Genomic DNA, 288,358 nt, shown 5'->3' with positions numbered 1-288,358 from the left:
ATAGTGAAAAAGTTGCTCTCCCATCCTTATCCCCCAATCCCAGTTTCCATCTTATCCCTAGGTAATGTTATTACCTAGGTAATAACTATTGTTCATTTCTTCTGTACCCTTTCAGAGTTTCTTTATCAGATATGAGAAAGTACAAATATATATTTTCATTTCACCCCCATAAAAATTAGCATTCTTTACATGCTGTTTTGTACCCTTAAAAAAATTAATAATATGGCTTAAAGATTTTTACATATTTGTCATAGAGAGTACCCTTACTGTTTTTATAGCTGTATTATCATCCATTGTATGAATGTAGAGATCTTAATTATCCAGCCATTTATTGGACACATGGGTTGTTTCCAATCTTTTGCTAACATAATTAATTGATGTAATGAATTACTTTGTATGCACATCATTTTGCAGTGGTGGAATAAATTTCCAAGAATGGAATTGCTCCGTTAGCTGATTTCGGTGCACACTGGAGTTTAAGAATCACTGGCTTAGGGTTTACTGACATGAAAAGGCTAATTGACATTTGATTAAGCCCTAAATTAAGACTCATAAAATGGCAGCACTAAAGGGGCTGTTACTTTAAAAGAATATTTTTATTGACAAATCTTCACACACATGCATTCCATACACGGTATGCAATCAGTGGCTCACAATATCATCACATACTTGTGTATTCATCACCGTGATCATTTTTTGGAACATTTGCATCACTCCAGAAAAAAAAAGAGAAAGAAAAAAGAAAGAAACTCATACATCCCTTACCCCTCCCTCTCATTGACCACTAGTATTTCCATCTACCCAATTTGTCTTACCCCTTATCGCCCCCTATTATTTATTTATTCTTCATCCATATTTTTTACTCATCTGTTCATACCCTGGATATAAGGAGCATCAAATGCAAGTTTCTCACAATCACACAGTCACACTTGTAAAAGTTGTATCTTAATACAATCATTTTCAATAATCAAGGCTATTGGAACACAGCTCTACAGTTTCAGGCACTTCTCTCCAGCCACTTCAATACACCATAAACTAAAAAGGGATATCTATATAATGCATAAGAATTGCTCCAGGATAACCTCTCCACTCTGTTTAAAACCTCTTAGCCACTGACACTTTATTTTGTCTCATTTCTCTCTTCCCCTTTTGGTCAAGAAGGCTTTCTCAATCCATTGCTACTAGGTCCTGGCTCACCCCGGAAGTTCTGATCCACGCTGCTAAGGAGATTTACACCCCTGGGAGTCATGTCCCATGTAGGGAATAGGGCAGTGAATTCACCTGGCGAGTTGGCTTAGAGAGAGAGGCCACATCTGAGCAACAAAAAGAGGTTCTCTGGAGGTGATTCTTAGGCCTAAATTTAAGTAGGCTTAGCCTATTCTTTGCGGGAATAAGTTTCACAGGGGCAAACTCGAAGATCGAGGGCTTAGCCTATTGACTTGGTTGTCCCCACTACCTGCAAGAATATTAAAATTTCTCCCAAGGCGGAGGTTGAATATTTCCTCCTTTCTCCCTAGTCCCCCAAGGGGACCTTGCAAATACTTTATTCACTGCCCAGGAGGCTGTTACTTTATAGATCAGGAAACCAAATTTCAGACAAGGGAAGGGGCTTGTTCAAAGTTACACAGCGCAGTGGTAGAAGAGTTGAGACTGGAACCCAGGTTTCCTCATTCTTCACTTCTTCTGCCTTTGATTACCATCAACAAACATAAGGGTAGAGCCCTTTGCAGGGCATCATGGTCTTTAGCTGAGGCAAACAGAGCATGCATTGGAAAGATAAGTAGCAATCCAACGCAGCATGTGCTAAATGTCTGATCTCTGCAGTCATAGAATGCTAGACTTCATAAGATCATAAGATATCAGAAGCAAATGGTCAATTTTAAAACTTCAATTTCTGTGTAAGATCAAAGGAAGAGAAATTTATTTGATGCAAAATTTATACCTTTGGGGCGGGCCACGGTGGCTCAGCAGGCAAGAATGCTTGTCTGCCATGCCAGAGGACCCGGGTTCAATTCCCGGTACCTGCCCATGTAAAAAAAAATTATACCTTTGGTAGCATATTACCTAATTTAACTTGCATAGTCAGTTTAGTTGAACACCATGTGTACAGGTAATCTTGAATGGGGTGTGAGATTTTGTTGGTTGTAAATGTTTGTGTTTTAATTCAGATATATCCTGCCCAAATTGCCCAATATTATTCTGGGCAATGAATAAAGAAGTATTTACAAAGTCCCTGTAGGGGACTGGGGAGAAAGGAGGAAATATTCAATTTCCCCATTTGGGGAATTCCTGATAGTCTCACAAGCAGTGGAGAAAACCAAATCAATAGACTGAGCCCTTGTTCTTGGGGTTCACCCCTATGAAATTTATTCTTGCAAAGGATAAGTGAAGCCTGCTTTAATTAAAATTAGGCCTCAGAGTCACCCATAGAGAACCTCTTTGTTGCTCAGATGTGGCCTCTCTCTCTCTAAGCCAACTTGGCAGGTGAACTCACTGCACTCTTCCCTATGTGTGACATGACTCCCAGGGGTGTAAATCTCCCTGGAAACATGGGACAGAACTCCTGGGATGAGCTGGGACCCAGCATCAAGGAATTGAGAAAGCCTTCTTGACCAAAAGGAGGAAGAGAGAAATGAGACAAAATAAAGTTTCAGTGGCTGAGAGACTTCAAACTGAGTCAAGATGTTATCCTGGAGGTTATTCTTATGCATTACATAGATATCCCTTTTTAGTTTATGGTGTATTACAGTGGCTTGAGGGGAGTTCCTGAAACTGTTGACGTGTGTTCCAGTAGCCTTGATTCTTGAACATGATTGTATAAAGATACAGCTTTTACAATGTGGCTGTGTGATTGTGAAAACCTCGTGTCTGACGCTCTTTTTATCCAGGATATGGACAAATGAGTTAAAAAATATGTATAATAAACAAATAAATAGGGGGATAACGGGTAAAATAAATTGGGTAGATTGAAATACCAGTGGTCAATGGGGGGGTAAGGGGTATGAAATGTATGAGTTTTTTCTTTTTTTCTTTTTATTTCTTTTTCTGGAGTGATGCAAATGTTCTAAAAATTTTCATGGTGATGAATACACAATTATATGATGATATTGTGAGCCATTGATTGTACTTCATGTATGGACTGTATGTGTGTGAAGATTTGTCAATAAAAATATTTTTGTTCTAAATGTATTAGTTTAAGAATTCTGGATAGTCATCAAATGAACCTGGGAGTTTTCACTGTAGGGACTTTGTGAGCCACCTAGAGGAAATGAATTCTTTATCCTATTAGCAGTCACATTGCAGTTCTCATTTTGAGGAAAATAAGGCACTTGTTAAGTAGATTGTACCTCACTTAACAGCTTAATCAACCATAGCTGTAACAGCCTCCCCCTTTGTCTGGTTAGCAATCACTTGGGTTTCTTGAAAGTGGGAAGTGCAAGAGAGACCCTTCAGAAAGGAGCAAGTAAAAGCAGCTGAAGGGAATTAAATTATGAGGGTCATTTTAACTCTGAAATAAGTATGGCCTAATGGAAACAAGAGAGCATTTCACTCTCCATTTCCAAGCAACAGGAAGAACAAGTACATTGTCAGCTCTCACAGTGTTTAGCCAATAAGTGCTGGATAGTTAAAATCATTTAGCAGCCTTTCCTAGAATTATATATACATTATAGGATTCTAGGCCACTCTTTCTCAATGTACAGTCCTTGGAACACATATACCAGGATCATCTGTAATGCTTGTGGGAAAATGCTTTACTACAGACTAATGAATCAACATCTCAGGCAGTGAGACTTTGTATCTCGTTTTCCTCAAGTTTACTGGGTGGATCTATTATAGCTCTGTTATAGTTTACTAGCTGCCAGAATGCAATATACCAGAAACAGAATGGCTTTTAAAAGGGGAATTTAATAAGTTGCTAGTTTACAGTTCTAAGGCTGAGAAAATGTCCCAATTAAACAAGTCTATAGAAATGTCCAATCTAAGGCATCCGGGGAAAGATTCTTTGGTTCAAGAAGGCTGATGAAGTTCAGGATTTCTCTCTCAAGTGGAAGGGTACATGGTGAACACATTCACAGTTTCTCTCATCTGGAAAGGCACATGATGAACATGGTCAGGGTTCCTCTCTCATCTGGAAGGGCACATGGCAAGCATGGCATCATCTGCTAGCTTCTTCTCCTGGCTTCCTGTTTCATGAAGCACCCTTGGGGGCATTTTTCTTCTTCATCTCCAAATGTCACTGGCTGGTGGACTCTGCTTCTTGTGGCTATGCCATTCTGTTCTGCTCTTTCTGAATTGCTTATTCTCCAAAATGTTTCCTGTTTTATAGGACTTCAGAAACTAATCAAGACCCACCCAAATGGGTGGAGACATGTCGTCACACAATCCAGTTTAACAACCACTCTTGTCTAGATCACATCTCCAGGGAGATGATCTGATTACAGTTTCAAACACACAATATTGAATAGGGATTATTCTGCCATTATGAAAAGGGATTTTGATTAAAGAATGGCTTTTCAAGGGGACATACATCCTTTCAAACCAGCACAAGCCCAACAGACAAGAACTGTTGCCTTAACTAGGAGGTACCTTTGTCTGGTGATTCCTGCTCATTCTGCTTAAATAGTTTCCAGTGTTGTAGACACATATAAATACCATGATAATGGCAAAGCATATATAATACTATATGCTCAGCACTGTGTTTAGTGTATTCAATATTATTATTTCATATTTAATGCTTGTAATTACCAAGTGAGGTAGAGGATATTTCCTGTGTCTTACAGATAAGGAAACTTGAGGTTTGGAGAAATGAAAAAAAAAAAACAGCTGGTCAGTAGCAGAACTGGGATTTGAATGAGGTTTATTCATCTCCTAAGACCATGATCTGAACCATTACCATATACTGCCTCTGACAATTATTCTATAAGCTATTTCTAATAGTACTTTATAGTTCTTAAGAGTCACCAAAAAACAAATATAAGATGAGGAATTGATTTGTCACTCTTGTAGAATAATGCAGCATATCTATAACATTGTTTTTTGACCAGATCTTTTTTTCAAATCCTCTTTCTCTGTCCTCTTCCTTAATTCCATCTTCAGAACTTACCCTTGCTTGCTCAAGTTACTGCTGCCTTCTCTGCTTTCCTGTGTTTTCAGCATTCTGGGTGGTGATGTTTGTTTGGGGTGATGTATAAAATATGAGTTAATTTGGGGCATAGTTTCCATATAATAAATGTTCAATGTAAATTCTGGATGCTTGTCATATTATTGCTAACCTTGCCAACTCAATGTCTCCTTCAGCAAAATTCTAGGCACACTAGATATTTGGCTGTATAACTATGCTAATTCCCAGAAAAATTAACAATAAAAACACTTATCATTAAACAGGTTAGATGTGAATCTTTTACTATCACTTCATAATATGGTGGTCTTTTAAAAACATCAACCACAATAGTTGACCTGTATGCTGTCCTTCAAGCATACTTTTAGAAACAGAGGAACAGGCCTATCTGGAAACAAGGTCATGTTGAAACCAATATTTTTTAAAATAGATTTATATTGGCCTCTAGAAATACTAAATACACAATAGAGTTGAATATCTTTCCTTGGCAACAGAGTGGGAATCCAGAGCCCCAATTAAATGACTAATCTCAGGCAATTCTTTTCATCCTCTCTGGGTCTCATCTGAAGTAGGAAGACATTGGATTAGATGACTTTCAACTAGATAAAAGCCCTTCTAACTCTATGACCTTATGAATTCTTCACCATAAAGATTTAGAGCAAAAATCCCAAAGTAGCCAATGTTCCAGAGCAATATTCCCATTAGTCCTTTTATTAGTTAGTTACATGCTCAACTACTTAAGAAAAGTTCAATGGCTTGAATGAAATTGAAGCTTATTTCTCTCTGAATATTCAAGGTAGGTGGTCCAGGGTTGGTATGGAGCCTTTTGTTTGTTTGTTTTATTGTGAAAAATAACATATATACCAAAAAAAGCAATAAATTTCAAAGCAGACCACAATGGTATGGAGTTTTGAACATGTTAAGGAAATGGAAAAAGTAAAAAAACATGCAAAACAAATGGGTAATATGAGCAGTGAGATTGAAATTCTGAAAGAATCAAAAGGAAATGCTAGAAATAAAAAACACTAACAAAAATGAAGAATGCTTTTGATGGGTTGAGAAGAGGATGAATAAGCTTGATTATGGCAATTGAAACTTCCAAAAACTGAAATACAAAGGGAAAAAAATGGAAAAGATGAGACCGAATAGCTAAGAACCGTGCCACAATTACTAAAGTTATGACATTCGAGTAACAGAATACTGGAAGGAGAAGAGAGAAAGGAACATAAGAAATATTTGAATATTGGCTGAGCATTTTTCAAAATTAATAACACACCAAACCACAGATCCAGAAATTTCAGAGAACTCCAAATAGCATAAATACTAAAACTTCCACACAGAGGCATATCATATTCAAACACAGAAAGCCAAAAAAAAAAAAAGGGAAAACCTTAAAACAAGCCAAAGAAAAAAGCATCAAACCTGTAGAGAAACAAGAATATAAGAATTACATCAAACTTCCATTCACAAAACATGTAACAAAGAAGACATTGGAGTAAAATATTTGAAATGTGAAAGAAAAAAAATCCCACAAGCTTAGAATTCTGTTTCCAGTGAAATTATCCTCAAAAAGATTTCTTGGGCAAAAAAAAATTTTGAGGGAATTTATCACCAGTAGACCTGCATTGCAAGAAATGGTTAAAAAAAAAATAAAAGTTCTTCAGAGAAAAGGAAAATGATATAGGTCAGAAATTTGGATGTATATAACAGAAAAGGAAGAGTGTTAGAGAAGGAATAAGTAAAAGTAAAATAAAACTTTTTATTTTTATTCTTAATTGATAATAGATAACCACTTTTTCAAAAATAATAACTGCAATAATGCACTGGGAAATTATAAGTGAAATAATGACAGTAATGTTAAAAGAGAAGGGAAAGAGGAATTAGGAATACTCTGTTTTAAGTTACCTGCACTGCCCATGAAGCAGTTATGTTATTTGAAAGTGAACTGAGATTAGTATAAATATATATGACAAAACCTAGGGCAACCACTAAAAAAAAACAAAAATTAAATGTAACTGATATGTTGAGAGGATAGAAAATACCCAAATAAAGCAAGAAAAAGTAGAAAAAGAGGGGAAATGAAAAAGAGAAAAATGAGTAAGTGCAATGAATAGAAAAATTACAAATATGGTAGATAGTAAGCCAACTTTATGAATAACCACTTTAAATGTGAATGGTGTAAATACACCAATTAAAATATAAAGACTGCCAGAATGGATTAAAAAAAAGGATCAACTATATGCTGTCTATATGAAACTCATTTAAAATATAAAGACATGGAAAGGTTAAATGTAAAAGTATGAAGAAAGGTATACTATGCTAACACAAATCCAAAGAAAGCTAGAGTATCCATACTAGTTTTAGACAAAATGGACTGCAGAACAAGGAAAATCATCTGGGATAAAGAGGGGAATTAAATAATGATAAAGAGGGTCAATTATCCAAGAAGAAATAACAATCTTTAATGTGTGTGTGTCTAACCCAAAGCATAAAAATGTATAGGCAAAATCTGATAGAAGAGCAAGAAGTATAGACACAACCACTATCACAGTTGGAGATTTCAGCACCCCTCTGTCAGTAATTGACAGTAATACATTTTCAACAGGTAGAAAGTCAGTAAGAATAGAGTTGATTTGAACATCAGCATTCATCAACTGGAGCTAATTTACTCTTACAGAATACTTCATCCAATAACAGCAGAATGCATGTTCTCCTCAAGCTCACATGGAACATTCACGAAGACAGACTGCATTCTGGGCCACAAAACACACCTCAACAAATTCAAAGATTAGAAAACGCACAAAGTATGCTCTCTGATCACAATAGAATTACACTAGAAACCATTAACAGAAAGATAGCTGGGAAATCCCAAAGTATTTGGAGATTACACAGCATACTTCTAAATAATACATAGTCAAAGAAGAAGCCTCAGAAGAAATTTTTAAATATTTTGAACTAAATTAAAGTGAAAATGCAATTTATTAAAATTTGGGAGATGCAGCAGAAGCAGTACTAAAAGGGAAATCTATAGCATTGACTGCATACATTAGAAAAAGAAATATCTAAAATCAGTGTTCCAAGTTTCCACCTTAAGAAATAGAGAGAGAAGAGGGTGCACAGGTGGTTCAGCGGTAGAATGCTCACTTTTCATGCAGGAGACCCGGGTTCGATTCATGTACCATGCACCCAATAACAAACAAACAACAACAAAAAAGAAATAAAGAAGAGCAATATAAATGTAAAGTAAGCAAAAGAAAAGAAATCATAAAAATCAGATCAGAAATCAATGAAATCGAGACCAGGAGAGTAATAGGAAAAATAAATGAAGCCAAAAGCTGGTTGTTTGAAAATATCAATAAACTTGATAAATCTCTAGCCAGGCTGCCAAGAAAAAAAAAAGTGATGATACAAATTACAGAAATGAAAGAAGAGCCATCAGAACTGATCCTGTGGATATTAAAGGAATAATAAAGGAACATTATGAATAACACTATGCTCCCAAATTTTGTAACTTAAATGAAATGCACCAATTCCTTGAAGGACACAATCTACTGTAACTCACATAAGTAGAAAACCTGAAAAGGCTCATATCTACTAAAGAAACTTATAAACTTCCAAAACAAAGCATCAGGCCCAGATGATTTCACTGGTGAATTCTGCCAAGCATTTAAGGAAGAAATGATGCTAATTCTACAATTTCTTCCAGAAAATGGAAGCAGAGGGAGTACTTCTTAACTCATTCTATGCAACCAACATTATCCTAATACCAAAATGAGAAAAAGACATTGTAAGAAAGGAGAACTACAGATCAATATCTCTCATAAACAGAGATGGAAAACTCTCAACAAAATTTTAGCAAATAGAATCCACAATGTAAAAATGATTTATACACCAAGTTGGATTTACCTCATTTATGCAAGGCTGGCTAAGCCTTTGAAAATCAATTAATGTAATCCATCACATCAACATGTGATTTATAGACCTAAATGTAAAATGCAAAACTAAAAAACTTCTAAAGGAAACATATAAGAAAATCTCAATGATCTTGGGTTTGGCAATGAGTTTTTAAATAGAACACCAAAAACATGATGCATGAAGGAAAAAATTGGTAAGTTGAACTTCATTAAAATTAAAAACTTCTCACAAAAAAGAACACTTAAGAGAATGAGAAGCCACAAACTGGGAGAAAATATTTGCAAAATATACATCCCCTGTTTATGGACTTCTATCCAAAATATACAAAGAATTTGTATAACTTAATAAGTGAAAAATCCAATTAGGAAGTGGGCAAAAGCCTCCAGAACATCAATTAGTTCCATCTACCTATCCCATATTATTGACAGCCCCTTCCAATGTGAAAAAGTTAGAATGGGCTGACCCAAATACCCCTAAAGAGCGGAAGAAAGATCAAAGGTGATGGTGAAGTTAAACAGAAAAAGTAGGGTTTAACAAACGAGTGTGATTGCTAAATCACTATATTGATATTTCCTTTAGTCTCCAGTATCTTAGAGCAGCTAAAAGTAAAGACCTAATATTGCGGAATTGTAACCCATGCCAAACTCTGAAATCTATCCTACAACTAATTGTTGTTCTGTGCTTTGAAATTTATTGCCTTTTTGTACATATGCTATTTCCCACAAAAAAAGAAAAAATATATTTCTTCTAGCCTCCAGTGTTTTGGAGCAGCTAGAAGGAAAAATCTGAAATATTGTAATGGTAACCCATAACAACTCTGAAATCTGTTGAAATGTACTCTGAAAATCATTGCTTTTTCTTTCTTTTCTTTGTATATATGTTATATTAAAAAATTAAAAATGCTTAAAAAAAAGAAATGGGCACAAGATCTGAAAAAAATACCTTACCAAAGAAGATATACAGATGACAAATTAGCATATTAAAAGATGCTCAATATCATATGTTATTAAGGAATTGTGAATTAAAGCAAAAATGAAATTCCACCACACACCTATCAGAATGGCTGCAATTTAAAACACTGAAATGCTCTCAAGGACATGAAGGAACAAGAGCTCTCACTTATTGCTGGTGGGAATGCAAAATGGTATTGTCATTTTGGAAGACAGTCTGACAGTTTCATAGAAAATTAAAAATAGTATTGCCATACCAATCCAGCAATTACACTCCAGGGTATTTAATCAAATGAGTTGAAAGTTCACTTCCACATAAAAACCTGCACTTGAATGTTTAGAGCAGCTTTATTCATAATTGCCAAACCTAGAAGCAGCCAAGATGTCCTTCAAATGGTGAATGGGGAAAAAAAAGGTGAATGGATAAACAAATTGTGATGCATTCATACCATGGAATATTTGTTCAGTGATAAAAAGAAATGAGCAAAAGAAAGAAAGGAAAAGAAATGAGCTAGCAAGCCACAGAAAGACATGGAGGAAATTTAAATGCATGTTGCTCAGTGAAAGAAGCCAGTCTGAAAAGACTACATACTGTATGATTTCAACTACATGTCATTTTTTTAAAAGGCAGAATTAGAGAAACAGTAAAAAGATAAGTAGTCACTTGGTGTTTTGGGGGGAGGGGATGAGTGATGAATAGGTGGAGCACAGGAATTTTTAGGGCAATGAAGCTATTCATTGTATAATACTGTAATAGTGGATACTTGACACTGTGGATTTGTCAAAACTAATAGAACTGTACAACATAAAGAGTAAACCCTGATGCAAACTATGGACATTAATAATTTTGTGTCAATATTGGTTCATCAAGTATAACAATTGTACCACAGTACTGCAAAATGTTAATAAAAGGGGAATGTGTGAGTGGTAGAAAGAGGAGGTATATGGAAATCTCTGTACTATCTGCTCAATTTTCTGTAAACTTAAAACTTCTCTAAATAAAGTATTTTAATTTGAAAAAATGGGAAGATCTCAGGCTTTTTCTATCTTGTGCTTATCATCCTCTCAATATTCCAATCTGTAGGAAGGGAAGTATGAATAGTGAAAGGCACACTTCTTTATCTTAAAGGCACAACTCAGAAATTGTACATATCACCTCCATTTACATCCTATTGGCTGAAACTTAGTCATATGGTCATATCAGTGCATTGTTTTTATGGTATTGCTAAGTAATGGTAGTCATTTTCCTTTTTTCATCATTTTTTTGGTATCAACATATATGTTATTTATTGGCATTGGATTGTGTTTTGGTTTGCTAAAGATGCCGGAATGCAGTATACCAGAAATGGGTTGGCTTTTTCAAAGAGGATTTATTAGATCACAAACTTACAGATCTAAGGCCATGAAAATGTCCAAACTAAGGCATAACAAGAAGATACCTCCACCGAAGAAAAGTTGATGGTGTCTGGAGTTCCTGTGTCACATAGGAAAGCACATGGCCCTTCTCTCCTGGGTTGGTTTCAAAATAGCTCTCTTAGCTCTTGTGGGTCCTTCTGGCTTCTCTTGGGCCATTTTCTTTCTGAGATTTGTCCATAAGCTCTCTTAAAGGACTCCAGTAAAGGATTAAGACCCATCTTGAGTTTCCTGGGCTTCATAAATATGAAAGCAGATATATGCATACTTACATGAATAAATGCCTAATCCTTTATTTTTTTCTTACTGAAAAAGTTATACTATGTACTAAAAATTCAAATATTAAAAAATTTTAAAAGACCAACCTTGAATTGGGTGAGTGACATATCCATGGAAACAAACTAATAAAAAATCCCACCCAACAATAGGTCTGCCCCCATAAGATTGGATTGAAAGAACATGGCTTTTCTGGGGTACATAACAGTTTCAAACCAGCACATTCTACCCTCTGGGCCCCAAAAAGGTATATTCTTTTAATATTCAAAATACATTCATTCCATCACAATATCACAAAAGCCTTAAACCATTTCAGTACCAATACAAGTAAAATACTAAGTCAAAAACTGTACAAAGTCTCATCAAAATCAACTACAGGCATGGTCTGTCCTAAGGCAAAATTCACCTCTTGCTGTGGACTATAAAACTCAGAACAAATTGTCTGCTTCCAATATATAAAGGGGGACAGTCATAGAATAAATGTTGTCATTGCCGTAGGGAGAAATTGAAAGGAAAACGGGAGTCACAGGACCCAAACAATTCTCAAAACTTGCAGGGCAAACCCCATTATTTCAAAGTCTGAGAATCGTTTATAGAATGACATTTTATCCTCAGAGCTTGAGAGAGTGGCAGTTCCATCCTCTTCAAGAGCTTACACTGTAGCTCTGCTCTCTCCAAACACTAGTGTGAGGATTTTAACATATCTGAGCATTGGGGAGACAATCTTGTCCTTGGCTCCACCCTCTCCAAGTATCTAGGTAGCACCTGGACTCTCTGCCATCTCTGGGGCACACGTTCAACTCCTCCAGAACAGTGGGGTGGTGGCCAGGCTCATACCAATCCCTGGGGAATTTGCTCCACCCTCTCTGAGGCCTGAGGCTGTAGTATTCTTCTTGAAAAATGAGGTGGCCAAGCTCCCCTCAATTTCCCAGGCATCTGAGACCCCTGGAGTGGTAACTCTCTTCCTGAACAATGAGGTGGAAGGCCCACCCTCTGTAAACTCTGGAACAAATTTACCCATTCCACGTGCATGGGTAAGTCCACTCTCCTGGTGCAAGGTGTCTTAGCTACAGACCTTGGCTTCCATAGTTCTGTCTCTGAAGTACCTTTTCCTTCAATCTGTCCCTTTTAGTCCAAATTAGTAGTGGTTCCATTTATACAAATCCTGAAACAAACTTGCTGATTTACCCTGCAGCATACAGGGGTCACAACCAACAGACAAAAGGACTTTCCATAAATCCTTTCTGGATAACTCCATTTCCAATCCTGACTTGTCCTGAAATGGTTGACTTGTTCATGTTCAGGTATATCCTCACATGGGGCACTATTCTCTGGGGATTCATTTTCCAAAAGCTCAGAATCTTCCAGTTTCTAGGTTTCTGTACACAAGAATTCTGTTCTGTTTATCCCTTTCCTCTTCTATTTTACTATAGGCTTCAAGGAGAAGCCAGGTTTCATTTTCCATATATAGTTTGGAAAGTTCCTCAGCTAGATATTCCAGCTCATCACTTTCAAATTCTCCCTTCCATCCAGTGCCAGCATTCAACTTTGCCAAATTTTCTGTCACTTTAAAATAAGATCACCTCCTTTCCAGTTTACAATGACACATTCATCATTTCTGTCTAAGGCCTCTTGGAAGGTATCTTTAGGGTCCAGATATCTACCAACAGTCTGGTCAAAGCAATTCAAGTCTTTTCTATGAAGTATATCACAATTCTTCCAGAGAATTCCTCTTGTCCATTTATAAAGCTCTTCCAGAATTTTTGGTATTTGCAAATCAACAGCACCCTACTTCTCTGGTACCAAAACCTGTTTCAGCTTTCTAAAGCTGCTGGAATGCAATATACCAGAATTGGGTTGGCTTTTACAAAAGGGATTTATTAGGTTACAAATTTACAGTTCTAAAGCTGTGGAAATGTCCAAACTAAGGCATCAACAAGAGAATACTTCACTGAAGAAAGGTTAGTGGTGTCTAAGTGCTCTCTGTAACATGGTGTACCAATTTGAGTCTGTTATGTGCCCCAGAAAAGCTGTGTCCTTTTTTTTTTTTTTATCTAATCTTGTGAGGGCAGTCAAGTTTCTTTTAATCCTCATTCAATATTGTGGGGTGGAAACTTTGATTGGATTGTTTGGACCTTTTGATTAGATGGAGATATGATTCTGCCCATTCAAGTTGGATCTTGACTAGCTTACTGGAGTTCTTGAAAAGAGGAAATATTTTGGAGAAACCTCAGAGCTGACAGCTTGAGAGCTGACAGAGATGCAGACATATTGAGATGCTTGGAGTTCCAACAGAGAAAGAGGAGACCTAGACATGGAAGTTTGGAGATGCAAAGCCCAGCAGACATTGCCATGTGCCTTCCCATGAGATGTTAAGCAAGCCAGGATGCAGAGTTGTGTCCTAGAGGAACTAAGTGAAGGTCCACAGATGCTTAGAAAGAAAACCACTGGCATCAGGTGCTGGAAGCAACAGAATTGGAAACAAGGATCAGCAGATGCCAGCCATGTGCCTTCCTATATGACAGACATCAGCCTTTCTTGAGTCAAGGGTTTTTTCTCTGGATTCCTTAGTTTGGTAATTTTTATGGCCTTAGAACTGTAAACTTGTAACTTAATAGATTCCCTTTTGAAATGCTGTTCTACTTCTGGTATATTGCATTCCAACAGCTTTAACAAACTAAAATACATGGAAAAGCACATAGTAATGTCCATTGGCCTGTCTCTCCTGGGCTTGGTTTCAAAATGGCTCTCTTAGCTCCTATGGGTACTTCTGGCTTCTCCTGGGGCATTTTTATTCTAAGCTCTCTCTCCACAAACTCTCTTAAAAAAACTCCAGTAAAGTATTAAGACCCACTTTTAATGGACAGGGTCACATCTCCATGGAATCAACCAAATCAAAATTCCCACCAAATAATAGGTCTGCCCCCACAAGATTGGATTAAAAGGCCATGATTTTTCTGGGGATTTCAAACCAGCATGGGCTTTATAAAGAGCATGGGCTTTAGAATCAAATCAGTGTGACTTTGAGCAGAAATTAACAAAGATTGTGAGAGCCAAGGTCTTTGGAAGCACCCAGGCTACTGTGCATATTAGGCACTCAATAAATATTCTTTTTATTAACACCAACAATAACATGAACAATTCATTTGTTAGACAACCATTTATTAAGTGTCTGTTATGTATGTGCCAGAAGCTTCTATATAAATAGCAGCTTCTATATAAATAGCAGATATATGTGTACATTTTTTAATATATGGAAGTCATGGAAAACTGCTTTACAAATAGCTGCCTAATTTGGGCATTGTTAATGAACATAAATTACTGCTCTCACAATAGAAATTAGAAACTTACTGCATGTCTTGGGAAAGAGGTTAGATGGAGGAACGCAATGGGAGAGAGTGAACCAGTAGCCTTAATTTAGTGATAGTTTCTATTTCTCTCTTTCCTCAGTAATATTCAGTTTACTGGGGGTGTGAGGGAAGTTCAGTGGTAGAATTTTTGCCTGCCATGCAGGAGACCCAGGCTCAATTTCCAGTTCATGCACTCCCCCCCAAAAAAACAAAACAATAAAAATTTAATGGTGCAGCAATAACGGGATACTCAAATGGAAAAATAATGAAATGTGACCTCACCAAACAGCATACAAAAAAAAAATTCAGTTTACTGAGTTTTCCCTACTTTTTTGATACTTCGCTGATCAATTCTATCAGAGAAAATCTTGTTTCTCAGAAATGTAAGTCTTAAAAGTCCTTAGCATTCTGCCTCTTTCTAAGTCATGCTACTTTGAGACTGTAGTAGTTTAAAAGCCAACCAGCATTTAGTAATCAATGAAGGGGAGTGGTAAGGGGTATAAAAAAAGATAGGGGAAGCAAAAGCTAAAATATATTGGGTAGCTGAAATACTAGTAGTCAATGAGAGGGAGGGGTAAGGGGTATGGTATGTATGAGTTTTTTTCTTTTTTCTTTTTATTTCTTTTTCTGAATTGATGCAAATGCTCTAAGAAATGATCATGGTGATGATATTGCATGTTTTTTATTATATACCAAGAATGGAATGATCATATGGTAAGAATGTTTGTATGTTGTTATGTTGTAAAAAAATTAAAAAAAAAAATAAGCCAACCAGCATTTACTAGCTGTGTGACATTGGGTAAGTTACTTCCATCTTCTAAGTCTCCGTTTCTTCATTTATGAAGTTACTATATTAACTATACCCACTTCATAGTTTTGTTGTGAGGACTGAATGAGACCACACATGCAGATTGCCTACTAAGGTGTCTGGTACATTATAATCAATAAAAATAAGCTAGTTTCATTCATTCATTTCATTTCATTCACTCAATGAGTGTTTATTAAGTGAAAGGAATGAGCTAGGTGCCATAACCTCCAAAACCTTACAATCTTACTGGGAAGCTAAGACAAGAGATAACTTATGAAATGTTAAATATAAAGCAGAATGTGATCCATGATGTACAAAACAAGCAAGGTTGGGAAGAAAGAGATCTTTATGACCCAGAGTGGTGTTTTTTCAAGTGCCAGTCTCACTCTCTCCAAACCCTAGAGCTTATTCCAGATCACAATTTGAAAAGCAGTGGTTTAGAGTGAGTAAGGCTTGGTTAGATTAAAGGGTTGAGGCTGCAATATATGTAAGGCAGTCATGGAAAAGCAATAGGCTATGATAGGCTGTGGAGAGCTTGAGAGGGTCAGACAGAGAATTTGACCTTGATTACTTTAGCTCAGCACTTCCTAATTAGTGTACTAAGATTACAGATATTTGGGACTCTTCATCTTCTCAGGCCTTTAGGGGCTGAAGCCCATCCCCCCTACTCCCCCACCCCCAGTCAACCACAAGCAATCTGTTTGTTTATTACAGTTGGCTATGCATATGTCACCATTTTCTAGGCCTGCCATTTCTGCAAAGGGGAAGTACTGCTTTAGACTTCCCAGAAGCCAAATTCTTGGGTAGGAATTTTGAAGTATGCTCCACAGTCAGAAGGAATGATAAAGAAACCTGTACTAGGACACGGAAATTTGCTTGATCCTTGAATCACACGGGGGGATGTCCAAATCCAGAGTCCCTTTGTCTTCTTTCCCACTATCCGATTATGGCAAACAGCTGCCACCATTCTCTCCACACTATAAATCCAATCTCATCTTTATTGACAAGAGAAAGTAAAAAACAAAATTCTATGCCCACCCAATTGAGTCAGCCCTGTGGGAAAAGTCTTTGATGATGAGATCACAGTCCGTGCATCTGGAGTAGACTAACAAGCTCTATTTACTGTATAAAATTTGCTGAGCACACTTTCTTTTTCCTGGACCTTAAGTAAAGGTATCTCAGCATTTCATATCAGTGGTTTTGTGTTTTATTAAACAAAACAGGTATTTGGTTCCAATCTGATTGAGGTTGGATGGGGTTTCCAGGATTTTCTCTCTATAACTCCCCTGTCTTCTCTGTATCATCAGGGTTCTTGAGTGTAAGCAACAGAAACCAACTATGGCTAATCTAATCAAACAATACAAACTAAAAAAAGAAATTTATTGAAAAGATGCCAGAGCATGGGAGGGTGGGCTCTTGGAATCAAGGGGAGGTTGGAGGGGGCCAGGCTTGGAAGATGACATGATTCAAAGGGGTTCCAGGGCATTGTCAACACTAGAGGGACTAAATACTAATCACCCCATTGTTTTTCCATCAATTGCTCCAGGTTCAGCACTCCTGGAGAGGGGGAAGAAGTTCTCTATACTTCAACCCCTGTAGTTGAAGTAGTAGGGTAGTGTGTCTCACCAATATCTCACATCTTGAGAAATTCCCCCTCAAATAGGAAGGGGGTTGGATGATAGACAGCAAACATGTAAACAAACAAGCAAAGTGATGTTCTTTACAGCCTCTCACCCAGTGTTTTTCAAACTGTAGGTGATGATGCATTATTGAGTTGTGAGATTAATTTTGTGGGTGTCCAATTAGCTTTTTAAAAAATACTTTTTAATAGCTTTTTTTAAAGAAAATTGGCCTAATCACACATATTTAAAGTATACAGTTTGATAAGCTTTGACATGTATATATACCTCAGGAAACATCAACACTACGAAAAAAATGAATGTATCCATCACCCCTAAAAGTTTCCTCGAGCCTCTTGGTAATATCTTGCTCCTGCCTCACTCCATCCCCTACCCTGCCCTTGTTCCCCAACAACCACTGATATGTTTTCTGTCACTATAGGTTAGTTTCCATGTGGTAGAATTTCATATAAATGGAATCATATGGTATATTCTCTTTTGTGTATCCATGCTTTCACTCAGCATAATTAATTTGTGATTCATCTAGGCTGTCACATGTATCAATGGCTCAGCACTTTTTGTTGATGAGTTGCATTCCATTGAATGAATATGTCACAATTTCTTTATCCATTCCCTGCTGATGGACATTTGGGTTGTATGGTGGTCAGTTTTATGTGTCAACTTGGTTAAGCTATAGTCCCCAATTAGTCAAACACACATCTCGGTATTTTGTGGGGGTGATTGAATTTTACAATCAGTTGATTTTAGGTGAAGGTCTTTAGGTGAAACTTTTGGGTGGGCCTGATTCAATCAGTTGAATGGTCTTAAAAGCAGGACTAAGGTTTCCCTGAGGAAGAAGAAATTTCACCTCTGATCTGCAGCTTCAGTTCACACTGGAGAGCTCCAGCCTGCCCTTCCTGAAGACCTACCCTACAGATTTCAGACTTCCCTAGCCAGCCCTCATAATCGTGTAAGTCAACTACATGCAATAAATCTGTTAATATACATTGCCTACTAGTTCTGTTTCTCTTACTGAATCCTGACTGATAAGGTTATTCCTGGTTTTCAACTATTACAAAGGATTCCCTTACATACATTTGCATACAAGTCTTTGCATAGATATATGCTTTCTTTTCTTGTGGGTAAATACTTGGGAGGTAAATGGCTGAATCATATGGTAAGCATATGTGTTTGCCCTTTAAAGAAACTACCAAACTGTTTTCTAAATTGGTTTACCATCTTACATTACCACCAGCAGTGTATGAGATTGCCAGTGTCTCCATATGGTAGGTTGAATTATGTACCCCAGTTTAGAAATGTTCTTAATCCACATCTCTGTGGCTGTGAACCCATTATAAATAGGACCTTTTGAAGGTGATATTTTTAGTAAAAGCATGGCCTAAGAGAATGGGAATGGGCCTTAATTGAATTCCTGGAAGCTTTATAAAGAGAAGAAACTGGAAGCCAGGGTCAGAGAAGATCACTAGGAGAAGTAGGAAGTCAACAGGAACCCAGAATAGAAAAGCAAGGACATCACCATGGGACAGGAAAGCCAAAAAGCTCCAAAGATTACCAGCAAGCCAACACTATAATGCCATAGTATTGGGGAGAGAGCATGGCCTCACTGATGCCATGATTTTAGACTTCTAGCTTTTGGTCCCGGAAGCCAATAAATTCCATTTGCTTAAGCATCCCATGTAAAACATTCCACATCCCCACCAACATTTGGTATGGAAAGTCTTCTTAATTTTAGACATTTTAATATATGAGGAGTGTTATTTCAGTGTGGTTTTAATGAATGATGATATTGAGCATCTTTTCATGCACTTACATGCTAAATGTTTTTCTTCTTTGGTGATGTATCGACTTAAATCTTTTGCCCATTTTAATTGGATAGCTCATTTCCTGTTATTGAGTATGAGAGTTCTTTATATGTTTCAAACACAAGTACTCTGTCAGATATGTGATTTGTAAATATTTTCTTCCCCAGTCTGTGGCTGGTTTTTAAAATTCTTTGAGCAATGATTTGAAAAGAGCAGAGGTTTTTAATTTTGGTGAAGTCAAATTTATCAATATTTTCACTTACAGATTATGCTTTTGGTGTCATAGCCAAGAAATTGTTGCCTAACACAAGGTCACAAGGGTTTTCTTCTAGAAGTTTTACAGTTTTAAGTTTTACATTTAGGTCTATGATCCATTTTGAGTTTTTTTAATATACTGTGTGAAATATGGACCAAAGTTCATTTTTTGTGCATATGGATATCCAATTGCTTCAGCATCATTTGTTGAAAAGACTCTCCTTTCTTCACTGAATTGTCTTTCCACCTTTGCTAAATATCAGAAGTCAATATATTCATGAGTCTCTTTCTGGACTCTAAGCTGTTCCATTGATTTATTTGTCTATCTTTATGCCAGTGTCACACTATCTTAATACTGTATCTTTTAATAATTTTGGAATCATGTAGTGTTGGGACTTTACCTTCGTTCTTTCTCAAAATTCTTTTGGCTATTCTAGGTCCTTTGCCTTTCCATATGAATTTTAGAATCATCTTGTCAAATTCCACACACAAAAAGACATTTGGATTTTGATTGGAATTGTGTTGAATTAGTAGATAAATTTGAAGACAGCTAACCTCTTAACACATATTGAGTTTTCCAACCCATAAACACAGTATAATGATACATTTATTTAGATCTCTTTAAATTCTTTCACCAATGTTTTGCAGTTTTCAGCTATACATCTTCTGTCAGATTTATTGAAAAGAACTTCATATTTTTCGTGTGTGCTGGTTTGAAAGGATGTATGGACCCTAGAAAAGCCATGTTTTAATCAAAATCCCATTTTGTAAAGGCAGAATAATCCTTATTCAATACTGTATGTTTGAAATTGTAATCAGATCATCTCTCTGGAGATGTGATTTAATCAAGAGTGGTTGTTAAACTGGATTAGGTGACGACATGTCTCCACCCATTTGGGTGGGTCTTGATAAGTTTCTGGAGTCCTATAAAACAGGAAACATTTTGGAGAATGAAGAAGATTCAGAGAGAGCAGAGCAGAGTGGCATAGCCACAAGGAGCAGAGTCCACCAGCCAGCGACCTTTGGAGGTAAAGAAGGAAAATGCCTCCCAGGGTGCTTCATGAAACGGGAAGCCAGGAGAAGCTAGCAGATGTTGCCATGCTCACCATGTGCCTTTCCAGATGAGAGAGGAACCCTGACCATGTTCATCATGTGCCTTTCCAGCTGAAAGAGAAATTGTTCCTGTGTTGACCATGTGCCCTAGCACTTGAGAGAAAAATCCTCAACTTTTTGAACCAAGGTATCTTTCCCTGGATGCCTTAGATTGGACATTTCTATAGACTTGTTTAATTGGAACATTTTCTCGGCCTCAGAACTGTAAACTAGCAACTTATTAAATTCCCCTTTTTAAAAGCCATTCTGTTTCTGGTATATTGCATTCCAGCAGCTAGCAAACTAAAACATCATGTTACTATGAATGATATTATTTTTAATTTAAATTTCTAATTCTTAATTGCTATTATATAGAAACACAGTAGATTTTTCTATATAGATCATATATCCTGAAATTTTGCTAAACTCATTTATTCATTCTAATAGTAATTTTGTAGAGTCCATCAGATTTTCTATATAGACCTTCATGTCATCTATGAATAAAGACTGTTTTATCTTTCATTTCCAGTACGAATGGTTTTATTTCCTTTTCTTGAGTAATTGCATTGTCTAGACCTCTAGTAAAATATTGAATAGAAGTGGTGAAAAAGGACATCTTTGTCTTGTTCCTGACCTTAGAGGGAAAGCATTTAGTCTTTCACCATTAAGTGTGATGTCAGCTGTAAGTTTTTCATAGAACTTCTTTATCAAGTTAAAGAAATTCCATTCTATTGCTTTGAATTCTTTATCAGAAATTGATGCTGTATTTTGTCAGATTTTTTTTCTGCATCTATTGTTATATCATACAGTTTTTCATTCTTTTGTTAATGTTAATTAACTTAATTGATTTTTAATATTAAACAAACTTTACATGAGATAAAGAATACTTGGTTATGATGTATTATCTTTTCTTCATATTACAGGGTTCAATTTACTAAAATGTTTTTTAGAAACTTTGCCTCTGTGTTCATGAGGGATATTGGTCTGTAGCTTTCCTTTCTAATGTCAATTTTGTCTGGTTTTGGTATGAAAATATCATGATTTTGGGGAAGGATTCTCACCTCTTCAATTTTCTTGAAGAGTTTGGGTAGGAATGGCCTTATTTCTTCCTTAAATACTTGGCAGAATCCACCAGCAAAGAAATGTGGGCCTGGAGATTCCCTTGTGTGCAGGTATTTTAAACCACAAATTCAATTTATTTAATAGATATAGGACTATTCAGGTTATCTATTTCTTCCTAAATGATCTTTCATAGATTGTGTCTCTAAAGGGATATGTTCATTTCATCTAAGACCATTGACTTTTTAGGCATAAGGTTGTTCATAATATTCCTTTATTTTCCTCTAATGCACGCAGAATCTGTAATGATGTCACCCCTCTCAATAAATGGGCAATTTGTCTTCTCTCTTTTGTCCCTGGCCAGTCTGTTTTTTTGTTTTCATTAATTTTCTGCATTTTATTCTTTTTTTTAGTTTCTTAAGGAGGAAGCACTGATTTGATACTTTTCTTCTTTTCAATATAGGTGTTTGGTGCTATCAATTTCTCACTCTGAGCTGTTTTAGTAGCATCCCACAAATTTTAATGTATTGTGCTTTAATTTTCATTCAGTTCAAAATATTTTCTAATTTTCCTTTGATTTCTTCTTTGACCAATTGTTTACCTGGAAGTGTGTCATATTATTTTCAGTTATGTGGCAATTTTTCTAGAAATCATTGCTATTGATTTCTAATATCATTTCACTTGTCTCAGAGAAAATACCTTGTTTGACTTGAATATTTTAAAATTTATTGAGACTTGTCTTATGACCCAGAATATGGCTTATCTTGGTAAACATTCCATGTGCATTTAAAAATGTTGTTGGAGGGGAGCTCTATAAATTTTAATGAGGTCAAGTTTTGTTGATTGTGTTCATCACATCTTCTCTATCTTACTGATTTTCTGCCCACTTGCTTATGAATTACTGAGAGATGGCTGTTAGAGAATTATGTATTTCTCCTTGAAGTTTCATCCATTTTTTGCTTCATGCATTTTGAAGTTCTGCTACTGGGTGCTCTGAGGCTCTGTTCATTTTTTTCTACTTTCTCTCTGTTTTTCAGATTGGGTCATTTCTATTGTTCTATCTTGCAGTTTACTGATTCTTTCCCCTGTCCACTCCATTCTGCTGTAAAGCCAACCCATTGAAAGTTACTGTATTTTTTAGTTCTAAAATTCCATTTGGTTTTTCTTTATACTTTCTCTTTTTATTATTATTAAAGAAGTTGTGGATTTATGGAAAAAAGCATGCATAAAATTAAGCATTCCCATATACTACGTTATTATTAACATTTTGCATTGAGGCATTGATGTGGTACATTTGTTACAATTGATGAAAATACATTTTTATAATTGTACTATTAACTACAGCTCATGGTTTAACTTACAGTTCACTCTTTTATTGTGCAGTCCCATGAATTTTTTTAAAATTATTCTAGTACTATATATACAACCTGGCATTTTCCCTTTTAACCACATTCAGATATATTTTGGTGGTATTAATTACATCACCACCATCCATTACCAAAACATTTTTCTTCCTTATATCTTCTATTCTTTTTCTGAGGCTTTCTACTTTTTCATAAATTTCAATCATATTCTAATTTCTCACTGAAGCATTTTTTTTTTTTTTTTTTAAAGGAAAGACAGAGAGAAGGAAGGAAGGATAGAAGGAAGGAAGGAAGGAAGAAAGGGAAACATTTTTAAACATTTTCTTGTTTTATTGTATTCTGTTTCTCCGTTTTTGTTACATGGGCTGGGGCCGGGAATCGAACCGAGGTCCTCCGGCATAGCAGGCAAGCACTTTGCCCGCTGAGCCACCGCGGCCCGCCTCACTGAAGCATTTTTATTATGACTGTTCCAAACTCTTTGTCAGACAATTCTGACATAGCTTTCATCTCAGTGTTGGCATGTACTAATTGTCTTTTTAAAATTCAATTTGAGGGTACATGGGTAGTTCAGTGGTAGAGTGGTCACCTTCCATACGGGAGACCTGGATTCGATTCCCAGACCATGGACCTAAAAAAAAAAATTCAATTTGAGATTTTCCTAGTCTTGGTATGATGAGTGATTTTTGTTTGAAACTTGGCATTTTTAATATTATGTTATGGGACTGGATATTACTTAAACTTTCTGTTTTAGCTGGCTTTCTGTCATCACTCCAACAGACAAAGGGAAAATGGGATTCTTCCTTGTTACTGCCACATTGGGGTAGTAGTCCAAGTTCCCTGCTTGACCTCTGTTGACACCCAAAAGTAGGGGCTACTCATTACTGATGGGCAGAAATGGGAGTTCTGGTTTCCCACTAGGTCTCCACTGATACCTCTCTAGCTGGGAGAAGTTATTAGAGTGCCTTGTTACTGCTTTCCATGTGGTCTCCATGGATGCTATGTGAGGGTGAGCTCATTACTGCTTGCTACAATCCTAGCTCTCCAATAAGCCTGCTCTGATATATCCCAGAGGGGAAGGAAGGGAGCACCTTGTTACTGATTGATGGGGGTGGAAGTACAGGCTATCCACATTGTCTCCACTAATACCATGGAGTAGTACAGTGGGCTTATTACCACAACACGGGAGTGAAAGTCCCAGGTAGTTACTTGACCTTTTCTGACATATCCCCCGTGGGAGGCTTGGGGAACCTCATTATGGTCTGGTGAGAATAGAAGTCTGAGTTTCTCATGCAGCCTTTGCTGACACAGATAGAAATGGTGCCACACATTTTCAGTAGTATTTGGATGGAGTATAGTGGTTATTATCTAAAAGTTTTCTGACGTACTAGGCTGACCCATTCCCTGTCCTGTGGCTAGAGGGAGTATGCTTTTATGTGTTTTTTTTTTCTTGGGAAGAGAAGTGGTTTGCACCTGTTTGAATTTCTGGGTGGCTGGCTTCTTCAGCTCCAAGTCTGGGATATATGAGGCAAAAGCAAGAACAAAAACATAATAAAACAGAATTCACCACAACATCATTCCTTGGGTTTTGAGGTTCCCTAGGTAGTCTGCCTCCTTCTCTTCACCTTTGAGTCTTCTTATATTTGCTTTACTTGTAATTTCCAGGGATTTTAGTTGTACTTAGCAGGAGGAATAGGAAAAGTACCTCTACTACATCTTCCCAAAAGTGGAATTCTCACTATTCTCTGTTTTCATTTTTCTTGTTCTATTTTTATTTATTATTTATTATTATTATTATTATTTGGTATGCTAAGAGACTCAAATATTGGAATTATCTAACAAGGATTTTAAAGCAGCAATCATAAAAACGTACCTACTGTGGGGTGCAAAGATTCTTGCCTACCATGTGGGAGACCCGGGTTCGATTCCCAGTCCATGTACTTCCCCCAAAACAAAACAAACAAACAAAAAATTCAACAAATGGTGCTGCAATAACGGGATACTAACATGGAAAAATAATGAAATGTGATCCCACTATACATCATACCAAAAAATATATACCTGCTATTTTTCAGGCACTGGTTTGACACCATGATAATACAGCAATAACAAAGTTTCTGCCCTCATGGAGCTTATATTCTAGTGCACATGGATTTTGTCATGTCCATCATTATACTTTTGCTTAAGTCTTGAACTTACTCATCATTTTTAAGTTCTCTTTCCTTTGTAAACTCTGTTGAATATGAAACTGTTATTATAAGGTTTCTCTGCTGTATGTTCACCTGAAAACTGTGACAATTAGAGCTCTGCTTGAAATACTGGCCATATTAATACAACAATAGGTTTTCTTAAATAGAACTCATGACTGAAAAACTCAGCTCATTCTTGATTTCTTGAAACACTACATTTCAAAAATATTCTCTGCTGTCTGAATTTTCTGATAAAAATGAGAACTCTAATACTCTAAGAAATGCCTTAGAGTAATAACATTGAATGTTAACAAACCAAATTTAGCAATTAAAAGATACAGATTAGCAGAATGGGTTATGATGTATATTCCTGTTGTATGCTTCTTATAAAAGGCTCATCTTAGACACAAGGATACAAATATATTGAAAGTGTAAGGATGGAAAAACATGTTCTACACAAGCTGAAACCACAAGAAAGCAGGAGTAGCTATAATAATATCAGACAAAAAAAAACTATAGCTCAGATGCAGCTTCATTCAGTGTTTTAACATAATTACATTACAATTAGGTAGTATTGTGCTGTCCATTTTTTTTCTTATATATTTTTGTATTTTTTATTTTTATTTTTATCTTTTCTCTATATTATCATTTTATTTCTTTTTCTGTTGTCTTGCTATTTCTTTTTCTAAATCGATGCATATGTACTAAGAAATGATGATCATACATCTATGTGATGATATTAAGAATAACTGATTGCATATGTAGAATGGAATGATTTCTAAATGTTGTGTTAGTTAATTTTTTAATTAATAAAAAAAGTAAAAAAAAATAATATCAGACAAAATAAACTAAATGTAAAGACATCATAAGAGACCAAGAAGGACACTATATATTAATAAAAGGGACAATTCACCAAAAGAAATAACAATCATAAATGTTTATAATCCCAATCAAGGAGTTCCAAAGTACATGAGACACACATTGGCAAAACTGAAGGGAGTTATAGGTGTTTCAACAATAATAGGAGAAGACTTCAATAGCCAACTCCCCTCTATAGATAGAACAACTAGGCAAAGGATCAGCAAGGAAATAGAGAACTTACACAATTTGATAAATGAATTAGACCTAACAGACATATATAAGTTGTTACACTCAAAACACAAGGATAATACATTCTTCTTTAGTACTCATGGAACATTCTACAGGCTAGATCATATGCTGGGGCACAAAACTGGTTTTTATATATTTAAAAACATTGAAATTATTCTCTGATCACCTTGGAATGAAGCTGTAAATCAATAACCACAAAAAATGAGAGCATTCACAAATATATGGAGATTAAATAACACACTCTTAAACAACCACTGGGCCAAAGAAATTCCTAGAGAAATTGGTAGCTATCTGGAGACTAATGAGAATGAGAATACAACATATCAGAACTTATGTTATGCAGCAAAGGCTGTGCTGAGAGGGAAATTTATTGCCTTAAATGCCTATATTAAAAAATAAGAAAGAGTAAAACTCGAGGATTTAACTGCTCACCTGGAGGAACTAGAGAAAGAACAGCAAACTAACCACAAAGCAAATAGAAGAAAAGAAACAACAACTATTAAAGCAGAGAGAATGGGAGAACAAAAGAATAAGGGAAAGAATCAATAAAACCAAAAGTTGGTTCTTTGAGAAAATCAACACGATTGATGGACCAATAGCAAGGTTGACAAAGAAAAGAAAGAGGATGAAAATTTTAAAAATCTGAAATGAGAAGGGTGCCATTACCACAGACCCTGAAGAAATTTTAAAAAATCATAAGTGGATACTATGAACACCATATGCCAAAAGCTAGACAACTTAATGAAATGGACAAATTTCTGGAAATACATGAACAAGATAAACTGACTCAAGAAGAAATAGAATATCTCAATAACCCAATCACAATTAAAGAGATTCAGTCATCAAAAACCTTCTTACAAAGAAAAGCTCAGAGCCAGATGGCTTTATAGGGGAATTTTATCAAACATTCCAAAAAGAACTAACACCAGCCCTGCTCAAACTTTTCCAAAAATTGAGGAAAGTGGAACACTAACTCATTTTATGAAGCTAACATCACTTTAATACCAAAGCCGGGTAAAGATGCTACAAGAAAGGAAAACAACAGATCAATTTCCCTAATGAACATAGACACAAAAATTCTCAACAAAATACTACCAAATTGAATCCAACAACACATTAAAAGAATTATATGCCATGACCAAGTGGGGTTTATACCAGGAATGCAAGGGTGGTTCAACACAAGAAAATCAATTAATGTAATATAGCACATTAACAGGTCAAAAGGGAAAAATCACATGATCATCTCGACTGATGCTGAAAAAACCTTCAACAAAATTCAACATCCTTTTTTGATAAAAACACTTTAAAAGGTAGGAACCAAAGGTAACTTCCTCAATATGATACAGGGTATATGTGGAAAACTGATAGCCAGCATCAGACTCAATAGTGAGGGACTGAGAGATTTTCTCCAAAGATTCAGAAACAAGACAAGGATGCCCTCTGTCACCACTGTTGTTCAACATTGTATTAGATGTTCTAGTGAGAGCAATCAGGCAGGAAAAAGAAATAAAAGGCATACAAATTGGAAAGGAAGAAGTAAATTTTTCATTATTTGCAGATGACATGATACTAGGAAAATCCTGAGAACTCTACAACAAAGGTACTTGAGCTAATAAATTCAGCAATGTGAGGGGATATAAAATTAATGTGCATAAATCAGTAATGTTTCTATACACAAGCAATGACCTAACTGAGGAGTCAATTAAGGAAAAGTATCCATTCAAAATAGAAAGTAAATGAATCAAGTATCTAGGAATGAACTTAATTAGGGTTGTAAAGGACTTGTAAACAGAAAATTACATAACATTGATAAAAGAAATCAAAGAAGATCTAAATAGGTGGAAAGACAATCCCTGCTCATGGGTATGAAGGATAAATGTATTTAAGATGTCAATTCTGCCCCCATTGGTCTACAGATTCAATGCAGTACCAATCAAAATTCCAACAACTTACTTTGATGACTTGGCAAAGATAGTTACAAAAGTTCATCTGAAAGGGAAAAAGACCCTGAGTAGCTAAAACCATCCTAAAAAAAGAAGAATGAAAGGACAGGATTAACACATCCTGGTTTAAAAACTTATTATAAAGCCACAGTGGTCAAAACAGCATGGCATTGGCACAAATATACAAGTATTGACCAATGGAATTGAAGCATGAGTGCAGAAATAGATCACCAAATCTGTGTCAACTGATCCTTGACAAGGTCCCCAAATCCACCGAACTGGGACAAAATATTCTTTTCAATGGAAGAGCTGGATATCAATAGCCAAAAGAATTAAAGAGGATCCTTACCTCAAAATTAAATCAAATTGTATCAGGCACCTAAATATAAAAACCATAACCATAAAGCCCCTAGAAAAAATGTAGGGAAACATCTTCAAGACTGAGTCATAGGAGGTAGCTTCCTAAACTTTACAACCAAAGAACAAGGAACAAAGAAAAAATAGATAAATGGGAACTCCTCAAAATCAAATGCTTTCGTGCCTCAAAAGTCTTTGTCATAAAGATGAAGAGGCAGCCAACTCGATGGAAGAAAATATTTGGAAATCACACAATGGATAAAGGTTTGATATCCTCTATACATAAAGAAATCAAACACTCAACAACAAAAAAACAAGCAACCCAATTATAAAATGGGCTAAAGATATGAATAAGCACTTTTCTGAAGAGCAACTACAGATGGCTAAAAAGCACATGAAGAGATGCTCATTTTCATTACCTATAAGGGAAATGCAGAACAAGACTGCAATGAGATACCACCTCACACCTATAAGAATAGCTATTATAAAACAAGAAACTACAAATGTTGGAGAGCATGTGGAAAAATTGAGACACTTATGCCCTGCTGGTGGGAATGTATAATGGTACAGCCACTATGGAAGACAGTCCTGAGGAACTTTAGGTTCCTCAGGAAACTAAGTATAGAATTTCCCTATGAACTGGCAATACCACTACTCAGTATATACCCAGAAGAGCTGAAAGCAGTGACACACAGATATTTGCACACCAATGTTCATAACAGCATTATTCACAATCTCCAAAAGATGGAAACAATCCAAGTGTCCATCAACAAATAAGTGGATTAACTAAATGTGGTATATACATACAATGGGACATTATGAAACAGTAAGATGAAATGACGTCCTGAAATACATGGCAAGATGGGTGAATCTTGAGGATATAATGCTGTGTGAAATAAGTCAGACACAAAAGGATAGATACTTTATAATTCCATTTTTATGACCATAGTAAAGGTAAAATCAGAGGCTTATAATACAGAATATAGGAGATCTAGAGATATACTAAAGCTAGAAGTGGGTGAACTGTTAGCTAATGAGTTTGAATTTAAATGTAAGGGAATAGATATAAGTGAAGGTGGTTCATTAGTGGGTCTTAAGTAATATTACCATATTGAAGGTGAATATGATTGAAAGGGATTTATAGACCCATGCGTCTCATTGATTAACACTACAAATATAAATAAGTTCTTGCATGAACTATTGCAAAGGTATGAATCTTGTACAAAGAGTGCTTAATTTCAGTGTATAGGGGGCAAAATACTATCGCATGCTATGTGCTATGTGTAATAGGAAAACATCAACAGCACTGCAGCGATACCAAGGCACATAGTGGGGGGCAGGGACAAGAGTTAGGAGAATGTTTGGATTTTCTATTCAGTGAAAGTGTGTTCATTGGTTATCTTTCTCTTAGGAACAATGAAATTGCCTAAAATTGAGAGTGTTGATGTACTGTTGACTTTGGGCATTATACATGATGCCCAATGAAGAGAGGTGGCTGAAGGATGCACTGACTGAGAATTTAATTGGCGAACAGTGGTGTATACGTCTGATCAAATAATGCGCTGCTGCAAAAAGGAACAAAATTGTGAGGCATGCAACATTGTGAATGAACCTGTGAGATATTTAGTGAGGCAAAATAACCCGGAAACAAAAGAGCAAATATTGTATGGTCTCATTTAGAAAATACTTATAAGAAAATGGGGGCCTAGATTTTAAGTGCTTATTGTAGTCACATTTAGTCCAGAGTGGTAATTGTTGTTTCTGGATTTTGAGAGTGTGCCAGTTTGAATCTGTGGTATACCCCACAAAAGCCATGTCCTTTAATCCTCATTCAATATTGCTGGGTGGGAACTTTTTTGATTATCCATGGAGATGTGACCCACTCCATTGGAGGTAGTAACTTTTGATTAGATGGTTTCCATGGACATGAGTCTCCACCCATTCAAGATGGAGTTGCTTACTGGTGCGCTTTAAGAGGGAACCATTTTGGAAAAAGCTGTAGAGCCACAGAGACCATGAAGCCAGAGACCTTTGGAGATGAAGAAGGAAAATGCTCTGGGGGAACCTCATGAAACAAGAAGCCTAGAGAGAAAGCTAGCAGACATCGTCATGTTTGTCATGCACCTTTCCAGTTGAGAGACAAACCCTGAACATCCTCAGCCTTCTTGGACCAAGGTATCTTTCACTGGATGCCTTAAATTGGATATTTCTACAGCTTTGCTTTAATTTGAGCATTTTCAGAGCCTTAGAACTGTAAGTTTGCAACTTATTAAATTCTTCTTTCTAAAAGCCACCCCATTTCTGGTATACCACATTCTGGCAGTTCGCAAACTAGAACAGAGAGGCTCTTTGATATATGTATAATCTTGTATTTAGAGATAAGAACAAAGCCAATCTAGGTCAGAATTAAGGTAATTCAGAATACAGGGGAGGGGAAGACATTGTCTGTATTTTAGGACCTCATCTACTCCTTGAAACCAAAGAAAGAAAGGCTTTTTTGTCCAGAAACTAATGTAATGCCTGGATACATCCCAGAGTATATTAAGTAGATAATCAAAAAGTACTGGCAAGGTCCCTTTGAGGGCTGGGAGAAAAAATATAGAACTATTAAGCTTTACTACTGGGGAAACCCTTGATACTATGTCAAACATTAGGGACACCCAAATCAATAGGCCAAGCCCTTGATCTTGAGGCTTGCTCTTGTGAAGTTATATATGCAGCAAAGAAGCTTAGGCTACCTATAGGTATGCCTAAGAGTTACTTCTGGAGGACCCCTTCTGTTGCTCAGATATGGTCTCTCTCTCTCTAAACCCAATTCTATAAGTGGAATCATTGCCATCCCCCCTATATGGGATATGACATCCAGGGGAATAAGTCTCCTTGGGTATGTATGTATGTATGTATGTATGTATGTATGTATGTATGTATGTCTGGCCCTGACACTATGGGATAAACAATGCCATCCTGACCAAAAAAGAGGAAAGAAGCAGAGCAAATAAAGTATCAGTGGCTGAGAGAGTTCAAATAGAGTTGAGAGGCTACTCTGAAAGTCACTTTTATGCAAGCTTCAGTTATACATTGCTACCTATCATAGCTCACAAAACTCCAACCAGAACCATTCCTACCAATTCTAAAGAATGCCTATGCCATTATATAAGATTCTACAAAAGTTCTATGCAGTAGGGTAACTTTCCAGAAATCTACAACCTATGGGTTGGTCCCTGGACCAGATAAATCCTGAAATGCAGAGGGGCAAGCCTCTCCAGAATATCAACCAATTCCATCTCCCAATCCCATATGTCACGGTCAGGTTCATGTGTCAACTTGGCCAAGTGGTGGTACCTGTTTGTCTGGTTGGGCAAGTGCTGGCTTGTCTGTTGCAATGAGGACATTTCATAGAATTAAATCATGATCATGTCAGCTGCATCCATAGCTGATTTTATTTGTGGTCAGCCAAAGAGGAGTGTCTTCTGCAATGAGTGGTGCTTAATCTAATCACTGGAAGCCTTTTAAGGAGGATTCAGAAGAGACAGGCTCTCTTCCTGCTTCGGCTGGCAAGCCTCTCCTGTGGAGTTTGTCCAGTCCTTCCATCAGAATCGTCTGCTTCACAGCCTGCCCTGTGGATTTTGGACTCTGCATTCCCGCGGTCACATGAGACACTTTTATAAATTTTATATTTGCAAGTGTTCCCTGTTGATTCTGTTTCTCTAGAGAACCTTAACTAATACACCATATTACCCTTCCAACATGAAAAAGTTAGAATGAGGCTCTACTCCTAAAGAGTGGGAGAAAGATCAAAGGTGATGGTGGAGTTATACAGAGAAGGTAGGATTTGACAAATGAGTTTGATTGCTGAATCATTATACTGATATTTCTTTTAGTGTCCAGTATCTTAGAGTAGCTAGAAGTAACCTAAAATTGTGTAATTGTAATCCATACCAGACTCTGAAATCCATTCTACAACTAATTATTGTGATGTGCTTTGAAATTTATTGCCTTTTGGTATATATGTTATTTTTCACAAAAAAGAAAAAAAGTTGATTGTGATGACAAACACACAGCTATATGATATTGTGAACCATTGATTGTACAATTTGGATGATTACATGGTATGTGAATATACAATATATATCAATAAAAATGATCTGACCTATGACTGAAGACCTTCCCACACCTGTCATGCTTATGCAGCTACTCTCCTGTGTACATGCTTTCATACAATGGAAAACAGGAGTTCTGATTGAAACTCTTAACATATATTGACATTTGAAGGGCTTCTCTCTTGTGTTGACTTTCAGACTAGTTTGCAGATGTGAACTCTGATGAGGCCCTCACCACACCTTTTATTCCTATAGCTTTTCTATTCTGTATATACACCCTTATGAATGGAAAACAGTGAGCTATAATTGATGCCCTTTCCACAGTTGATACATATGTGAGGTTTCTCCCCTAAGTGCAATTAATTGTTAATGAAGTTCAAGACTAGAGCCAATGCTGATGCCTTTTCCATTCTCATCAGAGGTTTCCTGAGTGGATTACACTATCCTGGGATGATTTTGAGTCTTTTCCACAATCATTATGGCTAAATGCTTCCTCTCTTCTGCACACTCTGTGTCCATCATGGTGATGAGAGACCCTTCTCATAACATACTTATCCCATTTAACCAGTTTATTTCTTACATCCATTTGACAATTCTGTGACTCTCTCAGATAAATTTTCCTCCCCAAATCTCAGATGTTCCTATTTGGAAACTCTTTTGATTCCTACTGCAACTCTCCCCTTGAAGCTTCATTACATAGTTCTTATATTTAGAAGCTTAAATAGATCCCCCTGCTCATATCTAAGAGGGGGAATCACCTTGTTTTAGAAACTCAAACTTCTTGCCCTGAGGATTTATTGTCACACTGTGATTTCTGGTTAATTTTCTTGCAAATTGTTTCCATATCTGCCAGCATGTAAATAAAATCTTCATTAAAAGGTATGTTAATGCTCTTTCTTGAAGAGACTCTATCTCATTTTGAGTCCTGTGTCCTAAACGCTCATCTTGAATTTCTGACTCCATCATCAAAAGTTTCTCTTATCTCCCCAAATGTAGTATTATATCTGGTTGGAAGGGCTGATATCAGAGAGCAGGCTTCTGAAGTTCTCCACCATCACATCGTGGTACAGTCTCCTCTGCAAAGCATCCAGCAGCAGCCCCAGTTCTTCCTTGGTGAAGACCACAGTTACATCCTTGAATGTCACTGCCTCCTGAAACCTGATCATCTTCTTTCGCTCCTCTGGAGGAGGTAAGATAAGTGAGCAGGCAGAGCCATTAAGCAGTTCCTCCTAATTGGAAGAAGGAAAGCATGAATTTTACCTTTCAATTTCTTCCTTTGAGTCTCTTATTTGCTTTGCTTGAGCAACCTCAAAGTCATACTCCTGGAGGGGATTGATAGCGGTGGGCTTGCTCTCCAGCAGCGGAAGTATGTTTCCATTTTTTGTTTAATGACATTTTCTCTTGCTGTAGAATTCTAAGTTGACATTTTTTCCCAACACTTTAAAGATATTGTTCTACTGTTCTCTCTTGCACTGTTTTTCATGAGGAGCTGTTGTCATCCCTATCTTTGCTTTTCTGTATGGAGCATGTCATTTTTCTCTGGCTGCTTTAAAGGTTTTCTTTTTATCACTGGTTTTGAGAAATTTTGTCATGATGTGCCTTAGCATAGTTTTCTTTATATTTCTTGTGCTTGAGGTTAGTTGAGCTTTTTAGATCTGTAGGTTTACAGTTGATATCAAATTTGGAGAAATTGAGGCCATTATTTCTTTGGATAGTTTTAATCTTTTCCCACCTCTTCTTTCTTTTAGGTACAAAATTATACCTATATTAGGACAATAAAGTTGTTCCACAGCTCACTGATACTCTGTTCTTTTTTTAAATTTCTTCTCTTCTCTTTGTGTTTCATTTTGAACAGTTTCTATTGCTGTGGTTGACTACTTCTAAAATTACTCCCAATGATCCCATCTCCTGTTCTGACATTCTTGTGTAACCATCTTCCCTTAAGTGTGGAATGGATCTGGTGACTTGTTACTAATGAATAGAAAAAGGCAAAAATGATGAAGTATTTTTTCTGAGATTAGGTTATAAAGTTCTGTGACTTTTATTTTGCTTGCATTCTCTTTTTCTGGCTTTTCTTGTTTGGTTCCTCTAATGAAGCAAGTTGTCATGTTGTGAGTTTAACTTTATGGAAAGGTCCATATGGCAAGGAAGTAAGGGTGGTTCCTGACCAACAGCCATCAATGAACTGAGGCCACAAGTATAATAGCATATAAGGAACTGTATCTTGTTAACAACTACATGAGTATGCTTGGAAGTAGATACTTCTCCAGTCAAGCCTGAGGTGAATGCATCCTTTGAGAGATCTTGAAGCAGAAGACCCAACTAAGCTGCATCTGGATTCCCAATATACAGAAATCATAATAAACCTTGTAGTTTCAAGTCTTTAAATTTTGAGTTAATTTGTTATGCAGCAATAGATAACCAAAAACAGATTTAGATACTGAGGAGTGGGGCACTGCTCACGAGAAAATATATCAAAAGTGGGAGTGGCTTTGGAACCCAGCAGTGAGTGGAGGTTGAAAGAATTTTGAAGAGCCTGTTAAAGATCACCTCAACTGCTTTGAACAGACCAGCAAAGAGCATCACTGGAAACTGTAGGAAGGGGAATCCTTGTTATGTAGTGGTAGAAAGTTTAGCGACATTGTCATTTGTGGTTATGTAGAAAGCGGAATATATGCTTAATGAACTTGATCATCTAAGGGGATTTCCAAGCAAAGTGTTGTAGGTACCACTTGGTTTCTTCTTGCTGCTTAACGTAAAATGTGAGAGGAAAGAGATAAATTGAGAGAACTATTAAACAAAAAGGAACCAAGACTTTATGGTTTTGAAAATTCTCAACTTCTCTGGAGAGCAAAAGATGCCAAAAGTTAAGAAATGGCTTCCCAGCACTAAGAGCGGAAATGCTCTATAGATAAACCTGAGTGTGTGACTATATAGCCTTTTGTTAAGCCTTCAGAATGACTAAAAAATTCAGGATATTATTCCATAACACGAAGGATCCACTACAGAAATGAAGATGTTCTTCACAAATCCTCTAATTGAGCAATAGGGCTTCTAGGAAGCTTAAAGGCATTATCCCTCACCAGGCTCAGTAAGGGCCTAAGGTGTAGAGAGATTATTTCAAAGAGATTTATAAGTATGGTTTTTGTCTAATGCAGTGAACCCTGATGAGATCACAGAAATTCCACAAAGTCTTTGAGAACACTATATCAGCAGAAACCTTGCTGCCTTTGATGGAATGGGACAGAGATAGTAAAAAGTGAAGAGGCTAGTAGGGCCCCAAAATTCTACTGGCAGCTAGCAGGCTGACAAAACTACTCATCGGCAAGCACATGTTATCTTTCATGAGAAAGGAAGGAAGACTCAAAGAGTTGAAGCAAGAGCTCAAAGAATTGAGCTAAGCTTGTGGAGTAGTATCCCCAGGCCTGCAGCTTCTGATACAGCTTCCAATGATCCCCACTTCCTGGCACTCACACCCTTGTGCAATCCACTTCTCTTGAGTGTGGGCTGCACCTAGTGACTTGTCTCCAACAAATAGAAAATGGAAAAAGTGAGGGGAAGACACTTCTAATATTTATAATAGTAGATTATAAAAGATTGTAACTACCATCTTGTTTGTACTCTTTCTGGTTGTCTTGCTTGCTTATATTGATGAAGCCAGGCATGTTGTGAGCCTTCAAATGAAGAGCTTTGTTTGCAGGAAGAAACTGAGGGTCGCCTCAGTCCAACAGCCAGTGAGGGACTGAATTATGCAAACAGATATTATGAGTGGATCCTGCCCCGGTTGAACTTGGGATGACCAAGTTCCCAGCCAACAACTTGTTTGTTGCCTTGTGAGAGACTCAGAGCTGGATGGCCTAGCTAAATCGCATTTGGATTTCTGATCTATAGAAACTGAGATAATAAATATGTAGGGTTTCAAGCAATTAAGTTTTAGAATAATTCATTATGCAGCCATCAGTAACTAATACAATTGCTTTATCTTAAAATTCACTAATTTTTTTGCAATGTCTAATCTGACATTAATCGCATTCAGTCTATTTTTCCAGTCCCTTACTTGTTTATGTCAGTCAGAACAGACTTATAGTTTCCTATTTTATTCAATATGCTACAATCAGTTATTTTCATTATTTATTGTAATGTTTAAATGTCTCAGGGCACATGGACCCCCTTCAAACTCATTTGCATGAGTCCCCATCACTTTTGAGTACTTTCTTGCTTTCTAGCACAGTACACTGTTCGAGGTTCATCTTGTACTTTTCCTGCCACAGCTTGAAGAAGCTCTGATTTTTGTTTTTACTGGAGAATGATAATTAGAAGCCGAGATGTGTATATATATATATATATATATATATATATATATATATATATATGTACATCCACATGCACACACCAAACACACACACACACACACACACACACACACACACACTTACCTCTATATTCTACATCTAGCCATGTCTATATTGACACCATGTGATGTAGGCTGAATAATGGCCTCCTCAAAGATATCTACATCCTAATCTCTGGAACTTGTGAATATGTTCTCTTAAATGGTCAAAGGAACTTTGTAGATATGATTAAATTAAGGCTCTTGTAATAGGGAGATTATCTTTGATTATCTGGGTGCACCTGGTATAATTCCAAGTGTCCTTATGAAAGTGAGATAGAGGAAAAGTTCACTGCAGAAAAAGGAGATGTGACAACAGATTCAGAGTGATGCAATTTGAAAATGGAAAAATGGATTTTGAGACAAAGAATGTGGGAAGGCTTTAAAAGCTAAAAAAGGCAAAGAAATGGATTCTCCTCTAAAGCATCCAGAGAGAACACAGCCCCACCAATGTCTTGATTTTAGACGTCTGACCTCAAGAACCAAAAGACAAATGTGCAGGGGGAGATGTGCCAAGATGGGTGGGATTTAGTTCATCTTACAGAGCAACTAATAAATAGCCAGGAACACTACAGAACAACTACTGGGGCCATGTCAGTGACTGGACACACAGCGTACACCAGTCTGGACCAGATGAACCGGCTGTGAGCCCACCCAGAACCATAAGTTCCCAAAGCCGCGGCAGCCAGTGTCCCTCCCCCACAGGCTGCTTCCCAGAGGGGAAAGGAAAGAGAGTTTTCCAGCAGCAGGGGCTGAGTGCAACCAAGCTCCAATTGTGGAATTAATTAACAAATTCTGACTACTAAAAATAGGCCCCCAGCTCAGCTGAACCTTCAGTAAAAGCAGAGGCCGCTGGTTTTTGCCGCAGCACAGAGGGGGTAGGGCTGATGGAAAAAAAAAACAGAGGTGTTTTGTTTTGGATCAGAAAAGGTCTTGGCTCTGAAGGGAAGAAGGTGGCACATAGGACCTGGAGATACACAAAGCAACATACCAACTTAAGCTCTTGATTAGCAAACCCAAACAACAGGGGTCCTGCTCTGAAAAGGATTTTTCTCTTTCATTTGGTGGCTATGTTTATACAGCTTGACTGCTCTTTGGATACAGCTGCCAGGCTTTTCAGGCACCATTGCCCCAGGCATAGGCAGAATTAAGCTTATTTGAGTGTTTGTCTGGACACTGTGCCTTCCCCAGGAGAGGGGTAGAGCCCAGCTCAGGTGGAATCCCTCCCTCGAGGAGTTCAGACCCCAGGGTCTGGAAAAGTGGAGCAATTAAAACCAGACTACAACCTCTCCTCTGTGTCTACCATGCCCCCAGCAGAGAGAGTTCACTGAAGTTAAAGGTACCCCATTACCTTATGCTGGTGGAACCCACAGGCAGAAATGTGCCACATGCTGGGCAGGATAGGAAAATTGGAGAGCCCAGAGGCTGCATAGGAAAGCATTTCAATCTGCTGGGTCTCACCCTCAGTGAAAACTGAGGCAGGTGAGTCTTTCCTCCTGAGTGGAGGCCAGTTTCGTCTGGGAAAACGTGGCCAGGGTCTATAATACCTAAGTAGACCTTCCTAAGGGGGATAAAAAGGCACCATACAGGCAGGGCAAGAAACAAGAAAATAGGAACTGCAAAATTCTGATCTGTTAACCAAGACCTAAGCTACAGGGCCAGAAAAAGCTGAATTGAATGTCAAAGAACAGATAGACACCAAAGTCACCCAGCAAGAAAATCCTAGGTAAAAAGTGAAAGTGATCTCCAGAATAAACTAATTAAGGTAATTAAATGCCAAGACACCAGTAAAAAATAACTGATCATACTAGGAAAATTGAAGATATGGCCCAGTCAAAGGAACAAACCAACAATTCAAATGACATACACGAGCTGAAACAATTAATTCAGAATGTACGAACAGACATGGAAAACCTCATCAAAACCAAATCAGTGAATTGAGGGAGGATATAAAGAAGGCAAGTAATGCACAAAAAGAAGAAATTGAAAGTCTGAAAAAACAAATCACAGAACTTATGGGAATGAAAGGCACAGTAGAAGAGATGAAAAACAATGGAAACTTACAATATCAGATTTGAAGAGGCAGAAGATAGGATTAGTGAACTGGAATATGGGACTTCTGAAATCCAATAAGCAAAAGATAATATAGGGAAAAGAATGGAAAAATTTGAGCAGGGACTCAGGGTATTGAATGACAACATGAAGCACATGAATATACATGTCGTGGGTGTCCCAGAAGGAGAAGAGAAGGGAAAAGGATGAGAAAAACTAATGGAGGAAATTATCACTGAAAATTTCCCAACTCTTATGAAAGATTTAAAATTATAGATCCAAAAAGTGCAGCATACCCCAAAGAGAATAGATCCAAATTGACATACTCCAAGACACTTACTAATCAGAATGTCAGATGTCAAAGAGAAAGAGAGAGTCTTGAAAGCAGCAAGACAAAAAGCAATCCATCACATACAAGGGAAGCCCAATAAGGCTATGTGTAGATTTCTCAGCAGAAACCATGGAAGTGAGAAGACAGTGGGGTATCATATTTAAATTACTAAAAGAGAAAAACATCAATCAATTCTGTATCCAGTAAAATTGTCCTTCAAAAATGAGGGAGGAATTAAAACATTTTCAGACAAAAAATCACTGAGAAAATTTGTGACCAAGAGACCAGCTCTGCAAGAAATACTAAAGGGAACACTAGAGACAGATACAAAAAGACAGGAGACAGAGGCACAGAGAAGAATGTAGAAATGACAACTATTAGTAAAAGTAAAAAGAAGGAAAATTAGATATGACATATAAAATCCTAAAGGCAAAATGGTAGAAGAAAGTATTGCCCATAAGGTAATAACATTAATGTTGATGGATTAAACTCCCCAATAAAAAAACAGACTGGCAGAATGGATTTAAAAACAGGACTCATCTATATGCTATCTACAGGAAATGCATCTTAGACCCAAGGATAAACATAGGTTGCAAGTGCAAGGTTCAGAAAAGATATTCTACACAAATAACTATCAGAAAAGAGCAGGAGGAGCTATACTAATAGCCAACAAATTATATTTCCAATGTAAAACAGTTAAAAGAGACAAAGAAGAACACTATGTATTAATAAACGGAATGATTCGACAAGAAGACATAACAATCATAAATATTTACACACCAAGCCAGAATGCTCCAAAATACATGAGGCAAACACTGAAAACACTGAAAAGAGAAAGAGACATATCTACCATAATAGTTGGAGACTTCAATTCCCCACTCTCATCAATGGACAGAACATCTAGACAGAGGATCAATAAAGAAACAGAGCATTTCAATAATACAATAAATGAAATAGACTCAACAGACATTTATAGAACATTACACCCCGCAACAGCAAGATATACCTTTTTCTGAAGTGCTCATGGATCATTCTCAATGATAGACCATATGCTGAGTCACAAACCAAGTCTCAATAAATTTACAAAGACTGAAATCATACGAAACACTTTCTCAGATCCTAAAGGAATGAAATTGGAAATCAATAATAGGCAGAGTGCCAGAAGATTCACAAATATATGGAGGCTCAACAACACACTCTTAAACAACCATTGAGTCAAGGAAGAAATTACGAGAGAAATCAGTAATATCTTGAAGCAAATGAAAATGAAAACACAACATATCAAAATTTATGGGATGCAGCAAAGGCAGGGCTAAGAGGGAAATTTATTGCCCTAAATGCCTATATCAAAAAAAAAAGAAAGAGTAAAAATCAAGGAATTAACTGTCCACTTGCAAGAACTAGAGAAAGAACAGAAAACTCACCCCAAAGCAAGCAAAAGAAAAGAAATAATGAAGATTAGAGCAGAAATAAATGAAACTGAGAACATGAAAACAATCAAGAAAATCAGCAAAACCAGAAGTTGGTTCTATGAGAAAATCAATAAGATTGATGAACCCTTAGCAAGGTTGACAAAAAGTAGAGAGAGGATGCCAATAAATAAAATCAGAAATGGAAGAGGAGACATAACCACTGACTGCACAGAAATAAAGGAAGTAATGAGAGGAGACTATGATCAACTTTATGCTAATAAACTCGACAATGTAGATGAAATAGACAACTTTCTAGAAAAGCATGAACAACCAACATTGAATCGAGAAGAAATATATGAGCTCAACAAAGCAATCACAAGTAAAGAAATTGAATCAGTCATTAAGAAGCTACACAAAAAGAAAATTCCAGGATCAGTGGACTTCACATGTGAATTCTACCAAACATTCCAGAAAGAATTAGTAGCTATCCTGCTCAAACTCTTCAAAAAAATTGAAGAGGCGGGAAAGCTACTTAACTCATTCTAAGAAGCCAACATCATCCTCATACCAAAGCCAGAGAAACATATTTTAAAAAAAGAAAACTACAGACCAATCTCTCTTATGTGAATATAGATGCAAAAAATCCTCAACCAAATTCTTGCAAATCGAATCCAGCAGCATATTAAAAAATATATACACCATGACCAAGTAGGATTCATCCCAGTGTATGCATGGATGGTTCAACATAAGAAAATCAATTAATGTAACACACCATATCAACAAATCAAAGCAGAAAAACCACATGATCATCTCGATTGATGCAGAAAAGTCATTTGACAAAATCCAACATCCTTTCCTGTTGAAAACACTTCAAAGGATAGGAATAAAAGGGAACTTCCTCAATATTATAAAGGGAATATATGAAAAACCCACAGCTAACATCACCCTCAATGGGGAAAAACTGAAAACTTTCCCCCTAAGATCAGGAAAAAGACAAGGATGTCCACTATCACCATTGTTATTCAGCATTGTGTTGGAAGTTCTAGCCAGAGCAATTAGACAAGAAAAAGAAATACAAGGCATCAAAATTGGAAAGGAAGAAGTAAAACTATCACTGTTTGCAGACGACATGATACTATATGTCGAAAACCTTGAAAAATCCACAGCAAAACTACTAGAGCTAATAAATGAGTACAGCAAAGTGGCAGGTTACAAGATCAACACTCAAAAATCTGTAGTGTTTCTATGCACTAGTAATGAACAATCTGAGGGGAAATTCAAGAAAAAAAATTCCATTTACAATTGCAACCAAAAGAATAAAGTATTTAGGAATAAATTTAACTAAAGAGACAAAAGACCTATATAAAGAAAACTACAAGAAATTGTTAAAAGAAATCACAGAAGACCTAAATAAATGGAAGGGCACACAATGTTCATGGATTGGAAGACTAAATATACTTAAGATGTCAATTCTATCTAAATTGATTTACAGATTCAATGCAATACCAGTTAAAATCCCAAAAACTTACTTTTCAGAAATAGAAAAATCAATAACCAAATTTATCTGGAAGGTCAGGGTGCCCCAAATAGCTAAAAGTATTCTGAGAAAGAAAAACGAAGTTGGAGGTCTCATGCTGCCTGACTTTAAGGAGTATTATGAAGCTACAGTGGTCAAAACAGCATGGTTCTGCCATAAAGATAGATATATTGACCAATGGAATCGAGTAGAGTGTTCAGATATAGACCCTCTCATCTATGGACAGTTAATCTTTGATAAGTCAAGCCAACTCACCTGGGACAGAACCATCTCTTCAATAAATGGTGCCTAGAGAACTGGATATCCACATGCAAAAGAATGTAAGAGGATCCATATCTCACACCCTATACAAAAATTTACTCAAAATGGATAAAAGACCTAAACATTAGATCTAAGACCATAAAGCTGTTGAAGAAAATGTAGGGAAATATCTTATAAATCTTATAGTAGGAGGCGGTTTCCTAGACCTTACACCCAAAACACAAGCACTGAAGAAATAAATAAATAAATGGGAACTCCTCAAAGTTAAACACTTTTGTGCATCAAAGAACTTCGTCAAGAAAGTAAAAAGGCAGCCTGCACAATGGAAGGCAATATTTGGAAATGAGATATCAGATAAAGGTCTAGTATCCAGAATATATAAAGAGATTGTTCAATCCCACAACAAAATGACTGACAACCCAATTACAAAATGGGCAAAAGACTTGAATGGACACTTCTCAGAAGAGGAAATGCAAATGGCCAAAAGGCACATGAAAAGATGCTCAACTTCCCTGGCTATTAGGGAAATGCAAATCAAAACCACAATGAGATATCATCTCACACCCACCAGAATGTCCATTATCAATAAAACAGAAAATGGCAAGTGCTGGAGAGGATGCAGAGAAAGAGGCACACTTATTCACTGTTGGTGGGAATGTCAAATGGTACAACCACTGTGGAAGGCAGTTTGGCGGGTCCTCAGGGAAGCTAAGTATAGAATTGCCATATGACCCGGCAAAACAATTGCTAGGTATATACTCAGAGGACATAAGGGCAAAGACACAAATAGGCATTTGCACACCAACGTTTATAGCAGCATTATTTACAATTGTCAAGAGGTGGAAACAGCCCAAGTATCCATCAACAGACAAGTGGTTAAACAAGCTGTGGTATATACATGCGATGGAATATTATGCAGCTGTAAGACAAAATAAAGTTATGAAGTATGTAACAACATGGATGGACATTAAGGACATTATACTGAGTAAAATTAGCTAGAAACAGAAGGACGAATACTGTATGGTCTCTCTGATATGAACTAACATTAATGAATGAACTTCGATAATTTCAGTTAAGAACAGAGATCATCAGGAGATAGAAATAGTGTTGATATTGGGTAATTGGAGCTGAAGGGATACAGATTGTGCAACGGGACTGATTGTAAACATTCAGAAATGGATAGCACAATACTACCTAACTGTAATACAATAATGTTAGAACACTGAATGAAGTTGAATGTGAGAATGATAGAGGGAGGAGGCCTGGAGGTACAAATGAAATCAGAAGGAAAGATATACGATAAAGACTGAGATGGTATAATCTAGGAATGCCTAGAGTGTATAATGATAGTGACTAAACGTACAAATTTAAAAATGATTTGCCTCAGGAAGAAAAAAAGGAATGTTTATAATGCAGGGTGTTGAAAATAGATGATAATTAATATTTTTAAACTTTAACTTACGTGTGAGACTAAAGCATAAAATGTTTATTTGCAGGCGGGCCACGGTGGCTCAGCAGGCAGAGTTCCCGCCTGTGCATGCTGGAGACCCAGGTTGGATTCCTGGTGCCTGCCCATGCAAGAAAAAAAAGAAAAGAAAAAAAATGTTTATTTGGTACAAAATTTATATTTTGACTAGTGCATTTCCTAATATAACTGTTCTAGTTTATTAGCTGCCAGAATGCAATATACCAGAAACAGAATGGCTTTTAAAAAGGGGAATTTAATAAGTTGCTAGTTTATAGTTATAAGACTGAGAAAAGGTCCCAATTAAAGCAAGTCTATAGAAATGCCCAATCTAAGGCATCCAGGGAAACATACCTTGGTTCAAGAAGGCCGATGAAGTTCAGGGTTTCTCTCTCAAGTGGGAAGGCAATTGGTGAACACAGTCAGGGTTCCTCTCTCATCTGGAAGGGCACATTGCGAGCACAGCATCATCTGCTAGCTTCTTCTTCTGGCTTCCTGTTTCATGAAGCTCACCAGGAGGCATTTTCCTTCTTCATCTCCAAAGGCCGCTGGCTGGTGAGCTCTGCTTCTCGTAGCTATGTCGTTCTGCTCTGCTCTCTCTGACTCTCTTTCTCCAAAATGTTTCCTCTTTTATAGGACTCCAATAAACCAATCAAGACCCACCCAAATGGGTGGAGACATGTCGTTACGTAATCCAGCTTAACAACCAATTAAAACATGACTTTTCTAGGGGGCATACTTCCTTTCAAACCAGTACAATAACTTATTGGACAACAAGTACATGGAACCTTGAGTAGGACATGAGATTTTGTAGGTTTGTCCAGAGTGGTGCCTTGATAAATCCCAGAAGGATTTGAACAGTGAAAAAAAAGTATTTGCAAAGTCCCCTTGGAGGAATGGTGAAAAAGGGGGGGAAATTCAACTTCCCCAAGTGGAGAATTCTCGATATTGTCACAAGCAGTGGGGACAAACAAAGCAATAGGCTGAGCTCCCAATCTTGGGGTTTGTTCATATGAAACGTAATCCCACAAAGGATAGGCTAACCTACTTAAAATTAGGCCTAAGAGTTACCCCCAAGAGAATGTCTTTTGTTGCTCAGATGTGGCCTCTCTCTCTCAGCCAACATGACAAGCAAACTCACTGCCCTTCCCCTCTCTACATAGGCCATTACTCCTAGGGGTGTGGACCTTCCTGGCAACGTGGGACAGAAATCCTAGAATGAGCTGGGACTCATCACCAAGGGATTGAGAAAATCTTCTCGACCGAAAAGGGGAAGAGAGAAATGAGACAAAATAAAATGTCAGTGGCTGAGAGATTCCAAACAGAGTTGAGAGGTTATGCAGGAGGTTATTCTTATGCATGAACTAGATATCACCTTTTTAGTTAAGGCATAACAGAGAGGCTGGAGGGAACTGCCTGAAAATGTAGAGCCATGTTCCAGTAGCCATGTTTCTTGAAGATGATTGTATAATAATATAGCTTTCACAATGTGACTGCGTGATTGTGAAAACTTTGTGTCTGATGCGTCTTTTATCTACCTTGTGGACAGATGTGTAAAACATATGGATTAAAAATAAATAAATAATAAGGGGAACAAATGTTAAAGTAAAATAAATAATAAAAAAAGAACTAAAAGACAGTAAGTCTGGATTGTTTTAAGCCACCAAGTTAGTGGTAATTTTTTACAGCAGCAACAGGAAACTTGCACACCATGAGTTCATATGAATACCTCCAATTCCAGTCCAATGTCACAAGGCTCATTCTAGTGTTTTCCTTTTCTTTATTTGCATTAGTTTATAAGCTGCTGGAATGCAATATACCAGAATGGAAAGGCTTTTATAAAGGAAATTTAATAAGTTGCCAGTTTACAGTTCCAAGCCTATAAAAATGTCCAAACTGAGGCATCTGAGCAAAGATACCTTTATTCAAGGAAGACCAATTGATCTGGAACACCTCTGTCAGCTGGGAAGTCACATGTCTGGCATCTCTGGTCCCTTGCTCCTGGGCTCTGTTGCTTTCAGCCTCTGTTCCTGTGGGGGTTCCTCACTTTCCTTCTCTGGGGTTGGGCTTCATTTCTTGGTTTCCCTTGGCTCTCTCCAGTTTCTGGCTTGCTTAACATCTCATGGCAATGTCTGTTGGGTTCCAGGCATCTCTGGACATACATGTCTGTGTTCTTCATGTGTCAGCATCTGTATCAACACTGCTGTGAAGTTTCTGCCAGCTCTCTCTCTCTCTGTCGGCTCTCTCTCGCTCAGGTCTGAGCTCTCTCCAAAATGTTTCCACTTTTAAAAGACTCCAGTAAACTAATCAACACCCACCCTGAATGGGTGGAGTCACACATACCCACAATCGGGGATACCACATCTCTGTGGAGATAATCTAATCAAACGTTTCTGCCCTACAATAATGAATTAGGATTAAAAGAAATGGCTGCGTCACAAGATTGGATCAGGATTAAAACGCGGCTTTTCTGGGGTACATAATGGATTCAAACGGGTACGTTTCTTCTCTGACAGTAAGCAATCTTTAAGTAATCTCCCTTTATGCCTGTATGTAGCCAAATTCCCATCTCTGTCATCACTGTCTCAGCTGCACAGATGACCTTCTCACGCCACATATAATAATGTGGATGAATCTCACAAACATTATGTTGAGCAAAAGAAGCCAGCTACAAAAGAATATAAGCTGTTTGATTCCTTTAAATGGAGGTCAAGGATAGGCAATAGTAATCAATGCTGATAGAAGACAAAATACTGTTACTTCTGAGGTGAAATGGGGAGGTGTAGACAAAAGGGGGATGAAGGATAATGGAAATGTTCCATATCTTAATCTTGGTCGTGGTTAAACGAGCATATATATACATAAGAATTCGTTGAACTCTTCACTTATGATCAGGATATTATATATATCAGATATTATAAAATAATTTTTAAAGGCAGCCACCGGGTACACGGGTGGGTCAGTGGTAGAATGCTCGCCTTCCATACGGGAGACCCGGGTTCAATTTCCCAACCATGCACCTAAAAAAAAAATTTAACAAAGCAACCACTATGTTGCCTTTTAAATGTTCAGACACATTTATTTTTAGAAGGTGGTGGAATTTTATACAAAAGAGTCTTCCTGAAAATTTTGCAACATTCAGAACTTCTATAATTCAAGAATAATTATGAGAAATTTTAGCAGAGATTTCTGTTTGCCAGTTAGAGTCACAATCATGTAACAATGGTTAAGTATGATTTAAAATTCCCTCTGCCTATAGTCTTAAAAACTGCGTCATCCTTGGCAATTTTTAAGATTTTGAGATTGCATTATATCAAATTTTGCCTGTGAGGTGAAGTTTTATTACTACTTTTACATTTCGCCATTTCACATTTCTATAATTCAGTTCTGAAAAGGTGCAAAGGATTAGAATAAACATTTCTCCAAATGACCAACGAGCACTTGAAAAGATGCTTAACCTCATTAGACATTAGGGAAATGTAAATCAAAATCACACCCGGGCAGTGCCATGGTGGTTCAGTGGCAGAATTCTCGCCTGCCATGCCAGAGACCCGGGTTTGATTCCCAGAGCCTGCCCATGCAAAAAAAAAAAAAAGAAAAGTAAAAACGTGGGCCACAGTGACTCAGTAGAGTTCTTGCCTGCTATGCCGGAGACCTGGGTTCAATTCCTGGTGCCTGCCATACAAAAAAAAAAAAAAAAGATCCCACCCACTAACATGACTATAATAAAAAAGATGGACAAAAAAAAGTGTTGATTAGGATATGAAGAAATTGGCACCCTAACTCATTGCTGGTGGAGATGTAAAATGCTGCAGCCTCTTTGGAAAGCAGTTTGGCAGTTCCTTAAAAAGTTAAAACATAGAGTTACTATATGACCCAAGAATTCTACTCTTAGATACATACCCAAGAGAGTTGAAAACACTTGGTACAAAAACTTGTACCAGTGTATTCATAGCAGCATTAGTCATGATAGTCCAGAACTTGAGACAACCCAAATATACATTAGTCGATGAATGAATAAGCAAATGTGGTATATCCATCCAATAGAATATTAATTCAGCCATAAAAAGGAACAAAGTACTCACACATGCTACAACATGGATGAACCTTGAAAACATTATGCTACATGAAATAAGCAAGACAAAAAGACCCCTCATTATATTACTCCATTCACATGAAATGTCTGGAATAGGCAAATCCATAGAGTCACTCCTCCATAATTTTCTAGTTTCAAGAAAATACGTTTGAGGTTTTTCCATCAGTAAATACAGATACATTTCTTACTTTTCAATAGTGACATGGCAATCATCATATGCTTCTATGGTAATTTCTATAATTAGTTTCCTATTAATGAAAACTTTAATCATTTCTCTTTGTGTGTGAGTGTATATATGTGTGTACTGCTGCAAATGTAAAGAGGTTATCGAGCAGTTTGAACACAGCAGAGACAAACATTAAATGTTTTCTTCTCCACTTAATGTTTTAAATTTCTCAGAAAAATCTCCTTCCCTTCCCTTAAATGATGTCATATGGGCAATGTCCTTGAGTTTCTAGCCACTTTCATGTCACCCTAAGTTCAATTCAGTTTTGTTTGACTCAAAATTTTCAATCTTATATGCAATTCAGGGTTTTTTCCATGGCCCTCAGGTCAGACCTCAGGTCTTCAGTCCTTCTTTCCAGCTCGCTCTAATGCTTCTGATTTCCCCTAAATTGGGGACAGTGTGGTATTGAAATTAGAGAAAAAGATAAGGTTATGTAATTTAGTAACCGGGGCAGATCTGGCCTCTTCTGCCTTCTGCGTGGTAGGTCTCCAAGGGTCTCTCATGGACTCTTATGTGTATCATTCCTCAGAGGTGTTAAATTCTCTGGCTGGCTTCTTTCAGTTCCTCCTCTTGGCTTCTGATGCTGATGTTTATGTTTTCCAATTAGCTTTTTTATTTTGCAGAATAATGTAGGGAATATTAGAGTGTATGTCAGGCATGGGGAGGTATTGTTTCAAGCAAACTTTTGTGAGTTATATACATACGTGTGTGTATGGGATCCAGTGCAAAATGTATTATTTCTGTGGGATGTGAGCAAAGAAGTTGGGAAGCCACTCCACTGAAAAATTCAAACTGTGTGGTGGGAAGAGCATAGGGCTCAGAAGACCTGGTTTCTCTTCTTAACTCTGCTATGAGCTCACTGGTAACCTGAAGCAACCCCCTACCTACTTCTCTGTGGATCCCAGACTGCTTTTCTATCAACTGAGGGGGTTGGACAGTCATGTCCCCTCCAGATCTTCTTTGTTGCAACAACAGCAACAACAATAGCACTGACCCCTAAGGAACACTCACAATGTGCCAGGCACTATTCTAAGCACTTCATGTGCACCGAGTAATTTAATTCTCACCACAGCTCTGTGATGCAGGTGATTTTATCATCCCTATGTACAGATGAGGAAACTGAAGTCCAGAGAAGTTAAGTGGCAGAGCTGGACTTTGGACCCATGCCTGCCTAGTTCTAGAAGCCAGGCTCTTAACCAGTCGTGCCCCCAGTGTGCATCTCTGAGTCAGTGGTGCCACACTGTTTTTCTGGTTCAGTCTGAAGAAGACATGGCAGGCTTTCTTGACCACTTTGCTCAGTGAGTTTCCAAGAACTTGGGATTTAGTTGCCCTTCTTTGTGATGTTCACTTGGTGTACATAGATAAGTTTGACATTCTGGAAACCAGAATGTTAAGGTTCTGGCTTCCTCAGGTTCCTTTCCCATTTCCCCTTATCTCATCAAGCACCTAGTTTTATAAACACCAGAATCCCTTTGTTCTCTTTTGTCAATCTCCCCTATCAGTCCACTCTCAACAGTTCTCTCTGCCATCTCTTCCTTCCCAATAGTAATGCTTTTTAGCCTGACAGGTAATAGAGAAATCAGTGTTTTTTCATTATCTCATGTTAAATTTCCCCTCTTGGAACCATGCCATTCAAAACTCAACACCCTTTTAGCCCCTTTGTGAATGCAAATAATTCCTGGCAGAGATAGTGTGGAATCTGCTTGGTTCTCTGGGTTGGGCTTAGGAGTCAAGGGGTGAATCCAAACAGCCATCTCCTAACATCTAAAATCTAAGGTTTTCTCCCCCACAGAGGGCCCTGGGGACATAAGGTATTTCTAGGGTACTATTCAGCTGGCTGACAAAACTTGACCCCAGTGAATGAACATCCCTCTATCCCTTTCAAAATAAGTGCATCCAGCACCGTGATTGATAGCTCCCTGGGCAACATCCTAGAAAAATTGGAGCAATCTGCCAAACACTGAACTGAAAAAGAAAACGTTTATTTCTTACTATAATGTTGGTTGGCCTCAACATAAATTGGAAGGTGGAAAAAAATGGACTGGAAATGGCACTCTTGGCTTCAATGTCATTCTCCAATTAGGTCTTTTTTGTAAAAGAGAAGGGAAATGGTCTGAAATTCCTTATGTCTAGCATTTTATGCCTCTAAACGGGGACAAAGCCATGAGAGGAGCTTGTAAAGGGTATTATCTAAAGGAGGAATTAAGAGATGAATCCTTTCTGCTTCAGGAAGAGAAGGAGGCAGATATATTAAATGACCTGCTGTTAACTAAACATCCAAAGTTTGAAACCTCAAAAAGACTCAGAAATGATTTTCCCCCAAACCCAGACCCTGAGCTCACCAGATCTGAGGTTTCCATAAGACCCTCCTCCTTTAAAGGAAGAGGCTTCCAAGCCTACTGCACACCCTTCTTATTCAATTCTTATTCAAGTCTTCCTTAGTCAAGTCCCTTACTACCCCTCAGAGAAGGAAAAAAGAAGCTTTAATGGAAATGGAATGTATCTTCTCTGGGAAGTAGCCAATGGGGATACGGGATCTATAAGGGTCCATGTTCCTTTTTCTATGACTAACTTAGCACAGTGTAAGAAGCAATTGGGAAAATTTTCTGAGGACCCCTCCAAGTTTCTGGAGGAATTTAAAAAGCTGATCCTCACCTATGAGTTCACCTGGGGAGACATCCATGTTATTCTCTACTACTGTTCCACTCCTGAGGAGAAATAAACTATTTGGGGAGAAGCCCAAAGGCAGCAAACAAGCTGCATGGAGAACAGCAGGGACCTTAGCTATCCTAAATGCAGACAAACTAGTGGACGCTATGAAAAAATATATACTAACGTAGATCTTGACTCTGAAGAAGGACAAAACATGCTGAAAACCTACTTTATAGGCCAGTCAGCTTCTGACATAAGGAGAAAACTGCAAATGATGTCCTCAGGACCACAACTGTCTGTGAATGGCATTATGAGTAACTGCCTTTTTTGTCTTTAATAACCAAAGAAGCAAGGTGAGACCAAAATAAGGCAAGGCTCATGGCTTTAGCCATGAACACTAACCAGCCACCTCAGGGCCACTTGGGGCAGAAGCTACTGAGAACCTATCATCAATGAGCACTGGAGGCAAAGATGGGGGAGTATCCAGGGCCCTGTCCAGGATGTGGGAAGGCAGGAGACTGGGCTCAAGAGAGAGTTGAGCCCCAGAGAGGGAGTGAAGCCTCTTCAAAAGGCCTGTTGGCCACCCTAGCCAGGACCAAAGTCACCTGGGGCCAATGGCTCCCTGGATCTCTCTGAAGAAAATCGAAATCGCAGAGCTGTCTCTATACATGCCTGGGAAGACCATTAATTTTTTAATTCATATGGGAGCCACATATTCCATCTTAATCTCTCATTCGGGGTCTCTCTCCTCTAAAACCCATCCCATAGTGGGAGTAGATGGGAAGTTGCAGGATCCAGCCTTTACCCCAACTTTCCCCTGACTCAGTATTCTGAGTCATCAGTTTTTAATAATACCAGAGTATCCCACCCCACTTCTGGGAAGGGATATATTGGAGGAATTAGGTGTTCAAATCCAAATAATAGGCTGTCTCCCAAAGCAGAAACCTGAAAGCTCCATTGAAAATATTATAGCATTTAACATGGCATTAACTGGGTCTGAAAGCATTCTAGAGTCCTTCCCCTCAGAATTAAAAAGTCAGGTGGATCTTAAAGTTTGGGAGACAAATTTGCCTGGGAAAGTGATTCATGTCCCTCCTATTGTAATTCAATAAAAAGGGACTTGCCTTTCCCCAGGGGGGAAAAAAACAGCATCCCCTGAAGCAGGAGGGCATCAAAGGTATTCAACCTCTCATCCAAAAATTCCTAAAAGCAGGACTTCTCATCCCCTGCAGGTCCTCCTGTAATGCTCCCATTCTGCCCATTAAAAAGTCAAATGGGTCCTACAGTGAGTGCAAGATCTTAGAGCCATAAACAACTTGTCATTCCCCTTCACCCTGTTGTATCTCTTACACCTTGAAAAAAAAAATCCCAAACTCCACCCTGTGGTATTCAGTTCCTGATTTAAAAGATGCTTTTTTTCTGCATACCTTCATACCCACATTCTTCATTTTTATTTGCCTTTGAGAGTCAAGGATCCGGGGATGTAGTCCCAATCCAGCTCACCTTGGGACAGTCCTATCCCAAGTGTTCAGAGACAGTCCTTACTTTTTAAAGAATGTACTAGCACAGGACCTAGACCCCCTACCCTGCATTTGGAATCTAGGCCCTCTTCAATAGGTAGATGATTTATTACTATGCAGTCCTACAAGGGAAGTCTCCTTCCGGGACACCATTGCCAGCCTTAATTTCCTAGCCTAAGGAGGTTACCAAGTATCTCACTTAAAAAAAAACTTAGTATCAACAAAGTCCCCTGAGGGATGAGAGAGAGAATATGGGACTATTAAACCTTACCATCAGGGAATCCCCTGATACTGTGTCAAACTTTAGGGATACCCAAATCCCTAAAGAACTTAGACTACCTATTCACATACCTACGAGTTGCTTCTTGAAGACCTCTTTTGTCACTCAGATGTGGCCTCAGTCTCTCTAAACCCAAATCTGCAAGTGAAATCTTTACCCTCACCTTTACGTGGGACATGACATCCAGGGGTGAAAGTCTCCCTGGAGATGTGGGAGGTGACTTCCAGGGATGAATCCAGACCTGGCACTGTGAGGTCAACAATTCCATCCTGACTAAAAGGGGGGAAAGAAGTTTTCCCTGGGGGTTGCTCTTACACAAGCTTTAGTTAGACCTTACTACCTATCATTAACTGCCAACTCCCAACCAGGACCATTCCAGCCAATTCTAAAGAACGCCTAGGGCAATATATAACATTCCACAAGGGTTCCATGCACTGGAGTAACTTTCCAGAAATGTACAACCTCCAGATGGGTTCCTGGTCCAGATAAGTCCTGACACCTAGCCCAGCCTCTCCAGAACATCAGATAGTTCCATCTCCCTACCCCATATTAGTTACAGATCCTTCCAATATGAAAAATTTAGAATTGCAGTAGCCCAAACACCCCTAAAGAGAGGGATTGAAAGATCAAAGGTGATGGTGGAGTTACAAACAGAAGATAGGATTTAACAAATGAATATGAATGCTGAATCATTAAATTGATGTCTCCTTTAGTCTCCAGTATATTAGAGTGGCTAGAAGTAAAAACCTAAAATTGTGAAATTGTAACCCATGTCGAACTCTGAAATCTATTCTACAACTAATTATGGTGCTGTGCTTTGAAATTTGTAGCTTTTTTGTATCTATATTATTTTTCACAAAAAAGAAGGGAAAAAGGTCAATTGTGATGATAAAAAAAGATTTAAGCCCCCTAGCCTCCTGTATTCTGCAGCAGCTAGAAGGAAATACATGAGAGGATAGTATGGTAACCCATGACAAACTCTGGAATCTGTCCTGTAACTACTTGTTGAAGAATGCTTTGAAAACTTTTTTTTTATTTCTTTGCTTTGTATGTATGTTATACTGTGCAAAAAAAAAAAAGAAGAAGAAGAACAGAAAGAAAGAAGTGCTAGAGAAAATGCAGAGAAAGAGATGTACCTATTCACTATTGGAAGGGGAACTGAGAGGTGCAGCCTGCTGGAGGGCAGTGTGGTGGTTCCACAGGAGGCTAGGGGTGGGGTTGCCATACGATCCTGAAACCCCATTGCTCAGTATATACTTGGAGGAACTGAGTGTGGGGACTGGAACGGACATTTGCACACTGGTGTTTATTTTGGCACACAATGGATGGAGATAGCCTAAGGGTACAATGACTGAGGCATGAAGGGGGGAATTGTGGTGTATACATACAATGGACTACTGAGTGGCTGCAAGAAGAAATGAAGTTGTGAGGCATGCAATTGGGTGTATGAAACTTAAAGATGATGTTGAATAAAATGACAGGAACAAAAAGAAAAATATCATCATGGCTCAATCATATAGACTACCTATAATAATTTGGTGAACTGAAGTTGAGAGCATGCGTTATCAGATTGGGGCCTCTCATAAAGGGTCCTATATTGTAAGCTTTTACAGGAGTCACATATATTCAAGAGTTGTAACTGTTGTTTCTAAATTCTGACATACTGAGCTGTTTGTATATAACCTGAACATTCCCAGAAACTTCTGGTATTTATGTGACACTTAAGACTCAGAGTTAGAGCTCTGAAGCCATGCAAGTCAGTACTACTCCATATAGAAACTGTTTAAAAAGTTGAAAAAGTGATCAGACTTCAAGTAGAGATATGAATGAAGCTTATCTGGTAGGACTAAGGTAGAGCAGAGCACAAGGTAAAGGATGATACTGTCCACATTTTAAAACTTCAACTTTTGTGTGAGATCAAGGGGAGAGATGTTTATTTGGTGCAAAATTTATAATTTGGGTAGTGCATACCTAATTTAACTTGTTTGGTCAGTTTAGCTGAACAACATAAGTACATAAAATCTTGAATAGTACATGAGATTTTGATGTTTGTCCAGGTTAGTGTGATGCCCCGATCTATCCCAGAATAATTTGGAAAGTGAATAAAGAAGTATTTTTGCAAAGTCCTCTCAGGGGATTTGGAAGAAAGGAGGAAATATTCAACTTCCCCATTTGGAGAATTTCTGATATTCTTGCAAGCAGTGGGGACAACCAGATCAATAAGCTGAGCCTTTGACCTTGGGGTTCATCCCTGTGAAACTTATTCCTGCAAAGGACAGGCTAAGCTTATGTAAAATTAGGCCTAAGTGTCACCCCAAGCATCTTTTGTTGCTCAGATGCAGCCTCTCTCTCTAAGCCAACTCGATAGGTAAACACACTCCCCTTCCCACTACATGGGACATGGCTCCCACCATTGTAAATCTCCCTGGCAATGTGGAACAGAACTCCTGGGATGAGACAGGAACCAGTATCATGAGATTGAGAAAGCTTTCTTGACAAAAAGGGGAAAGAGAGAAATGAGACAAAATGAAATTTCAGTGTCTGAAAGATTTCAACCAGAGTCGAGAGGTCATCCTGGAGGTTCTTCTTATGTGTTATATAGATAACCCTTTTCAGATTATGCTGTATTGGAGTGACTGGAGGGAAGCACCTGAAACTGTTGTGCTGTGTTCCAGTAGCCATGTTTCTTGAAGATGATTGTATAATGATATAGCTTTCACAATGTGACTGTGTGATTGTGAAAACCTTGTGTCTCATGCTCCTTTTAGCTACCTTATCAACAGATGAGTAAAACATACAGAATAAAAATAAATAATAGGGTGAACAAATGTTAAAATAAATTTAATAGATTGAAACGCTAGTGATCTATGAAAGGAAGGGGTAAGGGGTATGGTATGTATAATTTTTTTTTCTGTTTTCGTTTTATTTTTCTGTCGTCCTTTTATTTATTTTTCTGAATTGATGCAAATGTTCTAAGAAATGATCGTGATGATGAATATGCAACTATGTGATGATATTGTGAGTTACTGATTATATATGTAGAACGGAATGATCATATGCTAAGAATGTTTGTTTTGTTTGTTGTAATATTTTTTTTTTAATTAATTTAAAAATTGGGAGAAAAAAAGAAAATCTTGTGTCTGATGCTCCTTTCATCCAAGGTATGGACAAATGAATGAGAAAATATGGATAAAAATAAATAAATAATAGGGGGATAAGGGGCAAAATAAATTGGGTAGGTGGAAATACTACTGGTCAATTAGATGGATGGGTAAAGGGTATGTATGAGATTTTCTCCTTTTATTTCTTTTTCTGGATTGACACAAATTTTCTTCAAAATAATCATGGTAATGAATCACAACTGTGATGACATTGTGAGCCATTGATTGTACACCATATATGGAATGTATGTGTATGAAGATTCGTCAATAAAAATATTAAGAAAAAAAAGTTAGGTCTTTTCCTCAACTTTAATTAAGTGAATAAACAAATATTTCAAGCCTAACTACCTTTAACATTTTGCTTTCTCAAGGTCAAACTCCAAAAGATATCTTTTTATTCCAAACAGTTGCAAAACATATATTCTTTTCACCTTATAAAGATTAAGTACTAAAAATAGCTAAATTCGATTTAATATATTATAAGTTGCATTTTCAAATATTCAGTGTTATAATCAAATTTCTGTCAGTTGGATTGTTGGACTCTAATGCTTCTCTAAAAGTGTTTGCAAAAAGTATAAATCAGAAATTCATCTTCAACAAAAATAGACTTTTAAAAGAAGGAAAGCAAGTATACAAGTCATGTTCTACCTGTTATATTTAAGGTTTAAGTATAACTTTAGTTAAATTTTTAAAAAAAAGAAAGTAAACCTCTGCTTTAACTAAAGTATTTTGCAGATATGTTCCAGCTTCAAGTAACTCTAGCCTTCCACAGAGAATTCTTTCACTGTCTTCACTTACTTCAGTTAACTAGAACCATTAACTATTAACTGTCAATCACCAATGTCCCCCAAAGTGGCAACTACCTAATTCTAATATGCTCTATAAATATTCCTTCTCTGTTTTGTATGTTATCTCTATTGTTGGAATACATCTAGCCAGACCTGTTCATTTGTGCATTTGTTAGTAATAGCTGAATCTGCATAATTACTAAAGGTGGCATCCAGGACACTAAACCTCCTGATTCAACTGCACACCAGCACATAGGATGGCTGTCCACATTCAAGTGGGACTGGAACATCATTAGTTGACAAAATAAATGAAAAGGGGCAAAGCCGCTCTAAGTGAGCTAGAGCACACTTGTCTTCCCCTAAATGTTACTGTATTCTCATTTCTCAACATTGCAAAGTGTAAACCTACATAACCTCCCATTCCCCTGCTCAGGGACTTATGCAGAAGAGGTGGCGTACATGCTGTGAGAGTGGTGGGATGAGGTGGATTATAACATAATAATGTTTTTGCATTTCCCAATATCCCCAACCCTACCGCTATTGTCAGCAATTATGCACATTCGTACATGTACACTCTCAATTCCATAAAATCATCAAAAATCATCCCTCTGCAAATGTTCTAATAAATGAGCATGATAATTAATATACAACTATGTGATGATACTGTGAGTTATTGATTATATAACAAGAATGGAATGATCATATGGTAAGAATGTTTGTGTTTATATGTGGATATGTTTCATGAAAAAAAACAGAAAAAATATGTATCCCTCAGCCTCCCTTTAGGATTAAAGGAATTTAACTCCTTCAGGGGAGAATTGAAGCAGGATAAAATAAATTCTAAGTCCCTGGTCTCCTGTTCAGCTGTGAGAGAGTTAACAAACAATTGCAAATCATCTAGCAATTAATAAATAATTCCTTATCTAGCTCCAAAGGAATTAATACAGAGCTGCAAACTTTCTGCGACAAAAATTTCCCTAAAGTCCCCAAACCGCCCCCAAAACCATTGAAATCTCCACAAACCATGAAAGCTTGTAAAATTCTGAGCCCAAAGCAAACTCAGTTAATGATAAGAAGCATAGGGTCATAAAGATTGTTAACCATTTGCCAAAAGACAAATTTTAGGTATGTGGACAACAAACCAGCTGTATCCTCCTAGAACAAAGAAGATATCTAGTATTCAAAGGTTGCTATGGAAACCTGCTGCCAACAAAATTTTCCTATAAAACAAGCTAGGGCACTCCACTCAGTGTGTGCTCCTCCCTTGGGTACCTCCACGTTAACCTCTTTAACATGTACTCTCTCTCCTTCTCTTAATAAACTTTATCACTTATTCCTACTGGCCGTCCTGTCTCCAAATTCTTTTAGTTTTAAGACTATTGAACCTGGGTTGAGGCTCAGTGGGCCCCAGTTGCAATGGGGAAGTTATATCTATGAACTATGACCCCAGCTCATCTTCTGATTCCCTAGAAACCTTCCTTTCCCCCTTCTACTCTCACTTGTCACTATAGGAAAAAAGGAACTCTCTGTAAGAAAGGCCAGTGACTGCTTGGTCTAATTTGTAATACCAGCCTAATAGGCGGAGAACACAATTTCTCTCCCTTCCATTTTCCTCTCCTATCCTCCACAGATCTCTAATGATGCTCTAGCTGTTGTTACAGCAATCCTAAAAGAAATAGGCAGTTTTGCAGGTATTTTTTTTTCACCTGCTGGGAGGAAAAGGTAAGAATCTTGGCAGATGGAATTGAGGAGGGTGGAAAGCTGGGAAATATCAGAGTCACCCTGTTTGCAATTGTGCTTCCTTGTAGGACTGGAGAACAGCCAAGGGAGTGTCTCCAGCACAGGTAAGTCATTTTCCCCACCCTCCTTCCCCTCGCCACAAGGCAGCCTGATTCAGGCATGTTACCCAGGGACACTTGGAGAAATGTGCAGGCCAAATTGGGGTGGCTGGAGGGGCCATTGATGAGAGAGATTGATGGAAACACTTGCCAAGTTTCCCAGTCAGGTGGCACTATCCAAACATTTTTAGGCTACGTCTGAAAGTAAATATGATTCTTAGGTAAGGGGAAAATAAAAAGTGGAGGGAGATAGGATGGGGAAGAGAAAGAAGATAAAAACAAGAAGGAAAGAGCTGCAAAAGATTTTTGGAGAGGTGTCAGAAGGAACAGGAAGTGAAAACCCAGGCTTGTCTTGCTTAATATTAGATATTTGGCCGCTTTATCCATGGGAGCTGGCTATCCAAACTAGAACTGCCCCACTCCCACTCAATTACTTGTACAAACACACACGACAATGAAACTTATTGCCTTGAATGCTTACAACACAGCAAGGAGAAAAACTAGAAATCATTTTTCTACTTTGTTTACTCATTCTATAAATCTGAGTTATTCCTGTTGTCCTCCTCCTAGATTTGCAGGGCCTCTGACCAATAATGTACTACTCGGCATCTGTTTCTGAGAACCACCTTGGCTGGGCTCCATTAAAAATGCCACATAGTAAGAGAGCTCGCATAATGCAGATGGAGCACTGTATCATGTTATTTATTTCTTAATCTAATCTGCTGCCTTTAGATGCTGGAAATGAGAGTTAGTTAGAGTCCAGTCTCTCCAGGGATGTTTTCTTTCCAGACAAGCCTGGTCTGTCCCCTATAGAAAATAGGATGAAATCCAATCTTTAGATGATATGAAAGGAAAAGAAAAGAGAGTCAGTCGGAGCTGGGAGGGGCCAAGAGGATGCAAATGGTCCAGAAAACTAAAAGACCCTTTTTCTAGAATCATCAATTTGAGGAGCTGCCTTCTGTTTATACATGACATGACCAATCCTAATCAGATAACGTAACTGGGTTAAAATAAGCTTCAGTGATGGCAGTAAAGCCAACTGAGGGGAAAAAATCAAGTTAAATACAACAAAGAGAATAAACACCATGAGAAATCTCATTATTCCCTCTGTATTTTTTGTTTTTCTTCTTTCCTTTTTATTGTAGTAGCATATACACAATTTATAGAGTCAGAGTTCTTTTGACCTTCAAGGGAAACAGAACTAGGGAAACAGAACTTCTTGGGCCCAATCAGCCATTGATCTCTTTTCAGACTAAATCTCATGAATAATGATCTTCTTCTATTTGCTTTTAAAAAAAACTAAACCCTTCATTTGGAGAAAATTGTAGATTCACATGCAGTTGAAAGAACTAATAAAGAGAGATCCCATGTACACTTTACCCAGTTACATTTTCTTTGATTATGATTGTACCTTTCTTTGCATATAGTTCTTGCAAACTGTTCTAAGGCAGAGCAAAGGAAATATGAAAGATGAAAAGGAATGGAATCTGTGTATGGGTCCCCTGCACACACACCATGTTGTGCTACCCTTACAGGAGGAAGGAGGGCATCTGAAGAAGAAATCCGAGGAAAGAACATATGGAGGGCTGATGAGAAGAGATGAAGGAAGGAAACAGGAAGTGGCCCTGAAGTTAAGCTGTGCTACAAAGAGTGGCGCAAAGAGGGGAGGACCTGGAAAGCAGCTGGGATGTGTGGAAACAAACTAAGAAGCTCAATATAAAGTGTCCATATTTGGTCTCCCCAGTGTATATATGTGAATAGCATCCTAGAGGCCAAGCCAGGGGAAAAATGGGGACTCCTGTCTCTTATTCCTCTGTTCTTTCCACTCTGTTTCCTTAGAAACAAATCCATCAATATCCAGAGAACCCTATCATAAAGGGAAATTCTCTGAAGATATTCAGTCCTCAAGAGTTTTGAAAGCAGATGCTAGCTATGCCAAATGAGCCTTCAAAGAACTAAATCACTTTCTGGGTTTGAAGCAGTAAGTAAAAAATCCAAACTGTCTTTGACGGTAGGAGGTATAACCAAGTGCTCAGATGATTTAAATATTGTGATAATGAGGTTGGGATCCTGGGCTCAAACCCAGGGTGGTCTATTCACTTCTCTGCTCCCCAGCACCAAACTGTAGAGACTGTGCTTCTGTTCCTATATTGGTCTTCCAGACTTGGTCAGTCTTCTTGAAAGAACAAGCCATAGGCCATATGAGACTCTGGGCGAGCGGAAGGGTCGTGTAGGGGGTAGCATTCAAAGTAGACTCTACTCGGACTTTTAAACGGGCTTGGAATCTTGCCCTTGTGCATATTAGCAGTTTGACTTTAAGGAAATGACTTACTGTGCCCCACCCCCACCCCCAACTCTAAGCCCCAGTTTCTCAGCAGAGTTGAGATAATATAGCAGTAAGTACTAGCTAAATGATGGCTGTCATTATTACTGCTAACAGTGTTGCTGTTCTTTTGTGTACATTGAGATCTTAAGTGCAAATTGGGGAGCCGGTTCCTACTGCCATGCCTCAAGTATCCTCAGAAGAGATACAAATCTCCCCTGACCCTAGGTACCCTTTAACCCCCCTCTAAGAGGGAATATTATTGTCAGTAGCATTCGTTATCTCAAGTCGAATTAAAACTATCATCTCCTTTCCCCATTCTGATACCGCAGCTGGAACAATGACTCAAAGCTCTTGCCCCACCCCCACCCCCCAGAGGCCTATAATATTATCTTCCTTTGTAACAGAGAGGAGATAGTGCCCTGCCTACTCATCTTACAGATAGCCGCCCAGGTTAGGGTAGGGGATTTGCCCACAGTTAGAATGGACATGGTCAACAGCTCTCAGAATTCTCCAGGGGTTCCCGAGCTAGCTTTCCAAAACTGCTTTCAGCATATCAATTTCTGACAGTGTTGCACTTCAGGAAAAGAGCAACTACAAACTGCCAGCTTGCCCACATCTCAAAATCAATCGCACACGTAACAGATGCTTGTTTTTCTTTCTTGCCTTTCTTCTCCCTCCCCTGCAGGAAAGTGTTTGGTTTCTAATAACACTCCTGCTATGTTGTGGCAGGACAGGATGTCCCACTTGACCAACTAGGGATAGATTTGATTTCTGCCTTAGGTTTAAAACGTGAACGTTTGGAATTGAAAAGGGAGAGCATCCCTAAAGCCAATAGATATTGAGTGGGTTACTTGCCAGACAGGGTGCTAGCTACTTTCCATATATATTACCTCATTGATCCTCACAATCGTTCTTCAGAGCGGATACTACTATTCTCATATGAGGGAATAGACTCAGAGAGGTTAAGTCACTTGCCTGGGGTTGCAAAAGCTCATCAATGCCCAGGATTTAAACCTGCTCTCTCTGATTTCAGGCCCAATTTCTTCTTTTGTATGTTATTCAAATATTGATTCATGAAATAAAGTCAATATTTACTTTTATATTAATTTCAGCATTAGGGACTTAAAATATTTCTTGCAATATTCAAACTTTTGTGAAAACAAGGGATGTGCATTTATGCATTCTAATGCTTGAAATATGTGTTTTCTGCAAAGTTTCAGCTATAAAATACCTATTTTGGGTGGATTACCTGAGACATAGAAGCATTAAATACATGTTTATTTAAAAAGGAGGAGGAGGAGGAGGGGAATGAGGGTGGGGGGAGGATGTGAGGAAATACAGTCAGTGGAAAGGAGCCTTCCTCAGGAACACACTGGGTCTCCCATCTTCATGTACATGTGGCTAGCTTAGCTGGAAATTAATTGGTTCTTGTCTGCATTCAATGGAGCAGTTCCTTTCTTACTCCATTGTGGTCTAGGGAGAAAAGAGAACAGTAGTCTAGAAATCCAGGATTCCAAACCGCAGCCAGAATGGGAAAGCCTGATTCATTCACACCAACATTCCCAAATTGTTTTCAAGGACTAGTAAAGCTAGACGAGAATTTACAGATGAGTTTCTGAAACCCTTTTGGATTCCAAAAGAGATAAATTGAGTCCTGAACAAAGAGAGTGACCTACTCAAACTAGTCAAATAAAACCCAGGTCTCCTGGCTGCCAGTCTCATATGCTTTCTGCTACAGGACTCTGCTGCTCAGCCGAGCTTTCCCCGGCTGTGTGAAGGGTGGGGTGAGTAGCCCAAGTCCTGAAGAGTTCCCTAGTTTGCCCAGTGTGCCACACCAAGTTTTTGGCTCTGCTTGAGTCCATGACATTTAACCACAGACCTTTCTTGGAACCCCTGGGAAGAAGACAACCACCTGACTGCTTCATGATTTAAATAGCTAAAGAATGCCAAATTGAATTTCTGATGGCAGAGTAAGTGGTAGCTTAGGACTTTATACCAAGAAAATACTTCTCCAGTGATAGTAGATTGATGGGATGAAGGGGAAGTTTAAATTTGGAAGCGTGAGGAGTAATTTGTTAGAATCTTAAACTCCTTCAACTTGAATTGGGCTTTCTGGATTACAAATAATGGTGTAATCATGTCAGCTTCTGCTCAAAGTTAGTTAACTCCAACCTGAAGACCTTTTTTTTTGTGCTGTCCTTGAAGTTTTTATTTCACTGCATATTTGATATATGCACTTTTATGGCTCCTCCTATGGAAGCATGGCTTCCTTATATTGTCTTAAGATTTAATAGTAACCATGTTTTGAATTTATACATGAGTAATATTACAAAGAGCCTTATGTGTATAATCTCATTTGTCCTGGGAATATTCTCGTGAAGTAGAGAGGGGCTAGAATTTATACCTTTTTGCCAAATACGAGAGAAGCAAATCAGGGAATAGGTTAGGCAGCAAGTCAAGGACAGAAAGCTAGAACTTGAATGGTTTCCATCTCTTAACTTACTTGTCTCAACTAGTGGGTCAAGTCTCTGATCAATTGATAGAGTGGGGAGTAGGTGAAAATTGCTGCTAGAGGGATTAAGTAGGTTATAGAAAAATTAGCTTGATGTCTGGAGACTTACAAATCAAGTTCAAAGGTCAAAAGTCAAGGATGAACTATTTAGAACATTTTTTTAAAAGTCAAGGATGCTAAAGGAAACACTTAAAATCAAGCTGGGAAGTAGAATACAAGGACTGTGCTTCTCTACACCTCACATCTCAGTTTATGAACTCTGCACATTGTGGGAGCTCAAGCTATTGCTGCCTCATTCTGGGGACTCTAAAAGGTGAGAAAGAGTGTCTACAGGACTACAACAATTAAAAATGGTCTTATGGTTTCGACTATGAAGAGAAGACCTAGCACCTAGCAATGGACATAGAAAATTTGCAAATTTGAAACTGCCTACAAAAATAAAGGAAGTGGGACATAATGCTGAGCAAAATTAACCAGGTGCAAAAGGACAGATACTGTATGATTCCACTTTTGTGACCAGCAAAACTGTATAATCAGAGACTTATAATACAGAATATAGGGGACTTAGAGATACATAGAAGCTAGAGGTGGGTAAAACGTTAGCTATGAGTTTGAGGTTGAACTTCAATGTGAGGGAACAGATAGGAGCGAAGGTGATACTTTAGTGGGTCTAGAAGTAATATTACCATATTGAAGATGAACAAGATTGAAAGGGGTTGTATAGACCTACGTGTCCCACTGACTCACACTAGAAATATTAATGAGTCCTTGTAAGAATTACTTCAAAGATATGATTCTTGTATAAATAGTGTTTAAGTCCAGGGTACAGGGGGAAAGCTACTATTGCATGCTATGAGCTATGTTCAAAAGGAAACCATCAGCACTACCACAGCAACAGCAGAGGTAAATAATGGGGTGAAGGACAGGAGTTAACAGGAAGCTTAGATCTCCTATTTGGTGAGGGTGTGTTTATTGGCTTTCTGTCTCTTGGGACCAATGAAATTATTAAAAATGGAGAATGTTGATGGACTGTGGACTTTGGGCCCTCTACACGATGCCCAATGAATACAAGTGACTGAAAGATGCACTGATGGAGAAGTAGATTGGTGAACGATGGTGCATGCTTATGAACGAAGGTTATGCTGCTACTAAAAGGAACAAAGTCATGAGGCACACAACGATGTGAATGAACATGTGCGACATTTGGTGAGACAAAATAAGCCAGGAACAAAAAAACAACAATGATATGGTCACCTTTAGAAAATGCTTACAAGAAAACAGGGGCATAGATTGTAAGCTTTTAGAGCAGACACATTTAGTCCGGAGTGGTGATTATTATTTCTGGATTTTGAGAGGCTGTTCATATATATATTACCTGATATTTAGAGATAAGAACAAAGCCGAACAGTTTGGGGTTCAAGTAACTCAGAACACAGGGGTAAGGAAGACAGTGTCTATATTTTAGAACTACACATACTCTTTGAGACCAGTGGAAGAAAGGTTTATTTGATCTGGAACTGAAATTTTCTGTAGTGCATAATCTAATTCACCTATCTGTATAGCTCAGTTGAACAACTGAAACACAGGAAGCACAAAATAAGAAAGGTCCTTTAATCTTGTATAGATTATTGTAATTCCTGGATACATCCTACAGTACATTAAACAGATAATAAAAAAGTATTGGAAAAGTCCTCTGAGGGACAGAAGGAAGAATATGGAACTATTAAAACTTACCATCAGGGAATCCCCTGATACTGTGTCAAATCTTAGGGATACCCAAATCAATAGGCCATGCCCTCAATCATGAGGCTTACTCTTGTGAAGCTTATGTAGGTAGCGGAGAAGCTTAGACTTATGGACATGCCTAAGAGTTACTTCTTGAGGACCTCTGTTGTTGCTCAGATGTGGCCTCAGTCTCTCTAAGCCCAACTCTGCAAATGAAATCATTGCCATCCCCCCTACGTGGGACATGACATCCAGAGGTGAAATCTCCCTGATCTCCCTGGTGATGTGGAAGAGGACTCCCAGGGATAAATCCAGACCTGGCACAGTGGGATCAACAATTCCATCCTGACCAAAAGGGGGAAAAGAAGTATAACTAATAAAGTATCAGTGGCAGAGAGAGTTCAAATAGAGTCAATTGGCTACTCTGGAAGTTACTCTTACACAAGCTTCAGTTAGACCTTGCTACCTATCATAACCTGCCAACCCTCAACCAGGACCATTTCAACCAATCCTATGGAACACCTAGGACAATATATAAGATTCCACAAGGGCTCCATACACTAGAGCAGCTTTCCAGAAACTTACAACCTCCAGATGGGTTCCTGGTTCAGCTAAGTCCTGAAACCTAGAGGCCATAGCCTCTTCAGAACATCAGATAGTTCCATTTCCCTACCCCATATTAGTGACAGACCCTTCCAATGTGAAAAATTTAGAATGGCCATAGCCCAAATACCTCTAAAGACAGGGATGGAAAGATCAAAGGTGATGGTGGAGTTGTACAGAGAAGATAGGATTTAACAAATGAATATGAATGCTGAATCATTAAATTGATATCTCTTTTAGTCTCCAGTATTTTAGAGCAGCTAGAAGTAAGAACCTAAAATTGTGAAAATGGAACCCATGTCAAAGTCTGAAATATGTTCTACCATTAATTGTGGTGCTGTGCTTTGAAATTTATAGCTTTTTTGTACACATGTTATTGTTCACAAGAAAAGAAGGGAAAAAAAGTCAATTGTGATGATAAAAAAGTATTTAAGCCCTATAGCTTTCTATATTCTGGAGCAGCTAGAAGGGAAAATATGAGGAGAATGTATGGTAGGCCATGACAAACTCTGGGATATATCCTGTAAACACTTTTTTTTTTTTTTTTTTTTAAGATAGAGGAAGGAAAGGAAGGAAAGAAAGACAGAGAAGGAAGGAAGGATGGAAGGAAGAAAGGGAAACATCTTTATTTTTGTTATATTTTGTTTATTTGCTTGTTTTTTACATGGGCTGGGGCCGGGAATCGAACCGGGGTCCTCCGGCATGGCAGGCAAGCACTCTTGCCCGCTGAGCCACCGCGGCCCGCCCCAATCCTGTAAACACTTTTTGAAAAGTGCTTTGAAAACTATTGCTTTTTATGTCTTTGCTTTGTATATATGTTATACTATACAATAAAAAAAAGTTTAAAAATAAATAAAGGAAATAGCTATAAACAAGAACCTAGGATTAGCTTGGGGTGGAAAGGTGAGGGAAGGAGAAGGAGAGTAGCTGTGTCCGTTTTGTGTTGTTTTGAGGTCTCCCATGGCACTCTGGGCTGAGCTCTGACTTGGGGAGGATGAGGACTTAATTGAGTTTTCCTAAAGTGGAATTGTACTAGGTATGCAATCAGAGGCACACACACACAGAAACACACACACGCACACAAATATTAATCGTGCTCTTTGGGACCTGTCTGAAACTGGGAGGACCAGAAGTCTTTTTGGACTCCTGGGATCCAGAGGCTGAGCTCATTGCAGCACACACCTTTCTCTTACTAGTGGAAACTGGATTCTGCTGCTTCCCGGATTGTATGAGGCCATTGTGTCCTTGAACAATCCTAAAGAAATATGACGTGGGGACCTCATTGTTAATACCAGCAGCGGGACTATCATTGGAACTATACTGATGGATTGAGAAGGGTGCCTCAGCAACCGTAATTCCCAGCTCTGTAATTAAGGACCTGAGCCCTTGTGGGCCTGAGTCTGACTGGTTTCTCATATCCTACACTCTTGCTATTCTTTTCCTGACATAGGAAGTGAGCTGATGTATCTCGCAGACGTAATGTAGAGCAAAATAATCCAGACAAAATAGGGTACATATTGCATGATAACACTTATACGGCATTCAGGAATAGGCAAAAACTAATCCATGGGGATAGAAATCAGAACAATGTTTGCCTCGGGGGGCGGGGATTGACTGAGGGGCGGACAGAAATAAATTTTCAAGGATGATGGAAATGTTTTATAGCTTGTCCTAGGTGGTGATTGCAGGGTGTACATATTTGTCAAAACTCATCAAGTTGTACACTTAAGAATAATGGATCATATTTTATCTTATTTTTTTAAATGTGAAATACTTTCAAATGTACAGGACAGTTGCAAAAATAATACAAAAACCCATACAGAGAACTAGAACACCCCCACCACCGAAATACCGTGATCCATCTATATTTAACATTTTACCACATTTGCTGTATCATTCTATCTTTATCTCTCTCAATCATCTATCTATCTATCTATCTATCATTTACCTACCTCTCAGTCTGTTCATCTATTCTATTTTCTAAACAATGGAGAGTAGGTTGTATACATCACGCTCTTTGAACACTTACTACTTCCAATATACATTTCCTAAGAACATAGATATTCACTTATGTAACCTCATTAAGTACTGTTATCAAGTTCAAGAAATTTAACATTGATATAAAACTTATAATCTATCTTCCAATTTTTTTCATATGTTCCAATAATTTCTTTTTGTGCATTTTCTCCTCTATCATTAGATCCAGTCCAGGATCACATATTGCATTTAATTATCATTGCCTCTTTGGTCTCTGTCCCCCTTTTTTTTTTTAGATTGTGGAAGCATGAAAAATATAAACTTTCCCATCTCAACCACTCCTAAGCATACAATTGAGTGGAATTAAATACACTCACAATGTTTGCTACCCTCACCACCATCCATTACCAGAACCTTTCCATTTCTGCAAATAGAAACCCTGCACACATTTTGCATCAACTCCATATACCCTTATCACATGCACTCTATTTTTTGTCTGTATGAATTTACATATTCTAGCTGTTTCATATACATGGAATCATACAATACCTGTACATTTGTGTCTGGCTCAGTTCATTCAACATGATGTCTTTAAGGTTCATCCATGTAGTAGCATGTATCAGAACTGCATTACTTTTCTTAAAACTTTTTTATTGTATATTATAACATATATACAAAGCAAAGAAAGAAAAAAGCAACAGTTTTCAAAGTACTCTTCAACAAGTAGTTACAGGACAGATCCCAGAGTTTGTCATGGGCTACCATACGATCCTCTCAGATTTTTCCTGCTAGCTGCTCCAGAATATAGGAGGTTAGAAGGAATAAATATTTTTTTAATCACAATTGACTTTTTTTTTCTTTTTTGTGAAAAATAGCATATATATAAAACAGCAATAAATTTCAAAGCACAGCACAACAATTAGTTGTAGAACAGATTTCAGAGTTTGGTATGGGTTACAATTTCACAAGTTTGTGTTTCTACTTCTAGCTGCTCTAAGATACTGGAGACTAAAAGAAACATCAATATAATGATTCAGCAATTATACTAATTTATTCTACCTTCTCTGTATAACTCCAATTCACTTTTGATCTTTCTCTCACTCTTTAAGGATATTTGGGCTATTCCCATTCTAACTTTTTCATGTTGGCAGGGGATGTCATTAATATAGGATAGGAAGAGTAACTAGTCGATATTCTGGAGAGGCTGGCCCCTCTACATTTCAGGATTTATCTGGTCCAGGGACCCATCTGGAGGTTGCAGGTTTCTGGAAAGTTACACTAGTACATGGAACCTTTGTAGAATCTTGTATATTGCCCTAGCTGTTCTTTAGAATTGGCTGGAATGGTTTTGGTTGGGGGTTGGTAAGTTATGAAAGGTAGCAATGTCTAACTGAAGCTTGCATAAGAGTAACCTCCAGAGTAGCCTCTCGACTCTATTTGAACTCTCTCACCACTCATACTTTATTAGTACACTTCTTTTCCCCCTTCTGGTCAGGATGGAATTATTGATCCCATGGTGCCAGGGCTGAACTCACCCCTGAGAGTCATCTCCCACACTGCCAGGGAAACTTTCACTCCTGGATGTCATGTCCCACGTAGAGGGGAGGGCGATGATTTCACTTACAGAATTGGGCTCAGAGAGAGTGAGACCACATCTGAGCAACAAAAGAGGTCCTCCAGATGTAACTCTAAGGCATCCCTATAGGTAGGCTAAGCTTCTCTGCTACCTACATAAGCTTCACAAGAGTAAGCCTCAAGAGCAAGGGCTTGGAGAACTGCATTATTTTTAAGGGTTGAATAATATTCCATTATCCATTAATTGATTGATCGACATCTGGGTTGCCGCCACCATTTGGCTTTTGTTAATAACGCTGCTATGAGCATTCGTGAATAGCTATTTGTCTGAGTTGCTGTTTTCAATTCTTTTTGGGACACACTAAAAAGTGGAATTGCCAGGTCCTACAGTAATTCTATATTTAACTTTTTGAGGAACTGCCAAACTGTTTTCCACAGTGGCTGTATCATTTTGCATTCAACCAACAATATACTAAGGTGCCTATTTCTCTGCATCCTCTTCAGCAATTACTATTTTCTTTCTTCTTTTTTTAAAAATAATAGCCATTCTTAGTGGGTTTGAAGTGAAATCTTGTGATGGTTAGGTTCTGGTGTCAGCTTGGTCAAGTGATGAGGCCCAGCACTGGCCTGACTGCTGCTACAAAGATATTTCATGGCTGTTTGATAAACTGGAAGGCTGGTGTATTAAATCATCAGTTGATTGCATCTGTGGCTGATTATATCTGTGATGAACTAAGGCGTGTCTCCAACCAACAAGATAATTCAATTCATTGAAGATTTTAAGGAAGAAGATAGAGTCTTTCACTGCTTTTTCAGCCAGCGAGCCTCTCCTGTGGAGTTCATTCAGGCCGTTCATCAGAGCTGCCAGCTTGAATGCCCTGCAGTTCTTGGACTCTTCCATTCCCACGATTGCATGAGACACCTTTATAAATCTCATATTTATAGATATCTCCTGTTGGCTCTGTTTCTCTAGAGAATCCTGACTAATACAAATCTCATTGTTGTTTTGATTTGCATTTCTCTGATGACCAATGATTTAGAGCATTCTTCTCATGTTTAATTGCCCTTTGAATATCTTCTTTGGAAAAATGTCTATTCAAGTCCTTTGCCCATTTTTTTCATTGGACTGTCTTTTTGTTGTTGAATTATGGGAGTTCTTTATATATTCTAGATATTAATCTCTTATCAGTATATGGTTTCCAGATATTTTCTTCCATCCTGTTGGTTGTCTTTCCACTTTCCTGACAATGTCTTGGGATGCACAAAAGTTATTAATGTTGAAGAAGTAAAATTTTGTCTATTTTTTCTTATGTTGCTTGTGCTTTGGGTGTTAGGCTACTGACTTTGAAACTAGTAGATCTGGGATGAAATTCCAGCGTTGCCATTTATAAGAGTGTGACTTGCCTCTATTTTCACATCTGTAAAATAGGGATCAGAAAAATCGTGCCTACCTCTCAAGGTTGTTTGTCATGAGGCTTAAATGAGATACTGTGTGCAAAGCACTGGGTCGCTTACACAGTGTCTGATTAGCCTTAATTTGGTTTCCATGCTTTACAGGACACTCCTAGCAATTCTCAAATGTGGCTCAAAAAACAAACAAATATACTAAGGCCCCACTTCCAGAGCTTCTGATTATATTGGCCTGGGATGGGGCACAAGAATGAGAATTTTTATAAAGCTGTCCAGATGATTCTAAAGCACAGCAGAGCTGACAACAACCGGGCTAGATTTATTCATACCCACAATCAAATGCCACCTCTTCCTCCATGAAGATGTTCCTTGCAATTCCAGCTTCTGGTGTTTTCTTTCTTCTCTGTACTTTATTGTTTTAAAACTGAGGTATAACTCACAAATAGCACAGTGCACAGATCTAAAGTGTACGTCTCTATCAATGCTTATATATGTATACGCCCATGTAACCATCATCAAGATCAAGTTATAGCGCAATGTGAGGGCCCCAGGGGGCTTCCTACTTTTCCCTCCCAAAGGTAACTGCTACGTTCACCTTTCTCACCATCGATTAGTTTTGCCTGGTTCTGAACGACCCCTGAATTCTTGCCCTCCTTTCCTGTGTGGCTCACCACCTGATATACATAAAATTTGCTCGTGCAGCAGCTCTTATCTGTTCAGCTGGTATTTATACCTCCCTCATGTATTATTATCTGACCTTCCTTGTTTGTGAGTCTTGCTTCCCTAGTTGGGGTTTAAGCTTCTTCAGAGCAGAGATAGCCTACATGTCTATTATATACCTATGCACATAACAGAGGTTCAGTAAATATTTGTGGAATGAATGTTTATGTTGAATGAATGAGGGGCAAAAAATAAAATAAAAGAAGCAGCAAGAATTCAGTTCAAGATAAAGGCTCCTGGGCAGGCCACAGTGGCTCAGCAGGCAGAGTTCTTGCCTGCCATGCCAGAGACCAGGGTTCGATTCCTGGTCCCTGCCAATGCAAAAAAAAAAAAAAAGGCTCTTCTCTTCATTTCTCCTTCACATACATGTGGTTTATTTTTACTAACACTTCATATAATATCAGAATTTTGCATTATTTTCTGCTTGTGGGCGATCATGCATATATTTAATTTTCAGGTTAGTTTGTGGGTGGAGGGACAGGAGTAGAATCAAAGAATAAAGTGCAGAAGGAGAAAAGATCAGATGGCCAAGTCAAAGAGAGAAGAGCTTGCTCTGGCCCATGCTGTTGAAAGAGCACTTGACGAGAACTTATAACCTCATGTTGTGGTTTTTCCTCTGCCACCAACTTGTGTGATCTTAGGCAAGTCTCTTCACTTTTCTGAGCCTCAGCTTCTTCTTGGTGCCACAGAGGTGATGGTTACTGACTCTTTGAGCTACACAAGATGGGGCTGACCTCATAGTTTGGAAGGCGCTTTGTGCGAAAGAATTTAGAGCATCATCTCAATAGACAGAGAGGCGGCTCCAATCACCAAGCCAGGTATTAGCTTTCTGCTTTAAGATTCAAACATGACTTGGATTTAAAGGCGGGAAGACTGAGTTAACAGAATCGTAGACTATTAGAGCTGGTAGGTATCTTAGAGACCATGCTAGTCCAGCCCCCTCATTTACCTCAGACTTACTCAAGCACAGAGAGATGATTTTCCGCAAGATCTCATTGAATTGAGCCTAGATTCCAGGTTTCCTTTTCACTGTGCATTGCAAGGCTCTACTTAAAAAGCAAAGTTCATTTGCCTTTGTTACTCCTAGGAGACAAGAAGGCTCTGGCCTGTGTCCCAGCAAGGAAATGATCAAGGCATTGATCTGAAGCTTTTTTTTTCCCCTAGATTTTGACACACCATTTCCTCTCTGTTGCTGCTTGCCTTTTACCTTTTGGGGACAACAATCTCCTGGTATTAATCCAGTACCTGTTTTTTGCCATTCTGCCAGGTGCTGTGGGAGATTTAGAAAAGATTAAGATACATCCCCTGCTCTCCTGGAGCTGGGTGTGGGAGAGAGGACTAACAATGAGAGAACAATGGAAGGCAGTATGTGATTAAGAATAAAATGAGTAGTGCAGGCAATAAATGCTGTAGAAGTTGCGAGGAAAGAGAGAGCTCTGGGAGCTGGAGGGGTAAGGAAAGTGGGACTTTACGTGGGCTTTGAAGGATGGGAGAATTGTTTATGCAGATGTGGGGGAGGGCACTGAATTCAAGTGTGTGTGTGTGTGTGTGTGTGTAAGGAGAGGTGCAGAGATGGGTAACAATAACCTAGCATTTATTGAGCACTTTCGATAATTCAACTCATTTAATCTGCATAATACCCCTATGAATTAGATAATAGTACCCTTCAATTTACAGATGAGGAAATTGAAGTACAGAGAGGTTAAGTAAATTGCATGAGGCCAAACAAATGACACAAATGAGATTAGAATCCAGATCCTAAACCCTCTGCTATTATTCCTAGGAATAAGAGGAAACTGGGTCTGGCTCTAGTTATTTAAAAACGCCATTTTGTTTTTGTGTAAACACAGGACGGCTAGGTCAAATTCCCAAATGAAAGTTCAGCATGGAAACTGGAGAGATTAATGAAGCCATTCATTGGGTGCTGCAATCTCATTCTTACTTTCTTAAAGGTAGGAACGTGAGGTCTCCAGGTGCTACACGCCATTGCCAGGAGTTCCATAGCTTTGCTGTTATTGTTCCTTGGTTATGTTGCTGAGGATTTCACAAACACCTAAGGAGAAGGAAGGACTGAGCCTCTGAATCAATTCTTGTTTGTTGTTCTTCATCAGTTAGCATTTGAAGAGCTGAGGCCCAGGTATACACTGTACAAAACCTGGAATTAGACAAGGCTACCCGGCTCAGAGGCTATATTTTTCAGGAAAACCAGACTTGGAAAGGATGAGAGGACAATGGCTTGCTAATACAGTAGATTGCATTCTATGTTTTGAGCCTGGCTTGCAGCCAAGAGCGGAAAGTATTTTCTAGGCAAGGTGCTTAACTGTGTTTTTATGGATAACCTCCTAACTCATTGTTGAGTCTTCCATAAAAAATCTGCAAGAGGAAGATTCTGAGAAGGTCCTTTTCCTGTTTTCTTGTCCCAAGAAAAGCACAGTTTAAGAGTAGAACCCAGCAGGGTAGAGGGGACGCTGCTTCAATCAACGCCCTTGTCCAATTCTTAGGCTCTGACAGGCCCCTCTGCACCCTGGCTGGCCTTTCAGTGTCCTTGGCCAAAAGCAGGTTGGGAAGCAGCTGCTCCCTTGCAGTGAGGGAGGAGGGAAAGAGGTCAGGGGAAGCTTCCTTTCCTTCTGCTAGTCTCTGACTGAAGGCGTGGCTGGAGAAAGGAGAGAGGGAGAAGACGGAGAGGAAGTGGTCCGGGTAGGCAGTGTGGGCTGAGGTGAAGGCAGAAGAATGACGGTCTAGAGCAGGAGGAGAGAGAAAAAGAAGGGCAGTCAGTTCCAGTAACTAGGCACTGAATTGGGCTATGGGCTACAAAAGCGAGAAAATACGCCCATCTGTCCTGCACGAATCTATTTTTTAATGGCAGAAAGGAGGAAACGCGAACAGAAAGCCACACCCAGTAAACACCCCAAAGCCCAGCTTGCCCAGCTGCTTATCCCTAGACAGGTTTATTCATTCCACAAGAACTTTAGTGAGGGCCGGCTAAGTGCCTACTATATGCCCACTTTACAAAGAAGTGCCCTCGAGAATCGGGTCATGGGAGGCGGAATCAATCATAAAGTCTTCACTGAGGAGGCGAATTCTGTACACGATTGGGAAGGAGGGAGACAGTGCACGCGTGCAGGCTCAAGGAGTTCAGAATACGAGACAGGCCGGGGAGGAGGAGGAAGGAGGCGGGGATTGAGCACCGAAGAGGGTGGGAGGTGGGGGAGAGCTGAAGCTAGGGTGGGAGGTGTGAATGGTGGAAGCGATGGGGGGAATGAGAGAGGCCAAAAAGGGAAGGCGGCTAGGCGGGGCAGTTGTTGCCAGGGGGCGGGGGAGAGGGCGAGAGGCCAAACCATGCTAGAGAGGCGGGAGGCGGCGGCGGCGGCAGCGGCGGCGACGAAGGGGAGGAGAGAGGGAGGGAAGAAGGAGGAAGCAAGCGCTGCTGCTGCAGGGGGAGGAAGACCGGGAGGAGGAGCCGCGCGCCGCGACGCGGCTGCTGCAACCGCCCGGGAAGCCGGGCGCCGAAGAGCTGAGAGCGCGGGGAGCCCAGGAGCGGACCGGTCGCCCGAGCCGGGGCCGCGGGCCGAGCTGCCGGTGAGTGGAGCCCCGAGGGGCGCGGCGACCTGTCTCCGGGACCCGGCGGGAGGCATCGGGAACACGCGGCGCCGGGGCGGAGGGAGGGTGCCGGCTGTAGCCCAGCCCCTGGCAGGCCCGGCCTCCCTCCCTCCTGTTTCCTCCCGCCACTGCTTGCGCGAGGGGGGCAGGTCCCAGGCGGGCCGCGGGCTGGGGGTGGTGCTGCCTGGGAGGGCGGGCGTCTGGGGCGGGAGGGTGGAGCTGGGAGGTGTACCCGGAGGCGGGAGGCTGGGTCCTGGACTGCTCTAAATTGGCTGGAGGGGCCCGGCGGCGGCGAAGTTGCTAGCTGGGGGCAGAGACGGCCACGAGGTTGCAGGAGTAAGAGATCCCCCTGTGGCGAGTGCGTGAGAAGAGGAGCCCGGCGTCCCTGCCATCCCCGTCGCCCTCCCCGCCTGACGGCCCCACTAGTTCCTCTCCTGGCCTCCGCGCGGCCCCTTCGTTCTCACCCCTCAATCCAGTTGCTCGCCCGCTCCCCCTTCCCCCAGCCCCCCCCCCCCCCCCGTTCGCTCCCGCAGCACTGCTGGGTCCCTTCGGCCCCCTCCCTGACCCTCCCAGCTTCCTATTTCCCCTTACCCCTGCTTGCTTAGCTGTGCCCCTTATTCCCCTTTTCTTCCCTCTCTAGTTACCCCTCCCCGCTTCATAATTCCCGATGCAATTGCCTCTTTGAGACCTTTTTTTTTTTCTCCTCTCCTTTTAGATTGGCCAACGGCTCCTTTCAACCCTGCCTCGTTGGTGGCCACTGGAGAAGCGCGGGGGTTCCCCAGACAGCCGTGGGGACAAGTTAGAGCCGGCACTTTACCGCGGGCCTCGCGTGTAGCTTCCCCTCCCCTGCTCTAGGTGCCCCCGTGTCTGGAGGGGCCGGGTGCGGGAGTGTGCCCTCCTTACATGTCCCTCCACCCGGGCAACCCTCTGGGCTCGTGTTCCATCGTTTTCTTGCTTCCTTCACGGTGGCTGAGGGGAGCCACTTTGCATCATGTCCCGGTATAGCTACCAAAGTCTCCTGGACTGGCTCTATGGGGGTGTGGACCCCAGCTTTGCAGGCAATGGGGGCCCCGACTGTGCAGCCTTCCTCTCTTGGCAGCAGCGGCTGCTGGAAAGTATGGTGGTCCTGACCCTGGCCCTGTTGGAGATCCTGGTGGCCCTGCGGCACATCCTGAGACAGACGAAGGAGGACGGTAGGGGTGGCCATGGCAGCCAGCCAGAGCAGGTGACCCAGCCGCCGGAGGAAGGCAAGGAGAGCCTGAGCAAGAATCTGCTCTTAGTAGCCCTTTGCCTGACCTTCGGGGTGGAGGTGGGCTTTAAGTTCGCCACCAAGACCGTCATCTACCTGCTCAACCCCTGTCACCTGGTCACCATGATGCATGTGAGTCTGTTGACTTTTTCCTGGGCAGCCTAAGTGATAGTCATTTTTGTGTGCTTGGGACTCTCAGCAGTGCAGAGCACCTCATCACTGTGGGAAGTGGGACCCTTAAAAATGGTTTTCCGATGAATGGCTGCCTTTGTGCCAGTCTCAGATTTGGCTTTCTTTCCCCTTTGCACAATGCATGAGTCCCACAGTGGAGGTGAGAAACATTGTACCCCAGTCCTAGGAAGGACTGTCACTCAGACCAGCTGCTTCTCCCCTCCCAGTCCTGCCTAGGTGGCCTCTCAGAAGCAGGAATTCCAGTCCCAGCCAGGTGCCCTTTCGGAATCAACAATGCCTGTGGATCGTGGCCCAGTTTCCTTGCCCTCTGTCTGTTCCTGGAGGTGGGCCCATGGGCTTCCTTGACTCCCTGTGATACTTTGGGGAAATACTTTTACAGGCTTCTCTTAATGACTCTTTTCGTTTGGGAGTTTATGCTCTTAGGGTGAGGTCTGTCCTTGAATTCGAAGGCATCAGAGCTGTACAACCTCCTACTAAATGTACTCGGAAACAAGCCCCAGGTTGACTCAAACTTTGGGCTGGTGATCTCTATCTATGGTGAGGGGCTGTTTACTTTTTGCGTACATCTCCATCTTATCACTGTCATTTTTTGTCCTGTGGTCATGGTCCAGGGGTGGTCAGAGAGCTGATGTCTCTATCTCTCCAACTTCCACCCATTAGCTGTGCTAAGAACAACAAATGGGACTGAAAGGAAAAGTTGCCAGATACATAAAAATAATCTGGGTGAGGACCAAGAGTGAGACTGTCTTTCTGTACTCAGCCTGTGAGAAGAGATGTTCTAAAGCTATAAAATCATGGAGGAGGAGGAAGAAGAGAAGGGAAAAAACATCAGTCTTTTTTAGATTTCCGGCTGTGGAAAACCTGCTGTGTTTTATTCAGGGGCAGTTTTGAAACCTGTCATTGGCATCTTTACTGCTTTTATATTTGTGGAAAGTTATTCTTGGGAGACTTGTGACAGCCCTATGTGGAGCAGAGGGTGAGATTATTATCCCCATTTTGCAGGCCTGGCGGGCCCAGGGACAGAAGGTCACTAGCTGCAACCAAAAGATGAACTAGTAACTGAGTTGGAAAGCAAACCTACCCTTTTTGGGGTTTCAGGCTGTCAGTGTAGGGCAGTCTCATGGGGAGACCAAGGCTGATGAGCTTGGTGCTTTCTGCTTGTGGCTTGGATACTTGCTAGCTCTGTGTTCCTAGGAACTCCTTTGATTACAGTTTCCTGGCCTCAGGTTTCCCAATCTGTAAAATGGAGTGCATGGCCTCAGGCCCCTTCCCATCCTGCAGCTGTAGCAAGGAGGTGTGGATAACTGGAACGCAGAGGCTGTTATTAATTGCGTGGGTGAAAATGTTGAGCAGGGATGGAGTGGGCGGTGGTGATTTTTAAGGGAACGCTTATTGGGAAGTGATGCGATTCACAGGAAGCCCAGGACTCTCCTGGCTAGACCTTCTGTGTAAATTTTAGCCTGTACTCTTTCTTTCTTTTTCATGAATGAGGTTTTTGTTAATGAGAGGAAACAACCCATCTCAGCCACTGCTGTGTGAGACTCTAGGGACAGGAGTGCTTTTTGTTTGTTTGATGGCAGGTGGTAAGGGTCAGAGGGTACCTCCTTGACAAAGAGGTCTTCAGGCCTCTGGCAACCCATATCTAGAAGGTCAATAAAGGATTAAGTTCAGTCTGCCTGGGGCTGCTGCTGCTATGATGACTTCAAATCCCATAGCACCATGGTTTTTAGAGGAAAGATTTGTAGAGGTTTTTAGAGGACCCAGGAGACCTAGTAGCTGTGTGACTTAAGGGCTTCAGTTTGCCCATCTATAAAATGAGGCAGAGTTGTATTCCTAGCTCTTGATGGTTGATGTGCTATGATTTCTTTTCTCTGTAAGTAGCAGACAGGGCTATAACAAAGAGCTCTTCTGAAATGCCTTTGGCCTTCTTGCGTGGAAAAAGGAAGCTGGTTTCTTCTCTGCTGAGTTCAGATGGCCAACCCCTGTTCATCTTTTGCTCCATGTGCTTCCCAGTAAAGCCGACTGGACCACGCTATCCTTGGGGACACATGCTGATGATAATGACATTTGGGGCTGGCAGAGAGATGGTTGTTTGGGGACCATAAACTGTTCCCTATCATCTGTGCTTTTTCTACTGTCTTGTGCTTATTAGCTTAAACTCTGAAGGAATAAGGTGGGAACAGAGAAGGGTTATGTTGAAGAATTCTTCAGTCCGACTAGGATTATACTCCTTTACATATACCCAAATCACTGCTTTGTATCATTTAAATAGTAACCTCTGGCCTATTGGGGACCTAGCCTTTGATGGATGTAACTTTCCATACCCTCCTAATGGCTCTTCCTGGGAAAGAGGCATGAGTGAATTGTTAAAAGTTCGTATGAGTTTTTAAAGAAATTTAACAGCAGAAGTTTGAAAAGAATTTTCTGACCTGGTTGCAGCAATAACTCATGATGGTATGTATGATAAATAACACCTTACATTTATTAAGCACTTCATGGTTTATAAGGCACTTTCACATGCACTGCCTTATTTAGCGTTATGGTAGATTACCTGGAGTTTGGCTGCAGAAAGAGGTGTTTAAATGTTTCCTGTGACTGTGTTTATTCCTAAGTACTAAGAAAGGCTTCGGCAAGTCAATTAGTTGGATTAGGCTATATTATGGTATAAATTCTGTGGAGTTCAAAGATTCTGGTAAGGGAAGGGAGACAGCTGAAATGAAAGTGATACCTTATCACGAACACTTCTGATGTGTGTCTCAACAGGACTACTTATAATTTTGGCTTCATAGAAAGGTTCTGTTCTCTGAGAGTCAGTGTAAGTTTGTCAGTAACAAAAATGGCATTGCTTTCAGCCAGGAAGTAGAGAAGCTGGAGGGAAATTGGTTGATCTCCTCACCTTCCATTTTTCAGTATGCAAAAATATTCCCAAGGCCTTGTTACACAGACCATTGGTCATGCTGCCTTTGAGTGACTGCCAGCTTCACAGGGAAAGGCAGAACCTGAGTCCAGATTCTATTCTTGATGAATATTTCCACTGGTGGGTTTCTTTTTGGTCTCCTCTGATTTCTCAAAGGTCCCGGAACTGAGATTGATAAAGACTTGCATGGATTGAAGCGGCACCATCTCACATCTGTGCCCAAGCTGGAGATATTTGAGGGTTCTCAAGATCAGCAAGCACCAAGATTAACACTCCATTGTTAAATCCCTTGCTAAATATCAGAGGTATTACCAAATATCACCCAGCAACTTGGTGGCAGTAGTTGCTACAGTGGTAATTGAAGCTTCCCCAGGGAGAGAGTCTCAGCTATGTAAGTCCTAAAAGTGAGAGTCTTCAGCAGAAGGATTATGAGTCCAGGCAGCTTGACTGAATGTATCTGTAAAGACTAGTGGTCTTAACTTAGTGCTCCTTTAGTTCCCTTGAGTCCTGTTATGTTGTCTTTGTCTTGGGAGCTTAACCAAAAGACCCTATTTTGGGTGTCCAATTCCTATTGGTTCTGTACGCATCTGTGTCATTGTCTCCTGATTAAACATTGAGCTTAGTGGGGCACAACAAATGCCATTTAACCCTCGATGTGTATAAGGCAGGCTGCATCCAAGGTGGACATTTGCCAAATAATAATTGATGCTGTTGATCCCTTAGCCCCAAGCTACTGTTGTTTAGGCAGTAATACTGAGCCCATCCTTTTTTAGAGTTTGCCATTGCTACTTGGTTTTCTTTCTGTAAAACATATTAGAAATCTGACTTCTACTAAATATGGTTTACCTGCTTTGGATTCACTGTTTGATTTTCTTACTTCCTGTTTGCCAAAGGTGTAAAATGGCACATGCTTAAAAAGTCTTGAGTATTTTGTGACATCTTTTGGAACTAATGGAATATCCACTTGTGTTTTTGAGTTGCTGTATGATAGATTTATTTTAGAGAAAACCTGATGGATTTGAGAACTAGGTTTTCTTTTTTCCCCCTTGACTTCAGATCAGACATACCTCCTCATTCCCCATCTGCTGTCTGAAGCACTGATTACTGTTCCTGCTTGGAATTGATGTTGGTGGGTAATGGGTACAATGAGGGATCCAGCCATCTGCTGACAGCTTATCAGATGGACTGTGTCCTCTGTCACTAGTCCAGAGGGACACAAGTGGGTGATGTTTATATGGGCCTTGGCAGTGAGGCATAGCATCCTTTTTTAGTTTGTTTTATTTTTTCCCCCTAGGAAATTTGCAGAGAATTTTTCCATCTTTCACTGTTAGGCTCTCTTGGGTCATCCATTATAAAGTGAGATGGTATAGATTGGTGAATTAAACAGCCCATAGAGAGTCCTGAGGTTTAAAGCTATGATAATAGTTTTGCTCATGGCTTACTACAGGAACCTGAACAAATTATTTAACTTTTTCCTTTCTCATTTTTCTCCATGAAACGGGCCATATGGAACCAAGCATTTGAATCCTCTGGATAACTTTGTCGTCACTTAAAAAGAGAAGCTAGGCAAAGCTGGTCAAAGCTGGCAGATGACCAATTTATTTTTACCTCAAGCTCAGAGAGTGACAAACCTCAACTTCTTTTAACCTTTCTGGACAGCTAAAGAATCCATTCCTCTAATCATTTCTGTTGCTTTTCTCTGGATCCTTGCTCACGTCTGCATATCCTTCTAATGTGCAGCATATAAAAGTGGACATTGTAACTCTTAACAGAAGTCCAACTCACACCAAGCAGAGAGGAAAGATTTACCTCCCAGCCTTTTCATGCCGTGCACCCAGTAGTACAACCCAGCATTGTGCTTGCTTTTAAATAAGAGTACATTGCTGGTTCCTTTTCAGTGGATCACCTGCAGGTTCCCTGGACTTTCCTCCCTTTGCCATTGGTGTGGCAGCTTCTTAGTCTGTGGGGCTTGTTTTGTATTCTTTCCCTCTGTAAATATGCTTCTGAAGATCCTCCACCTCTCTGAAATCTTTCCAGATGATCTTGACCCGACTCCAGTTATTCCAGTCATTCTAGTAACACCTTTTATCCTTTCCTAACCCTCTGAATACTCTGAATATTTGGTTCTTTAACATGTATTTTGGCATGCATGTAGATAGTCCTGTGTTGGGGCTGGGTTATTTGTTTTTGTGTGTTTGTTCAGTCTCCACTATTAGTGTGAGAAGTTTTATAGGTGTAAAAGAACCGTCTTTTTTTCTTTTTTTTTGTAACCCCTGCCAAACTTAATACAATACAGGTATGTGCACATTTATTGTTTAATATATGTCTGCATAATGTTGACTAACATTATGGAGCCGATTTTTGTCTTTCCCTTTTTCTTTCCCCCTGGTGGCCCTGTCTTTATACCCTTGAGTCTCATGAGCACTGTTCCTAAGGATCCTATGTATTAAGAGAAACTTAACTGTCTACTTTTTGAAATAGCCAGAAGAGAGAGGCAGTTTTACCTCTGACTTACACATCTTTTTGTTAAATTTCCAGCACAAAGAGCTGATTATGAGAATTATGGCTTGCTCTCTGCCCGAGATGTCTGCCCACTTTCATTCTGGTCAAGAAATTATGCTGTTGGAGCTTGGTCTTAATCCCTTGGTAGACATCTGGACAAGCCTATTTTCTCTTGCTTCTTTAATAGCATATAAATTTAAAAATGTTATTAGGCTAGTGACTCACTTTCCAACTCTCACTTTACTCCTGTATTTTTCAGTATCTTTTGTTAAATTGAGAGTGTTTTGTCTCAGGTGCTCTTCTCCTACCATGAAGAGACTTTTATGGCTCTGGAGAGAAATGATTCTCAAATTTGATTTGTGAAAGAATCTCTTTGTAAGCTTGATATAATGCAGATGCCTGGCCCTCTACACAAAGCTTCTGCGTAGTTCTAGGGTGATGGTAGACATCTGCATTTATAATAAGTTCCCAGATGATTCTGACACAGGCGAGCCTTGGACCCCACTTTGAGAGACATTATCTAGTGGCTAAAATATTAGGTGGGAAGTTGGTTCAAATGCTAATCCAGACTGGTATGAATCTTGGCCTGTGGGCAGGGAGATTTAGTCTCCTGGCATCACCCCAGTGTTTATGTAGGTCTTAAATTTTGTGGCTCAAATTAGAGGTTGAGAGCCCCCAAGTTATTGGGAGGTGAATCTTAAGGTAGCTATAGAGTTCTTATGGCTTGTTGGGAGTTATATCAATGGAATATTGCAGCCAGCCTCCTTTTGACCTTGTTCTCCTTCCACATTCCTTCCCTTCTCATCTCTAGGATCTGTGGGGACCAACAGGAGGAAATGGTGACATGTGGTTGTTGCATACTAATTCTCTGTTGGCAGGACTCATGCTAATTCTCTGTTGGCAGGTTGAAATGCTCATGAGAATGAATTTATTCTTGCATTCATTCAACAAACATTTATTGAATGCCTATTGGGTGTTAGACATTGTGCCAGGGCCTAGAGATTCAAAGATAAATAAGAAACAGTCCTTGTCCTCCCAGTTTAAAGGAAGAGACAAGAAAAAGATCAATTAAATTACAACATGACATATACAATATCAGATCTTCACAAAATCCTATGGAAGCATAGAGGACAGAGTGTCTTTTTTTCCTAGTGCAATTAAGGAAGACTTCCTAGCAGAGGTAACATTTGTACTTGCTTGTGAAGGAGGAATTATAGCTCCATGAGAGCAGGGTGTCTTGTTTGTCTTGTTCACTAGTGTATCCCCAATGCATAGATCAGGGCCTGGCTCATGATAGGTGCTCAATAAATGTGTGTGGATGAATGAAGAGGAATTTTGGGTGAAGGGAATTCTAGGCATAGGATACAATATGTGCAAAAACACAGAATTGCTTCCTTCTTCACAGGGAAGTGCCTCAACTGTAACCTAGAGACATTCTCTTATTTTTATCAGAGGCAGATTTCATCTTCTTTTCCCTTGGTAAACCAAAGAACGCTCTAGGAATGCTCTGTCACTTCTGACAGATTAGAGAACTGTAGATGCCCAAAAAACCAAGAAAGGGGGATTTGCAAGATAGAGTATTGTGTTCTCTGTGCTATCCCAAGCAGGGCCTACACTGTCAAAGACAGGTGCACAGAGCATTGAGGTGAGTGAATAGATGTTAAAGATAGGAAATGGGGAGATAACAGGCATTTCACCATTAGCCAGGAGATGATTTTTGGTGGCTCACGGGTTGGTTGTTATCTGCACTAAGGTCCACAGCAGAACTGATGCAATTTGATGCTCTGCTTCTACCTTTCTTTTTCACATTCCTTCTTCCCTACTTCCAGGATCCTCTACGTGATTCACCCCATCCAAGCTTACCTCCTCTCAAGGGCATTCTAAGCTCCAAAGCAATCCTTTTTAGAATTCAAAATGCCCATTTCATCAGGGGAGGTGAAATCTACTATAGGGTTAAGAAGAAAGCGGTTCATTTAAGAGATTCATATGGAATTGTGACTGGCTCATAGATAGACTTAACTGGGTGTGGGGAAATAGAGAGTTTTTAAAAGGGCCTTGTTATCCCAGCTGTCTGTCTCAGATTGGTGGACTCTCTCCAGTGTTTTTGAGCAGGTGGCGTTTCCTGTGTACCTTGTTCAGTTTTTGGCCTCTTCCCCAAACCAGGATAACTGGGGTTCTAGTAGCTTTGCATATTAATGTGAATCCCCTTCTATTTTACTTTCCTGGCTTCTAAAAGAAATATCATATGATGGGTTGACTTAAACAACCGGAATTTATTGGTTCATGATGTGCTAGAAAAATTCCAAAATCTAGGTGACACCATAATAGTGCTTTCCCCCTGAAGACTGGTGTTCTGGGGCTGGCTACTGGCGATCCTTGGTCCTTGGCTTTTCTGTCTTGGGGCAATGTACCTGGCAATTTTCTTCTCCTTTCTCATTTGGGGTCGATTGACTCCCGGTTTCTTGGCCTCTCTTTGACTTTGCTTTCTGTGTCCAATCTCCTTTGCTCATGAGGACGTCAGCCACATTGGATTAAGGCCCACCCTCATTCAATTTGTGCACACCTTCACTAATAACATCTTCAGAGGTCCTATTTATAAATGGGTCCACACCCGCAGGACCAGGAATTGGAACCTGAATATACTTTTTGTGGGGGAAATGATTCAGTCCTCAACACCGTCCAAGGTGCTTGGTTGCAGTGGTTTATCTGAAAGCCTTGGGAATGCTCCTCCTCTTCTGGGCATCAGTCCTCTCTGTTTGCTCAGCTCTTTCCCGGGGAATGAGTTGCTAGCTAAGCAGGGTATGGCTTGCACCTCTGTTAGTACATGGTGTATGAAGGAACTTGGACTTGCTGCCAACCTGTTGGTCCTGAACAGGAGAGTTTGGAGGGGCTCTCAGTTGGCTTTGGTTCCTTTCCAGTAGCTGCCAGAGGAAATGCCAGAGGAAGGATAGCATAAGTCCTGTCCTGGGATGGTGGTTCTGAGGGAAGGGAATGGATGGCAGGAGTCAGGAAGTTAGAGAGAATTGATTTGTTTTGCAGAAACAGTCCAAGCTCTGCCCTCTGGACAAGTGTTTAGGTGGAAAGATGGAGGAGGGAGGAGGGAGAATTACCTGGAGGCAAAAACAAAAGGTTGCCCATTCTAATTCCATCCTGATATCTTCAGTCTCCCTATCGCCAACACACAGCTCCTGTGACATAACTTGGGGTGTATTTTGCCTGTGCCTTATATGGTCTTTGCCAATCGACCATCTGTGTTTGCAGAAAGACTCTGACTGACTGTGCTCTGGCTGTTGCTAGCAAAGAGACATTTCATTCAGGTGCTGATTAAATAAGGCACAGATCCAGATTGTACTTTAAGGCCCTTAACTATGGTTCAGGGAGCCCTGGGTAAATGCTAATTAGATGTTCTGGGCAGAGCATTAGCAGAGGCTGCTGGAGGTGAGGGGCTCTCTTCAGAAATAAGGTTGGGGGGAAGTAAGTGTGAGTAGAGACTTCTAGAAACTGTCTGGATCCTCTTTCAGTTAATCATATCCGAGTTGCTGGCCTGCACGTGGATAGTCTAGGCAGGCTTCCCTGTTGGCATTTACTTGCCAAATTCTGGCTGGAACTCAGTAAATTTTGGTTGGCACCGCAGGGATTTTGATTAAGTAGAACAGAAGATAGTAGAAATGCCTCCTTTTCCTAATCCAAGTCCCTCATAGAGGATAGAGCTTCTGGATCTTATTTCCTGGGTTTGTATTTGAGCTCTATCACCATGTGATGTTAGACATGTTACCTAACTGTTCTGGCCTCAGTTTTACTCATCTATAAAATGGGAATAATAGTATCTACCTAATAAGGTTGTTGTGAGGATTAAACGAAATAATTTAAAATAAGCATTTAGCAGAACATCTGGCTCATGTGTGCACTCAATAAATGTTAGTAGTTTCTAAACGGTCATAATATGACAGTCATAATATGACTGTTTATGTTTAATTATGTTTATAAAATTATGTTTACATAATTAAGAATACAGACTTTAGAGTGGTACAGGCATATATTTGAATCTTCCCACCAGCTGTGTAACTCTGGGCTAGTTACTTCACCTCTATGAGCCTAAGTTTCCACATTTGTAAAATGGAATAATAATCATACCTACCCTGCAAGGTTTACTTTGAAAATTAAATGAGAAAAATGAGAAAATACATAAAGTATTGAAGACAGTACCTGACACACAGTAAATTTTCAATAAATTTTAGTTGCTCTTATGACTGTCATAATTAATGTATGGCTACTGCTGCAAGTTTGGGTGCTTGATTTTGGGATAAGATTTGATACAGGAAGGCAGCTTTGAGAATGTCAACCAGACAAAAGCTCCGCTGGCATCTTCGGTTCATACAGTAGGCAAAAATAATTGGTTCCATAAAGTTAGCACCTGTGTAATAACCTCTAAGGGGCAGCGTTGCTTGACTGTTTTGGGCCTAATGACATTTTCTGTGGGTAATTTGAAGGTTACCTTAAATCACCTGGTCCTTTCTGAAGAATTTGGAGGATGGCTGTCGTTGATGGAAGTGTGGCTTTCCAGGGACCTATTAGCTCAATTATTGCTGTTGTTGATCAATGGACTGAATCCATGGTGCAAGCTATCTTGAGAATGGTAGCCTAGGAAACCAGTGAGTGCCTGACAGAAGTATGAAAGGTGTGGTTGGAGGTGGGGAGAGGGCAGAGGTAGGCAATTTGATTTAATTTTCACTAATTTCTTTTGATTGAGGAGTGTCTTTTTCCATGTGCTATCTAGTGGCAGGGTTGAGTTATTACTGGAGGAAAAAGGGCCAGTCCCAGAGCTCTAGGAGGAAAGCAGGTTGAAAGTGGACAAGTATGTTAGCTGAAGGAGTAGCAAGGTGTAAGTGGAAAATGTGCTGCTCTAGGGAGTAGACTTCATTATTTGTGCCTTGCCTTAAATATCAGTAAATGGACAGAAAAAAATAGGCACTTCTCCCTATATCTCTGGGATATGGTAAACTTCCTTTTCAAGACTAACTATTCTCTTTCTAAATATACTTTGCTCTGGGGCCTAGCAAAGTCACTAGAGGAAGGCACCCTTGAAGTGCAGTCTCCCAGGGTCTAGGCCTTGGTTATGTGACTTAACCTTGGGATGAAGGATGTTCTCACCCACAAGACCATTGGAAGGCATCTGGGCATATTTCCAAGCTTTACTGGTAAATAGACAAGCCTTGGAGTTGAGAGAATTGAGAAGGCTGAGGTCATGAACCTGGGAGGCATTAGCTTAAGGGTATTTCTAAAGCAGCAGCCCAACAAAATAGCAACCATTAGAAATTAGCTGTGTGAGTTCACTCCTTCCAAGACCTGGGGAAGATTTTAACAAAGCGTCCACTTCATATCAGCACTTGTTTGTTGTTTGTTTGCATTTGTTAAGTTTCCTTTGTAAAGTCCCAGACGCCTGAGTGTGTAAAACCTCAGATACTTTATTCTCTGCGCCTTGCATGAATGTTTCTCAGGGTCATCTGCACAAGTGCCTCATGATCTCAGTGCTTTCACACTTAGCCCCTTCAGCTGCTGATGCTGCTGCTTCACATAGGCGTTTCTTTTAGTTTGTAAAAGCTGCCAGAATGCAATATACCAGAGACAGAATGGCTTTTAAAAAAAGGAAATTTATTAAGTTGCAAGTTGCCAGTTCTAAGCCTGTGAAAATGTCCAAATTAAGGCAAGGCTATAAAAATGTCCAAACAGGCATCCAGGAACAGATCTTGGTTCAAGAAGGCCGTTGACATTTTGGGGTTTCTCTTTCAGCTGGAAAGGCACATGGCAATGTCTGCTAGCTTTCCAGGCTTCATCAGTGGCTTCCCTGGGGGCATTTTCTTTATGCATCTCTAAAGGTCTCTGGCTGTGTGGGCTGTCCTGGCTTTCATACTTTTTCCAAAAATGGTTCCCTCTTAAAGGGCTCTAGTAAGCAACCCCACCTTGAGTAGGTAGAGACACATTTCCTTGGAAACCGTCTCATCAAAAGGTACTACCTACAATTGGGCGGGTCACATTTCCATGGCAACAGTAAAAAAAGATCTCACTCAGCCATATTGAATTGAGGATTAAAGGACATGGCTTTTCTGGGGTACACGACAGTTTCACACTGGCACAGCATTTCTCCTTATTTTCTGGGCTCCTAGTCCCACGAGAAACATCAGGGCACCCCCAAGAAAAGGGACTGCTTTTAACTTTGGGTTTCTATTTTGCCTTGCTCTCTGTGCTTTCCAGTACAGCTCTCCTCAGAATAGCCCTGCAAGCTAGCACAAAGCCACGGTCATGTTTCCTTGTTGCTCCTAGGGTTTCTGGTCTGTGAATGAAGAAAACTGATTGGCCCCCATCCCTGTGTCTGTCTTCCTGTGGCAGGACTTTGGGGGGCTGGGTACTGTCTTGGGCATAGGAGGTCAAGGGTGACCTTTAGGCCAAGGCTGCATTCAATTTGTGGTAAGAATGTGAAACATGCTCTGTTAAAGGCGTCTCCTGACTGGTCAGATGATGTTTGGCCACACTTCACAGCTAGCGCTCTGTTTGCTCAGATGTACACATCTGGAAACCAGCCTAGGATCATCTTCCCAAATTTCTTACTCCCTGCTTTGGGTCTGTCCCGAAAAACAATTTGCCAAATACACTGTGGTCTGTACCTGTTCTTTTTTGATTCCCTTCTTCCCTGGTCAATTTGCAGTGAACTGAGAATTAATCCTGGCTTCTCCCTCTTACATTTCCTCTTTACGTTCTTCCCTTGGGGTTGGGTTGTCACATTCCAGGCATTGTTCATTGATATTAAGGACAGCTGGTGCTCTGCTCCTTTATGCCCCACCCCAACCTTTTTTTATTTTTTTTTATTAAACATACCAACATACAAACATAAACATACTTATCATATGATCATTCCATTCTACATATATAATCAGTAACTCACAATATCATCACATAGTTGTGTATTCATCATCATCATCATTTCTTAGAACATTTGCATCAATTCAGAAACAGAAATAAAAAGAAAACAGAAAAAAAATTCATGCATACCTTACCCCTTAACCCTCACCCCTATCGATCACCAGCATTTCAATCTACTAAATTTATTTTAACATTTGTTCCCCCTATTATTTATTTCTTTTTAATCCATGTTTTAGTCATCTGTCCATAAGGTAGATAAAAGAAGCATCAGACACAAGGTTTTCACAATCACACAGTCACATTGTAAAAGCTATATCATTATACAATCATCTTTAAGAGACATGGCTACTGGAACACAGCTCTACATTTTCAGGCAATTCCCTCCAGCCTCTCTGTTATGCCTTAACTAAAAAGGTGATATCTATATAATGCATAAGAATAACCTCCAGGATAACCTCACGACTCTGTTTGAAATCTTTCAGTCATTGACACTTTATTTTGTCTCATTTCACTCTTCTCCCATTTGGTCTAGAAGGTTTTCACATTTCCTTGATACTAAGTTCCAGCTCATTCTAGGATTTTTGTCCCACGTTGCCAGGAACGTTTACACCCTTGGAGTCATGTCCCACGTAGACCCAAATCTTTTTTTTTTGTATGCTGTATGGTGGGGGTCACATTTCATTCTTTTTTTACGTGAGTATCCCATTATTGCAGCACCATTTGTTGAATTTTTGTTTGTTTGTTTTTTGGGATGTGTGGGCTGGGAATGGAACTCATGTCTCCTGCAAGGTAGGCAAGAATTCTACCACTGAGCTACTCTTGCATCTGTGCTCCCCTCCACCCTTAAATCTTTTAAACACTGAAAACCTGGAATGGGTTCAGATGGGAGAAAAAGAGTTAAATTTAGGAGGAGGCACTCACTCTAATTTTTTATTATCTCTGCATACGTTCTTAAAAATTAGGAATAATAATAAGAACAATACTTGTAGCATTTGGGGGCACTTACTATGCATCAGTAAGTGCTAAGTGTAGCCTTCCACAAAGGTCATTTTTTTTTCATCTAATTCTTTCTCTGAATCTAGCTGATTTTCCTTTTGGTTCACTGTAGACATGGTATATTCTAGCAATACTTTCTCTGGTTATTGAAATGGCAGAGTGAGGCCAACTCAGAGCCTAAAGAAACCACGGAGATAATTTTGTTTGCCCCTCCCCCTCTCTAATTTTTCCAGATGAAGACCCTGAGGCCCAGAGAGGTGAAGTGACTTGCCCAAAGCCACACAGCTAAATAGAAGCAGAGATGGGTCTCCTGACTTCATGTTCAATGTGGCCTCCTTCTATCCCCAACCATTCCAGCATAGAAGAAGCTGGACCTTTGTTCTTGTTCACTATTAGAGAAACAGAAACCTTGTTTTTGTTGTCTGTTGTAGCTTGGTTGTCTGTTGTAGCCTTGAAAATGAGGATGCCACAGCTACGGTCCATCTCTTTACCCAACTGGTTTAGCAACAACTTTTTCAATTTGCTTTCTGTCTTTCCTTTCTCTTTCACAGAGGAACCTGGCCCCAGTGCCACCATTGCTTGCTGTTTGCCCTGGGCAGGTAGTCTACCAAGAAAAGAGTTCACAATGAGCCTGCATGTAGAGCTAGTGAGATCCACTTTGAGATAATGTTAGAAATGGAACCCATCCAGCTGTGGATATCACTAAGGTCATTGCTTCCTTCCTTCAAATAGAGGCCTGCTTGTGAACCCGGTGAATATGTGTGAGGCTCCAGAGCAAGGAACCAATATCAGGATCCAGAAGCTTTCTCTAGAGGAGATGACAAAGACGAAAGAGGAAAAAAGATCAGAATAATCTGCCAGCCCAGTAGAGGAGGTCAGTTCATCTTGAGAAATAGTACAGAGTAATAGAAAGAGCTCTGGATTGTTAGCCAGACATGGTTCCTGTTCATACATTTCATTGCAAAACAATAGTTTGGTCAGGTAGCCTTTCTACCTCAGTGTTCTTATATTTTGAGACATATAGTGTGATAGTTAAGAGTTGCAGGCTCTGGAGCCAAAATGCCCAGGCTCAGATCAATCCCAGCTCTTCTGCTTTCTAGCTGTGTGGTCTTGGGCAAGTTCATTAACATCTCGGGCCTCTTTCCTCATCTGTGCAACGGGGACACTGATAGTGGTGATATTATGAGAGTTAAATGCATCACTTCATGTAAAATGTTTAGAACAGTATCTGGTGCAGGGCAAGTGCCCAGTTAATATGAGTTATGGTATTTTTATTGTGTTTATAAGATGGGGATGATCTTTGCTTTTCCTGTCTCATGGTGGGGGAGCGTATGAGAATGAGGTAAATAGGTATGTGAATGGGCCTTGTAAACAAGAAAGCACCATCTAAATGGAAAGAAGCCTCATTTTCTGAGAACATCAAAATTCAAAGGCTTCTTTGCCCATTGTTTCTAGAATCAGATATTAATGAATCTCTCTCCGGCCATCTAGCAGATAAGAAGAATGGTAGGTTTAGATGTAAGGGGTTATATAAATGTGTGGGCCATCAGGCAATGCAGATCCTGCTTTTTCCCTGCCCATTGTACTCAAGTGAGCTTGAAAGCCTGAATCCTGTTAATGATATTAATCTATGTAGTGACACAGGTGAACATCCTTCAAACCTTGATACATTTCCATTCCCCCTCTTCCTCTCTTCCATCATCGCAGTCCTTGAGTCATTTTGATTTTGTCTTTTATCTCCTCTGTTTCTTCCTTCTCTGCCCTAGTTCATCTGGTTGTTTGTTATCATTATTGTTGTTGTTATCACTGGCTCTCATCTGGTTTATTACCGCAGCAGCCTCCTGACAGGTCTTCCCTCCTAGGTGTCTTCCTGCTTTGCCCATCCTTTACACTACTTCCAGAATTAAAGTAGAATACAGGTTGTGTCATGTCATTTCCTCCCTCAGAAACCTTCAATAGCTCCCCAGTGCCTTCAGCTGGGACGACAGACACCTGTATTTATACAGAAATATTTGTGTGTGAAGAGTTGTATACATTGATGTTTCTGGCATCTGTGTTGGTAAATAGAGAATACTGGGAAACAGCCCACCAGTAACAAGATAGTATATCTGGGCAATAGAATATTGTGCTGCTTTTAAAAGGAAGGAGGTTGATCTCTGTTTTGACTTTGAAAGATGTTCACGAATTATTGTTAAAATTAAAAAAGGGTACAGAACAATACATATGATAGAAGCCCATTTTCCTAAAAAAAAAAATAATTCAAACCAAACCCCGATATATGTGCATGTTTTTAAGCATGCTATAAAATCATAGAAGAATACATACCAAATAGTGCTTACTCCTGAGGGATCAGGGGAAGGAAAGTATTCTTTTTACTTAACACATTGCAGTGTTATTTGAATACAGTGCAAGTACGAGTTTCTTTAGTAATTAAAAAATAAGCTTGCTTTTTTTTTTTTTTTTTTTTTAAGAAATAAAAGGAGATGATTGGCAGCCTGGGAGAATAATTTAAATAGAGGGTATTCAGTGGAGGAAGGAAGCCAACTCACGAGAGAAGATTTGGCAACTGTGAAAACATCATGTGTTTGAGAGGTTGTGCCACAGAAGTGGTGGGGGTGAGGCAGGGGGCACAGAGAGATTACGCTGGAATGAGGCAGTTACCCCATTGCCAGGAGCTTCAACTGAGAGGGGGTGGGATAAGTAGGAGAGTAGTCAAGTGGCCAAGAAGCAGGCAGAGGCTGATTAGAAAGGAATTATAAAAGCAAACCAAAGTGTGTTTGTGCACGTGTGTCTGTGACTTGATGGTGCTGAGCTGCAGAAGGACTTGGGGAGAGCTCATAAACTGTGAGGAAACATCACTATGGGGCAGGGAGTAGGGCGGTTGAGGAGGGACAAATTTAATATTAATTTTAGGGGTAGGAAGCTACCCAAAAAAGGATGAGCTCTCAGGCCGGTTAAATCTCCATTGCATGGAATGGTTTAGGCATAGGCTGGACTAGATAATTGCCTTCTCTGACTTAAAAGTTACGAAAGACCCTTTTATGTTTAAGTTTTGGCTGTCAAAAATGTTGGGGCAGTCGTCGAGTTATCTTACTGGTTCATAAAATAGTCTGGTGAGTGACTGAAAGGGGAATATTTGTTGCTCTTGCAGCCTCCAAGGCATCTTTTTGACCTGTCACTCAATTTGGGAGTAGAGGAAATGGAGAAAGTAGAGGTCAGGAGTCCTTGGCCCTCGTTGCACCTTATGATGACTTTGGGAACTTTTCAACAATACCAATGCCTGTATTCCCTACCCCATTCTGTTGTAATAGAGTTAGGTTGGAGCCTGGCAGCATTTTGTAAAACTCTTCAACTGATTCTAATCCGCAGCCAGGGTAGGAATCACTAGTGTAAGAGATTGGATTACATGTGTTCTTAGCCTCAACAGTTCCTCAGAGGTGTGTATGTGTGCGTGTGTGTGTGTGTGTGTGTGTGTGTGTATTGAACCCCATCTCAATACTGATATTTCCTCCTTTGTATTTCCAAAGCCCTTGGGGTGCCTGCTCATCCCATTGTATGCTACTTAGTTGTTAGTCTGCTAGGTAACATCTGTAATCTAAGAGTCATGAGTTCTCCAATAACTGTAGGTGCCCTTATTGAACCTTGTACTAGGCTAGGTTAACTGATTTGTCTTGAATCACACAGCTTGGAAGGCAGGGTGTCACACTAGAGTACCTGACATCTAGGTGTTTAATCATTGCTGCCTGAAGAGAGACAAGGAGCTTTGCTTTCTTGGGTGGTACTTCTTTTTGTTTAAAGTCCAGGGGTGGTACGGTCTTATCTATCTGAAAAGTATGCTGGGAGAGTGAATTGAGGAAGATTGCTGGGCATGCCGAAAGCTCATGATATGCTAGGTACTGTATAGTGAATCTGAATCAGTGACATATATGAAGTATTTCTCTGGGTCTACAACCATACTAGGAACCTTCAGATACAAAAGAAATGCCAGATATGGTTTCCGCCCCCAGGGAGCTTGTTATCAAGGTTCATTTATACTCTAATTACTGCATTCTTAGTTTGGCAGATATTTGTAAAATTTGTAACCAGAAAATGCTAGAGGTCTGAGAGACTTTCTGGTTCCTGTAGTTCAAATCCTTCATTTTGTACCTAGGGAAATAAGCCCAGCCCCAGAAACTACTTGTACAAGAACACAACACTTGTGAGGGCTTGCATAGCAGGTTACATCCTGCTGAGGTCTGATTACATTCAGTTCTGTTGATCAGTTGAAGGACGAGTAACCCAGTGGCCCACGTTAAAACTTTAACAGGAATTCCATTTTGTGCTTTATGCTTCCGGCTTCCTGTGGTTGGGGGAAGGGGGGTTGAATTTTAGTCCTTCTTAAAACCCTTCCCTGGGAAGGCCAGTACTGGTTACCACTGGAATTATATAGCTCAGGCCTAAGAGACCTAAAGATGGTCCATGTTTTCTTTCTTGAAACAGCCTTTGACTCTAGCCTCTCCTGTATCTAATTATTATACTTTTCAGCTTCTAAAGAGGCTTTCCCAAGATTAGTGTGTTTATGGCTTTTTGTCTTAGTTGCTCTTTTTTTTCATTTTGTGAAACTTACCTTCGGGTGGGAGGTGCCTGATCTTATGTGTGAGCCTGAAAATTAGTGCAGTGGGGCAGGTTCTTAGAGGAGCTAGTGTCAGCTTGGTTCTTTTGGCCCTGTTCCCTGTCAGTTCCTAAGTCAGAAATTCAGTGTCAAGACTGGAGGTTTCCCTGAAGAGAAATCAGGTATAATTCAAAGTAGAGTTAGTAGGTTGCTCTTTCCAGAACCTACCCCTCTGACATCTCTGCCCTCTGGTATGTTAGGTTATGGCAATAGTCATAACTAATATTTATTGAACACTTAACCATGTGCCAGGCATGTGGTAGGATAGATAATGTTTCTGGCATTCCCATTTTACAGATGAGGAAAAACTAAGATTCCAAGAGGTTAAGTAGCATGCATAAAATATAGCTAGAAAATGGCCAGACTTGTCAGCAAATCTAGGTCTGGCTGACTCCAAAAACAGTATTGTTAACTATCAAGCTAAATACAGCCTATCATTTAAAGAAATCACCAATTACATTCTTGTATTGATGAAGAGTAGTTTGCCAATCTTATGGAAGGCAATTGACAGAACTAGAACTAGTCAAAAGAAAAGAGTCAGGAGCATACAATTTTGTTGTCCTGGAGGGTGTACTGTGTCAGGAAACCTGCCAGTCACCAGCATGCTTATTGTCAGATAAGTCACTTTCCTCCTCTGAGACTCAGTTTCTGCATCTGTAAATGAGAGAGCTGGATGAGGTGATATCTAAGATATTTCGAGCTCTGACATTTGGTGACACTGGTTTATTTTCCACCTCCTGTTGTGATGGAAAAACCAGAGAACTGGTTTAGGACAGGAGGCATCTGAAATGCAAGAGTGGGGAGAATTTAATAGTCCTCCCCGAGCATCCTGAATAAGTCAATTAGCATCAATTGGCTTTTATTATGCTTATCCAGTTACCCATTGGCTCTCTGTTTTCCCTTGGGAATTTATAAAGAAAGGGAGTTCCTTTTCAATTAGTCCCTTACCCACATCAGAGAGGAGTGCTATAGCTTCCTTCTTTTTTTTTTTTTAAGACTTTAAAAAACTATTTACTTCTAAATGTGGTAAAATATACATATCTTTAAAATTATTTTAACCAGTTTAAGTAGACAATTCTTTGACGCTAAGTACATTGACAGACCTGTGTAACTTTTACCACTCTCTGTTTCCTGACTATTTTCATCATCTCAAACCACAACTCATGCTGACTTAGCAATAACTACCCATTTCCCCCTTACCCCACCCCTGGTAGCTACTATTCTACTTTCTGTCTCCATGAAGCTGCTCATTCTAAGTATTTTATATAAGAGAAAGCATAATATATTTATCTTTTATCTATCTAGCTTATTTCACTCAGCATAATGTCTTTAAGTTATGTCTGTGCTGTAGCACGCACCAGCACTTTGCTTCTTTTTACTGCTGAATAATATTCTATTGTATGGATATACCATATTTTGTTTATCCATTCATCTGTTGATGGACACTTGGGTTGTTTCCACCTTTTGTTTATTATGAATAATGCTGCAGTGAGCATTGGTGTACAAATATCTGTTCGGGTCCCTACTTTCAGTTCTTTGGGGTATATACACTTAGGATTGGAATTGTGGTCATATGTTAATTCTGTGTTTCAAACTGATTTCCATAGTGGCTGCACCATTTTCCATTCCTACTAAGAATATATGAGGGTTCCTATTTCTCTACATCCTCTCCAACATTTTCTGTTCTTTCTTTCTCTTCTTTTCTTTTCTTTAAATATTTCTATTGACGAATCTTCACACACAAACAGTCCACACAGTGGACTCACAATATCATCACATTGTTACTGTATTCATCATTATGATCATTTTTAGAACATTTACTTCACTCCTGAAAAAGAAATAAAAAGAAAAAACTCATACATCCCATATCTCTTACCCCTCCTCTCATTAACAGTATTTCAAACCTTCCAGTTGTTACCCTTTATCTCCCCTATTATTTGTTTATTTTTTAATCCTTATTTTTTATTTTTTTTACTCATCTGTCCATACCCTGGATAAAAGGAGCATCAGACACAAGGTTTTCACAATCACGCCATCACATTGTAAAAGCTATATAGTTATACAGTCTTCTTCAAGAATCAAGGCGACTGGAACATAGTTCAGCATTTTCAGGAACTTCCCTCTAGCCACTCCAATACGCCATAAACTAAAAAAGGTTATCTATATAATGCATAAGAATAACTTCCAGGATAACCTCTTGAGTCTGAAATCTCTCAGCCACTGAAGCTTGATTTTGTCTCATTTCTCTCTTCTCCCTTTTGGTCAAGAAGGCTTTCTTAATCCTGTGATGCCGGGTCCTGCCTCATCCCAGGAGTCCTGTCCCATCTTCATTCCTTAATAATAGCTATCCTAGTGGGTGTGAAGTGGTATCTCCTTGTAGTTTTAATTTGCACTTCTATGATGGCTAATGTTATTGAGCATCATTATTGGCCATTTTAGTATCTTCTTTGGACAAATGTCTATTCAAATCCTTGGTCCTTTTTTTAATTGGGTTTGTCTTTTTGTTGGTGAGACAGCTAACTTTCTTAAAGTGGCTGTTATTTACTTTCAAGCCTTGTAGTCTCAAAATATTTCCAAAAGATCAAATAAAGGCTGAAAGGTAATAGAGCACTTAAATATGGGGTGCTTCTATTTTATTGCTATATGTTAGAATTGCTAGAATTTGTGTTCTATTTTGTTAGAGAGCTTTGAAAGATAGTAGTTTCTAGAAGCGAAGCAATCTAAACCGGAGGTTGTACTTGTAGCTTTTATGTCCCTGGAGAGTTTAAGAGCAGATGTACGCTTAAGGAGGTCTAGTGTAATTTGCCTTCCATTTATCTGTTCTATCATAAAAAACTTTCTGTTCTTAGGAATATTGAGGCTGATCTATAAATCCTATGTGATGCTGCAATTAGAATAGTGACATTGAGCTTAAATGTATTTTTATGTTGTGCTCTTGAACCCAGAGGCCCTTTGTTTGGATGGGAGGTATATGAGCTTGCATCAGGCCAAGCTCATATCTCTTCTGCCTACTCATGCATGTTTCTAGGCTCTTCTCTCTGTTAAGGCAGGGCAGATTGGGTACTGCCATTAGGGGAAAAAAATCATTTACCTGGGATCAGGATGGAGACACTTTACCAGGCTAACAGGTGGCTTTTGATGGTGGTGGTGCTTTGTGCATAGTTGGTGCTGCACAGAATAGCCTTCTTTCACTCACGTTTTGCTTGCAATTCCAGGTTGAAACCCTTGGAATATTTATTACTTGTGGACTCAGGTATTGGGGCAACCTAGTCATTAGTCCTGTGGCATTACCATATGGAATGAATTAACCAGGTGGCATCAAAAAAACTGGGCTGCAGCAACCAACCCTGTACCACAGGCTGATTTTACCTTATTCTTACCTTGGTCTGGGTAAGCTCACAGGAATGTATTTCCTGCTATGAATATCTTGGTTTTCTGAAAAGAGGAGATGAAATTAGGCCACACAGTGGCAGTATTTCTGTTTGTTTTTTATATATTTTTTTAATGTTGCTCAGTCATGCCTTGAAATGGCACCAGCATTTAATCTGGTATACAGCACTAACACTAACCTGGATGCCCTGATGCTCTGCTGGTTTTCAGTCTTCTATTTCTATAATTATTGTTTGAATAACCCCGGTCTCAGAAGGAAGGAGAATTGAAATCCAAAGTTTCACACACGTGATAACCTACTACCCACCTTCATTTCAGCAACATCCCTCTATTTACCTTCTACCTCCTTTGGCATAGGGCTTTGGAGTCAGATCTGGGCTTGAAGCTAATTTCTATCACTTAGGAGCTATGTGCCTTTAAGCAAGTCCCCTAAACACTGTCACTCTGTTTCTTCATTTGTAAAATGAAGCTAATCATTCCACAAACTTCATCAGGTTACTAAAAAAATTAGATGAGCTAGTATTTGTAAAGCCCTTAGAAAAGTGTGTGGTACATAGTAAGTGTTCAAAAAATATTACTGACTTCCTTCCCCCAAGAAATGGAGCTAATAAGAGCAGCTTTTTTGTAACATCTCACAAACCTCTTCTGCCATTAGTCTGTCTGAAGAGGCACGAGGCTTTCCTTTTCCTCTTGATGATGAAGAATAGTCATCAGGAACTCCGATTTCATCCTCATGGGAAGCTTGAAGTTGTTGACATTTGCTGCCAGCTGAAGAGTTGGTAAGATTGGGGTGGAAATCTCCAGAGAAAGGGTGTGTACTTCTGCTAATTGCCCTGTAGGCAGCAAGGTATGTAGGTAATGAGCTGTATGTTAGTTGTGGGAGTTCAGTGCTCAGCCTTCAAGAAAACATGGATGAGTTTCCTTGACTTCTGTGACAGGTGGCTCCCAGTCTCTTTACCCTTGAGATATATTAGAATCCAATAGTTAGAAGCTTGGAGCCCTGGGTGACAGGCCTATTAACTAGTTTTTCATAGTAATAATAACAGCTCACGTTTATTTAGCCCCCTTACTTTGTGTCAGGCACGGTTCTAAGTGCTTTATGTGTATTAACTCATTTAACCCTCACAAGAATTCCAAAAGGTAGGGCACAGAGCAACTGAATAGCTTGCCCAACATTACACAGCTAATACGTGATAGAACTGGAATTAGAAATGAGGCAGTCTGGCTCCAGAGCCCAGGGACTTAACAGACTATCCTGTACAGTCCTTGGTAAGCTTTTTTTCTTTTAGATATAGTCACATACAATCCATCCAAGGTATACAGTCAGTGGCTCATACTATCATTGCATAGATGTGCATTCATCACCATGATCAATTTTAGAACATTTTCAATGCTCTAGAAAAAGAAATAAAATAAAAAAAAAAAACAACCCAAACATACCATACCCTTTTCCCTTCCCATTATTGACCCCTAGTAATGGATGGTATGGTACATTTGTTACTGTTGATGAAAGAATATTAAGATATTACTGTTAACTATTGTCCATAGTCTTTTTCATTTTAATTATACTTTGTAATTGTTAGTTGCTGATATTTAGATGTGCAGCTGGTTTTTGTTCATTAATTTTTGAATTCAGCAACTTTGTCAAGTGCATTTAAATTGATTATAACTAGTTTATCTGGAGATTCTTTTGGATTCTCTGTGCTGGTAATCATAATCTGCAAAAATTGAGACCTTTGTCTCTCCCATTAGATCATTATTATTATTATTATTTTGCATAGTCAGGGTCTGGAATCAAACTTGGGTCTCTGGCATGGCAGGTGAGAATTCTTCCACTGAGCCACCGTTACACTGCCCGTGTTGAAATCATTATATTTTAAATTTATTTTTCTTGTCTTACTATTCCAATTAGGACCTCCAGTATACTGTTTAATAGAAGTGGTGATTGTGGGTACTCTTACCTTGTCCCTGTTTTAAAGTGCATGCTTTCAGTGTTGCACTATAAGTATGTTTGCTGTAGATTATTTTGGATTATAACCTTTAGTAGATTATATAAATTCTCATCTATCCTCTTTTGTTCCTAGTTCACTAAGAATTTCATTTTTTAAAATCATGAATTGTTATTAAATGTTATAAAGGATTTTTATTTTATTTTTTTAACTTTTGTTGTTGTTGTATATAACATATATGCAAAGAAAAGAAAGAAGAAGCAATGATTTTCAAAGTATTCCTCAACAAGTAGTTACAGAACAGATTTCAGAGTTTGTTATGAGTTACCATTCCACTATTTCAGATTTTTCCTTCTAGCTGCTCCGAAACACTGGAGGCTAGAATAAATATTTTTTCTTTTTTTTTTGTGAAAAATAACTTATATACAAAAAAGCAATAACTTTCAAAGCACATCATAACAATTAGTTGTAGAACAGATTTCAGAGTTTGATATAGGTTACCATTCCACAATTTTAGGCTTTTACTTACAGCTGCTCTAAGATATTGGAGACTAAAAGAAATATCGGTATAATGATTCAGCAGTCATACTCATTTGAGCTATGCCCATTCTTTTTCATTTTGGAAGGGGCTGTTGGGATAATATGGGATAGGGAGATAGAACTAGTTGGTGTTCTGGAGAGGCTGGCCCTTCTGCATTTCAGGACTTATCTGGTCCAGGGACCCATCTGGAGGTTGTAGGCTTCTGGAAAGTTACCCTAGTGCACAGAACCTTTGTAGAATCTTATATATTGCCATGGGTGTTCTTTAGGGTTGTCAGGAATGGTTTTGGTTGGGTTTGGCAAATTATGGTAGGTAGCCATGTCTAACTGAAGCTTGTGTAGGAGTGACCTCCCAGAGTAGCCTCTTAAGTCTATTTGAGCTCTCTCAGCCACTGATACCTTATTTGTTACACTTCTTTTCACCCTTTGGGTCAGGATGGCATTGTTGATCCCACTGTGCCTGGGCCAGACTCATCCCTGGGAGTCATCTCCCAGGCCACCAGGGAGACTTTCACCCCTGGATGTCACCCATGTAGGTCAATGATTTCACTTGTAGAGTTGGGCTTAGAGAGAGTGTGGCCACATCTGAGCAACAAAAGAAGTCCTTGGGAAGTAATTCTTAGGCATGCCCTAAGTAGGCATAGTATCTCTGCTACATACATAAGCTTCACAAGAACAGGCCTCAAGGTTAAAGGCTTGGCCTATTGATTTGACTGTCCCTAATTTTTGACACATTATCAGGGTTTTCCCTGGTGGTAAAGTTTAATAGTTTCATATTTTTCCTCCCATCTTTCCAGGGACTTTGCCAGTATTTTTTGATTGTCTGCTTAATATAGTCTAGGATGTATCTGGCTTTACATTAAGCTATGTAGGATTAAAGGCCCTCATTCTTATTCTGGACTCCCTGCGTTTGGATTGTTTAAATGATCTATCCAGACAGGTTGAGTTAGATTATGTGCTACTGAAAATTTAGATTCTGGACAACATAAACCTTTCTTATCAAAGGCTTTTTTTTTTCACATGAGTAGGCACCGGGAATTGAACCTGGGTCTCCAGCATGGCAGGCGAGAATTCTGCCTGCTAAGCCACCGTCACACCGCCCTCTTATCAAAGGCTTTTTAAAAATACATTTTTATTGAGATATCTTCACACACATACAGTCCATCCAAAGTATATAATCAGTGGCTCACAATATCATCACATAGTTATGTATTCATCACCATGATTATTTTTAGAACATCTGCATCACTCCAGGAAAAGAAATAAAAAGAAAAAATCTATATTCCATACTCCTTATCTCTCCCTCTCATTGACCACTAGTATTGCAATCTACCCAATTTTTTTTACCCCTTATCCACCCCCATTATTTATTTATTCTTTGCCCTTATTTTTTTTTCACTCATTTCTTCATACCTTGGATAAAGGGAGTGTCAGCCACAAGGTTTTCACAATCACACAGGTCACATCGTCAAAGGCTTTTTCTTCTTGTATGAGATGATCGTATTCCTTTTTTTTTTTAATCTTTCAGTGTGGCACATTACATTGATTGTTTTCTAATATTAAGCCAGTTTTGCAGTCTTAGGATCAAGTCACCTTGATCATGTTGTATTACATTTACTGTTCCTGGATATGACTTATTTAGTGTTTTTCCAACTATGTCTATGAGTGAATCTGGCCCTAGTTTTCCTTTTTCTATTGTCCAGTTTTGGTATTAAATTTATTCTTGCTTCATAAAATAAGTTGGCTAGTGCATCGTCTTTTCTAAACTCTGGAACAATTTATCTAAGATTGGAATGTTTTGTTTCTTGAACTTTTGTTAGAATTCACCTGTAAACTGTCTGGGGTTTGAAGTCTTTTTGTGGGAAGGTTTTGGACTACTGATACAATTTCTTTAATGGTTATAGGATTATTCAGGCATTCTATTTCTTCTTTAGTCAATGTTGGTAGGCTGTATTTCTCTAGGAATGTGGCCATTTTGTATAAATTTTAAAATTATTTGCTTAAAGCTATTAATGGAAGTATAAAAACTACAGATATTAAAAAAAGTTTTCCTTTTCATGCTTAAATATTACTTATTTTTAAAAATCAGTTGTACCAGAAGCTTGTAAGTTTTATTAATCTTTAATAAGAAATAATTTTAAGCTTTGTTGATTCTCTCCATAATATGTTTTCTGCTTTGTTACTGCTTCTGTTTTTATTTTATCCTTCTGGTTTTCTTTGGACTTAGATTCTTATTCTTTTTCTAACGTAACTTGAATACTTAGCTCATTTTTTTCAGACTTTATTATTTGACTGTAAACATTAAGGGTTAATAATTTCACACTAACTGCGTCCCATAAATTTTGATGTGTAGTGTTTTGTTGTGGTGGTTGTTCAGTTTCAAGTGGTTTACAATTTTCATTGTGATTGTGGGTTGTTTAGAAGGGTTTTAAACAATTTTTCAAAGCCATTTTTAGTTATCTTTTTGTCGTTGATGCCTAACTTAATTACATTGTGATCAGAGGATGTGGTTTGTGTGTCCTGTTTCTTTGAAAGTTGCTGAGACTTGTTTTATGGCTTGATATGAGGTTAATGTCCACTAGGTAAACCTCGTTAATTATGCTGTTTTTTTCCATACCATTTTACCAAATTTTTTGTCTGCTTGATTGATCAATTCCTGGGAGAGGTGTTAAAATTTACCACCATGAAAGTGGATTTATCTATTTCTCCCTGAAGTACTGTCAATCTTTGCTTTATATATTTTGAGGCTATATTATTAGGTGTAGTTTTTTTCATTTCTTTGTTATAGCCATTGATCAAATGTTCAATATAGGGGTCCCATTGCAACTCAACCTGTAAGTAGATCAATAAAGGTGACTTGGTGATGGCAAAAAGCATCCCACTAGTAAGGTTGGGTAAATTGAATTTTGAGCTCCAAGGAAGAAACACAATTAAAATCATTAAACCATTCAAATCAGAATTGCACAACCACTGTTATAGAATTAAATTCTTGAAGCAATTTGACTTTGCCAAACAAAATTAACACCCTTGTAACCTCAAGTGCCAGAGGCTTTTGTTATCATTAAAACAGTTTTAAAAGCTGTGTACCTGTTGGGTTGGGTGAGGGCCAGGAAAGTCGGCTTTATTTCTCTTGGAGCTTATAGGCATTACTGCTGGTCAATCAGACAGGTTTCAGACCGTTAGGCATTATTCCTAGTGCCTAGCATTTTGAGGGTGACCTGGCTGAAATCCTATTACTTCTTTGTTTTTTTTGGTTCCATGGCAGTAATTGTTTGGGTAATGCTCATTCCCCTTCCACTTGACAGGGACAGGGTATAGAGAAATTGAGATAATTGTTGCATGGTATTTCTAAATGATTTTTGAGCTTCTCAAAAATCACTCACTCTGCAGAAGCAAAATACAGTCTGTAGGAGACAAGTGGTCACAAGGACCAAGCGATAGAAATGATGGAAACTACTGCCTCTTTTATTAGATTTTTGAATGGAATCAGTCTGCATGATACTGTAAGTCATACTGAAAGACAGATTACATTTGGGTAGGAATGGGACTTTTCAGCTTCAGCTCCTAAGCCTACATGGCGGTGTGAAATCTTATTTTCAGGCTCTGTTAGGGCACCCCTGATTCTGATTTTTTTCATAAATAAGCACTCTGAGCTGACCCTCTTCACCAGCCTCTCCTTGCTTCCCAGAGAGTTTCAAAAGAAGGGGTAGCAGGTGAGTCAAAAGGGGCCCCTTGTTTCAGGCTGTCCTTTAAGTGCAACAAGACTCTTTATCTCTTCATTCTTTTAGGTAAACTTTTATTGTTTTGATTATAGAGGTCATATAAGATTATATATTTTTAAAATTAAAAATACAGAAACCTATAAAGGAAAAGTGAAAAGTTCCTGGTAATTCCTCTCCCCACCCCCCATTCTTTTCTTTTTAAAGACCTTGGGTAGTATCAAAGAACTTCTCCACCCCACTCTCTAATCTTTTCCTACAGAGTTTCTTTTCTCAAAAAAGCATAGTACAAAAAATAAATCCTGCTTAAGTGGGGGGAGAGGGGCTCTAGATTTTACAGAATATGGATGCATGAACTAAAGGTCAGGGTGGAAAGAACTGGAATTGGAAATGAAGTAACACTTCTTCCTTATTTAAAATTGGATAAACTATAAGGCAGGAATAAAATTTTAGATATGCACCCTGATCCAGCTGTGTTTATGTGTATTGTGGGGTGGGGTGGGGTGGACATGATGTACAATGCAAATTAGATAGTTTTTGTGAAACCACTCTGTAAACTGTGACATGCCCTACAAATATGAGATTTGCATTAATATTCATGCTAACTGACTCTGGGGGTGTGGTCTTGTGTGTTTGTCTAAACAGTTGGTTAATATCCATCAGTGGACCAATGCCCAAGGACCTGGCAAAATGGTATTTACCGTTCCCAAAGCTTATTTAATTACCCTCATTAGCTTAATGTATACCACATCAAAAGGGTATAGGAGCAGAACTCACCTTAGAGAAGAAAGAACAGAATGAGTGTGTTTGACCACGATGTACACAATTAAAGTAACAGACCTGATGTAGGGAATTGAAGACGCATGTAAGCATAAGTTCCTACTGTTTCAAATACAATAAAGTGGGTGACAGTACTCTATAAACTGTAAAGCTGGGTAATAATGCAAAGGATTGTTGTCATCATGACTTGTGAGGTTGACTGTCACCCAGGGACTTAGCTGTGATATGCTTCCAGGCAGTTGTAGAAGGTCCCTATGTCTTTCTGTTCTGGTGCTAGAAAGTGCCACAGAAGTACAATCTCCTGATGACTATAAAAGCCAGGAAACTAAATTTAATAATCCACTTGTCAAGAAGATGGAAATCAATGACCAGTTTTTGATAGACAGATAGTTGCCTGCTCAAACAGAGCCTGTATTGAGCTATTTTGGAGTGGGAAGAAGTATTGCTATGACAGCAAATTACTTATATTTGATTTAGAAGAAGGAGAACAGTGCAACTTAATGGTTCAGAAAGCTGGTGAGAACAATTGTTGGCACTGGGTATATGTTAAAATGTAAAATATTAGGTGTGAACTTAAATAATTGAGCGCCTCAGTGCATTCTGTAATCTCTCCCTTGAACCAACAAAACACAATGTAAATAAATGTACATAACAGCCAGCAGAGTTTCATGTGAATTGTTCCATCTGTATAAGGTGCCCCAAATGAAATTCATAGCCTCAATTGCTGAAATACAAAAAAAGTAGTGTATTTAAAAGGACAAAAAAACACCCATAGATCTATCCGATGTGTTTTTATACCATATGGACCTAAAATTACGGTTTTGGAAGTTTCTCATTCTGTAGATGATTAATCTTCTCAGTGATTGGTAGCGCGTTTATTTGAAAAGAAGCTACCCTAAAGACCATTTCCAACCTATCATGTGTTCATGCCTGAGAGAATGAGTAAACAATGGTTTGTATGAACTGGCTATTTTTGCAGCGCATCTGGGGAAGTAGGCCTGAAGCAGATGGTGAAAGCAGAGAGGATCTGGAGGAAACCTGTGAATATAGAGCCTTCCTCGTGGAGAGATAGTGCTTTCCTTTTTTTTTTTTTTTTTTTTTCTTTTTAAGATAAAAGCAGACAGACTGCCCATTTTCCCTGGAGATAAGTCTCAGTCTTCTTGTCCAGGTTCTGAGGGTGGGTGGATCTGGTAGCTCTTTGAGGGCTCTTGAGACAGAAGCTACAAATACTTTCTGTTCTCTCCTTTCCTGGTTTTGCCTGATGAACCTCCCCCCTTATCTGGCATCATCTCCTTGTTCTCCCTGTGTGATTCTAGAATAGGAAATCCGAAGTCAAAAAGAAAGTTTGGAAAGTGAAGCCCTGACTTCAATAAGACAGGAATAAGTACCCTTAACTTTCAAACTGCCTCTTCAAGGCAGTACTCACAAAGTTGCGTATGACTGTCTTTTCTTTGGAGGGAAAATTTTTTTTTTAGCATTTTTTATTATGAAATATAACGTATTCAGAAAAGTGATAAATTCTAAAGTACAGTTTAACAAGTAGTTATAGAGCAAATTTCAAAGTTTGGTATGAGTTACAGTTTCACAATTTCAGATATTCCCTTCTAGGTATTCTTAATACCCTAAAGATTAACAAGAACTATCAATATAGTGATTCAGTCGTCACAATCATTTGTTAAATCCTATCTTCTCTGTTAACAGCTCCTCCCTCTCATTTGATCCTTTTCCCAATCTTGACCATTCTGACTTCTTCATGAGAAGAGGTGTCGACACTGGAATAAAGGGATGCAACTAGTTTTGATACTCTTGGAGAGACTGGTAACTCTGGGTTTCAGGGCTTATCTGGCCTAGAAACAGTCTTGAGATTTTAGGTTTCTGAAAAATAAACTTAGTGAGTGAAACTTTTAGAGTCTCAGATAGAGCTCTGGGTTTAGAGGTTTCAGGAATACTGTTGGTTGGGGCTTGGCATACTGTGACAGTTAGCAAGATCTAACTGAAGCTTACATAAGAATAACCTCCAGAATAGCTTCTCAAACTCTCTTAGCGACTGATACCTTATTTTGTTACATTTCTTCCCCCCCTTTTGGTCAGGTAGACATTGTCGATCCCACAATGCCAGGGCCAGGCTCATTGGAGGGAAAATTTTGATTGGTTGTTGGAACAGAGAAGAAGCCATTTCGTAGTGTTTAATCAGAGGAAGAAGTTTGAAAACCATAACAAGCCATTATGGGCTCACCCATTAAATGAGAAGTGGCCCAGAATCACAGCTGTTGATGAATCACAGGTGTATAGTTTGAATTCCATCTTAAATGATCTGGTGTTCTGCAGTTTACTGGTTGGCATCATATCAGATCATGTGCCACCCTCCTCAGAAATTTCTAGTGCTCCTAATTACTTACACAATAAAATCTGAAATGGTTAGTCTGCCTCTTAAGGGCCTTTACAGTGGAAATATATCTTTTAGAGTAAGATTGCAAAAGTAGCATATACCCATTATAGAAAGTTTGGAAAATACAAAAAAATATAGAGCAAGGGTTGGCAAACGTTTTTTTAAAGGTCTAGATAGTAAATATTTTAGGCTTTACAGACCGTGGGGGTAGGGGTATTCTCTGTCACAACTATTAAACTCTGCCATTAGAGCAGAAAAGCAGTAGAGAAAGACAACATGTAAATGAATGGACATGGCTGTGTTCCACTAAAACTTTATTTTACAAAAACTGGCTGCTGGCCAGAATTGTCTTCAAAGCCATAGTTTGTTGTATAGAGTATAAAAGTCACCCATAATCTTGTCACAACAGTGTTTCCTCCTTCTATTCATATGTTCTACAAGTTTGTGACTATATTCTATATTGCTAAGTAGTACCTGGATTTTTTTTTTTCATTTAACATTGTCACAGACATTTTTCCATATCATTTAAAACTTGTCAGGTGCATAATTCATAAATAGATCATGATTGACTGAACCTTTTCATGTTGTTTTCTGCTGTTATAAATAACATTGCAAAATACTGCTTTGCATATAAATCTTTGTTTCTATAACAGATTATTTGGTTAAGTCATTTTCCTTGAACTGGAATTTTCAGGTCGAGTGTGAATGTTTTTTTCTCCTCTTTTTTCTTTGCATGGGCAGGCACCAGGAACCGAACCTGGGTCTTCAGCATGGCAGGCAATAAGGCTGCCTGCTGAGCCACAATGGCCCGCCCAGTATGAATGTTTTGAAGGAGTTTAATATGTAATGCCAAATTGTGTACCACAAAGATACCACCAATTTACACTTCCATCAGCAATGTAGGAGAGGACCTGTTCCTTGCTGGTATGAGAGAGTCTTATTAGAGCAAAATCTTTAAAAATATCTTCTAAGTTAATGTATAGTTCTTTGATTATTAGGGTGGTTGAAAATTTTTTTCAAATAATTGTTTTGTTAGTCATCATATTTCTTTGGTTCACTTTTAGTTAAATGCACCCTGGGCCCCAACTCACTTCCCCTTTTGCTCATGCAGTTTCCCCCTAGCTCCTCCTATTAGATATGATCACTCTGCCTTTTAATCTGCTGTAGCACTGTGTGCCTCTTTTGGTGTACTTATCTCCTTCTGCCAGGAGTTTTGTAGATCTCTGTGTTCTGGCTTTATCCTCCCAGCAGTTTTATCCCCTGGGTTGCATTATCTTTGTATTGACTCCCAGAGCCTAGCAGAGAGGTTAGTACACAGTGGACTGAGTAGTCTATTAGTGCTTTGTTGGGTTGAATGACTCTTGCAGAAAGGCTCCTGAGGTCTGCTGTGATGTGACCTTTTTTTCGATGTGATGTTGCAATTACTTGTGACATTTCCAGAAACGGTTGTGATCACTGATAAGGGATGCTTTCTGGTAATTTAATATGGGTTGTTCACTCCTTTTTATGAAATTTAGATCTTCCAAGTTTTCCAAGCGATGATAAAAAGTTATTTTAGGATATATTAGGTTACTTCTCTCTTGCATGTGCAGTAGAGTTCTCTACTGTCCAATAAAAGTTGCTGTAATGATGGATATGTCATATATCTGTACTGTCCAATGCCGTAGCCTCTAGCTACATGTGGCTATTGAACACTTCATCTGTAGTTACTACAATGAGAAAATGACTTTTTTAAATTAGAGAATTTATAAGATTACACGAAAAATCTTGCAAAAAATAGGGAGTTCCCATATGATCCCCCTCACCTGCACAGTTTTACCTGTTAACACTTTTCATTAGTGTGCTACCTTTGTTACAGTTGGGAGAATATCTTTATAGTTGCACTACTTACTATGGACCATAATTTATGTTAGGATTCACGTGCTGTATAGTCCTATTTTAAAATTTTATTCTCATAACATATACATAACCTAAAATTTTCCCTTTTAGCCGTATTCAAATATATAGTTCAGCAGTGTTAATTACATTACATTCTCAGTGTTTGCTACATCACCACCATCTATTACCAAAACTTTTCCATCATCCCAAACAAAACTCTGTACTATCTAAGCATTGATCCCCATTCCTTACCCTCACCCTGGCCCCTGATAACCTATATTCTAGTTTCTGATTCTGTGAATTTATATATTCTAATTATTTCGTATCAGTGAGATAATACAATAGTTGGGTTAATAATATTCTATTGTGTTTGTGTTTGTGTGCGTGTGTATATATATACTGCATTTTGTTTATCCATTCATCAGCTGATGGATACTTGGGTCGATTCCATCTTTTGGTGGCTGTGAATACTGCTGCCATGAACATTGATATGTAAGTTATCTGTTTGAGCCCCTGCTTTCAATTTTTTTGGGTATATATCTAGATGTGGGATTGCAGGGTCATATAGTAATTCTATACTTAACTTTCTGAGAAACCACTGAACTATCTTCCACCGCAACTGCACCACTTTACATTTTTACCAAAAATGAATGAGTGTTCTTATTTCTCCCATCCTCTCCAATGCTTATTTTTTGTTTGTTTGTTTAATAGTAGCTATTCTAGTAGGGGTAAAATGATATCTCATTGTGGTTTTTAGTTACATTTCCCTGATGGCTAATCATGTTGAGCATTTCTTCATGTGCTTTTTGGCCATTTGTATATCTTCTTTGGAGAAATGTCTATTCAAGTCTTTTGCCTGTTTTTAAATTGGGATGTTTGCCTTTGTGTTGTTGAGTTGTAGGAGTTCTTTATATATTTGGGATATTAAATCCTTATCAGATATATGGTTTCTAAATATATTTTCCCGTTGAGTAGGTTGACTTTTTACTTTCATGATGAAATCCTTTGATGCGTAAAAGTTTTTTATTTTAATGAGATCCCATTTATCTGTTTCTTCTTTGGCTAGCTTATGTGAATTTTGTATAGTCTAACACAAAGTCCTGAAGATGATTCCCTGTATTTTCTTCTAGGAAGTTTTATATTATTTTAATTTTTAATTTTTATTTTTTAGAGAAATTGTATATTTACAGAACAATCGTGCATAAAATACAGGATTCCCATATACCGTCCCATTGCCAATAGCTTGCATTGGTGTGGAGCACATTTTTATAATTATACTATTAATAAAGTTCATTTTTAAACTTAGGGTTCACTATTTGTATAGTGCATTAGTTTGCTAATGCCGCTGGAAAGCAGTATACCAGAAACAGAACAGCTTTTTGTTTTTGTAGTTTTTTTGGGGGGGTGCATGGGCTGAGAATTGAACTTGGGTCTCTCCTGCATGTCTGGTGAGCATTTCACCACCCATGCACCCTGGAATGGCTTTTAAAAAGGGAATTTAATAAATTGTAAGTTTACAGTTCTAAGGCTATGAGAATGGCCACCTTAAGGCACCAGCAAGAGGTTACCTTCACTCAGGAAAGGCTGATGCCTATGGAATGTTTGTATGTTAAGAATGTATGTGCTTGTATGTTGTTTTATCAATAAAAAATAAAAATAAAAATAATAACCAATTTGTAAAATAAAATAAGGAATAAAGACTAATGCTGTCCAGAACATATCTTTCTGCTAGGAAGGCACGTGGATGGCATCCGCTGGGGGCTTTGGCTTCTTGTTTCAAACAGCTTCCCCAGGGGCGTTTACTTTCTTCATCTCCAAAGCTGTGTAGGCTCTGTCACTTCTCCTCTCTAAGCATCTGCATCCGCCAAGGCTTATCTTCAAACTGTTTCCCCTTTAAAGACTCTGGTATGCTATTCAAACCCACCTTGAACGGATAGAGTCACATCTCCATCTAATTGAAAGGTCACACCCATAATTGGACGTGCCACATCTCTGTGGAGATAATCTAATGAAAAGTTTTTGCCCTGCGGTATTGAATCAGGATTAAAAGAAATGGCTGCTCCACAAGATTGGATCAGGATTAAAACGTGACTTTTCTGGGTTACATAATAGCTTCAAACTGGCACATGTAGTATAGTTACACGGAACTTTAAAAATTTTTTTATTCTGTTATTATATTTACAAGCTAACATTTCCCCATTTAATCACATTTAGACATGTATTTCAGTGCTGTTAATTGCATTCATAATGTTGTGCTGCCATCACTACCTTCCATTAATAAAACATTTTTATCATTCCAAAGAGGAACCATGTGCATTTTACACCTTCGCTACCTATTGCTTACACCCACCCCATCCTCTGGTAACCTATATTCTAGATTCCAACTCTATGGGCTTCCTTATTCTAATTTTTCAAATCAGTGAGATCATATAATATTTTCCCATTTAGTGTCTTTTATTTCACTGAACATGTGAAATATTTCACTGAACCCATATCTTCAGGGTTCATCCATGTTGTTGCATGTATCATTATTTCATTCCTTTTTACATCGGAATATTATTATATTGTGTGTGTATATGTACATATGTACATATGTATATATTACATTTTGTCTCTCCATTCATCGATCAATGGAAACTTGGTTTGCTTCTATCATTTGACAATTGTGAATAATGCCACTATGAACATTTGGCAAATATCTGTTTGAATCCCAGCTTTCAGTTTTTTTGGGTATGTACCTAGTAGTGGGATTGCTGAATCATATGGTAGTTCTATACTTAGCTTTCTGAGGAACCACCAGACTGTCTTCCGGGGCAGCTGCACCATTTTACATTGCCACTAGCAATGAATGAGGGTTCCTGTTTCTCCACATCTTCTCCAACACTTGTTCTTTTCTTTTCTTTTTTTTTTTTTTTAATAGCATCTATTCTCATGGGTGTAAAATTGTTTCTCATTGTGGTTTTGATTTGTATTTCTGCTATGGCTAATGATGTTGAGCATCTTTTCATGTACTTTCTGGCCATTTGTATATATTTTTTGGAAAGTAGACTACTCAAGTCTTTTGCTCATTTTAAAAATTGGGTTGTCTTTTTGATGTTAAATTGAAAGATTTCTTTATAAATTCTGGATATTAAACCTTTCTCAGATATGTGGTTTCCAATTATTTCTTCCCATTGTTTAGGTTGTCATTTTACTTTCATGGTACAGTCTTTTAAAATGCAAAAATTTTTAAGTTTTGATGAAGTCCCATTTATCTAGTTTTTTTTTTGTTGCTTGTGCTTTGGGTGTAAAGTCTAAGAAACCATAGCCTATCACCAGGTCCTGAAGATGCTTCCCTATGTTTTCTTCTAGGAGTTTGATAGTTCTAGCTCCTTTATTTAGGTCTTTGATACATTTTGAGTTAATTTTTGTATATGGTATAAGGTCCTCCTCTTCTTTCAGCAGTTTTATTGTTGTATTCATGTATCATACAATTCATCCAAAGTGTACAATCAGTAGTTCACAGTATTACCACATGGTTCTATGCTCCTCACCACACTCAATTTTAGAACATTTTCATTACTCAAAAAAAAAACCCCATCACATCCCATACCCCTTATCCCCCGTTATTATTGACCCTTAGCATTGCTGTGATACATTTTTACAGTTGATGAAAGAATATTAAAACATATTTTATCTATAGTCAATATTTTGCAGTAAGTACATTTTTTCGCATAGACACTATTATTAATTCCTTGTAATAGTGACATACATTTGTTTAGTTCATGAAAGAACATTTTTATATTTGTAATTATTTTAGTTTGCTAGCTGCCAGAATACAACACACCAGAGATGGATTGGATTTTAATAAAAGGGGATTTATTTCATTAGATCTTCAGAGGAAAGGCAGCTATCGACTGAAGTTCTTTCTTACGTGGGAAGGCACAGGGTGATCTATGCTGGCCTTCTCTCCAGGCCTCTAGGTTCCAACAGCTTTCCCCGGGGTTGATTTCTTCTGCATCTCCAGAGACCTGGGCTGAACTGCTAGTGCTGAGATGAGGTATGCTGAGCTGCTTGGGCTGTGCTACTTCGAGGTCTCTCATTTAAGCACCAGCCAATTAAATCAAACATCATTCACTGCAGCAGGCACGCCTCCTAGCCGATTGCAGATGTAATCAACAACAGATGAGGTTCGCATGCCATTGGCTCATGTCCATAGCAGTAGAGCTGGGCACCCTTGCTTAGCCAAGTTGACACCTGAATCTAAGTACTACAGTAGTATTAATCATGGTCATTGTACACCCTAGGATTCATTGTTATACAGCCCCCTGTTTTATCCTCTAGCTTTCCTTGTAATGACATACTCTACTCTAAACCTCCCCTTTCAACCATGATCATGCACAGCACTGTTAATTGCACTCACCCTATATGTTACCATAACCTGCATCCATTTCTTCACATTTAAATTCAACCTAGTTAAAAATTCTGCACACATTAAGTATATGCTCCTCATTCTCTACCCGCATTCTATTTCTAGTAACCTATATTTTAGATTTAGCTCTATGAGTTTACTTATTGTAGTTAGCTCATATTAGTGAGGTCATGCATATTTGTCCTTTTGCATCTGACTTATTTCACTCAACATAATATCCTCAAGGTTCATCTGTGTTGTCACATGCATCAGGATTCCATTCCTTCTTACTGCTGAGTGATAGTCCATAGTATGGATATACCATAGTTTCTTTATCCCTTGGTTAATAGACACATGGGTTGTTTTCATCTTTTGGTAATTGTGACTAGTGCTGCTGTGAACATTGGTGTGCAAATGTCTGTTAAAGTCCTTGCTTTCCATTCTTCTGAGTATATACCTAGTAATAGGATTGCCTGATCATATGGCAGTTCTATACCTAGCTTCCTCATGAGTCACCAAACTGCTTTCCAAAGTGGCCATACCATTCTACACTCCCACCAACAGTGAATAAGTATTCCTGTTTCTCCACACTTTGCCAAACACTTGTACTTTTCTGTTTTTTTATAGTGGCCGTTCTACTGGGTGTGAGAAGTCTAGAAACCACCTCCTACCATAAGATCTTGGTTAAGTTTATTCTTAGATATTTGATTCTTTTGGTTGCTATTGTAAATAAAATTTCTTTAAAAAAAATTTTTATTAAGAAATCTTCACACATCTACAGTCCATCCATAGTATACAATCAATGGTTCACAATATCATCACATAATTAGTGTTTTCATCACCATGATCAGAAATTCTCCAAATGGGAAAGTTGAATATTTCTTCCTTTCTTCCCAGTTCCCCAAGGAGACTTTGCAAGTACTTTTTTTCTGTTTTTTTTTTTTTTTTAGAATGAGCAGGCTCCCGGAATTGAACCCGGGTCTCTGGCACAAGTACTTTTTTTTTTTTTTTTTAAGTGAAATGGAATGATTTTAAATTAGTGATACTTAATATCCCAAACGTGATTATTTTATGAACGGTCATACATGATACTTTGAAATACCCCTAAATAAATAGACTAAAAAAAATCAACAAACATGCACTACCAACATGTGAATTACTCCTGATATCAATTTTCTCTATATTATTTCCCTATTTTTTAAAAAAATATTTTTATTGACAAATCTTCACACACATACAGTCCATACATGGTGTTCAATCAGTGGCTCACAATATCATCACATAGTTGTGTATTCATCATCATGACCATTTTAAGAACATCTGCATCACGCCAGTAAAAGAAAAAACTCATACATCCCATATCCCTTTCCCCTCCTTCTTATTGACTATAGTGTTTCAATCTACCCAATTTATTTTACCCCTAATCCCCCCATTAGTTATATATTTTTTATCTATATATTTTTTACTCATCTGTGCATACCCTGGATAAAAGGAGCATCAGACACAGGTTTTCACAATCACACGGTCACATTGTAAAAGCTCTATCATTATACAGTTGTCTTCAAGAAACATGGCAATTGGAACACAGATCTATAGTTTCAGCTACTTCCCTCCAGCCACTCTAATACACCATAAACTAAAAAGGATATCTGTATAATACATAAGAATAACTTGCAGGAAAACCTCTTGACTCTTTTTGAAATCTCTCAGCCACTGAAACTTTATTTTGTCTAATTTCTCTCTTGCCCTTTTTGGTCAAGAAGGCTTTCTCAATCCCATGATGCAGGGTCCCAGCTCATCCCAGGAGTTCTAACTTATGTTGCTAGGGAGATTTACACTCCTGGGAGTCATGTCCAACGTAGGGGGGAGGACAGTGAGTTCACCTGCTGAGCTAGCTTAGAAAGAGGCCACATTTGAATAATAAAAGGGGTTCTTTGGGGGTGACTGTTAGGCCTAATTTTAAGTAGGCTTAGCCTGTTCTTTGCAGGAGTAAGTTTCATAGAGGTGAACCCCAAGATTGAGAGCTCAGTCTATTGATTTGGTTCTCCCCATGGCTTGTGAGAATATCAGGAATTCTCCAAATAGGAAGTTGAATATTTGTTCCTTTTTCTCTAGTCCCCCAAGGGGACTTTGCAAATACTTATTTATTCACTGCCCGATTACTCTGGAATATATGGGGCCATCATATTAACCTGTACAAACAAGATCTCACACCCTACTCAAAATTCCTTGTGATTATGGGGTTTGAATACTCTGATCATATAAGTTAAATTTGATAGTGCATGTACTACTCAAAATATAAATTTTGCACTAAATAAATATCTCTCCCTTTGGTCTTACACAGAAGTTGGAGTTTTAAAATATGGACCATATCATCCTTACCCTGTATTCTCATTTACTTTAGTCCTATACAGATCAACTTCATTCATATCTCTAGTTGAAGTCTGATCACTTTTTCAACTTGTTTAACAGTTCCTGTATGGGATAATCCTGACTTTCATACCTTCAGAGCTCTAACTTTGAGTCTCAGGTGTCACATCAATACCCGAAATTCAGGGAACATCCAGGTTATATCCAAATAGCTCAGTATCTCAGAATTTAGAAATATCAGTTACAACCCTGAATATATGTGGCTCTTGTAAGAGCTTACAATCTAGGACCCTTTACGATAGCCCCCAACCTGATAACCCATGCTTTTGACTTCATTTCTCTGAGTTTGTGTATTATAGTTAATCCATATGAGTGAGGCATGATAATATTTGTCTTTTTGTTTCTGACATTTCGCTCAATGTACAGCTCTTAAGGTACATTCACCTAGTTGCCTGCCTCACATCATTCCTTGTGGCTGCTCAGTAGTCCATTATATGTATACACCACAGTTCCCCCTTCCATTCCTCAGTTGTTGTACCCTCAGGCTACCTCCATCCATTGTGAATCACTCTCAGTTTCTCTAGGTATATACTGTGCAATGGGGTTTCAGGATCATATGGCAACCCCACCCCTAGTTTCCCATGGAGCCACCACACTTGCTCTTCAAGGGGCTGCACCTCTCATTTCCTACGGACAATGAATAGGTGCAGCTCTTTCCCTACATTTTCTCTAGTACTTGCTTCTCGTTCATTTTTAAACATTTTATTCGCACGTCATACAATCCAACCTAAGTAAATAGCCATGCCTTCACTTTCATAGTCTATATGAATACATTTCCTTTTCTTCTGTGAAGAATCCATAGCCCTCCCCCTTATCCCCTGCTTGTTGACGTTTAGTTTTGGCATAATACCTTTGTTACATTCAGTGGAAGCATATTACTTTTATTTCTTCTTCAGTCTGTAGGTAGTTTGAGTGTTTCTAGAACTTGCCCATTTCATCTAGGTTATCTAATTTGTTGGTGTACTGTTGTTTTTAGTGTCCTCTTATAATCCTTTTTATTTCTTTGTGATTAGTTATAATGTCATTCCTTTCACTTATTATTCTAATTATTCATGTTGCCTCTTTTTTTCTTAGTCAGCCTAGCTAAAATTTTTGTTGATCTTTTCAAAGAACCAACTTTTGGTTTTGTTGATTCTCCATTTTTTTTTTTTTTCGGCATGGGCAGGCTCTGTGAACCGAATGAATCTAGGTCTCCGGCATGGCAGATGAGAATTCTGCCACTGAGCCACTGTTGGCCACCTCTCCATTGTTTTTTAACTCTCCATTTCAATTTTCCCTATTCAGATCTTTTTTTATCTCCTTTCTTATGCTCACTTTGGGTTTAGTGTTCTCTTCTTTTTCTAGATGTACTTCTTTTTCTAGATGTACCAGTTGTGGGGTTAGGTCTCTGATTGGTGATTTTTCTTCTTTTTTATTAGAAAATGATTTTTTCATTTAAAATTATTATTATTATTATTGCATGGACAGGTACTGGGAAGCGAATAAAAACTTTTTCAGTACTTCAGATTTAAATGCTACATAACATTGGTGGCTGTCATTATGAACAGTATAAAATTTTATAGAATATTTAAAGGCCCATTCCCATTTTTTATGGCAGAAAGGAGTCTAATATTTAGAGTAACTCATAGTAATATAGAAGTTGTGGCTGCCTGGAATTTTGGAGAGACAATCTGGATAAACCCTGGTAGAAATGTGGAGAGAGAGGAAGCTGTGAATTTACTCAAAATGGTAAGTGACTCCAGTGGCAGGTGTTTATTGGGAGGAGATGGCGATATTACCGGTTGGTAGGGTGGAGGCAGAGCACGAGGAGACATTTGGACTTGATATGGTTGGTAATATGGACGTATCAAAGATTTATGAGAAGTACAGTGACAGATGAGAGTAATGTTCTCAAGTTGTCTTGGCCAGGGAGTTGTTAACCTCTGGGAGAGGTTGTGAGTTAGTTATTGGTCCCTCCTTAATTGGATAAGGCTAGGCCATAATGATCTACAAAGTCTCTCAAAACACAGCCACATCAGAAAATACAAATGATTTATTTTTGCATTAGCTTCCAGTTGTGTGCCTTCCTGTGGCTCAGGTACCTGCCAGCATAGAGTGCTGACTGCTTGTGCTGGGAGGTGGGAGAGAATGTTTCCCCTTTGTGAGGGGAAACAGGCTGTTGCCTCTGCTTAGCCACAGGCAACCCAACCTCAGGGTAACTATGGGTTACTACAAATATTGATCTTTGCTGTGCTGTAAAAAAGGAGACTGTGCCTTTAAATAGTCTGTATGTCATCTGTCAGCCTAGTATTTTGCAAGGTGTGTCTAGAATGGTTCTCTCTCCCCTTTAGAAAGAATCTGGGCGCCTACTTGTTCTGTTTACTGTTGCCTGCTCCCTTTAAGGGCCAGTAGCAAATTTATAATTTTATTGTTGGGAGAATATTTTTAACCTCATTGCTTTTTTTTTTCAAGTTTCAGTTTAGTTGACATTTATGATTCTTCCCTCTATCTGTTCCTCACTGCCCCTGCCCTGACCCTTATTGCATTGCTTATATTTCCATAACTCTTGTTACTTTACCACATGGGCTTAATAGTTAACTATCATTATTCTAAAAATCTGCCTCTGGGCTCTTTTTTTTTTTTTCATCATTGACTGATTTTTTAAAAAATTGATATATGCTATATATTCACATACCACATAATCATCCAAAATGTACAGTCACTGGTTCACAATGTCATTATTTAGCTGTGCATTTATCATCACAATCGACTTTTTCTTTTTTGTGAAAAATAACATATATACAAAAAAGCAATATGAGCTCTTTTTTTAACTTTTTTATTGTATAGTATAACATATATATAAAGCAAAGAAATAAAAAAACAATAGTTATCACAGCAGTCTTCAACACTATGAACTCTTATTTCAACATTTTTTTTCTTGTGAAATATAACATATATACAAAAAAGCAATAAATTTCAAAGTACCTCGTAACAAGTAGTTATAGAACAAATTTCAGAGTTGGGTATGGGTTACAATTCCATAATTTTAGGTTTTTACTTCTAGCTGCTCTAAGGTCCTAGAGATTAAAAGAAATATCGGTATAATGATTCAGCAATCATAGTCATTTAAAAGTTAGGAAAGTTAGGAAAGAAGTCAATCCTAACTTCTCTGATATAACTTTTCCTACTCCTTTGATCTTTCTCCCAATCTTTAGTGGTATTTGGGTTATGCCCATTTTAACTTTGTTCCTGTTGGAAAGGGTTACTGGGCTTATTTTTAAGGAAAAGCAAAACACTAGCAGAGGGCTGTCCCTCTCCCTCACTCGCCTTAACATGACCAGGTAACCCAGCCACTCCTGTTCTCTACCTTCGCTGTTCTCCCAGCCTCCAGGCCCATCTTGGCTCAGGGGGCACAGGCTGGCTCAGGAGCCTCTTTTTTGGGAAAACATGTTATAGTTGAATAATACCTAGAAGTGTTCAGAACCACTGACCCCAGAAAGGTCTTGGGAGACAGCTGACAGTTAAGTCTCTGGGTGTCAGCCGGGCTTGCACTTGAGATCAGAGTACTCCTTGCACTTCCCTCACAATTGACAGGGGCCAGCTGCTGAAACAATAGAGGCCTTGTGTGAGCCCAACCTCACCTCCTGCTCTTGAGATTCAGCTGGAATGACTGAGTGGCACTTACTTTTCCCTCTTGGCATGAGTGAAGCAGCTTCTTCAGAGTCGCCCAATTAAAGGAAAGAGAAAAGTTCTTGCTTTGAGATGCCGCCTGGGGAAAGGGGTAAATTCAAAAAACAAACAAATACAAAAAGCTACCCTGGGCTACTCACTTAAGATTTTTGCAGAAAGCAACCATATTTTAATGGTTTCTATCCTGATCATGGAGGTGGTATGATTTAAGGGTTAAGGGCATGGACTCTTGGAACACATTTTTTGACCACCTACTTTCTTTTGCTGAAGATACATACCCTCTTAGCAAGAGAAATTGCGTGAGAGGGATTTAATAAGGAAGACTTTCTTGACAGAGGGAGGGGAGAGTGTTGCTAGTTGCAGCATGACTGAGGAAAGCTCTAGAACTGCCTTTGCTAAGGATATCTAAGGTAATTGCCATCTGTGTGAGAGGTTTCTGCCCTGTGTGAAGATAGGTCTAGTGATGACAGAGCCTCCTACTATCCTTTTCAAGGATAGATTCCCATGATTATGGCCTCTGCTTTCTGTAGTTGAATGTTTTCGGGGAGGTATATTGTTTTTGAGGCTGGGAAACCTTGTGTTCTAAACTTGGTGGTTATGGTCCCCCACCCTGGGATGCTTTGCTAGCCTGGACTTAAGGAGCCAGTAAAGGAAAACTTTCCAGTTAGTCTTTTAATGTTGAAATAACACAGGAAATCTATTATGCCATCACTTCCCCCAGAAAACTAGGCTTCGTTTAGCAGAGTTGTGTTACAGGAATTCGGTGGGTCTGGACTTTTATTTTCTTTACTACCAGGGCCAGAATTTCTGAGAGCGATATGTGTGGTGTGTGGATGGGGGGTTGTGGGTGGTTCAGGAGGTGGGGGTTGTGTCACACTAACATTGACATCCCTCAGCAAGGCTGAGGGGGTTGGAGGTTATCCATGTCTACTGCCTTAATGGAGATCCTAGCAAACGAGGTCAGGCATGGATCATTGCAACCAGCATATAGATATTTTCATAGATATCAAAACAAAATATTAAGGATAATTTCCTCTAAAAACTACTATTATCCCCTTTTCCAAATAATACTCATCTCTGTTGCCATCTCTTTTGTAAGAATGAGGAGCATACTGGTATACCTTTCTTAAGAAATAAACTCTTGAACAACTGCTTGTGATAAAAATCTTTATCTGTTAAATCCTACTTTAAAGTGCAGGAGAGCAGCTTGCAAATATAAGGACTCCCACAGAGATCCTCTTTGGAAAAAAAAATCCTTTGGTAATGTGAATTATAGCCTTTGAATTTCTTGGTTGTTAAATCTTGACTTTTATACATTTGGTTTGCTTCAAGCAATAGACTCATTTTGTAGGCTACCACCTCCTTTCAGTGGAATGACAGAGTATGTTCCTTTTATAAAATACTCAGGGAAATGGAACCAGTGTCATGATCTTACTTGTATCTAATTCCCAGAGACTAACCTCAGAGCTGTAGCAGTAGGGATCGTTCAGTTTGTATGCTAGCATTCCCAGCAGCTTTTTCCCTAGCTTTGTTTTGAGGAGTTGTGTACAGTCATTTTCATGACGACAGAATAAAGATAATATGATCAAAAAAGAGAAAAAGAACTGAATTGTTTCTCTTTACATGTTTCTTCTGCTGAATTTTCTTTCATCTTTTCCTTTCCTTTCATTCCCCTTTCCCTTTTCCTTTTCCCTTCTCTCTCCCCTGCCCCTCTCTTTTTAATTTTCTCTTATACCCCTTAGCTTTGCTTTCCCTGTCCTTATCCATCTTCTGCAGTTGCCAACTGCTTGAGCTCTGGTCCTAGCTGCAACTAGCCATGTAGCCTCTTGAGGCTAGAGGAAACACTTGCAAACTGATATATGAGCACTGATTTTCAGTTCAGTTTGAATAGATGTGAATAGATGCCCCTGCTAAATGTCATCTTTTTACCTGGATCCACATGGTAAAGTTCAACCCTGATCTTTTTTTTTATTAAATAAAAAAAAAATTACAAGAAGCACAAACATTCCCAACACATACAACTCAGCAATTCACAATATCATCACATAGTTGCATATTCATCATCATGATCATTTCCCACACATTTGCATCAATTCAGAAAAAGATCATAAAAAGACAACAGAAAAATAAAACATAAACAGAAAAAAAAATTTTACATATCATACCCCTTACCCCTCGCTTTCATTGATCACTAGCATCTCAAACTAAATTTATTTTAACATTTGTTCCCCCTATTTATTTTTATTCCATATATTCTACTCATCTGTTGACAAGGTAGATAAAAGGAGCATCAGACACAAGGTTTTCACAATCATGCAGTCACATTGTGAAAGCTATATCATTATACATTCATCTTCAAGAAACATGGCTACTGGAACACAGCTCTACATTTTCAGGCAGTTCCCTCCAGCCTCTCCATTACATCTTGAATAACAAGATGATATCTACTTGATGCGTAAGAATAACCTCCAGGATAACCTCTCCACTCTGTTTGAAATCTCTCAGCCATTGACACTTTGTCTCATTTCCCTCTTCCCCCTTTTGGTCGAGAAGGTTTTCTCAATCCCTTGATGCTAAGTCTCAGCTCATTCTAGGGTTTTTCTCAATCCCTTGATGCTGAGTCTCTGCCTATTCCAAGATCTCTGTCCCACATTGCCAGGAAGGTCCACACCCCTGGGAGTCATGTCCCATGTAGAGAGGGGAAGGGTGGTGAGACTGCTCGTTGTGTTGGCTGGAGAGAGGGGCCACATCTGAGCAACAAAAGAGGTTCTTTTGGGGGGGACTCTTAGGCCTAAATTTTAAGTAGACTTGACCTATCCTTTGCAGCAACCTTGATCTTTTGATAAAAGATTCGGACAAGCAACAGATTAGATGGGAAATATTTCTGTGAAACAAATCCATTTGATATGATTACCTCATAAATAAGTAACAAACATAAATAACTTCCCACACCCACTATCCCTTACAGCCAGAATTGGAAAGTAGATGATTTCCTTGTTCTTTCCTTTATGATTTTATTTGAAGTGAATTCTAAGATCAGACACACCCTGATTTGTACAGAAGTTAAGAAAATGTTTTTACAGGTTGACCTAAGCCAGTGTGATTGTCTACAGTTATTAGATTTTTTTTGGCGCATGGAGTTAATCTCTAGTAGTTTGAGGTAGGTGAGGGCTATAGGTTTACTCCCCCAAGTCAGTATATTACAGTGAAAACAATTCAGACCAAATACTGTCCCACAAATATTTATTAGTAATCAGGCACAAAACAATCATGAAGCCTGATCTGTACATCCAGAGATGTTCCAGCTCTTTTTCTTTCCAACCACCATCTTGTGTGAAAGGTTCACTGGGGGTGATGGGATAGTATTTCAGCAATAGGATTCAGTTTAGGCTTTAATTATAGGGGCATCTGAATCCTGCAGTAATTGCTGAATGTAAGATTACTTGGCACTTCTAAGCCTAAGGTGTAATTCCAAAGGGGTGAAAGACATTGGGCTAGCCAGACTTATATCCTAATCATATAAGGGGTGTGTGATTGAATAATAGTTCTAACTCATCTACCTGGCTTGAATACTAAACAGTTTCACCAGTGAAATGTCTTTCTAGTATCCATTGTTCTAATTCACAAACTATCTAAAGAATTTCATAGCTGAAGCATTTGAGCACGGACTCCCCACCCCCCATTAAAAAATTTAACCTAAAATTTCGATACAGTAAAATTCACCCGTTTTAGAGTATAGTACTGTGACTTTTGACAATTGCATACAGTTGTGTAACCACCACAATCAAGAGAGAGGATGGTTCCATCACCCCCCAGAAAATTCCCCTGTGACCTGAGTGTGGGATTTTTATTAGAAATTTTAGTTGCTAACTAAACACCTCTTAAATGTATATTCTCAATTATGGTTCTCAGATATTAATAGTGATGTGTTGGTAGATGTTTAAAGACTAGTGTGTATGTGTGTGAGTGTGTGGGGGGGTTATAAAGCCCTGGTTTATAGCATATACTAATTTCCATGGTATAAATATTCCCACTGTGCTTGGCTTCAAGTTACCAATCTGTCCTCACTACAGTGACGAAGGAGATGGGAAGAGTTGTGCCCAGTCAACTCTTGCTAGCCAGTGCAATGAAGGTCCCAGTGCACTAGTGGATGTGAGCTCACCACTCTAGGCTGTAGGATGAAACTAGTATACACATATATGTATCCCGTTGTCTATACTGAAAGTATTTCAAATTGTAGACCTTATAACTAAAACTGAAAATGAATTTCCATTACAACACTTTAGTTCCTCCGTTAAAAGTAAGAATTGCCACCATTTGTTGAGCACGTCATATGCTAGACATTTAATGATATTGTGTTTAATACGCATTATCGGTAAACAGAGGCAGAAACTTAAAACAACTTTGTAGTGAACTGGGACTTGAACCCAGATCTCTCAGACTCCAGAACTCATGTGTTTGACCTCTGTGCCATTCTGCTTTCTGTGCTGCTAGTGATATTTATAGACTGAGGGCCAACTACCAAAACTGAATGAACTACTATCTTCTAACCTCCAGTTTCTCTTAAACCTGTTCAGTTTGGAAGGAAAACTAAAGCTGTGGGGGTACCAATTGTTGGGTGAGCTGTAGAAGGTTAAAGATACCACTTTTCTGATTGCAAAAAATAACATATATTAAAAAAATATTTTTATTGATAAAACTTAACATACAAACATACACATATTCTTAACATACAAACATACAAATTGTACATGGTATACAATCAATGCCTCAAAAGACATATTTTTAAAAATATATATTTATTGAAAAGTATTCTCACACATATAGTCCAACCATATTATATAATCAGTAGCTTACAATATCATCACCTAGTTGTGTATTCTTTACCATGATCATTTTTAGAACATTTGCATCACTCCAGAAAAAGAAATAAAAAGAAAAAACTCATACATCCCATACCCTTGTCCCTCCCTCTCCTTGACCCCAGTATTTCAATCCTCCCCAATTTTACCCTTATTTATTTTTTTATCCTTATTTTATTTTATTTATATTTTTATACTTATCTGTCCATACCCTGGATAAAAGGAGCATTAGACATAAGGTTTTCACAATCACACAGTTACATTGCGAAAGCTATATTATTATACATTCATCTTCAACAAACATGGATACTGGAACATAGCTCTACAGGTTCATGTAGTTCCCTCGAGCCACTCTAATACACCATACAATAAAAAGGAATATCTCTATAATGTGTAAGAATACCCTCCAGGATAACTTCTTGACTCTGTTTGAAATTTCTCAGTTACTGAGACTTTATTTTGTATCATTTCTTTCTTCCCTCTTTTGGTCAAGAAGGCTTTCTCAATCCCATGATCTCGGGTCCAGGCGAATCCAGGAAGTTCTGTTCCACATTGCCAGGGAGGTTTATACCCCTGGGAGTCATGTCCCATGTTGGGGGGGGCAGTGATTTCACCCACTGAGTTGGCTTAGAGAGAGAGGCCACATCTGAGCAGCAAAGGAGGTTCTCTGGGGGTGATTCCTAGGTATAAATATCAGTAGGCTTAACTTCTCCTTTGCAGGAATAAGTTTCATGGGGGCGAACCCCAAGATTGAGGGCTCACCCTATTGATTTGGTTGTCCCCACTGCTTGCGACTACATCAAGAATTCCCCAGATGGGGAAGTTAAATATTTCCTCCTTTCTCCCCAGTCCCCCAAGGGGACTTTGCAAATACTTTTTTATTCTCTGCCCAAATTACCATGGGATATATCGGGCCATCACCCTAACCTGTGCACACCAAAATGATCTCATATCCTATTCAAGATCCATGTACTTATGGTGCTCAAGTAAACTGACCGTACAAGTTAAACTAGGTAATGTGCTACCCCAAATACAAATTTTGCACCAAATAAACATCTTTTCCTTTGGTTTCACACATAGGTTGAAGTTTGAAAATATGGGCCATATCATCATTTACCCAGTACTCTGATTTACCTTCGTCCTCTCTGGATCAGCTTCATTCATATCTCTGGATGAAGTCTGATCACTTTTTCACCCTTTTAACCAGTTGCTAAATGGGGTAATGCTGACTTTCATAGCTTCAGAGCTCTAACTCTGAATCTCAGATGTCACTTAAATACCCAAAGTTTCAGGGAACGACTGGGTTGTATGCAAATACCTCAGTATCTCTGAATCTAGAAATAAGAGTTACAACTCCTCAATTTATGTGACTGCTGTAAGAGTTTACAATCTAGGACCCTCTACAATAGGCCTCAGCCTGTTAACCCATGCTCTTGACTTCAGTTCTCTGAGTTTGTATATTATAGTTAGTCCATATGAGTGAGGCATGATAATGTCTTTTTGTTTCTGACATTTCATTCAACATACTGTCCTTAAGGTTCATTTACATAGTTGCATGCCTCACAACTTCATTCTTTCTTGTGGCTGCTCAGTAGTTCCTTGTACATAAACACCACAGTTCCCCTTCCATTTCTCAGTCATTGTACCCTTAGGCCACCTCCATCTATTGCTCATTGGGAACACTGTCTCAGGAATGCTGCGGATGAACACCAGTGTGCAAGTGTCCATTCGAGTCCTCACTCTCAGTTTCTTCCAGCTATATACTGAGCAATGGGGTTTCAAGATCTCATGGCAACCCCACCCCTAGCCTCCTGTGGAACCACCACACTGCCCTCCAAGGGGCTGCACCTCTCATTTCCCTACCGACAGTGAATAGGTATATCTCTTTCTCCATATTATCACTGGCACTTGTTTTTCTCTGTTAATTTTTTTTTTTACCATGTGCAGGGTCTGAGAATTGAACCTGGGTCTCTGGCATGACAGGCGGAGAATTCTAACACTGAGCTACCCTTGTACCGCCATCTCTCTGTTCGTTTTTTTTTTTTTTTTTTTAGCATGGACAGACTTCGGGAATTGAACCCGGGTCTCTGGCATGGCAGGCAAGAATTCTGCCACTGAGCCACCATCACATCACCCTCTCTGTTCATTTTTAAACAGTTTTATTCACACATCAATACAATTTAACCTAAGTAAATAGACATGCTTTGGCCACCATAATCAATATGGAAACATTACCTCATCCCCCGCTCTGCTTTTAGTTCACATTTAGTTTTGGAGTAAAGTCTTTGTTAGAGTCAGTGGAAGCATATTACAATATTACTGTTGACTGTAGACCCTAGCTTGCATTGATTGTACCTTTTCCTGTAGACCATCCATTTTCGGCCCCTTGTAATGTTGACATTCATTTGTTCTCCCTCATGCAAAAATGTTTTTTTTATTTATTTTCACATTTAATCACCATCATTAATTTTACCTTCATTAATTTTACCATGTAAAATGCCATGTTCACTCTAGGCATCCCTAAACTATACCATCTCAGTCTTATCCTCTGTCTTTCCTTCTGATTTCATATGTGCCCCCAGCCCTTCTCCCTCAATCACATTCACATTCAGTTTCATTCAGTGTACTTATATTATTGTGCTACAGTCAGGCAGTATTGTGCTATCCATTTCTGAATTTTTACAATCAGTCCTATTGTACAACCTGTATTGCTTCAGCACCAATTGCCCAATCTCTACCCTATTTCTATTTCCTGATAACCTGTATTCTTAACTGAAATTTTCAAAATTCACTCACTAATGTTAGTTGATATTAGTGAAACCATACAGTATTTGTACCTTTGTTTCTGCCTAATTTCATTCAGCATAATGTCCTCAAAGTTCATCTGTGTTGTTACATGCTTCATGACTTTATTCTGTCTTACAACTGTGTAATATTCCATTGCATGTGTATACCATAGCTTGTTTAGCCACTCATCCATTGATGGATATTTGGGCTTTTTCCATCTCTTGGCAATCATAAATAATGCTGCTATAAACATTGGTGTGCAAATGTTCATTCATGTCCTTGCCTTCAGTTCCTCTGAATATATACCTAGTAATGGGATTGCTGGATCATATGGTAGTTCTATACTCAGCTTCCTGAGGAACCTCCAAACTGCCTTCCAGAGCGGTCGCACTATTTTACATTCCCAGCAACACTGGGTAAGTGTGCCTCTTTCTCCACATCCTCTATAGCACTTATTGTTTTCTGGTTTTTTTTTTTTTTGATAATGGCCATTCTAGTAGGTGTCAGATGATATCATTGTGGTTTTGATTTGTATTTCCTTAATAGCCAGTGAAGTCCAACAGCTTTTCATGTGCCTTTTATCCATTTGCATTTCCTCTTCTGAGAAATGTGTGTTCATGTCTTTTGCCCATTTTTTAATTGAGTTCTTTGTCTTTTTGCTGTTGAATTGAAGAATCTCTTTATATATTCTGTATGCTAAACCCTTGTCTGATATATGGTTTCCAAAACCGTCTCCCATTGCATAGGCTGCCTTTTGACTTTCCTGATTAAAAAAATAATGTGTATTTTGAGAAAAATTTAAGGAAGTCCAAATGGCAAAAATAAAAAGTGGAAATCCCCTATAAACCCAAGTGATAATATAATCATTATTAACAGCTAGCATTTTTTCTTTCAACATATATAATTTTTTTTACAAAAATGGGATAATTATCATTTGAAACGTTTTTCACTTAATAATGTAATTGGAATATTTTCTCTGCCTGTGCATATAGCTCTACTTCACTCCTTTAATAGCTACATAATATTCCTATATGAAAGAACTGTATGGGATTTTGAAGGGCTGTTTTGAAGAAGGAGTAATAGGTGGTGCATGGGACAAAAAAGGTTGATAGACCTCTCTTGGGTAACAACAGAGGCACAATACTGCCCCCTCCTGCAGGCTACCATAACTTCCTGGAAAGATGAAAATAAATGCTGTTTACAGGGAAACTGAAACGCAGGAATAATTGAGAGATGAGAGTCTATATCAAATCCTTTCACATGTCTTTTGGGACTTTGTGCTCTGGTCCTTGAAACCTCATTTGGAATCTCTTTCTTCAGTTTCAGTAGGCCCTACTTGGAGTTTGAGAAGCATTGTTTTCAAGGCAGCCCAACCTTTTCATTTCTTTTCAGCTCTTATTCATTTTTTGAGATGACTGCCATTGGGTTTTCTTGTTGTTCTGACCTGTCAGTTTTCGGGGGATTCAGCATTTCTTTGTTTTCTCCTCTATCCCAGGTACTTGCCAGCAGCAAAGCTCCTATTGATGCTGTCAGATATGGCATTTATTATTGTTGCAACAGTGAATTGACAGGAGAAAAGCAGATTATCTTGGGGAAGGGTTAGCTAAGAAGTGGTAGAAATATCTAATAGCCATCATTAGATGGCTGAGAAAATAGAATATTTTACTGTCTAGCATGTATCACTCTGGAGAATGAAATAATCCAGGAATGTTAAGTTCTCAGTCACTCTGTTGGTTTGTGCTGCTGCTTGCCTTGTTCTAGTTAACACTGAGCACTGACCTCATGTGGCACGTGAAGAAACTTAGAAGATAAGATCATTCTAGGGTGTAAAGCAAACTGACTTAACACCTCCAGAGAGATGGGCTAAAGGCCAGTGGTACCAATTTATCAGAGTTTTTTTGTCTTGTACTTTCTTTTCCTTCCCTCTATGCCTCAGGACCTGGCAGCATGGTGTTTTTCCCGTTTAACACAACATATTTAGGTTCTTTGACTAGTTTAAAGAAGTTAGCTAAATAATTGGGGTCGAAGACTAAACTTTTAGGGCTGGGGGCAGGTGCAATTTTTTATCTTAATTAAGAAGGTAGGATTATGGATGTTTGAAGCTCATAAATTAACAGGTCATTATCTTTGCAGTTCCTTGCTAAGCATTGGGCCTATCCCGAATACATTTTACAGTACTTGCTGGCCCGTATCCCCTTTTAAGGCAAACTGCCCCAGCCAATCTGCCAGCCTTCAACTATGTCAGAGACTGTTCTTGGCTTGGGTTGATGGGCTTAGGATGGACCTCCTGTCACCAAAACAGTGTATCCATCACCTGGCTAGCAACATGGGCTTCACAGGATGAACTGGGCCCTATATATTCTTCTCCTGGGAATTAGAATTGGGAAGCTCAGAGACTATATAAGGCAGTTAGCAGCAGGGACAAGAAGATATGGGGAGGGGAGCATCATGATGGGTATTGTGTGAGCTAATTTTATGAGGGGACAGAAACCCTGAATAAACAGAGGAAGCTAATAAGAGAAGAATCAAGATGCCTTAAGAGATAGAAAAGCTGTTCCCCCACACTTACCTTGAAACCAGAACCACTTTCCAATTTTCTTGAGGCCCAGCTTATCATGCTCTGAAATTCTCATGAAATACGTGTATTCTTGCTATAAACCTCCCTTTTTTTGAGCCGGTTTGAGTAGGACTCTTATTTTCTTGTGATGCAAATTGTCAGAACAAATCTAGGCTCTTACCTTGACAATTGTAGACTTCTCAGTTCAGTCAGCAGTAGCTGGTTAGCATTTTAGGTCCTCTGTGAAGACTGTTAGGTATTTTGGGGAAAAGAGGAAAAAACAAAGATACCTGATTATGTTTCTCAAGCTCAGTGCTGACGTATTGGGCTTTAAATCTGTGTTCCTGGCAAACTGAGAATGAGAAGAGGCAGGAATCCTGACTGTTCATTTGTTACCTCACAGCTCTCATCCAGTAGGGGGCCTTCTTTATCCCATTTAACCTCTCAGTAGAGTCTTTGCCTTTCATTTATCCCTCTTTCCAGTAACCTCTTGATTATTTATGTAACAGAGGGAAGCATCAGTGTGAGTAATCGAACACTGTGTTAGCCTCTCTCTTCCCATTCTACAAGAGTATCAAGTCCCAGAAATGGAAACCACTAGCTGGAGAGGTAAGGAGACTAAAAGAAGTTGGGGTAGGACCAAGCAAGTTAAAATGGTTTCTTTACCCAGTTTTAGACCTTCCTTCTAAATGGTCCCTATTTAGTTTCTGGTGCGAGTAGGAAATTACTAGAAAGGCAATGCCATTTGCTTGATTAAAGTCAAAATACGGGATTCTTAAAAACTAAAATAGAATTGGGGGAGCAAGTTGACTAGGATGCTGATTTCCTCTCCTGTCTGTTTTACCGTCAATCTGTCTGTATCCCACTTCCGAGCCACCCAGCTTTCTCTCAGCAACCATTATTCTCAGTTCGGGATTTGGGACCCAGCCAGCTAACGTATCTATAACCTGTTTTCCTAACTATGGTTCTTGAGCCATTTGTATCAGTCACTTTGGGTGCTTATTAAAATGCTGATTCCTGGGCCTTATCCACGCCCTTTTGGGTCTGGATATTGGAGGGTTGGCTGGCGAATATGAATTTTAATACCCACCCCTCTCCAAGTGATATTTATGCAGTAAACTTTCAGAATAACGTGGGGGGTTGATTTGAAGTGTGGTTCTGGGAAATTAACAACACTTCCATTTCTCTTACTGTGAATAGACTGAATGAAAGTGGCACATTCTAGGTGTTAAAGGGTGTTTTTCTGAGTGCGAATAGAGAGAGACTCTGAATGATTTCTAAATGTTGTGTTAGTTAATTTTTTTTAATTAATAAAAAAAAATTAAAAGAAAAATGTAGAAGCTGCCCCAGAAAATTGGATGAAATGCTTGACACGTCACTGTCAAATATTTCTTGAGGGCAGGCCACGGTGGCTCAGCAGGCAGGAATGCTTGCCTGCTATGCCAGAGGACCCAGGTTCGATCCCTGGTGCCTGCCCAGGTTAAAAAAAAAAAAAAAGATTTCTTGAATTAATGACTGAATAATTGAGAATTGATTGGAAAGGGAAATAGGAATATTTTGTGTGTGTGCATGGGCTTGTATTTGTCTGTAAATTGCGGACCTGGTTTGCATCTGTGTTAACTTCTGAAGACACTACTCTCCACTCCATTTCTGTATGTTCTTTATTTACAGTGGAAATAGCAATTCATCCCCAACATAGTTGGAATTTTGTGGGAATTTGAAAATATAAATAGGTTCCACGTAACGCCATTCATTGGCTGTACCTAAATCTAACCCTACTAAATCAAAATGAGGATATTGCATATATTTTAAGAGAGTGGTTTAAGTATTCAGTCATTTTTCAAACACCGTCTCCATGGAATAAAGCAAGGTCCTGTGTTTTCATTGCTCTTCAGGTACACCCGCCCACTGCTGAGTGGGTTTTGTTCCAAAAGTTTCTTTGGAAGTCTATTTAGAATTCAGATTGCATTTTCCCATGGGAAATCTTCTTGGGGGTCAGATTCCCAGACCAGCCGGTGAAAGCCTATTTAATCTGAAGTGGAGTAGAAGTACAGTGTGCAGCTTCAAACCAGAATTTCTAACAATGTTTTTATGGGACAAAGCACCAAGCAAGGTTCGGACCTGTGATCCTAGGAATATATTCCAGCTTTGTGTTCTGAGGCGAATCATAGGTATTTATTGTTGGAGGGAACAATTCAAACTCCTTCACATGGCCTCCTAGGCCTTGAGTGGTCTGGCTTCTGCCCACCTCTCCAGCATCATTTCTTCTTCTTTTTTTTTTATCACATAGTTGTATATTCATCATCATGATCATTTCTTAGAACACTTGCATCAATTCAGAAAAAGAAATAGAAAGAAAACAAAAAAAAATTCATACATACCGTATCCCTTACCCCTCCCTTTCATTGATCACTAGCATTTCAATCTACTAAATTTATTTTAACATTTGTTTCCCCATTATTTATTTCTTTTTAATCCATATGTTTTACTCATCTGTCCATAAGGTAGATAAAAGAAGCATCAGACACAAGGTTTTCACAATCACACAGTCACACTGCAAAAGTTATATCATTATACAATCATCTTCAAGAAACATGGCTACTGGAACACAGCTCTGCAGTTTCAGGCATTATCTATATTATCCAGCCTCTCTGTTATGCCTTAACTAACAAGGTGATAGCTATTTAATGCAGAAGAATAACCTCCAGCATAACCTCTTGACTCTGGAATCTCTCAGCCATTGACACTTTATTTTGTCTCGTTTCTCTCTTCCCCCTTTTGGTTGAGAAGGTTTTCTCAATTCCTTGGTGCTGAGTCCCAGCTCATTCTGGGATTTCTGTCCCACATTGCCAGGAAGGTCCACACCCCTGGGAGTCATGTCCCACGTACAGAGGGGAAGGGCAGTGAGTTTGCTTGTCGTGTTGGCTGAGAGGCCACATCTGAGCAACGAAAGAGGTTCTTTTGGGGGTGACTCTTAGGCCAAATCTTAAGTAGGCTTAGCCTATCCTTTGCAGGGTTAAGTTTCATATGAACAACCCCCAAGATTGGGGGCTCAGCCTATTTCTTTAGTTGTCCCCATTGCTTGTGAGAATATCAAGATTTCTTTACTTGGGGAAGTTGGATTTTCCCCTTTTTTCACCATTCCTCCAAGGGGACTTTGCAAATACTTTTTTCTTCACTATTCAAATCCTTCTGGGATTTATCAAGGCATCACTCTGGACAAACCTATAAAATCTCATGCCCTTCTCAAGGTTCCATGTACTTACAGTGTTCAATTAAGCTGTCCACATAAGTTATATTAGGAAATGCACTAGTCAAAATATAACTTTTGTACCAAATAAATATTTTTTGCTTTAGTCTCACATATAAAGTTTTAAAATATTAATTGCCATCTATTTTCAACACCCTGCATTATTGACATTCCTTTGTTCTTCCTCACAGCATCATTTTTTACCATGTTTTCCTTGACATTTTATTATCCAAGCAGAAGTTGCTACTTTGAGTTCTGGAATAGTCATTTTAAACTCTCGCCCGTTTGTGCCTTTAGTCCATTCTCTTCCCTCTGCCTGGAACATTTCCCCCTGCCCTTCCTCCACCTTGTGTCTGTGTTACAAAACTCTGATCACAGTTTTTGTGTGTATGTGTGTGTGTGTGTGTGTGTGCGCGCGCACTTTTAGAATGTCTTTATTTCCGAAACTTTTTCTCTACCCAAAACAGAAGCTCTGTATCTATATAGCAGTAACACCCCCCATTTTTCTTCCCCCCAATCCCAGTAAACCTCCAAGCTACTTTCTCTCTCTGTGAATTTGCTTATTCTGGCTATTTCGTGTAAGTGGAATCGTGAAATGTATGTCCTTTTGTGTTTGGCTCATTTCACTTAGCATCATGTTTTCAGGGTTTACCCATGTTGTAACATACATAAGAACTTCATTCATTTTTAGGACTGAATAGGATTCCTTTATATGGATAGACTACGTTTTGTTAACCATTCATATGGACACTTACGTTGCTACCAGCTTTTGGCTGTTGTGGATCCTGTTTTTTATTACAGCATTATTCGCATGGTCTATGCCATTTTTCTTCCCTCCTGCCAAACAGAGTAATTCACAAAAGCAGAGATATCATGTCTATGTTATTCCCTTCAGTATCCCCAGCACTTACCATAGTGTCTGGCTGGTAGTAGGGTCTCAGTAACTATATTGCTTGTGAGTGAGTGATCTGTCTGAGGGGTTCTTAACCTTTTCATAGCTGCTATACTCATGGTGGCTGGTCTTCACATGCTCAACAGACTGAACCAAAGACTGTAAAAATGAGGAGATAATGTCTTGGTTACATAGAATTTCTAGGAGTGGCATCTGTCTCAGCCCTTTTCTCTCCAACTTAAGAAAGCATATAGGAAGGCACGTGAGAGACTGAATTATCATAGGGATGAACACATGTAAATGAATAATTGCAAGCAATCTGCAAGTTTCAGTACTTTAATATTTGTGATAAGTCTTTTTACCCACCTCACTCGCCTGGGCGAAACATGCTGTTAAACTATACTGAGAACCGCCAATCTGGTCCAACCCTCTTCTTTTATAGATGTGGGCACCAAGATTTAGAGAGGGCAAGTTTTTTTTTTTTTTTCTTAATTTAATTTATTTATTTATTAAATTAAAAAAATTTAACAACAAACGAACAAAAACACTCTTAACATATGATCATTCCGTTCTACATATATATTCAGTAATTCACAATATCATCACATAGTTGCATATTCATCATCATGATCATTTCTTAGAACATTTGCATCAATTCAGAAAAAGAAATAAAAAGACAACAGAAAAATAAAACGAAAACAGAAAGAAAAAAAATTATACATGCCATACCCCTTACCCCTCCCTTTCATTGATCACTAGCATTTCAATCTAAGTTTATTTTAATATTTGTTCCCCCTATTATTTATTTTTATTCCATGTTTTACTCATCTGTTGATAAGGTAGATAAAGGGAGCATCAGACACAAGGTTTCCACAATCACACAGTCACATTGTGAAAGCTGTATCATTATACAATCATCTTCAAGAAACATGGCTACTGGAACACAGCTCTACATTTTCAGGCAGTTCCCTCCAGCCAGAGAGGGCAAGTTTTTTGCTGAAGTCCATATTTTAGTCAGCAGCTGTTCTGAGCTTAGAACCTAGAGCTTCTGACTTCCAATCCATTGCCTTTCTTCCAAAGGTTTATGTCCTATAATCTCAATACCTTGGAAATACTTACCCTTGTGTTGTGGATATTTGAGGCAGTCTCAAATCATTTGACCAGGGTCGCTACTGGTGATGGATAGAGGGAAACAGGAAGGTGAAGTAATGCAGAAAGTATATTCTATAATTTCAGCTTGCTTCATTAATGCTGGGCCTGAGGAGAGCTAAGGGAACTTACCTAAGGCACTACGTACAGAATTTAGAGATAACGTGGGTTTTCATTATCCTAGGACTCCCCATCTGTACAGAGTGTATAATGTAACTGAACGCATTTAGTCATATTCCTTGATTATTCATGATTTACTAAATTCACTCTGCTAGTGTAATGATAATGCCATTTAGAGGTTTTTTTTGGTACCATTTAGCATTTAATTGATAAGCATGTGGTTTGATAAATGTGGTTTTTACTGTTGTTGTTACTGTTAAGTAGTTTTATGTTGTTCCTGTAGAACTAGGAGGGGCCTTTAGCTCATTTAATTTAAGGTCCAGACTCAGCTATTACAAATTACATAGTTCTGATGATATTGTGATCCACTGTACACCATATATGGACTGTATGTGTGTGAAGTGTGTGAAGATTTGTTAATAAAAATATTTTTAAAAATTACATAGTGCATTGAATAGTGTTAATTGCAGTGTTACTTGCAGTTCTTATTGTAGCTCTTGGGTTTCCTCTGCTTAGAATAATATCCGCCATAGCACTGGATAAAGGATGTAGAGCCTAATGTATCACCTTAGTAAAGTTCAGTGGCATTTAGGAAGAAGGCAAGGAGAAGAAAGGCCTATGAGATGATCTGCAGGAAGGAAATATTTATAATCCACTGGAGAGGGAGGGAAAACATGTTATGACTTCCCAAGTGGAAGCCTATGACTGCAGGTTGGGTTCTTGTGGTAGGCACATGGCTGGCTGGAGGGGATTGCATAGCTCAGTTCTCCTCCTGGCATCTAGTAGGACACCCTCCAGGAGTCCCACATCAGGCTAGTTATCTCTTCGTATGGTGAAGAAAACAGCTGGTGGGTGGCAAATTAAAAAGATCTTTAGTACAAAAGCCAAACTCAAAGGCTGGTGAAAGCCAACTATCCCTCCACTGGGCCACCCAAAATCCTTTGAAACTTGTTGGCCAAAACCATAATGAGTAACAAAGGAAAGTACCATTCATCACATTCCTTTAAGAAAAAGGATAGGTATGGCTTTATAGTCCTTAAACCACTGGTGATTTGCTCCATCGTAGATTTACATGCTCCTTCTTTAATGTCACTCAGAGTGAGCCTTGGGAGTACACATTCTCCCTCATGACTGCCAGACCACCAAATTCTGGGCCATTTGAATCTGCCTCAATTTCTCCTCATAACAGGCAAAAAGCATTTCAGTGCTACATACAATGCAAAGCTTCCTGGAGTGATCTAAATGTGAAAAGTGCTGTAATTTGAGGAAGTTCTCAGAAAAGAGCCCCTTCTAGTAGACAAAGGCCCCCTTTCCTTTCTTTCTTTTTTTTCATTTATGCCTCATCACATTTTGACCAATTTCAGCTCATCTTGAGCTGAAGTTTCCTTTTGATGTCTGCTTTCCAGACTAGCCCTTGCCTGAAAGAAAAAGAACAAAAGGCCAACGCCATGGCTTTCAATTTACAGCACGCCCAGCCCTTTCATCCTTCTCTGTGCTTCCCTGGTTGGGAACAAAACCTAAGCTCCAGGGTTAGAGCACATACGGAGGGAGAACCCTTTTTAAAAATCCAAGCACATGTGGATTTTATGTTTCATTGTCATTCTGCTTTGCAGTCAAGTCAGGTGCGTGTGGGGAAGAGAGAGAGGCCTTAGAGGAAAAATTGGTTTGTAACTTCCACAAAAGTGCACATTCTTATTTTTTTTTACAAGTTTGATTAAAAAGGAATCTGGGTTTTAAGTGTTTTAATTTGTTCAAGTGTGATAAATCAGGGCTTCATTCAGTCTTTGGGGCATCTGTATCAAGATGCCCAGTTTGGGAGATTGAACAGGAGTCTGATGTACTAGCATTCAGGTGCTCTCCCAGACATAGCTTTTGTTTTTCTTTTCATTTTTTCAACTTATGCTTTCAGATCTCTCTACTTTTTCTCTTCTGGTTCTTTTGAATTCGAATCACAGAAGACCTATCTCATTGTGCTCTCAGCTTGTTGTCTTGTTTGCAGATTTCTTGGGGGCTTGCTTTTATTTTACTGCTTAAAGAAGATGTTTAAAAACCACGACTGAGGTCTCTTTCTCTAAGGATACTAGGGTATTAAGCAGTGGATAGAAGAGTGGTTTGCAGGCCTGTCTTTCCTATTGAAATCATCTGGGGCACTCTGTAATACTGATGCCCAGGCTGTAGGATCAACCAATTGCATCAAAAACTTGAGGAGTGGGTGTAGAAATTGGTGCTTTTAAAAAACTCCCTGAGTGATTCTAATGTGCATTAAAGCTGCTGAGTTTGACAGCAAAGCTAAACAGCTGGTTACTGGACTGTTGGAGACAGGTGAGGGAAATATAATTAACTTTCCTGCACCTCAGTTTTACCTGCCTAGATAATGGGACCAATAAAACTTCAGGAGCTAAAGCCCACTATGATACCCTTTCACCCCCTATCAAAAAAGGGTACTGTTGCACCTTCCCTTCAAAAAAGTCCAGTTATCCAGCTGGCTTGGCATCTGGGCTGTAAAAGTGGCTTGAAACAGTCTCAGGAATTAAAATAAATCTTTTCTCTTGCTTGAGGAAGGGGCATATCTATGTAGAGGAATAGCAGTTTCCCTTTCCCCATTGAGATTTGGACATACATTTCAGGGTTTTCTAATCTGCTCCAATTTCCAGCTGACTTCCTTCTCATGCCACAGATCTTGGGTGGTTAGCAAAGTTAGGCACAATATTTTTATTCTTTGAGAAATTGCCTTTTGTTAGTGTTTTTCTATCACAAAAGTAATACATGCTCATAATCAAAACTTGAAACATTATAGCAGCCTGATGCATAGCAAATAAAAGTACGCTGTAAGTCCTTTCCCAGAGATAACTGCTGTATGCATGTTTATTTTCCCAGACGTTTATCTCTGCATATGCTGAACATACTACTTTTTTATTCTAAAAGTAGGATCATCCATACCGTTTGCAACTTTTTTCTTTCTTAATATATCTTGGCATCTTCCCATGTTAGTATGTATAGATCAACCTCATTCTCAAGGACTGCTGATTCCCTCTGGTTTTTAGCCACACATGGACACAGTTCACCCTCACCCACTAGCATTTCACTTTCCTGTGGAAAGGCTTGGATTTTGTTTGGGTGTTTCGGCTTCAAACGGAGCAGATTCATTTTATCTTTGTGTGTGTGTGTGTGTGTGTGTGTATGCTTGATTGTTGTTTAAAAATTCAACTAGTATAAAATAGAACAGCGTGTAAGATTCTTTCCGACCCCTGAGTCTACCAGTTCTTCTCCCCAGAAACCAACCACCACTACCAGTTGCTTGGAATTCTTAAGAGGTATTCTATGTATAAGCAATGTTTAAGTATTTTAAAGTGGCTTTTGATTAAGTAACCAAGATTGTCCATATGCCATAAAGACATCTATTTGTTTGTTTCATTTAGTCATCCATCAAATGTCTGATGAGTAGCTTGTATGTTTCAGGCGCAGTATTAGGTTCTGGATCTACATTGAGGACCTACACACAGCCTTTGCCTTCTGGGAGGTTGCAGTCAAGTAGGGAAGGTCGGCATTTAACAAAAACACAACTACATTTAAAATGAGAAGTGATAATACGTCTTTTGAAAAAAGGAACAGTTTATATATTTCACTTTCAAAATAGTGATTGATAGACTCCCCTTCCCTATTGTTTTTTTTTGTTCCCCCTATTATTTATTTTTATTCCATATGTTCTAGTCATCTGTTGACATGGTAGATAAAAGAGCATCAGACACAAGGTTTTCATAATCACACAGTCACATTGTGAAAGCTATATCATTATACAATCATCTTCAGGAAACATGGCTACTGGAACACAGCTCTACATTTTCAGGCAGTCCCCTCCAGCCTCTCTATTACATCTTGACTAACAAGGTGATATCTATATAATGTGTAGGAATAACCTCCAGGATAACCTCTAGACTCTGTTTGGAATATCTCAGCCGTTGACACTTTGTCTCATTTCACTCTTCCCCCTTTTGGTGGAGAAGGTTTTCTCAATCCCTTGGTGCTGAGTCTCAGCTCATTCTGGGATTTCTGTCCCACGTTGCCAGGAAGGTCCACACCCCTGGGAGTCATGTCCCATGTAGACAGGGGGAGGGCAGTGAGTTTGCTTGTTGTATTGGCTTGGTTCAAGAAGTCCGATGATGTTCAATGTTTCTCTCTCGGCTGGAAGGGCATATGGCGAACATGATGGAATCTGCTGGCTTTCTCATGGCTCTACGAAAAGGCCCTATTTTTTTTTTTAACTTTTTAATTGTATAAGGTAACATAATACAAAGCAAAGAAAGAAGAAAGCAATAGTTCTCAAAGCACTCTTCAACAAGTAGTTTTAGGACAGAGTTTGTCATGGGCTACCATACCGTCATCTCAGATTTTTCCTTCTAGCTGCTCCAGAACATTGGAGGCTAGAAGGAATATATATATTTTTATCATCCTTTTTGTTTATTTTTTGTGAAAAATAACATAACACAAAAAAAGAAATAAATTTCAAAGCACAGCACAACAATTAGTTATAGAACAGATTTCAGAGTTTGGTATGGGTTACAGTTCCACAATTTTAGGTTTTTACTCCTAGCTGCTCTAACATACTGGAGACTAAAAGAAATATCAGTATAATGATTTAGCAATCATACTCATTTGTTAAACTCTACCTTCTCTGTATAACTCCACCATCACCTTTGATCTTTCTTGCACTCTTTAGGGGTTATTTTGGTTATGCCCATTCTACCTTTTTCATATTGGAAGGGCTGTCAATAATATGGGGTAGGCAGATGGAACTAGTTGATGTTCTGGAAGGGCTGTCCCCTCTAGGTTTCAGGACTTATCTGGTCCAGGGACCCATCTGGAGGTTGTAGGTTTTGGAGAGTTACCCTAGTGCATGAAACCTTTGAGAATCTTATATATTGCCCTAGGTGTTCTTTAGGATTGGCTGGAATGGTTTTGGTTGTGGTTTGACAAGTTATGATTGGTAGCACTGTCTAACTGAAGTTTGCATGAGAGCAGCCTCCAGAGTAGCCTCTTAACTCTATTTGAACTCTCTCAGCCACTGATACCTTATTTCTTGCACTTCTTTTCCTCTTTTTGGTCAAGATGGCATTGTTGATCCCATGGTGTCAGGTCCAGACTCATCCTGAGAGTTGTTTCCCATGCCACCAGGGAGACTTTCACCCCTGGATATCATGTCCCATGTAGGGGGAAGGACAATGATTTCACTTGCAGTTGGGCTTGGAGAGAAAGAGAGGCCACATCTGAGCAACAAAAGAGGACCTCCAGAAGTAACTCTTAGGCACACATATAGGTAGGCCAAGCTTTTCTGGTACATACATAAGCTTCACAAGAGCAAGCCTCAAGATCAAGGGCTTGGCTTCTTGGTTTGGGGGTCCCTAATGTGTGATACATATCCAGGGTTTGCCCAGTGGTAAAGTTTAATAGTTCCATATTTTTCTCCTATCCCTCAAGGAGCTTTGCCAATACTTTTTGGTTATCTGCTGAATATACTCCAGGGTGTATTCAGGCATTACATTAAGCTGTACAGGATTAAAGGCCCTCATTCTTATTCTGGGCTCCCTGTGTTTCAGTTGTTTAAATGATCTATCCAGACAGGTTGAGTTAAATTATGTGCCACAGAAAATTCTTCCTTTGGTCCCAAACAATTAGGTGAGGTCTAAAATACAGACAATATCTTCCTTACTCCTGTTTTCTGAATTACCTTAATCCTGACCTGATTGACTTTGTTTTTATCTCTGAATACCAGGTTACATGTATATAAAACAGCCTCTGAAAATCCAGAAGTAATAATTACTATTTTGGACAAAATGTGACTGCTACAAAAGCATATAATCTAGGCCCTTGTTTTCTTATAAGCATTTTCTAAATGAGACCATACAATAATTGCTCTTTTGTTTTGGGCTTATTTTGCCTCCCCAAATGTCCCACAGTTTCATGCACAATGTTGCATACCTCACAACATTGTTCCTTTTTGTAGCAGCATAATATTTGATCGTCAGTACACACCATCATTCGCCAATCTACTTGCATCCTTCAGCCTATTGTTTTATTACTTTTTTAATTTTAATTTTTCCCTATTAGTACAGAAGATTTAATGGGATATTGGAAGCATAACAGAACCCCGAACTCGTATTCTTTTTTTTTTTTTATTAATTAAAAAAAATTAACTAACACAACATTAGAAATCAATCCATTCTACATATGCAATCAGTAATTCTTAATATCATCACATAGGTGTATGGTCATCATTTCTCAGTACATATGCATCGATTTAGAGAAAGAAATAGGACGACAACAGAAAAAGAAATAAAGTGATAACACAGAGAAAACACAAATAAAAATAAAAAGTACAAAAATATATAAGAGAAAGAAAAAAAAGCAAAAAAAACCTATAGATCAGATGCAGCTTCATTCAGCATTCCAACATAATTACATTACAGTTAGGCAGTATTGTGCTGACCATTTTTTTTTTAGACATCATACCATTCTACATATGCAATCAGTAATTCTTAACATCATCACATAGATGCATGATCATCGTTTCTTAGTACATTTGCATCGGTTTAGAAGAACTAGCAGTATAACAGAAAAAAATATAGAATGTTAATATAGAGAAAAAAAAATAAAAGTAATAATAATAAAAACAAACAAAACAAAACAAAACAAGAACCTATCGCTCGGATGCAGCTTCGTTCAGTATTTTAACATGATTACTTTACAATTAGGTATTATTGTGCTGTCCATTTTTGAGTTTTTGTATCTAGTCCTATTGCACAGTCTGTATTCCATCAGCTCCAATTACCCATTATCTTACCCTGTTTCTAACTCCTGCTGAACTCTGTTACCAATGACATATTCCAAGTTTATTCTCGAGTGTCGATTCACATCATTGGGACCATACAGTATTTGTCTTTTAGTTTTTGGCTAGACTCACTCAGCATAATGTTCTCTAGGTCCATCCATGTTATTACATGCTTCATAAGTTTATCCTGCCTTAAAGCTGCATAATATTCCATCGTATGTATATACCACAGTTTGTTTAGCCACTCGTCTGTTGATGGACATTTTGGCTGTTTCCATCTCTTTGCAATTGTAAATAACGCTGCTATAAACATTGGTGTGCAAATGTCTGTTTGAGTTTTTGCCCTTAATTCCTTTGAGTAGATTCCCAGCAATGGTATTGCTGGGTCGTATGGCAATTCTATATTCAGCTTTTTGAGGAACTGCCAAACTGTTTTCCACAGTGGTTGCACCATTTGGCATTCCCATCAACAGTGGATAAGTGTGCCTCTTTCACCGCATCCTCTCCAGCACTTGTCATTTTCTGTTTTGTTGATAATGGCCATTCTGGTGGGTGTGAGATGATATCTCATTGTGGTTTTGATTTGCATTTCTCTAATGGCCAGGGACATTGAGCATCTCTTCATGTGTCTTTTGGCCATTTGTATTTCCTCCTCTGAGAGGTGTCTATTCAAGTCTTTTTCCCATTTTGTAATTGGGTTGGCTATCTTTTTGTTGTTGAGTTGAACAATCTCATTATAAATTCTGGATACTAGACCTTTATCTGATATGTCGTTTCCAAATATTGATTCCCATTGTGTAGGCTGTCTTTCTACTTTCTTGATGAAGTTCTTTGATGCACAAAAGTGTTTAATTTTGAGGAGTTCCCATTTATTAATTTCCTTCTTCAGTGCTCTTGCTTTAGGTGTAAGGTCCATAAAACCGCCTCCAATTGTAAGATTCATAAGATATCTCCCGACATTTTCCTCTAACTGTTCTATGGTCTTAGACCTAATGTTTAGATCTTTGATCCATTTTGAGTTAACTTTTGTGTAGGGTGTGAGATATGGGTCTTCTTTCATTCTTTTGCATATGGATATCCAGTTCTCTAGGCACCATTTATTGAAGAGACTGTTCTGTCCCAGGTGAGTTGGCTTGACTGCCTTATCAAAGATCAAATGTCCATAGATGAGAGGGTCTATATCTGAGCACTCTATTCGATTCCATTGGTCGATATATCTATCTTTATGCCAATACCATGCTGTTTTGACCACTGTGGCTTCATAATATGCCTTAAAGTCAGGCAGTGCAAGACCTCCAGCTTTGTTTTTTTTCCTCAAGATGTTTTTAGCAATTCGGGGCACCCTGCCCTTCCAGATAAATTTGCTTATTGGTTTTTCTATTTCTGAAAAATACGTTGTTGGGATTTTTATTGGTATTGCATTGAATCTGTAAATCAATTTAGGTAGGATTGACATCTTAACTATATTTAGTCTTCCAATCCATGAACACGGTATGCCCTTCCATCTGTTTAGGTCTTCTGTGATTTCTTTTAGCAGTTTTTTGTAGTTTTCTTTATATAGGTTTTTTGTCTCTTTAGTTAAATTTATTCCTAGGTATTTTATTCTTTTAGTTGCAATTGTAAATGGGATTCGTTTCTTGATTTCCCCCTCCGCTTGTTCATTGCTAGTGTATAGAAATGCTACAGATTTTTGAATGTTGATCTTGTAACCTGCTACTTTGCTGTACTCATTTATTAGCTCTAGTAGTTTTGTTGTGGATTTTTCCGGGTTTTCGACGTATAGTATCATATCATCTGCAAACAGTGATAGTTTTACTTCTTCCTTTCCAATTTTGATGCCTTGTATTTCTTTTTCTTGTCTAATTGCTCTGGCTAGAACCTCCAACACAATGTTGAATAATAGTGGTGATAGTGGACATCCTTGTCTTGTTCCTGATCTTAGGGGGAACGTTTTCAATTTTTCCCCATTAAGGATGATATTAGCTGTGGGTTTTTCATATATTCCCTCTATCATTTTAAGGAAGTTCCCTTGTATTCCTATCCTTTGAAGTGTTTTCAACAGGAAAGGATGTTGAATCTTGTCAAATGCCTTCTCTGCATCAATTGAGATGATCATGTGATTTTTCTGCTTTGATTTGTTGATATGGTGTATTACATTAATTGATTTCTTATGTTGAACCATCCTTGCATACCTGGGATGAATCCTACTTGGTCATGATGAATAATTCTTTTAATGTGTTGTTGGATACGATTTGCTAGAATTTTATTGAGGATTTTTGCATCTATATTCATTAGAGAGATCGGCCTGTAGTTTTCTTTTCTTGTAATATCTTTGCCTGGTTTTGGTATGAGGGTAATGTTGGCGTCATAGAATGAATTAGGTAGTTTTCCCTCCACTTCGATTTTTTTGAAGAGTTTGAGGAGAGTTGGTACTAATTCTTTCTGGAATGTTTGATAGAATTCACATGTGAAGCCGTCTGGTCCTGGACTTTTCTTTTTAGGAAGCTTTTGAATGACTGCTTCAATTTCTTTACTTGTGATTGGTTTGTTGAGGTCATCTATGTCTTCTTGAGTCAAAGTTGGTTGTTCATGTCTTTCCAGGAACCCGTCCATTTCCTCTAAATTGTTGTATTTATTAGCGTAAAGTTGTTCATAGTATCCTGTAATTACCTCCTTTATTTCTGTGAGGTCAGTAGTTATGTCTCCTCTTCCATTTCTGATCTTATTTATTTGCATCCTCTCTCTTCTTCTTTTTGTCAATCTTGCTAAAGGCCCATCAATCTTATTGATTTTCTCATAGAACCAACTTCTGGCCTTATTGATTTTCTCTGTTGTTTTCATGTTTTCAATTTCATTTATTTGAGCTCTAATCTTTGTTATTTCTTTCCTTTTGCTTGCTTTGGGGTTAGCTTGCTGTTCTTTCTCCAGTTCTTCCAAATGGATAGTTAATTCCTGAATTTTTGCCTTTTCTTCTTTTCTGATATAGGCATTTAGAGCAATAAATTTCCCTCTTAGCACTGCCTTTGCTGCATCCCATAAGTTTTGATATGTTGTGTTTTCATTTTCATTCGCCTCGAGGTATTTGCTAATTTCTCTAGCAATTTCTTCTTTGACCCAGTCGTTGTTTAGGAGTGTGTTGTTGAGCCTCCACGTATTTGTGAATTTTCTGGCACTCTGCCTATTATTGATTTCCAACATCATTCCTTTATGGTCCGAGAAAGTGTTGTGTAAGATTTCAATCTTTTTAAATTTGTTAAGACTTGCTTTGTGACCCAGCATATGGTCTATCTTTGAGAATGATCCATGAGCACTTGAGAAAAAGGTGTATCCTGCTGTTGTGGGATGTAATGTCCTATAAATGTCTATTAAGTCTAGTTCATTTATAGTAATATTCAGATTCTCTATTTCTTTGTTGATCCTCTGTCTAGATGTTCTGTCCATTGATGAGAGTGGTGAGTTGAAGTCTCCAACTATTATGGTATATGAGTCTATTTCCCTTTTCAGTGTTTGCAGTATATTCCTCACGTATTTTGGGGCATTCTGATTCAGCGCATAAATATTTATGATTGTTATGTCTTCTTGTTTAATTGTTCCTTTTATTAATATATAGTGTCCTTCTTTGTCTCTTTTAACTGTTTTACATTTGAAGTCTAATTTGTTGGATATTAGTATAGCCACTCCTGCTCTTTTCTGGTTGTTATTTGCATGAAATATCTTTTCCCAACCTTTCACTTTCAACCTATGTTTATCTTTGGGTCTAAGATGTGTTTCCTGTAGACAGCATATAGAAGGATCCTGTTTTTTAATCCATTCTGCCAATCTATGTCTTTTGATTGGGGAATTCAGTCCATTGACATTTAGTGTTATTACTGTTTGGATAATATTTTCCTCTAACATTTTGCCTTTTGTATTATATATATCATATCTGATTTTCCTTCTTTCTACACTCTTTTCCATATCTCTCTCTTCTGTCTTTTTGTATCTGACTCTAGTGCTCCCTTTAGTATTTCTTGCAGAGCTGGTCTCTTGGTCACAAATTCTTTCAGTGACTTTTTGTCTGAGAATGTTTTAATTTCTCCCTCATTTTTGAAGGATAATTTTGCTGGATATAGGAGTCTTGGTTGACAGTTTTTCTCTTTTAGTATTTTAAATATATCATCCCACTGTCTTCTAGCTTCCATGGTTTCTGCTGAGAAATCTACACATAGTCTTATTGGGTTTCCCTTGTATGTAATGGATTGTTTTTCTCTTGCTGCTTTCAAGATCTTCTCTTTCTCTTTGACCTCTGACATTCTAACTAGTAAGTGTCTTGGAGAACGCCTATTTGGGTCTAATCTCTTTGGGGTGCGCTGCACTTCTTGGATCTGTAATTTTAGGTCTTTCATAAGAGTTGGGAAATTTTCAGTGATAATTTCTTCCATTAGTTTTTCTCCTCCTTTTTCCTTCTCTTCTCCTTCTGGGACACCCACAACACGTATATTTGTGCGGTTCATATTGTCCTTGAGTTCCCTGATACCCTGTTCAAATTTTTCCATTCTTTTCCCTATAGTTTCTGTTTCTTTTTGGAGTTCAGATGTTCCATCCTCCAAATCACTAATTCTATCTTCTGTCTCTTTAAATCTATCATTGTAGCTATCCATTATTTTTTCTATGTTTGCTACTTTATCCTTCACTTCCATAAGTTCTGCGATTTGTTTTTTCAGTTTTTCTATTTCTTCTTTATGTTCAGCCCATGTCCTCTTCATGTCCTCCCTCAATTTATCGATTTCATTTTTGAAGAGGTTTTCCATTTCTGTGCGTATATTCAGGATTAGTTGTCTCAGCTCTTGTGTCTCATTTGAGCTATTGGTTTGTTCCTTTGACTGAGCCATATTCTCAATCTTTTGAGCGTGGACAGTTATCTTCTGCTGCTGGCGTCTGGGCATTTATTCAGATTTCTCTTGGTGTTGGACCCAGCAAGGTTGTAATATTTTTCTGTGAAATCTCTGGGATCTGTTTTTCTTATCTTGCCCAGTATGTGGCGCACGTGGCACACGTTTGTCTCAAGTGTTTGGAATGGGTCTCCCCCAGTCACCGATCTCCGTGGCCTGGGGATTTCGGATCCAATTCTCTCCGTTGGTTCAGGGGCCGCGCGTGGTGGGGGCGTCAGCTGCCGCGGCTTGAGAGGACCCTGTGGCTGGTTGCGGGCCGCAGCGGGCCTGGGGGATTCCCCACCGGACCAGGAAGCCTCCCGTGGGGGGGGGCTACCGCTGCTTGGATAGCCCTCCTATCCGAGACTCGTATCCGCGGACTCGAAGCAGAGACTCGAAGCCGCCTGCAAAAGAGGGGTGCCGCCTGCCTCGGCTTGGGAAACTTGCTTCTCCAATACTCTCAGCCGGCCCGGAAAGGAGGGAGGGAGTAGCTCGGACCACCGCAGCTGCCGCTGATCGGGAAATCACGCGCCGCTCGGGGGTCTCACCGCAGCCGAGTCTTGCAGTCAGTCTAGCCAGCCCAGACTTTGGATAGCCCTCTGATCTGAGATTCGTAGCCGCGGACTCAAAGCCGAGACTCGAAGCCGCCCGCAGAAGAAGGGCGCCGCCTGCCTCGGCTTGGGAAACTTGCTTCTCCGATACTCTCAGCCGGCCCGGGAAGGAGGGAGGGATTAGCTCGGACCGCCGCAGCTGCGGCTGCTCGGCAAATCACGCGCTGCTCGGGGGTCTTGCCGCAGCCAAGAGTCGCAGTCAGACTTGCCAGCCCAGACTTTGTATAGCCCTCTGATCCGAGACTCGTAGCTGCGGACTCGAAGCCGAGACTCGAAGCCGCCCGTAAAAGTGTGGCGCCGGCCGCCTTGGCTGGGAAGCTTGTCTCTCCGAGTCTCTCAGCCAGCCCGGGGAGGAGGGAGGGATTAGCTGGGACCGCCGCAGCTGCGGCTGCTCGGGGGTCTCGCCGCCGCCAAGTCTCGCAATCAGGCTTGCCAGCCCAGACTTTGGATAGCCCTCTGATGCGAGACTCGTAGTCGCGGACTCGAAGCCGAGACTCGAAGCCGCCCGCAAAAGTGTGGCGCCGGCCACCTTGGCTGGGAAGCTTGTCTCTCCGCGTCCCTCAGCCAGCCCGGGAAGGAGGGAGGGATTAGCTCGGACCGCCGCAGCTGCGGCTGCTCGGGAAATCGCCCGCCGCTCGGGGATCTCACTCACCGCAGCCGAGTTTCGCAGTCAGACTAACCAGCCCAGACTGGGTTACGCTGTGTGTCCATTCCCTGCTGTAGCCCCGGGAGCTGTTCTGTACTGTTTCTGTTCACCTATTAGTTGATTTGGAGTCGGAGGAACTAAGACGCATGTACCTTACTAAGACGCCATCTTGGACTTCCCGAACTCGTATTCTTGCCAGTAGTTTTCACCTTCTTCCCCACCAGAATTTTCACTTGGACAAAATGGCCAAATGAGAAGTATCACAAAGGTAGAGAAGGGAAGAAGCAGGTAGAATTAGGGCAGTCTACTGCCTAGCTTCATCAGTAGTCGGCAGAAGACCTTTGTCAGTCAGATTGTGAGCTTCTTGCAGACAGGAGCTATGTCCTGTATCTCTTTGTGTATCCAGGACCCCAGGAAAGACAAACTGATGTAGGCATCAGGGAATAGTTGCTTTCATCACATTCTCATTTTATACCTTAGCAACACTTCAGGGAATAGGTATTCTTATTCCTATTTTAAAGGATGAGAATATTGACGCTTAAAGAGGTTGTTGGTTATTTCTTTTAAAAACTGCCCTTCTCTAAAACAAAACATAAACCTCTCTTCCCCTATTCCCCTCCGTCCCACCAAAAATCCTTGACCATAGTCACATGGTGGCAGAGCTTTGCAAACATTTACTTCTACATGTTTGTGACCCTGACACAGTTTGAACCCTGCCTGCTGGCAACTGGATATCATCCGTTCTTCCCACAGGTTGATCTAGGCTCTGTCACTTCAGAGTTTTTCTTGAAAGGTTTCAGGGCAATCAGATCATTCTTTGTAAATATTTTTCTGGAATCAAGGTTAAGGCAGCAGCATGATCCTCTCTTAAATGAGTCAGAGGAGGGGGACTCCTCATGCTCCCCAGAAGACCATGTCTGTCTGCACATTGCTACCTGTTTTAGTTTGTAATCTGCTGGATTGCAATATACCAGAAATGAAATGGCTTTTATAAAAGGAATTTAACAAGTTACAAGTTTACAGTTCTAAGCCTATAAAAATTCCCAAACTATGGTATCCCGGGAACGATACCTTAGTTTAAGAAAGGCCGATGGGTCTAGAACACCTGTCAGCTGGGAGGCATGTGGCTGGCATCTGCTCATCCTTGCTCCTGGGCTCCGTTGCTTTCAGCCTCTGTTCACTTTGCTTCTCCAGGTTTGGCCTTCATCTCTTGGCTCCCCTTGGCTCTCTCTAGGTTCTGGCTTGCTTAACATCTCATGGCAATGTCTGGGCTCCAAGCATCTCCAAACATCCGTGTCTGTGTTCTCTAAGTGTCGGCATCTGTGTCAGCTCTGCTCTGAAGTTTCTGTTGGCTCACTCTTCTTCGGCTTCTGAGCTCTCTCCAAACTGTTTCTACTTTTAAAGGACTCCATTAAGCTAATCAAGACCCACTCTGAATGGACAGAGTCACATCTCCATCTAATCAAAAGGCTATCCCCACAGTTGGGTGCTCCACACCTCCATGGAGATAAACTATTCAAAAGTTTCTGTGTTCCCCCTCCCCAAGATTGAATCAGTATTAAAACATGGCTTTTCTGGAGTATATAATACTTTCAAACTAGCACAGCACTAGTCCCTTCTTTTCTGGCTTTTATTCTGTGCTAGGATCTGGTTAGGGGTCAGTCACACGTACATATACTTCCCTGGAAAACTGTATTTGTGTGTGTGTGTGTCTCTGACACTGTGTTAGGTACTGTGGGGAATGGAGGTAAAGAAAATACCTCAAAAGACTATTATATGGTGGAGACAATAGTCAGTTTTGGTAATAGCACAGTCCTTAGTGTCAGACAGTTCTCAGCTCAAGTATTAGCTCTGTTAGTTGTGTGACCTTAGGCCAGTGACTTAACCATTGTGTAGCTCAGTTTCCTCATCTGTAAATGGGTGCTTATCTCATAGGATTGCTGTGAGTGAAGAACATATGAAATAATACATAAAAGATGCTTAATATAGTGCCAGACACATCATAAGCACTCAGTGGACCGTTTGCTGTTATATTCAGTTGTTGTAGTAGCAGTAATACTAACATTAGGAGACCATAGAATCAGGAAATTAAGTGTAGAGTAGCAATAAGTACCAGTGGAGTTCAGGGGAAAGAGTGTTTAGTTTGGGTGGGTTATCCTGGGAGTCTCTGGAGGAAATGTAAGAAATGGTATTCAGTGTCAGGAAAATCAAACATGATGGTGGAATGCTAAAATGAAGAGGAGTGGGGACTAAAGAAGGAACAAATCCCAACGTCTGCTATGCTTGACTGTACTGTCTGCTCACCAGTCTTCACAACCACTATCTCCAGCCCTTTAAGGCTCCCTCTTTTGGGGAGTCTTGTATTATTGGTTGCAAGTTAGAAGTGGTAATGAGAGGGGGTCTTGGTGGGCTGACTGCTCTGGCTGGGCTTTAAAAGGTACCTGTGCCTTGGTACAGTTGACATGGCTCCTAACTCTGGAACTTAGTTTGTGGGTTCAGTGAACAGTTTTTATCAGCTTACAAGGGATGTTGGTTTCTAAGAAACTGAGTCACATTCCCCAAACTTACAAGACACTTCTTGATAAACTACAAGGCTGATGTATGGGTCGATGATGGGAGAGAAACCTGTATGGTGATAAGAATATTGGGTCTATCAGGGTCTATCAAACCCTTCCTGATATCAAGGTTTCTAAAGCCAAATTAAACAAGGGCTTGTTTGAGAAACCTAAAATCAGAACCTAACAGAGTTGAAGGGTCTCATGAGAGAGACCATGTAGGCTCTGGTAGGCCATTTAGAACTGTCCTTTTTCTGTTGTACATCACGAATTTATTGTTACCAGAATGTGTGCCCTTCTCTCTCATCACTGCTTGGAAACACCTTATCAATTTTTTTTTTGATGTTCTTGTTTTCTAATTCCATGCAAACACTGGTTTTGTGCTGTTACCATGTTATTCTCCTGGGTTTCTTTTTAGGAAGGATTTCTGGGTAAGATTTGAAGAATACCCACTTCTCACCAGCAATATGGTTAATTGATTTATTTTTTGGGTTCTGTTTTTGGCTTTGTTTCCAAAATCTAGGGATGTATCGTAGCAGGGGCTGCCACGAATGGCTATGCACTGCACAACCCTAGGAGAGGGTGCCATTCACATAGACTATAATTGAATGGCGCCACTAGGGTTGTGCAGTGCACAACCTATACAACTGTACTCGGCGGCCCTGGCATGATATAATGTATCAGTGCTTTCTTAATCAAAGGTAGGGTTTTGGGAAAGGCAGAGGATAGCAGATTGGAACTGTTTTCATGGACATAGTAAGGGGGCCAAAGTAGTGAGCTATTCCTGTGACCTGGAAAAGAAGAAAGAAGTGCAATTGTGGCTTTGGGAGAATTATCTCTGGCAATGGGCAGCCGTTATATGGGAGAACCACTTGTACTTTGATTCTTTCAGTAAATACTTTTTAGTGGGCTTAGTATTTTAGGGTTGAGGAAAAGGTTTGTATAAGAGAAAACATTTGAAATGGGCCTTGTGGAGAAGCAGAATATAAACATAGGGAGATGAGTTGTCAGGTAAAAATTCCAAGGGAGAGAATAACAAGGGTAAAAACAAAGATAGGCAACTGCAAGTTATGTGTAGATAATGGTGAAGAATTTATTTTGGTTGATAGAAAGGCACATGAAAAGGAGTAGTGAACAATAATGCTGGTGGAAGGAGGGTCAAATGATGTTGGGGGAGAGGATGGATTGAATGCCAAATTAAGGAATTTAGACTTTATTCACCAGGCCATAAGGAACTATGTAAAATGTTTCTTTTTTTTTTTCTTTCTAACAGCTTTATTGAGATATAATTCAAATACTTTACAATTCACACATTTAAAGTGCACATTTCAGTGGGTTTTAGTATATTCAAAGTTATGCAAGCATCACAGTCTAATTTTAGAATATTTCCAACACCCCAAAAAGAAACACCATGCCCATTAGCAGTAAGTACCCATTCTCTCTCTCTCTCCCCATCCCCTGGCAACCACCACTCACTCTACTTTCTGTCTCTATGGATTTGTCAGTTCTGGACATTTCATATAAATGGAATCATACAATATGTGCTTCTTTGTGTCTGGCTTCTTTCAATTAGCATAATGTTTTCAGGTTCATTCATATCTCATGTATCAGAACTGTGCTCCTTTTCATGGCTGAATAATAGTCCATTGTATGGATAGACCACATTGGTTTATCCCTTCATTGGTTGATGTGCTTGGGTTGTTTGCATTATTTGGCTATTGTAAATAGTGCTGCTATGAACATTCATGTACAAGTATTTGAATACATTTTCAGTTCTTTTGGTATATAATAGTAACAGAATTGCTGAAACTGTGTAATCATTTGAGAAACTGACAGACAATTTTCCAAAGTGGCTGCCCATTTTAGATTCACAGCAGCAGTGAATGAATGTTCTGATTCTTCCACATCCTCACCAACACCTGTTATTATCTGACTTTTGGAGTCTAGTCACTCTTATATGTGTGAGGTAGTATTTCATTGTGATTTCGATTTGTATTTCCCTAATGACTAATGATTTTTCATGTGCTTATTGGCAAATTGAGTATCTTTGGAGAAATCTCTATTCAAGTCCTTTGCCCACTCAAATTAGGTTTTATCTGCCTTTTTATAATTGAATTGTATGATTACATACTCTAGATTCAAGTCCCTTATCAAATATATGGTTTGCAAATATTTTCTCCTACCCTGTAGGTTGCTCACTTTCTTAAGTGTCCTTTGAAGCCAGAAAATTTTAAATTCTATTGAGGTCCAATTTATCTATTTTTCTTTTATTGCTTGTGCTTTTGGTGTCATATCTAAGAATCCATTGTCAAATCCAAGGTCATGAAGACTTACCACTGTGTTTTCATCTAAGAGTTTTATAGTTTTAGCTCTTACATTTAGGCCTTAATCCATTTTGAGTTATTTTTATATGGTTTAATAAGGGACTAGCTTCATTCTTTTGCATGTGGCTATCCAGTTGTCACAGAATCATTTAAAAGAGTATTTTTCCCCATTGAATGGTTTTAACACTTTTGTCAAAAATCAGTTGACCATAGATGTAGTGGCTTATTTCTAGACTCTCAAATCTTTTCCATTTATCTAGATGTCTACCTTTATGATAGTCACACTTTCTTGATCTCTGTTGCTTTGTAGTTAAGTTTTGAAATTGAAAGTGTGTATTCTAATTTGTTCTTCTTTTTCAAGATTATTTTGGCCAATTTGGGTTCCTTGCTGTTCCATATGAATGTTAGAATCAACTTGTTAATTTCTACAAAGAAGTCAACTGGGATAGGGATAGGGATAGTGTTGAATCTGTCATTTGAAATTTGTAAAGAGGAGCATAACATGATCAGGATTCTGTTTAAAGAACAGGAACCTGATAATAATTTATGAGCTAGAGTAAAGAAGGGGGGACACTGGTGCCCTATAGATTGGATAGGAAACTGCTGTGGTAGTTTAAGAAAACAGTGGCGACTGAACAAGGATTGGATAGTAAGGACGGACTTGAGATATATTGAAACAATTAAAGTGACAAGATGACAGGAAAAGATATATAACAAAACTTGACTTTTTAACCGTTTTTAAGGGTACAATTGAGATTTCCATTACCCTCAGCCACTACCACTTATCACCGAAAACTGAAACCCTATATCCGTTAATCAGTAATTACCAATTCTCCCTTCCTCCAGTTCCTGGTAACATCTAATCTACTTTCTGTCTCTAAAATATGCTAGAATTCTAGAATTTGCTTATTCTAGATATTTCAGGTAAGTGGAATCATATAAATTTGTCCTTTTACATCTGCTTTCACTCAACATGATATATTCAAGGTTGATCCTTGTTGTCACATGTATCAGAACTTCATTCCTTTTTATTTATATACCATATTTTGTTTATCCATTCATGTGTTTAGCTCATATTTATTTTATTCCTTGAAATGTTCCAGGCACAAAACTACGTACTTAATGTGTTTAATTCTCACATCTACTCTATGGAATAGTACTATTTTAATCCCCATTTGACAGATGAGGAAAGCAAGCTGAGTTCACAAATTTGCTCTCTGTAGCCAGCTGGGCAAGAGGTACCAAATAATGCATCAGAATGTTACTTTGCAGTGTGGAATTAGAACAAGTAGAATTAGATGAACTGAAAGTTTAGTGTGAGTTTTTCCTGAGGTAGCTCAGAATAAGGATGGGTTTTCTTCTGAGATCAGAATAATTATAACTGCTAGGGATTGAGTGCTAGTTATGTACTAGGCAATGTGCCAAATGCTTTACTTGCTTTATCTCATTTGATCCTCTCAGAAATGTTATGAGTACTATTTTTGTTGCTATTCTAGAGATGAAAATTCCTCCAATCTCTTGTCCAAGGTCCTGGTGAGTGGCAGAGCCATGGCACCACCAAAGTCTGTCTTTGATTCTGAAGCCTGTACTCTTAACCACTTAGCAGTACTATCTCTTCTGCTTTCATCTCCTTAATAGGGCTGGATTTACCAATGGGGTCAGAAAAACTTGATGTTTATGAGCTAAGGTTCTCTGTTCACTGGGCAGTGCTTGGGTATGGGCACTGCCAAATATGCCTTTGCAATTTTCCTTTTTCTGTACCTCAATGACTGACCAACTCATATACTTTCATATTCATATATGTGCATATATATACACACACATACATACTTATATATATGTGTATGTATGTGTGTGTATAATGAGATTTATTTTAAGGAATTAGCTCACAATTTTTGTGGGGGCTGGTGAGTCTGAAATCTGTGGGCCAGCAGGATGGAAATTCTGGCAAGAGTTGATGTTGATATTGTAGACTTTTTTTTTTGAAAGAGTATTTCTCATATTCCAGGGACTGTTTTCTTTTTCATTTTCATGATTTTTATTGTAACATAAAATTCCCCATTTTAACTGATTTCAAGTGTATAACTCAGCAGCATTAAATACATTCACAATGGTGTATTCTATCACCCCCCCATTAACAAATCTCTTCTGACACCTCAAACAAATTCTGTGCCAATTAAGCATTAACTCCCGATTTCCACACCCTCTCCCCAACTTTTAATCTACTTTCTGGCTCTATGAATTTGCATATTCTAGTTATTTATTTCACTTAAATGATATCCTTGCAATATTAATTTGTACTTTTGAGTCTAGCTTATTTCAGGGAACAAAGTCAATCTGTATTATAGTATATATCAGAATTTCATTCTTTTATAGGGCTGAATAATATTCCTGTGGATATGCTACATTTTGTTCATCCATGCATCTCTTGATGGACACTTCTACCTTTGTGGCTGTTGTGAACAATGCTTTTATGAACATTGGTATATAGAGACTGCTTTGAGTCCCTTCTTTCAGTTCTTTTGGGTGTAAAACTAGAAGTAGGTTTGCTGGGTCGTGTGGTAATTTCATGTTTAAGTTTAAAAACAAATTTCTTCTTTAAAAAATTTTATTTTAGTAACTTATATACCACCTAAAATTTCCCCTTTTAGTCACATTCATATATATGATGTAGTGCTGTTAGTTACATTCACAATGTTTTGCTACTATCACCACCATGTATTACCAAAACTTTTCTATTGCCCCAAACACAAATTATGTGCCAATTAAGCATTAACTCCCTATTCCCTGTCCACAACCTAATTGTGAATAATATGCAAATGTCTGTTCCTGTTCCTGCATTCAGTTCTTCTGGGTATATACTTAATAGTGGGATTGCTGGAGCATATAGCAATTCTATAGTTAGCAGTTTGGGGAACTGCCAAACTGACTTACACAGTGGCTGCACCATTTTGCATTAGCATAGCAGTGAATCACTGTTCCTATTTCTCTGCATCCTCTCTAATTTTCTGCAATTTTCTGATTTCATAATGGTGCCCATTCTAGTAGGGGTGAAATATCTCATTATGGTTTTGATTTGTACTGCCCTAATGCTAATGATGTTGAGTATCTTTTCATATGCAATTTATCCATTTGTATTTCCCCTTTGGAAAAATGTCTATTCAAGTCTTTTGCCTGTTTTTTAACTGGGTTGTTTGTCGTTTTATTGTTGACTTTTAAGAGTTTTTATATATTCTGAATATTAAACCCTGATTAGATATATGCTTTCCAAATATTTTCTCCTATTGCGTAGGGTGCCTTTTCTTTCTTGACAAAGTCCTTTGAAGCACAGAAATATTTAATTTAGATGAGGTCCCATTTATTTATTTTTTCATTGCTTGTGCTTTGGGTATAAAGTCTAAGAAAACATTGCCTACCACAAGATCTTTCAGATGCTTCTCTACATTTTTTTCTGGGAGTTTTATGGTTCTGGCTCTTATATTTAGATCTTTGATCCACTTTGCTAAACTCCTTTATTGACTCTAGTAGCTTTGAAGTAGGGTTTTTGGGATTTTCTATATATAGCATCATGTCATCTGCAAATAGTGAAAGTTTGACTTCTTCCTTTCCAATTTGTATGCTTCTTATTTCTTTTTCTTGTCTAACTACTCTAGCTAGAACTTAGCACAATATTAAATAACAGTTATGACAGTGAGTATCAGTATCTTTGTCTTGTTCCAGAACTTAGAGGGAAGCTTTTTTACCATTAAGTACAATGTTAGCTGTGGTGTTTTTATATATGCCCTTTATCATGTTGAGGAAGTTTCCTTCTATTCCTTTCTTTTGAAATGTTTTTGTCAAGAAAATATGCTGGATTTTGTCTAATGCCTTTTCTGTGTTAACTGAGATGATCATGGGATTTTCCCCTTCAGTTTGTTAATGTGGTATATTACATTAATTGATTCTCTTATATTGACCCAGCCTTGCATAAATCCTACTTAGTCATGGTGTATGATTCTGTTAATGTGCTGTTGGATTGGATTTGCAAGTAATTTTTGAAAGTTTTTGCATCCACAGTCATAAGATGAATTGGTCTGTAATTTTCTTGTAGTATCTTTATCTGGCTTTGGTAATAGGGTGATGTTGACCTCATAGAATAGTTAGGTAATGTTCTTTGCTCTTCAATTTTTAGGAAGTTTTGAACAGGATTGGTATTAATTCTTCATGGAATGAGTGGTAGAATTAATCTGTGAAGCCATCTGGTTCTGGGCTTTTCTTTTGGGATGTTTTTGATGACTGATTCAATCTCTTTACTTATAATTGGTCTGTTGAAGTCTTTTATTTCTTGTAGAGTTAGTGTAGGTTTCTCATGTGTTTCTACGAGTTTATCCATTTCATCTAGGGTTATCTAGCTTTTTGGCATATTGTTTTTTCATAGTACCATCTTATGATCCTTTTTTTTATTTCTGTGGGGTCAGTAGTAATGTCCCTCCTCTCATTTCTGATTTTTGTCATTTGTATCCTCTCTCTTTTTTTTTCATTGTTAGTTGAGCTTAAGGCTTATCAATTTTATTGATCTTTTCAAGGAACCAACTTTTGTGTTTTTTTTTAATGCATTGTTATTTTCTTCTCAATTTCATTTATTCTTACTCCAATCTTTGTTATTTCTTCCCTTCTGCTTTCTTTCCCTTTACTTTGCTCTGGAGACTAAAAGAAATATCAATATGTTGGTACAGCAATCATACTCATTTATTAAACCCTACCTTCTCTGTATAACTCCACCGTCACTTTTGATCTTTCTCCCATGTGTACTTGATTTTTGTAATATATATCTGACTGGTCCCTTTCTCATGTCTATTTCTGTATGTATTTTAATAACTTTCTTTATGGTTATCTTGGGGTTTGTATTCCATAGCCTACCTCTATATACAAGTAATTTGAAATGCTTAGCTTCAATAGCATACACATTCTCTGCTCCTATATCTCTCTGTTTCCCCTCTTTATCTTGTTTTTGTCAATACATTTCCTCTTTGTTTTTTTGTGTGTCCATTATAAAAATATGGCTATTTCTTATTCAATTGTATTCCAATCCTTATAGAACTTGAGTAGAGTGGTATATTGATGATACGTTTTATTGGGTTTTGCATTTTCCGTTTTATTTACTTTTGCTGAAGATCTTCATTTCTTCATACTACTCTAAGCCACTCTCTTCTGTATTTTCCTTTGAAACTGACGAAATCCCTTCAGCAATTTTTGTAGGGCAGGCCTTTTGTTTTTGATTTCTCTCATTTTTTGTTTTTCTGTGAATATTTTAGAGTCTTTTTCATTTTCAAAGTTCACTTTTGCTGGATAATGAATTTTTGGTTGGCAGTTCTCATCTTTCAGTACCTTAAATATGCCATTCTACTGCCTTGTCATCACCATGGCTTCTGATGAGAAATCAGAACTTTTTAAGGATCCCTAGGACATTTTAAATCACTTTTCTCTCATTGCTTTCAGAATTCTCTCTTCCTCTTTGGCATTTGACATTCTCAATAGAATGTATCTTTTCTCTATCTTTTCTTCTAACCATATGATTTCAATTGTCCTGTCCTCTAGTTCACTGATTCTTTCCTCTGCCTATTTATATCTGCTATGGTATGCCTCTACTTATTTTCAAATATGTACTATTGTATCTTTCATCCCTGTAATTTGTTATGTTTCTTTTTAAGCTTTTGAATTCTTTATACTCACACAATGTCTTAATATTCTTTAACTGTATATACACCATTAATTTATTTCTATCCATATTTTCCTTCATCTTCTTGATTTTGGAGATTTATTTGAAATTCTTTGATTCCAAATTCTGCATCTCCGGTGAAGTTTTAGTTTGTTCCCTTGATTGAGCCATATCTTCCTGTTTCTTAGCATGGCTTGTAATTTTTTACTGATGACTGGGCATCTGACCATTTTGAAGGTCAGTTTCTTCCATGTGTGTAGGTAGGGTTTTAATGTTGATTGTCTTTGTGTTGTCTCTGCTTTGATACTTTGTCCAAATTATTCTTGACCTTTAGTGTATCAATGTTTAACTGTTCAGATTTTCTTGGCTTTTCTGCATTAATTCTTGCCCTGGATATGTGGTACAGTTTCTACAATTGCCTTTTTTGTGCAATTGTTTCACCTCTAGGAGAAAGTTTTCTTTCCTCTGTTCCTTCTCTGGGAATCTTGATCTGTTCTGTTTGTTTTTGTGCAGATTTTTCTCCCCCATGCTCCTGTGATTTCTTAAAATTCTTTCCCTTACTCAGTGGCCCCTTTTCTTTATGCTTCTCAGTTCTGGGGCCCTTCCTGTCTTACAGTGGTTCAGTCCCACCCCCACCCCCACCCCACCCCAGCTTTTTTTCCCCATGGGTCTTTTCTATCTCTGTTTCTTCTCTATTAGGGAATCCCACCTCAAGGAACCAAATGGAATCAATCCAGCAAGGTCCGTTTTGTGTTTAGGTGATCTAGCAAACAGAGGCTGGATTGTGTGCATGCTCCTCCTGCTGCCCATTCTGCAGGAGTCTCCTTTTTCCCTAGGGACATTTTTGTATGTAGCACACTCCTCAGCCTCTTGTGTTTCTGCTCTGGGTCTCTGCATGCTTGGGTCCCTGTGCCTGGATATGTGTGGGCTTCTAATTTGGTGCCCTGAATGGCTGTATGGACTGCATCCATGCCAGGAGGAACCCAGGCTGTCCTGTCTCTGTGTGACTCTTAACCTGCATGGACCGAGTGAGGGGAAGGAGTCTGGACTGACAGAATGTAAACCTCCTACCTGATTTTGGTGTGTATTTTTCTTTGATTCTGCATTCATGGAGGCCTTCTCCAGTTTCTGTCATACTCCAGAATTCCATGCAAGTGGGTTTTTTTTATTAGTTGATTCTGAGGGGAGGCTTTTCCAGGGGATTTTTTACTTGGCTATGTTTGATGACATCACCTCTTTATGGTTAACTTTTAAGAAACTGCCAAACCTATTTCTCCAGTGGCTACAGCCTTATACATTCCCACTAGCAATGGTAGGAGGATCCTTATTTCTCTGCATCCTCACTAATACTTGTAATTTTTTAAAAATAATAGCCATCCTAGTGGGTGTGAAGTGGTAAGGTTTTTTTTCCCCCTTTATTAGAGATGTTGTGGGTTTACAGAACAATCAGGCGTAGGATACTGGCCTCCCATGCACCACCCCCCAATGACTTCAATTTCATTGGTGTGGACCATTTGTTGCAATTGATGATAGCACTTTTTTTTCCATTTTTTTCATAGCAATGTAACAAATTACAGATAATATCAACAAAAGTAGTAAACCTGCTGTAGTCAGCGGTTACTATCTTCCCTTAGTTTTGTTTTTCCTCATTCTTGAGGGATTTGCAACGATGACCACTCTGGCTACTTCAAGCTGAGGAGGGACATATATTTTATAGGGCAGAGGTAACCTTGAAGTGGTAAGGTTTTGATTGGCATTTCTTTAATGGCTAATGATGTTTCATATCTTTTCATGTGCCTCTTGGCCATCTGTATGTCTTCTTTACAGAAATGTCTTTTCAAATCCTTTTCCTGTTTTTTAATTGGTCTGTCTCTTTGTTGTTGTGTGGTGGGAGTCACATTCTTTCTTTAGGTATCATTCAGGGAGGTTAAAATCTGCTCTTTGGGGCCTGGGAATCTTTTTTTTTTTTTAAGATGACCGTGTCTTTTTAAAAAAACATTGTATGTTGATTTTAAAGCTTAACTCTGAGTAGCATGTTTATTTCTCTTTTATCTATGTTGAGGATGGGGGAGGCATCTTTGTAAACTTTCCATATTGACAAAAATTGGTAAATTTTATGAAAGAGATTAACAGAGGGAACTGATGGAAAGACAGAGGCTCCTGATCATTTAATATCAGAATATAGGGAAGCCTTCCTTAAGAAATTGTTTCTTAATTTTGTATTAGAAGGACAAATAAGAGTTAGCCATAAGAGGAAGGTCATTCAGGGACAGTTGAATAGGATTAACAGTGACACAGTTCCTGCACTGGAGATTTTAAACGTAAAACTTTAATTTTAAAAATGAAATTTTGAAAATATTTGGAAAACAGTGGCAAATTCTCCCCCAATCTATGGAGTTGCAAAAAATTTCAAAGCCTGATACCAAAGACAGAAGCCATAAAGGAAATGACAAATATATCTGATCGTAGAAAAATGAAAAAGCTTCTATACATCAAAAAACTATCATAGGCAGAGTTGAGTCAATGATAGCCAGAAATATATTTGCAGTATATGTTGAATAATATGTACTAGATATCATTAATACATAAGTAGCTCTTACAACTTATTAAGAGAAAAAACACTCCAGATGAAAAGCAGGCAAAGCCTACATGTGGTCAGATCACAGAATAAAAAATCCACCTGGCCAGTCAAAAGGTTAGAAAATAGTTCAACATTTCTAGTAATCCCAGACATGCAAATTAAAACAATCGGTGTGTGTGTGTGTGTGTGTGTGTGTGTGTGTGTGTGTGTGTGTGTGTGTGACCTTTTAAGCAACGATAATTACCTGTTGGCCACATTGCAGCAGAAAACACTTTCTCATATTTGCTGGTGGGACTATATATTCAAATGGATAGAAAGCCTTCAAGTTATATTCCTTTTGACTTAGAAATTCTCATTCTAAAAATGCAGTCTAAGGAAATGGTCAGGGATCTGTAAATGTAGATAGAACTTATACGTGCAACAGGAGATTGGTTGAGTAAATTGTCGCATATGTTTATAATTAAATAAAATGATGCTGTTAGAAGGTGAGGCTGTACAAGCGTATTTATTGACATAAAGTATGTTTGTTTACAGTTTGGTACTGGAGCATAATCATGCCTGAGGTGGCCATGTTGGAAAGGTAGGCAGGATTCAGAGCAGAGATGGTCTTTGTCTGCCATGCCCTAAGGAGCATGAACTTTTTCTGTAGGTATGGAAAATCATTGAAGGATTTTTTTTTTTGCATGGGCAGTCACCGGGAATTGAACCTGGGTCTCCGGCATGGCAGGTGAGAATTCTGCCACTGAGCCACTGTCACATTGCCCGCCATTGAAGGATTTTAAGTGGCAGATCAGAGTGACATTTTAGGTATATCCCTCTTGGAATGGTGTGCTTGGAAGCAGGGAGATCAGTGAAGAGATTATTGCAGTTGTCCTGGGAGACATAATGAGGTCCCAAGGGTATGGGCGTTACTGAATGGAGCTGTAGGGCAGACTTTGAGCAGCCCAGGGAATTTATCGTCCTTTATGGTGGGATATGGTCATGAGACAGGTCCTTAGGGGATCCCCAAATAGAAATGTACCATCATAGTTGGGCAGTTGAGATGGGAGAACTGGAGCTTTGGGGTTGGGCCTTGGAAAATTGTGTGCTAGTCCAAACAGTAGTCTTTCACACCTCTCTATTTCCCTTTTGTTTAGTTTTCCTATCCCTGTTCACCACTTAACCTGGCTAGCCCCTCATTTTGGATGGCCTGTGGTGATTGGTTCCCCTTCCTAATTACATTTCTCATAATACTGAACTTCCTCCTGTGAGCAAAAGCTATCTTTTTTAGGAACTATGAAAATGGGGGTTTGTTGAATCTGATTTTGGGTCATAGCCACATGGGTGAGAGGCTGAACAATGATGGCAGTGAAGTTGGGGCTGATTAGAATGTGAGACAGGAACAGAAAATAGGACAAGCAATAGCTGAGAGGTTGGGCAATGACATGAGAACCTGGAACCAGAGCAGTTCAGAGTTAAAAGAGGTTGTAGTTGGTGCCTAGATTGGGTGCTTAGAAAAGAGCTGAATTTGCAAATTTCTGTGCAGGGGAAACTTGGAGGGTAGTATAGGGATCTTTCCTGGGCAAACTGCGAGAGTATTGTTTTGAACTGAACCTGTGGGGTTTTCTAGAACATTTGGCCATAAATGACTTCAGTTTGTAAGGATTTAAGGTTCACAAGAGCCCAGCTCACCTGGGGATGAGGCAGGTTGAAGCTAGGACAAGCCTGTTTTTGGAGAATGCTAAACTCTGGCTAATCTGGGTAAATGTAACTTGCTACTCTGCTGAGAGTATATTTTGAGATGTCTCAAGTTGTAGAGAGTAGATCTTGTGAGTTATGTGTGGCACCGTTGTGGGGCCATCTGGATGATTCCTGTGTGACACTAGGAACAAGAAGGAGGACTAGTATCTAAAGAAGACATGTTTCTAAGAGGCCTGGTCTTTGTCAGGTGTGAAGGGAAAAAGGATCTTGAACTAGGAGTCAGGGGACCTGGGTTCATGTCAGAAAGTTTTGTCAGAATCTTTCCTCTCAGTTTTATCACCTATAAAATGGGGATTAATAACATGGCCCTGGGAAAGTGAAAGTGCTCTGTAGCACTTGCCTGTATGCTACCTACTCTAGTACTGAGCTGGGCAGATTTCGTCAGGAATGCCAAGTGCTAAGTTGGTGCTGGGATCTGCTCAGGTGCATTCTTGTCTTCCTCCTGTCTATATTTGCTTTACCAAGAGTCCTCCCTTCCTTCTTTATTTGAAGCTTAAGTGTTAGTTTAGCTTTCTATCTGCTTGTCTGAAACACTTGTTAAATTTGGAGACATTTGGAAGCCAACTAAGGAAGAAAGCAGGCGTATTCAAGCCAAGACTGAGGGCACTTGTGACTTGTCCTTGGGCCTCTGATTTAAGATGTTGTTTTCTTGTGGTTCCTTTGGTTAATGGTAATTATGCACACGGCTCCAGCACAACAGAGCAGAGAGGTTCAATGCCATGAATCATTGAAGTTGCTGAAGAACACTAAGAATTTGCTGGGAATTAAACACGCTGAAGTTTTCAAATCTACTAATTTGATATGTCTACATGAATTGATTTCAAGATTACTTAAAAAAGATAACCTCCACTCCGATGATGGGAATAGACAGATGTTTCAATTTGCTAATGCTGCCAGAGTAGAGTACACCAGAAATGGATTTGCTTTTACAAAGGGGATTTATTAGGTTACAAAGTTACAGTTTTAAGGCAATGAAAATGTCCAAATTAAGGCATCAACAAGAGGATATCTTCAATCAAGAAAGGCGGATCACGATGAGGTTTTTCTGTCACATGGGAAGGCACATGGTGACGTGTATTGGCCCTTCTCTCCTGGGATGGTTTCCAAAATGGCTCCCTCAGCTCCTGTGGGTCCTTCGGCCTTCTCTTGGTGCATTTTCTTTCTTAGGTTCTCTAAACTCTCTGGGCTTTCTTAAAGGACTCCAGTAAAGGATTAAGACCCAGCTTCAATGGGTGGACTCACGACATCTCCACAGAAACAAGCTAATCAAAAGGTCTCACCCAACAACAGGTCTGCCCCCACAAAATTGGATTAAAAGAACATGGCTTTTCTGAGGTACATATCAGTTTCAAACCAGCACAACAGGCAAGATAAAAAAGGCTAAAGTGTTGGTTGAAATGGCTTGGCCACTAGAAACTATTAGAAAACTCATTTAGACTCAAGCCTGTATTAGCTGCCTCAAAGGAAGTTAGGCCCATGATTGAATGAAGAATAATAGGACAACCTACTCTGTTGGGTTCTGACTAGAGTCTTGCACCATTAGATTCCTGGACTTAGGGCCATGGTGGAACAGAACCAGCCAAATGGAGGGTGGAAAATTACCCACTTCCTCCAAGAATCTGTTCATCCCCTCTTAACCGAGGGTATAGAAAAGCAAGAATTAATTGGGGGTGGGGGGTCCCATTGTCACATTTTTGCTCCTTTGTGTAGCATGTTGTTAGTGTCTTAGGTATTCCAGAATTTCAGGAAGGCTGCTAGCATGTCTTTTTGGCGATTCAAGAAGTACTGAGGACCTTCCAAGGTGGTTGGGTGCCCCGTCTGCTCTGTGTATATTGTAGCTTCTAAGTGTAGCCTTTGATGGGCCTGATGATGGGTAACTATGTGCAGCCTCCGACTTGGTCCCTTGCTTAAGGTGAGTAACTTTACTGCTAGATCAGTGGTGAAGAATACTAGCTTTGTTTATATCTTATTTGAACCTCTCCTGAAGGGTGAGAGAGTACGAGATAAGTTAATGTTTGGATGGTTGAAATTCCAAGTCTGCAGTCTTTATCCAAAACCATTAGGACCAGATATATTTCAGAAATCTGGATTTTTTTTTGGAATTTTTGAAGACAATACTGTGCATATAGTGTATTTTGCATATATTCCCAGTGGGGCTGGGGCAGCACTCCATAATGAAATACATTATTTTGATAGAAAACAGTGTGAATATTTCCCAGAAGTGGAATAAATAAACTCTGTAAATAGTCTCCCAATAGTTCAAGTCAGGTTTTGCTACCAAATTAGCTTTGAGGAAAAAAATAACTTTCAGTTTGCAGAGTGTTTTAGATTTGGGAATTGCCAGTGAAAGATTGTAGACCTGTAATTGTCACTGGTTTTGTACCTTTAATCAAATTGATCCACAGGGGAAAAGTCACATTGTCGATGAATATTTTCTGGGAGGGGTTCTTTGATGAGGTATGGACTCCTGGCCATATTCCTTTCAAGACCTTTTCTCTTTCCCATTCTTCTTTTTCCTCGTTTTGGCAGGGATTCAAGCAGGTGTCTTTCCTTCAAAATGTAGACTCTGAGAGAACTGAAGAACAAAATGCCAAAGAATATAGATATGACAAAACTAACAAGTCCACAGTGCAGATAATTTCCATTAATAAGAGCTCTCAGCAAGATAATGACTCATATCATTGATTTCTAAACCTGAACTAAACTGAACTATTAAATCACTTGTAGGTGGAGGGACTCTACAAACAGGAGATTCATTGTCAGTCCTGTGGAGTATCTTTGACCCTGATAGTATCTCAGTCCATTTCTCATTGGCAGGCATAGAAACCTCAAGGTCAAATATTCAGCATATCCAGCTGCCATGAGTGGTTGAATTTCCTGGGTCATACAGATTTTGGGGTCTGGAGTCCAGGACTTTTGAATCAGAGTTCCTTTTGGGGATTCCCAGGAGAATTTGCTTTTGTATCAAACTGCAGGAGATTCTTTGTACCTTTTAGCATTTGAGAAATACTGCTTGGATGAAGGTCATACTGCCACAGCTATAGGTTTTTAAAGGCTGTAACACAGGTCTAGGTTATACTAGGTAGCTCAGAACTGATTTCTCTCTTAGAAGGAGCCTGCAGCCTTCAAGGTTCTTCTTATTTGGTTTGACCTGGTTGGAGAATAGAAGAGTAGAACTATCTAGGCATGCTCAGAAACAAACTACTGAAATCAAATGGAGGTTTGGAACCTGGAAGTAGCAATATTAATAGGGTTGCCAGATAAAATATAGGGTACTCAGTTAAATTTGAATTTCAGATAAACAGTGAATATTTTTTTTTACTATAAATGTGTTCTATGTAATATTTAGGACACATTTATTCTAAAAATTATTCATTATTTATCTGACATGTACATTTAGCTGTGCATCCTATATTTTTATTTGCTAAGTCTGACAATGCTGGGTATTGATAAACTCACCTTCTTCCATGGGAGGCAAACTGGAAGGCATCTGTGCACTTGTCCTATGCTCAGAATCTGTTTTCACTTGCCCTGGGTTAAAGCTAAGACTGACTCCATCTGTCACATTGAATTTGAAGAGTAGAAAACTTGGGACTTTTTCTAGAAGTTAAGAGAAAGTGGTCTAGGGACTGCGAAGCCCTGTGAAAAATGTTCAAAATTGGACCTTAAAAATGCTCTCCCCATCTCCTATCCCCAAGACACATAGTCTCACTCACACACATACGTACAACTACGTGCATGTGCAAACACAAAAATGTGTACTTGGGAAAACCAACTGCTTGCCTTTTTACTATTTTATATTAAACATTTTTTTGCTTTAAGGGTATTTGCTAATGTTTTCTTGATTGTTAAAGTAACATGGGTTCACTGTGCCCAGCATTTTTTTCTATAACCATACCAATTCTTTTTCAATTGCAGATCTTTCTCCTGGCCTGCCCTCCATGTCGGGGAGCTGTCGTCATCTTCAAGTAAGGGAAAATTGTTTTTTGCTCTGTTGCCATTGCTGTTCAGACTGCTTTTGTCTATTTGATCATAAAGGATGATGAGCACATTGCTATCAACACCTTGCGCTTGAACTGCTTTGTCTCTGGGCTTCCCCAAAGGACAAAAGTCTATAGGGGCCAGTGAAAGAGGACATGTATGTAGAGATTTTTTTTTTTCTTTTCACACCCTGACATACCTTTTGGGCAAATTCTTATGGTATTGATTTATGGCCAGGGTACAATGCCTCAGAAGGTTGCTGTCCTCCTAAAGTTACTCTCAAGGGCATGCCAGAGACCAGACAGCTCCTTTGCCTTGTAATTCCACTGTTCCACTGAGGAAACAAACGGTTCTTCGCTTTGAAGGGCGTTGCTCTTGTGTTTTTATAGTTTTTATTATTAAAAGTGCAAATTAAAGTTCGAAGAGAAAAATATCACCTTATTACAGGTCCTGACTTTCTTAAAAATAGCCAGCATCAAATCCATTAGAGTGTATTGCAGGCAGATCATATTTATCTGAAGTCAAGTTTGCTTAAATAAAATTCTCAAGAGTTGGACCATGGTGGCTCAGCAGGCAAGAATGCTTGCCTGCCATGCCAGAGGACCCGGGTTCGATTCCTGGTGCCTGCCCATGTAAAAAAAAAAAAAAGAAATTCTCAAGAGTCCTGGAACTCTTATTTTAACCGTGAGTTGTGACCATCTCGCTTATCAAACCTTTTATTAATGAGAGTTGCTAATGAGAAGCTAAATTGACTGAATTAATTTTCTCTCTCTCCCCCTGCCCTGGTCCCCATTTTGGAGCTGTTCATAAATAATGAAATGGCTATTAAAAAAGAAAAAGAAAAGAAACAGGAAATAAAGAGCCCAGCAGATTCTTGGATAATTGAGATGGAATGGATTTCTAATTTACTTAAATAATTAAAGCATTAGGTAGGGGAAAAAATAACCTATTTGCTGTTCCAAATAGCTCCTTGAAATAGCCACTTAGTCTTTTGCCTTAGGTGAGTAGCTTTCTGCTGGGTAAGGGGTAATGGATCCTGATTTCATGTATTTCTTTCTTGGACAGCTCCTAAGGGAAGGGGATATTTAACCCTGTTTTTCTCCCTTGAATTTCCAAAATGAGCTCAATTATTCAGTATAATGATTTTAAAATAACATTTATTGGTTTTATTTCATTATCATGAAAGTAACAGTTCCCATTGTAGAAAATATAGAGATACATAAGAAAATAAACATCACCCATTATCCTACTACCAAGAGATCATTTTGGTTTCTTTCTTTTTTAATAAGCAGATATCATATTGTATATTTAGTTTTTTCTCATGTCTTTTCTAAATTTAACTTTATATATATGTTTATGCACATATATAAATGCATAAATAAGATTGCTGAATTTATTTTTTGGTAGTGGTCCTATTTTTCCCTTTTCCTTTTTTGTTTGGCTCTTAGCTCTACCTTTTCACACCTGTTACTACATATTAGGAAACAAGTATGTAACCTTCCATATTTTTCTCCATGCTTGTGTGATCATACATAAACATATATATTCGGGTTCATGTAGACATATGCATATATAGGAAATTTGAAATTTTTCATTGTTTTGCAAAGTGGGATCTTATTATATATACTTTACATCTTGCTTTTCTCATTCCAACATAATCTCATGGAAATCTATCCAAGTCAATTGGTATAACTCTTATTCTTTTTAAAGGCTGTAAAATATTTCATGGATGTACAACAATTTATTCAGCCATTTCTTATTAGTGAACATTTACTTTGTTTCCAGATTTCTGCCACTACAGTCAATGCTGAAATAAATATAATTGAGCACATGCCCTCACATACTGGTGCTTTCAATTTATACACCCATACACATTCATTTAGTTAATGTATGTTGCCATATTGATTTACAAAAAAGGCTCTTATGTCCTCTTACATGCATATATACATTTTGTACCTGCTTACTCTAGCCTGCTATACTTCATGTTTTCCTTTTGTATGTAATATATGAAAGTATCCTTTTCTTTATATCCCTACCAGCCATAGGTATTATGATTCTTTTATAATTTTGAAAACCTAATGGTTGTATTTCCCTAGCTACTAGTGAATTTTAGTTTATTTCATATATTTTTGTGTGTCCAATTGAATTTATTCTTCTCTGAATTGTCTATTAATAGTATCTGCCCATTTTCCTATGGGCTGCTTATACTTAATTTGTAAGAACTCTTTGTATATTTTTGATATTAACCCTTGTTCTATGATTGTTGTAACACATCTCTTTCCCAAATATTTGTATATTGACTTTGCTTATGGTTTACTTTTCCATATAAATTTTTATTTTTTTATATGTCCTAATATAACTATCTTTTTTTTTTCCCTTGGGCAGGCATCAGGATTTGAACCCAGGTCTCTGGCATGGCAGGCGAGAACTCTGCCTATTGAGCCACTGTGGCCTGCCCACTATCTTTTCTTTTATAGCGTTTGGATTTCGAGTTTTGGTGAAGAGGTTCTGTCCCATATCTAGATTATATATATATATATAATCTAGAGTTTCTTGCCAGATTAAAAAAATTACGTCTTAATCCATTTAGAATTTATTTTCATATATGCTGTGAGGTAGGGACCTGCTTTTGTTTTCTTTTTTAAAAAATTTTATTGTGGTAACAACATGCAACTCAAAATTTCCCATCTTCACCACTTTCAAGTATACAATTCAATGTATTAATTACATTCACCATGTTGTCCTACTCTCATCACCATCCATTACCAAAACTTTTTCGTCATCCCAAATAGTAATTCTGTACCCATTTAACAGTAACTTCCCATTCCCCCTCTGCCCCCACCCTCTGGTAAGCTGTATCTACTTTTGTTTTTTTAAAGATGGATAACCAGTTGTGCTGGCATAGTATATTAAATAATCCATATTTTTTCTTGTGAATTCATCTACCACAATTTTCCTATGAATTTAAACTATTGTTTTTCATCTATTTGTGTACCAAAATCATATTGATTTGATTATATTAACTGTTAAAAATATATTCCTTAACTCTTCTTGGGCATTTTTCCTTACATACAAATTTTAAGATCCCTTTTATTCAACCCCCCAAATGCTTTTGGAACAGTTAGAATTGCATTAAATTTATATTATAGTTTTGTTGGGAGAATCGATTTTTTTAATTATATTGCTCTGTATATCCCTCTCTTCATTTCTCTACTGGCCCTTTGCTATGTCAGCATGAATGAGTTTGCCAGCTTCCTAGCTAAGAAGGGGCTGGCATGTTCTTCAAGGAGGCGTGCCTGATCACTGCAGGGAAGGGTATGGTATATGCAGCAGGCTGCATGCCACATGCTGGCCAGGGGCTGGCAATTTTCTTTGGCATGGGGAAGAGGCGAGATTCTCCACAGGGCTCCCATGGTCCAATTGTCAAGAGGAAATGACGGCTCCACGGTGCTCTGGTTGGGTCCCAGAGTGCATCATTTATGTGCAACTCAGTTGACATGTGTCTTGCTGTAGCCTGCTGCTGGAAAGGCTACCTCAGTGGTCCTTGGCTCCTCTGACACACAGCAGTGCATATGATGGCCTCTCCATTCTCTTCCCGGCTTCACTGAATTTCAGCTTCTTGCTTCCATGACTTTCTTCCGCTGTAACTGTATTTCATTCTACTTATAACGGATTCCAGTAGTGGGATTAAGACCCATCTTGAGCCACACCTTGTCCGAAGTAACCTCATCAAAAGGTCCTACTTACAATGGGGATCATATCCACAGGATTGAATTAAGTTTAAGAACCTGTTTTTCTGGGGTACATATCTCCAACTACCAAGCACAGCAACTATGAATGAGGCTATTACGGACATTCATGTGCAGGTCTTTGCATATATAAGTTTTCAACTCATTTGGGTAAACACCACTGAAAGCAGTTACTGGATTGTATATTAAGACTATTGGTTAGTTTTGTAAGAAACTGCTAGAATGTCTTCTAAAGTGGCTGTGCCATTTTGCATCCTGTTGCTCTGCATCCTTGCCAGCATATTTCGTATTGACGGTGTTTTGGATTTTAGAGTTCTTTTTTTGCATGGGCAGGCACCGGGAATCGAACCCGGGTCTCTGGTATGGCAGGTGAGAACTCTGCCACTGAGCCACTGTGGCCCACCCAATTTTAGACATTTTAATAGGTGTGTAGTGTAGTATTGTTTTACTTTGCATTTCCCTAATGACACGATTTTTAGTCTCTTTTCGTGTTTATTGCCATATGATCTTCTGTAGTGAGGGGTCTGTTCAGATCTTTTATCCATTTTTAAATTGGGTTGTTTGTTTTCTTACTGTTGGGTTTTAAGAATTTTTTTCTATATTTTAGATAGAAGTCTTTTATCAAATACGTTTTTTGCAAATATTTTCTCCCAATCTGCCTTCTTTTTTCATTCTCCTAACAGTCTCTTTCACAGAGCAGAAATTTTTAATTTTAGTGAAGTCCACCTTATCCATTTTTTGGATTCTTTTGTGAATCACATTTTTGATATTGAATTTAAAAACTGATTGCCAAACCCAATGTCACTTAGTTTTTCTCCTATGTTCTAGAAGCTTTATAGTTTTCATTTTTATATTTAGGTCTATGACTCATTTTGAGTTAATTTTTTATTGTGTTTTACATTTTTGTTGGTTAAATCTATTGCTTTCTAAAACCCCTTCAGGACATAAAAATTTCTTCCATTGCTTTCAAGCTTGAAAAGATTTTTTCTATTCAAAGAGCAGATAGACAATATAATTTTTTAATAGTTTTTAAATTATTTAACTTGTCATACCATCTAAAATTCATTTTGGGAATAGTTTGAGGTAAAGGTATAACATATTTTTCCCCCAAAATCATTTATTTAAGCATTGTTTGTTGAATAACTATTTTTCTTTGATTTTTGCTATACACTTTCATCATATACTAAATTCTTATATATGCTCAGGTTTATTTTTGGGCTTTTATATTATTCCATGATCTTTCTGTTAGATTTTCTGCTGGTGTTTCCTTCTTTTATTTGTAGAAGGTAGTAGGCCAGATTTCCTTTTGCCATTTGCTACAGCCCATTGCCTATACTTTTTTCTTAGGTAATCTCAACCATAATTTCTCCCCAATATTTTTGTCAGGTTCTCCCCAAAATCCTGTTAGGATTTTTTTAAATGTAATTTTACTGATATGTATGTTCACATACCATATAATCATCCAAAGTGTACGCTCAGTGGTTCACGGTATAATTATATAGTTGTGCATTCATCATCACAATAGAATGTTGAACATTTTTGTTACTACCCCCAAATAAAAATAAGAATAAAAATACAAATAAAAGTAAAAAAGAACACCCAAAACTTCCCACCCCCCATCCCCATATTATTTATTTATTTATTGTCTATTTTTTTTCTTACTCATCTGTCCATACACTGGATAAAAAGAGATTGCCATTCACAAGGTTTTCACAATCACATGGTCACACTTTAAAAGCTCTATAGTTATACAGTCATCTTCAAAAATCAGGGTTATTGGATTATAGTTCAACAGTATCAGATATTTCCCTCTAGCTTCTCCAAAATACCAAAAACTGAAAAGGGATATTAATATTACAGTTAGGATTTTGATGGGAGTTTCTTTAAGCCTAAAATTTCATTTGGGAAGAATTAACATCTTCACAACATTGAGTCTTCTCATCCAGGAAAACACATGGTTTATATTTTAATCTGATATATTTTTCAAGTTTTCTTTTATGGTCCTTAGTAATATGTGTGTGTATGTTTGTCATTCCTGGATAGTCTGTACTTTATAGTATCAGTGTGAATGGATCTTTTTATCTTATTATTTATTTAAACTAGTTATTTAAATTATTTATTACTGGTACATAGGAAAGATTTTGATTAGTAATTTTATAATTGGCCACCATGCTTAACTCTTATTTCTAATAGTTTTTAATCTTTTACATTTGGATTATTTTGGATATTAATCAGATTAACTCCTATATGATAACTTTATCTCCTTTCAAAGAGCAAAACTTTTTTTTTCCTTTATCTTTTTTAAGCCTGATTGTATTGCCTAGAACTTCCAGGACAATGTTAAAGAATAGTGGAATTAGCAGGAATCCTTACCTTTCTTCTGATTTTAATGAGAGTGTCTCTGCTGTTTTACTATTGACTCTTGATGTTGGCTCTTGCTTTGTTACATGTTCTTTGTAATGGTAGGGAATTTTCTTATTCTTAAATTATCCAGTCTTTTTAAAGACTAATGATTATTGAATTTAGCTAATGCTTTTGGGGAAGTTCATTTATGTTTTCTCCTTTGGCCTACCCGCTTGATATGTTTTATTAATAGATTTCCTAATATCAACTTGTGTTGGATTTCTGAGTTAAATTGTCCTCTTCTTCTGCTTGGAGAGACTCAGATTTGGCTTACATACCATGAATTTGATGCATTTTGCTTTTCTGCAAATTCCAATGTGAATTTTAATTCTGCCTTTCCAATGTTAATTTCTCTGTAAATTTTTTATTTCCTTTTATTTTATTGGATTTCTATACCTGTTCTTTAGAATCTTTGTTGCCTTTCATTCTATTCAGGATATGATTACTTTTCTAAAATATATCTTTTGATTCATATAATAAATTCAGACATTTTGTTTTCAGAATAATATGCATTTCCTTTGTGCTGCCAGAAGTTGTCATAGGAAAAATGCTTGTTTTTTGTACGCTTTTGCATATTCAAAGAAGTATCTATTATTTATCAAAGACAGGGTATATGGATTGCCTTTGGCTCAATTCAAGTTTTCTTTGGTGGGACAGTTTGTAGGCAGGTTGAGGCCTATACCTTTTAGGCCATTTCCCAGTGTAAAACAGTGTCTGCCAGTTTCCCCTATTACTAGATTCTCTGACACTCTGAGCAGATAAAGTAAGTGAAAAATTACAAGCTCCTACATGCATTAACACCTGAGTTTTACTTATGAAGACTACCACTCTTGGTATGCAGTGTAGCATCCCCAATTCCACTTCTGTCCTGTTGACTTTGGGGAGTTGGTACCTCTAAATGAATGTAGACCAGTCTGGGAATGGGGTGGACTGTTGATTTCCTCTGCCAACAGTAGGCATGTAGTTGAAGAATGACTTCCTAGTGTGCTGGTTACAAAATGGAGTCTGGATTCCTAAGCTATGAGGTTGATAGTGGGAGAAGGACTCTGTGTCTTCCTATCATCTTTCAGGTTTGTGAGACCACTGTTTCATGAAGTGAAGCCATGTATGGATTGGCCAGAAATTATCTTCTCATTTCAGAGTCAGTCTTATTGTAAATAGAGATTTCTCCCAAATTTTGGTAATAGGATGATCATCAGTCTAAGTTTTCAGTGATTTGGGGAGTTTGATCTTTTTGTGTATTTTCATACATGTTTTAGTGGGAAGTTGGAGAAGCTGTGTTAATACCTGGTAGGTAGGTGCCACTTGAAACTAAAAGCCCAGTGTGTATTTTAGTTTAGAGCAGGCATCAGCAAACCTTTTCCGTAAAGGTCCAGATAGTCAATATTTTTGGCTTTGCAGGCCATATGATTTCTGTTGTAATTACTTACCTGCCATTGTAGTATGAAAACAGTGTAGATAATATGTAAATGAGTGTGGCTGTATTCCAATGAAACTTTATTTACAAAAGCAGGAGGGCCTTAGTTTGCTGACCTCAGGTTTAGAGGAATTAGATCTAGCAACAGAAAGAGAGAGAGAGAGTGTGCATGTGCATATGTTTGGTTTTTGTGCATATGTAGGAAATTGCATATTTTCAACAGGACAGTGATCCTGCTAATAAGCTAGAAGGTAGTGGGACAGATTCTCCGGTATTTAAAAGGAATACCGTAGTGGGTAAAGGGTGAGGTCCTAGGTCCTCAAAGGATAGAATTCATTCTGATAATAGCATCCCGTGGTCTTTAGGGATGAAGATACACCGAGTTCTTATTCCCACTTTTTGTCCTAAGAATTAGAGCAGGGATTTTTTTTTTTACTTCTCCTGAGTCTTAGAAATCCTCTGCAGCTGTTAGAGTATTTATATCAGATGCAACATAAAATCCAGCCAGTCCGTCCATCTTGCCTATAGTTCAATTGGTGACTATTAGGACATTGGTATCTGCTGACTGAGTCTGGAGTGGCGTTTGAAGTAGAGCAGATGAAATTTCATCTGTGCTGCAGAGAGCAGTTGGTGCATTGCTAGAGGGAGAGAGGACTCTAAGCCGGGTGCAGGCCAAGGTAGGTAAGGGAAGCAATGGGGATGGGAGAGGGGAACTGGGACAGCCTGACATGTGATCTTGGCATTGTGAGATTGATTCCCTGTTGGTCTTTGGGCCACATGATATTACGAGAGCTCAGTAGCCCGGTGGCCTTCTCTCTTTTAAGATCCTATTCTTATACTCTCAGGTGTTTCAACAGCATGCCTTTCTCCAGAGATTCTTAGATCTCCAGGACTTCCCTGATGTCATGAGATGTGCTCAGGTTGGATCTGTTTTGACTCGATGTCTTGGAATGGTTTAACTGTCTGAACACTTCCTTTCTCAGTGCTCATAAGATCAGCAGCTCTGGAACCTGAGAATTTGTGCACTGAGAGTTGTTGTTGGGGGCATTTGAAATTAAAAATGAGCAGCGTTTTAACACCTTCACTTTGGAGATGGCTGCTTTTTGGCCTAGCATTGGACTCAAAAACATATTTAGGAGGCTACCTCTCACCTGAGCAGCCCTTGCATTACTCAGTTTTTAGCAAGGGAGAGAAAACCCTGCATACAAATGCTACAGATTTAAGAGAGAAAGAGATCCTGAACCTAGAAAATCCATAGTAAGCAATGATACTGGGGGATAATTTCCTTTTTTTATGTGGCATGCTGCTGAGCTGTCTGTCTTCGTTGGAGCCAAAAAACATCTCACTGACAAGTTGCTGCATTGCTTTTATACATGCTTCAAAGAGGGAAGAAGCTTTTATGTTGCTCATAGTCCTTTCCCTTTCTAGCTGCCTCCTTCCTGCATACATATATTCAGTTTTGCTCACTTCTACAATCTTGGACTAGATTTCCTGATTCAATACTTTCATCACCCAAAATCCTCTCCCAAAAGTACTCTCTGAAGGTTTCCAGAGCAAGACTGCTTTCATTTTGTTTCTTCCTCCTGGACTGTTCTGCTTTTAATATGTGTGGATATACTACATCTATGGGTAAAAGGAAGGCTGAGATTCAGATAACTTCTGTCCAGGGAAACATGGATGCAGTACTCAGAAGATGAATTGGGACCAATTTGCCCTCCCAGTCCTTAATGGAAGCCAAATGCGGAATCTGCTATGTGATATATTTGGTGAAAAAAACAATTCCAGGAAAAAAAAAAAGCTATACAGAATAATAGACAAGATTTGGCTAAGGTATCTAGGAGCTGTGCAATGGGTAATGGAGGGGTAGAAATGTTTCACTCCTCTTGTAAAAGCAATCTATGCTCATTGAAGGAAAGAAAAATAAACATTACAGAATGCAATAAGGAGAAAATAAAAACAACTGCTAACATTATTATTAATGCATTGGTCCAATTTTCTGCCAGTGTTCTGTGTGTATATACCCATTTTTTTAAAAAACAAAACTGATATTATTCTGTATATACTACTTACTATGTGAAAAGTTAATATAGGGGTTGCAAGGATAGTTCAGTGGTAGAATTCTTGCCTACCATGCAAGGGACCCGGGTTCGATTCCCAGCCTGTGCACTTCTCCCCAAAAAACAAATAAAAATTCAACAAATGGTGCTACAATAATGGGATAGTCATATGGAAAAAGAATGAAATGTGACCCCTACCATACAGTATACAAAAAAAGTTATTATATTGTGATTTTCTCATGTTATTATGTATTAAGTATTCTTCTAAACATGATGCTCCATAGTATTCCATCATTTGGATGAGCATAATATAATGTATTTAAAACAGTGCAATATTTGACATTCGGTTGAGTTATGGTTGTGGTTCTGCCACTTCCGTGCTTCTCTGACCCTGAGCAAGGCTTAATGTCTCAGCCTCCATTTCCTTTTTTTGTAAGGAATGCTATTAATAGTAACTCATTGACTGAGCAGTTGTGAGAATTAGCTGAAATGACCTATTTAAATCTCTTAGTATGATACCTAACATATACTAAGTACTCAATAAATGTTAATAATAACATCATCCTTGTCTTCCCTTTATGCTTTTCCATCTATGTATGTTACCATTAGAATTTAGGTCCCAGGGAATAAAAATTGTTTTCATTCAGATAGGTAGAATTTCAGAATGAAAATTGCTTTCAGATAATTTTACCATTAGAGCATCTTCCACATGGAGATTTCTTCCAAATTTCTTGAACTTCACAGGGAAAAAAAAAGTCTTGGAGCCTCTGCAGTTGTGCAGCCCTATTTGGTCCAGGAACAAGGAAGTGGGAAACCGCTAGCTGCAGTCGGGTATGATTATTTTTGTGCTCACAGGCAAAACCAGTCCAAGTTTCGGGTTGTACTTTTTTTTTCTGGCATGGGCAGCTGCTGTACTTGTTTTTTATTTTCCAACTTTTGTTCTGAAAGATTGAAAACACATTGAAAAGTGTGAACAAGGAGCACTTGTATGACCTCCGCCTAGATTCAGTCATTGTTAACATGTTTGCTAGCTGTTTGTGAGTTCTGAAAATGCATCCCTTCATTCCCTGCCATGTGACAGACTTGCGCTGTGGGGGTCTCATGACAGGGGCAAAAAGTCTCCACTCTCAGACCAAGAGCTTAAAGAAGTAGAAGATGAGAGTGGAAGGATCCTTTTTTCAGGCTGGTAGAAATAGATCTATTATTTTTGTGATACAAATTACATACTAAATCTCAATATAATTGCTATCTGAAGGGAACAGAGTAGATCCAGATATCTACTAACATAACAGTAGATAAATTAACTTGTGGTATAGTCATACAATTGAATAATATATAGCAGTGAAAAATAGACAAAGTGGAGCTACATATATTGACATGGATAATTAGAAAAAGCCATATTGAGTGAAAAACTTAATTTGCAGAATGATATACATATATATGTATATATAGTATGATACCATTTACTTAATGTGATATTTTAGCTTGCAAGCTGCTGAATGCAACATACCAGAAATGGAATGGCTTTTAAAAAGGGGAATTTGTGGGTTGTGCAATGGTGGCTCAGTGGCAGAATTCTTGCCTGCCATGCCAGAGACCCAGGTTTGATTCCCGGTGCCTGCCCATGTTTTTTATTTTTTAAAAAAAGTCAAAAGAGGAATTTGTTAAGTTGCTAGTTTACAGTTCTAAGACTGTGAAAATGTCCAAATTAAAGCAAGGCCATAAAAATGTCCAAGTTAAGGCATCCAGGGAAAGATACCTTGGTTCATGAAGGCCGGCAACGTTCAGGGTTTCTCTGTCAGCTGGAAGGGCACATGGGGAAGTCTGCTAGCTTTCTCTCCTGGTTTCTTATTTCGTGAAGCTCCCCCGGGGGTGTTTTCCTTCTCCATCTCCAAAGGTCTCTGGCTGCATGGGTTCAGAAGCTTTTTCCAAAATGGTTCTCTCTTAAAGGGCTCCAGTAAGGAACCCCACCTTGAATGGGTGGAGACACATCTCCATGGAAACCATCTAATCAAACGTTAACACCCACAATTGGTGGGTCACATCTTCATGGACACAATAAAAAGGATGCCACCCAGCAATATTGAATGAGGATTAAAGGACATGGCTTTTCTGGGATACACAACAGATTCAAACCAGCACATATGATAAACATGAAAACATTGTACATGGTTTGTGGATACATACTGTTTTAGTCTGCCATAGCTGCCAGAATGCAATACACCTGAGATGCATTGGCTTTTAATAAAAGAGGATCTGTTTAGTTAAAAACATATAGTTCTTTAGAGGAAAGGTAGCTAACTTTCATCTGAGGTTCTTTCTTACATGGTGACCTCTGTTGGCCTTCTCTTCAGGCCTCTGGGTTCCAACAGCTGTCCCCGGGGTGATTTCTTTCTGCATCTCCAAAGGCCTGGGCTGAGCTGTGAGTGCTGAGATGAGATATGCTGAGCTGCTTGGGCTGTGCTACGTTGAACTCTCTCATTTAAGCACCAGCCAATTAAATCAAACATTCATTGCATCAGGCACGCCTCTTAGCTGACTGCAGATGTAATCAGCAACAGATGAGCTTCACATGTCATTGAGCAACAGAACTAGGCACCCACACCTGGCCAAGTTGACAGCTGAACCTAACTACCACACATACAAATGTAATAAATGTATGAAAACATTGTTAGGAGACATACCCATTAACTACAGAATAGTGGTTACCTCTGATTCGGAGAGATGAATGAATATTCAGGAAGTAAAAACAGAGGGCTTCAATTGGATCAGTAATGTGCACATTTATTAGAGCTGGATGGTAGCACAGAGGAGCTCATTATTTTTTATACTTTTATGTATGTTTAAAGTTTTTAATGTGAAAAAATCTAGAGCAAGAAAGAATTATTTAAAAAGTTTAGAAACTTTAAAACCCTTATTTTATGGATATAAAAGCCGAAACAGGACTTTACAAAACACAAAAGAGCTGAGACTGGGGATGTTCTGTGCTTTGCTTCTCATATTTTTAAAAATTTTTAAAATTACAAGTCAGTAGCATTGGCCTTCTTTTGGTGTACCATTCTATGATTTTAACATGAGTATAGATTTCTGTCACTACCACAGCAATCAGTGTGGAATGGTTCCATCATTTAAAAAAATTCTTTATACTGTCCCTTTAGAATGACAACCTCCCACATCTCTAAAGCCTAGCAACCATTGATCATTTCTCCATCACTATAGTTATGTCATTTGGAGAATGTCAAATAAATAAAATCCTACATTTTGTCTCCTTTTGATACTGGCTTTGTTCACCCAGCATAATGCCTTTAGAATTTATCCAAGTTGGTTACATGTATTAGTCATTCATTTCTTTTTATTGCTGAATGATATTCCATGGTGTATATATATATGCCACAGTTTGTTTATTCATGCAGTCATTGAAGGGTGTCTGGGCTGGTTCTAGATTTTGGCAGTTATGAATAGACTTACTGTGAACATCTGTATACAGATTTTCATGCTAACATACTTGTCATTTCTCTAGGGTTAAATATCCAAGAGTGGGATTATTGGGCCACATGATAAATTTTTAACTTTATAATAAACTGCCAAACTGTCTTCCACAGTGGTGTATATAATATTTTATATTTCCATCAACAATATATTAGTTTCAGTTTTTCCACATTCTCTCCAACAATTGGTATTGTTAATATTTTTATTTTAATGATTTTAAGAAATGAGTAGTGATATCTCATTTTGATTTTAGTTTGCATCTCCCTAATGTTAGGTAATATCTTTTCATGTGCCTTTTTGCCATCCATGTTTCTTTTTTGGTGAAGTATCTGTTCAAGTTTTTGGCCATTCTTTAATTGGGTTGTTTATTTTATTATTGTTGAGCTTAAGGAATCTTTATATATTCTGGATAAAAATCCTTTTTTGGTTATGTAATTTGCAAGTATTTTTGCCTACTCTGTAGCTTTCTTCATCTCTTAAAAGTGTCTGCTACAGGGCAAACATTTTAAATTTTTTGATGAAGTTTATTTTATTTTATTTTTTATTTTATAGATTGTGCTTTTGGTTTCATAGCTGAGAACTTTTTGCCTATCTGAAGGTCCTAGAGATGTCTATGCTTTTTTTTTGTAAAAGTTTTATAACTTTACCTTTTATATTTAGATTTATGACTTAGCTTTTGTATAAAGTGTGAGGTTTAGGTTAATTTCATTATTTTATATATAAATGTCCAATAACTTCAGCACCATTTGTGGAAAAGGCTGTCCTTTCTCCATTGAACTGTTTTTGCACCTTTGTCAGAAATCAAATGGCCATATCTGTGTGGGTTTGTTTCTGCACTATTCTGTTTTCATTGATTAATGTGTCTATCCTTGGCCAACACTGTCTTTTTTATTGCTGTAGCTTTTTAGTAAGCCATAAAATTGAGTAATTGGGGAATTGATGTAATTCCTTCATCTTCTTTTTCATTGTTATTTTACCTATTCTAGTTTCTTTTTCCCTTCATATTAATTTTAAAATTATTTTGCCTGTATCTACGGAATATACTGCTGGGAGGGTTTTTTGTTTGTTTGTTTGTTTGTTTTTGTGGGTACATGGTCTGGGAATCTAACCTGGCTCTCCTGCATGGAAGGTAAGCATTCTATCGCTGAACCACCTACTGCTGGGATTTTAATTGGAATTATGTTTTACCTATTGATCGTTTTGGCAAGAATTGACAACTTTCCTATGTTGTGTCTTTCAGTCCTTGAAAATGGGATGTGTTTGTATTTATTTATGTCTTTGATTTCTTATATCAGCACTTTGCTGTATTTAACATACAGATTCTATACATATTTTGTTAGATTTATACCTAAGTATTTCAGTTTTTTGAGTGCTTTTAAGTTTTCCAGTTGTACAATCCTGTTATAAAGAAATGTGATTGATTTTTTAGTGTTAACCTTGTATCCTGTGAATTTGCTAAATTCACATATTAGCTTAGGAGACTTTTGGTAGATTTCTTGTTCTTTTCCTTTCAAAAATAATCCTGTCCTTTGCAAATAGGGACAGTTTTATTTCTTCCCTTCCTGTCTCTATAGTTTTTATTGTATTTTTATTGCTTTATTTCACTGGGTAGAACTGCCATGATGATTTGAATAGTAGTGGCAAGAGTGGACATCCTTGCCTTGCTTCCAGTGTTAGGTGAAAGGTTTTAAGTCTTTCACCATTAAATATTATTTTATGTGTAGTATTTTATAGATTCCCTGTATCAGGTATGAAATTCCATTTTTATTAATATTTTATTGTATTTTTATTGTAAGCAACATACATTCTTTTTTTAAACCAGTACAATTTTTTTTATTGAAACATTGTACAAGCATATACATTCTAAACATACAAACATTACATACATGGTGTACAATCAGTGGCTCACAATAACATCACGTAGTTGTATATTCATCACCATGATCATTTTTTAGAACATTTGCATTACTCCAGAAAAAGAAATAAAAAGAAAAAACTCATACATACCCCTTACCCCTCCCTCTCATTGACCACTAGTATTTCAATCTACTCAATTTATTTTAAACTTTGTTCCTCCTATTGTTCATTTTTTGTCCATATTTTTTACTCCAGATACTGAATTTTGATATGCCCCTTCTGCACCAATTAATAGGATCATGAATTTTTTATTCTTTACACTTAGTTTGGTGGATTGCATTTATTGAATTTCAAATAATGAACCACCTTTGCATTACAGAGACAGAGCCCACTTGGTCTTGAAGTACAATTTTTATATTGCTGCATTAGACTTGTTAATAATTTGTTTAGGATTTTTGTGTTTGTATTCAGAAGGGATATTGATCTGTAATTCTCTCTTTCTCTCTCTTTGTTGTCTTTGTCTGGTTTCGCTGTCAGGATAATAATGATCTCATAAAATGAGTTGATGAATGTTGTCTCCTGTTGTATTTACTGCATGAGGTTATATAAATATTTGGTAAAATTAGCTGCTGAAATCGTCTGAACTGGGAAATTTCTTATTCAGAAGATTTTAAAAAATATTTTTATTGTGAAATGTAATATATATACAGAAAAGTAATAAATTTCAAAAGTGCAGTTTAACAAGTACTTATAGAGCAAATTTCAAAGTGTGGTATAGGTTACAGTTCCACAATTTCAGGTATTTTCTTCTGGCTATTCTAATACACTAGAAACTAAAAAGATATATGTATATAATGATTCAGTCTTTATTAAATCCTAACTTCTCTGTTACACCTTCTCCCTCATTTGATCATTCTCTCAGTCTTTGGGGGTATTTGGGCAATGATCATTTTCACTTCGTCATGTTGAAAAGCAATTTGACGTTATAGGGTAGGGGAATGCAACTCGTTGATGTTCTGGGAGACAGTACTTCTAAGAGTCAGGGCTTATCTGGCATAGAAACAATCTGGAGGTTTTAAGTTTCTTATTCAGAAGATTTTAACTGCAAATTTATTTTTTTTAATTCAGGTTACCTAGTTCATCTTGGTTGAGTTTTAGTAGTTTGTGGTCTTTGAGGAATTGTTGCATTTCATCTGGGTAGCGAAATTTATATGTGTATAGTAGTTCACAGTCTTTCCTTATTATCATTTTAATTCCTGGGGATCTGTAGAGATATTTCTCCTTTTATTCCTAGTATTGGTAACATTTGTCTTCTCTCTTATCCATTTCATTTTGCCTAGAGTTTAATTGTGTTGTTTTTTTCATAGAACCAGTTTATAGTTTAATCGATTTTTCTCTATTGTTTATCTGTATTTAATTCCATTGGTTTCTGTTGTTAACTTTATTGTTTTGCTCCTTTTGCTCGCTTTGAGTTTATTTTGTTCTTTTACTGATTTCTTAACGTAGAAGCTTGCATTATTGACTTCACCTTTTTTTCTGATATGAGAATTTAGTCGTATATGCATCTCATAAATTTTGAATTGTCATATTGTGCTTTTGTCCAGTTTAAAATATTTTATAATTTCCTTTGAGACTTCCTCTTTGGTTCTTAGATTATTTACAAATGTGTTTAATTTCCAAGTGTTTGTAGATTTTCCTGTTGTTTTTCTGATGTTGATTTCTCATTTAATTCTATTATGATCAGAGAATGTACTTTGTGCAATTTCAGTTATTTTGAATTTGTTTGTTTTATGGCTCATGGTATAGTCTATCATATTGAATGCTCAATTTACATTTGAAAAAATATATATTCTGAAGTTTTGGGTGGAGCATTCTGTTAATGTAAATTAGATCCAGTTGGTTGATAGTGTCCCATGGAGGGTGGTGCCACTTGAGCCACACACGCAACTGAACCGTGTAGTTGAGTTCCTCTGTAATCTTGATCATTTTCTGTCTACTAGTTTAGTTACTGAAAGAAGGCTGTTCAAGTCTCCGTATATAATTGTGGGTTTGTCTACTTCTCCTGTTAGTTTGTGAGTTTTTGCTTCATGTATTTGAGTTTTTTGGTTTGTTTGTTTTTCTTTTTGGCATGGTCAGGCTCCAGGAATCGAACCTGTGTCTCTGGCATGGCAGACGAGAATTCTGCCACTGAGCCAACATTGTACCACCCTTCTTCATCTATTTGAAACTCTGTTGTTAGGAGTACAGACATTTAGGATTGCTGTGTTTACTTGGTGAATTTGATTCACTTGTCATTATATAACTATCTCTTACCCTGGTAATTTTCTTGGCTCTGAAATCCCCTTTGTCTGATATTAATATAGCCACTACAGTTTTGATTAGTGTTTGAATTATATATATATGTTTCAATTCTGTTACTTTTGCTTTTTTTTTTACATGGGAAGGCACAGGGAACCGAACCCACATCTCCAGCATGGCAGGTGAGAATTCTGCCACTGAGCCACTGTTGCACCATCCTCAATTCTGTTACTTTTTAATGTACCTATATCATTATATTTGAAGTGAGTTTAAAGACAGCATATAGTTGGGTCATGTTTTTTTTTACACATTTGACAGTCTTTGATTCTTAATTGGTGTATTTGGTCACTTCCATTTAGTGTAATTATAGATCTGTTTGTATTCAGGTCCACCGTATTATATGTTTCCTCTATTTTTTGCTCCTCTGTTTCCCTTTTCCTGCCTTCCTTTGCATTATTCAAACGTTATTTAGTATTTTATTTTAATTTATATATTATTTTCACTATATTTATTTGTATTACAATATACAAACGTAGCATCTCAAGCCTACTTAGAATTAATATTTTACCACTTCAAGTGGAATATTATGTCTACAGGCATTGGAGACCCCATGAAACAATGTTATAATTTTGACTTCAAACATCAAACATTTTAAAGAACTTGAATAGAAGAATAATCTATTATTTTTATCCAGGTATTTAGCATTCCTCTTATTCTTCTGAGTGGTATCATTTACCTTCTGTTTGGAGAATTTCCAGTAGCAGTTCTTTTAGAGCAGGACTACTGGCAAAAAATTCTCATAGTTTCTCATCATCTGACAATGTCATTATTATGCCTTCATTCCTAAAGGATATTTTGAAGGATATACCATTTTGTGTTAACAGTTCTTTCTTTCAGTGCCTTAAAAACTTGTGCCTGAACAATTTGAAAATGAAATTTAGAAAGTAATTCCATTTACAGTGGCATAGAAAAAGAATAACATGCTTAAGGATAAATTCAAGAAAAGAAGTGCAAAACTTGTACACTGAAAACTGTCAAACATCCTTGAAAGATATTAGAGAAGACTGAAATAAGTAGAAAGATATCCATGTTCTTGGATCAGAATTTTTGATATTGTTGAGATGGCAGTGCTCCCCAAATTAATCTACAGATTAAACACAATCCCTATTATAAGTCCAACTGCCTTCTTTGCCGAAATTGAAAAACTGATCCTAAAATTCAAGGCACCCAGAATAGCCAAAACAATCTTGAAAGGGAAGAACAAAGTTGGCAGAATCAAGACAGTGGGGTACTGGCATAAGTCTGGATATATACCAATAAAGCAGAATTGACAGTTTAGAAATAAACCCTTATGTTTTATTGATTTTTTTTTAAATGGGCTAAAGATATGAATAAGCATTTTTTTTGCTTTTTTTTTTAATTCAACGTAACAACACTGGCATAAGTATAGATATATACCAGTACAGCAGAATTGACAGTTCAGAAATAAACCCTTGTATCTATGTTTGATTGATATTTTTTTAAATGGGCTAAAGATGTAAATAAGCATTTTGTTTTGCTTTTTTTTTAATTCAACATAACAACAAACACAAACATTCTTACCATATCATCATTCCATTCTCGGTATATAATCAATAACTCACAAAATCATCACATAGTTGTATATTCATCATCATCATTTCTTAGAATATTTGCATCAATTCAAAAAAAGAAAAAGAAAACAGGAAAAAGTTCGGACATACCATACCCCTTACCCCTCCCTTTCATTGATCACTAGCATTTCAATCTACTAAATCTATTTTAACATTTGTCCCCCCTATTATTTATTTATTTTTAATCCATATGTTTTCTTCATCTGTCAATAAGGTAGATAAAAGGAGCATGTTTGATTGATTTTTGACAAGGGTACCAAGACAATCGAATGGGGAAGGAATATTCTTTTCAGCTAAAGGTGCTGGGCCTCCTGGATATCCACATGCAAAATAATGAAGTTGGACCTGTACCTTTATAACAGCTACAAAATTAACTCAAAATGGATCATAGACCTAAATATAAGAGCTATACTAACAAAACCTAGGACTAAATATTTGTGAACTCAAATTAGGCAATGGTTTCTTAGTTCTGACACCAAAAGTATAAGAAATAAAAGAAATTGGACTTTATCAAAATAAAAAAAATTTCTGCTTCAAAGGACACCGTCAAGAAAGTGAAAAGATAATCTATAGAATGGGAGAAAATTTTTGTAAATCATGTATCTGATAAGGGTCTAGTGTCCAAAATATGAAGAAACTCTTCATCTCAACCATAAAGACACAAATAACCCAATTTAAAATTGGGAAAAGGACTTGAATGGACATTTCTCCAAAGAAGGCATACAGATAGCCAATAAGGATGTGAAAAGATACTTAGCATCGTAAGTCATTATGGAAGTGCAAATCAAATCCATGATGAGACACCACTTCATACCCATTAGAATGCGTAAAATAAAAAAAAGACAATCTCAAGTATTCATGAAGATGTGGAGAAATCAGAGCTATCATTCATTGCTGGTGGGAATGTAAAATAGTATCCCTGTTATCCTTGTTTTGGGAAACAGGCAATTTCTCCAAAGGTTTAATACAGGAATGGAATATACCCAAGAGAATTAATACATATGTCCACCCAAAAATCTTTGTACAAATTTTCATAGTGTCATTATTCATATTAGCCAAAAAGTGGACAAAATCCAAATGTTCATCAGTGAATGAATAGATAAATAAAATGTAGTATTCCGTTAAAATGGAATGTTAGTCATAGAAAGAAGTGAAATACTCATACATGCAACAATATGGGTGAATCTTGAAAATGCTGTAAGTGAAAGCCAGACACAAAAAGCCATATAGTGTATGATTCCATTTGTGTGAAATGTCCAGAATAGGCAATCTATAGAGCTGGAAAGGAGATTATTGGTTGCCAGTTGCTAGGGAAATGGGGAATGAAGAACAACCGATTCATGTGTGTGAAGTTTCCTTTTGGGACAATGGAAATGTTTTGGAACTAGATAATGGTGATGATTGCACAGCATTGTAAATGCTAGAAGCCACTGAATTGCACACTTTAAAAGGGTTAATTTTATGGTATGTGATTACATCCCAACAAAATTGTTATGAAAAAAGTATTATGCCGTTTCCTTCAGTCTTTCATGATTTATGATGGGAAATCCACAGTCATTCCATTGATAATGCCTTGTTTATTTATGGCTGCTTTCAGTATTTTTTCCTTTGTGTTTAGTTTTCAACCGTTTGATTATGGTATGTTTGGGAGTGATTTTTTATTTTGGTGGTGGATGTGGTGGTTATCCTGTTCGGTGTTTCACTCAGCTTTTTGAATCTTTAGGTTTATGTCTTTTACCAAACTTGGCAAGTTTTTAGCTTGGTATTTTTTCAGATTTTTTTTTAAACTCTTGCATTCTGTTACCCCCAGTATGGGGTTATGATAGCATGGTTAGACCTTTGATTATTTTCCTAAAGGTCTCTGAGAGGCTGTTCATTTAAAAACAAATGTTTTCTCTATTGTTCAGATGGGATCATTTCTGTTGATCTATCCTCAAGTTCCCTGACTCTCTCAGTTATCATTGCCATTCTGGTAGAGAGGATAGTCAGTATTTTATTCTGATTATTATGCTTTTTATTTCTCAACTTTCCATGCGGTTCCTTATATGTTCTGTTTTTTTCGTTGGCACTTTCTTTTTTCCAATGGTTTCAAGCGTTTTCCTGATTGTTTGCTGGTACAATTTAATTATAACTGCTTTAAGTCTTTGCCAGATAATTCCAACATCTGTATAATTTTAGGGACATCTGTTAATTGTCTTTTCCCATGTGACCTAAGATTTTCCTGCTCTTTGTGTACCAAGTAATTCTGGATTGTATCCTACACGTTTTGAGTATTATATTATGAGACTGCTTCTTGTTTAAATCCTGAGGAGAATGTTGATACTTTTGTTTTAGCAGGCAATTCACCTAGTTAGCTCCAGGTTACAAGTTATAATCTGCCTTCACTGGGCTGTGTTTGCAATGTCAATTCAGTTTATAAAATCTTTGCAGGACTGTTCTGATTTGTCCTGTGTATGTGCCACCCAGTGGCCTGAACCTGGTGTGGTGCTCCATCTATTCAGTACTTAGAATATTTGGCATGTTGAATAGAACAAGATCCATACATGCTCAGCTTGGGAGTGGGCCCAGGAATTCATCAATAACTTTATGGGATTGCTTCTTTGAGCTCCTTTCTCTCTTCTGTCTCCTTGGTGCTTTCCAATTTCCTGGGCTCCTTTTTTCATTCACATAGACAGAAAATTCAGGCTTTAGTTACCTCACTCTGATGTGAAGTTCCACAACTATGCTATTGTCTGGATTCAGGGGGCATGAAGACAGATGAAAGATACTAGGATTGGCCCCACTCTTTTGATACCACAGCTCTACCAAATGGAAAGGAAGTTTTCCCTTCCTCAAAGTTTTGGCTCTTGCAGTTATCTAGTGCTGCAGGCTGCCTCTGCTACTGTTGGATTGCTTGGGGCTGGAGTGTGGCAGAAATGAGGAAAGAAAGAGGGGAAAAATCAGGAAGGATTCCATACACTGTCAGCATTAGGAGTTTCCTTTTTGGTTCCACAGCCAGAACTAGTAAGCTCTGCTGAATATCCCTCTTTCTGCCCCCTGGTGTTCACTTCCAATGCACTGAGTTCAGTTTGAGGGATACTGGAGGGGAGGAAATGGACAACTCTCTACTGTTGTGGTGGTCTTCTTTTCCAGTCTCTCTGCTACCATTTACTGTTCAGTGTTCAAGTAGTTGCTCCAGGCATTCCTTCTAGATTTTATCACTGCATTCTGTAGAGAAACGGCAGGATGTGCTTACTCCATCTTACTTAGAATCAGAAAACTGCCTGTCATATTTGCAAGATGGCTAGCTAAAGTAAAGAGTGTAAGTTTAGGAGTCCTCAAATTTCATCTCTTCCATAAAACCATCCTGATATCTCCAGCCAATACATACCCCTTATTTCCCTTTCCAGCCACTCACTGAGCTTCTCCCATGTCTTTCGACTCTTGGCTGTAATCAAGCACTAAATTGGAACATGTCATCTTGTGAAGGTTTTTAATAGCTTCCTTTGCTGTCATGAATAATAATGCATAATTCATTTACATTGCTTTATTAAGGATAATAATAGCCACACGTATTGAGTGCTTGCTATATCCCAGACACTATGTTGATCACTTTGCATGGTATTCTCTCAATAATGCTTTCAGGTCGGCACTGTTATTAAGCCACATTTTATAATTGAGGGTACTGACATATGTGGTTTCAATGACTTGTCCAGAGTCACCCAGCCAGTAAGTGGTACAGCTAGCATTTGAACATAGGTTTGATTCCGAATCCCAAGTTCTTAACCATGATACCACATTTCCTCTAGTTATTTAGTTTCTTGCCTTGCCAGTGAGATTGTTAGCTTCTTGAGGGCTGGTACTATGGAAGGAGGGAAAGCTCCAATCACCCAGGAAAGCACCTGACCCTCTGAGAAGTGGACAAAACTTTATTGCTGGCAGGCCCAGAGGGCTCTCCATCTAAAGTCTTGAGTTCTGAATAGTCTTGGTTTCCAGATTATATAGGCTAGTAAGCAAGGCAGGAGTCACTATGGGAACGGGCAGTAAACTCTGGGAAGGTACAGAATTTCTTTTGTCTGAGATGGGACATGCGCAGAGGACCCCTGTTCTGCAGACGTGACCAGAGGCAGGGTCTGCGGACGTGACCAGAGGCAGGGTCTGCGGACGTGACCAAGGGCAGACAGATGCTGCAGACCTTTTTTTTTGTTTGTTTTACTCCCTGCTTTTTACATACTTATAAGAGTACATAATTTCGTACATAGATTCATAAGTTGATATGCACGAATACACATAAGTTCATTAAGTTATACACCAATAATACCGAGGTGATATACATGAATTCATAAAGTTATACAATAATACTGAGGTTAAACTTATAAACTATCTCACTATGTCCTCCTTATACTGATCTCCTTTCCCTCCAGCACCTGGAATATTATTTGGCACACAGTAATGAATTGATTAATGGCTGTGGAACCAAATTTAGTGAAATTATCTGGCCTAGGAATGAATCAAACTCATGATTTACCATATAACAGTATCCTACACAGAAACGAACAGGTTCACAGAAAATATTTGTGACAAAGGTAATGACCAAGACTTTGAACTGGTGAGAATGAGGTTTATAAATATGACTAACTGAACCAGGACTCTGTCTCTGAGATCAACTCTTTACTTCTGGCCTTCATTTTGTCTTTTTGTTTTTCCTGGACCTCTTTCTCATACTTTGAATTTTTAAAAGAGTTTGGTTCTCTCACATGATCTCCCTCCCTCCCTCCTTCCCTCCCTCTGTCCCTTCTTTCCTTCTCTTTTTCTTGAAGTCTTTAGTGAGCTCTTCACCATATATATATTAAGCACTCATATAAGACTTACTATGTACTGTATGTTTTTCTAAGCATTTTATAAATATCAGCTCCTTATAACAATCTTAAGAGGTGGTTACTCTTACTGTTTCCATTGTACAGATGAGGGAACTTTCACAGGAGCTTCCAGTGCCCAGTATCCTTTTCTTATACCAGGTAGAAATCTGGGTATCAAGCTGGAGGGGAGTATAGAGTTAAAGAAAATGTCTTTGCTTCTGATGTGGTCAGTCTTACCTATTTTGCTGTGCCATGGGTCTGAAGAGGGCAGTGCAACTGTGTAAAAAGGCATTTTGCTGCAAAACTCTCAAGGCTTTTTAACTACCCTTAGGCATGACTTTCCCTGCCACCCTGGCACCCCAGAACCTTTTTCTTCCTGGCCTGCAATCATATAGATATTTTTTTGTGCGCTTGGTCAAGCCACTTAATCACTTGGAGCCTTGGTTTTCTCAGCCACAAAATGGAGGAGGAGGAAGACGAGGTGTGGTGGTGGTGGTGGTAGCAGATGATAATGCTAATAGAAACAGAATTAAATGTGATAATGCATTTGAATACTCAGCCCATGATTGTCCCATAAAAAAGCTCAACACATGTTAGCTATTTTTGTAATTATTGATATGCAAGACCTCTTAATATTAGGATAATTCATCCTTTGGCATGTGCGTACCTTGGGAAATTGAATTTTGAGAACCGACAATAAATGTCTAATTGGCCTTGTTCAAATGCTGGCATTCCTTTAAAGTCCATGCAAAGCCTGACACCAGAGTCCAGATTTACCTGGACTCTCAGTGTGGTATTTCTTCTCTTTGGATGAGTTTTTATATCATGGCTGTTCCCTAGCAGGGCCTAGGGATAAGGTTAGGCTAGACTCTGTTTCACTGGGATGACTTTTAATGGCTTTTGCTCTAAGCACTAAGAGGTTGAGTCAGAGTTTTCAACAGTTTTTCAGAGCATGGGGTGCCTCCTTAAATGACCCTGATGAAAAGGCATGGTGACCTGGCTAGCCTGGGGAGGCAGGAGTTACATGGCCTTGGGTGTGCCTCCTCCCTTTTATGGACCAGGCCAAGCCCTTTAGACCCATAGGACTGAGGTGGCCTAACCTGGCCTAAGAGCATCTCCACCAGCCATCCACTGAATGCACCTTGTGCATGGGGCAGTGAACAGAGGAAGTAGAGAGTTCTAGAACTAAAAAGGAAGGAACGCCGACTCCCCACTTGAAGTTATATTGGGAGGGAGAGGCTCTGATATAAGGCAGTGAGAGGGACAAAGGATTTTGGGATCTGGAGTCCAAGAAATCTGGGTTTGAATATAGTCTCTACTATCTTGTGTGTGGCATTGACCAAGTCATTTCACTTTTGTCAACCGAGCTTCCTCACCAATAAAATGGGATCAATAAGAGTACCTATCTCATAAGAATGGTATAAAAATGAAAGGAGAGAGTCATGTAAAGCACTTAATTGCTTGGATCACATTAAGTGCACATATCACCCTCATCATGGCCTTCTTAACACAAAGCATGGCAGTAAGAAACAAATTGAGGGAAATGAAATGCAGCCTTGAGGCTTCTGTACTCCTCTTGGGTCTCCTTGTAATGTCTCTTTTTTTTTTTTTAAATTGAGAAATCTTCACACACTTATAGTTCAACCATATCATACAGTCAGTGACTCACAATATCATCATATAGTTGTGTATTCATCACCATAAAAAGAAAAGATATCCATATAATGCATAAGAATAACCACCAGGATAACCTCTCAACTCTGTTTAAAATCTCTCAGCCAATGAAATTTTATTTTGTCTCATTTCTCTCTTCCCCCTTTTGGTCAAGAAGGTTTTCTCTATCCCTTGATGCTGGGTCCCATCTCATCTCAGGATTTCTACCCCAGTTTGCCAGAAGATTTACACCCCTGGGAGTCATGTCCCACATACAGGGGGAGGGCAGCGAGTTCACTCGCCATGTCGGCTTAAAGAGAGAGGCCACATCTGAACAACGAAAGAGGTTTTTGGGGGGTGACTCTTCAGCCTAATTTTACGTAGGCTTAGCCTATCTTTTGTCAAACTTTATTTTCTCATTTTTAATGTCTCTTGGTCTTAGGCACAGATCTGTAAACTCCAAGAGAAGACCTAAAGTTCCAGGGTTCAAGGTGTAGACTGCTTTCCCAGTCAGGGCATTAGAGATATTAGAGGTATTAGAGTGTGTGTGTGTGTGTGTGTGTGTGTGTGTGTGTGTGTGTGTGTGTGTGTGTGTGTGTGTGTGTGTGAGAGAGAGAGAGAGAGAGAGAGAGAGAGAGAAATCCAGTGAGTATCTCGAGGTCTAAGAGGCACATTGGATTGGTCGTGGTTGTATATGACCCATTAAAGCAGCTTTTCTTCAGAAGGAAGAGACTGTCATTCTTTGCTTCCCCCTAAGTAGTAAAAAACCGTTTATCTTGATTGATGAAGCGAGATTCTTAAATTCATCCCCAGAGTCATCATAAGCAGGATTTGCTCCTGAGTTAATTATTCTTTACTTATAAAAGATTTCTATTTCTTTTATTTTGTGACAAGTCTGGTATCCATCATTGCCCGATGCTGGAGACTAGCGATTTTTTTCTTCTACTTTTTTTCCCCCGTTTCTTTTTGTTTTGTTTTTAAGTCATGGAGAATATGTAAAATAGATCAAAGAAAGCCTACAGCACTGCCCCTTTTGCCTTCTCACCTCTTAAAGCTGACTTTGACGGCATTTCTAAGAAATCGAGTGAACACAGTTTGCAAAATACTGCAGCCTTTTTCTGCCCTGGTGTCTGTTTGGGGAAAAGCAGCCACGTTACAGTAAGTGGGTTTCTACAGTAATAATGGAGTACTTAGCTACCGAAGTTCCCCATTTGTAATGCTGCCTGAGCTGCAGCAGTTGAAGCCATTGATTGTAACTGACAGTACGTAAAGAAGTGTTGTAACCAAAGTGTGTTCGGGAAGTGTTTGGTTGGTGGTGGTGGTGGTGATTTTGAAGTACTGGAAGGCTCTTCATAACATTTCAGTGAATTCAAAATATGCTGCTTCTAATTTCTATTTCATACGTGTGCGAACTCTACTGCCATTTTACATACTGAGCCGCTTATATACATAGTGATCTCCTATGTGGCATGACTTGACACATTTCTCCTACCTTTGGATCAGAGTCTGAGTGTGAGCTGAACTTTACCTTTTTTCCCTTCTAGGCTACAAATGCACATGTTGAATGGAGCTCTTCTGGCATTGCTGTTTCCTGTGGTAAATACCCGGCTGGTAAGTAGCCTATTCTAAGAGAGTACTGGCAACATGCAAAACTGTGTGTGCTCTCTCCTTATCCTTTATTCTCATCCATAGCCTGTATGCCCATGTAATTTCTAAATTTTCTGAGGGTTGATATAGTGTTGCTTGGATTTGGGGTAGCTTGATGTGGGTGGGAGTGTTTTGTAGAACTCTGGGACTGTAGTAAACATTTTAAGTCAGAACCAGAACAGACCTCCCAAAAAGCCTATGGATTTTTGGAAAGGTTTGGCAGAAAGAGAGGAAGCCAGGGACCCACCCCCTGCTTAGATAGAGGTTTCCAGGTGTTCCAGTGGGCTCTAATGTGGACTCATCCACAGTGGCCCAGAATAATCTCTTGGGGAGTCTCAGAGCCTGTCTACTTTGCCAAAGGCTCCCTTGAATAGGAATTAGATTTCCTTTTCCCTCATTTACCCACCCCCCTGGGGCAGTCTGAGCCACACAAAACCCCAGTGGCTAGCAGGTAGACTCCTATTTTCACACGGCATCGGATGACAAACTAGCATTGAGAGAAGCGGGAGCTACAAGGCTGGGGTAGAGGACCCTACCCTCAGACTCCCATGTGGTTGGGATTAGCAGGCAACATCAGAGAGCTCAGGGAAATTAATTACCTGTGAAACTGTGGCTGCTGCTTTCTGTCTTCATGACTTAGGTTTGCTTCAAACATTAACATCATAAATTAAAATTTGAAATTATAATTCTTCCTCTTAGTCTAGCATTTTATACTTGCTAAGGTATTTTCAATTAACAAGTCTGTGTCATACATAGGGCAACTATTATGGCCTCTTGTTGTACAGAGGAAGAAACTGACATTCAGAGAGTATTTGAATCCGGTTAAGTTAGGACCGGAGACTTGGCCTTCTGATCTTAAAACCACAGGTATACTCTGCTCCATCGAAAGAGTTAGCATTCCCCCAAATATTCATGTATATCCTATGAGAGTTGCTCTTGTCTAAATGCATGTTATAAATAAATAGAAATGAAAAGAAAAAAGCATCAATCTAAAACAGTGATTTTGGGGTCTCATATGCCCAGGTTCACCAAATGGCACTTTTAAAACACTGCTGAAGGGGGTACAAGGGTAGTCCAATGGTCGAATTCCTGCCTGCCATGCAGGAGACCCAGGTTCAATTCCTGACCCATGCACTTCCCCCAAACAAACAAAATCAACAAATGGTGCTACAATAATGGAATACTCACATGGAAAAATAATGAAATGTGACCCTGCCATACAGCATACAAAAAAAAAAAAAACACTGCTCAAAAACTCAGGGTCAGAATCTAGAACGTAAATTACCAAAGGATAGAGTGGGGATGGGGAATGGGAAGTTAAGGCTTAAAACCTGCAGGATTCCTATTTGGAATGGTGGAAATGTTTTGGCAATGGAGGATGGTGATGGTAGCACAACAGTGCAATTAATAGCACTGAAATATTTTTCTGAATATGTTGAAAAGAGGAAATGTTAGATTGCATATATGGTAACAGAATTAAAGAAAGAACCATGGAACTATGCTATACAAACAGTGAACCCTAAGTTAAACCATGGACTTAAGTTAATAATACAATTATAAAAATGTACTATCATCAGTTGTAAAAAACATTCCATACCAATGCAAGGTGTTGGTGGTGTGGCAGTGTATGGGAATCCTGGATTTTATGCATGATTGTTCTGTAAACCCACAATTTCTCTAATAAGGGAAAAAAAAAAACAACAAAAACATTGCTGAAATAAACAAAAAATGGCCAATGCCCTGGAGTCATCCTTGGAGAACCTCATGATCTATGATGCAGCCTGGACTATGGTATTTTTACAAAGTACCTAAGGTGATTGTAACATGTAGCCAGAGTTGAGAATCCCTGATTTTGTCCAATGGTGCTTAAATCTTAATGCCCACAAGAATCACCTAAGGGGCTTGTTAAACTTGGGGCTTGCCACTCCCCATCCCTAGACAGATTGACAGGGACTGGGGTGATGCTAGGGAATGAACATGTGTAACAAACCCCCAAGTGATGCTCACAGGGCTCCTCAGACAGCTCTTGGAGAATCAGTGTCCTTGACATTTGCAATTCAGATGCTCAACGTGTGTAACTCATGGTCTGGGGACCAGCATCGCATAGGTGCTGTTTCTTAGGAATGCAAAAATTCAGGTTCCACCTCAGACCTACTATATCAGAATCTGCATTTTAACAGGACCCCCAGGTGACTTATATGGTCTAGATCCTTTCCTCCAAGTTGCCTAAAGCCCATTTGAGATTGATAGGGGAACATAGGGGTGGGGGAAGGCAGGAAATATTGCCTCTGCCTTAATAGGCAAAGCACATTAAGTTCAGTGTTCCCCATTGAGCTTGGATGAGCAGGTACAGGCTGTTGACATAGGTACCTTTGCACTCCCTTATACATTTTCTACAATATATGACTTGCTTGACTTCACCTGGTGAACTGTAGGATCACAACCCCTGCCTTGGTCTCAGAGCTCTAGTAGATAATACCAGAGAATGGAGAAAATATTCCAAATTGAAAAAATAAACCCTTGTGTGTGTGTTTTAATGGCTAATTTCTACAGCATTGTTTCCTACTGACCCTGAGGTGGTGTTGAAGTTATTTCCCGCCCATGGAGGTAACCTGCTAAGGCAGAGAAGCGGATCCAATGCTGTCTTATCACATCTGTATGTCCTCCTTGTTGCGCTTTTCTCAGGAGATTGAGAGGTCAGGCAGATGGCTTTCCCCCATTTTCAGAAGCTCTGTTAGATTCCAGAAAGATTTTCCCTCTGGGTTAATACAGTTAGTGATAATGCATTTGAGTGTCTCCAGCTGACATCTCAGGCCTGAGGGTCTGTCTTTGCCTTTAGTTGAGGTGGGTATGGTTTCTCTGGCAGGCCACCTTCTGTTCTTTTCCTAGTGGGTTTTTCCTGCAAGGAAAACCAAATACCCTTCTCCTTGCAGAAGTATTGGGAATAAACTGAAGTTAACATGTCTGTTTTAGAAGCTTGGAAATAAGGCCCCAAAAGTCCTAGCCACATGTCCAAGATCAGTTAGAAAGCTGTTGGTAAAGTTTTGTTTTTGCATGGGCAGGCACCAGGAATTGAACCCAAGTCTCCGGCATGGCAGGTGAGAATTCTACCACTGAGCCACCTTGGCCTGCCCATGGTGGTAAAGTTTTCATGCAATTGTTATTGTGCTATACGAAAGGTATATATCCTCATCAGGTTTGCTAATGTTTCTCCTTAGCCCCTTTAACAATAACGACAGCAGCAGCAGCAGCTGCCCCTTCTGAGTACTTACTATGTTCCAGGTACTATTCTAAGTGCTTTAGATGGATTAATTTATTTAACCCTCACAATAAACTGAGGCAAGGTACTGATACTGTTATTATCCCTATTTTGTAGATGTGGAAATTGAGGCACAGGGAGGTTGACTAGTTCACCTGAGTCACCCAGCTGTAACTGGAAGAGCTAGGATTTAAAGCCAGGCAGTCTGACTCTCGAGTCCATAGTCTTAACTCACTTATACAGGTATCAGCACCAATCTACCTGCTTGCCTTCCTCCCTCTCTTTGTTCCCCACACCTCCATCCCCCCGCCCCTGCTTCCTCCCTTTTCTCTCTATCTTCCCTTCCTTCTTTCCCTCCTTTCCTTCTTCCCTCCTTCCCTCCCTTTCTCCCTCCACTCTCACCCACTCTCTTTTTAAAGGCAGCTATACTATCTATTAAGTTATATTAACAGCTAATAGTGTCCGAGTAAATGTCAAGCCAACCAGCTTATCAAGAATATTCAAGTAACTTTCCCTAATATCGAAACTGCTTTAATGGGCACTCTCTTAACTAGTGATTCCAATTACTCTGGTGAACAGTCGTGGCCATCTTTTTTATAAAATGATGCTGAGAAAGGTTTGCATTTGTTCCATGTGTTTTGGCAGTTGGTTTTGATCTGCTTCTTTTACAAGATTGGAATCCTTCCCAGGTTACTTCTGGCCTTCAGGACTTTTTGCTTTGCAATTCCTTAGTTGAGCTCAGATTGACTTAAATGAGATACAGGACAGGAAGATCAGTAACTTTTTCTTAAGCCTTGTCATCCAGTTAGGCAGTAAGCCAGCTTTTGGCTTCTCTTTTTCCCTTCCTTCTTGGCCCTTTATCTTTTTAATCCCCTGCTCCCCCCTTTCTTTTTCTCATTAGCAGTAATAAGGGAGCAAGGAAAATAAAATGAACTAATTAGTGTGTGTACCAGTAACACAGACATATATACACTCACATACACAGAGAGAGAGAGAGAAAGAGGAAGTTGGAGGAAACTGCCAATTGGCTAAAGGATTCGAAGTCATTGGTGAATTTCCATGTGCTTCTACTCTGCCCCATGACTTATTGGCATCACATCTGTATATCAGCTAGACAATAACCAGGTCTCAATTCCTCCTGGCTCTCCATCTTCAAAGTGACACCCCAGAAGAAGGAACGTGTATTCCAATGGCCCTTATTAAGAGTAAGTGCTCTTTGTAGCCAGGATTCTGAAGCCAGGATTTTTCTGACCGCAGGTGAAGTATCTTAAGGGTGATTTCCAATGATTTGCCCTTTTGTTTCTTGAAAGGAAATGGGAAGAATACATCACAGAACTATTGATTATTAAATTAGCAGGGCGCTCAAAGCTTGTCTGGTCTAATCCTATCTTTCCAAGAGGAAATTTCAGAGGATAAATGACTTGCTTAAGAAGCCAGGATGGGTGCCCCAAGAACCCAGGTCTCCTGACTCAGATTTTAGAACTCTTTTCCTGTTTCATAACTGAAATTCAGGGCAAGTTTGAATTCTGGTGAGTTAAGATTCTGGAGATGCTTCTTAGCTTCCTTCTATCTAAAAGAGCTTGGTGATGTGCTTCTTTGAGATGCTCTAGAGCCTCTTCCTCATAAATGAACACATGCAACTTTGCATGCAATTCCAGAAAGGACGCTGACTCCCTCTACCGCTAGGCCCATCCAATAATCCCATGTATGAATTTATGTCTGCTATTTTCCTTTTTGTTTTCTGTATTTCTCATGTCTTTTTCATTCCCCTATTCCTCTTTTACTGCTTTCTTTTGCATTAAGTAAATACTTTCTTATGGTGCATTTTTAATTTCTTGAGTTATTTTTAGTGCATGCTCTAGTATTTCCCATATACATTTTATCAGAATCAACCTCCAATTTATACTAACTTAAATTTAGTGACATATAGAAATGTTGCTCTCTTCCCTTTTTCCCCTTTTGTGATATTATTATATATATATTGCAGCTATTAATGTTACAAATGCAGGAATGCGTTGTTATAATTATTATTTTACCATCTGTATCCCAGTATAGGTTTGCTCCTGCACACATCCTTTGTGCTGTAACTTGAAAATATATTACACATGTTACATTTCTATATGTTATAGCTCCAGCAATACATTATACGCATATTAATTTTATACATTTATTTTAAAATCAGGGGATGATAGAAGAAAAATAGGTATTAAAACTCTTTTATAGTTACATAATTACTTTTAACGGTATTCGGTGTCTGTGTGTGTGTGTGTGTACATTTGAATTTCTGTGTGGCGTGTCTTGTATTCAGCCTAAAGAACTTCTTTTAGTAGTTCCTGTAAGGCAGTTCTGCTAGCAATAAATTCTCTCTGCTTTTGTTTATCTGGCAATGTTTTTATTTCACCTTCAGTTTTGAAAGATAGCATTGCTGGGTATAGGATTCTTTTTTTTTCTCCCCCCACAGACAGGCACCAGGAATCAAACCCGGGTCTCCAGCGTGGCAGGCAAGAACTCTGCCACTGCCTGCCCTATAGGACTCTCGTGTGACATATTTTTTGAGCACTTGGAATACCTTATTCCTCTGCTGTCTGTCCTCCTTTGTTTGTGCTGAGGCTGCCTAGTTTAGGTGCTCCTTGTTATAGCCACTAGCCCTTTTGCCTGATATGATACTTAGGTTTCTTTTTTTATCTCTGCCTCTGACTTTGCAAAAGACTGTCATCCAGTCCAGGCTGAGCCACTTGGAAAGTGAAAGCCAAGAGGAGGACACTAAGCAGGGTGTTCATGGAACCTGATTATATATTAGATTGTAGATTTTCAGTTACAGCTCATACTTTGCAAAGCTGGAAACACTGCCCTCAGTATGAGGCCCTGGGCCCAAGCTGCATCCTCAACCCCTCTCCCTTTTGCCTTCTAACTTCTAAGAGCCTTTCTTCTGTGTGTGGGGAGTGCTCTGAGCAACGGAGATTGGAAACAGAAAAGAATTTAACATGCTACCTCAGACCCTTTCCCAGACCAAAGGCCTGTATTTGTGTTTGCAGCCAACTTTCATCTACTGGAGTAATAATAAGAATAATGGTTATGATTCTTTTCATCACAGTCCTTCCTTCTTCAAGGCCCAGAGTCTTGAGCATATTATTATCTTATTATCAAAATTGTCTGTTATTGTATATCCTTGTTAGTTCCTTTTTCCCCCTTCAGTATCCCCTACTCTCACCCTGGCTTTTGTCTAGCTCTTTTTCTCCATTAGGATTGTTCTTTTGAACGCTTTTAACTCTCAGACTGAGTGGAAGAGGTTTATAATAATCTTTTCATCACCAGGGCATCTACATACCATCTACAAACATTATATTAATATTCTTGCAATGTCACTTGACCAGGGCACCTTGTCCCCATGAGTGCTGCTGGGAAAACTTTGCTCTCATCAAATGCAAATAGGCTTAAGAATCTCAGTATTTGTGAATTGGCATTTCAAAATGTACTGATTGACCTAGAGAAGTTATTTTTGTGCTTGACAAATTTGGCTATTTTAAAAAGTTGTAATTTGGTCTTGGACCTGAACTGTGACAGAATGTCCCTGTGCTTCCTGATTGTACTTAAAATATCAAATGCCTTTGATTTCCAAAGAGATTTTAACTTTCTAAAGAATAGATTGAGGCCGAATTGTGCCTCAATCTTCTACAAATGTCAGATAATTGCACTGTGTGTGTGTGTGTGTGTGGAAAAAATGCTGGAGTCCTTGGTCCAAACCAAATTCTAGGCCCTACCCTAGAATGTCTCTTATTGCTATCTATATTTTAAGATTCAGTAAGATTTCTTACATTGTCCATGAATTCATCCCATATCATACCAGTCAATCTGCAAATTTTTATTGAGTCCTTTTCTGGGTCAAATATTGTGCTATATATTGCAAGGGAATCAAAAACAGCAAGGATACAACACTGACCCTTGAGAAACTTGCAATTTAGTTAGAAAGGTAAGGCATAAATGCCTGAAAAGTTATAGCAACATTACAGTCAAAATTAAGAAAAAGGAAAGTTATAAGACAATGCAGGCTTAAAATATTTTTAAAAATATTTTTCTTTGTTGTGAAATATAACATATATACAAAAAAGCAATATATTTCTTTTTTTTTCCTCCGTTATGGAACAGATTTTAAAGTTTGGTATGGGTTACAGTTCCATGATTTTTCATTTTTTCTTCTAGATGCTCCAAGACACTGGAGACCAACAGAAATACCAGTATTCAGCAGTCATACTCATTTGTTAAATCCTCTCTTCTCTGTTATGCTCCTCCTTCTCTTTAAATAACATAAATGCATAAAAGCAATAAATTTCAAAGTACATTGCAACAGTTAGTTGTAGAACAGATTTCAGAGTTTGGTATGGGTAACAATTCCACAATTGTAGGTTTTTATTTCTAGTTGCTCTAAGGTACTGGAGACTAAAAGAAATACCAGTATAATGATTCAGCAATCATACTTGTTTGTTAAACCCTACCTTTTCTGTATAACTCCACCATCACCTTTGATCTTTCTCCCAATCTTTAGGTGTTTTTGGGCTATTCCCATTGTAATTTTTTCATGTTGGAAGGGTCTGTCAGTAATAAAGGAGATGGGGATGGAACTAGTTGATGTTCTGGAAGGGCTGGCCCGTCAGTATTTCAGAACTTAGTGGTCCAGGGAACCATCGGGAGGTTGTAGGTTTCTGGAAAGTTACACTAGTGCATGGAACCCTTGTGGAATCTTATATATTGCCCTAGGTGTTCTTGGCTGGAATGGTCCTATTGGGGGTTGGCAGATTATGATAGGTAGTAAGGTCTAACTGAAGCTTGCATAAGAGCAGTCTTCAGAGTAGCCTCTTGACTTTATTGGAACTCTCTCTGCCACTGATACTTTACTAATTATACTTCTTTTCCCCTTTTGGTCAGGATGGGATTGTTGATCCCATGATGCCAGGTCTGGATTCATCCCTGGAATTCATCTCCCATGCCACCAGGGAGACTTTCATCCCTGGATGTCGTGTCCCATGTAGGGCAGAGGGCAGTGATTTCACTAGCAGAGTTGGGTTTAGAGAGAGTGAGGCTGCATCTGAGCAACAAAAGAGGTCTACCGGAAGTAACTCTTAGGCATGCCTGTAGGTAGCCTAAGCTTCTCCACTACCTACATAAGCTTCACAAGAGCAAGCTTCAAGATCAAGGACTTGACCTATTGATTTGTGTGTCCCTAATGTTTGGCACAGAATCTGATGTTTGCCTGCTGGTAAAGTTTAATAGTTCCACAGTTTATCATCCATCGCTCAAGGGACTTTGCCAATACTTTTTGATTAATTTTTTTTTTTTTACATGGGCAGGCACCGGGAATCAAACCCGGGTTCTCTGGCATGGCAGGCAAGCATTCTTGCCTGCTGAGCCACCGTGGCCTGCCCTTGATTAATTGTTAAATCACAGTTGCTCTGAGTTACAAGACATGGGAAGCGGATTAATAGTAGCATTTATGGAACACCTACTGTGTGCCAGATACTTTACATAATTATCATTTACTACTTACAAGAACTCCATTTACATATAAAGAAATGGAAATTCCAGGAGTTTAAATTACTTGCCCAGAGCTATATGCTTTCTAAGTGCTTAAACTGAATTTGTGCGCTTGCACTCTAGCATGCACTGCCATCTGGAGAGATCACTGGATTAAGATCCAGAAAGACTTCACAGAAAGGTGAGGCCTGAGCCAAGCCTTGAAGGTCTATTAGAATTTGCATGCAGATTGAGGAGGAAAGAAGGCAGTTCAAGCTAAAGGAATGGTATGGGCAGAGGCATAGAAGGTAGGAATCATCATTTTGATTCTGAAGAGCAGGGTCGAGAGTCATGAATTTCAGTTTCTGTTTAGACATTATCACTTATAGATCACCAGAAAGCATCCTGTGACACTGCATCTGTCATGTCTTTTATTCCTTGTGGTGTTCTGATTTTATGTGTCTTATCTTTTCAACCTCTACTAATAAGAATTCCTTATGTATAGATGGTACTCTGCAGCCTGAAAAGCTCTTTCATAAATATTTCACTCTAGTGTAGCTGTTAAGAGTGCGGTCTCAGGGATCAAATTCTCTGGGATCAGATATCCTGGCTGTACCACTAGCCTCTGTCTGTGAGTGTGAGTGAGTGTGTGTGAGTGAGAGAGAGAAAGGGACTTAAGGCAAGTTGCTTAACTTCTGTGAGCCTCAATTCTCTCATCTATGAAATGGGGATGACAGTAGTGCCTATTCACTAAGCTGATCTGGGGATTGAGTTAGTTAATATGTGTAAAGCACATAGCATAACACTTGGAAAATAGTAAGTTCCCCCAAAGTGGTAACTATTAATTATTGGTCTTTGATCCTCACAAAACCTGTGGTTTGGATATTGGTGTCTCCATTTTAAATACTGAGCTTTAGAAAGTTTAAATAACTTGCACAAGGCCCCACAGCTAGGAAATAACTGAACTGGCACAAGAACTTTTTAATTATCAACTCACTGTAGTCGGAGATGTATCCTGGTACCACACCAAGCCATAGAGAATTACCAGGCCTCATTCCCATTCTGGATTCCTGGAGACTGGACTGTCTAAATGAGCTATCCAGAGAGGCTAATTCAGGCTATGTGTTACAGAAAATTTAGGTTCTAGACATAATAAACCTCTCTGCCTTTGATCTCATACAGCAGCTGACCGTCTATAGTGCATACGCTATCATCTTTTAGTCTGTATTCTAATTTATCTTAGACCCAGCTAGATTGACTTCATTTTAAACTCTAATTGAGAACTTATCTTTTTCTCAGTTACTTCAACTGTTTTATATATAGCTATGCTAACTTTCAGGTTTGCAGCACTCCATTTCTGGGACCCAGGTGTCAAAGAGTTATTCAGAGTTTCAGGGAAATACCAGCTGATACATATATAGCTCGGTGTCTTAGAATCCAGAAATACATCCAGAACTTATGACCAAATGTGGCTGTTGTAAGGGCCCACAATCCAGGCTCTCATTTTTGTTCATTTGTTTCTGGCCCATTTGGCATAGCCCGTTTTGCTGAAGGTTTATTCAGTTCATCGTGTGTCTCTTGACATCCCTCCTTTTTGTAATGGCACCAAATTCCATCATATAAATGTCTCACCATTTTTCATTGTATTTCTCAGTCATTTTATCCTTCAGCTCACTCCATCTATTAGGCATCATAGATGATGTGCAAAATAAACAAACCATGTCTTAAGTATCTTTGTTTGGTTGTACAATCAGCAGCACTCTCAGTTTTAGATAATTTTCATTGGTCCTAATGAGAAAGAACCAGCAAACATAACGTCACCAACTATCGAATCAAAACTACCCCTTATCACTTGTCCTTCCCCTAACACCCCCAGTTAGTTGCCCCTGGTAGTGCTGTGGTTTTGTTAATGTCTTCCTGTTAACTGTTCACTACAGCATGCATTTTTAGTTTTCCCCCTACATCCCTCTACTATTAACTCTTTGTCCACTATCTAACCATTGAAATAGTTCATGTAAGAACTTATTTATAATAGTAAATTTAATCATTGGAATACATGGCACTATACATCCCCTTTCAATCATATTCACCTTCAATATGGCAGTGTTACTCATAAACCCGCTACTTAGTTATCATCACTTCTCTCTGTTCTCTTGCACTTAGATTCAGCCTCTTTGGGTAGTCTTTCCTCCATCTCTAGCTTTTGTGTAATCTCTAGGTCTGCTATATTCTACAGTGTAAACTCAGAGATTACCTTTACCAGACTCATAATAACGAACTCATACAGAATCTCTCCTTTCGTGCCTGGGTTATTTGACTCAGCATTATGTTCTCAGGGTTCATCCACATTGTCATATGTTTCAGGACATCATTTTGTCTTACCGCTGCGTAATATTCCATTGTATGTATATACCACATTTTGTTCATCCATTCATCTGTGGGTCACTTGGATTGTTTCCATCTCTTGGCTTTGTGAATAGTGCTGCTGTGAATATTGGTGTGCAAATGTCTGTTCATGTCACTGCCCTCAGCTCTTCTGGGTGTATACTGAGTATTGGTCATATGGCAACTCAATATTTAGTTTTCTGAGGAATCGCCAAACTGTCTTCCTTAGTGGCTGCACTATTATATGGTCTCACCAACAGTGATTAAGTGTTCCTGTTTCTCCATATCATCCCCAACATTTGTAGTTTCTTGTTTGTTTAATAGCAGCCATTCTTATACATGTAAGGTGGTATCTCTTTTTTGACTTAATTTGCATGCCCTTTATAGTGAATGAAAATGAGTATCTCTTCATGTGCTTTTTAACCATTGTTTTTGGTCTTCAGAAAAGTTTCTGTTCATATCCTCTGCCCATTTTATAATTCGGTGGTTTGTCCTTTTGTTGTTCAGTTGTATAATTTCTTTATGTAAGCAGGATATCAAGCCTTTATCCGATATGTGGTTTCCAAATATCTTCTCCCATTGAGTTTACTTCCTCTTCACCTTTTTAACAAAGTCCTTTCAGATACTGGATTAGTCAGGGTTCTCTAGAGAAATAGAACCAACAGGGGATACCTGCAAATATGAGATTTATGAAGGTGTCTCATGCAATTGTGGGAATGGAAGAGTCCAAAATCCATAGCAGATAGAATCAGCCACAGCTGATAATTTAATACACCAGCCTTCTATTTTATCAACCAGTCATGAAATATCATTGCAGTAACTATCAGACTAGTGCTTATCTGACCAGAAAACTGGGCATATCATCTGGGCAAGTTGACACCAGAACCTAACCATCACAATGCCCTTTATGATATTGAGAAAGTTTCCTCCGATTCCTCACTTTTGAAGTATTTTTATCAGGGAAGGATACTGGATTTTGTCAGATGCTTTTTCAGCAATTGATATGATCGCATGATTTTTCTGTTTTGAATTGTTAATGTGCTGTATTACATTGATTTTCTTGTGTTGAGCCACTCTTGCATTCCTGATATAAATCCAACTTGACCATGATGTATAATTCTTTTAATACGTTGTTGGATTCAATTTGATAGTATTTGGTTAAGAATTTTTGCATCTGTATTCTTTAGGAAGACTGGTCTGTAGTTTTCCTTTCTTGTAGCATCTTTATCTATCTGTTTTTGGTATTAGAGTGATGTTAGCTTCATAAAATGAGTTAGGTAGTATTCCTTTTTCCTCAGTTTTTTGGAAGAGTTTGAGCAGGATTGGTGTTAGTTGTTTTTGGAATGTTTGGTTAAATTCCCCTGTGAAGCCATTTGGCCGCGGGCTTTTCTTTGTTGGAAGATTTTTTTTTTTTTTTATTGCTCTGCAAAAACCTATGGCAGAGCATCCAAAAATTGATGTTGGAAGATTTTTGATGTCTGATTGAAACATTTTACTTGTGATTTGTTTGCTGAGATCTTCTATTTCTTCTTGAGTCATTGTCGGTTGTTTGTGTGTTTCTTGGAATTTGTCCATTTCATCTCAGTTATCTAGTTTCTTGACATGTAGTTATTCATAATTTTCTCTTATGATTTTTAAAATTTCTTCATGATCTGTGGTAATGACCCCCCTCTCATTTCTGATTTTGTTTATTTGTATCCTCTCTCTTTTTTTCTTCATTAGTCTAGCTTGGGATTCATCAATTTTACTGATTTTTCTCAAAGAACCAACTTTTGGTTTTTTTGATTCTTTCTGTCACTTTATTGTTCTCCAGTTTGTTTATTACTGATTTAATCTTTATAATTATTTTTTATTTGCTTTGGGGTTAGTTTGTTGTTCTTTATCTAAATTCTCCCAGTGAGCAATTAAGTCCTCAAGTTTTGCTCATTCTTGTTTTTTAATATAGGCATTTAGTGCAAATTTCCCTTTCTGTTTTTGCCGCATCCCGTAAGTTTTGCTATGTTGTATTCTCATTATCATTCGTTTCCATATATTTACCAATTTCTCTAGCGATATCTTCCTTGACCCACTGATTATTTAAGAGTGTTTTGTTTAATCTCCATGTATTTGTGAAAGCTCTGGTTCTTTAGTGATTATTAATTTCCAGCTTTGTTCTGTTATAATCAGATAAAATGCTTTGGGTAATTTCGATCTTATTAAATTTATAAAGACTCAATTTGTGTTCCAATATATGATCTATCCTGGAGAAAGTTCCATATGTGCTAGAAAAGAATGAATATCCTGGTGTTTTGGGGTATAATGATCTATGTCTATTAGTTCTAATTCATTTATCACATTGTTTACATTCACTGTTTCCTTGTTAATGTTCTTTCTGGTTGTTCTATCTATAGTGGAGAGTGGTGTATTGACATTTTTCAATACTATTACTGTTGAAATATCTATAGCTCCCTTCAGTTTTTCTACTGTTTGCCTCATGTACTTTGAAGCTCCTTGATTGGGAGCGTACACATTTATTATTATTTCCTCTTTGTGTATTGTCCCTTTTATTAATATGTAGTGTCCTTTTTTGTCTCTTATGGTATCTTTACATTTAAAGTCTCTTTTGTCAGTTATTAGTATAGCTACTCCTGCTTTATTTTGTTTACAACTTGCATAGATCTTTTTCCATCCTTTTACTTTCAATTTAATTGTGTCCTTGAGTCTAAGATGTGTCTCTTATACACAGCAAAAAAGATGGATTATATATTTTAATCCATTCTGCCAGTCTATGTCTTTTAATTGATGAGTTTAGCCTGTTAACTAAATGGGCTAAAACTGTGAAAGTGGTTATTGACTCTACCATCTTATCCTTTAGTCAGATCTATATATTCTTTTCCTTCTCTCTCTTTTTATCCTTTAGATTGCCATTACTGGTAGTTTTTAATTCTGTGCTCTCCTCTAGATTTCCCTCTCCTGTTCTTTTTTTTTTTTTTTTTTTTTTTTTTTTGCAGTCGACAGGACTTTCTGTAGTATTTCCTATAGGGTAGATCTTTTGTTGACTTATTCTCTCAAACTTTGTCTTTGAAGATTTTAATCGCTCCCTCAAATTTTTTTTTTTTTTATTTTTTATTTTGCATGGGCAGGCACCAAGAATCTCCCTCAATTTTGAAGGGTAACTTGGCTGGATAAAGAATTGTTGGCTGAAAGCCTTTTGCATTCAGGATCTTAAATATATACCACTGCCTTCTTGTTTCCATGGTGCCTCTTCAGTAGTCCGAAGTCACTCTTATGTATTCTCCCTTGTATGTAGTAGATTGCTTTTCTTGTGCTGCTTTCGGTACTTTCTGTTTCTCTTCAACATTTGACAGTTTGATTAACTTATATCTTGGAGTAGGCCTATTCAGATTTATTCTATTTGAAGTTTCTTGGGCCTCTGATTTGCATATTTATGTGTTTTATAAGGGTTAGGAAATTTTCCCCGATTGTATCTTCAACAGATTTTCCCAGCCCTTTACTCTTTCTTCTCTTCTACTTCTGGTACACCAGTGATTCTTATATTTGTGCGCCTCTTGTTGTCCATCATCTCCTTAAGTTCCAGTTTCAAGTTTTCCATCTTTCTTGCCTTCTGTTCTTTTGGGTGCTCTAGTTCAGTTGTTCTGTCTTCCAGCTCATTTATTCCTCCTTCTGCTTCTTCGAATCTGCTGTCATGTGTGTTTAGTATGTATCTGATTTGTTCGACTGTGTATTTCATTTATGTGAGATCTGCCATTTTTCTGTTTAATCTTTTGATTTCTTCTTTATCCTCTTCTAGTGTCTTCCTGATATCCTTTATTTGTTTATGAATATTCTTGAATAGTTGTTCCATGTTATGTATTTCTTCCAGAGTTTTGATTTGGTTGTTTGGCTGGGCCAATTCTGGTTGAATCATTATGTGCATTATGATTTTCTGTTATGTTCAGGACATTTGATTATCTTAATAAGGTTATTTTGCAAGTTGGTTTCCTTCACTCTTCTAAAGTTTTGTTTTTACTTTGTTTCACATTGAGGGTTTGCTGTTGCACTTGGTTTGTCAGTAATTCCCCACCAAACCAAAGTCTGGGTCTCATGTAGTGGTATAATTTTTATTGAGCTCTATTAGAAACAAGGCTGGGGTGCACAGGTACTTCAGTGGCAGGATGCCTGCCTGCCACGTGGGAGATCCTGACTAGATTCCTGATCTGTGCTCTCCCCCCCCCAAAAAAAATTTAAATAAATAATAATAATAAAATAAAAATATGAAAAAAATATCACCACCAACAAAACACACTCACCAGTGTTAGGTACCCAGATCAGAAGGAGACCCTCCAAGATATTTTGGGGGTGAGCTCAGACTGTTGCCCACAGAAGGGAAATAAAAGTAAAAGGTAAGAAAAAAGTAAATAAATGCAATAAAATAAAAATAGAATAAAAAATAAGAAGTAAAAAGTAAAAATAAAAAATGAGTAAAAATGTAAATATATAAAAATATTTATATAAAGAATATATATAGAAAAGATATATGGAGAAGGAAAACAGACAAAAAAGAGAAAGAAGAACCTAGGAAGATAGGGAGTTTGCCTGCCTGCAGTTACTGAATCTCTCCAGTAGGTGGCACTCCTGTGACGTCTCCCCTCAGGGTCAGGCCAGCAGGGACCAGCTGGAGAGATGGGGAGTTGGGGCACTTTGGACCTGGCAGCTGGAAGGCTGGTCCTGGTGGGCGGGGTAGCCCATCAGCGCCCCAGGAGGTGGGGAAGCAGCTGACCCACAGTACTGCACCCAGTGGGACTGTCTGTTCTGTTTTATGGCTGGCTCCTCTGCCTATAGCCAGCTTACTATGAATAGGTTATCTAACTCCTCTTACCTCATTTTCTTATCTGTGAAATGGTGCTCGGATGAAAGGAGATGACGTGTGCTATACACTTGGCTCAGTTCCTGGCACATAGTGTCTACTCAGTGAGGGGCAGATGTTGTTGCCATAATTCCTAATATCTTTAGATATGGAGGGTTATCCCGTTGTCATGCCCCTTTCTGATATTAGACTTCAGAGCTTTGATCCTTGGTCCCCTGAGCTATTCAGTGATGGTATAAATTGAAGGGGACTTTGTTTCTGAATTTGCCTTGCTGAGGGAGATTAAAATTCCCAGGCGGGCTTTCTTTTCCACATGGGCTAACAGTGCTTTTGTTTTCAAGTCTCAGAAAATGCGCCCCACCCCCCACCCTGTACTTCTCAGAGCCAGCCAGTTTGATTAGGGAATGGGCCAACTCTCTATATCCTGCCAGTGAATTGTTAATTAGGCCCTCTCCTGGTTTGTTCGTTTGTTTTCTGTTTTACCATTTGAATAAAATCTCCTGAACTTCCGGTTTGCCAGCGCAGCCCAAGCCCCTCATCACATTTAGGGAGTGGCGGAGTGAGAGGCAGCAGGCTTTTTGCCTTCAGAGTTTACTAGTTGCTGGCAATGGTCCTGTAATCCTAAAATGAGATTAGAAGGAATGGTTTTAACCAATGACCCTTCTCTCCACCTTGAGCCACTATCCCAAGCAATGTTTCTTTATGCGATAAAGAGCCTTATCTAGTGAGTGATTTCATTCTGTCCAGTCTGTGGATCAGTGGTTCTCAACCCTGATTGCACAATTAGGATCACAGGGCCACTTTCAAAGCATACCAAGTTTTAAAAATCACCCCAGGAAATTCTGATGCACACCCAGGGCTGCTCTGCTGGACACCAAGTTCTAATTCCACTCTGCCACTAAATAGAACTTCAACTTTGAACAAGTTAATTTAACCTCCTTAAGCTTCGTTTTCTACATTTGTCAATGGGATCAATAATATCTGCTCTCTCTACCTAAAAAAGGTGAAGAAAAGATGAGATAACAAAGAGTTTGGAAAAGTTAAAAGCATTACACAAATGAGTACCTACCTTGCACTCTCTTCCTTTATTCACTTTTTTTAGGGGGGTTTAATAACAGTGTTATCGAGACATAATTTATACTTCATATGTTCACCCTTTTAAAGTGTACAAGTCAGTAGTTTTCAGTGTATTCACAGTGCAATCTCATTTTAGAACATTTTCATTACCTCACATAGGAATCCAAGAATATTGTAATTTTTACATGACTTTTCTGTAAACCTACAACTTCTCTAATTAAAAAAATTACAATAATTAGAAAAAACATGCCAAGTGAAAGAAACTAGTCATAAAGTACTACATATTGTATGATTCCATTTATATAAAATGTATATATAAATGGATCTATAGAGAAAGAATTAGATTAGAAGTTATGTAGGCCTGGGGAAGGAAAGAGGGATTGAGAGGGATTGTTAAGGAGTATGGGTTTTATCTTTTTGGAGTAATGAAAATATTCTTAAATTGATTTTAGTGCTGAATGTACAACTCTGTGATTGTACTAAAAGATTGACTGTATACTTTGGATGGATTGTACAGTGTGTGACTATATCTTAATAAAACTGCTTTAAAAAATAGGAACCCAGTACTCATTAGCAGCTGGTCACTATTATTCCTGCTTCCCCCACCCCCTCTAAGTCCCAGGCAACCACTAATCTGTTTACTATCTCTATGATTTGTTTTTTCTAGGTATTTCATATAAATGGAATCATACAATATGGACCTTTTGTGGCTAGTTTCTTTCACTTAGCATGTTTTGAACATTATCTGAGTCATAGTATGTATCAGTACCTCCTTCCTTTTTATGGCTGAATACTATTCCATTGTATGGCTGTACTGCAGGTTATTTATCCACTCATCTGTTGATGGGACATTTGGGTTGTTTCCACTTTTTTGCTATTGCAAAAAGAGATGCTATGAATATTTATGTGCAGATTTTTTCATGTTATATAGATAGCCCTTTTTAGTTTATGGTGTATTGGAATGGCTGGAGGGGAAGTACCTGAAACAGTTGAACTGTGTTCCAGTAGCCTTGATTCTTGAAAACGATTGTATAACTATATAGCTTTTACAATGTGACTGTGTGATTGTGAAAACCTTGTGTCTGATGTTCCTTTTATCCAGGGTATGGACAGATGAGTAAAAAAAATGGATACAAAATAATAATGGGACAAAAGGTGAAATAAATTGAGTAGATGGAAAAAATTTTTTGCGTGGACATGTGTTTTCAAATCTCTTGGGGATATATACTAAGACGTGGAATTGCTGAGTCATATATGGTAACTCCATGTTTAATCTTTTGAGGAACTGCCAGACCATTTTTCAAATGGCTGCATTGTTTTACTTTCTGATAAACAGTGTTTCGAGGGTATCAATTTTTCCATAGCCTCATCAAAACTTATTAGTTTTTTTTTTTATATCAGCCATTCTAGTGTGTATGAAATGGTATCTCATTATGGTTTGATTTGTATTTCCTTGATGAGTAGAGACTTTTCATGTATGTATTGGTCATTTGTATATCTACTTTGGAGAAATGTTTATTCAGGTCCTTTGTCCATTTTTAAATTAGGCTGTGTGTCTTTTTTTGGCATGGGCAGGGACCGAGAATTGAACCCAGGTCTCCAACATTGTGTGCCTTTGTATTATTGAGTTGTATGAGTATATATTCCAGATAAAAGTCCCTTGTCAGATATAGACTTGCAAATATTTTCTCTTATTCTGTAGGTTTTCTTTTCACTTTCTAAGTAATGTACTTTGAAGCAGAGAAGGTTTTAATTTTGTTGGTGTCCAATTTATCTATTTTTCTTTTGTTGCTTGTGCTTTTGGTATCAAACCTTTTCAGATCTTATTGGCCATTTGTATGTCTTTACAGAAATGCTTTTTCAAATCCTTTGTTCATTTAAAAAATTTGGGTTGTTTGTCTTTTTTATTGTGAACCTGTAAAGGTTCTTTATTCTGGATACTACCCCAATATCAGATATATGTTTAACAAATATTTAAATACATAAGCTAAAACCATAAAACTCTTAGAAGAAAATACGGGGGCAGATCTTCAGGACCTTGTATTAGGCAGTGGATTCTTAGATGTGACACCAAAAGGAGAAGCAACAAAAGAAAAATAATGGATAAATTGGACTTGATCAAAATTACAACTTTTGTGTTTCGAAGGACACTATCAAGAACGTGAAAAGACAATTTATCTCATCGAGACCTGAGCTATAGAGCTTGACAAAATTTAAGATTTTCTACACTCTACTGTATGTTATACCTTGATTAAAAAGGTCAAAAAAGGTGAACTTTAATATTCATAGAGCATAAATAGGAGAGGTACAAAAACAGATGATCTGTGACCATGTGGAATGTGACAGATAATGACCATGAATTAGCATAAGCCACACAAAATCCAGGGATTTTTGAGACTCTTCATGTTTTGCCTGGATGGGATATTCATATGTTAAGCAGGAAAATCCAAAGCACATCTGGATTTTGGTAAAGGCATATGACCCAATTGCTCATGAAAATTTTGCAGATAAGAGAGAGAACTAAGGACAGTACAGCTTAGCTGGCTTCCTTGAACTGATTTAAGTGGTGGGTGGCAACTTGGATGAAAGCACAGATGACTCACTGGAGTGCCGGATTGACTTGTGTTCCAAAGCTAGAAAGGAAAGCTTGTATGTTGGATGACAGTTTCAAGAGTCCAGAAGGTCCCAAAAGGTAGCATCAGAGGAATAGAAAGGAAACATCATAGAAGTAAAGATAAAGTTCAGTAGTTGAGTTCAAAATCCAACTAGATCCTAGAACTTCAGAGCCTTGGGGGTCCTTAAAATTTGTGCAGTCTATTTCACAGAAGATAAAACTGAGACCCAGAAAGGGAGAATGACTGGCAGGAGGTTATATTGCCAGTGAGTGGCAGACCTAGGATCAGAACTCAGGTGTCCTGACTTGCAGCCCAGCGCTCTCTCCACCTCCCCCTGTTGCATAAGTGCTAAATGATGGAAGACAATAAGTCTTCCCAACTCCCCTTCTGTCCTCCATTCCTAGGACCTAGAGTGCAGGGTCTCAGAAAGTCCATGGAGGAGGGGGTGATCACTTCTGGATCCCAGTGCCCCATTGGTGCCAGTTGGGGAAAATTTGGTGGCAAGAGCAGGTCAGAGGGGCTGACCAGGAAAGAAGTTTGGGGCAGAGAAAGTCTTACTCAACCCAGGAGGGTCTATGATGTAGTGGATAAGAACATGAGTGTATGTTTTTAGTTTTATATCTCTCTAATTTTAAATTATAAAAAACTAAAAATATACGCAAAAGTACAATGTACCCTGATATCTCCGCCACGCAGTTTTAGTAATTATCAACTCAAAGCAGGCTTTTTTCATCAATACCCCTCAGCCCACCTCAGTACCTTCCCCCTCTGATGCAGACACTTACTTATCCCTGGATTATTTAGAAAGAGAGCCCATGTAATTTTGGCTGTAAATATTTCTGTATGCATCTCTAACATGTAAGGATGCTTTCTAAAAGTTATATAATCAAAATCCCATTATTGTGCCTACAATAATTAACAATAATTGATAATAATTCCTTAATACTCTAAAATATCCAGTCAGTAGAGCACATAGGCTCTTCATACAAGCTTTTAAAAAAAAATATTTTTATTGACACATCTTTGCACACATACACTCTGTACATGGTATACAATCAATGGCTCACAATATCATCAACGTAGTTCTGTAATCATCACAATGATCATTTTTTAAAACATTTGCATCAATCCAGAAAAAGAAATAAAAAGAACAACAACAAAAAAAACCCTCATACGCCCCATATTCTTTACCCCTCCCTCTCACTGATCACTAGTATTTCCACCTGCCCAATTTATTTTATTTGATCCCCCATTATTTATTTATTTATTTATTTTTAAAATCCATATTTTTTACTCATCTGTCCATACCCTGTATGTAAGAAGCAGCACACACAAGGCTTTCACAATCACACAGTCACATTTTAAACGTTGTATCTTTATACAGTCATCTTTAAGAATCCAGGCTACTGGAGCACAGCTCAACAGTTTGAGATACTTCTCTCCAGCCACTCCAATGTACCATAAACTAAAAAGGGATATCTATATAGTGCATAAGAATAACCTCCAGGATAATATCTCTGAAATCTCTCAGCCACTGATTCTTTATTTTGACTCATTTCTCTCTTCCCCATTTTGGTCAAGAAGGCTTTCTCAATCCGTTGATGCTGGGTCCCAGCTTAACCTGGGATTTCTGTCCCAGGTTGCCAGGAAGATTTACACCCCTGGGAGTCATGTCCCATGTAGGGGGGAAGGCAGTGAATTCACCTGCTGAGTTGGCTTTAGAGAGAGAGGCCACATCTGAGTGATAAAATAGGTTCTCTGGGGCGACTCTTAGGCATAATTTTAAGTAGGCTTAGCCTATCCTTTGCAGGAATAAGTTTCATAGGGGCAAACCCCAAGATTGAGGGATCGGCCAATTGATTTGGTTGTCCCCACTGCTTGTGAGAATATCAGAAATTCTCTAAATGAGGAGGTTGAATATTTGCTCCTTTCTCCACAGTCCCCCAAGGGGACTTTGCAAATACATTATTTACTGCTGTAGTTACTCTGGCATATATCAAGGCACCACACTAACCTGGACAAACCTACAAAAATCTCACGACCTATTCAAGATTCCATGTACTGAGGAGATGCTTCCGGGAAGATGGCAGAATAGAATAGGTCGAGTCTTCAGTAAGGTAATGCATTTAAGAGCTTACCACAGTGCCTAGTACATCATCCTAATAAGTGCTCAATAAACATTAGCTAAAGTTATTATTTATTAATAGTAAAAATATTATAAAGTGTTTGAGTTGTTATTCAGGTGGCTTTGCGAAAGTTTATGACCAGGAATCAAGAAGATTTGGAGCCCAGCAGAAAAGTTTCCTTGGGGGAAAAACACTTCCCAGGTGGTTCAACAAGCTTCAGGAGATCCCTGGTATGAATTGAAAAGTCTAACTGTAAATGATGAGGTCCTTGTAATTTCCCTCAACTGCACATGGTTGATTCCTCCTGGGATTCATTTTCCTTCTACTTGAAGCATGTGCATATGGAATAGCTCCCCTCTTCCTCCTGGGGAGAGAGGAGAGCTGGCTGGGTGATGGTTACAAGTGCTAGAAATGGTTCAGACAGGGAGGGGCATTGCAAGAGAAGGGCTGGAGGCCCTCCGAGCAGGTTCTAGGGATGAATTCCTAGGTTCCCTGGGTACTCGTGGTGTTGAAACCCCTACCATGTGGAACTGGCTTTGGCAACACTGCATTCCAGCATGTTTCTGGGCACGAGGCAGTCTCATCCTGTGAGCCTTAAAAATAATCCCGTGCTGTGAAACTGCCTTGCTCTCCATTGCCTCTGGCAGCCATCAGCTGAAAGTGTTTTAATAAAGATGGACCCCAACATGAGAGACCACCAGATGTTTCATTCTGTCTGAAGGTTGGGAGGAGGCAAAGCAATTAGCAGCTGTTCATGATTTAGCAACAGACAACTGTTAAATGGAGATCTATAAAACCGGTCAGGCTTGGCACCAACATGTACACTGCCTCCCTGGCATTTCTGGGAATTGTAAATTATGTTGCCTCAGAATGGGGAAGGGCTGTGAGGATGCTGAACATGTTCACCTAGACTAGGACTGTGTTTTTCTAAAATGGAAGCAACTTAGAACAACTATTTGATCAGTGGCTGCAGAGGAAGAAAGGAGAAGGAATCTTTCCGAGGCTCCATGTTTCTGGCTGAGCTCACAGGCTACCTTCTGGAGGCCATCTGGGCAGGGGTAGAAAAAGAGCTGACAGAAGGGTGAAGGAAATCCTGCTTCCCCTCTGCTGCTAATTCAAAGCAACTTCTTCCCTCCGTCACAGGGGAATATTCTCAAAGCATGAGAAGCCTTCAGTTCTGGGCTCTTGGCAGGTACTGCCTGTGACAGTTACAGACTGTTGATCCAGGAGTGATCTGGACATCTTCTGTTGAATTTATGCCTTCTTTTGTTGGGAAAGATCCTTATCTGTGGCTTTCTGTTTTCCAGGATTCTTTTCCAAGTAGACATGGAACACTACTCTCCACCTCCATTTCTCCTGAGGCCCTCACTGAAACACATACGATAGAAACCTAGGAATTCATGGAGAAGGATTTAGGAATCTACTGGGTGTGTGTGTGGGTGTGTATCACAAGATTCTACGTGGAGTGCGTGTTCCAGAAGTAACTGATTGGAAAGAAGGATGTTATGTACATTGTCTGGATGGTGTTGAAAGATTTGGGTGACTCCCATTTTTGCTTTATGCCACATTCACTAAATGTAACTGCTCTTTCCCAGTCTCCAAACTAGGCCAGAGGTCAGCTGCAATTTGGGCCAAAGGGATGGGCCCTCTCCTGTTTCCACTCATGAGTAATGGGATGGCAGCTTTCCCTTTGGAGCAGCGTGCACAGCACACTGTTGGCAGATACACGGCTGGAGCTATCTTGGGAAAATGCTGCCTTGAACCTTATCCTGGCAAGGTATTTTAGTGTGAATAAGGGCTAATTCCTAGTTCCAAAAGTAGATCCAAGAGAAGTCTTTTTCTTCTGAGTAGGCACTTAGGTGAGAACAGAATAGTCATTCCAGATATGTTATCATTTCACTCTCTGCCCTGCGCTACCAGTGTAGGAGAAGGAAAGGAACAGTGAACCAAGGGTAGAAGAAAAGCTAGGGTCCCCACTCTTAACACAGAAATGGGGGAGTGAGCTTTCTCTGGTTGGGGACAGAGCACCTTCCCATCAATTAATTCCATCAGGTGGAACAGCCACAACACAAATCTGTGCCCTGTAACACCAGGCTGTGTTAAGAGATAGGAACAGGCACCCTGTCTGTGATGGAGCCCACTAGGGGTACTCATGGTCCTTTTTAAAGCAGCAAGGCCTTCATGGGATGGGCCCCATGTGCACAAGTGACCCACCGATTTACTTAAAGTATTGTACTCTTAGCAACTCAAACTGGCATGTGTGCTAAAATTCAGATGACTGCTCAGCAACCGAATGACTTTTCCTTTGTAACCTAAAGGCTTCAACAAATTTGGGGAATAGTCTTGTGACCAGAGGGAGAATGGCTGACTCACCACCAAGTGGCATTTGCTTGGACAGTCCAGGTTTTACGTAGAGGGATTTCCCCAGGGACCCTACTCATTAAAAAGGTTGGGTAGGGCTTGAGCCTCCACTTCCCCCAGATGCCAGCACACACAGAGAAGCCTGCCTCTCACTACAGGTTTCAAAGTCAAGGGTTCCCTCTTTACCATCACGAGCCTCAGTGGTTAAGAACATGAACTCTAATATATATCCTGGCTCTGTAGGTAACCTTGGGCAAGTTACTTAGCCTCTCTGTGTCTCAATCTCTTTGTCTCTAAAAGAGGGATAGCAGAACCTATCTTGTACAGAGTTGTTAATAAAAATTAGGTATTGCACGTACAGTGCCTGGCTCAGAGAAGTCCTGTATACCCCCAATTTATTGATTATTGGTTCTGTTCTCCTTATTGATGTTTTATATACTATATACATCATTATCTTTATCAGTACATTTTCCTGGAAACTCTTAGGCATAATTATAAGTAGACTTAGCCTGCCTATCCTTTGCAGGAATAAGTTTCATAGGAGCAAACCCCAAGACTGAGGGTTCAGCCTGTTGATTTGGTTGTTCCCCTGTTTGCAAGAATATCAGGAGTTCCTCAAGTACAGTTATGATAAATAATTTAACTATATTCTCTCTTCCATTGTTGCTTTTGAAAAGTCACTGGTCAGTCTAACTTTCTCTCCTTTGAAAATAATCTTTTTGCTTTCTGTCCACTTTTAAGATCTTGCCTTTGGTTTACTATGCTGTATGTCAGTGTTGATTTTTTAAAAATGTATTCTGTTTGAGTCATTGAGATTCTTGAATCAAATACCTTTTATCAGGTATTTGAGCATTCTTACCTATTTTGCTTTCAAATATTGCCTCTGTTTCATTCTCTTTTCTTCTTCTGAAATTACATATAGAGCTATGTCGGTCCATCTTACTGTGTCTTCCATATCTCTCATCCTTTCTTTCATATTTTCTACTTCGTTTATTGCTGCGCTGCATTTTGGATAGTTTTTTCAGCTCATATTCCAGTTAATTAATTAATTATCTCTTTATTTGTACTTAATCAACAAGTAAGTCTGTCCATTGAGTTTTTAATTTCAATTATTACACTTTTCATTTTTTCAAACCCATTAAACATAGGCTATAGCTAATCATGACATTATGTAAAGTCCTTCCAGCTCTGTTTTTGCTGATTCTTGCTTGTTTCATTGGGTATTTGCGTTTCTCATTTTGAATATAATATTATCATTATTATTATTTTACTGTAAGTGGCTTATTCTTCTTCTAAATGTATTTGTGGGAATTTTTTGAGGTCTGTTTTTTTTCTAAAGATAATTTCTCTTTGTTCCTGCCAAGCACTTGAGGGCTGCTAGTCTGGGATTGCACCATATGAAATCCTAACTCTAAGCGTATTGGATTATCAAAGTAGTGTATCCAGGCTGCAAAATCACATGAAGTGTAGCTTGTGGTTCCAAATTTTTAGAACTACTTTCTTATTTCTCCTACCACGCCCCCACTGGATGCCAAGATGTGATGCTAGATTCTCCTTATCTTCCTAGGGGGCAAGGATAATTTCTATTTCCAGTATACCTTTGCACTGAAGAGTAGCTTTTCGGGGGCCCAGCTTTTGAAGGGGTATCTCCTACTAGACTCTTGTTAAATCTTGACCTTTGTCTTCTGTTACCTATGCCACACTAGGCTTTGAAAAACAAGCACAATTTCAGCTGACTTGGAAAACCCTTCTTTGAGAGAAACCTAGATGATGTAGTGTTCCACTTATTTTTCTGGGTTCCCATCTTCATTCAGTCTCTGGTAAGAGAATTCCTTTCATACTTGCCAACCCAAAGATGTTTTTTTTTAAGTGATTAAAAAATACATTATCCAGGACTTTAGGATGTTTTCAGTGGGAGGTCTCTGTATATACTAGCCTTTGATATTGCCAGAAATGGAAGTCTGTGTCTTGTTTTTCAATCCTTTTATGGCCATGTCCTTAGTGTTGAGGGTAGCCAGGAGGACATTTTAATTGTATTTGTTGACTAGGTCATCTGTATTTTCAGTGCTCTCCTGAAATATCTCTACTTAAGTTGGCAAATACCTACTATGTCCCTGGTAATCTATAAAGTATCTAGAAGCACAGTTAACCTATCCTGTAGCTAATGCAATGTTAATTGTGTGACCTTGAGCCTTTTGAGTTCAGAATGAAACCATCTTCTGATTTCAGAGCCCTTCTAAACTCTAGAAATCAACATTAGAGGTGAGGTGGGTGTAAGAGTGTAAGATACTTGAAGGCAAATACCATTTGTATCATGTTTATAGTTGTTGGCACATGTAGGTGCTCAACAAGTCTTTGTTCCCTTGGTAATATAACATTCCAGATCTGAGTTTACATTTTGATGGGGGTGGGGTAAGTGGATAAGTAGCAGGGTGGCAGACAGAGGATAATATCTTACTAGCAAGAGGTCAGACCATCATCTGAAAATCAGGTTTCAAAGTCAAGGGTTCCCTCTGTACCATCAAGGGCCTTGGAGGTTAAGAACATGGACTCTGGTATATATCCTGGCTCTGTAGGTAACCTTGGGCAAGTTACTTAACCTCTCTGTGTCTCAATCTCTTTGTCTGTAAAAGAGGAATAGCAGAACCTATTTTGTCTAGAGTTTTTTTTTAAGAATTAGTGCCTGGCACAGAGAAGTGCTATATACCAGCAGTTTATTAATTATTAGTTCTTTTCTCTTTACTGATCTTTTGTATACTATATACATCATTATCCTTATTAATACATTTTCCTGGGAACTGCATGCCATTTCTATGGGAAAGTGCTCTGAGTTCCATACACACTCCTTAGGATTTTGGAGCTTGTCCTACTATACTATTTCTTCAGGTGTATGTAGAGCATCCCTGTCTCCAAATTCCCTTAGGGAGCTTTATTAAAAAACAGATTGCTTGAGAAGACCTTCTCGACCGAAAGGTGGAAGAGAGAATTGAGACAAAATAAAGTGTTTCTGTTTGGAGAGATTCCAAACAGAGTTGAGAGGTTTATCCTGGAGGTTATTCTTACGTATTAAATAGATATCACCTTTTTAGTTAAGGTGTAACAGAGAGGCTGGAGGGAACTGCCTGAAAATGTAGAGCTGTGTTCCAGTAGCCATCTTTCTTGAAGATGATTGTATAATGATATAGCTTTCACAATGTGACTGTGTGATTGTGAAAACCTTGTGTCTGATGCTTCTTTTACCTACCTTATGGACAGATGAGTAAACTTTTGGATTAAAAATAAATAAATAATAGGGGAATAAATGTTAAAATAAATTTAGTAGATTGAAATGCTAGTGATCAATGAAAATGTTCTAAGTAATGATCATGGTGGTGAATATTCAACTATGTGGTGATATTGTGAATTACTGATTATATATGTAAAATGGAATGATCATATGGTAAGAATGTTTGTGTTTGTATGTTGGCACATTTAATAAATAAAATAAATTTTAAAAAGACAAGCAAACATAAAAAGGCCACACAAAAAAGACAAAAACAGATTGCTGGTCCCCATCCCCATGAGTCTGAGGAATAGTCCGTTTCTAACATCCGTGATGAAAATAAAGATTCTACACATTCTGCTGGGTTACCATCCTTCAGAGCTGACCAGGTGTAGGCTGGAAGCAGGCTTGGGTGCAGGCTTGGAACCTCAGAAGAAATAAAGAGTGGGAGAGTTAAAGAGAAGAGAGGAAAAGAAAAGAAGTAGAAGTGAGCAATATCTGCTAATGTCAGGAAGTGATCAGTTGCCATCTCTGGTGGCCTCAAGGGGACATATGACATTCGCCTTCCCCTGATTTACAGATGAATAAACCTAATTCCGGCTTGTGGGAGAGGTTTGTCAGAGGGAGATGTTGGAGGCAGCAGAGTAGGAAGGGCTTCCTCACAAATGGCTGTTTGGCCCACAGACTGCCTTCAACAAGGGCCCCTGGTGAATAGAAGATTAACTGGACTCCCTGCCTGGCTGACCAGAGGCCTGAATGCCCCTGAGCAGTTCTGATGGGACTGAGCCCCAAATCTCAGATGCTTTTAGTCCAGACTTGCTCTAGTACTGGTGTGGGGGTGGTCTTTATAGCAAGCCATCTGATGGGTGGAAGGTACCACAGACTGCCTGGACTGATGAAGGACTGGGAGTTTAGTACCTTCCACTCTACAGGACTTACATTTTCTGGGTGGAATCTGTAAGCCAAGGCTGGGGAGAATGACGCCTTGGTCCTGTCAGTGGTGGAAAAGGCCCTCACTGAGCCCCTTGCTCACTGAACCCCTGCCCCTAAGCAGTTAGACTGGTCCTGAGTAGTCAGTCTTCAAGTGCAGTTTGGCCCCCATGCATGTGCTCATTGTCTTCCCCCGCAAAACAAACCAACATTAATAGATATTATTTTGTATTTATATAACATCTTCTTCACGCACTTTCCATCCTTTACAGATTTATATCTAATTAATCCCCACAACAACCCTGTGAGGTAGATATTACTCCCATTTTATAAGAGAGGGAGACTGTGAAGCACAGAGAGGTTAATTGACTTGCCTAAGGTTACACAGTTAAAATCCACTGAAGAGCTAGAATCTGAGCACCTTAGCCTCCCAGGTCCCAGGTAAAATAGAGAACCTTTCATGAAGTGTCTTTAAAGAAAGTATCGAGTAGTATGTTATGAAAGTAAAGCCTTCCTACTGCCATCAAGGAAAGAAAAAACCCTATGCTGATAGAGGCAACAAGGCCTAGATCTTACACACTTTCTTTTCCTTTCCTAAAGCCCCAAGGCTTCTTCTGTCTTAAATAATCGTCTAAGAACAAAGTTTCCAAGACAGAAGCCACATGACCTAGAAGTGGAACTTAATACAGAAAATTCACTTTATTAAGATAATTTATATAAATTTTTATTTCAATGGACAAAATATGGGACAGTCATCAAACAAACATGTACATAGTTATATCTTAATGTGCCACCATTTACAGCTGCAACCTGCTCCTCATTTTAATCGGTCAGCTAACAGACAAGCTCACACAATACTTTCTGTACACATCACTTCTCTTACTTACTCTATCTGAATTTCTCACTCCCAACTCTAACTCTATGTGTTTTGTTTTAAATGTATTGTTTCTGATCAGCTTCAAGACTTTTTACTTAGATTCAGCTGCACAAAGAGTACAAAGTAAATTTAGAACATCAGCCCAGAGTGTCCTCCCCAGACAAGTCATCCTCTTAAACATAGTGTGAATGTGAGCAAAGGGTGTGACTGCCAGCTCTTTGTCTTATTTTATTTATTTATTTATTTATTTTGGCATGGGCAGGCACCGGGAATCGAACCTGGGTCTCTAGCATGGCAGGCCTGTTGAGCCACTGTCTTCTGAGCCACTGTTACCCGCCCCCCGCTCATTGTCTTTTCATTTGCAGCTGCCCCAGTCCCTTGTTGGTGTTTTGAACAGTCTCTGTCCTTAGCCTTTCCTCTCACTTCTATGGAGAAAGCCATGCAAATATTTATTTTCCCTACTTGAATAAAAATTCAAATAACATGTTCACAGCTGGACTCCTAAGTCCTGAAGTAGTTTCTTGTATACACAAAGCTTTTCTTCTTTTTCTACATGAAATTTGAGACTCTGCTATCTAAAGAATGATAAATCTGGATTTAGTGAACTCTGAACCCCCTGGGCCCACTTTGATGGCTAGGCAATGTCTGTGTTTTGTAACTAGGTGGGGTAAGACCTTCAAATTTCATGGTAGGCCCTATTTTTTTCCATCAGGGTATAGAACAGTCATCAGTGGTTAAGATCATGGATTCTGGAGCCAGGTTCCCTGCATTCAAATCCTGGCTCAGCCATTTAATAAACCTTGAGACCTTGAACAAGTTATTTAATTGAACTCCACCTCTTCTTCTTTTTAAATGGACCTTGTGTACACACCATTGGGATAATCATATTCATAATCCTTGATTCATATCACACTCCATCATTGGCCCATGCATTGCTTGTTTTCATGGTATTTATCTACACATTTATAAATAATATAAAAATAACTGTGAGTTCATACACCCAACTCAAGAAATAAACACACTGATAATAATTTACATCTGCCTGTGTTCTCCAACCCATCCTGCTCCCTACTTTTGCTACCTCCCTCCTCACCCTGAGGTTTGTTTATTATTCTGAATTTTCTTTATTATGTTTACATTTCTTAAAGTATAATTTTAGCACTCTTTCATATATACCAAAATATATAATTTTCCTAAAAGTATATTATTTAGTTTTAGTTGTTTTCTGACCCTTATCAAAAGGGTATTACGTGGTGTATAGTCTCCTGGGACTTGCTTGTTTTATTCAACATTGTATTATTAAGATTCATCCATATTATTGAGTATGATTATAGTTACACTTTCACTGTGGTGTGGCATTCTGTTATGTAAATATGCCTCAGTGTAATTCTTCATTTTCCTTGGGGTAGACATTTGTTTGCCTCCAGTATTTTGCTGTTAGGAAAACCTATCTGTGCCTTAGTTTCTTATCTTAAATTTGGGAGATAACACTCAGAGCTGCCTCCTAAAGAGGTAATGAAGATGAAAGGAGTTTTATAATTGTTAGAAGGTGTGGCTCATAGTATCTGTTCAGTCAGTAAGTGTTAGCTATTATGATTCTTCATCATTATCATTATAGCTCAGGAAAAAAAAACAGACTTAGTTATGACATATCCCCTGGAAGTACTCAATAAATGTTAGTTGTTATTATTATCATTACTTGGAAGTCACAACACCAACGCTATCTTTCCTGTCTTCAGAAATGACTTTTTTTTTTTTTAAAAAAAAATTTTATTGAGATATCTTTACTCACTACAGTCCATCCAAACTGTATAATCAGTGGCTCCCAATGTCATCCCATAGTTGTTCATTCATCGCCATGATCATTTTTAGAACATTTGCATCACTCCAGAAAAAGGAACAAAAAGAATAAAGAAAAAGCTCATACATCCCATACCCCTTAGCCCTCCCTCTCATTGACTACTAGTATTTCAGTCTACCCCATTTTTTTTACCCCTATTATTTATTTATTTATTATGCTTATTTCTTACTTATCTGTCCATACCCTGGATAAAAGTAGCAGTAGACACAAGGTTTTTACAATCACATGATCATATTGTAAAAGCTGTATAGTTATATAATCATCTTCAAGAATCAGGCTACTGGAACACAGCTCAACAATTTCAGGTACTTCCCTCTAGCCACTACAATACACCATAAACTAAAAAACAGATAGCTATATAATGCATAAGAATAACCTCCGGAATAATCTCTTAACTCTGTGTGAAATCCCTCAGCCAATGATGGTTTGTTAAGTCTCATTTCTCTCTTCCCCCTTTTGGTCAAGATGGCTTTCTCAATCCCATGATACCGGCCCCTGGCTCATCCCGGGAGTTCTGTCCCATGTTGCCAGGGAGATTGACACCCCTGGGAGTTGTGTCCCACGTAGTGGGTAGGGCAGTGAGTCCACATGCCGAGTTGGGTTAGAGAGAGAGGCCACAACTGAGCAATAAAAGAGGTTCTCTGGGGGTGACTCTTAGGCATAATTATAAGTAGGCTTAGCTTCTCCTTTGCAGGAGTAAGTTTCATAGGGGCGAGCCCCAAGGTCAAGGGCTCAATTTATTGAGTTGGTTGTTCCCACTGCTTGTGAGTATATCAGGAATTCCCCAGATGGGGAAGTTGAATATTTCCTCCTTTCTCCCCAGTCCTCCAAGAGGACTTTGCAAATACCTTTTTATTCTCTGCCCAAATTACTCTGGGATATATCAGGGCATCACACTAACTTGTACAAACCAACAAGATCTCATGCCCTATTCAAGGTTCCATGTAATTATGGTGTTCAAGGAAACTGACCATACAAGTTAAATTAGATAGTGTGCTACCCAAATATAAATTTTTTCACCCAATAAATATCTCTCCCTTTGGTCTCACATGGAAGTTGAAGTTTTAAAATAGAGACCATAATCTCATTTGCCCTGTATTCTGCTTTACCTTAGTCCTAGCCAGATCAGCTTCATTCATATGTCTAGTTGAAGTCTGATCACTTTTTCACCTTTTGAAACAGCTGCTGTATGGGGTAATCCTACCTTTCATAGCATCAGAGCTCTAACTCTGACTTTCAGATATCAAACAAATATCTGAAGTTTTAGGAAACGACCAGGTAATACACAAATAGCTCAGTGTCTCAGAACTTAGAAATAGCAATTACAATTCCAAAGTATATGTGACTACTGTAAGAGCTTACAATCTAGGAGCCTTTACAACAGGCCCCAACCTGATAACCCATGCTCACAACTTCAATTCTCCGAGTTTGTTTATTATAGTTAGTCCATGTGAGTGAGGCATGATGATATTTATCTTTTTGTTTCTGTTATTTCATTCACCATACTGTCCTCAATGTTCATTCACCCTGTTGCACAGAAATGACTTTTGATACCAGCAACAGTACTAAACTATAGCATTTTGTGGTTACTCAGAATGACAGGCAGTAGCTCATAAATGAGTTAGAGGTGAGAGAAAAGGAGCCAGGAGGTTGCATTTTCACCTTGGTTAAAATAAGCAGCTAGCAATGTGAGGACTTCCAGCATACCCAGGGGCTGACAAACCTGAAATTGCCACTCAGTAAAGTTCTGTGGTCTGGCTATATCTTTCACACCAGGAAATATACTTGTACAAGTAGCTGCACCATCTGGACAAACTGCATCTTTCATGGGCTCAAGATGTTCTTTTTGATATTAGGGATCTAGCTTGGGGCAGCCACCTAACAACCCCAGCTCTGTTCTTCCACTTTCTCTAGGTCTCTGACCATTGAGGAGGAAGTCATCAAAACAGAGTGGGAAGTAGGAGTAGCCTGCTAGGGTTTGGATTCCAAAAAGAAGGGCCAGTCTCCCCCCACCCCTAATCACTCACCCCTCCCTCTGTCTATATCAGATGATAATAATAATATGGGGAATCCTTTGCTTGGCTGGGCTGTGGATATCCATCCATTGTGAAGAGGGGGCCAGGGAAGAGTGGAGTCCTAGTGAAAGACACAGTGCAAAAAAAGGGGAGAGGGGTGTCTAGAAACCCCACTATACCCTTATTAACTCAACATGCACAGGTACTCTGAGGGAAAGAGTTCTGAAAAACTAAAAAAAAATTAACACCTATTCATCCTTAAAACTTAAACCATCCTCTTGCTTAAGGATTCATGCAATACTGAACCATAAAGACTTATGAATACAGAGGTTCTCTCGTCCCATTCCCAAAGCAAATTGTTGCTAACAGTTCTTTGTATTCCTCTTCTGACTTTTTTTCCCTTACTAAAAAGTTAGCTATATGATTAATAAATGAATACATTCATTTGTTGTAAAAATACAATTCTACAAGATACTAACTCTAAAATCAGGGTCTCCCCATTCCCAACCTCTCTTCCCCAATGCTGTTCCTCTCCCCACTTTGGTCAATATATCATCTCAGTCATTTTTTTTTAAACTTTTTTTTATTAATTAAAAAAATTAACAAACAAAACATTAAGATATCATTCCATTCTACATACACAATCAATAATTCTTAATATTATCACATACTTGCATATTCATCATTTCTTAGAACATTTGCATCGATTTAGAAAAAGAAATAAAAAGACAATAGCAAAAGAAATAAAATGATAATAGAGAAAAAAAAGATTATACACACCATACCCCTTACCCCTCGCTTTCATTTACCACTAGCATTTCAAACTGAATTTATTTTAACATTTGTTCCCCCTATTATTTATTTTTATTCCATATGTTCTATTCTTCTGTTGATAGAGTAGATAAAAGGAGCATCAGACACAAGGTTTTCACATTCACAGAGTCTCATTTTTGTGAAAGCTATATCATTGTTCAATCATCATCAAGAAACATGGCTACTGGAACACAGCTCTACATTTTCAGGCAGTTCCCTCCAGCCTCTCCGCTACATCGTGAACAACAAGGTGATATCTACTTAATGCATAAGAATAACCTCCAGGATAACCTCTCGACTCTGTTTGGAATCTCTCAGCCATTGACACTTAGTCTCATTTCATTCTTCCCCCTTTGGTCGAGAAGGTTCTCTCAATCCCTTGATGTTAATTCTCAGCTCATTCTAGGGTTTTTCTCAGTCCCTTGATGCTGAGTCTCAGCTCATTCCAGGATCTCTGTCCCATGTTGCCAGGAAGGTCCACACCCCTGGGAGTCATGTCCCACGCAGAGAGGGGGAGGGTGGTGAGACTGCTCGTCATGTTGGCTGGAGAGAGAGGCCACATCTGAGCAACAAAAGAGGCTCTCTTGGGGGTGACTCTTAGGCCTAAATTTTAAGTATACTTGACCTATCCTTTGTGGGGTTAAGTTTTATATGAACAACCCCCAAGACTGGGGGCTCAGCCTATAGCTTTGGTTGTCCACACTGCTTGTGAGAATATCAAGAATTCAACTTGGGGAAGTTGAATTTCTCCCCGCTCTCACCATTCCCCGAAGGGGGCTTGCAAATACTTTTCCAGTCACTGATCAAATCATTCTGGGATTCATCGGGGCATCACTCTGGACAAACCAACAAAATTTCATGTGCTACCTGAGATTCCAAGTACTTATGACATTCAATCAAACTATCTACATGAGTTATATTAGAAAATGCTCTAGTCAAAATATAAATTTTGTAACAAATAAACATTTTTTGCTTTAGTCTCACACATAAGGTGACATTTTAAAGTATTAATCATCTCAGTCATTTTTAATGACATTTAATGCATCTTAAAGTACACATGCAGATTTTTCCTTCTTTTTTTTCTATAAAAAGAGGCTCAAAAAGGGGGAAAATTCAACTTCCCCAAGTTGAATTCTTGATATTCTCACAAGAAGTGAGAATAGCCAAAGCAATAGGCTGAACCCTGATCTTGGGGTTTGCTCATATGAAACTTAACCCCACAAAGGATAGGTCAAGCCTATTTAAAATTAGGCCTAAGAGTCACTCTCAAGAGAACCTCTTTTGTTGCTCAGATGTGGCCTCTCTCTCCAGCCAATACAACAAGCAAACTCACTACCCTCCCCCTGTCTACGTGGGACATGACTCCCAGGGGTATGGACCTTCCTAGCAACATAGGACAGAAATCCTAGAATGAGCTGGGACTCAGCACCAACGGATTGAGAAAACCTTCTTGACCAAAGTGGGAAGAGCAAAATGAGACAAAATAAAGTGTCAATGGCTGAGAGATTCCAAACAGAGTTGAGAGATTATCCTGGAGGTTATTCTTGCGCATTCACATCACCTTGTTAGTCAAGATGTAGTGGAGAGGCTGGAGGGAACTGCCTGAAAATGTGGAGCTGTGTTCCAGTAGCCATGTTTCTTGAAGATGATTGTATAATGATATGGCTTTCACAATGACTGTGTGATTGTGAAAACCTCGTGTCTGATGCTCCTTTCATCTACCTTATCAACAGATGAATAAAACATATGGAATAAAAATAAATATTGGGGGAACAAATGTTAAAATAAATTTAGATTGAAATGCTAGTGATCAATGAAAGGGAGGGGTAAGGGGTATGGTATGTGTTCTTGTTTGCTAGCTGCTGGAATGCAATATACCAGAAACAGAATGGCTTTTAAAAAGGGGAATTTAATAAGTTGCTAGTTTACAGTTCTAAGGCCAAGAAAATGTCCCAGTTAAAACAAGTCTATAGAAATATCCAATCTAAGGCATCCAGGGAAAGATACCTTGGTTCAAGAAAGCCGATGAAGTTCAGGGTCTCTCTCTCAAGTGAGAAGGCGCATGGCGAACACAGTCAGGGTTTCTCTCTCATCTGGAAAGCCATGTGGTGAACACAGTGTCTTCTGCTAGCTTTCTCTCCTGACTTCCTGTTTCATGAAGCTCCCTGGGAGGTGTTTTCCTTCCTCATCTCCAAAGGTTGCAGACTGGTGGACTCTGCTTCTTGTGGCTAAGTCATTCTTCTCTGTTCTCTCTGAATCTCTCATTCTCCAAAATGTTTACTCTTTTATAGGGCTTCATAAACTAATCAAGATCCATCCAAATGGGTGGAAATATACCTCTATCTAATCCATCTTAACAACCACTCTTGATTGGATTACATCTCCAGGGAGATGTTCTGATTATATACAGTATTGAATAGGGATTATTCTGCCTTTACAAAATGGAATCTTGATTAAAACATGGCTTTTCTAGGGGACATACATCCTTTCAGACCAGCACATTCCACCCTCTGGACCCTAAAAAAGGCATGTTTTTCCCATATACAAAATACATTCATTCCATCACAATATGAGAAATCCTTAAACCATTTCAGTTGCAATACAGATGAAATACAAAGTTAGAAACAGTACTAACTCCTATCAAAGTGAGTTATAGGCATGGTCTGTTCTAAGGCAAAGTTTTCCTCTGGCTCTGCACCTATAAAAACTCAAAACAAGTTATTTGCTGCCACCTTACAAAGGAGGAACATTCATAGGATACATATACCCATTTCTATAGGGAGGAAGGAACACTGGGGTCACTGGACCCATACAATTTCAAAAATCCACAGGGCAAAATCCATTAGATTTCAAAGTCTGAGAGTCATTTATCCTTGGGGCTTTTGAAAGTGGCAGTCCCACCCTTTCCAAGGGCCTACACAGATGCCTGCCTCTCTCTGAATGCAACCTTGGGGGACACTGGGGAGACCACCGTTTTCTCGGCTCCACCCTCTCCAAGCATTAGGGCCACACCCGGGCTCTCTGCCATATATGAGGCACATACTCAACCCCTCCATGTGGTGGCAGCCAGGCTCTCCCCAAACCCCAAGGAATGTGCTTCACCCTCTCCAAAGCCTGAGGCGGCATGACTCTTCCACTGCAACCATGTGGAAGGCCCATTCTCTGCCTTTGGGGCAAACTCACCCTCTCCACGGGCTTGGGTGGGTCCGCTCTCCTGGCCTGAGACTTCTTGACTTCAGACCTCAGCCTCCATGGTTTTGCCTCTGAAGTTATCTTTCCTCCAGTGTGTCCCTTCTCTGAACCCCGCAGTACAGACTGGCAGCGGCTCTGTTTATACAGGTCCCACAGCACTCTCGTTGGCTTTCTATGCAGTAGCCTTGGATTGTGCCCAAGACATCTGGAGTTTCCACAAATCCTTCGCGGATAACTCCATGTCCAATCTTGGCTTTCTGTGAAATGGCTGGCTGGTTCCACATTTGGTTAAATCCTCACACAGGGCACTATTCTCTGGAGTCTCCGTTTCTGGAGGCCCAGAAGTTTCTAGAACTTCAATTTCTGGTTTCTTTGTACCCAAGAGTTCAGTTTGCAGCTTTTCTCTTTACTGTTGCATTTCACTATAAGCTGTGAGAAGAAACCAGCGTGCACTTACCACGTTTAATTTGGAGATCTAGTCTGCTAAATATCCAAGTTCATGGCTTTTAAAATCTGCCTTCCAGCAAAGCCACTAGTCAATTTTGCCAGATTATCTGCCATTTTAAAACAAGGCTCACTTTCCTTCCAGTCTACAATAACACGTGCCTCATCTCTGTCTAAAGCCTGGTCAGAGGTGTCTTTAGAGTCCACATTTTCTACCAACAGTCTCTTCAAAGCATTCTAGATCTTCTCTTTCAAGCTCCTCACAACTCCTCCAGATTCTTTCCTTTATCCATTTAAAAAGCCACTGCAACATGTTTGGTATCTGCAAACCGCAGCAGCACCGCACTCCTCAGGTACCAAAATCTGTTCTAGTTTTCTAGCTGCCAGAATGCAATATACTAGAAACAGAATGACTTTTAAAAAGGGGAATTTAATAAATTGATAGTTTACAGTTCTAAGGCCAAGAAAATGTCCCAGTTAAAACAAGTCTATAAGAAATGTCCAATCTAAGGCATCCAGGGAAAGATACCTTGGTTCAAGAAGGCTGATGAAGTTCAGGGTCTCTTCTCAAGTGAGAAGGCACATGGCAAACACAGTCAGGGTTTCTCTCTCATCTGGAAAGCCATATGGTGAACACAGCATCATCTGCTAGCTTTCTCTCCTGGCTTCCCATTTCATGAAGCTCCTGGGAGGTGTTTTCCTTCCTCTCCTCCAAAGGTCACTGGCTTGTGAGCTCCCTGCTTCTCGTGGCTAAGTCGTTCTTCTCTGCTCTCTCTGAATCTCACATTCTCCAAAATGTTTCCTCTTTTATAGGACTTCAGAAACTAATCAACTCCACCCAAATGGGTGGAGACACGCCTCTACCTAATCCATTTTAACAACCACTCTTGGTTGGATTATATCTCCAGGGAGATGTTCTAATTACGTACAGTATTGAATAGGGATTATTCTGCCTTTTCAAAATGGGATCTTGATTAAAACATAGCTTTTCTAGGGGACATACATCCTTTCAAACCAGCACAGTATGTATGAATTTTTTCTGTTGTCTTTTTATTTCTTTTTCTGAATTGATGCAAATGTTCTAAGAAATGATCATGTTGATGAATATGCAACTATGTGATGATATTGTGAATGACTAATTATATATGTAGAACAGAATGATCATAAATTAAGAATGTTTGCATTTGTTTGTTGTTATATATTTTTAAAAAATAAAAAAATCAATAAAAAAAGAAGCTTAAGCTTTTTACAATATGGATTTGCTCTATATTTTACCTAGGAATAGTTGTACCTCCTTTTTTAAAATAATGGTTCCAGTGGTAGTCTTCAACAGCATTTTTTTATTGCTTTCCTACTGATGGACATTTAGGTGGTTTCCAGTATTTTGTTTTTATAAATAATGCTGCCGTGAAAATCTTATATCTTTATGTCTGTGTACAAGTATGAGTTTCTCTCTGTGTGTGTATAAATATCTCTGTTCAGATAAAATTGTTGCAAGTAAAATTACTGAGTCAAAGTGAGTGGGCATTTTAAACTTTCGATAGAGATTGAGAAAGTGTTCCCCAAAAAGGATATACCTTGTATTTTCTTCTATTTATGGCTTTGCCATATTACTTTGTACAGATTTCCCTCCTTTAAATTTATTTAATTTCTGAAAAGTTTCCTAACTTTTTATTATAAAAAATTTCAAATACACAGAAGGGTTGAAATAATAGTATAGGGAATAACAACTTCATACCCTCCAGCTAGGTTCAGAAATTGTTCATATTCTTCCATGTCCACTTTCTTTCTCTGTCTCTGTAAGTTTGTGGAATCATTTGAAAGAAAACTGTAGTTATCTTGATATTTCATTTCTAAATACTTCAGCCTGCAGCTCCTAAAAATAAGAATAGTCTTTTGCATAACCACAATACCATTATCAGGTCTAAGAAAAATATTAATACTTCTGTAATACCACCCAATTTATCTGTAATACAACCTACTTTATCTAATAGTCAGTTTATATTAAAATTTTCCCATTTGTCCCAAGAATGGCTTTGATAACTTTTTTAAAAAATTGGGATCCCATTGCGATCCAGGTGTTACTTTTTATTGTATCATCTCTTTCATTAAGAAAAAAAATCTAGAGCAGCCCTACCCACAGTTTCTTTATTTATGACATTGAAACTTTCATGAGTTGTGGCCATTTGTTTTGTAGAATGTCCTGTCCCACATTCTGGATTTGTCTGAGACTCAGTTTCCTAACAGTACCTTGTTTTCTAGTAGTGGCATGGGATTCTGCATATGAATATACTGTGGTTTAATTAGTCCCCTATTCGTGGTTATTTTGGTTGTAGGCATTCCTTTTGTGGCTCCTCTAACAAATAATATTTAGCCCCAAGGAGTCTGTGGCACCTGTAGGCCATTGTTAAAGTCTGTGGTGTATGTAATGAAGATTAAGTCTTCCCAAGCCAAATTTTATTGACAGGAACATTTCTAAGGGCAGAAGTAACAGTGGATTGCATCCTTTCCCCTTCTCTTTTTATCTTTTTCATTCAGTGATTTATTTTTTTAGGCTGCAGTCTGGGCTGAGGTAAGACCTGGGTCCTCTCTTTCTATCTCCCTATGTTCATTGCTGGGATGCAATATTCCAGAAACAGAGCAGAATGCAGTATTCCAGAAACAAAACGGCTTTCAGAAAGTGGAAACTTAATTAATTGCTAGTTTACAGTTCTAAAAAATGTCCCAATTAAAACAAGGCTATAGAAATGTCCATTCTAAGGTACCAACAAGAGGTTACCTTCAGTCAAGAAAGGCTGATGAAGGTCAAACTAGAAAGGCACATGGTGAACATGGGGATGTCTACTAGCTTTCTCTCCAAGCTTCTTGTTTCATGAAGCTCCCCCGGGGGCATTTTCCTACTTCATCTCCAAAGGCTGCATGGGCTCTCTTGGTTCTCGTGGCTCTCTTGTGGCTCTCGTGGCTCTCTTGTGGCTCTCATGATTCTTTCCAAAATGGTTCCCTCTTAAAGGGTTGCAGTAAGCAACCCCACCTTGATTGGGTGGAGACACACCTCCATGGAAATCATCTAATCAAAAGTTATCACCCACAGTTGGGTGGGTCACATCTCCATGGATAATATAAAAACTCCCACCCAGCAATACTGAGTGAGTATTAAAGGACATGGCTTTTCTGGGGTCCACAAATTCAAACCAGCACATTCATTTTGGACCTCATCAGTAGCCATGGACTATTTTGGTAATGCCACAGTCTCTTGAGGCATTGTTTGAGCTCCTGAGGTAGGAGCTCCTTGTACTTCCCTAGTGTGCTCCTGCCCCTTGCAATTATTTTTCTTTCGGCCTGTCCTTCCCTCCTCATCTCCTGCCTCAGACTAATCCTTCCACCCCTCCTGCCTGTTTCAGGACCTCTCTGTAAGTGCCTCCTGCCCCTCTTGCTTCTTCAGCCTCTCCTCCACTGGCTCCTTCCTCTCAGTTTATAAATAGATTCAAGTCTCTCCTAGTCTTTATAGTTATTTCTCTATCTACACTAACCTTTAGTTACAGTTTCCATCCCTTGTCATCTATTCAGTCTTCTTGGAAGATTACTGTAAACCAGGAGTTTGTAAGTTGGGTGCATAAGATGTTCCACTGGATTATGTGAAAAAAAAATTAGCACTTCTATGTATTTTTAGGAGGTGTAGGTGATTTTTTATCATAAATTTTTTTCAACTGACGGGATATTTGCTTATTATTTTTGTCTTTTTTCCTTATTTATTTATTTTTGTATTTGTATGGTGGGGGCCACAGTGCATTCTTTTTCCATGCAACTATTCCATTATTGCAGTACATTTGTTGAATTTTTTTTTTTTGAAAGTGCGTGGGCTGGGAATTGAAACCGAGTCTCCCAAATGGCAGGCGAGAATTCTACAACTGAACCCTGGTACCCCCTTTTTTTTTTCATAGTTTTTATTGCAGTTTTATTGAGATATATTCATACACCATATAATCCATCCAAAGTATACGTTCAGTGGCTCACAGTAATATCACATAGTTGTATACCCATCACCACAATCAATTTTAGAACGTTTTCATTACTCAAGAGAAAAGAAAGAAAAGAAAAAGAAAAAGAAAGAGCAAGTATCCCATACCCCTTATCCCCCTATATTATTGACCCCTAGCATAGGTTTGGTATATTTGCTACTATTGAATATTAAAATATTACTGTTAACTATAGTCCATAATTTGCAATAGATACATTTTTTCCCCCATATACTATTCTGTTAACTCCTTGTAATGTGTTCTAGTTCATGGAAGAACTTTTTTTTTTACTATTCACATTCATTGTCCACCACAGAGTTCACTGTTATACAGTCCCATATTTTAACCTCTAGCTTTCCTTCTAGTGACAACACACACAACTCTAAATTTCTCCTTTAAACCACAAGCATGCATAATTCAGTGCAGTTAATAACCCTCACCATAATGTGCTTCTGTCACCTCTATCCATATCCAAACATTTAAATTCAACCTAGTTAAAAATTCTGCACACATTAAACATCTACTTCCCGTTCTCTAGCCTCATTATTAAATTTTTTTTTTTTTTTTTTTTAAAGGAAAGACAGAGAGAAGGAAGGAAGGATAGAAGGAAGGAAGGAAGGAAGAAAGGGAAACATTTTTAAACATTTTCTTGTTTTATTGTATTCTGTTTCTCCGTTTTTGTTACATGGGCTGGGGCCGGGAATCGAACCGAGGTCCTCCGGCATAGCAGGCAAGCACTTTGCCCGCTGAGCCACCGCGGCCCGCCCTCATTATTAAATTTTAATCTTTTTTATTAAAGAAGTTGTAGGTGTACCTAAAAGTCACACAGAAAATATCCATGCGACCCCTGCCCCCCCCGTTTTTAACAGATTTTTTTTTTAAACTCTTTATTTTGAAATACTTTCAAACTTTGGATAGATTTCTATGCATTTAAAAATTTCTTCCTTTTAAATTTCCTTATTTGTGCCTTTATAACATCCATCTATAGCAGTGTATCTATATATGTATATCATTTGAAAAAGTAAATACATATGCTGGGGATTATGCTAAAATGTTTTTCACTGATAGGAGAATATGATAAAAATGGTCTAGACTTCGTGTCTCTGCTTCTTAAGTTTTGTCCAATTATCTTACCCCAGTGGGAACTGATCCCTGCCCTTAGTTCTCTGCTAAGCCTCCTCTCACTGAACTTACCACAGATGTCCTCCTTGCCAAATACCAGCAGCTACTTTTCTGTTTTTAAATTACCAAATGTCTGAGCTGTGTTTGACTCTGTTGATCTTCTAGAAACACCCTAATATTTTGGCTTTTTTTGATCCTATTCTCTCCCTAGGCCCCTAGTATCAGTTCAACCATGCCTTCTCCCACTTTTCATCTGAATCTGGTTCTTTCTGCCTGTGAATATGGCTTCCTCAGCTTTCAACTGTTCTCATCCTCTCATGCCTCTTAGAGACCCAACTGACTTCTGAGCATCCCTACCAGGCTATTACAGCGGCACCGCAGACTCAGCATGGCCCTGGCTTCCTTTATTGTAACCCACCTATTCCAATATTCCTCCTTGACTGAGGGGCCCAACCTCTGGAGAAGCACCAACATTCCACCAGCCACCTAGGCTGTCAGCCTGGGGATCATCTTTGACTCCACTTATGTTTGTACACCCAACTCACTGTTCTAGTTTGCTAGCTGCCAGAATGCAATATGCCGGAACTGGAATGGCTTTTTAAAAGGGGGGATTTAATAAATTGCTAGTTTACCGTTCTTAGGCTGCAAAAATGTCACAATTAGAGTAAGGATGTAGAAATGTCCAATCTAAGGCATCTAAGGAAAGATACATTGGTTCAAGAAGGCCAGTGAAATTCAGGCTTTCTTCAATTGCAAAGGCACATGGCAAACATGGCAGTATCTTCTAGCTTCCTTTCTATGCCTCTTGCTTCATGAAGCTCCCTGGCGGCATTCTCCTTTTTTGTCTCCAAAGGTCTCTGACTAGTGGACTCTGTGGTTCTCTCGTCATTCTGTTACGGTTCTGTGGCTCTTTCCTTCTTCTCAAAAGGAACTCTCTCCAAAATGTCTCCTCTTTTATAGGATTCCAGTAAACTAATCAAGACCCACATAGCATGGGTAGAGACACATCTGCATCTAATCAAGTTTAATACCCGCAATTGATTGAGTCACATATCTGTGAAGATAACATAATCAAGTTTCCAAATGATAGTACTGAATAGGGATAGGAAGAAATCATTGCTCTCCCAAGATTGATTAGGATTAAAACATGGCTTTTCTAGGGTACATAAATCCTTTCAAACTGGCGCATTTTCACCAGTCAGTTACACAGCACTGTTGATTCAACTCCCTTACCTCCTCTCAAATGTGCCCCTCCTCTCCTCTCTCATTGTCTCTGCCTTAACCTTAATTTAGCAATTGCTATCGCCAGTCCCTAATCCCTTAGCATCTCCTGCACACAGCCAGCACCAGGAGCTCTACATAGCTGTACATAATACATGTCTCTTCCTCACTTTAAAAGAAAAATCGAACCAAAAAACCTACGGTGTGTCCCCCTCCCCTCCCATTTCCACTACAGGTTTAACTTCCTATTCCTAAGCTTGATCTGCAGGGCCTTCCATGATCTTTCAATGTGTTGGTATCATCTAACTGTTAGTCTACTCAACTATACTTTGAACTCTTATGGGAAAGAACCATATCTTCCTCATCACATGTACCCAGTGCCAGGCAGTGTCTGCCACCCAGTCATGTCTCAATAGAATGAGAGTGAGAACCAGACTCTCATGGGTGAGAGTGGTAGTCTTGTTCCTTTGAGAAATAGAGAGGTCTCCAATGAGAAACTCTGGCCTAGAGATGGGCTAAAAGAATGGATCAAATCAGAAGCTAAAGTTAGCTTGATAGTGGTCTGATAAATGTACTGATGTTTGATTTTGGGCTGCAGGGCATGGCCATCTATCACCATCTCTTGCTAGAGGCTCTTGCTAAGGGAGAATGATGACGTGAAAAAACTCCAGCTTTCAATAGATCTGGCATTAAGTCTTACTGATAGGGATTGACATTCTGACTCTACCATTTAATGAGTGGATTGAAGTTGAGGAAGATGATAATGATTATAATAGCTAACATTTATGGAGTGCATATTATATGCCGGCACTTGGCCAGAAACTCCACATGCATTATTTCACCTACTTTCACCACAGCTGATGGGGTAGATGCTATTGTCATTCCCATTTTACAGATGAGCCAACCGAGACTCAGTAAGATTAAGTGGTTTGCCCGTAATTGCATAGCAAATTAATCGTGGAGCCAGGATATCTATCCAGGCAGCTTGTTTCCAGGTCAGAGATTTACATTTGGGAGCCATCAGTATGTAGATCATATTTAGAGCCAGGAACCTGGATAAAATTACCCATGAATAACCCTGGACAGAATAAAAGCTAAGGACTTCAGCAGGCTACGGTGGCTCAGCAGGCAGAGTTCTCATCTGCCATACCCAAGACCCAGGTTTGATTCCTGGTGCCTGCCAATGCAAAAAAAAACCCAAGGACTTGGTTCTGGGACATTTAATACTTAGAGGTAAGGGAGATGATAAAGATTCAGAAAAGCAGATTGAGAAGGTGAGCCACTGAGGTAGGAAAGAACAAAGAGAGAGTGGTATCCTAGAAGCCCAGTGCAGAACATGTTTGAAAGATGAGGGAATGATCAACTGTATCAAATGTGTTGCTAGGTCAAGTAAGATGGGGCCTGATAATTGACTAGGACCAGCATACATGGTTGTGCAGGTTGTTAACTGCACAAGGGGTTGAGTAGGACCAAAATTCTCCTGACACCCTTGCTTGGGGATGAGTAAACAGAACAAAGAGTGCCTATTTAAAATTTATTCAGTGGGCCAGCTTTTGTCCTCATGTTGTCATTTGGAATTAGGGATGTGAAAGTCGTTGGTGACCTCAGCAAAAGCAATTTTGTGAGAGTGGTGGGAGTGAAAACTTGATTAGAGGGGGTTTGAAGAGTAATTGGAAGGAGAGAAAATAATGGCCATGAGTAGAGACAAATCTTTACGTAGAAGGGAGCAAAGAAATGGGGATTGATAGCAGGAGCGAGAAGGAAGGTCAAGAGTTTCTGTTTCTTTAGAGGTGTGTTAATTTGTAAGCTGCTAGAATGAAGTATACCAGAAATGGAATGGCTTTTATAAAGGGGAAATTAATAAGTTACAAGTTTATAGCACTAAGGAATTGAAAGTGTCTAAATTTTGGAAAACGCTTAAGAGAGCCCATGCAGCCTGAGACCTTTGAAGATGAAGAAGGAAAACAGCCGTTTCCTTTATGAAACAAGGAGCCAGGAGAGAAAGCTAGCAGACTTTGCCATATGTAAACTTGCAACTTAATAAATTCCCCTTTTTAAAAGCTGTTCTGTTTCTGGTATATCACATTCCAGCAGCTTGCAAATAAGAACAGCAGGTGAACTCACTACCCTACCCCCACCCCCATACACGTGGGACATAACTCCCAGGAGTGAAAATCTCCCTGGCAATGTGGGACCCGGCTCTCGGGGATGAGCTGGAACCTGGCATCATGGGACTGAGAAAGCCTTCTTGACCAAAAGGGGAAAGAGAAAAATGAGACAAAATAGAGTTTCAGTTGGTGAGAGATTTCAAACAGAGTCAGGAAGTTGTCCTGGAGGTTGTTCTTAACACTTTATATAGATATCTGTTTTTAGTTTATGGTGTACTGGAGTGGCTGGAGGAAAGTACCTGAAACTGCTGAACTGTGTTCCAGTAGCCGTACTTCTTGAAGAAGACTGTATAACTATATAGCTTTTACAATGTGGCTGTGTGATTGTGACAACCTTGTGTATGATGCTCTTTTATCCAGGGTATGGACAGAGGAGTAAAAAAATAAATAAATGATAGGGGGAGATAAAAGGTAAAAATTGCATAGATTGAAATACTGTGGGTCAATGAGAGGGAGGGGTAATAGAGTATGTGATGTGTGAGTTTTTCCTTTCTATTTCTTTTTCTGGAGTGATGCAAATGTTCTAAAAATGATTGTGATGAAGAATACACAACTGTGTGATGAAAAACAAAAAGATAGTTGTGGGGATGGGTGCAGGGAGAAAGAATCAGTGTAGGTGGGAGCTTGTGATTGCTCTCTTTCAATTTATTCTTTTTTTCCCCAATGAAATAAAAAGCCAGATCATCAGCTGAGAGGGAGGATGGGAAGAAGATGTTTTGCTGGTTTGAGGAAAGTTGAAGGTGTGAACAAGTTGTCTAGGAGGGAGGAGAGTTAATGGACTTGGGAATGTACTCAGATTGTAGGGCAGTGTTAAGGAACCACTCCAAGTTTGCAGTCATGAATTTAAAGGGTTAGCATCATGGCTTTATATTTTTCTTCAGCCAGGTTTACTTGTATGGGTTTAGGGATATATAGATGGGGAGTTGGATTTAGTCATAGGGAATGTGGTTTTGTGAGGCAAGTATGAAAAAAAGGAGAGTGAGTCATGCCAGGTGAGAATATATGGAAGGGATAGACTTTGAACTCAATGCTACATAAGTATAGGAGTGTGGACATAAGGTTGATGAGGGACAGGAGAAAGGTGGTGGAATCAATAGACTGTAGGTTCCAGTGAAGTTGAAAAATGTGTTGGAATATGCAAGGGAGTGATTTGCTAGATAAAGAGATTGTAGTTGGGTAGTTAGATGCATGACATAGATTACGGAGGGTTTGTAGGTATTAGTAATAATGGTTGTAACCATGGAAATGAAGAGCTGAGGTATGATGGAGAAAAAAATCTTGAAGGGAATGGAGGTTAAAGCATTGATTTGAGAGGCCAGGGTGTTTCTAAATATTGAAAACAGGGGAATTTTGACAGAGAAGTGTTAGAATAAAGTGACAGGGAGGCAAGAGGTAAAGTCTTTCGGGATGGAGTAAGGGCACATGTTGCGGGGGGTGGGTGCTCTCTGTGGTGAAGTCGAGAGACTTGAAATTGAAATCTGGGGAGTGGTTAGCAAGAAGGCAGAGAGAATGGTCTGGGAAGAAAGAGTAATTTCAAAGCAGCAATGACTAACCAGAGGATCACTTTTAGCCCAGTGGTACAAGGGGTTATGGGAGACAAAACACCCGTCATTTGAGAGGGCTGTCCTCTGAGGAGAACCAGATTTCCTTTCAAGCAAGAAGGACAAGGCACTGTTCCAAGAAGACTTTGAAGATGTATAGGATTTTGCTGAAGATGGGTCATTCCAGTAAATGGAGTGGATGGGTTTCAAGAATTGGCGAGGGGTGAGAGATAGGGTCAGATTAAGGGGTATACAGATCCATATGAGGAATAGCATTCAGATGTTATGGGGTGACTGGGAGTCTTGGGCTTCTTATGGTGACTGGTGTGCACAGAGCTGTAGGGCATTATAGGATTGATGGTTCTCCATGGCAGAATGTGTTGGCTTTGGATCACTGTTATAGGCCAGGAGGAAGAGGAGGGAGGGCATTTACCGTGGAGGGGTTTAGGTATTCTGTCTTCAGAGGCTTGGGAAACTTAACCACTCTGTTCTATCGAGTCTAAAAAAAAAAAAAAAGTTGACCTGGATGTGAGAAGGAAGTTAATGACCTGTGTAGCTTAAAACATTTTTATTGCTTTTGAATTTCATCTGCTATGATGCAGGATTTTTCTTGTATAGCCTCAGGGCTCCTTCAGCTGAAAAGTAATCCTGAGGTGTACCTTGGCGTGGATGTCCAGATGTGTGAGATTTGTAGAGTAGAAAGGAATTGACCAAGTGGAAATTCTTCTGGAGGAAGTATGACCTTTCACAGATAGTGTTTATAAAGGGGAAAAGAGGGTTGGGGGGAGGCTCTGTGAGAAAATTCCTGGGACTAGGCCTAGATTCTGTGCTCATAAAAGAACTGCCTGTTCACTTTGTTTAAGCTGCTGAATTGCAATATATCAGAAATGGATTGGCTTTTACAAAAGAATTTTATTAGGTTGCAAATGTACAGTTTTAAGGCCATGAAAATGTCCAAATTAAGGCATCAATAAGGGGATACATTCACCCAAGAAAGGCCAATCACATCCAGGGTTTCTCTGTCCCATGGGAAGGCACATCGTGATGTCTGCTGTCTTTCTCTCCTGGCTTCTGATTTCAAACGGCTCTCTCAGCTTCTGGTGTCTCCTGGGACATTTCCTTCTGCATCTCCAAGTCTGTGTCTAGGCATTTGCTCTCTGTATAGGTTCTGAGCTCTCTCTCATAAATGGCTCTAGGAAAGGATTAACACCCACCTTGAATCAGCACAGTCGCATCACTATGTAAACATCTTAATCAAAAAGTTCCACCCATAATTCGGTGGGCCACATCTCCGTGGAAACCACTAATCAAGTGGTCCCACCCAACAATAGGTCTGCCCCCACAAGATTGGATTAGGATTTAAAGAACATGGCTTTTTGGGGTACATAACAGCTTCAAACTAGCACACTGTCTTTGTTCTTCCCCGTTGCTGAATGCTTGTTTCCCCTGTCCTCATGCCTTCTTTGGGTGACACTGCTCTGTGCCTTAGTTTTCCTCATATATGAATTGGGGGTGATTATGGTCCCTACTTATGGCACAGGGAAGTTGTGATAATTAAATGCAGTAACAAATGTAAAATTCTTTAACGGTGCCTGGCACATCATATAAGTACAATTTTTGTTAAGTGGCAAGTGATAGTTTCTTGTCTCTCTTCATCTCTCTTAAACAACAGAAATGTTTTTCTCCCACAATTCTGGAAGATAGATGTCCAACATCAAGGTGTCGGGAGAGTCATGCTTCCTCCAGAGACTCTAGGGAAGAATTCTACCTTGCCTCTTCCAGCCTCTGGTCGGGGCCTGCCATTCTTGTATCTCTTGATACAAGAATGTGCTGCATCACTCCAATATCTGCCTCTGTTGTCATGTGACCTGGAGCAGGAAGTGGCTGGATCCAGTGGCCATGTGCAGGGACAAATAAGGATAAGTGCTTGTCCCACTGTTGCTCCTGCTGCTGCTATTACCACTATTATCATTCCCGGTAATAAGTGGCTCCTCTCCATTGAACATCTCCCATGCGTCAGGATTTAGAGGAGGCAGTAGAGTGTTCTGGCTATGACTATAGATTCTAGAGTCAGACTGCCTGGGTTTGAATCCTGACTCTGCCAAATTGTGTACCCTTGGGTGAGTTACCTAACTTCTCTGTACCTCAATTTCCCATCCCTGAAAGGAAGATGGTAGGAATAGTACAGTTATTACAAGAATTGGGTCCAGTAATGTTTAACAAAGTGCTTATTTATAAGAGTTCCTGGCACATATTAAGTATTGTATACGTTTGTTATATTGCAATTAAAAAAAAAATCTTACAAACTTAAAAGGTGGAAGCATGATTATTTCCATTTTGCTGATGCCAGAACTGAAGTAGAGACATTAAGTGACTTGCCCAAGATCATGGGGCAGTGAAGTGGCCGAACCAAATCTAGACCCAGGTTTGACAGAACAAGTCCCTGCTTGAAACCACTGTGGTAGACTGCGACTTGAAACCACTATGCTAGACTGCTTCCCTGGACATACAGGTGGGGAGTTTGCTTTTTAGTTGGGCTGTAATAAGTGAGGGGGTAGCAAGTCAGCACCATGAGTCAGGGTGAGTAAAGAGCAACTGGAGTCTGAGAGGTTGGGAGTGGAACTGCTTGAGGACATGGCTCGGCTGGTGGCTGTGGGCCCTCTGCCCTGGCTTTCTGCTCCCTACAGTGAGAGAGCAGCCTGGGCTCCCAAGCCTGTTTCAGGGAGAGCACAAGTTTGTTAGGTACCTGAAGAGTCTGCAGCCAGAGAGCTGAGCCCTCCTGGGACTTTTTCCTCCTACCCTGTTTTCTGGGTGACCTCAGTCAAGTCAGTTAGCCTTTTTGTACCACAGTTTCTTCATTTGACCATTGAAGATATTAATACTTTTTAATGAGGATCTAGTAGATCATGGAATGTGAAAGCATTTGGAAAAGCATAAAGCAATACCCAAATTTAAGTTAGTTGAGTATGCACGGCCTCCACAGACCACTTTACTGTGAGAGACCAGTGTGGGCATCTCAGGCCACCATAGCTCCTTATGCCAGTGTTGCCCATTGTCAAACCCCATGACCTTTGTCAGCTATTCCGGTGTATGTATTTCAACCTGGTCTGTAGGGAGACTTGGAAGCTCCTTTTCTGAGTGACTGGGTTTTTACCTTTCCCTCTGTGAATGTGAAGAAATAGTTTAGCATCATCTGAGTCCCAGGGAAATTTTCCTTCTGCATGGATTTTTATTTTTAAGAGCCAGAGCCAGTGTCTCTGTTCAGAGCTCAAGGTTGTCCCAGCTTCCATTCTGGGAGCTCTGCCATGGTTCAGTCTCAGCCCTTGGCACAAAGCAGGCTTGGCCTTCTATGCCTGGGCAGTTTATGACTTCCTCTTCTTAGCACATAGTCTTGACGATATACTTGCCCTGTGTAGGGGTTAGGGAGGCAACTGACCCCTTTCCCGCGGTGTACTTGTCACACTTGGTTTGTGCATATGCCTGTTCGGGACTGTGTTGGCCCAGAAGGCCAGTCCTCTTGCCAGCTGCTGAAATTCTTTTCCCCCCAGAATTGAGTTATCCACCCAGCTACTTCCATTGTTGGTCCACTGCCAAGTTCTACAGCAAGACGTGCATGCCAGGTTAAAATCATGCTCTGGTTTGGTAAGCCAGAGCATCCATTTTGAAGTGAGTGAGGATGGGATGCTGTGTATGTGCGTGCGTGAGTGTGGGTGTTTAACGTAGGCAGGGTGGGGAAGTTCTTCTTGGCAACTCAGGCTGGAATTGGCTCAGCTGCTTGGTCCTCATCCAAAAGTAAGGCTAACCCTGGACTGACCCCAAATAACCACTGGCAAATTCCTTTATTCTTGGATCTAGGCCCTACCAGGCCTAACAATCAAAGTTTTTCATCTGGAAAATGGGGACAATAAATTCTACCCTTACGGTCTTCATGCCAAATGGAAAATAAGCTTTTAAGTAATCAGTCATTTACTCAGCACGAGCAGGAAGCGACATAAGGTAGTGTTCCTTCGAGTATATTTGGCAGGACACTGGGTATTACTAAAAAAATTTTTTAAATCTCTGGTCAAATAAGTTTGAGAAATTCTGAGTAAACAGTGTTTTTAAAAAGGTTTCTTACTGTTCGATTCCCGGTGCCTGCCCATGAAGGGAAGGAAAAAAAAAAAGGTTTTTACTGTAGGGACCACTCAGGACCTTAATATAATAACTCATATGGTCATTCTCCAAGAGGGGAGCTATAGCATGCAACAGTTCTCAAATTTTGAACCAAACTTTCTGTGCCAAATACACCTTAAAAGGATGCTAGCTTAGACCTTACTTTCATTCATTTCATTCTCTTTTCTCTAACTGTGAAGGTTGGTTACCTGGTGAAGTATATGGTGTTGCTAAAATGTAGTTCCTAACTTCCCAACCTATTGAAATGAGTGCTCCCTGTTCTGAAACACTTCTCTCCCTCCTGTCCTTACAGCTCCCTTTTGAATTGGAGGTTTACTACATTCAGCATGTTATGCTCTACGTGGTACCCATCTACCTGCTTTGGAAAGGAGGTAAGGCCAGCAAACCCCACCTGGATGCTACCTTCACCCTTTAGCACCTTCCTTATGTTTAGGAGAGCCGCAACTTCTTGGGCACCTACCAGGGATCTTGAGCTGCTGCTTGGCTGGGATTCTTCAGCATGCTTCATGTCACACACTAGGCAATGGGGAAAATGGGCCCTGCAAAGTCTAGGGACTTTTCTGAAGTATCTTTTGTGGGTGAGCATGGTACCGCTGACTGCCTGTCACAGGGGCTTTGGGCTCTGTCTGTGGTGTTTTTGGCTCTGCATGGCATCCCCAGGCGTGGTCATGCTCTTATATTTTGTGTCCCCTCTCTCTCGGTGTGCAGTAGGAGAAAATGAAGCCACTCTCTCCTCTCAGGAGAGAGAGATCTTGTACTCTTCTTCATTATACCCATCCTCTCAGAACTGGAGATGCTCTAGAAAGGGGCTAGGAGATTATGGGATTGAGGAAAGAGGCAGGTGAAAGAGCAGTGACCTCCTTGTAAGATAAAGCATCAAAACCTTCATTTGGTCATGAAGGAGAGAACACCAACTTGGTTGACAGATAGCATGGAAAGAAAGCTGATCATCTATTTTGTGACCTCAAAAGACAGTGACCCTTAAATTATCCCCTCCCTCTATTGTGTAGTTGACAAAAGGGGATGGGAGTTCCAATCCCCTCTGAGCCTATCATGAGAGCTGCTCCCTCACAGTGCTGTTCCTTCCCTTCTCTTCCAGTCTTAGCCACTCACCACTCTATCTTGGATGCTAGAAATTTTCTGGAAGACCAACCCCTTCCTACCCCATCCCAGGCAGCAAGGGTTTCGTTTCTATTGCACTAAAAATGGCACTGGGGCCACATGGGCCCTTGAGCCCACTGGAAGATGGTTTGGAGGTTCTGTTGAGCTCAGCTGGGTTTTGGCTTACGCTTGCTTCCTCTGACTTAAGAACTTCTGCCTTGAGTAACCTCAAGGGCAAGGCAACCTAGGGGCATTTTGGAGAATGGGCACTGTTGCTCACCATGGAGTCTACATAAATTCTTAAGATTTGCCCTGGTTTCTATCAATGAAAACTCCTTTCTATAGACTTGTGTAAATTTTCTTTGAAGCTGTTTTTATCCTGTGCTGCCACTTGGGGGCTCACACTGTCAAAGAGTACTTCCTTTTAATTTATTCTAAATGTACTGTTTTTTCTCACTGACCTTCAAGGGAAATCCAGAGTGCCAATATCCATTTCCCAGGTCTGTCCCCTATGGCAAGGAAGCAGCCTCTTAATATCCAAGTCTTGGAGATGTATTCATTCTGACCTCAACCAAGCAGCCAGCTATCCCAGGGCTCCAGACCCTATTACCCCTCATTCCTGGGTTCTGAGCTGTGAGGTGAAAGAACTCCAAGTTCTGCCCAAATGGGCATTAACTGGGTACTTTGAAGTGACCATAAAAATCTGTCAGGTAGCTGGGCTAGATTGGCATGATGTGGGAAATACCAAACAGCCACCCTCTGTCCCTCCCACAAAAAACAATCTGGGAGGTCACACTCTCAAGAAGTAGCCGATTCTCCTGTAACCTGGTTGAGGGAACTGAGCTGAGGAATTGGGGATTCCGAGTTTTAATTCTGATTTGTTTCCTGCAGTTAGTGATTCTTCCTCCATCTCTCTGGTGCTCACCCTGAGAAGCGACTATAACAATAGTAATAATAATAATAACCTTAGCAAATATCAGCAGCTACTATTTATTGAGTATTTCCTATATGTAAAGTACTGTGCTAGGTATGTTTCTTGCATTTATTCATCACAAAAAGAATGTTCCTTTTACAGAGAAGAAAATCAAGGCTCCCAAATATTAGCTACCTTGCCATAATATCAGAGCCTTGGACTTAAAGCCCAGCCCAGATGCCCTCCAAAAACCAGTGCTTTTTCCCATATACCCTGCTGTCTTAAAGGGCAGATGTCGGTTTCCTAACCACATCAGGCTGGAAGATCCCATCCCTGCCCCTGAAGCAGCCAGCCATTCATTCAACTCCTATTTCTGGTGTACATACTGTGTGTCAAGCATTTTTACTAGGAAATCAAAGATGAACAAGGAAGGCACAGTGCTTCCACAAGTGGTGTACTTGGGAGAACAGACAATTGTAATACAGTGTGATAAGTGCTACAGAGGATGCAGTGGGAGCACAATATCATTTCGGAAGCCTAGTTCACCTTCCCTTTTTCTTCACCATCTCTGCAAAGATGATTTTATTTTCTTAGAGCAGAACCTGCAGGTAGCCCAGTCCCCTAACTGGGGAGGCAAGAAGTAGTAGGGTTTTAATGAGAGAGGTGATCCTTTCTTACTGTTAATAACCACTCAATACCACTAGCTCAGTGAGGATTTAGCTTGTGGGATGAGTGATGTGATCTCTCCAAGCAGATCTTTGACTCCCAGCCCTGGGCAAGAGCATCCAGTGCCCTCCAGAACTCCATGGGCCATCACCTCCTACCTGATCAGCTTTGAGCTGTTGTGAGACCTCATCTCTCTTTCCAACTCTTTGTCTACCATCTGCTGTTCGCTTGGGGGTAGGGGGTGGATCTATGAGCATTTAGGGCAAAATCTAGATTTCCTAAGGCTGGGCTTCACCTTGCATCCTGAACCTTGGGCCTAGGTCTTACAGAGGTGGAATGGATCTGGAGTGAGCAGTGGAAGGTTATTCTCCTGTAAACCAAGGCAGCTGAGGGTTTGAAGCATCTGTTTTCTACAAGTCTCTTGTAATTTTCCAGAAATAAATGGCTGAGGAGTTTTTACCCAAGATGAGATAGCTCTTCTTATAGATACCTCCCTTACCTAAGAACCCTATTTTTCTGGAAGGCAAGGGCCTGCTGGAGCATACAGTGCCACTTACTCTGTGGCTTGGGAGTATGTGGTAAGCTTAACTGGAATTCCACTCATCCCTCATTCTTGTAGTTCTAAATTGCCACCATGGTACAGAGGGCCCCTGTTGGCCACACTGCTATTTTCTTCCTCCTCTAGCCTGACTCTTCTTTTCCCTGTTTCCTTTCTTCCCAACTCTATGCCTTTACTCCTCTGAAACTATATTTCTTATAAAGAGTCCCATCCCCCACAACCATCTTCACATAACAGAAAGTCCTTCTGCCTTTTGCCTGAAGCTCCCTCTAATACAGGCCTTTCTTAACTGTCCTGTCCCATATACTTACCAGCTCCCCACTGTGTCTTCCAGACCATTATTTCATCTCTAACTGAAAGTAATAATGATTTCTCCATTACCATTGTCTCTACTTTCTTCATCACCATCATTACCACTGATCCCTTCCCATGGCTCACAATATTTCCACTATAACTCCAGCCAGCATCCTGAGAAACTTACAGTGAGTAGAATACCACTGGATTTGGTTCATCCAACCAGATTGAATCATAGCCTCTCAGTCTTTATCCTACTGTAACTCTCAGCTACATCCAGCATTGTTGATCACTTCTTTTTGGAGTGCTCTGTTCTGAGGGCTTCCAAAATCCTCCTCTCTCTTGGCTTGCCTACCTCCCTAACTATGCTTTCTCAAGTCACCATGAGTTCTTTTTCCTCTGTCCTCTGTGATGTTGGTTTCTCCAGAGTTCTGGTCTAGGTTCACCTCTCACTGTAATATTTCCAGTGTGATCTCATCCACTTTCATGCTTTTAATTACCCGTCTATATAGTGATGGTCACCAAATCACTTTTGCAGCACAAGCTTCTTTCAAGAGATTCAGTTTCATGAATTTGACTCAACATCTTCACTTGCATGGTCCAAATATATTTCAAACTCAACCTCATCCATGTGGAACTTATTAATGATCTTTCAAGTCAGCCCTGCTTCTCTTCCTGTGGTTCTTGATGAATGATACCACCCTGTCACCTCTGCTAGAATCTGGGAATCCAGATTCTACTCCATACCTCCATACATCCAATTCATCTACTCCATACATCCAATACTCCATTCAATCTACTCCATACATCCAATTCATCGATTCATCTAACACATATTAGCGAGTGCTTTTTTTCCTGCTAGGCTCTGTACTAGCCACTGGGGATGCCCCAATGAACTAAAAATCCCTTCCTTCATAGAAATTTTTTGATGAATCCCTATTTCTCATATCCTAGGTGAATGTATAGTTACAACTGAAATGAGTACTCTGAAGGAAAGCAAGACAATTTTATCAGAGTTTGTAATGAAACAAGATGCTTTGTATAGGGGTTTGGGGACAGAGTTCCCTCAGCAGGCTGAAAACTGAAGGATGGGTTGAATTTACTCGATGAGGCCTTCTACTGGACAAAATAGCATATACAAAAGCACTGCAGCAGCAGAAAGCACAAGGGGGAGAGTGGAATGAAGCTGGGCCTGAGGGACAGGCTGTGGGCAGACATGGAGGGCCTTGTAGGCCATTGTCAGGGGTTGGCCTTTATTCTAAGAGCTGTGGGAAACCAGTGAAGGTTTTAAGTAGGAGCATAACATTAGATTGGTTTTCGTATTGATTCTTTTATTATATAATTCATTTACATGGCTCAGAATCTAAATTTCAAAATGTTTGATGAACTTTGATATTTAAACGAAACAGATTCTAAAGAACTCTGGGGAGAAAAGTACTTAATTTTACCAAAGTATGAAGATGCCCGCTATTTATGTGTTTGTATTTGTCTTAGAAACAAATGTGGTTTGGGAAAATTAAATGTTGCTGTAGATATCTTCAAAAAAAAAACAAAGCCATCTGGTGAAAAATTTCCTTCCTACTCCTTTTCCCTATCCATCCAGTCCCCTCTACAACTCTACAGATAACACATAGTAAGTGCCCAATAAATATTTGTCAATGGATTTAGTATTGCTGACTCTCCCTGGAGCAACTTCTAGATGCCTTCCTCAGCTTCTTCCCCTGTACCCCAGTCAGTTTGAAACTCAGATTCTCAAATAGCTTGCAAGATTGACCCTTCCTCTCCATCCCCACCACCCCTGCCCTAGTCCAGGCTCTCAGCCTCTTTTGCTGGGACTGTTTTGTTTTCTCTATCAACGCCCTGCACTCTGAGCGCCCTCCTCCCATCCAGGCTACCTTCTATATGGTCTCTAAAATGACCTTTCTGAAGAAAGAGCTCATCTAATCAGGTTTTGTTCAACTGCTTTAAAATCCCATCCAAGGTGAAGGCTAAAGTATTTACAATCTGACCCTTGCCTCTCTGACCTCATTCCTCATCACACTCCAGTTCCCATTACTTTACATCCTAAACTGAACAAGTCAGCTGACAGATTTGTCCAGCCCATCCCCCTTTCTGTCTATGTACACACTAGCTTCTCTACCTGGAACTTGGCAAATTCCATGTCTGCCTACTTTATGAGTTAGCTCAAAAGTGTTAACTCCTCTTTAGAGCTGTCTCTGACTTCTCTGGGCAGTCTAAGGCACATTTTCTTTAATGTTCCTGTGCTTTTTAAAAAAGTCGTGAGTGTACCAACTGCTGCATCTGTGTTTCATCACTAGGTGGCAGTACTCATGTCTTTTCATCTTTTCAAGAGCTGAGGAGTGACAGTTGTGAAGACTGTGTGATCTAGTTATTGTCTTTGGGAGTGAAGAAGAGGAAGAAATCTGTGAGGCCCCAGAATTTTGGCCTGGGTGACTGGGTGGGATAAGGTGCTAATAACAGGGAGGGCACAGAAGGGAGGAACAAGTTTTAGGGAGGAAGATGGTTTTACTTGAATCAGAGGTCTTTCTAGGTTTTCCAAGTTGAGAGATCCATGAAGCTGTTGGGTAGAATATTCTGGAGCTTCTTGGAGAGTCTGGGTTACAAGTAGACTGTAGTATCATTAGTACAAAGGTGGTGGATATAGTCATTGGAGTGGATGAGATGGCCCAGGCTGCCTATGTAGGTGAAGGGAAAACAGGACTTAGAAAAAGACCCTGGAGAACATTAACCTATGAGTAGTAGATAGAGGAAGAAAAGGAGTGAAGGAGATTGCAGGGATAATAAGAGCAATAGACAGAAAGATTGATGTCCTGGAAACTAAGGCAGTAGAAAATTTCATCAAGGTAGTAATCAGGAGTGCACACCTTTCCCTTCCCTTCCCTTCTTTTCCCTGCCCTTCTCCTTTCCTTTCTCCCCTCCCTTCCCCTCCCTTCCCTACCATGCCCCTCCCTGCCCCAAGGCTAGGCATGTTTATATGCTAAGATGAAGGAGCCAGTAGTGAAAGGGGGAAATTGCAAATACTAGGGAGAAAGGGGGATGGATGAATTAGGAGGTGAGGACAAGTGCCAAGAAGCAAAGGAGTTTGATGGGAGGGGGAAGGTGTTGAGAAGGATAATGACAAGGGTTACGAGTAAGTGCTACAGGAAATGGGAAAAGGAGACAAGTCTAGTTCAGTAGAAATCCATGTGATGATGAAAATGCTTTCAATCTGTGCTGTCCAATATGGTGGCAATCAGCTACATATGGCTCCTAAGCCTTTGAAATGTGGCTAATAAGACTAAGTAACTGAATTTTTAGTTTTACTTAAGTTTCTTTAATTTGAATTTAAATTTAAATAGCAGCTACTGTATTGGACCATGCAATTCCTGAAACAGAAACGTTGCCCTTTTACAGCAGTGGTCTATAAGGTCACTCCACTTTATCCAGCAGGGATTAACAGCCTGAGGGAAAGAGCAAAAATCCTGATGTGAGAGGTTGATCCAAGGCTAAGGCTTTGTATTAGGCTCAGTGTTATCCTGCCACATACTTTCTTCCTTTCAGGTTTCCCACCAAGGACAGGTCACCCAAGAAACAATAGCAGAATGGGAAACAGTGCTACTTTATTATTAGCTAATTAGGCTCCTAGTACCTCCAGTATAGGGCTTCTCTGGCAAGCTGAGCTGAAGCTTGCAGCTTTGGTCTTGACCCAAAGAATCAAGGGTGGCCAGATCTGTAGAGCAGGCCCAACCTTATTTCCCACCCAGTCAAAGGTACTATGAAGCTAAAGTAGAGTACATGATCAGGACTGAGTGCCCCAAAAGACAACCTGCTCAGATGCATGCAATAAAAAGAGCTTGCGCTCCCTTATGAAGCTAGACTACCTGTTTTCAGATCCTGGTTCTGTCACTTACTAGCTGTGTGACCTTGGCCAAGTTCCTTAACTTTTTTGTGCTCTTGTTTCCTCATCTGTAAAATAATAATAATAGTGGCAACTTCTTCATAGGGTTGTAATGAGCATTAAATGAGTTAACGTATGTAAAGCACCTATAATAGTATGTGGCACATAGTTCATGCCATACAAATTGTTTGCTATTATTAGTAGTAGTATGATTTCTGCTTGTTAATGTATCAAGATGCTGCCCAACGATAAAATGTGGTCTGAGCAGCCTTCCTTGCTTTAGTTTATTAATACTACCAGAAATGCAATATACCAGAAATGGGTTGGCTTTTATAAAGGGAATTTACATGTTTACAGTTCTAAGGCTATAAAAATGTCTGAACTAAGGCATCCAGATAAAGGAACCTTGACTCAAGAAAGTTCAGTGGGTCTGGGATACCTCTATCAGCCGTGAAGGCTTGTGGCTGGCATCTGCTGGTCTTTTGGCTTTTGGTTTCAAACAGCTTTCCTGGGGGCATTTTCTTTCTGCATCTCTAAATGTCTCTGTGTTGGCCCTGAAGATTTTTCCAAAATGTTTTCCTCTTAAAGGGCTCCAGTAAGTGATCCCCCCTTGAATGAATGGAGACACATCTCCATTGAAGCCACCTAATCAATGGGTCCCACCCACAGTTGGGTGGGTCACATCTTCCGTGAAACAACTTAATTAAAAGATCCCACCCAACACTATTGAATGAGGGTTAAAGAACGTAGGTTTTCTAGGGTATACAATAGTTTCAATCCAGCATAAGCCCCTAGACCAAGTCTTCATCCTTTGAGGATGAGCTAGTGAGGGAGTAAGTAGAAGTGTTGGGAGAGAGGAATGAACAGTCCCCTCTCCCTCTGAGGGAGTTGAGGCTGCTAATGTGAGAGTTCAAGTGATGGGTCATAGGGTCTAAGCTGATATGGAAGGAAGTGAGGCTAAAAAGAGCTGAAGAGCAAGGAGGAAATCATGGTGGTAGGTAAAGGCTGGAGAGATCGGAGGTCTACAGGCACATTTGCAGTAAGAATGAGAATAGGAAAACTCAAAATCTGGGAGGTTGTGGTCAGACAATCTAACCTAGGTGGGGCAGTTTAGGGTGGTTACAGTAGCCAGAATGTGGGTAATGAGGTGGAGTAGAGGTCCGAACCTTCAAGGAGGTTCAAGAAGCCATTGGGGTTAGAGTATTAGAAGGGTCACCCACTTGGAATCATCTAGAATACTGACAGGAAAAGGTATGAAAAGGAAGACTGTAAGCCAAGTGTGCTGATTTGAAACTATTTATGTACCCTAGAAAAGCCATGTTTAATCCTGATCTAATCTTGTGGGGCCAGACCAATTGTTTAGGATGGGAAACTTTGATTGTATTGTTTCCGTGGAGATGTGACACACCCAATTATGGATGTAGACTTTTGATTAGATGGAGATATGATTCCACCCATTCAAGGTGGGTCTTGATTAGTTTATTAGAATGCTTTAAAAGGGGAAACATTTTGGAGAAACCTTAGATGCAGATGCTTGGAGAACAGTTGCTTCAGAGCTGACACAGACCTGGCTGTTTGGGGATGCTTGGAGTGCTGACAGAGAGAGCAGATGCCTAGACATGGGCAGAGCCCAGCAAATATTGCCATGTTCCTTCCCATGAGATGCTAAGCAAGCCAGAACCTGGAGAGAGCCAAGGGAAGCCAAGAGATGAAACCCAGCCACAGAGAAGCCTAGTGAGGAACCCCCACAGGAAACAGAGGCTAAAAGCAATGGAACCTAAGAGCAAGGGACCAACAGAAGCCAACCACATGCCTTCTCAGCTGACAGAGGAGTTCCAGACCAATCGGCTTTTCTTGAGTGAAGGTAACCTCTTCTTGGTGCCTTAATTTGGACATTTTCACAGCCTTAGAACTGTAAAGTTGTAATTTAATAAATTCCCCCTTTAAAAACCATTCCATTTCTGGTATATTGCATTATGGCAACTTTAACAAACGAAAACACCAAGGGACACTGATCTGGGCTAAATCAGATGACATGGAGGACAATGGGTGGCAGTGGCAAGGAGTAAGAACTGAGCCTTGAAAGAAAGAGGAAGAGGAATGAACATTTAGAAGAAATGACAGAGGGCTAGAGGACTCTTCAAACCCCTTGCCCTCAATAAAGCTTGCTGTGGGAATAGAAAGAGGGAATAAAACAGACTCTTCTCAGAGCACTCTACAGGAGAAATGGTGTCTTCAGGGGGTGACCCAGCTGTCATCAGGATGAGGAGGTAAAAGGAACATTCTGTGGGAGAGGTGACAGGTCTATAAGGATTTGTTGATGATGAGACCAGGTTTCCAGAGGTTCTAGTGGGCTGGGCAGGAGCTGGGGTGGGGGGAGCCAGATTCAGCCATGGGACATTGTAGGAGAGCACACACAGAGCTTTGGGACACAGTGTGTTCCTGGGCCTCAGGATTCATGAAATGACCTGAAGTCTGCCCATTCTTCGTCTTCTTGATGTTTTAATTGATTTTTTATGATTGTTTTTATTTAGGCAGGGATTCTTAACCTGGGATCCCCAAATAGGATTTAAGGGGTCCATTGGATGGGGAAAAAGTTTCACACCTTCATTTTCACTAACCTTGAGCTGAAATGTAGCACATGCATGTTGGTGACAAATAGCAGGGTATTAGTTATCTCTGTGACTTTGTTGTCAATGGCACAATCACAGGTGGCTTCCAATCATACTACAGTAACTGTAGACATCTCAGAATGTCTTTGTGCTCCTCACTGCTTTGAAATGGGAGTTATTAGACCCACTCCACTATCAGATCTGATTATTAAATACATTAATAAACATATAATTTCTGTATTACGAAATTTGTTTAAATATTTTGATAACTTTGTTTTAATATAATCACCTTCTTTTGCAAGCCTATCCCTTTGTAGTTATTCATTTAAAATATTGTTCTTAGAAGGGATTCCTCCATCTCCCTAGACTGTCAGGAATTTCTGCCTGGCACCAGGAAGATTAAGCAGTCCTGCCTCAAGGCTGCTTCAAAACCCCTTTTTGTTCACTAGAGGGCACTCCTGTTTTGGAATTGATGACCAGTGGCCTTCTCAGGCTTGAACCGGGGCTAGGGGGTGATGGTGCTGTTTTGAAGTAGAGGCAATTCCAATGGCTTTTGGGGACATTTTGGGAAACTGGGATTTAAGAACCCCAATGTTGTTTGATTTCCATCCACTTCTCTCTTGTGTGGGCTTTTACACTTATCACCTAGAGGATGAGGATCCGGATACAGTCCCTGTGCTATTCATAGGACCATTAAAAGCAAAAGCACTTTGGCTAGTAACCCCTTGAAAAGTAGCCCCCAAAGTCATACTGGCATCAGGACCTGTGTTGAGCCTCTTGTTTCTCCTTCACCCAGGTTATCCCATTGGTCCTTCTATCCAGTTAGCTTTAGGATGCTGTGGAAGTTCTCCTCTTTCACTGGCTTCCTAGTTCCACTGTACAGGTCAGGAGAGGGGCATAAGAAAGCGAATGAAACTCAGATAAATTCTGAAGACTCCTGAAGAGGTTAGGGGAGGAGCTGAGGAATTTGAAGCATTGCCTGAGGGCTAAGGTTGTGCAAGAGGGTGGGTGCGTCAGTTTGTGAAGACATTGGATTTCCCCTCTGAGGAAGAAGTAATTGGAACTCCGGAATGCTTTGTAGGAGGCAAGGGATTAGGTCAAGGATTTTCTGCCTTAATTTTATCACTTTCCAGAAGATGCCACTCCTCACACCTGGCCAAATTGCTGGCCCCTTCACTGGTGGTCTTTCCTAGGCCTCCTGCTGTACATTTCCCAGCTCCAGGATTCCCCCTAAGGAGAGGACCCCTGCATTGGAATCACCTGGGGCCTCATTATTTATGGAGATTCTAAGGCCACTTAGACTTCATGGATCCTAGTTTCTGGGGAAGGACCCAGGAATCTGCATTTTCTATGAGTTCCCTAGGAGAGTGGTTCAAAGAGTATTCCTTAGACTGGCAGCAGCAGCACAACCCTGGGAAATTATTAGAAATGCATATTCTTTGGCCTGCCTTAGACCAGCTGAACCAGAAACTCTGGGGTGGAGCCCAGCAAGCTGTTTTTTAACAAGCCCTACGAGGGATTCTGGTATAGGCTTAGGTTTGAAGCCACTGCCTTAGGGGATTCTAATACACTCTGAAGTTCAAGCCTCATTGCCTCAAATGATCCAGGAGTTAGCAACCCCTTGTTTAAGGCTCATTAGTGATCGAGCTAACACTAACCACATAATACATACAAGGTATAATGGTGTTATGTGTAAATAGAACTTTTCTCCATAGTATCTTCATGATTTTCTAGCTTTCTTTTTCTAACAATTCCTGTGAGATAAGGAGGGCCTAGGAATTTCTCAGGAGAGGGTCACTGATGTTTAGAGAGATTTTGATGTATACAGAAGGTCACATAGCAACTTGGTAAGAATAGAAGGTAGGACTTGGGTCTCCGAATGCCAGTGCTTATTTTGCTGGGTCAGGTCCACCTGTTGGATTCTTTACCAGCTTCAGGGTCCTCAGACTGGCATGCTGTTGACAGAGGGGTGGCCTTCTGATCCTCACGAACAAAGGTAGGCCTTTATTTGCTTTAGGCACTAGTTGGGTGGTTAGTTGTCCCTTACTAAGACTCTTTGAGGGTGAAGCATTCTCTGGAAGACAAGAGGTCAATAAAATGAACTTTTCCACATGAACATCCAACTCAGGATATTCTCTACTTTTTATAGTAAACAAAATAGAGAGACTGCAGCTTGGTCAAATTACCTCATTTAAAGGGAAGGCCTCATTGAGAATGAACATTTTTTTATTGTGTAATATAACATATATACAAAGCAAAGAAAGAAAAAAGCAATAGTTTTCAAAGCACTCTTCAACAGGTAGTTACAGGACAGATGAGAATGAGCATTTGAGTAAAGGCTTGCAGGTAAGAGAATGAAGCCATTGGATATCTGGGGAAGAGCATGCCAGTCAGAAGAAATAATGAGTGGAAAGGTCCTAGGGCAGGAGTGTTCCTAAAATATTCCAGTGACAGCAAGTAGATCAGTGTGGCTGCAGTTATGTGAATGAAAGGGAGAGAGGTAAGAGATGAGGTCAGAGAGGTGGTATAGGTGAGGAGCAGATTATGTATAGGGATTTGTCACATCTCCATGGAAACAACCTAATCAAAGAGCCCGCCCATAATAAATTTGTACTCACAAGATTGCATTAAAAGAGCCTGGCTTTTCTGGGGTACATAACAGTTTCAAACCAGCACAAATACTTTTCCCAATTCTATGGGTTGATTGGGGTTGTTCTTCTATTGGTCTTGCCTGGACTCAGCTGGGACAGCTGGAGCGGCTAACTCTTTCTATCCATGTGTTCTTTCCTGTTATTCTTCCTCATGGCATGGAGGGTCTCAGGGCAGCATCCCAAGAGAGCAAACCCCAATGCATAAGATAATTGCATATTTTTGTGACGATGTTCCACTGGACAAAGCAAGTTACATGCCTGAACCCTATGGGCCCTGTGACCAAATCAGTGTGGGAGGGGAAAACATAAGGGTGTGGATTCTGGGAGGGCATGATTCATTGGGAATCTTTACTGTAATGATTTACCACAGGAACAAAGATCAGAAATTTGATTTAAGATTGAGATGCCTACTGGATATCCAAAGTACAGATATTGAGTAGGCTGTGAGGTATATGAACCTGAAGTTCAGGACAGAAGTTCAGGTTGAGATATAAATTTTAGAGTCCTCAGCATGTAGATGGTATTAAAGCCATGAGACTGGTTAAAATCACCTAAGGAACAAAAGTAGATAGAGAAGAGTAAAGCTTTGTTTTAGTTTACAAGCTGCCAGAATGTAATATACCAAATATAGAACGACTTTTAAAAAGGGGAATTTATTAAGGCAAAGCTATGAAAATATCCAATCTAAAGTATCCAGGGAAAGATATCTTGGTTCAAGAAGGCCGATGATGTTCAGGGTGTCTCTCTCAACTGGAAAGGCACGTGGCAACATCTGCTAGCTTTCTCTCCAGGCTTCTTGTTTCAAGAAGCTCCCCCTGGGGTGTTTTCCTTCTTCCTCTCCAAAGGTCTTAGGCTGCGTGGGCTCTAAAGCATTTTCCAAAATGGTTCCCTCCTAAAGAGCTCCAGTAGGCAAACCCCACCTTGAATGGGTGGAGACACATTTCCATGGAAACACTCAAAAAGGTCCCACCCAGCAACACTGAATGAGGATTAAAGGGCTTTTCTAGGGTACACCACAGATTCAAACCAGCACAAGCTCTGAGTCCTGCAACTTGATCCTCTCCATCATTTAAAGGTGAGGGAGCTGAGGAGGAGCCATTAAGGAGACCGAGACAAAGCAGGCAGTGAGGTAAAAGGAGAACCAAGAGAATGGTTTCCCAGAAGCCAAGTGAAGGAGTAATTGGCCATTGTATTTTGTAATACAGAGGCCATTTATGACCTTGATGAGAGCTGTTTTGGTGGAGTGGTGGAGAATGGAAGCCTGATTAGAGCAGACTTAAAGGAGAATAGGAAAAAAGGAATTGTAGATGGAGAGTATAGAACAGTGAGCCACAAATAATTTTCAGTTTTCTAGTTATATTTATATTTAAAAACATTATTCTTCCTCTCTACTGGAATATTCCCATTAGCAAATAAACTAAACAGTGTAATAGCCCCCATTCTAAAACAAGCAAAAATATAAATTTTTAAATTTGTTAAAATAAAAGGAAAAAGAAACAGGTAAAATTAATCTTAATTATATTTTATATATAGAGATATAGATAGATATTTTAAATCTTCTTATATGATAACATACAGACAACACAAATTTTCCCATTTTAACCACTTTCAAATGTACAATTCCATGGTATTAATTACATTCACAATTATCGTGCTACCATCACCAATATCTGTTACCCAGACTTTTTCATCACCTCAAACAGAAACTCTTCATCCATTAAGCACTAATTCTCCATTCCCCTCAAGCTTGGCCCCTGGTATTCTGTAATCTACTATTGATCTTTATGATTTTAGCCCAGTGTATCTAAAATATTATCATTCTAACATAATCAATTAAAAATTATTAATGGGGTATTTTACATTCCTTGAAATCCAGTGTGTATTTTACAGTAACAGTTCCCCCTTATTCAAACTAGCCACATTTCAAGTGCTCGATAACCACAGGTAACTCATAGCTACCAAACTGGACAGTACAGGTATAGACAGTTCTTTCAAGGGGTTTTGCCATGAAGGCGAACAGAGAAGTGAGGTAGTGGCTGGAGAGAGAAGCAAGGTGTCAAGCTTTTTGTTTTTTTGTTTTTTTTTAACATTTTTTATTGTTAAATATAACATAATCAAAGAAAATAAAATAAAAAGCAATGGTTTTCAAAATACATTTCAATAAGTAGATTTCAGAGTTTGTTGTGGGTTGCTATTCCACTATTTCATATTTTTTCTTCTAGCTGCTCCAAAATTTAAGCCTTTTTGTTTGTTTTAGAATGGGGGCTATTACAGTGTGTTTAGTTTATTTGCTAATGGGAATAATCCAGTAGAGAGAAGAAACTATTGATGCAAGAGGAAAAGTAAACTGTTACTGGAGTGATATTGTTGAGCAGGTGAGAGGGGACAGGATTTGGGTACAAATGGAAGGGCTGGCTTTGGCTAGAATCATGGGCAGTTCATTGGCAGAAAAAGGCAGAGTGTGGTGGTCACTGATAGCTGGGTGGTTAGATGGATCATGAGAGCTTGTGGAAGTTCTTGTCTGATTCCTTTTTCTCAATGAAATAGGAAGCATCTGAGAGTGAGGATTGTGTGGAGATGATGAAGCTTTGAGAAGAGAGAAGATAGTAAATTTTGCCCTAGGTCAGGGAGAAAGTGAATGAACTGGGAAAGCTCTGGGCGATTGCCTGGCAACTTAAAGGATTCAATTGAGGTTTGTGATCCTGTGTTTGAAGTGAGAACAATCAGTGCCACTATTTTTCTACAGCCATGTTCTGCTGTGTAGGTGCAAGCAAGGAGAAGGAGATGTGAATTTGACCAGGTTAGGGTTTTTTTTTCCAGACGCATACAGTAATATGTGAGAAGGGCATTGGAGCCTTAGGTGTATGCAAGGGAGAATTAGAACGATGGGTCATGTGTGCTAGTTTGAAAGGATGTATGGACCCAGAAAAGCCACGTTTTAATCAAAATCCCATTTCATAAAGGTAGAAAAATTCCTATTCAATACTGTATGTTTGAAACTGTAATCAGATCATCTCCCTGGATGATATGATTTAGTCGAGAGTGGTTGTTTAGTGGATTAGGTGACGGCATGTCTCCACCCATTTGGGTGGGTCTTGAGATGTTTCTGGAGTCCTATAAAAGAGGAAACATTTTGGAGAATGAGAGCAATTCAGAGAGACCAGAGAATGCTGCAGCACCACCAAGCAGAGAGTCCAACAGGCCAGCAGCTTTGGAGATGAAGAAGGAAAATGCCTCCCAGGGAGGTTCATGAAACTGGAAGCCAGGAGAGAAAGCTAGCAGATGATGCCATGCTTGCCATGTGCCTTCTCACTTGAGAGAGAAACCCTGAACTTCATCAGCCTTCTTGAACCAAGGTATCTTTCCCTGGATGGATGCCTTTGATTGGACATTTCTATAGACTTGTTTTAATTGGGACATTTTCTCGGCCTTAGAACTGTAAACTAGCAACTTATTAAATTCCCCTTTTTAAAAGCCTTTCTGTTTCTGGTATATTGCATTCCGGCAGCTAGCAAACTAGAACACCATGGAATTTAAAGAGGGAAGAGGAAACTATGAGGGACAGCTGAAAGATGGTAGGACCCATGTAGCACAGATTTCCTGTGGGGTCAAAGAAATGTTGGAGTCAGTAAGGATTAGAGGGAGCAAGCTGGAATGACAGAAATGGTGGTTGAAGAGGGAATGATTAGATTTGAGATTATGCAAGGGCTGCAGATATTCATAATTATGAGGTCTCAGGTATGAGCATGTGGATGAGTAGCTCAGGTATGGTAGCTGACAAAATCATCAAGGAGAGAAGGCCAGGATAATGAAAAGTCCCTCTAAGCGCATGTTGAAAATAACAAGAAATATGACAAGATTTGTTTTGGAGAGAGTGGTGGTGAGCCAGGTGCTAACATCTTTGAGGAATGTGGGGTATCTGACCCATTGGTCCATAGATAACTCTGAAAAGGAAGGATAGCATGGTGGTTGTGGAGTTTTGAGGTAAAGGGAGGGTCAGTGGCCTGGAAATGGTAATAGAAAGAAAAGAAGTTACCTACTCTATCTGCATGGACCAAAGGAGAAAAATCAGCCTCTTCTTTAGAGGGCTGCAGAAGGAGCAGGCTCCTCAGGGGAAGCAGTATGTCGGGTAAGAGCAAGAGGATGAAGGGGACATTCAGAGAGGAGATTGAGAATATAGAGCATTTAGCTGGTGATTTCTCTGTGACTTCATAAATCCTGTTCCTTTTTCCTGGAATTTCTCTCTGTACCATGTGCATCTGGATAACTTTCCATCTTTTGCCACCTAGCACCTACACTACCACCTTCCTGAAATTGTTACAGTGATATCCTATAGGCATTCGGCGTTAGCATGCCACAGCCTGAACACATCTCTCCCCTAAGTCAGCTACTCTCAGTTACTGAAGCCACAGACCTGGGAGGCCCCTAGATTTCTCCTTCATGTCCAACAAATTGCCAAATTATCTGTGTTGCTCCAGCAGCATCTGAACTGGTCTTCAGGCTTGTCCTTCTCCAGACTATCTTCCACACTGCTGCTAAAGGAGTCTAGCTAGCTGCAACATTAATCTGACCTTGTAACTCCCATGTTTAAAACCTTTTGGTGGCTTTTCTTTGCTTGTAGGATTGAGGCCACATTCCCCAGCATGGCAAATGAGGCTCTCTGTAATCTGGCTGCTCTTGCCTGTCTCTGCAACTTCATCTCTTGACACATAAGCCCTCCCACTTTATCCTTCATAGCAGAGAACTGCTTGTAATCCCATGCAAACATCACACTGTTTCATGCCTCTACGCCTGTACCTCTGCCTGAAATATCCTGTCTTTCCTTCAGGTTCCTAGCCTCACATCCTACTTGTTCTTCAAAACTCACCTCAGCTGTCATCTTCACCAGCTACCTTTCCTCAGTGTTCCCATTATTTGTTGTGCTTACCTTTTATTACAACATCTTATTGTTCACTTGTAAACTGCAGGGTAGTTCTCTAGGCCAGGGACTGTCTTTGACTTTTTATCCCCACTATCTAACATGGAGTCTGGCATCCAGCATGCATACACTAGATGTTGAATGAATGTAATATGAAGAAATGAATGAGTTGAAGGGAACAGGAAGATGATTGGCAAATAAACGCTACCCCGCCAGTCTCATCTCCTGGGTGTAAGTCTTTCTTGGGTGGGATTAAAAGATGAGCTAAAGGGCCCATGGGAGGCCTCTGGGGATCAGTCTTTACTCAGCAGTTGACTTCTTTGCCAACATTCATAAAGCTTCCTTCTGGCAGGGGTCGATTTTATTAAAAAGCTATTGTCTTGGTGTGCTGGTTTGAAAGGAAGTATGCCCCCTAAGAAAAGCCATGTTTTAATATAAGTCCCATTTCATAAAGGTAGAATAATCTCTATTCAATGCTGTGTGTTTGAAACTGTAATGAGATCATCTCCCTGGATGATGTGGTTTAGTTAAGAATGGCTGTTAAACTGGATTAGGGGATGACATGTCTGCACCCATTTGAGTGGGTCTTGATTAGTTTCTGAAGTCCTATAAAAGAGGAAACATTTTGGAGAATGAGAGGCTCAGAGGGAGCAGAGAATGCTGCAGCACTACAAAGCAGAGAGTCCACCAGCCAGCGACCTTTGGAAATGAAGAAGGAAAACGCCTCCCGGGGAGCTTCATGAAGCCAGAATCCAGGAGAGAGAGCTAGTAGATGACGCCATATTCACCACGTGCCTTTCCAGCTGAGAGAGAAGCCCTGTGTTTGCCATGTGCCGTCTCACTTGAGAGAGAAACCCTGAACTTCATCGGTCTTCTTGAACCAAGGTATCTTTCCATGGATGCCTTTGATTGGACATTTCTATAGACTTGTTTTAATTGGGGCATTTTCTCAGCCTTAGAACTGTAAACTAGCAACTCATTAAATTCCCCTCGTTAAAAGCCATTCTGTTTCTGGTATATTGCATTCCGGCAGCTAGCAAACTAGAACACTTGGGTTCCCCTTACCTTTACAGCAGAGATACTTCTATCCTCCTGGGAGAGAAAATGCTAGCTAAGAAAATGTGACATTTTTTCATCAAGTAGAAAAAAAAGGTTTTACGTGTTTAATTTTTCTGAGAATATATAAGTTTTCCACTTTTCTTTAAAAGAAAAACCACTTTTTCAAGGGAATTAACCCATGGGCTACATCCAGGTGTATAGAAAAAAATGTGTCTTTGCATACAATTTGCATGTCTCTATGAAGATTGAACCCATCTATTCTCAGAGTGTTTTTTCTTCCTTTATTTTCCAAAGAAATTGAATATTTGATCACCTTTGTGATTAAAAAGAACCAACAACAATGAAAACTGCTAAGTCCCCCTCATATCTCTTCTCCATCTTCTTCCCACCTTTTATAAGGTTTTACGTTGTTGTGGTCACCATGATAAAAATAGCAGCATCTGTGAGTCTGGCTAGCTGCCTTATATACTTTTATTCATCTTTTAACCCACTCAAGAACCCTGAGAGGTTGATGTTATCTACGGTCTACATATGGGAGAGCACAATTAGAGGAGCAGCCCCCCAAATTGCCCATGGCCATCCATATGGACAGCAGCAGAGCCCAGGATTCATATCCAGACCTGTCTGAACATAAGGCCTGTTTTTCATTTTTTTTTTTTTTTTGCTTTTATTGTATTTTTTTGCAATTGAATGGTACATTTTATTTTTTGGCATTTTTAAGTAAAAGATAATCATTGTAAAGCCTGTGTTTGTACAGTAAATTTCATAAACCAATTTAAAATTAAGGTGAACAAGGAAAAGAATCTACAGATACAGATATTAGCATTTCTTGAGTTCTAAATATTAAGCCCTAACTTAAATACCATTTGATTAGCAATCAAAACTGTGTACATTCTCAAATATCAAGTAGAAAGTTATTAGAAACATCAACTTTGCTATAGTAATGACCTATGTTACTGAACAGTTTCGAGTTTTTGGTTCCAAGAAAATATAGAGATATGAATGTTTTTACAATTAACGTATGAAAATCTTATCTCTTATGATATCATAACATTTAAAATCCATTTTATCTAATATTACTATAGCTACCTGTGCTTTGTTTCAGTTACAGCTTACATAGAACACCTATCCCATCCTTTCACTTTTCTATCTGTTTTTATCCTTGGGTCTCAGACAAGTGTCTTGTGAGCAGCATATAGATAGATCATATTATTTAATCCATTCTGTCAATCTGTGTCTTTTATAGTGAGTTTAGTCCATTAACATTCAAAATTATTACTGTAAAAGCAGATCTTGGGTCTAGCATCTTATCCTATGTTTATACATGCAGATATCAGAGTTTCTTAAATTCTAAATATTGAATGCTAACTTAAATACCATTTGATTAGCTTTCAAAACTGAACGCTCTCAAAATGTCAAGTAAAAAGTTATTACAAACAGTCATCAACCTTGCTGTAGTGATGACCTGTATTGCTGAACATTTTCAAGTTTTGGATTTCAGGAAAATATAAAGATACATATATAAATGTGTATTAATTATAAAGATACATTTATAAATGTAAAAATGATGCATCAGGAAAATATAAAGATACATATATAAATATGGATTAAATAAAAAGATACAATTAATATATGAAAATATTCACCACCAAAAATGGATATCTTGGTTAGCTTATCCATAGGCATGTTAAATAAAATATAATCATTGTAAAGCCTGTGTTTGCACACTAAGTTTTATAAACCAATTAAAAATTAAGGCAAACCAGGAAACAATCTAGAGATACAGATATCAGAGTTTCTTGAATTCTAAATAGTAAACCCTAACTTAGTTACCTATCGATTAGCTAGCAAGACTGTACATTTTTGAAATATCAAGTAAAAATTATTAGAAACATCAACTTTGTTATATTAATGACCTATATGACTGAACATTTTCAAGTTTTTTATTTCAGGAAAATGTAGAGATGCAAATGTTTTTTATAATTAACATATGAAAACCTTATCTCTTATGGTAAAACATTTAAAATATATTTTTATCTAATATTAATATAGCTACTTGCACTTTCTTTTGGTTACAGGTTACATAGAACATCTATTTCCATTCTTTTGCTTTCAATTCAGGCCTGTGTTTTTAAATCACTAAGCTGTATTTTCTATCATCAGCGTACCATTCATTACATGTTCTGTCTATTCCGCTTGCTGCTACCAGCCATAGACTTTTTCACACAGGGACATATTTGGCTGGTTGTCATTTGAATGGCAGTGGACTGTCACACAATGTTGAGGTATAGTTTACTTAACTTATCTCCCCATTTGGTTGGTTTCCAGTTTTTCAATATTATAGGTAGAGCAGACATAAATATTTTGTGCAAATAAGGGCAGTTTATTGGTTTTTTGAGGTATTCAGATATAGTCCTCAAAGCAGTTTGTTGAACCAAAGAGTTTTAGGATTCCCCAGAAAGTCTGTGCTATTTATGTGCCCATGTAGTAATTATGAGTGTCCTGGGTGCTGGAGATGAAGAGTTGATTCAGAAATGGCCCCTCCCTCCAAGTGCTAACCATCTGGGGTGGTGGGATGATGCAATGCAGAATGAATGGTAGTGAGACGGAGATTTGGGCAATGGACAGTAAGAATACAGAGAAACTTGTTCCCTGGCAATGTCTGAGTCTTTCTTTTTCCCCGAAGCTTAGGGCAGGGTTAGGTCAGGGACTTGGTGATGTGAGAGGGGCCACAGCAAGGAGAAGGAGCATAGTGATGGGGGTGCTGAGCCACCGGTTGCAGCCCTGCTCCAGCTTTCCCAAGGACTGAGGCTGCTGAGCTGCCTCGTGACTGAGGCCACTTCCACCTCCCATCTGTTTCTTTGAAGCCACCATCTGTCATGCGGGTCCTGCCACTGCTGCTCAGTGGCCGCTAGAGGGAGCAAAGCAGAGCCTGGCGGGAAGGGACACCTGGGAAAATGGCTCCTGAACCTTGGTCTCCCGGATTTAGTAGTGGTGGAATGAGTGGCAGCCCAAGTACCTGTCAGCACTCTGGGTCCCCTTTGTCCCTTTATGCCCCGGCAGCCAGGATAACAACACGCTACCCAGTTCACACCCATTCAGAAAACAGGAAAGTACACAAATCATATGTATATGGCTCAATGGATTGTCACAAAACAATCCCAGTGCTAGATGCTAGGAATTCCAAAATGAATCTGATGTGGTCCTTGACCTCGAGGCGTCGACAGATAAGGAAATAGATAATTACAATTTGGTGGTGTGATGGAGGTTTATACAAGTGGCAACAAGAGCCTTGAGCAGGAGTCTCCTGGCTGTGCCAGAAAGCCCAATTCCCCAGTCCTCTGCTGTTGTGACTTTGGTTATGATGCTGCCCAGCACTGCCCAGCATCTCTTTCTCCATCTGTTAAATGGAACGATGGATTTCATGCCTTCAAAGGGCTTTTCTTGTTCACAGAACAAACCTGAGCTTCTCTCACAGAAGACCTACCCGCCTTCATTCACCCCATCTCCTTCTTCTTCTTCTTCTTCCCTTGCCCTTAAATGGTGTTCCTTGGGCTTCTGCCCCAGACCACCTTCCTCTCTCAGTCTACATACCACCCACTGTCTTTGGTTACCATTGTGTGCTGATGACATCTACATCCATATGTTCAGCCCCAACCTCTTCACTGAGTCTAAAATTATTTTATAATGATAAAAATAATCATTACTTGTTAAGTCCCTGATACAGTACTATAATTGTGATTTACAGTATCTCATCTGCTCTTTCCAACAATCTTGTGATGTAGGCAGTGCCACCCCATTTTATAGACGAGTGATCCTTGAGTTCAAGAGATACCAAGACTTCTCCCCAGTAGGTGGGAAGGAGAGTGTGGTAATTCCAGGAAAAACAGTGTATACCTTTCCCTTCTTTGGAAAACATATGTGAGGAAGGTTCAATTAATACCTGTTTGCAGAGTCACAGCACCTGCCTTCTCTCCATGTCTGCCTTGATCTCCTGGGTGGATGAAAGATGCATCCTGTTGCTCAGATCAAGGCCACCTAGGGACAGAAACTTGATGCTGACTCTGCCTTGGGGAGTTCTGTGGCCACCCTCCTATTAGAGAAAAGAAAAAAAGATAATGAGACTTCCTCAAGGCCCCAAAGCTGATAAGTAATAGAACCAGGATTTGAAAATTGACATCTGCCAGGCTCTAGTGCCCACACTCTCTCCCATCACAGTGTATTTCCTGGAGTATATCCAGCTGCCTAAGAGACATTTCCATTTGTATATTCTGCAGACATCTCAATTTCAATATGTCTAAAATTGCATTCAGCATTGCCCCAACCTCTGCCCAGGTCTGTGCCTTTTCTTCTCTATTGCAGTAATCAGCATCGTCAACTTCTGTGATGTCCAAGCTAGAACCCTGGAAGCCTTCCACAGTCCTTTCCTCTCCCTTACCCCCCAATATCCAATCTTCAACCAAGTCCTGGTAATTTTAAAAAACTTTTATTGTGATAATGTATATAGAACACAATTTCCCATTTTAATCCACTCTCATGAGTACTATTCAGTGATATTAATTATATTCACAAAGCTGCACCACCATCACCCTGTCCATTAAGAAAACTTTTCCATCAACCCAAACAGAAGGTCTGACCAATTGAGCATTAATTGGTGCAGCTACTGTGGAAAACAGTTTGGCTGTTCCTCAGAAAGTTAGAAATTGAATAACCGTAGGACCCAGCAATCCCACTTCAAGGTATTTAACAAAAAGAATTGAAATCAGGGACTTGAACAGTTATTTGCACACCAATGTTTATAGTAACATTATTTACAATACCTAATTCCCTATCCCAGCCTGGCCCTGGTAAACTGTGTTCTAGTGTCTGGCTCTATGAGTTTACTTACTCCATTATTTCATATCAATGAGATCATACAGTATTGTCCTTTGTGTCTGGCTTACTTCACTCAGCGTGAAGTCTTCAGGGTTCATCCATGTTGTCAACAGTATGAAAATTTCATTCCTTTTCATGTCTAAATAATTGTACGTATATACCACAACTTATTTATCCATTCATCTGTTGATGGACATTTGGGTTGCTTCTACCTTTTGGGTATTGTAAATAATGCTACTATAAATATTGGTGTGCAAATAGCTGTTTGAGTCCCCGATTTCAGTTCTTTTTGTTATATACCTAGAAGTGGGAATGCTGGGTCATATGGTTATTTGATTTTTATCTTCCTGAGAACTGCCAGAATGGTACAGTGACTGTACCATTTTATATTCCCACCAGCAATGTGCCATTTATATATCTTCTTTGGAGAAATGACTATTCAAGTCCTTTGCCCATTTTTAAATTGGGTTGTTTGTCTTTTTGTTGTTGAGTTGTAGGAGTTCCTTATATATTTTGGATATTAAACTTATCATCTTTGTGATTTCAGTTGTTTTCTCCCATTCTGTATGTTGACTTTTCACCTTCTTGATGATGTTCTTTGTCACACAAGAGTTTTTTTTTTATTTTTATGGAGTCCAATTTTAACCATTTATTCTTATGTTGCTTGTGCTTTTGGTGTCATATCTGAGAATCCATTGCCCAATACAAGGTCCTAAATATTTTTCCTTCTGTTTTCTTCTAAGAGTTTTGTGGTTTTGGCTCTTACATTTAGGTTGTTGATCCATTTAAAGTTAATTTTTGGATATAGTTTGAGGTCGGGATCCAATTTTGTTCTTTTGCCTGTGGATACCCAGTTTTCCTGTACCATTAGTTGAAGAGACTATTCCTTCCCCATTGAGTGGACTTGGCACCCTTGTCACAAATCAAGTGACCATAGATGAAATGTGTGGGTTGATTTGTGAACTCTGAATTGTATTCCATTATGCCAGTACCATCCTGTTGTGATTACTGTAGCTTCCTGCTGATTTTTTCCCTCATAGATACCTCTTAGAGGTGATCACTCTTTTCTATCCCTACTGTTGTGGCATTCATAGGCGTCCTCTTCTCTGTCAGGATCCTGCAGCAATCTCCTTATCACTGTCACTGCCTTGACTCTCTCTGCTCCACTCCATTCTCCACACATTGGCCAGAGTAATGTTTCTCAAACACAGGTCTGATCACATCACTTTTCTATTTCAAATGTTCTACTACTTTCTGTGGCTCTACAGCAGAGCTCAAAAGCTGGCCACCCATGGGCTGAAATCCTTCCAGGAGACGTGTTTTGTTTGGTCCATTGAATATTCTTAAAATGTTTTGAATTCATTGCCAATATTTAAAAATCCAGAAATTCCATGTAAAAGTTCATATTTCTGGCATTGCTAGCAATAGCTAAAAAGTCTAACAACTTTGAGCCAATGTCCCTGCAGGGCAGTAATTGGCTGGGGCTGAGTAGTGGTTGCCTCCTTTAGAAAGGGAATGAGCTTTCCAGTTTCCTACAGTCTCTAGCATCCTCTTACATTTGTTTTAGAACCTGGTGACTTCCCTGTTTCCCACTACCTATCTGAGACCTGAGGCAATTTAGGCTCTCATGACCCTGCTGCATAGGGTGAAGTCTCATGTCCTCACCCCATGGCCCTGCATGGCCTGGCCTGGACCAGACCAACCCTACCAGCCTCTAGGTTTTGGCCCTGCGCACTGCTCCATCACACTCTGCCCTGTGACCCCACTGAATTCTTCCCCACAGTTTTCTGAAGTACCACACTCTTACTTATGTCTGTACCTTTGTGCAGGTATCTGCTTTGGAATGCTTAGCCCTGCCATAAGTCCTATTTGTTGTTCAGTACTCTCCCCAGGAAGCATTTCCTGTCCCCCCATCTTTCCCAGGCTGGGGTCTGTTTTCCCATGATTAATCATCCCCCGCATCATACCATGTAATTGTTGACTGGCCTGTCAGCCTCCCCAACCAGAGTGTGCATCTGCTACTACAGGGAGCCTTTCTTCTGTAGCTTTGTATCCCCAGAGCTTTGCACAGGGCTTGGAATATAATAGGTACCTGATAACTGTTGAATAAATGGATAAATCAGTGAGAAAGACTGACTTGGGGGAAGATACTACTACAGATAGGGTCCACCTACTTGCTTGGAGGGGTGAGTTCCAGGTTCCTTTCACTCTGGAGCACACCCCCCCACCCCTGTTCCCCACTCAGAGTGACATCTCCAACATCACGTAAGCCCTGCTCCGCAAGTTCCAGAAAACGTCCAAGCCTACTGGGATGGTAGTTCCTAGTGGTGATAGAGGGAAAATGTATCATTCTTGGTGCTCCAGGGGGAAGGAGTTGTTTAACGGTTGGGAAATAGCACAACCACTGGACATGGCAGTGTTTTACTTTTATCTGAATAATAGTGGTGATGATAATGATAGCATCTACCACTCATAGAATACTTACATTGTACCAGATCCTAAGCTAAGAGCTCATGGTGTGTTGTTTCATTTACTCATAATAACTCAAAGAAATTAGGTAGTACATTTATTGCCGTTTACAGGCAAGTAAACTGAGGTTCAGGGAGTTTAAACAGCTTTTTCAAAGTTACGCAGCTTATAAGTGGCAGAGTCAGGATTTGAACCCAAATCTGTCTGACTTCAAGTTAACATTCTCAACCATCATGCCATACTCCCTCAATAACACTTCTAGTTAGAAACATGAGAAAATGATTAAAACGTGTGAAAATGAAGGGTATATAATTATATAGAGAACAAGATTCCAAATATTAATTTAAAAAAAGAAAATCCTAAGGCATAGAAAAATGACCAAGGAAATGCAGTAACGCATTAGCACTGGTTGCATTTGGGTAATAGAGTACTGGGTTTTTTTGTCATCTGAAAAATGATGACATCTTGCTTCTACTTTTTAATATTTTCTAAACTCCCAATAATGAGCATGTACTACTTTTATATTAAAAGAAACCTTCTCCTTTGAATGACCCCAGCATTAAGGGGCAGAACAGAGGTCAGCAAGGGACTTGTTTGAGTACCAGCAAACTAGCGGGGGCTGTCTCAGCAGCTGTTGCTGATCAGCGGAAAGGGGATAGTCAGCAGGCAACAGCTGGAACCACCGCACCTGCACCCGCAGGGCAAAGGAAGAGACCTGGGTCACTGTTCTGCTCTCAATGTCTCCCTTTTTTCTCCAGGTGCTTACACCCCTGAACCCCTCCGCAGTTTCTGGTGGGCCCTTCTGTCAACTGGCCTCATGTTCTTTTATCACTTCAGCGTCTTGCAGATCCTGGGCCTGGTAAGTTCAGTTATATCCCCTCTTATCCCCTCTGTGTGGAATTCTCCATAAATCTTGATAATCCTGTTGGCGCTGGTATATCGTTTTTGTTTTGAAAATACAAGATGTTAAAGGCGAAGATGTCAGATTGTTGTTTCTGGGTTGCTGATTTATGATCCACAGCTTTGGCCTCTCTAAGGTTTTCGGAATCCTTCATCATGACTGTTTCTTTCATCCCTTGGGAGGCAAGGATGCCCTTCATTCATGGCCACTCAGGTTAGAAACAGTGAGCTGCAACAGGAGAGTGGTTTGCCATGGATCCCATGGGCAAGCGGACCCTAACTGTGGCCCTGGGCCTGGGAGAGGTTTCTGACCTTGGGTCCGCACTGGGCCTGTTCCTAGGCCGTGGAGAAGGCTTGGCCCTGAGCTGTGTGGCCGATGGAAGTGAGGTGTTCGGGTCCTCCTGTGGCATTCCAGGGTGTTCAGAACTGCCTAGAGTGTGGAGAACGATTGGACTTAGTAGTTGAGTTATCCAGAGCCCAGGATTGTTGGTTGCATGGGTGTATATGGGTGGCAAAGTCTTCTGGGGCTCAGAAGATTCTCGTGCAAGTCTTGTCTCTGCTACTGGCCTGATTGAGTCACCTTGCTTTCTGAGACAGAGTTCCCCACCCCACTGTGACATGGTGAAAAAGCCTCAACTTCTCTGAGAGGGGGTGGGGACCTGTCTCTAATGTGAGCAGACTTGAAGGGCTTTAAAAGGCAGGTGCTGTGTCTGTCCTTGGGGGCAGGAGTGGCCTGTCCAGTTTTTGTACAAGCGGCGTTAATGTAGTATTAGCCGTGTGGAGCCTCGTGTGACCTGGCATGACTAAGGCACAGAACCAGTCAGCACTGCCTTTGTCACTTTCTCTTCCCCACCCTGGTGTACTGCTCTACTCTGGTTTGCTGCAGGGGGTGGGGGTAGGGCGTTTGCGCTCTGTGCCAACTGCGTGAATGTTTCCTGTGCTCTAGGGAGGAAACACTGTAACCTTCACACCCTCACCTCCCGCTGTTCTCCACTGGAAATCCTTTATTCCAGAAGAGACAGTGTCTGGGGTCACCAAACACACCATACTGAGGTCATGCCTCCTATAGGGCAGGTTCTGCTCTCCATATTTCTCGTCATATTCTCCCCTCCATTGTTCATATGTCCATTCAGGTGCCACTGCCCTCATGAAATCTCTGAGGAACCCATCCCCCATTGCTCTACTCTAGTCTGTTTTCTCTGTGGTATATAGTGTACCCATTGAGTGCCATCTAGTTTGAGGTCAGCTGTTGTAGACCAGTCACCCCATCTTGATTGATTACCGGTTATGTGGAGGCAGGCACTGTGCTCTTTGCTGCTCTTTTATCCCACGATACCTCTCTGGAGACTAGGCACATAGTAGATGCTTAGGAATGACAGTGGGCTCTAGGCCCAAGCAGAAGGCAAGATGCTGAGCAAAACCAAACAGGCTTTCCACTGGACAGCCTCTCCCCATCCTCTTGAGAGAGTTCTAGCCTTGACCCCCTCAGAAAACCTAAGGGAGAGAAACCCCTTTATGAACAAGTGGGGATTTGTCAATCCCTCCTTGTATAGTCCTCCATTAGAAGAAACGGCTGAACTGGCAGCAGCCAGAGAAAGCCTAAGGCTGGTGAACGCTCATTCTACCTCCCTTGTCCCTGCAGGTCACCGAAGTGAATTTGAACAACATGCTGTGTCCGGCCATCTCAGACCCATTCTACGGCCCCTGGTATCGCATCTGGGCCTCGGGACACCAGACACTCATGACCATGACCCACGGGAAGCTGGTCATCCTGTTCTCATACATGGCTGGGCCCTTGTGTAAATATCTGCTGGATTTGCTCCGGCTACCAGCCAAGAAAATAGACTGAAGGTGTTTTTTTGTTTGTTTGTTTGTTTGTTTTTTTGTTTGCTTTGTTTTTTCTTCCTGAGGAAGTAAAAGAACATCTAATTCTTGATGAAATCATGGGAGAGGGCTGTAGGATGTCTGGTGTATTTCTTTTTTCTTCCTCTTTGTCCGTTTCTTCCACCCCTCTTTCTTCCCCAGCTCTTCCGCCCAGGTCTTCTCCTTGCGCCTGGGATGAAGTGTTGGGGGTTGGGTTTTTTCCTCCTTCCCTTTGGCTCTTTCCCCACTGCTCCTAGTGGCCTTACATGGGGAGATGGTATTCCGTGGCTCTTTCACTCTGCTTGTTGGTGCTTTAACAACAGCTGGTTGAGGAGAAAGGGAACAACAAGCAGTAGTACTTTTGGCATTGAAGTGATGAGATTGGGTTGTTTTTCATTTCTCCACTGCCAGGGACCTTCAGGTTTGCACTGAATCCCCTTTTGTCACCAGCACAGCCCCCACTGTAAGGGGACTGAGGCCTTGTTTCTATACTAGTGGCAAGCCCAGAGCTGGAGGTCTCCCAGCTCATGGGTAAACCAGAACCAGCCAGAATCTTTTCACTGGTGTCCCATGAATCAAAGCAAGGGGCCCACTAGCCATTCCCTCCAGGATGCTGTCTGCAGTGGGAGGTGGGGTCACTGCCTAGCCCAAGGGCCAGATTCCATTGGTGGGGATTGGAGAGCTGTTGTTGCAATGGCAAATCCAAAGGGAACAGGGTTAAAATGTTCACCACCAGCTCTGGGCCGGAACCTGTGTAAATTCTGCCTTTGATACCTGATAATTGACCCATATCCCACTAGAGGCCAGCATAGAAATTAATCAACAGAAGTGGTAACTTGAGAAAACTGTAATTTGAATCATCTGTCCCCTTTTAGTTTAATGTTGACAATAGAGAACATTTTAATTTGGAGTGCCCCAAAGTGTCCTCTTTTTCTTTCTTTCTTCCTTTAATGACAGTTGCAGTTTTTGTGTTTTTGTATTTCATGCTTGAGTTGGGAGAATCCTGGGGTGGGGCCCCTTTCTGGAGGAGCTCCTGTAGATTCATTTTCTGGTTTTACTGGCTATGCCAGCACCCTAGGGTTGGCATGATACAGGTCCTGCCAGTGTTGTGTACGTAGAGCCAGATTTCTTTACTGCAGACAGAGTTAGCACTAAATTGTTTAATATGGGGAGCATCTCATGCTCCCCAACCTGCCACCCCCAAAGCCCACGTCGAGGCTGAAACGCAGGTACCAAGGGATATGGTCCCCACGGACAGGGGTTCAAGTACTCTGGAAGGGGGACCTTGGGGACTTAATTTTGATTCAAGATGTGAGCTCAGGCATGCATGGACCTCAAAAAGGGAGGCACCGGTCAGGCCTTTGCTGGATCCTGGTTGGCTCCTACTAAGAACAGGAAAAATCATCCAGTGACCTTCTCTGATGAGCCTTCCCATTTATCTTCTCTCCCACTCTGGGCAACCCCATTGCCTGGAACCAGTTCCAGTATTTCAAGTGATAACCTCTTAGACCTAGATTGAGCTTCAGCAACCTAGTCCTGAATTTAGAAAATGGACCTACAGGAGGCAGCAGAATTCAGGAGGATCACTCCGAGTCAACTGGGATCCAGAAAAAGCAGAACCCATAGAACCCTTCGACTGCCCCAGGATGTGGAAGCAGGAAGGGAGAACACCAAGTACTCTTTCTCCCCATGAGCCCCTGTGGCTTGTCATTTTCTGCAGTCTTTGAGAGCTTGGCCAAGCTTTTCTGGGTCCTTTCACCCTCCCAAACAGGGCACTTCTTGGGTGACTTGATTCCCCTTGCCCACCGACCCATCTTCAAACTATTGTATGTAGAAATGGCTGCTGCAGAAATGTGCAGGGACTCAGTGCCTTTTGGCTTCTTTACAAAAGGTAAGGTTGGAAGGAAGTCAGGGGAGGAGCCACCAGTGACTTGGCCCTGGTGCAGCCAGGAGCCACTCCTCAGCTGGGGGCAGCAGCCTGGGGTGGGCAGATCTTCAGCTTTGCAATGCCACGATGGTATGACTACAGTCTCTCTCTTCTTCCCAGTCCTTGTGGCACAGCACAGGTTGCCAGTCAGCTTGAGCTTTCCCTGCATAGGTCTGCCTCTAAAAGCTTGTTTTTGCCTTGGCCTCAGCTCAGTGCCCCATTCTGGCTGATGCTTTCTGCTGCTTGGATGGAGAGAAGAAAATAGAAGTGATGTGCCTCTTATGGCTAGGACAGAGACAGATACACCTGTTGGAGGAAGGTGACAGTAAAGGGTAGATGCAGGACTTCTGGGGGCTGGGCTGGCTCAGAACCATTCAGTAGAAAGAGCAGACAAATAGATAGGGGGCAGAAACCACAGGCTTGACAGGCAATCATGGTTGGTACTTGGTGTATGGAGGCAGTAGCAGGCATTTGCGAAATCTGTATCTTCCTTTTTCCTTGGGCCAAGCCCATGGAGAGAGAGGTAACCTGGCCAGACACATGGCAACCTGTGTTGGGATGGCCCCCATACCCGCCCAACAGCCAGCCTGCTGCTGCTCCTGCTTTGCTGTAGATGTGAGGTAGAAGCATGGTGTCCGCACCCCATGAGCAGTGGACCCTGGCTTACCAGCTCCTCCCCAGGGCTTTCGTTTCAGTGCCAAGGCCATTCCCCAACCACCCTGGCCAACTTTCCACATGCCATATACTAGTGGGTGGGAGTCCTAGGTGCCTTTGTAAAGATAGACAGTTTCCTTTAAAACAACCCCAGAAGGGGCAAGCAGAGCAATTCTTCAAGCCCCCACATAGCCTTGGTCAAGGATCTGGGCCAACAGAACAGTCCACTCAATTTCGTGGCATCTGCTTGGAATAGCAGAGAGATTCTGTCATTCCTGGTTAGTGCCCCGCCTCCCCGCCTAAGTATTTGGTCTTGTACACCAAAGAAGATCTGGCCTGTCTTCTTCCCCAAGGCAGGGTGATGTGCGCCTCTGTCAGCCCGCGAGGGTGCTGCTGTGGTTCTGAAGGGACAGATTCAGTGTCCCCAAGCCAATATTCTCTCTTTCTCCTTGGACCTCTTAGCATTCACAGAAGCTGCCTGCAGGCTCATTGAGGTGACTGGAGCAATCAGCGCAGTTTACCACACAGTACCTCAGTCTAGCTGTCAAATAATCCCCTTTGCTATCACCAGCATCGGGGTTCTGATATTTGTGATCACTGATACTTCATTGTGTTGTGAAGTGGGCACAGTACTGCATGGATACCAGGTTGTCTGGGGATCTCTGTGCTGGCACCCTGGGAGGGAGCCAGGTGATCCAGAGGGCTGCAGAAGGACTCTTTCTCCTCATCCCTTGGCCAGAAGGACTTCCCTGGATTTGTAAATGTTGATACAGAGACATCTGTCCTCTTTGGGAGGGGTGTTTTCTTTTTGGTTTTACTCAAGAAAACAAAAAGGACCGTTCAGGACACTGTCGGACAAGACACTGGTATTGGTTTTGGTAAATCAGGAGCAGGCATGGAGGAAGGTTTCCTGCAAGCCTTTGCAGGTTCCTTTGCAAGGCCCCAAACTGGGGAGGGGCCTCCCCCACTGCACACACTGTTCTCTCTGAGGTGGGTAGAGGCAGTGAGAGGCAACACACATTCTTCTTGTGTACATAGAGCAAGCCTATTTGTGCTCAGAAAAATCTAGTTGCTTAGTGTTGCTCTCATCTGTGACATCTTTGTATACCAGTTTGCTCCTCATGGTGCGAAACAAACAAACAACAAAAGCAAAAATCAGGAGAAACCAAACCAAACCAGATCATTTCAAGTAATGCTGTTATTCTGGAAACTTGCTTTCTTTCGGTGTCCATTGTGTTGCATTTTGAAGAATCCTTGGTTTATACTGGTGTTACTGTGCTGAAGAGAATAACATAGGCTTATCTGTAAGTATGACCCCCAGGAAATCTACAAATAGCCCTGGCCCTCTTGATCCACCGCCCTGCCTCCCCATGCCCACATCCTTCCTTGTGTCCAAGCTGAGATTGCTGTGCATTGAGCTGGCCCTCCCTGTCACCCCCCGACCCCCATCCTGCAGTGGTTCCCTCTAGAACTAGTCTTTCTAACCGTCCCTAAACAGCAGCAGGGGTGAACATTTTTTGTTGGAATGGTTCTTGGGGCTCTGTGCCCCAACCAGCGTGTTCAGCTCTTGGGGCATTTGTAATATGTTCTCTCTGTTTGGTAAAACCTTTTGATTATGCTGAAATGGTTTCTGATGTCACCTTTGGAAATAAATGGTCATTAATTTGTGTACTTAGTGCTCTGAATTTTGGTCTCAGGTGTTTCTGTTGTCGAGGATCCCCAGATGAAAAGGAGCCCTCACCACAGGACTTACTGTTACAATGTTTTCTTCATTTACTGTTATTAAAAGAGTTATGAGAACCCAGAAATGTTGACCTTACTTCCGAAACCCTCTCGGGAGGCCCTTTGCATTGAAAAGTACACAAAAGGGGCTGCTTTCTCTCCACCCCATGGTGGACCACCTAAGGGCAGCTGGACCCTCTCAGCACAGCCTTGGTGAAGGAGCCATGTGTCTGCAAAACCTTGAATTCCCATACCCAGCCTGCTGCCACTGAGGCTGCCGGGGACTAAGCAGACCTTTTGCACATAGGTGGGCTTGTCAGCCCAGGACATCTGCTGGGCCCCCTGGGGGTGGGCAACCGGGCCGGATGACTGAGCTAAATAAGTCAGCCTTGAAACCAAACACACTCAGGCTCATTCAACCCAGAATTACTTAGGGCCCACTGTGTGCCGGTAGTAGACAGCACAGGCCAGTGCCCAGAACAGGTCAGACTGTTCTGCGGAGACAAGAAAACAAGATCATTCTGCCCTTTCGGAACAATGAGATCCGCCTTTCCAGAGCTTCCTCCTGAGTATCCCATGGTTACCGTGATGTGAGCCTGGCCCTCCTTTAAACAGACAGGGGCTCTACTTGGTCTTGAGTGAATGTGTCTGCTTCTAGAAGGAATCCAGCTGGCCAAAGTGGCAAGCAGTGCAGGCGGATCACCACATATACCAGTAGGTAGGCCCCCAGGCTATGAATGAGGCGTGGTGGACCCTGTTGTTATCCTGGATGACAAAATCACCAGCTTGGGCAAATCATTTCATCTGTTACTGCCCCAGGTTCTCCATCTGCAAAGCCCTGGCAGCAATGTTTCGGTTTTGTGCCAGACATGGTGCTATTCCCTCGACACACACTACCTCTTAGAATCCCCTGAAAGCACAGGAATAAGGTGACTGGTAGTATGGTCCCCATTCATCAGGAAGAAACTGAGAAACCAAGCCTCACAGCTGTTTGAGTTTGCTAATGCTGCCAGAATGCATTATACCAGAAATGGAATGGCTGGTAAAACCTTTTTTATTGTAGAATATATTTTATTCATAAAATGTTATTTTTAAACTTTTTTATTGTAGAATATAACATATATACAAAGCAAATAAATAAAAAAAACAATAGTTTTCACAGCAGTCTTCAACAAGTAGTTATAGGACAGATCCCAGAGTTTGTCATGGGCTACTGGAATGGCTTGTATAAAGTGAGTTTATTAAGGTATAACTTTATAGTTCTAAGGCCTTAAAAATGTCCAAAACAAGGCATCCAGTGGATGATAACTTGACTCTGAATAAAGGCTGAATAGCGTCTGGAATTTCTCTGTCAGCTGGGAAGGGATGTGGCTGGCATCTGAAGCTCTTGCTCCTGGTTCATTCCTTTGTGTTTCTGATTCTAGTGGCTCTCTGTACATCTGTCAGCCCTCACTTAGCTGCTCTGGGGCACAACTCTGGGTTCTGGCTTGCTTAACATCTCATGGGAAGGCATATGGGAATGTTTGCTGGGCTCCTCTCCCAGCTTCTGGTTTCAAACAGCTCTCACAGATCCTCTGGGTCCTTCTGCCATTTTCCTCTGCGTCTCCAAATGCCTGCATCTGACCTTTCTCTCTAAAATCCTTCCCCTTTTAAAAGTAAACTAATCAAGACTCACCTTGAATGGGTGGGGTCACGCTTCTGTGGAAATAATCTAATTAAAAGGCCACACCCACAATCGGGTGTGTCACATTCCACTTATGGAAAAGAACCTAATCAAAAGATCCCACCCTGCAATAGTGGATCAGGATTGAAAGAACGTGACTTCCCCTGCAAGACTGGATTAGGTAGAATTAAAAGGATGTGGCTTTTATGGGATACATAACAGTTTGAAAACAGCACAACAGCTAATAAATGAGGAGCTGGTATCTGAAGCCAGTTCTCTTAGATTTCAACACTCACGTGCTTACACTTTTCTGCCAAACTCCTCTGCCTCTGTGGTGTGCTGGGATTGCTGGGTAGGCCCATGCCTGGGGACCTGGCAGCCCTTAGAGAAGCAAGAGGAGAGCTGGGCAGTGATATAGAAGGTAAGAGAGAAAAGGTAAGAACCCACAGCCATGTAAAGTTTCAGAGCAGGTTTGAAAGCACAAAGGCAGAGGCATAATGGGGCAGGGATGCAGCGGGCCAGGTAGGAGCTGACCAGTGGGGAGGACAGGAAGGCTGGTAGAGAAGAGGTGAGGAGAATTGGCCCTGTGGCCTTTCTGCTTGCCATCCTTTCCAGAAAGAGAGCTAAGTGCTAACTACCTATGCCATCACCATCTCTCCCTCCGCCAGGCTAGTGCCTCTGCCCTGCCACCCATTTCTGCTCCAGTCTGTGCTCCCCGTTGCAGGCAGCCATCTTTTCCAAATACAAATCTAACTGCATCCCTTTCCTGGGCCTCCTAGTGTGGCATATAAGCCCTGCCAATGTCTTCAGTTGCATCTCTTCACCCCCACAACCCCCTACTCCAAAAAAAAAAAAAAAAGAACCATACACAGACGCCCTTGGCTCCAGCCAAACTGTACTCTGTATTTCCAGGCCATGCTGTTTCCAGCTTCTTTGCCTTTTTTTCATTGGACTGTCTTCTCTGTTTGAAATGCCTTTGCTCCCCACCCTCCCTTCTCCAAGCCCCAGTCTGCGGGAGGGACCGTTCCACATGGTTCCTACAGCACCTGGTGCTTGATTGGTATTCATCTCTCTGTTGGTGATAATTCCTGGTCTTTCTCCTTAATAGACTTTGAGCTCCTTGAGGGCAGGTCTGGGGGTCTGATTCTACTGTTGGTTCAGGCACCAGGAGCCCCACTGCAACCCCAGGGCCTCCTTGCTGAGAATCCCCGTCCTGGCTCGGTGCGAGGATCTCCGTTGTTGGTATCCTGCATGAGGAGGCAGTATGGTGAGGGAACTGAGACCAAACGAACAGCCTCTCTTCCACTCCCCCTTCTCCAGACCTCTGGGAATTGGGGGAAGTTGTCCATGTGCCTTTCCTTGTCCTTGGCAGCTGTTCATCCCCACCTGGCTCACCCCTGATTTCCTGGGCACACAGAATGGGTGCTTGCACAGCAAAAGCTCCACCAGCCCTTGGGATGCATCACTTTGCTTTCTGAGGGGTAGAAAGCAACTTGGTCATGGTCATGAGCTGATGCCCCAGTGAGTTTCTGCCTTGTCCTGGTTGCCAAGGCCAATGGGGTAACAGATACAGAGACGTCAGTCTGACAGATGCAATAGTTTATTCGAAGGGTACATGGTTTGCTAGCGTTGGCAAAAGGCAAGGCCGTCCTAGTCCAAAGCCAAGGGCTCTGTTATCATATCGCCCACACCTGCCCCTCCCACAACCAGCTTCCCACCCAGTATCTAGGTTGCGCACTTGGGGTAGATGAGCTGCTTGGCGAAGGAGTTCAAGAGTGTCCCTGGGAGGCAGTAGGGAAGGCGGCTCCTGTTGCTAACAGATGACCCAAAGTGCTTTGCTTTCCACAGCTGACTTTCTAGCTTCATTGAGCTCCTACATCTCAGCCAGCAGTAGCCTTAGCACCTCACCATGTGGCAGGCCTTAGCTAGGAGGGTGGACACTGCCTTGACATCTCTCTGATAGGTAACAGGGGCCACAGCATGAGGCTCACAGGTGTTCTTTCCAATTGTTCGTTCCCAGCCCTACCCTTGCTCCAGTCACCAATTCTCCCTGGTCTCTTCTGCCTCTCCCCATCCATCCTAGACCCTGCAGAAGTGAGGCCTGCCTCTGCTGTCCCTTCAGCCACAAGGAAGGCCTTAGCACTCAGAGGACGACCCAAGTTCTTCGATATGCGGTTTTAGAAAGACCATGGGTTCTCCAACATTCTGCCTCCTGGGAATGGAAGGGCCTTCCTATGCACGTCAGGAAATAACCTCAGGTTTTTAGAATATTCGAGCTGAAAAGATATCTCTAGTCCGTGAATTTTGCTGTGTATTAGAATCACCTGAGGAATTTTTCAAACTCCAGCCCAGACCTCACCTGGGCTCATAATTCAAAGCAAACTTTTTATGTTGTTTTTCCAACTTTTGTTGCTTAACGTTCCAGACTCTGAGTCATTACTTTGACCTGACCCAGTGTCTTTTTTTTTTTAATGAAATATTTAAGGTATACGAAAGGTATGAAGAATAACGCCTAAACCCAATTTAAGAAAAAAGAACTAAGCAATACAATTGAAGCTCCCTTACTCCGTAGGTTTAAGCTTCGTTCCACAAAGTCTTAGGGGTTCCTGGGAGGGGCTGCATCAAGGGATGGGGACAGGGAGGGGCAGAGTAGGCAGGGCTCTGGCCTCCTCCCTTGCTTCGACCAGAACAGCTCCAATTCTTATCTGTTTGTAAATGATTTCACTGGGAAACGGGTTTGAAAGCCAGTTATTTACACCCTTGCAGTTCTGTCTCCAGAGCTCTTCTAGTCAGTGGTCACCTTGTACTAGTAGAACAAGCACTGTGGCAGGACTCGGTGGATAGGGCCGGCAGTCACAGGTCTCCCTCTTAGGTCCTGAGTGTACTTAGCAAAGTCAACCCTTTCTTAAAAATTCTCTTTGTAAAATGGTAATAAATACCCTTGTCCTGCCTGCCCCACTAATAGCCATGAGGAAAGCAGTGAAGTAAATAGATAGGGAGTGCTTTGGAAACCTTCAAGTTCTGTCTAGTATAAGAGGTTTCCATTTCCAGGCAATGCGATTATTCTGTGTGTTCTCAGAGCGTGAAGGTTAGCTGGAGTTCCGACTGCACTTGCCCACTGTGCCTTAATGTGCTCATGTCATCAGGATCTGTGGTCTGTGGGGGGTGTGGAGAGGTGATACTTCAGTTTTAAGAAATTCTCCTGTATTTCATTGACTCTAAGGCCTACATTTTGTTTTCACGTTTTAACATCTCTAAAATTGAGATGCATCGTAAAACCAGTGGCAAGGCATTTTAGTCAGCAACTTCTTTTTTTTCCGTTTTCAGTGGTACATAAAATGATGGATATCTCACCATCTAAGACTTCTTAAAGTTGATGGAATGCTATTATTAACTGGGATTCCTCTTCCTCTCCCCCATGAGAGTCATCCTCCTGCCAGAGAAAACCACTTTGGACAAACATAAACCAGTTTGCAGCAGATAGCCTCACTCTGACATTCTGTCCTCTCTTTCCTGCCAGCATGTCACCCAGGCCAGGCAAGCTTTTAGAGGGTGGGAACATGACAGGGAGGAGGCAGAGTGGAGCACCTACATAAGGAAGCCCACCCAGCCAACTGAGAAGGAGAGAAGGAGCCCAACAAGCCAGGCCAGCCAACCCTCAGAAACTTTGGTTTCTTTATTTCTGAACCACAGCCTGGACACACAGCTCAACCTGCCTCCCCAGGGAAATGTTGGGGCTATCTACTGCCAGAGGGGAGCTGGAAGGGGAGAGGGGGTGGGCAATGGGAAGGAGCCCAGTCTCTCCTGATCCCTCTGGGTTAACATGAGGAGCTGTCTGGCCCCCACAGAGGAGGACACTGACTTCCTCACCTCCTCTAGTAAGATGAAGAAAAGTTAAGCAGTGGGCCTTACAAGGATAAGCATCATCAAGGGGAGCCCAAGCCATAGGTGTTTCACTGCAGTTGGAGATTGCCACCAAGGTTCCCTCAGTTCTGGCAGCCTCTCAGATTAAGCTGGTTCCTTTTAGCCTTTAGGCCAAGCTCTTCCAGAGGAGGAAAGGAGTGCTGGCGGTGAGATCCAGAGATATTTGGCCACAGGAAGCAGGTTTCGGACGTTTTTATCCCAGAGAGCTTAGCAAAACATGATCAGCCCAGATTACAGCTGCCCTCATGTAACTGGGTTAAAGAGTTGGCCTACTTAAGGCCCCTCCTGTGGTGGCCTCCTTCAAAGCTGATGAGGCCGATTAGGGGACTATTTCTGAACCCTAGTTGTGTTCCCAGAAACCTGGGGGCGATCCTCCCTTGATGAGAAAGACAAGCACTCAAGGCTGCATAGGCAAGAGCAGAGTCTGCCCTGCCTATGGGAGAGCAATGCAGTCAGACCTCACTTGTCCTTGTAAAAGAATGAGTCAGATAATGGCAAGACTAAGTCCCTGGATTTTGAATGTCAAAAACCAAACCAACCCCTCAGTTATCCAGGAAAGACCTAGGCCTATACTTTGCCATCTCTGGTCCTAGAGAGAGATGGCAGAGGATCAAAAGGAGGTCTTCAGACAGTGATAATCATTAGCTCAGGAGGTTGTGCATTGTGGGAGATTGTTACTTAAGCACTCTGAGCCTCAGTTTACTCATCCATAAAATGGGAATAATAGAACCCACCTCAAAGGGCTGCTGTAAGGATTAAACTAAGCACAGTACCTGGCACATTGCCAGCATTTATCCCATGAATGTTAGATGCCACCTCCACTATGATCGCCACGACTGTCATCACCATTAGCCTGGTTATCATGGCAGCAGAGTGAGTAGGAAACTGATCAGTCTCTGGAGCCTGACAAACCTGCTTTGAATCCTGGTTCTGGCACTTTGTAGCCAGGTGGTCTCAGATAAATAACAATCTCTGTAACCCTGATTCTTATTCTGTAAAATGGGAAATTCATAAGGCTGTTGAAAAGTATAACATGATCCTTAGCTCACAGTCAGTGCTCAATAGATACTGGCTTTTATAATTATTTAAAAGGGGTGAAAAGAAGGGAGTTTCTTCTCAACTCTCAAGTGCCTTATGGATCCTGCTTGCAGGACTTATTGTGTAACCTTCCCTAGAGAAAAGGGTGTCACCCGCACTTTCCCAACCTAGGGATGACAATTTTCTTTAAGGCCACCTTTTCTTCTGGAATGTTATAAATCACAAATGGAGGAGGGAAGGGCCAGTTCAACCCATCTATCCCATAGGAGCAATCCCATCCAATTTGAATAACTGGGCCAGCCACACATCCCCCTTTTAGTCCCCGCCCTTGATGAGTACCAGGGACCACATATACTATGTGAGACAGACAAGAACCAAGTCACCAAGGGGCATTACTCATGTACAGAGGCCACACTGGCACCTACCACTGTCCTTGATGATGGTACTGGGAAAGGGACCGTTGCTGAGGCCTCTGCCAGTGGGTCCCCATGTAGAGTTCCTGGACTCTATTGGATGTTGGAAATAGAGAAAGTTTAGAAAAATGTTTGCTTTATTCACACCAGCACTGTTCTTCAAAAAGATGAAGGTTTCCCACTCTTCCCAGTCTAAGAGTCCCTTTCTACACTGCCAGGATATATGGGAGTAAAGAATATGATTGCCCCAAACAGCTCCCTGGTCAGCCTCTATCTCCTATGCTGATACAACAAATCTACTTGCACATGTTGACACATACAGTAACCTTGGATCATTCCATAATACCCATTAAATGGAAATGCCAGTTTCATGAAAAGTGACTACAGCAACTACTAGTTTCAAATCTGCCTGGTATTCAGGCAAGGGCCACAACTCTCAGCAGCTTCCTGTCAGTTAAAATGTGATTTAAACATTCTATTGTGTACCAGTTGAACTTCCTGTTTTTATCATATCTCAAATCTAATACCGCCTTCCTGCCTTTTCTATGTAGCAGGTGATTCAGAAACTTACTCTAATTTCTCTTTCTGGATGGGTTACCCCTAGTGTCCTCCCTCTCCTTCTGCCTCATAAATGGGTTTTATTTTTTGCCTATACGGTTCAGGATAGCAATTTTTCAACCTGTGGGCATACTCAAACTTCTCCTCTTCAGGCCTCAAGGCAACCTCTTAGACCAAATGGTCTAGTCTCTACCTGTGCAGTTATGTCTCTCCTTGTCATGGGAGCGCCTGGTGCCTCCTCAGAGGGCTGCTTCAAAGTAAGGACCACAGCTTTTAGCCACTGTATCGCCATTCCGCATGTACATGAACCTGTTTCTTATGCATTCGCATTACTTTTCTTCCAATTACCTTGCACACTCTGGGTAGGGAGCAACACAGCCTCATTGTGAGAACAGAAACAATCTCTTTCTCTATTCCACAAGTCATGATCATGCCCAGTGGGCAGTGGTTTCTGATGCTGACATATTGGAAGGCCAAATAAATGCCATTTCCCACCAGGGGGCAGCTACAACTATGATCTCTTGCCACTGTGAGGTGGAAGCTAGTCAATGAAGTCCTACAATGCTAGCCTGGCCCCAGTCTGAATGACTTTTCTCAACCAGACCAAACTTCTTTGCCCCTCACAACTCTTAGTTCAGAGTGGGCTACTAATTTATCTGACAAAATTATACTATATTTATTCTGAATCCAAGTACAGTGCCTCTGGGGAGACAGGCACTCAATAAATATTGACAGATCACGTTAAGTCTGACATTTGGGAAGAAAAGGCCAAAATGGAAAAAGATGAAATGAGGTCTTCCCCAAAGGCTCTCAAAATAACTGGGCATTTGGGGCCTACAGCAGTGGTTTGCAGTTTGTTATGTAAGACCCTGGGCTTCTGTTAGAACTGCTTCCAAGTTTCCACACACGTTTGACTAAAAAAAATACAATTTTAAAACTCATAAAAATTTAATAAACACCTAACGTGTCACATTCAGAATGGTAATGCACTGAAGACTACCAGTGGGTTAGCAGGAGCCATCAGGTTGACTCGTTTTTGTTCAAACCTCCTCTCTCAACTTCTTGTAAGCCTGTCATTGATTCAGAGGGCAAAGGCTGCATTGGGGTTTTACAACTTGGGCCTGTACAGATCCGCTTTCATATATTTAAAGAGGCAAAACCTCATCACTTATCTATGCACGTCGGGACATTCTGCTGTTGTATGGCCAAAACAAAAAACAGAAATAAATTGAGTGCTGAGGCTATCACTGCAACTATCATTCATTAACCCAGTTACAAACTTATAGTTGTCAAACAACCTCGTTGTTCTCATTAACTTTATAAGTAAATTATATATATTTGTCCTTTATTTAGAATAAAACATTGTCTTGGATCTCGTATTTTTAACATAATGAGGTGCTAGGTAAGATTTTCATTAAAGGGAACAAGGTTTAGAGAAAAAAGTTTCTTTCATCATGGAGGGAGGGAGACAGAAGGTTGACGGGTTGACCAGCCACTAGTGACCTGGATGCTGCGTTTTAGAATGGAAGAATGAGCACAAGGGAGCCATGGCAGTTGGTGAACAC

The 288,358-nt window shown here is 39.6% G+C and overlaps 1 protein-coding gene and 1 non-coding gene across 9 annotated transcripts; both read left to right on the top strand.

The window, feature by feature from the left end:
• Window positions 1-75,032: 75,032 nt before the first annotated feature.
• TMEM164 (transmembrane protein 164) lies at window positions 75,033-274,896 on the top strand. 8 transcript variants are annotated; one of them, XM_077146558.1, is made up of 7 exons: window positions 75,070-75,175; window positions 75,912-76,577; window positions 167,182-167,231; window positions 194,202-194,268; window positions 246,409-246,487; window positions 272,890-272,990; window positions 274,674-274,896. In XM_077146558.1, exons 2-7 carry the CDS (start codon window positions 76,188-76,190, stop codon window positions 274,878-274,880), a joined length of 894 nt encoding a protein of 297 aa, XP_077002673.1. In that variant the 5' UTR covers window positions 75,070-75,175; window positions 75,912-76,187; the 3' UTR covers window positions 274,881-274,896. The 8 variants fall into 8 exon arrangements, with proteins under 8 accessions (XP_077002678.1, XP_077002673.1, XP_077002672.1 ...); XM_077146557.1 differs by lacking the exon at window positions 75,070-75,175 and adding an exon at window positions 75,421-75,532; XM_077146556.1 differs by lacking the exon at window positions 75,070-75,175 and adding an exon at window positions 75,421-75,554.
• On the top strand, window positions 176,909-176,979 carry TRNAG-ACC (transfer RNA glycine (anticodon ACC)). The gene has a single exon. It is a non-coding gene; the product is annotated as a tRNA-Gly (tRNA).
• Window positions 274,897-288,358: the final 13,462 nt, after the last annotated feature.

This window comes from Tamandua tetradactyla, chromosome X (assembly GCF_023851605.1).
Source record: "Tamandua tetradactyla isolate mTamTet1 chromosome X, mTamTet1.pri, whole genome shotgun sequence".
Taxonomy (NCBI): Eukaryota; Metazoa; Chordata; class Mammalia; order Pilosa; family Myrmecophagidae; genus Tamandua; species Tamandua tetradactyla.
This window is presented reverse-complemented; position numbering and strand designations above follow the sequence as displayed.

Bases quoted from the DNA above. Each gene is read 5' to 3' on its own strand.
- TMEM164 (XM_077146558.1), top strand. From the start codon at position 76,188: ATGTCCCGGTATAGCTACCAAAGTCTCCTGGACTGGCTCTATGGGGGT. The intron at 76,578-167,181 runs GTGAGTCTGTTG...TTTCAATTGCAG, and splicing joins ACCTGGTCACCATGATGCAT to ATCTTTCTCCTGGCCTGCCC. The intron at 194,269-246,408 runs GTAAGTAGCCTA...CTGTCCTTACAG, and splicing joins CTGTGGTAAATACCCGGCTG to CTCCCTTTTGAATTGGAGGT.